General features: G+C 41.6%; 6 protein-coding genes and 2 long non-coding RNA genes across 34 annotated transcripts; 5 read left to right on the forward strand and 3 right to left on the reverse strand.

Annotated features, from left to right (window-relative positions):
* Positions 1-8,642: 8,642 nt before the first annotated feature.
* Positions 8,643-136,755, forward strand: RNF38 (ring finger protein 38). Of its 14 annotated transcripts, none has more exons than XR_012627210.1 (13): positions 8,643-9,131; positions 80,725-80,795; positions 104,746-104,939; positions 112,389-112,602; positions 114,859-115,026; positions 118,945-119,115; positions 120,892-121,053; positions 124,064-124,170; positions 125,718-125,802; positions 127,323-127,444; positions 128,445-128,544; positions 133,276-134,801; positions 135,704-136,755. XR_012627210.1 is itself a non-coding variant. In XM_074857049.1 (13 exons), exons 4-13 carry the CDS (start codon positions 104,833-104,835, stop codon positions 133,336-133,338), a joined length of 1,299 nt encoding a protein of 432 aa, XP_074713150.1. In that variant the 5' UTR covers positions 87,994-88,400; positions 88,845-88,908; positions 93,836-94,148; positions 104,746-104,832; the 3' UTR covers positions 133,339-136,755. The 14 variants fall into 14 exon arrangements, 13 of the variants coding, with proteins under 13 accessions (XP_074713145.1, XP_074713159.1, XP_074713156.1 ...); XM_074857049.1 differs by lacking the exons at positions 8,643-9,131; positions 80,725-80,795 and adding exons at positions 87,994-88,400; positions 88,845-88,908; positions 93,836-94,148 and having other exon boundaries at positions 133,276-136,755; XM_074857048.1 differs by lacking the exons at positions 8,643-9,131; positions 80,725-80,795 and adding exons at positions 87,994-88,400; positions 93,836-94,148; positions 102,745-102,867 and having other exon boundaries at positions 133,276-136,755.
* On the reverse strand, positions 85,832-87,514 carry LOC141938342 (uncharacterized). Its single transcript, XR_012627211.1, has 2 exons — positions 87,111-87,514; positions 85,832-86,628 (listed from the first exon to the last, which is right to left on the reverse strand). It is a non-coding gene; the product is annotated as an uncharacterized LOC141938342 (long non-coding RNA).
* An 18,292-nt stretch (positions 136,756-155,047) lies between the features above and the next one.
* Positions 155,048-175,569, forward strand: LOC141937425 (tripartite motif-containing protein 14-like). Its single transcript, XM_074855046.1, is given in 11 exon segments — positions 155,048-155,741; positions 155,744-155,850; positions 159,856-159,951; positions 160,841-160,924; positions 160,926-160,962; positions 160,965-161,074; positions 162,160-162,253; positions 162,256-162,312; positions 163,549-163,650; positions 174,845-175,277; positions 175,279-175,569. Coding segments are annotated over 11 exon segments (1,764 nt in total). The 5' UTR covers positions 155,048-155,197; the 3' UTR covers positions 175,379-175,569.
* Positions 175,570-176,443: 874 nt separating this feature from the next.
* NANS (N-acetylneuraminate synthase) lies at positions 176,444-185,958 on the reverse strand. Its single transcript, XM_074855045.1, has 6 exons — positions 185,777-185,958; positions 184,335-184,550; positions 180,957-181,056; positions 180,546-180,700; positions 179,397-179,663; positions 176,444-178,199 (listed from the first exon to the last, which is right to left on the reverse strand). Exons 1-6 carry the CDS (start codon positions 185,906-185,908, stop codon positions 177,990-177,992), a joined length of 1,080 nt encoding a protein of 359 aa, XP_074711146.1. The 5' UTR covers positions 185,909-185,958; the 3' UTR covers positions 176,444-177,989.
* Positions 185,907-190,615, forward strand: CCIN (calicin). Its single transcript, XM_074856922.1, is given in 4 exon segments — positions 185,907-186,309; positions 189,970-190,259; positions 190,261-190,502; positions 190,504-190,615. Coding segments are annotated over 4 exon segments (1,047 nt in total).
* Positions 190,616-198,262: 7,647 nt separating this feature from the next.
* On the forward strand, positions 198,263-226,706 carry CLTA (clathrin light chain A). Of its 7 annotated transcripts, none has more exons than XM_074856240.1 (7): positions 198,263-198,724; positions 205,890-205,927; positions 207,805-207,922; positions 208,866-208,977; positions 210,377-210,430; positions 211,600-211,635; positions 213,601-217,360. In XM_074856240.1, the coding sequence occupies exons 1-7, from the start codon at positions 198,514-198,516 to the stop codon at positions 213,752-213,754; spliced, it is 723 nt and encodes a 240-aa protein (XP_074712341.1). In that variant the 5' UTR covers positions 198,263-198,513; the 3' UTR covers positions 213,755-217,360. The 7 variants fall into 7 exon arrangements, with proteins under 7 accessions (XP_074712341.1, XP_074712344.1, XP_074712339.1 ...); XM_074856238.1 differs by lacking the exon at positions 213,601-217,360 and adding an exon at positions 212,631-213,075 and having other exon boundaries at positions 198,270-198,724; XM_074856243.1 differs by lacking the exon at positions 210,377-210,430 and having other exon boundaries at positions 198,264-198,724.
* On the reverse strand, positions 219,485-249,591 carry GNE (glucosamine (UDP-N-acetyl)-2-epimerase/N-acetylmannosamine kinase). Of its 7 annotated transcripts, XM_074856234.1 has the most exons (13): positions 243,223-243,259; positions 240,111-240,206; positions 237,958-238,166; positions 234,752-235,203; positions 233,542-233,694; positions 232,861-233,073; positions 232,087-232,174; positions 230,840-231,050; positions 227,881-228,010; positions 224,612-224,833; positions 223,372-223,554; positions 222,597-222,713; positions 219,485-221,866 (listed from the first exon to the last, which is right to left on the reverse strand). In XM_074856234.1, the coding sequence occupies exons 3-13, from the start codon at positions 238,119-238,121 to the stop codon at positions 221,631-221,633; spliced, it is 2,169 nt and encodes a 722-aa protein (XP_074712335.1). In that variant the 5' UTR covers positions 238,122-238,166; positions 240,111-240,206; positions 243,223-243,259; the 3' UTR covers positions 219,485-221,630. The 7 variants fall into 7 exon arrangements, with proteins under 7 accessions (XP_074712335.1, XP_074712333.1, XP_074712332.1 ...); XM_074856232.1 differs by lacking the exons at positions 240,111-240,206; positions 243,223-243,259 and adding an exon at positions 249,573-249,591; XM_074856231.1 differs by lacking the exon at positions 240,111-240,206 and having other exon boundaries at positions 238,109-238,166; positions 243,223-245,171.
* Positions 233,701-241,940, forward strand: LOC141937919 (uncharacterized). 2 transcript variants are annotated; one of them, XR_012627116.1, is made up of 4 exons: positions 233,701-234,899; positions 235,058-235,541; positions 237,189-237,367; positions 241,521-241,940. It is a non-coding gene; the product is annotated as an uncharacterized LOC141937919 (long non-coding RNA). The 2 variants fall into 2 exon arrangements; XR_012627117.1 differs by lacking the exon at positions 241,521-241,940 and having other exon boundaries at positions 235,058-235,193; positions 237,189-237,898.
* Positions 249,592-288,358: the final 38,767 nt, after the last annotated feature.

Consider the following 288,358-nt stretch of genomic DNA (forward strand, 5'->3'; position numbering starts at 1 on the left):
GGACGGCCTTACTGTTTTTACAGATGGTTCAGGAAAAACAGGTAAAGCAGCAGTAGTATGGAATGAAAACCATGACTGGCAGAACAAGGTGGTATATCAAAAGGGCTCTCCACAGGTAGTAGAGCTACGTGCTGTGGCTGTTGTTTTTTCTAGTTTCACTTCTCCTGTAAATATTGTAACTGATTCAGCATATGTAGCCAACTTGGTTGCTCAACTAGACAAAGTAGTTTTAACTATGTCAGACAATTGATTGCTATTTGAAGTACTCCTGGAACTCTGGAAGAGTATTCACCAACGAAAAGAACCCTACTTTGTCATGCATATTCGTAGTCATACTACTTTACCAGGGTTTTATACAGAGGGTAATGTCAGAGCGGACGCTCTTGTTTCTGCTATGGCTCTGAGTACTGTTCCTAACATAAAGCAACAAGCTGTATTATCACATCAATTTTTTCACCAAGGATTTCAAGCTTTACAACAGCAGTTCGGCTTGTCTCATACTGAAGCTCGTTCCATTGTGGCTGCCTGCCCTGATTACCAAGGAACTCACACACCAGTGTATTTTGGTACTAATCCCAGAGGTATGCGAGCCTTACAGATTTGGCAAACTGATGTTACTCATGCGCATGAGTTTGGCCGACAGAAATATGTTCATGTTTCTATTGATACTTATTCTCATGCCTTAGTAGCAACAGCACGTAATGGAGAAACAGGAAAAGATGTAATTTGACATTTCCAAAAGGCTTTTTCTATGCTTGGAGTACCACGTCAAATCAAAACAGATAATGGCCCTGCATACGTTTTGAAGAAAGTTCAGACATTTTTTGATATGTGGGGTGTTACTCACATTACAGTCATTCCACATTCCCCCACAGGGCAAGCAATTGTTGAACGTGCGCATGGCACGCTGAAGCAGCAGCTTCAAAAACAAAAAGGTGGAATGATTGGGGAACCCCGCCAGGCACGTATAGATAAAGCAGTTTATGTTCTCAACTTTCTCCATTATGGGGATAATTCTTCTCTGCCTCCTCTTTTTCAACATTTCTCTTTTTTCAAAACAGGACTTGCAAAACGGCGTCAAACTGCATGTTAAAGATCTAGTTACTGGCCAGTGGAGTGGACCGTGTGAGCTATTAACCTGGGGCAGGGGTTATGCTTGTGTCTCTGCAGATGCTGGCCCTCGCTGGGTTCCAGCTCGGTGTGTTCGGCCTGTGCTGGAACCTGCATCAGGGTGAAGGATGGGTAGTTCCACAACCCAAGCAGAATGTCTGGGTAACTTTGGCAAACATGACACATCAAGAAGCTTTGTGCCTCTCTACTGTGAGCCCTGAAAAATCCATTCTCCATGTGTTTGGTGGGATTGCCAGTAGACACATGGCCAAACCCACAAACCCTTCAGCCTTTCTCTCTTTGCAGCTCTCTGAAAAAGTGTACAGATAATTGGGATGGTATATATAGTCACTCTCCCAGGTTACGCAAGAACCCCAAGAACTAGAGTTGCTAGGCTCTGTCATAATGGATGCTTGTGTGTTTTTTAATTATTCTTATAATACTTCCACGCGAAGAGGGCAAAATGTTAATGCAACTAATGCTGCTTATCATAACTCAACCGCTTGGTGCAATTATACCTCAACTAACGTCTCACGGTCTTCTGCTGTTCCTCTTGCACTACCTCCTTGTGTCTTTTTAATTTGTAGAGATCGAGCATGGGGAGGTATTCACTCCAAATTAAATGGAGGTCCATGCAGCCTCGGCCGTCTCACCCTTTTGACACCAAATGTCACAATGTAGCTAGGCATCGGAAATGAAGCTGGAGGACTGTTCATCAATTTACCTCTGAATGTAATGACCAAATAACATCCTGGAACTCAGGCGAAATTATTGCATCCTCCATTCTTGCACCAGGAGTTGATGTTGCAAATGCTTTAGCAAATTTAAAGAAGTCAGGGTGTTGGTTTAGCAAACAAACTAATGCTACATTAGCCTTTAGTGGCCTTTTAATTGATGTTGATAGTGTTAGACATGCTACTTTACAGAATAGAGCTGCCATTGACTCTTTGCTTTTAGCACAAGGACATGGGTGTGAAGATTTTGATGGAATGTGTTGCATGAATTTGTCTGACCACTCATAATCTATTTTTAAAAGCATACAGCAGCTAAAAGATGGTGTCAAGCGTTTAACAGATGATGGCTTAGATTGGCTAACAAGGATGTTTAAAGGTTGGGGACTGTCTGGATGGTTGATATCTCTGGTCAAAACTGTGGGGGTAGTGATCTTGGTAATTGTATGCTTTTAATGTTGCCCTGTCTTGTCAGTCTTCTGCAAAGGGCCCTGAAGAGGACTGCTCACACAATATTTCTAGCACAAATACAAAAAGGGGGAATTGTCGGGGGAGGCAGCGGGTCTGACACCAGCCTGATTCTTCTGAAGAAGAATTTGGCCTTGACAAGATTCCAGTGTACCCTTGAAAAGGGAAACGTTTGCTGAAGTAAACAAGATAAGAGGAACTGTGGGCAAGGGCGTAGGATGGAGGGGCTGCAATTCTGTACGTACTAAGGAGCAGAGAAGAAGAGTAAAAGCCAACCAATAGCAATGTTGAAAAACAACTGTGTAACCAATCAAATGAGCACATGGCTTTGTAAAGCATATACAAAAAGAAGAGCATAAATAATAAAGTGGGGACATTTTGTCTGCATCAATCGCTTGTCATGTCCGTCTCTACCACAACAATTTCTTGAAGAAATGTTCAAAAACATAGATTTCCCTTGTTTTTCCTACTAGTAATTCAGGTTGTATGTAGTTTCAAAATGCTATGATCTTTTCTGGACTTGACAAATTTGTCATACTATTATGCAGATGTGTGGCCTGAACATCACAGTGGCAGTCTGGCTGATTTCATGTGCTGTAACTACACCTTATTTAAAAAACCAAAACAAAGATCCTGTTTAAGGTCAACATGAAAAAAGAGGAAAAAACCCCCACAAATCTATTAATTATGTGTATATTCCATTCATGACAACTTTAAAATACTTGTCTGCAAGTAAAAGTGGTAATATTTCCCAAGAAGTCCTCAGACCACTTTAACACACATGCACAAGGCTGTTACAAAGGATGATATCCCTTATACACTACTGTGAGCTGAATTATGTTTTAATCCTCAAACCCAAGCTAAGACTGTTCTAGGTCTGCTCAATATTTAGGATGTAAGAAGTGGAAGAGAATGTGTCAACTACATAGCAATTGCATCTCACTGTGCTTCATCCTTTGAGAGGAAGTAGGTTCAACTTCCACTTCCAAAACAACTCTGGTGACTAGAAAGGCAGGCAACAGTCCATGCAGAGCGGCCAGCTTTTAGACAGTGGGTAGAAAAGCAAGAGGAAAGTACCCACTGTGATAGCATGTGGGATTAAGACTGTATGTTGCTTTGATGTATTTATTTGAGGGGCAAGCCATGCTTTAGAAAGGGTTTGCAAGAAAGCATGGACAGCTCTAGTCTGGTTGCTTTCCCAGCCTCCCAGCTCTCTTGGCACTGTTGCCAAACCCTGTGCTCCCACTGTACTTGTGCATGAAGCCTACTGGTCAAGACAGCTTGTGTGAGGCAGTTTCTCTGCTTCTCTCTTGAGGTAGAAACCACTTTTATCGTGCTTTGAGGCTGCTAATATGAAGAGCTTTGAACCTTGACTTCGGCATGGTCTTCCCACTGGTTTAAGCTGCCTTGTAGGCAACTGACTCCTGTTTTAGCCCCTGTAGGTCAACAGAGAGTGGCAGCAGAGTGTGCACTCTGCTGCACCAGGGTGTGGGTGTCTGTATTATGCCAGGGCAGTGAATTCACTCCAGCCCTTAACTTAGGTCACACTGGTCACTGAGTTTCCTCTGCTAATCAGTATAGTTCCTTCAGGAAGGTGAAGTCCGACAGGAAGGATGGCTCAGCCCTCTGAGACCCTTTTATCTGAAGCAGAGACAGTGACGAATGGGAAGATCTGTAAAATTTTCTCAAAAGGGTTTTGACTTTGAATGTGCATCATAGAATCATCACAGCCACGTCAGTCATTTTGCCTTTATGAGTGGTGATCTGCTTTATCACTTCATGGTTATTGGTGAACGGTCATTAGTTCAGCACTTCTGATGTTCCCAGGCACTGTCAGGGAGGGCAGTGTTCCAAGGTCATTCTCCATCCTGAGGTGAAGTTTAAACAGAGGGAGATGATGTGTATTCAGGCAGCATCAAACTTGAGACATGGGATATGAGGTCTGCCACCAAGATGCCATGTCTCTAAGGGCAAATCATTGCACTTTTCCATGCCTTTGCTTCCCTTCTTCCTCTTTCTTCTGCATATTTAGACTGAAAGATTTTCAGGGATATGGACATGTTTGTACAGCACCTAACATAATGGGGTCTTGCAGTCGACTGAATTTTCTTTAGGCTGTCACACTGCAAATGCAAAGGAAGAGAACCCAGAGCATCTGACATACCTTTGTCTCTGAGGTCTACCATTTAGGGTATTTCCCTATTGCACCATTTCATTTGCACCATCAGAGTCACTCTGAATGCTAAAGTGTTTCTGCTCTCTCTGTGTTCAGTTATTGGTAAAGTTCATGAAGGGTGACACACTGGTAGTGGTGATAAGACAGAAGGTAACAAGTATGTCATGCAAGAACTGTCAACAATACAGCCAGTTCTTGGCATGCACAAAGCCCTTCTCATTTCACATACATTCCTTGTGCCTGTTGATGTACAAATAAGCAATTGTGCATGTTCTTCAGCTATGATGTGTGCTTAGCTTCATGATTTTTCTTCTCTGCTCACTGAGCTTTGCCTAGGGTGAGGTATTTGCAACTCAAATGGAAGCTACAGCAGAGTATAGCAATGACTACTTGAGAACTGGGAGCCCACCAACAGTGCAACTTCAAAGTAAATAAATGCTGGGATGGAGTATGAAGAAGGAAATCAGAAGACCCATCTTAAAGCTCCAAGATTTCTGTGTGCAGTCTGAGGAAAATGTTATTTTATTGCAGGAATAGAGGACATGAATATATTTTCATGCATGTCCTGGTTTAACCAGGATAGGGTTAAGTTTCCCCAGCAGTGGGGGAGGGAGCTCTAGCCGGGTTATTCAGATACCATGCCGATGTCACATCTCCTGGCGCAGGAGCGCGGTGCACACGTGGTTTTGTACATCTGCTCCTCTCACTGCTGTATTTGGTAGCTATTTTGCTCTGTTCATTGCTATCACTATTACTGTTATTGTTATTGCTGTTGTTTGTTGTGTTGCTATTGCATTGTTGTATTAAACCTTTCCTTATTTCAGTCTTGGGGCTTTGTATTTCACTCCCTTTGTGGGGGAGGGGCAGCGGCCCGTGGTCTCAGACCCCGGCAGGGGCTAAACCACCACAACGCATTACAAATGCTAATGTTTGTTTCCTGAGAGATGTGTCCTACCTTCTGCCTTTTGCATTTCCCATTCTTCAGTGAGGTCGGCAATGTCCCAGTAGTGGCTTCAACAGACTTGCTCTAGTCCCTGTAGATCCAGTACTTAGCCAGATGCTAAACCAGTGATTCCTGGAGGAGTCCTGTGTCCAGTGACTCCTACAGGACAAACATAGCATCTGGCAGGACTGGCCTCCAACTTAAAAATGGCAATTTAGGCTACCCCTGCAGTAGGCAGCAGGCAGTTGCAGATGTGGAAAATGCAGCAGTCATGAAGTTGGTGTCAGTGGAAATATCTTGTACACCACCTGTAGTGTTGCACTCAACAATGAGAGTTTTAAGTCCTGTTGATTTCATGTCTTTCTCAACTACTTAAAAGACAAATTAATGTCTGGAGGAAGCTGGATATGCATTTTCTCCACAAGAAATCTGCAGGTGAACATGTTTATTTGCCTGTGGAGTAAAGAAAACATTTTTAAAATATGCATATCAGCTTTTTGTTGAGAAAGGTATCCTTTTAAAAAATCTGACACAACTCCCTGCTGAATTAGTTCTTTCAACTCACTACCATCTTGTCAATCTTACTTGCAGTAGATTTTTTCTGTGTGTCCCTCTTATAATCAGGCATTTCAGCAGCACTGAGTGGGGCAAAACAGAGATAGTGAAAGATTCAGGGTAAAAATCATCTGATTGCAGAGTCTGGTTTACACAAAGCCTTAAACACCACTTCAAATGTTACCAGCTTTTAAGAGATGCCTTGGGCACAGGGGAGGTTTAACTTGTTCATTTTTTTAATGAAACAATATATCTGTATCTATCTCTTGTAATGATATTATTTTGGAAGGGCTTGATTTAAATTTAGAACCAACAGGAAAATGGAACTCCTCAGCTCCAGAAGTAAATGAAGTACAATGCACTGGAACTGTCAGTTCAATGGACTGGACACTGTTATGTGTCTTTAAGACTGCTGACCCATATTGCACAGAAAAAGCCTTCCTGAACTTCCAGATAGACTGTAGTCTGCAGTGCATGCTAGATGAATAGATGAAGTAGCTTCATACTCCAAAAATATCTTTTGTTTGCTTATTTCTGGAAGACAATCTAGGTGCAAAAAAGTTAGAAAGATTGTCTTAGTTGAAGGACTGATGCTATTTTCACACCTTTCCCTGTAGTATAAAATCCTTCAGTATTCAGATCTGCAGTTTTGGAGGGTTCACAAAAAAGGAATACTGTGCCACAATGCAGTCTTATGCAATATCTTCAGTATGGGAGTAGTTTTAAAGCAACTTCCCCACAGGAAGTGAGTGAAAAATGAATCATCATAAAGCAATAGTGGCTCTGTTCATCTTTTTCTGCTATCTGCGTATTGCCTGGAGCTTCATGCAGTCTGCATGTGCTTGTCCTACAGCAGCAATCTGAAAGAAGTGTAGACACCTTGGAAAGGCAAAGCAGAACACGTGATGAGAAAGTACTTCAGACCCTTGTGCTCCACAGGACCACAAGATAGGAGCTGGTGAAGTTGTTTCCTGATTCGGGGATGGAGACATCAGGGGTCAGCTCTGTGAAGTTTAAGCAAACAAATCAAGAAAGGCTTTGAATGGCCTTATGTAACAGCTGGGACACATGGATCATGGCAGCAGCAGGCTACATCTCCCAGAGGTTCTAGCTTTCTGGGGAGTCATGGTCACATTTTCCCACACTAGGTGAAAATCTCAATCACATGACATGAAGGAGTGAGGGAAAAGAGTGGCACAGTGGAGTAATGCTGGCAAAGGCATGATTTGCGGAAACCTTTCCCACTCACAGCACTGCACAGGAGAAGATGTAAATTTCGCTAAGTAGTGATTTTTCATTGGTTATGTATGTATCAATTTTCCCATTACTTTACTCTGTCTGAAAACCAAACCCAGCTGGATTGGCTCAGCAAACACAGCTGTTTACTTCAACCCAGAGGTGCATGCACACGTGCACAGAGACACATTCATCACTTTAAGAGAAACCCTTAGTTGCATTCCTGGTATCTTCTCACACAAAGGGATTAAATCATGCAAACTGAATAATGCTTATCTGACAACAAAGCAATAAACTGTTATTCCTGTGACAAATTAAGCTTACTGACATCTCTGGGTTTTTTGCATAAACCGGCAGTTTGCCCCTGCACCGTGAGCGGCCTGTATCAACCGCGCCCCGCTGACGCCTTCCAAGCTGACGGCAGCGTGAGGCAGTCGCTGATCCCCACACGTGCCTGTACGGGACGGCTCCGCCTGGGCACCCCTCATCGCCCGGCATCAGCGCAGAAAGCTTCTCTCTGTGCGAGTAGCAGTCCCGCCCCGCCCGAAGCAGTCCTCTCCTGGGCCGCCGCTGCGCAGCGTGCACGCGCCACCGGTGCCGAGCGCAGCCCCTGCAATCGCCCGGCCGGCCAATCGATCGCAGCCTTTCCCCCCCCCGCCCCCACCGTGCGGTCGCCGCCACCGGAGTACCGTGCCGCTTCGCTGGGCATGGGGAGGGGGACGCGAAGCAGAGGGCGGGCGTCTCGCCCGCCGCGGGAGTGACGAGGTTCCTGAAGACCAGAAAGGGAAAGGGCCCGCGGCGGCGCCCGTGCCCAGAGGCCCGCAGAGACGGAACACGACACAGGGCGAGGATGATTCCAGGCTCTGCGCGCAGGGTCTACTCGGGGCGGGCTGAGGCTCGCTGGGCCCCGGCGATCGCGGCGCGGGCCCCATTCCCCCTCCCCCGCCCGGCCGAAGGGACGGCGGGGACATCACCACAATAAAAGGGCGGCAGGCTGCCGCGCCTGTGTGCTCTCCGCGGGTCGTCGCATCTTGCGGCAGCGCTGTTGCGATCGACCTCGGGGAGGCGCCGGACCGCCGGCGGCGAGCTGAACGCTCCCGCCCGCCGGGCTGGCACAGGGCGGACGGAGGGAGGAAGCAGGCGGGGAGACTTCCTCCTCCTCGGCAGCCGGGCGGCTGCGGCGGTAGCTTCTCCCCGGGAGCAGCCGACACGGCTCGACATCGGCCTCCGCTGCCCGGTTAAGGGCTGCGCCCCAGCTGGAGGCTCCCCACGTCGCCCATGCCGTCTGCGTGCCCCCATTGGCGGTCCTGACCGCTCCTCCGTCCCCGTAGCGGGGCTGCTCTCGCGAAGGCGGGCGCCGCTGATTGGCCGGGGCGCGGAGCGATGCCGGTCGCCGCTCGCTCAGCGCCCCGCGGGGCGCAGTCCGACACCTGCTTCCTCGGCCCCACCCGCCGGCGGGACCGCGGCGCCGCTCGGTGCGGCGAGGAGAGCGGCGGCGAGCGACCACAGCTCCTCCGCCAGGCCAGCGAGGCGGTCCGGCCCGGCAGATGGGTGGCTTCTTCCGCCGCCCCCTTCCTGCCTTCCCTCTCCTCCTCCCCTCCGCCGCCCCCCGCCTCCTCTGCTGCCTCCTCCCCCGCTGCTGAGGCCGCAGCCGCCGCCTCCACCTCCCCTTCGGCTGCCTGCCTCCTCCCGGCACCCCCAAGGACCCGCGCTCGCTCTCGCTCCGGCTTCCCCGGACTCGCCATGAGCGGCGGTGCCGCTCGCTTACCGCCGCCCCCCACCCTCTGCCCGCTGCCACCGCCCCTCCACGGGCCGAGCCTGCCGGAGTCGGCAGTGCGAAGCCAGGGCCGGGCTAGCCCTGCCGGTCACGGCGCACCCCGCGCCGTCCTGGGCGCCAGAGGCCCGCCACCAGGTGAGCGGGAAAGGGGCCCCGGGGGAGGGGGAGTAGTTCCGGGCGTCCCACTCCCGCTCGGCAACGCAGCCGGACCGGAGGGCCGCGAAGTTGTCCTCCGCAACGCCCGGAGTGGCGGCCGTCCCGGGGGGCTCGTCCCCAGGTGGGTGGCGGGCAGCGGGATGAGACAGAGAAGAAACTCCCGCCGGTCACAGCACAGTGTGAGGCAAGTCGCGGCGGCTGCTGACAGGCCATGTGTCCCCGGCCAGCCACGGGGTGCTTGGGGCCCCCTGCCCATCGGTGTCGGGCTCGGCGATGGCTTTTTCCTCACCGTTTGGGATGCGGTGTTGTGAAGCGCAGGCGGCCCGCGGTACTGGCACTGGCGGTCCTACCGCTGCTAGCGCTTCCCTGCCCTGCACCCCCGTCTGTCGGCCACCGGTGCAGTCGGAGGGGTTGCGTTGCGCTGGGCGTTGGTGCTTGCTCACCCTCGCGGCGGTGGTGGCCGTGTGTTATGCGAGGTGCCCTCGGCAGCGCCGGGGCCTGGCCGGCCCAGCCCGCCCTCCCTTCTCCCTGCAGCGGCCGCCGGGGCTGCAGGGGCGCCCGCTGTGCCGCTCTCCTGAAAGGTTTGGGGGCTGTGTGTCCGTGTGCGCGCCCGTGTCCGAATCAGGAGCTGCCCCTCGCAGCGGGCTGCCGCTATCTGTGGGAATCCACGGTTTACAGTGGCAGGTTATCTTACGTTCCTGCGTGTAGTTCCAAAATGCTTTGAAAGTCAGACTGCCTCTGTGGGATCCCCGGCTGAGTGCCTCTGGGGCCCTCAACAGCTGCTCCTTAAACATGTTCTCCTTCAGTTTTCTGTTAGAAACATCCAACAGCAGGGTCTCTCTGAGGAGCTGGTTTTGGGCATGTGGTTCACTCAACCTGGAGCTATGGTGTTTTCAGGACTGAGGTCCCAACATCTGGGTCGATGTGCTTATCGTCAAACGCCAGAGCTGCTTCCAAGACTACACTGGAGTTTCCCATATGGTTAAATTTAAACGAATGTCTATGTGGTTTCAGCACTGGGACCTTAGATGTTTTCCTAAGCTGTTGTTTGTGAACGGCAGCAAGAATGGAACTGTTTATGTATATATGAAGTTAGTAATTAGAAAGTGGTGTGGGAGAATGACAGAAAACCGGACATCATTCTTTGGGTCTGGAAGGTGAAGAAATGAGGTATCTAATTAGTCTTTTCCTAGAATGTATTTTTAGAGGTGCTCCTATCTCCGGGACTTGGGTGATTTACAAGTGTATTCAGTATGGGTGTTTTACACTGACAGAAATCTTGCTCTGAAATGAAGTAGGTTTTATAGACAAGTTCCTCTTGAAATTTGTGGTTGACAGCATATTAAAGGATTCCCATGTGGAAAGTTGAGGAAGAACTCGAATTTTTACCTTTGAATTCTATTACATTATAATACATTTTAATATATACATTATAATACCGAATAGATTTTCCTTTGTGCTGAGGCCACAAAGCACATGGGGAAGATCAGTCACTCCTGTCTAGCTATTTGGGCCTTCCAAATAAAATACATAGGAGAAAAATATTCTTCCAATATAGGTGATCTGGACATGGACATTTCACCTGATGAAACTGTATTTCAACTTTTTGTTTTAAAATTGCTTGGACATTCTTGGTGTAGATGGTAAGGTTATCTTAAAGCCTGATCTCAAAACCTCTCCTAACCTTCCTATGGTCTTAATAATCTGATAGATGAATTGACTTATTATGCTGCTATTGGGAGATGAACCCTTAATTTGGAAAATCTTGGTGGAGAAAAGAACTTAAACCCTTATCATATAATGAATTCATCGCAGGCCTAGTGTACAAAGACCTTACTGTTGGATGCTGAGCTTTTTTTTCTCTGAAAAGGGACAGGGCTTTTTTGGTTTGTCCTGAAGTTTTGATATTCACTAGCACAGATCCTGTGCCTAGAAGTCCTGTGCTGAAATAGTCAGAACCAGCTTGTTCAAAAGAGCTCTTGCAGATTTCCAAGTTAAATGATTAAGTTTTACAATATACTTAAGTCACGGTATCAAGTGAATGTTTGTTGTTAGTCGTGATCTCAAAAATACATAAAATGTTTTCATGTTGTATGATCTCTGATTCATCTTCTAATTTTGAGATAACGTGTCATAATTTACAGACAAATCCAGGATATTTCTGGATTGGGGATGAGAATTTGTTTTTTTTTTTTCTCCAAAGGGAAAGGCTCTTCTGACTTTATCTAAGTCTACCAGTTTCATTCAAATATTTGCCACCAGAGGAAAAAATTAAGCATCAAACTGGCATCAGGGCTCAACTTGGATTATTTTGCTGAGCATCCTCTTGGTCATGCTCTTGAAAGGGTCTTCTCCTGGTGGTCCTAATACATTAACTTTTGATAAAAAACTCTACCATGATTTGGTCTTCAAACATTAGGGGTTAGTGAAATTCCTGTAGTTTACAAGCAGAGTTGAGAGAATGTTTACTATTTCCCCCAGTAGAAAAACATTTAGTGAAGGCTGCTGCTTCTTTTTGTTGTTGTTGTTTCTTCTGTATTCTTCTCCCAAACAGCATGTGTCAACAGAAGGGAAAGTCTCCTTTCATGGCTGTCAGATTAGTGAAAGAATATTGGCCTAGAAAATACTGCACTGAAGAGCTGATTCTTTGATTCATTCAGGAAATTGGTCCTGATCTTAAGAGGCATTTCACCTTCCATACAGCTTTGCTGCCGCTGGTGTACGTGCCACTCCTCAGTGAAAAAGAGAAACCCACCTAGAGGCAAAGTTATCAGCTAGGAAAAGAAAAGTGTGTCCGTAGTGGAAATTCTTAGACCTTTTCAGCTTCACTTTTTTTGTAAGGTCTATATTAACATTCTCAGGTTTTGCAGCACTTGGAAAGATGGTTTTGAAAGTTGCAGTGTACTTAAGATACTGCTGTGATGTCAATAGCAGCTTTTCTCTTGAACATCTTTGTTATGCATATCAGCTTTTTGTATGTCGTCTGGTAAACTTTGCTAAATTTAATTAATATTGCTTGTTCTCCTTATGTTGCAAAGTCTTCAGTTAGAATAGCTTTAAAACTAAAATTATTAAGATGCACATGAGGCTAAGTCCTATCAGAAAATACTGTTAAGAGGAGTAATGGGAGGTGCTTATTTAGGCAGATAACTAGGCACCTGCTAAGTCTTTCAGTTTGGAGAAGCTGAAACTGCTGATGAGAGCATCAGTGCCAGTTTTCAAACATGCATAACTGCAGTGTGGAGAGGATGGACTTGCTTGTAAAGACAGTACTAATGTGTTGATTAAGTGCAGTAGAAAACTGAATTTATAGTGATTCTGCCTAATGCTATATATGCTAAGCGATTGTAATAAAAGTACTAAAACTCCTTGTTATGTTCATATAGACACATGTAATTTTTTGTGCCGTTAGCAGTTGTGCATAGTTAAGCCATCTATGTGTGGTTTTGTTAAACTGGAAAGCAGTTACTGTGGCTTTGCAGTGAGTGTCATACTTAATTCTGGCATGCCTGGAGATAGATGTGAATTTTCTGATTTATGTCACTGTGATGCCTTCACAGTTTTATATGTAAAATAAAGCAAGATAGATAACTTCTTAGTAAGAACAAGTGAAGCACATTCAGTATGTAGATGATTTTCAGGAGTTGTGATTGATATTGATAGATTAAAAAGAAACAAAAAAACTGCAAACTAGTATTGCCACACCTTTATTTGAATTTGGTTGAAGTGTGATGTTCGTAAGTAAAGAAGTGGCTTGGTGGTGGTACTTGGTTAGAATTACCACAGTATTGTAAACCTGTTACTGTGCATGTTTGCTGGGTAGAGCTAATCTGTCTTGGACACTAGATTGTAATTACTTTTAGTATTATAGAATTATTTATTATAGTGTTGGTGTATTGGTTTTGGTAGTTTTGAATTATAAAGAAGATACAAGGCTTTTTTACCTAAGTAGTTGTGCTCTGAAAAGATTCTAGTAATCATGGAATGAATGTTAGCAGACATACATTGAATAAATTTATTTCAAGAAGTTAGTTATAACAGAAATGAGTTGCATAATTATGGGATTAATTTGGGAAATAAATGCAAATGTACTTAACAATTGTCTTCAGATACTGTACATTTGTTTTAAGTCATTCTCTGTGACTATCACTTTACTTTTTATTTCACTTTGACTTTCTTTGCTAAATTAATATGTAGTGCTTACATGAACTGGAAATGATAATGGCCTGAAATTGTTCTATGCCATAACTGTTTGAAGTTATTTTGGAGGTATGCTTTTTAGGTGACAGCACCAACCAGCTCAAGTGAATGCTAGCAAATATTGATATTTTCCCCCCGATGTAAGTATTTAAAGACGGTGCAAGACTGAGGTAAATGTATTTTAAGGAAAATTAATAAAATAAAGCAAATATGCAGATCTTTTAATTGTAGTTCTTGTAGTATGAACATCTTCATACTTGCATGTTTCAAATGTAAAATATGCAGGAGCACATTTGAAAAATGAAAAATTCCAAATTGTCTCTGCTAATTTCAGTTTAATAATAACAAAAAGACCAGAGCTAAGCATTTAATTTTGAAATGCACACTCTGCTTTGCAACATCTGCTTATGAAATAATCTGAATTATCCTTTTGGTCTAATCCATCAAGGTACTTACTGATTGTTGTCAATCTCAGTTGGTTCAAACTGGATGATCTACTGGAACTGATGCTTCAGCAGTTAGAAGGACTGTGACTTTGGGCTGCTACACAGAAAGACATCATACAGAGCTGCAGTGTAGCTGGCAACTGATTTGGTCTGTAAACTCACTGGTCTTTTGTTAGCTACAAAACTTGTAGCCTTGGGTAAAAGTTCTTAACTGCCTGGAAAATGGGGGAAAGATTAATTTTCATTAAGAGAGAAAGTGTTAGATGTGTTGATTTTTCTACTGGTGTCACTCCACAGGCATTAGTGAAGATGGCATAGATTTTCAGCTGAAAAGCAATTTATGTCTGACATCTTGCACAGTTTTTCGTTAGAGTTTGTCTGGTTTTGAAACTGATGGTCTCATCTCAGTTAAAGTAACTAATAAGAGATAATTGATGATGCAGTGTGCAGTACAGTCTCAGTTCAAAGAAAAAAAATGTCACAAAAAATTACAGGTATACATATATATATGTGTGTGTGTGTATTAGCTTTGTTCATGTCCTAACAGTTACATGTGCTATTTGAGCCTTGAGCTATTTCTTCCCAAGATGAAATTTCTACAGAAAAAATGTTAGGCAGCAGAGCAGATTTTGTGCTCTCACTGCTTCATACTTTCACAGCTTCACCTGTTCTTTCAGATGGAAGTAAAGACTGAAAAGTCGACGCTCTTCTCAACATAGTTTGAGAAGTTTGTTTGCCTTATCACAAAAAGGTTAAAATGAGAAATTGCCTTAAATAATATTAATAAACATGATAGTGAACATTGTAAAATCTTGGAAAAGCTGTGCTCAATTGAAAAATAAAGTGGGGTTTTTTTCTTGACTTTTTATATTTCGTTTTGCTGCTTTTTTTCACCCACAATTTATCTTGGCAAAATGAAATCCACACATGCACAGAATCTTTTTGACCTGTGGTTTTTTTCCTGAAAAAAATAGGCTTTAATTCTTTTTCGACCAATAGCATTGCAGCTTTTTTCTTGGATCTTGGACCTGAGGTATTTTAACTGGTCTGTCATATGGTATCTGCTTCATATCAGAAGTTCAGATGGATATGAGTCATCTAAACATAAGAGTTGTCAGTGTTAATGTGATGCAAGATGTGGGTGGAATAACAAGAAGGTAGAGTACCAAAATGTCAGAGATCATCTTAGGAAGATTGCAGTGGGAGCTCCCTTTGCAAGAATATTCTAATGTGATAGTGCCGCTTTCTCCCACCTTGTTTTTCTGTGTTTTGTTTGGTTTGTCTGGGGTTTTTTGGTGCTTTTTTTTTTTTTTTTTTAACACCTTCTGGTTGCATTCTTCTATGCTTGTTCTGAACTATTTTTTTCTTCTTTCTGTATGTGAAGTATAGTAAATGCTTGTTTGTTAGAATTCCCTGAATGAGGAAGAGAATCTCCATTCTTGAGGGGAAAAATACTGTTGTTCTTGCACTCTGTCAGTGACTTGAAATAGTTTCCTTCTGGACATTACTTGATGTGTAATGTAGAGTAAAGAATGCATACCTCGCTTTATTTAGGGAAAGATGCAGGAAGTGCTTTTTGAAATGGTAAGCTATAGGTATTTTCAGAATACACATTGTATAGCGTTTTTGTCTTCTGAGCTTCTCAAATGCACACGCGTGCTCCAAATGTTCATTCTTAAAAACAGTCTTCCCTAGATCTTGCTCTGGTCAGAGCCTGTCATCCCAGCTCTAAGCTCCTGGGTTGCTGTTGCCATTATCACTGGCATCATGCTTAGGTTGAACCTCTGCATCCTCCTTCTCATGCAAGTCCTTTGCAGCTATGATGTATGAAAAAGTAACATCTGTGATCAGTCTCTTGGTGGTAAAGTGTCAAGATGTTTATCTGATTTCCTTTGTATTGACTGGGGTTCTTCATCTGCACACATTATCTGTGTTGCTTGCTGCATTGTCCAGAAGCTGTTGTGGTTTCCTTGGACATGGGCTGTCATAATAACCAGCTTTCAGTAAAACATTGTAGAATTTCAGAGCTTACAATTCTAAGCATTTGGTCAACAGCTTCTGGAACAATCCCAAATGGGAAACAATAATCTTGAAGAAGACATACTCTATCACTTCAATTAAAAAAAAATCAGAAAAGCTTACTTAAGACTTTTATTGAATTTTGGTTCTTTTGTGTAATGTACACAACTGTGTTGCACAAGGGTATGCAGCCAGTATCATAAAGAATATTACACTGTTAAAGGGTGTTTATGATTGTTTTCGATATCCCTTATGAATAAGGGAATTGTACTTTTTCCTGTAATACTACTGATTTGTGCTCCAGGGCACACTTTTTTTGGAAGGAGGACAGGAGAAAGGTTGTTATTTATGTCATTTTCTGCCAGCCTGTATATTGAGGAGTAAAGTAGGAATTTTGTGAATCTTTTTAAAATACTTCATAATCTGCATACCTGGAAAATGGCCTGTTAGGAGGACTCCCCTTAATTGCGAAAAGCCATATGCAGTATTTGTTTGCATGACTTCTGTTTGTATGAGAGCCTGAGGAGTGGCTATTAAACCACAGAGTATGGCCAGTTATGTTAACTGTGATATAGAACATTTGGGTCTGTTGAAGAATACATGAACAGCACCAGTGCTGTATGACTGAACCTGCACCAAGGAACTGCAACATACAGTTTGAAAACATTTGCTGCATGTTTTTTCAGCCCAGCTGAAAGTTGTACTCTCTTTATCTTTTGCTGCTTTGCACCTGGCATACATTCAGGTTCCAGAGTGAAAGCATTAGCGATTTACATTTATTCTCTGCTTGGATTCTTGCTCTGCAAAGATTTGTTGTTTTAGGCCCATGGATACTTCTGCTTTCATTAAGAGCATGGGCAAAAGTTTGCAGGATCTGAATTATGATGTTTTTTTTTTTTCCTCAGGTACAGTTGACATTTTATTTTTTTATTCCCCTTAAAAACATCTTTATTTGCCTGTTTTTAGTGTGTGCTGGCTTTCTGTATAGATCTTCTGCAAGGCATCACATTTTTCCTGTTTGTAAGTTGATATGGCAGCAAGCCAAGGAGGAGTAAGCAGTAGCTTTTGGAAATAATTTTTGTGCAGATTTAGTGGTAGGTTATTGAGCCTTTTGGCCGAGAAACCCCAGGGAGTCTGTGATCCTTGTGGTTTGTGTGTGTTTTTAAGCAAGATTACATAAAGTGTTTATAATTTGATTTGAAAATTGCTTTTGCAGGTGATTTTGGAGGTTGGATACAGGTTAGAATTTAGAGCAGTTTCAGAAATTCCTTTATGATTTTTGTCAGCTTGGGAGTGAAGGCTTTTAGCCGCTGATGTGAGAAAGGTGTTCAAAATTAAGAAGTCTGTGACTGTGCTTGTAAAGAAGTAAAGCGGTGAACTGTGGTACATGCTTCAGTGGCATATTCCAAGGAAGTGGGAAGTCAAGATTCTTCATAAGTTGTTGAGTTGGACTGAAAAAGTGAGGGAGACACACCCAAAAAATATTCCTTTCTTCATTAAAACTTAATTTCGTGTAGTAGTCTCTTGTGCCCGTAGGATCTTCCACTTGCTGACTCTGTAATATATTGATTCGTCATCCCTGATGCTAAACCACAGAAGTGTGTATATTAATCCCGGTTTAAACCAGTAATCTGCAGCAGTTTTGGATTAATGAAGTGTTAAATGGATTTATTTTTCTCTTCCTAATTTTAAATTGGTCTAAGGGTGGGAAAATTTGTTCATCCTGAATGACCCTGAGTTTGGTGGTTGGGTCAGTTGCATTCTGAAACCTGCACTGGAGTTCTCAGGAGAAAATGTTTAGCCAGTCTGTAAATTCATAATATGCTGGTTAGCTTCTAGTCTGGAAAAATAGGTATTTTCTCTTTTCTTTTTTTTTGGGGTGGGGGGGGGTGGGGTAGGGGAAGGGGAGGAGGGAGTGGGTCTTAAATCTTACTGATCCTGCTTTTATGCAGTGAGGTACAAAAAATACCAATAATGAAGAATTTGAACATTGAGGAAAAATAAAGGATTTGTTGCATTTTGGCTGCTTTTTTAAAAAGGGGATAGTGAACATGGGAAATTAGGGAAGAACTATGAAAGTGGTCAATATGGTAAAAATGCTATGATGGTGTCACCTTACAAACTTGAAAAAAAACATACTATTACTGAACAACATATCTCTAGTGGAATAGTGGTCCTCCAGCTATTTCACAGATTATGCCGTACTGTGGGGACTAGCCAGTGTGCTGGAGGGCAGGTGTGCTCTTCAGAGGAACTTTGACAGCTTGGAGAACTGGGGACCTCATAGCATTCAGCAAAGGCAAATGCAGAGTCTTGCCCTGAGGCAGAATAACTGTGTGCAGATAGTCAGGCTGGGGGCTGAATGGGTGGGTAGCAGCTTTGCTGAAAAGGCAGATACTGACTTAGTGGAGTGAGCTCTCTTGAGGATACCAGGATGCTGTAGAGGCTGGAGCATGTGACCTATGAGGAGAGGTGGAGGGCACAGCCTGGTGAAGAGATGTCTCAGGGGAGATGTCAGTGCCCTCTACCCTTCTCTCATGGGAGGAGGCAGGAAAAATAGAGCCAAACTCTTGTATACTGGTAGGGCAAGAGGCTGGGAATAGGTCTCAGGCTGGAACACATGAATTTCTGTTCAGATATTAGGAAGAATTTTTTTCATCCTGGAGGTGGTCAAGTACTGGAGCAGAGAACTGGAGACATTATGGAATTTACAACTTTGGAGATATTAAAAACTTAGCCAGACAAGGCACTGGATAGCCTGCTCTAATTGGCCTGGTCTGAGCAGGGGGATTGGATTAAGTGACCTCCAGCAGTCTTTCTCAACCTGAATAACTGTGTGATGCTGTAGTGGGCATGTTACCTGTGTCTCGGGGATGCCTGCTTCAGTCACTGTAAATAGAGAAGTAACAGTAATTTGGGAGTGTAAAGTTGGCAGATGGTCAGAAGTGATGGTGAAAACTCAATTTGCTTAGGCATACGAGTGTCACCTGTCTTGTGAGATTTTTTTTTTCCCTCAACTTTGATATTTTCACCATGATAACCTTAACATGCTTCCTCCCCACACACCCCAAACTACCTTTTGCGATGGATATTTTGTGTATAAATGCTTTTGGGTAAAACATCAATAGCTGTTTGTATTTAAAGGGATGCTGAAAGCAGAACTAAGTTTCTGCCTCTCAGTCCTTCCTCCTAACTTACTTGCTGGTTTATATACAAGCAGTCTGTTTTCTTCTGGAAGACAAAAGAGTGCACGTAAAATTTTTTTTTCTTTTTCAGTCTTAAGAGGTGTGGGAGATGTTGAGTCTTGTCTTTGCTGTCATACTTGGTACACTTTCACAGAAGGTGCCAGATAAATAAATTGAGAGATGTGTTGTCCAGTAACGGGAGAGTTTTTTCCAAGCTTGTAGGGTATGTGAGTAAAATATGTACAAAGAGACAAAAAATATAAAAGATATTCACTGCTGTATTTTTGTCTTTTTCTGTTGGTCTTTACCTAACCAATATTTATGATGTGAGCATATCTACTAGAGCATAAATCTTCTACAGTATTTTTAAGGAAAAAGGGTAGAAACAAGAATTCAGTCTATAACATAAAATACAAGTATAGCAGAAAGTAGGCAAAGAGAGAAAAACTGTGGTATATGACCTCCTCAGATTGCCTACCAGTGTAAATGTGAAGTTGGCGTTCTATGTAAAGCTGTCATGCTTGTTCTTTTAGTCCTGTTTCTGTGTAAATAGCTTCTGAGTTGAGGGAGGCTTTTTCATTTCTTAAAAATAATTGTAAGAAATCAGTGGTTAAGCAGCAGGTAAATCAGTCTGCCCTCTGAAGAAAACACTATGAAGGGAGCTGATGCTGTTCTGTTTGGCTTACTGACCCATGGAGTTAGGTAGTTGCTGGGCCCTTAAGCAGTGATTTGCTTCCAAACAGATGCAGTGTATGGTCTCTCTTACAGGGACACAAGAAAGAATGGAGGGCGTCAAGGACTAGAGAAGCCAAAGGAGTTGCAGGGAATGCGAATTGTAAGGATTTGGAGGGGAACTGGGGTATTGCAGGGAAGGAACATAAAAATGCAGAACAAAAATCCATGAAAACCAGTTTTCATTAATTCTGCTACTCATGTAACTACTGATATCTTTTGAGGATCACTCTTAAAACATCTATATCATAAAAGAGAATATGCTAAGTAAACAAGTTTCCAAATTGTTATGGACTTGTTTAATGTGAATTAACCAAAGTATCATCTCTATCTCTTGGTAACCAGCTACACAGAAGCTGTGTGGCAAGGCAGGTAGTGAGGCCAAAAGAGGATACCAGAATTTTCTGGAGTTCCTGAGTCGCCAGTTAAGTTGTGGCAAAAGTGGCCTTAAAGCATTTTATAGTAAAGACTTGTGCCATTTATTTCATTTATTATTCTTTAACATTATGTTTCTGTGTTAGGTCAAGTGTTTGTTTCCTATCATTTTCTGGATGCTGCATTTTCTGTTTGGGACTGATGTCCCAGAGAGACAAATAGTAGCTTAGTTTTCCCTTACCTTTTGTGTTCCTCCCTTTTTTGCCACTTTACCCTTTTGGTTTTTTTCCTCAAGTTTAATAGTGAGAAAAAGAGAAGTGGCAGAGAAGTCTTAATAGTCTGCATCAGAAGGGAAAACATAGGAAATCATTCTATCATTTTACAAGGCCATAGGAGAGCTTTGTTTTCAAGGAACCATGTCTAGTTTTGGAGGTCTTCTAAGTGTCTAGGGATTTTCAGATTAAGGCAGGTTGTCCAGCAAAGAGATACCAAAATGATTGCCTATGGACTATTTTTAATTTTGATCTTCTAAAGATCTTGAATTTATACAGTTTGGAGAAGAAATGCTGGCTATGGTTTATTGCATCTCTGTAGAGGGTGGGCCTAGAATAACCACTGTAGACAGCAAGAGGTGAAAACACTTAAATACTGCTTAGGACAGTTGGGATGAGTGTTGTTGAATGTGTGCTGACATGCTTTGGTATTTATTATCTAGCATCTTTGGAGTTACTGGTTAGGATTTGTCTGTGCTAGAAAGTTATGCTGTGCTAACTTAATCAGCTAAAGTGGCAAAGATGGTCTAGTGACTTTGAATTCCTCATTCTGGGAGAATTTTTGTTGTTTTGAGAAACAAGGGTAAGTCATCAATAAGAGCATTTTCGTCTGATAATCTATTGTTCTTAGGTTATAAACACAGTGCATCTGGAGAATCGCTGCTTACCAATACACTTGCCTGTTCTCTTAGGTAGACCACCAGCTCACAAATGCTTGAAATTCAAAGTTTCTAACAGTTATGTTGTTACTGAAAAAAAATTTCCAGTCATGTTGGGGGCTCATGTGGTGCTGTTTTGGAGTGCTTCAGCCTCCTTGTCCTGGCCGTCCATTTGATAAAGTTGACATGATTTCCTACAAAACATCTGTGTTTTATGCCTTTATCTTGCTTCTTCTAACTTTTGCTGTTTTGATTTTGTTGTTCCTTGTGTTCAAAATTGTGCCCTCTCTCAGCTCATTTGACAAGTCATGCTGGAGCTGCTTAGATTGACCTCATGGCTTTCCAGGCTTTTTCCTTGCTTTTGCTACCTCTCAACCCAATTAAGCTTGGTTGTTGTTGAAGGAAGAAATTTCAAAGTGTAATAAAAATACTTTGGTGGGCTGAGTGTCTTGCAGATTGTTATGTTCATCATTCTTTTGGCCACTGGAACTGTTTATGTTATCACAGAAGCAGTGGCATCAAAATGGGTGAGCTATCACGTAGCCTTAGGAGAGGGGAAACCAGGACCTGTAGGTATCTGTTCTCCAGGGCTGTCCAGAGGTCTTGATGAAAAATCGAGGTTGTGACTTGTCAGATACCCATCTTCATTTCAGTGAGGTTGAAGAAACACTTCTGGGAGACACATTTCTGGGATGTGAAAGTGATTCTGAGCTCTGGTAAACAAAACACTATGTTGTTCCAACTGCCTGGATTTCCTCTGAGGAATTTGTATGAACACTGACAAAACTGGGCTTAGAACTTTTTTTTATGGTGTTAACAAGGAAACTTTTGCATGTGAAGCAAACTGCTATTGTTAAGAATTTATGACTCTCAAGAAGGGGAAGTGGATCTTGATTGGTCTATATATAAAAAAGAAATGTGGCAGTCTGATCTCTGGTTATGTCTGAACTCCTGGAGTTTTGCTTTGGATATGGCATATTTTGTGTTGCAAAAACTTGGGTAGTGAGAGCTTAAATTCTAAGTTTACTTACCCAGGCAATGCAGCTGTTACTTTCCAGAAAACACTGTGAAACAGAGCAGATGCAAGCAGGTTTTCAGGAGCAGATTTGGTCTACTGTTTCCAGAACTGTAGGCATAATTCTCATCATCAACCACTAATACTCATGCTTCGACTTTGCAAATCAAGTATCATGAAAACAGAATTGATCTGTAATCTATTGGTCTGTGTTTGTTGATTTCACTGTTTATGCCTATATTAAAGGAGGCATATGTGCTCTTGTACTGTGAGGTCTGTATTTGGAAAGGGGTAGGCAAGAGACATTATTTCTGTTGGCTTCCATTACTATAGAGAGGCTACTAGAAGGCTTCATTTCACCTTTGGGGATGACCCAGAGGCTGTTGAAGTAGGAGCAGCCCTGAGAAAAGGGTAGTTTGCTGAAACAGAGATGGATACCTTAAAAGTCACAAGGTTGTTGTTCATTAAAGGTCTCCTTTAATTTACATTTGTGTTGAATATTCTCTATTTTCCCACTTGCTGTTATTACTGTTATTAGCATACTGATGCTCTTAAAGAAGAGTTGGGAGTTCAAAACATGCACAACTGGTGATAAATCCAGTGTCTTGGGTTCTAACTCTTTTTTGCCTTGCATATTCTCAGTTGTTCATTTGCTGCTAGAGACCCCATGCATGTGGAAATGGTCACAGGCAGTCTCCTGAACTTACATACCTCAATATCTGAAACAGGTACCTCTGTGTCTCTTAAAAAGATCTACAGTTTAATAGCGGTCACATTCATTGACTTCTGATCGCCTCTGTGTATTATTTAAGGTATAAAAAGAGGTACTGCTGAGGAGGAAACTGGCTCCACAGCATCCTAGATTTATGTGTTGAATGCATTGTAAACTTTATGGGGTTCTTCTGTGAAACTTGTCTACAATATATAACTCTACTAGCTAATGACTTGCTATTGGGGCTGGCTGACCTGGCTACTTAGATACTTCTCTTCCAGGTCTACACGCTGCTTCATGAGATCTTCAACTGAAATATGCCTAAAAGTAAACTAAACTATACATATGTTTTTCAACCTGTATATATACACTGTGTGTAAATCTGAGAGCCCTCTGTTCTGGACTGGATAGAGGTATGCCTTCATTAAAAGCAAAAGCTAACACATTCAGTTGTATGAAGATACTGGTAATAGCAGTCCCCATCAGAAGGAGTTGGTCACTTAAAATGACTGTATAGGCTGGGTATAATTGCAGTAAGTTGTCCTCTTCATCAAAGTTGTCATGTATCTAATAGAATTTGAACTCAGATGGGCATTTTTGCTGTTAAGTTGTTAGATGAACAACTGGAAACTGCTGAGCTAGGTGAATATGTCACAGGTACTGGCTGACGTGCATCTGTGTTGCTGCTTTTGCTTTCAGATGTTACCATGAGTATCAGTTGGAGCACAAGGAGCTATGGTAATAGGAATGTTTGGGAGAGCTGGGTCTTGTTTACTTGAGAAAGGTAAGAGTGTGATGGGATTGTGAGAACTCCTGATGGAACAGAGTGAAAGTGGGTGATAACTAGCCAGGAAAGACCACCAGGAAATAAGATACCTTACAAAGTTCAAAGAAAAGAATATTGGAAGTTGAAAATTGGCAACTACAGAGAAGGAAACACTAGGAAATCCATTAGAAAGAAAAGTGAGCTGATTACTTCTGTATCCTGTTACTGAATTAGACATGAAGAAAATTCCAGAGTGCAGTTTGTGCAGAACATATAAAATTAGAAACAGTGGAAACTAAAATGACATCTTGTGGAGAAAGAAGGTTATCATGTTGTGGTGAAATAACTTTGGCTGGACTCCAGGTGCCCACCAAGCTGTTCTATCACTCTCCTTCCTCAAATGGACAGGAGAGAGAAAATACGACAAAAAACTTGATGGTCAAGTTAAGAACAGGCACATCACTCGGTGTGTACGGTCACAAGAAAAACAGACTCGGCTTGGGGAAATTAATTTAATTCATTGCCAATCAAAAGAGTAGAATAGTGAGAAATACAAACAAATCTTAAAACACCTTCCTGTCATCCTTTTTCTCAGGCTTAACTTCACTACAGACTTCTCTATTTCCTCCTCCCAAATGGTGCAGGGGGATGGGGAACAGGGGATGTGGTCGATTCTTTACATGTTGTCTCTGCCGCTCCTTCCTCCTCACGCTCTTCCCCTGCTTCAGCATGGGGTTCCTCCCATGGGAGACAGTCCTCCATGAACTTCTCCAACTTGAGTCCTTCCCATGGGCTGGAGTTCTTCACAAACTGCTCCATGGGACTTTTCCACAGGGTACAGTCCTTCAGGAATGGACTGCTACGGTGTGGATCCCCTGTGAGGCCACAGGTCCTGCCAGAAGACCTGCAGCAGTGTGGGCTCCTCTCCATGGGGCCACAGGCCCTGCCAGGAACCTGCTCCAGCACAGGCACTCCATGGAGTGACAGCCTCCTCCCATCTACCTGCTGTGGCATGGGGTCCTCCACAGGCTGCAGGGTAGATATTTGCTCCACTGTGGACCTCCATGGGCTGCAGGGGGACAACCTGCTTCATCATGATCTTCACTGTGGTCTACAGCTCTGCTCTGATGCCTGGACCACCTCCTCCCCCTCCTTCTTCACTGACCTTGGTGGCTGCAGAGTTGCTTCTCTCACTTTTCTCTCTTGGCTGCTGTTGTGCAACAGTTTTTCCTCCCTTCTTAAATATGTTATCACAGTGGCACTACCACCGTCACTGATGGACTTAGCTTTGACCAGCATCAGGTCTGTCTTGGAGCCAGCTGGCACTGGCTCTGTTGGGCATAGGATAGGCTCGTGTCTTCTCACAGAAGCCCCCAGCTTCAAAAACTTTGCCATGTAAACCCAGTACAGGATGGTGTGGAGCAAAGAGATCTGGAATTATTTGCATAGATAACCAGTTCAGACAAATGTTGCCTATCTGTATGTGCTTATCTCTCCTTTGACTACACAAGGAATTTGAGCTTGTAATTTTGTGACAACTGCAAGACAGGTGCTTGAAGAAGGAGACATAACTACTTTCCATAGGGTGTCCTGTGGCAAGATGAGGTGTATGAAGAGCCAGGTGAAAAAGCCAATGTAGGAGAGTAGAGTCAATTCAGCACCTTTTGTTATTTTGTGTGTGATTACTTGTGGCTTAAGTAGTTTGCTGCCTAGAAAAGTTCTACAGCTGAAAAGGGTAATGTAGTTGACCCCAAAGACAGGTTTTTCTGGTTTCCTCATCTATGGCTTGCATCTAAAATTGAAAACAAGATGCACAGCAGCCATTATTTTGAATAAAGAAATGTGTATATACAGAAGGATCTAGATAAAGGCTAGATAAATCCTACTGATGTTCTCTAGATTACTTGCTGGTCAGAACTCTTAGAATGGGGGAAAGTCTGGAATTGTAAAGAAAATAAAATTACCAAAGTCAAAATGAAATGCTAAACCTTTTGATGTGGAGAGAGATTGGTATATTGTGTCTTTTGCTTGGCTTTTGGGGGATTTCAGATTTTTAACTTTAGCCAGAAGGCTTCCAGAAAGTTGTGGTGTTTTTGTGGTGGTGTTGCTTTTTTTAATTTTTTTTTTTTTCCACACAGCAGAGAGAAAGCAACTGCAAGACTAACAATGATGCAGAAATAATCCAGCTATATAAATGGAATGTAAACAATAGTGTTCAGACTGATCTGTGATTTGCAGTAAAATTACTTATGAGTGACTTGTTGCTCTGTCATTTGATAAAATTGCTGTACTTTGTTTTTTTGTAAATGCAGTACCTACATTTTTGTGTGTATTTTTGCAAGAATCTTTTAAATGGATTACATCTGCCTAATACCTATCTTGTGGTCAATGGCAGCGATGTTCAGAGTAAACTTCAGAAAGCAGTCACATCCATCACAAGGACAGAGGAAGCTTTGTTATGTATTTTCATATAAGGACAGAGGTCAGCAAGGTTGTTGGCAGAAATAAAGAGTAATAAACTTGAGTTCTAATCAGTGAAACCATGTCTCTGGAAGAATGCATGGGGTTTATGAGTAAGGAGGAAAGGAAAATGGCTTCTGTCTTATAAGGACTTATAAGGAAGTGCTCCTTTCTGAGTAGATTTGGTTTGCATATCAAGAAGAAATGATTAGGCACCCTTGTATTTGTATGGATCAGTTGATGTTGCTCTAGGTGACCCATTTTGTATTTTGTACTATGGTGAAAATTGGCCCATTTTAAGCCTTTTCAAAGTGCTGTGACTTATCCAAGGCATCAGTATTGTTTGAAGAAAATTTTACAACATATGTCTGAAGGGATCAATTTTTCACTGGAATGAGTGCTTGTGTGACCTTTTCTTGAACTCTTAGGTAGGTGGTCCCTCCAGGAAGCTATTACCATGATGACACACAGTCTTTTCAGTGTAAAGAACACCATCTGCATCCACTGCTAGGAGTGTTTCAGTATGGGGCAGTCTCTTTCTGTGTATTGACTGTGAGGCTGTGGGACCTTTGTGGCAAAACAGGGGAGGAAGGTGAAATCAGGACATGCTGCAAGAGCTGATTTGGTTTGTGGGGTTTTTTTTTTGAGTGTTTGGCATTGGTTGCATAAAGGCAGATAAGGACAACTTTGGTCTTTTCAGAGTTCATAAAGCATTTGGTTTGTGTGTGTGTCTGTGTTTTCTCTAGTTCATGTCATGAAGCTCTGAATCGGACATCCATTTGATAGCTTTATTATCTATCTAGAAACAGTATAAAGAATGTCCTAAACACTAACTGTATTTCTAAGGTCATAACTTCATGCATGCTTAAGCTTCAGCTAGAGTAGCAGAAAAAGCTGCCTATTATCACCTGGCTTCTGACCACCTTTCTCCTAAGTTGTATAAATGAACTGCTGCAATTTAACACTAGCATTAGGTGTTAACTGAGGTAAATCCCTTGTCCAGGTTCACTGTGCGTTTTTACAGATACATACCTAGAGTATGTGGGAGCTGGAAGTGTTTCCCTCAGTGACAGTGCTGTACTAATGGGATCAAGAAATGAAAGCAAAGAGGTTGCAACCATTTCTTTTCAATATGCAGAGTAACTTCTAGGTGATGTTTGTTTCACCCTCTCTTCATCCATTGTACCTGTTTGGTAGATTGCTAGGAGCACTGAGTAACAGGGAGGGCTGCTAGCTACTACAATGTTGAATGTAGAGATCTTTTTATTTTTTCAATAATCTGAAAGATTATTTGCTGTAACTAGTAATTTATTTTGATAGTCTTTAGGGGCCTGTTAGGACATACAGATTAAATTTTGGGCAGACCCACACAGTAAACAAATGCTTTGTAAAAGTAAATAGTGATGGCATTGATTTATTTATATTTTTGGCTGTTAAAAAAATTCCCCATGTGGAGATAATGATAGAGATAGCATCAATGATGAAGGAATATATACTTGGGAACTTGGGAAGAGGAAGAAAGAGAATAACTTTGTATTTCAGGAAGAAAAGGTTTTATTTTGTGTTGCGGGCAGATCTACAGTAATGCTAAGTGAACGAAAAATTTCACAGATGCAGTGGCCTTGATGTGCAGCTATTTCTTTGAACTTTACCTTCATTTATGTGATTCAGTTTGTTCACGAATCAAAAAGAATAGCTTGGTTTCCACTCTGTACCTGCAATTTTGAGTAATCCTCACTATTCAAGAGACTGAAGCTAGAGGCCACTCATTTTGGGTAGTGATCCTTCCCACCTAACTCTCAATACTATTGCAAAGCATAAACCTGCAGGCTGGTGAATGCCAATCTCAGATGCTGAATGTAATTTTTACCAGGCTCTGTTGTACAGTTTGCTCATGTAGCCCCAGTGCTTTCCTCCTGTACTTACAGTACTAGTACACGCGTACTTTTGTGCTTTTTGCCTCATGTTTGATGTGCGCTGACAAATATAATGTAAACTGTGTTCGAGGCATATGATGAATATTAGATAGCTGTTCTTTCTTAACAAGTAAAAAAGGGAAAACCTGAATCACCCTTACCACCCAAAAGTATGTTACCGTTTCACAGAAGTGTACTAACCCTGTCATACAGAACTAAAACATCTGACTACACTTTTCCAGCTGAACTGTTCATTAGAAACATTTTAGCATCACAGTTATTTTGAACTTAAGAGTTCATTCTCATAAGCTTTGTAGTATGGTTGCCAGTATTGGAGAGAAACAGTTTCCTATAAAAACTGGGAGTTTCCCATCGTACGATGAGCGTTCTGTTATGAAAATAGTGTGGAAGACATTGGCAGTTAGACAAGTGAGTATCTGTGTCTAGAAATCCAGAGCATAGGTTAGTCATTTGAGTCTAGGAGGACTAACATTAAATGGCTTACTGAAACAGGCTGCTGATAGTACTTGAGTTACAAGATCTGGATTGTGGTTTACTCTCTCAAAGTAGCTCTTGAAATGACATCATCATAATTTAAGCCCAGAGGGCAGCTGAACACCACACAGCCGCTCACTCACTCACTCCTTCCCCCTCAGCAATGGTGAGGAGAATGTACAACAAAAGGGTCAGGAATCAAGATAAGGACAGAGAGGAATGACTCACCCATTATGGTCACAGGCAAAAGATAGACTCCTTAGGTGTAGAAAAAGAACATCAATATAATTTAACCATCACCACCACCACCATTTAATTTTCCAGTCAAACAGAGTAGGACAGTGAGAAATATAACCACATCTTAAAAACACCTTCCCCTCACCCCTCCCTTCTTTCTGGACTCAGCCTTGGTCGTGATTTCTCTACCTCCTCCCCTCCTACAGTGCAGGGAGGCAGGGAATGGGGTCTGTGGTCAGTTCATCACCTGTTGTCTCTGTCGCTCCTTCCTCCTCAAGAAGTAGGACTCCTCATGCTCTTCCCTGCTCCAGTGTGGGGTCCCTCTCATGGGAGACAGTCCTCCATGAACTTTCTCAGACATGAGTCCTTCCCACGGTCTGCAGTTCTTCGTGGGCTGCTTCAGCATGAGTCCCTTCCATGGGCTGCAGTCCTCCCAGCAACAGTCTGCTCCAGCACAAGCTTCCCTCAGAGTCCTGGCCTTCCTCAGGTGCAGCCACCTGCTCCATTGTGGGGTCCTCCATGGGCTGCAGGTGGGCATCTGCTCCACCATGGACCTCCTACATGAATTGCAGGGGGACAGCCTACCCTTTCACCACAGGCTGCAGGGGAGTTTCCCCTCTAGTGCACCTCCCTACCTTTCTTCAGCTGACTTCAGTGTTTGCATAGGTATTTCCTTCACCATTCCTCCTCCTCTCAGGTTTCTCTTCCTAAATATGTTATCACAGAGGCGCAGCCATGTTGTAGTTTGAACTCAGCTGGCAGCCAATTGCCACATGGCCAGCCGTTCAACTTCCACCCCGCCGCGCCCCCCCCCCCCCCCCCCCCCCCCCCGCTCCAGTGAAATAGGGAAGGGACAAAAAGAAGAAATTTGTAGATTGAATTAAAAAAAAGAGTTTACTAATAGTAACAAGAAAACAACAGTAACAATAGTGAGTCCAAAACGGGTAAAATGCAGCAGTGGCTTATCAAGTGTGGCGACAGGTACACAGCCCCTCCCCCACCTCACAGCAGCAATCCAGCTGCACCAGAAAATCCCGCCATGCCATCCTGGAAAAACCGAACACGGCGCACCCAAGCGTCTGCCTGTATACACTGAGCATGACGTCACATGATATGAAATACTCCCATGATCGATCAGGACATGGCCCTCTAGCTGTGCTCCCTCTCAGCCCAAGGAAAGTTAACTCTATCCTGGCTGAAACCAGGACAATCTCCACCCCTTATTCCATACCATTTACTCATGCTCAGGTTCCAAATACATTCTAAGGAATCACCACCCCTTTTCCTGGATCTCACATTCCCTTAGTCTATGGACCATCCTTCCAAAATGTCTGCTGAGTTCATTTAGTCCATAACTTTGGGTTCCATCTGTCATGACAGTCTTTAAGGCTGGAGGAATGAGGTGGAGTTGGCTCAGTTGGTGAGCAGGAGGCTTTGGATGTGGCAGGAGGATGTTGCGGGGCACCAGTTGCGATAACAGGGTTATTTGACAGTTCGGTTCATTACCTGTTCTCATCTAAAATCAAATCTCCTTGAGGCATGCATCGGACCTCTCCGTCTTGCATTATCCACCAAGTGCCTCCAGGTCCTTGGGCAAAAGCAATTCCACGCTTGGGTTTACCTTTACCCAGTGCAGGAATAACCCAGACAGTCTTCCCCAGCATATTCCTAATGCGCACTATGGGGTCTTTATCCCCATCCACAGTATGCAGGAGGTTTGATTGAACAGGGCCAGCTTGCTTGGTAAATCCTCTGGTATTGACTAACCAGGTGGCTTTTGCTAAATGCACGTCCCAGTGTTTGAAAGTTCCACCACCCATTGCTCTCAGTGTAGTTTTTAGCAATCCATTGTATCGCTCAATTTTCCCAGAGGCTGGTGCATGGTAGGAAATGTGATATATCCACTCAATACCATGTTCTTTGGCCCAAGTGTCTATGAGGCTGTTTCTGAAGTGTGTCCCATTGTCTGACTCAATCCCTTCTGGCATGCCATGTTGCCATAAGACTTTCTCCTCAAGGCCTAAAATGGTGTTCCGGGCGGTGGCATGGGGCATGGCATAAGTTTCCAACCAACCAGTGGCTGCTTCCACCATTATAAACACATAGTGTTTGCCATGCCGAGTTTGTGGGAGCGTGATATATCAATCTGCCAGGCCTCCCCATGTTTATATTTTGACCATCGTCCTCCATACCAAATGGGCTTTAACTGTTTGGCTTGATTGATCGTAGCACATGTCTCACATTCATGGATTACCTGTGTAATAGCATCCATGGTTAAGTCTGCCCCTTGGTCAAAACCCAACTATATGTTGCATCTCTTCCCTGATGGCCTGAGGAGTCATGGGCCCAGTGAGCCATAAATTGTTCACCCTTATGTTGCCAGTCCAGATCTACTTGAGACAACTTAATCTTAGCAGCTTAATCTGCCTGTTGGTTGTTCTGATGTTCTTCAGTGGCCTGGCTCTTGGGTACATGAGCATCTACATGGTGTCTTTCACAACCAGATTCTCTACCCAAGCAGCAATACTTTGCCATAATTCAGTAGCCCAGATGAGTTTGCCTCTGCACTGCCAGTTGCTCTGTTTCCACTGCTGTAACCACCCCCACAGTGCATCTGCCACCATCCATAAGTCAGTATAGAGGTAGAGCACTGGCCACTTTTCCTGCTCAGCGATATCCAAGGCCAGCTGGATGGCTTTCACCTCTGTGAAATGACTCGATTCACCTTGTCCTTCAGCAGCTTCAGTGACCCATCACGTGGGGCTCCATACAGCTGCTTTCCACCCTTGATGTTTCCCCACAATGCAACAGGACCCATTGGTAAACAGGGCATATCGCTTCTCATTATCCAGTAGTTTATTATATGGTGGGGCATCTTCAGCACGTGTTACCTCTTCCTCTGGTGCCATTGCAAAATCTTTGCTTTCTGACCAATTTGTAACCACTTCCAGTATTCCTGGATGGCTGGGGCTCCCTATTCGAGCCCGTTGTGTGATTAATGCGACCCATTTACTCCACGTGACATCAGCTGCATGGTGTGTAGAGGGGACACTCCCTTTGAACATCCAGCCCAGCACTGGCAGTTGGGGAGCCAGGAGGACCTGTGCTTTAGTCCCAGTCACCTCTGAAGCAGCTCGGACCCCTTTGTATGCTGCCAATATCTCCTTTTTGGTTGGAGTGTAACGGTCCTCTGATCCTCTGTATCCCCAACTCCAAAACCCCAGGGTCAACCCCGAGTCTCCCCTGGTGCTCTCTGCTGGAGACTCCAGGTAGGGCCATTCTTCCCGGCTGCAGTGTAGAGCACATTTTTAACCATCTTGCCCTGTACAAACTGGCCCAAGGGCTAGTGCATGAACTATTTCCTGTTTAATTTGTTCAAAAGCTTGTCGTTGCTCAGGATCCCATATAAAATCGTTATTTTTCTGGGTCACTTGATAGAGAGGGCTTACAGTCTGATTGTAATGTGGAATATGCATTCTCTGGAAACCCACAACACCCAAGAAAGCTTGTATTTCCTTTCTGTTAGTCAGTGGGGACATAGCTGTTATTTTATTAATCACCTCCATTGGAATCTGACAACGTCCATCTTGCCGTTTTACTCCTAAAAACTGGATCTCTGTGCAGGTGTCTTGACTTTACCACGCTTTATGGCAAAACCAGCTCTCAGAAGGATTTGGATTATTTTCTCCCCTTTCTCAAAAACTTCTTCTGCTATATTACCCCATATAATGATGTCATCAATGTATTGTAAGTATTCTGGGGCTTCACCCTGTTCCAGTGCAGTCTGGATCAGTCCGTGGCAAATGATGGGGCTGTTTCCACCCCTGGAGCAGTCGATTCCAGGTGTATTGGACACCCCTCCAGGTAAAAGCAAACTGTGGCCTGCATTCTGCTGCCAGAGAGAAGGATGGAGAAAAATGCGTTGGCAATATCAATCATGGCGTACCACTTGGCCACCTTCGACTCTAGTTCATACGGAAGTTCTAACATGTCTGGCACAGCAGCACTCAGTGGTGGTGTGACTTCATTCAGGCCACGATAGTCTACTGTCAATCTCTATTCTTGGTTAGACTTTTGCACTGACCATATGGGGCTGTAAAAAGGGTGAGTGAGTCTTGCTGATGACTCCTTGGTTCTCTACTTGACGAATCAGTTTATGGATAGGGATTACAGAGTCTCGATTGGTGCAATATTGTCGTTGGTGCACGGTTGTAGTGGCAGTTGGCACCCGTTGTTCTTCGACCCTCAGAGATCCCACAACAGAAGGATCCTCTGAGAGACCAGGTAACACAGACAGCTGTTTAATTCTGTTTCCAAGGCAGCTATACCAAAAGCCCACCGATACCCTTTTGGGTCCTTAAAATACCCTCTTCTGAGATAATCTATACCAAGAATACATGGAACGTCTGGGCCAGTCACAATGGGATGTTTTTCCCACTCTTTTCCACTTAGGCTCACCTCGGCTTCCAATACAGTCAACTGTTGAGACCCTCCTGTCACTCCTGAAATACAAATGGGTTCTGCCCCTTTAAAATTTGATGGCATTAGGGTGCACTGAGCACCAGTATCCACTAGAGCGTTATACTGCTGGGGGTCAGATGTCCCAGGCCATCAAATCCACACGGTCCAGTAAACTCGATTGTCCCTGTCTGCCGCCTGGCTGGAGGCAGGGCCCCTCTAATGTTGGTCATAGTATCCGCTAATGACAAATGGGTTAGTGTGCTGTGTACGGGTCTGAGTCTCATCCTGGTTACTTGCTTTTTGTGAATACAAATCAGAAGGTCTTCTCATAGGAACAGGAGCAAAGTCGACCTTTCTGCTCTGTTTGGGCACTTGATTACTGGAAATTGGAGCAGCATTTCTCCTGAAAGGACCCCAATTTGTAGGTGTTCTTCCTTCCAACTCACGTACCCACTCTTCTCGGAGGTAGGTTGGTTTTCCATCCCATTTCTTCATGTCTTCTCCATAGTCACGCAGGCAATGCCACAGCTTCCCCCGTGGTGTGTACCGGTTTTCTCGATAGAGAAACGACTGCTCCTAATAGCCGAGATTCCAGTCCGTGCAGGTGGGGAGTAGGACATGTCCTCTTTAAATTGCTGGAAATCTTGAGATAATTTCTTCATAGCCACGGTGAGGGAGGAAGAGAGACTTTCTTCATATCATCGTAGTCGGCGAGCCAGTTTGGATGATTGTTAGTCACTCTTTGTCTCTCCAGTCCATTACTGCTAATGCATTGGCGTGTGATGATGGTGTGCTCCGTACAAACTTCCGACACATGGGCCAGGTGCATTGGACCTAATCTGGATCTGTGGGTAGTTGTGCATTATCTGGGTCATAGTAAACTCTCTCCCGCACGGCTAGTTCCCTCAAGTATTGAATGCCTCTCTCTATAGTGGCCCACTTACTTGGATGACATACAGCATCTTCCTTGAAGGGATACCTCTCCCTCACACTTGACAGAAGTTGCCTCCAGAGACTGAGATTTTGCATCTCCTTTCTAATGTCTTTGTCAATGCCCCCTTCCTTAGACAGGGATCCCATCTGCCTCACCTCCCTGCCCTCTAGTTCCATGCAACTGGCCCAGCTATCCCAGCACTGGAGCAGCCAGGTAGCAAGTTGCTCACCTGGATGGCAGCTGAAATCTTTTCACATGTCTCTCAGCTCACTCTTGGATAAGGACCAGGTGACTATCACTGGCTCTGCCTCCTTCTCCTGTTCTCATGATGAGCCTGGTTCATCATCACCCTGTACACTGCGAGGGGATTTTTTTGTGTATTTCTTCTTCTGTATGGGAGCAACTGACACCGTCATGGGTTGGTTCTCTGGTTCAGCTGCAGCGCCTGTCCTCAGAGTTGCAGTGGCTGCAGTTTCTGTTACTTGGTTACCAGATCCAGAGCCCTTCTCTTCCTCTTGAGGGTGCTGAACAGTGTTTAATAGTACTCGGTAAGCATGGGCTATGCCCCAGCATGTTGCAGTGAGCTGTGCCTCTCTGGAATTACCCAGGTGACAACATACTTTTTCCAAATATTTCACTGGTTCTTCAAATTTCTGCACCTGTGCAGGAGTGAAGTTCCAATACACCAGAGGTGCCCACTGTTCTAGGTACTTGCCCATGCTTCTCCACACCCCCAGCCACTCATAATTTTCCAACCTTGGGGTAGGTTTCCAAGTGATGCTCTTAAATAGTTGCTTAACCCTGAACAAAACCTGAACCACATGCAGGAACACACTAGCTCCTGGCAGCAAGGCGACCATGTTAATATCAACATTCCAAGGATATATGAACTCCCCAAATTTCTCAAACACAATTGTAAATAGCCCCAGGGCTGATGGCTGCACCCTATCATAGATGAGCATCACATGGTATAGCAAGAATAAAATCTTGACCCAACTCTCATGGACTGTGAGCAACAGCATGGGAAATACATATTGCAGATGAGGTGATAAGATCTTAAGGAGCCAAGCAATCAACATTATTACCCATTTGGTTGTTATCTCAAAAACCTGAGGCCCCATGCTGGGCACCAAAAACTGTTGTGGTTTGAACTCAGCCGGCAGCCAATCGTCACATGGCCAGCCGTTCACCTCCCCCCTCCCTGGTGAATTAGGGGAAGGACAAAAAGAAGAAATTAGTAGGTTGAATAAAAAAACCCAATTTACTAATAGTAACAAGAAAACAACAGTAACAGTAGTGAGTCCAAAATGGGTAAAATGCAGCAGTGGCTTACTGAGTGTGGCGACAGGCATGCAGCCTGTCCCATTCCCGCCCCCGCCCCCCCCCCCCCCCCCCGCCCCAGCAGTGATCCGACCACACGAGAAAATTCCGCTACGCCGCCCTGGAAACACTGAAAATGGCGCATGTGAGAGAGAGCCTGCGTTTGCCTGTATACACTGAGTGTGACATGACATGATATCAAATACGCCAATGATCGACTGGGACATGGCCCTCTAGCTGTCTTCCCTCTCAGCCCAGGGAAAGTTAACTTTAATCTGGCCGAAACCAGGACAAGCCACCATTGCTAATTGGGTTGACCTTGGCCAGAGTTGGGTCCGACTTGGAGCCGGGGGAGCTTCAAGAAGCTTCTCACAGGGGCCATTGCTGTAGACTCTCCCCCATTACCAAGACTCCACAGACCCGACACAAAGGCTGTAGCAGTCGAACTGTGTGATGATTTTGGTGGATCATGCCCTTTGCTTTCTCTGAACTAGGCATGGTTTTGGATTGTAAACTTGAGAGCCTAAGTACAAAATACATTGTGAGCCTTCATGAAACAGTGAGGCGTTTTACATTCTCTTTTCCTTCTGTGAGATCTCAAACGGTGATTTTAGTGAGTCTGCAAAGTGCTTCAGGGAATGAAGTTTCAAACAAATCATTCTGAGTGTTGTGTATTGAAATGTGTTACTGGAGTCTGGACAACAGGGCCAGAACTTGCCTTATAATGAGATGCAGCTTTGCAGAAGGTGCTGTCATGATAAAAGCATTTGTTCTGTGTGGTGACTACCACTGCTGAAGAAACCCCGAGGAATTAAGGAACAGCTTTTTGGTGGAAAATTCAGAAAAAGACTGTAAGAACAGAAACAAGGAAGTTCAAAGACAAGTTGAAAGAAGAATGGTGAAAAGAAGGGCTAAAACGGTCCCTTTGAAATTTTGCATTCCAAAACATGTTTCTTTCTTCTCAGTTAAGGATCATTAGTCAATTTCAGGGGTGTAGTTAAGCTCCTGTTATACATTCAAAAATGAACTGGAAGTAGTTTTATTTTAGATTTCATGATTACAACTTAAAGAAGTATCCAAATGCTTTGTTAATTATGCTTTTCCCTAAACAATGACTGTTTTTCCTAAATAGTGCATACTAGTAGGTCTTACATGCCTGCTTTTCTGCGAATGTTACTTAAAAATGTATTTACCTTTTAATTATTTAATTTTAGTGTTAATTTATTCACCATTGAAGGAAAATTGTATCAACTGCAGCTGTCTGGGTAGTCAGTATTTCTTGAACAGAATGCTTTGGGGAACTGTTCTTGTGACTTTTCCCTTGAGGTCGTAAAACAGTCATCAGTTAAGGCAGAGACTATAACACATGATGGTGCCTAACCTTTGAAGTGCTTTAAGATACCAAGATGCAGAGTATCTGAGTTCTTGACATATAAAGCTCTTGACTACAATGTTATATAGTGGATCCTCTGCATATAGTCTGCAGTTGCTGCACTAAGACTAATATTTTTTATGATTTACAAAAGTTATACTTTATCTTAAGATTTATGTCAAATTTGACTATAATATTGCAGATATTTTTTTTTCTGATAGCATTCTAAAAATGTTTTGGAGCTAAAAGCTTCATTTCTGGTCTTTCATGCAAAGCAGAAGACTGCTTGTCTTTCATTCTTCTGTGGTACATCATCTTTTCTGTCCAGTCTCTGTACTTGTACAGTAACTCGTGAGAGAGTTACTTACAGAGTTTGAAAGTAGAGAGTCACCTCCTGATTATTTTGAAAACTTTCAGACTCCAGGAACATTTTGTGGACATTTTGTGTTTCTTAGAACTGTTTCATTAAGAATCTGTAGTGTCTCACCTGTTGAAACTGGTAGTGGATGGGAAGGTTAGTATGAGAATTTTTACCTTCCAAATGAAAGTTTGATCAGTTATGAGTATGCTTGCATATGCCCATACAGACTCTACTGCTGACTTGCCTGCTGGCCACAGGGCACACAGTCTGTATAGCTTGTAAGTTTGACTGCATAAGAACTACTGAAGCAACATTAATTTTTAAATTTCCTGAGCTGAAGGGGCTCTTTTAGTCATACCACCTGGTCCTGCAGAGGGTTATGGTCTGAAAGATGGAGAAGTTTTGACAGAAGGACAAGACCTTACCATAAGGTAGATTCTCTTTGGTAAGATTCTCTTTCCAAAGTTGGATTTAGGAACACAGCTGCCTAGTAGGTACTTACGAAGGTTTTACTCTCTTTTATTCTTCTGTTCTGTTCACTGGTCATTGTGGATCCCAGCTGCTTCTGGATGTTCAATTGCTAACTGCAGCTGAGATCAGTGAAAACAGTACAAAGTTGGGAGGCAAACAGCTTGCACTGAGTGCAACATCAACTTGTGCTTTGAAACGTGAGGCAAAAATAAAATGGTGAATGAGCCTTCTCTGTGCTGAGTGTCCTGTGTAACTGAGTTAGGAGTGCAGGAGAAAATGTGACTGTTTTCACACTGTCATAATATACAGAGAAGTTGAAATTAATGTTGTGCAAGCTATAGTAATTCAACCATTTCCTGAAGTTCACTTTTTATTTGCAATGTGATTCTGTTTTAGAGCATTTTAAAAGATTCAGCTGGAATTTCAAAACATTTACAGTCTTCAAAAACTTCTGCTTACTCTTAGATGAGGTGCTTTTTTTTTTTCTCTGTAAAAGGCGAAACCAGTGAGTTAATACTTTAGACAACTGTTTAAAGGGTATTGCTGAGTTCAGCTGGACATAAAATTGTTCATATTTGATTTTTCTTATTGTGTCCATGCCCTCACCCCCCTGTTGTTTTTGTCAAATAAGGAGAGGTTCTGTTCTGAAAGATTTGTTGTGTTTAGTGAGAATGTTAATATCAGGTTGAACGGGATCCTTTTTTTTCTTTTCCCTTCTGTTTTACCAATTTTCTGTCCCTCTCTTGCTGACAGACCTCCTGAGCTGGGACTATGTATATTTGAAGATGACCTCTGAATGAAGTTAAGCACTAGAAGCTTTCAGTTATTTTTAAAAAAGTCATGTATCTAACATTGTATCCCTTTGGGAACGAACAAACCAGAAAATCTCTTAAGAACCTTGCTAGACAGTATACAGGTTGGTGTGTTACTCTCCTGTACACACACCTATGCTTCAATATACATGCGCTTGCTTCCTTCCCCCCACCACCCCCATGGAGGAATAAATGGGGGACAGGTTTGTCATTTGGCCTCAACTTGCTTGGCAGCTGATCAGCTTTTAAATTAGCAGGTGTGAAAAATGTTTAGAAAACACAGAATTTCCCATGTGCCTTAGGAGTGCATATAAAATGTCCAGAGTGTAGAGGAATGTAGGCTGTCCAGTTGCAAACAGTTCCTCACAGCTACAGAGCAGAACTGCTATGGAAGTGTAACATACTGCACACTCTGCTTTGTTCACTGGAGTCCAGACAGAGCATCCAGCTTTGCCATGAACAGAAACATCTTAGAATGATCTTTAAAAGAAACATGAGAAGACATAAAATCCATAATTCTGTTTCGTCTATTTCCAAAACAAGACAGTCCAGATACTTCAGCCTTCTGCTTAAAGCTGATTTAATGGCTAAGCATCTGAATACTTATGCTGTAACAAACAAGCAGGAACAGAGAAAATCAGATGCATCTGATCTCATTTCTTAGTCTTCGCTCTGGCAAACAGATAAAAATGGAACACTAACTTGTGAATGACTCCGAATTTCCAGTGTTAACAGAACTGTTCTGGGGTTTGCACCCTGTAGAGTTAATATTTTGAGTAAACCAGGTTGAGCCAATGGTTGGAGAAGAGTACAGGCTGCAGCCCCTACTTGATGAAAGTTGAGGGTTTGTGCACAAGGAGACACTAGTTTGCTGTTCTATTGGAAAGCTATCTCCAGGCCAGGAACGCATCTTTATAGACTGGTCTGGTTCTCCTCCATGTCTTTTTAAAGGTATTTTATGGTTTCTTCTGGTAGCCATAAAAGATAATGAAAAAAATGTGTCACCTTACAGCATCTGGTGAGTAAGTTTGGCAGGGCACTTTCTGCAGGCCTTACTAAAATGCATTAGGTGTATTCTCACTTACTAGTTTGGTCTAGGTCATTGTTTCACCTGTAAGGAAGCAAGAACAGCAGGTTCTGCATTTTGATAAATGGGCTGAAGGCTATCTCAGTTGTCTGTACCATCTGTAAGTTGTTGTTAGTCCTTATATTGGATAACCATACTGAATTATACCTTTTTCAGACCAGAACATAGATAGTAAGCAGTGTTGTAATGAATTTCCTTAATATAAATAAATTCTGCCACTGTCTTTATGACTGCAGGAATATGTAAATTCCTTGTTTACATTGGTTACATCTTTGGCATTACATCTCAATTTATTTTGCAGTCAACTATGTAGCGTCCTTCACATGGTAACTGGTGCTCTTACTTAAAACTTAACGGAAATCAGCAACCTGAAAAAAATGGAACATTTTGTGGAAGGCCTTTACAAGGTTTCCAAGTTCTAATGAACAATGGTTGTTCAAGCTTGTAGCTCCTTCTATTTCTGCCACATACACGCCAAAATTAATAGATTCTGCATGCTTAAAATTGTGGATTCAGAACTTTTACTGCAACATAGATCAGCAAGTTTTGCCCAAATTATGCTTTTTTTAGAAGGAAAAAAGGATTAAGGCATAGTTATTACTAGTTCTTGTGTGGAACTTTGCTAAGGATAAATTGAGCAGAAATTAGAAACATGTTTTGCAAATTCACGGCTTTTGTTTGTCAGAATGGGGAACTGTTCTTTGACTATACATATATTTTCCTCTGGTATACTTACCTCCTCCTGGAGATAAAAACGTTTTTTTATATTTTGATGTCACTGTATACTGGGAGCGTTGCAAATGAACATTGAAAGAACTGCTGGATTTTATTCCTTACTCTCCAAATAGGCACTGTGGTTTTGAAATAGTTCTGTTTTCTGCTGCCTCAGTATGTTCTCAACATAAAGCAAGTGGACAGCATATTATGTTCTTACATCTTTATTTGAGGGTTACATGCTATCTTGAGAAGTGGCCAAGCCAGCTGAAATTTGGAGGAAAATGCCATCAATTTTGCCATCAGTTTAGACAACTCTGGCTGTGGGACTGAGGATGAGAGGCAGTGAACACAATCTGAAACACAGAAGGTTCCCTCTGAACATCAGGAGACGGGGAGACTGACTGAGCTTTGACACAGGTTACCCAGGGAGATTGTGGAGTCTCCCACCTTGGAGATACTCACAAGCCATCTCGACATTGTCCTAGGTGACCTGCTTGAGGTGGTCCTGCTTGAGCAGGGTGTTTGACCAGATGACCTCCAGAGATCCCTTCCCCTTCCAACCTCAACTATTTTGTGATTCTGTGATTCTTCAGTCTTTTTCACAGCAAAAACTTGTTTCCATAGTAATCAGCAATCGTAAGGGATCCACATTAAAAGGACTTGCAACATTTTGCTCTGAAGCATGAAATGGGAAGTTGCTACCTCCAAAAATGTTCTCTTTCTTCCAGAAGTGCTTTCTCTTCTAATACTTGGAGATGATTTTTAAGGCATTTCAAAGAAAAACACTTGACCAGGAATTGATTAAAACTAACTTCAGAAGTTGAAAATCAAATATTGTTTAGCTGCAGTTTGAATGCTGTAAATGAAGAACAGTTTAGGTAGAACACCTTCTGCTGCCTCTAACTATATGACTGATAGTAATAGCACATGTGGATGGCATCTTCCCATAATAAACTCTTTGAAGGTGAGGGAGCAGTGAAGTAAGTACATATTTCTGTTAAAGTATTTGTATGTTGGTAATATATAAAAGTAAAAATGAAAAAGCTTTTCACAGACCAGAAATACTGTTTTCTGACTGTCTCGTGTAGCGTATCAGATGAATTTTATAAAGGAAGGTGAGACGTATGCTTTCAATTTGAATGGCTGGGTTTGTCATCCTTGTTAATTTTTCTGTTACTGAAAAGCGTAATCCCTCTAAAGCTTTGTCAGTAGGTAAGTGTAGCATAACTTTCAACCCTCTGGGAAAACTCCCGCTCCATGGAAAGAAAAGGGAGTGGCACAAGATTTCCTCCAGTGAGAGTGAGAACTCCTCCTTTGGGAACAACAGAAACCTAAGCTTTTAGCTGGCTCAGAAACCAGCTGGCTTTATTGCAGAAGCGTCTTGTTTTGTTATGACAGTCTTTTTGGAGGCAAGGTGATATGCTTGCTTTCCCATTTTCGGTTGTCAAGAACAAAGTGGCATCTGGGTCTGAAGTTTTGCAAGTTGAGATTATGAAGTTTTAAAGCTCTTTAGTTTTACAGGTGGAAAGTAGCTTTTAGGAAAGAAGAAAAAAGTTCTTTGAAAAAGGAGGTATTTCTCATGAATCTATAAATTGAAAATGCATATTCTGCCTCTGGAGTGGCAAATAGATGAGATGGTCTAACCAAGGCACACATTCAGATGTGTCAGCAGTGTAAGTTGTTGATAACTGAGGAAAATCTGTTCATTTGTTCTTTAATTCAGTGCTAAGGTAGCACTTTACCTTGCAAGAACTTTCTCCTTTCAGTATGAAAGAAGAGCTGCTAGAAAAAGTGTGCCATTCCAGAGAAATGTAGAAGACAAAAAGATCTGTTGTGCCAGTTTTTAATTACTATCACTTCTCCACATAGATTTTGTGAAATACCATATATAAGAGTTTTAGGTTTTACAGTGAAAACAATTGAGGGTGGGGTGAGGGCGTGGGGGGTGTGAAGTAGTTTGCTCTCTGGAGATGGCATGGACAGCCTGTTCACCAGAGCTTCATAAGGAAATGAACTTTGGACGTTCTGTAGAGCTAGCCTGGGGCACTGGCAGAGTACCTACGCAGAAGCAGAGTTCTTCAGAAAAATAAACCACATCAGACCTTGCAACAGCTACAAGGTCTTCTGTCACAGAGATCATAACAAATTCACCTTGGTTAGTGAAGATTGTGTTACTGGATAAGGTGAACACCTTTTATGTGCCATGGATATCCACTTGGGACACTTCAGGCCTGGGTGTTTTGTCCACTGCTGCCAACAAAAGTATTTGCTGGAGTCCCTCTGTTTGGTAACTGGCCGTTTCAGCTACTCTGACTCTGAAAGTTGTTCAGAAGATAGGCAAAGAGTTTGCGTGTGTGTGGTTGTTGGACTTTAGCTTACTTTGTGATGTGCCTCTAACTTCTTAATATTGTTTGGTTTATGTAATCAAATGTTGGGAAAGTTGGTGAGGGTAGAGTTTGTGTTAGAAGTTATCTAAAGCATTTTATTCTTTTTAGAAACCAAATGTTCATGTTTTGCAAGAGCCTTGATGGTTTATATCAAACTGCTCACATCCTACAGTAGAATCTGTGCTGTGATTTTGAAGTCAAGCAAACTGAAATGGTTCATAATTCTGTTGTACTGGTATTTTCTTTGAGCTCTCACTCTAACAACATGCTATCATAATTCTGCACCAACAGTTTAGCAGTATTAATTGCCTTTTGGCTAAATTGGAGCTCCACCTGACCAGGAGTGTGGTGCCAGAGGCTTAACTGAGTTCTCTCAAAGGCCGCTCTCTGAGGTTTACCTGCCCATCAGCATGTCACATACATGGTTATTTAATTTGCTTGTAGCAATTAATGTTTTTAATGGCCAGTGCCCTCCTTTGCATGATAGATCCACTAACAGGTTTATCAAGCCATGGAATTTCCAGCAGCCTACTGCAGGCTTGTGTACTGTAGCTGCTGTGCAGTGACTCACTAATGCAATAGTATAGCAGCTTTAAAAAGACAGTGCTGCAGATGGAGTGCTGTGTGTGTCCTATTATATTTTTGTGCAGTGTTTATTGCTTCTTACCAAAACAGCCTTCATCTCTTCTGATGACAGAGTCTTGTATAGGAAAATGTTACTCTAATATCTGAAGCGCTCAGGAGACGTGTTAGTGAATGTGTAAAACACCAGTCTGGGTCCTGTTACTTAAGAGGTATTTCTTATACAGTTCTGTGTTAGGGAAAAGCATTTCTAATGCTCTAAATCTTTGCTGGAGTGAAAGGGACTCTGTCCATACAACCTAGGGGGATGCCAGTCTAGCTTTAGGAATTGAGCACAGAAATTCTTAGTGTTTCCCCAAAGGTAAAATGTACTTCTACTGTTGAAATGTTTCTGTGAACTTTCTATATTGCATGGGATCCTTTTTCTTAAGGGGGAAAAGTAGCTAAGAGTAGGAGTTAAAAGTGCATTACCCTCCATAAAAAACCATTCACCCTCCCGTTACAAAACAAACTTGTCTTTTTCAAAAATCAATCAGAAACTTTTCCTTTGACCGACCCTATTGTTCCCAGACGTCCTCACCTCTAACTGGTCAGATGGTATTCCTAACAGGTATCTCATCAGAGTTTCCCTTTTACTTTCTATGTATCTGTATTACCACACCTTGGAATTTTATCTATGCTTTTTTTTCCCCATTCCCTGTTGCTGTTAGTTCTGAGGCATGCAGAGGCAGGAGTGAGAATAGGGGCAGACTTAAATGGTAGCTACTGTGTCCATTTGCTCCCTAATGAGGGCTCTGGATGTGGTGGGGATGGAGAGGTTGGGGTTTTATGGTCGATTTGATTACTGTGGTAGTTTGTGAATAGGTGGGAGCCTCAGGGCAGTCCTGCAGGTGGCCCCAGAGGCACAGCTTGGGAGTATTGTGGTCCAGACTCCTGGAGAACCTGGCTGGCAGTCCACCAACGAGCAGGGGATTTCTGTGGTGGGAGACCAAGGAAAGTCACTGAAGCATTGTCTGAACCAAACAATTTTGAGTAATCGACGGATTCGAATTTAAATAATGTTGAATGAGAATTTTTCATCTCCTTCTGACCCTTGAGTCATACTTTGTGTTTCCTTGCTTTAGTACTCTTCTGCTTTCTATCTGATGGCTGATGTCGGTAACTGACTTCAAGTGTCTCTCTGATAACATATGGGGGCTTGATAACATATGGGGGCTTGCTTTCTATGTCAGCTGCAGTATTTAGCAACTCTTAAAGTCTTTCCATTTTTTGTTGAAGTCCTCTTTTTATGTTTTTTAATTTTTTTAAGCTTAGTGTTCTCTCTCTATCAGAGATCAGGAAAAATACTTTTAATTGTTGCTCAGATCTTAGCTGAGTGAGCTCTCCCGAGGCTGATAACCATCCCATGGCTTTAAATGTTAGAGTACTGGGGTGGCTCAGGGTTATATGTTGTTCTCATTAATTAGAAGTCTTGCTTTGTATTAACAGGTTGCTCTGTGGGGAAAACCACATTTAAAAGAAAAATCCATGGAATTCAAATCGAGCTCCAAAGACTTTTTCAAAACTGTCTAAAAGTTAAACATGCTTGAAAGTAGTAGTTGTGTAGTTCAAACTACTGTTCATTTTTCTTTGGAGACCATGCAAACTGCAAACCAAGAGAGGTCAAGTGGGTGTTTATTGTAGCAATCTTTGCTTGTACAGGGAGTTCTCACTCATTACACAGCAGTTAAGTGAGCAACCTTCCCAAGGGGCTGCTGAGCAGGTTGTAGGACTGGTGGTAAACTTGTGATACCTTTATTAGAAGGTTTTCGATACTACCAGAGTGCCAGTAAAGCAACTTCTGTTACTTTAGGCGTATAGTGTAGATGTATATGTACAGTGCAGGAGAAGGTTGAATAACTCACCCCTGTTGTCCAGAGTTAGTTAAAGCAGTGAGTGAATTCCTTCACTCACAATGGCTGCTGGCCAAAAGCAGGCATTCACTCCTCTAAATGCAGATTGAACACTAAGGTACAGCAAGGTCATGTTAAAGCTCTGCATAATGCACCAAGAAAAGTTACAAACCTAGCAATACCAACAAATGCAGATTCTGTGAAATTGTGGGAGGCATTGACTTAGAAGTTATAATGCACTGCTGGGGAGTCTCCTTAGCAATTTTTTTTTTTAAATTTAAATTATTTATGCATGACAAGTTTACTTCTGTGATCATGCAAGTCTCATAAAACATTTATAGCATCCCTCTCACTGGGATGGAGAATTAATGTCTTTTCTCCCTGTGAGCTGGATCTTTAATGAGCTGTGAAAAGAAACAGAACAGCATAATATTCCTCATTTTTGAAAGAAGTAGACTACATTGATCTGAGTGGAATAAATCCTCTTGGAAGCCATTTCTGGATACATGAAGGAGGAAAGGAATAAATCAAGATTCACCAACCTGATTGTCTTCTGTGATGAAATGACTAGATCTAAGGATGATGAGAGAGTAGAAGCTGTCATCTGCCTTGATTCTTAGCAAGGCTATTGCTGTGGTCTCCCCATGACATCCTTTCATCCACATTGGGATGGTGTCACCAAAACGGGATAAAAGAACTTATTGACACCAATTTGACACTCCTTTATTAATGGCTGGGTGCGCAGGGGTGTTGTCTCACGAACAACACACACCTAACTTGTGTAGCATGCTGATTATATTGGATACAGTAATACATATTAATCAAGTTCTTATACATAAACATGGTAAGTCCTGTAACTCATTTTCTTATTCCCACCTCTTTCCGGTCATGTGCACTTGAGTCCTGAAATGAGTCGGGGGGCTGCTTTTGCGACCACCATGGACTACTGACCTAAGAAAGACCTTCCAATGCCCTTGACTCAAGGACTTTGACTCACATTGCAATTTTAACATGCTTCGAGGCCCTTCACAACTTTTACAGTACCTGGTCAGTAGGGCCATAAATCGTCCTTACCAAACAGTCTAACAATGATACCTCATCATGGGTCTTATTATTGGTATAGAAATCTAGTTAATGATTATCAGTAGTCTAAATGGCCCCAGCCTGGGACTTTAAAAAGAACTTTGTAGCAGCATAACTGGTTATATAGTTACTCTAAATCATTCCTTATTTAAATGCAAATCATCAAAAATCATTAAAATCAACTCAAATTAATAACAAATCAGTAACAATGGTAAGGTCTGGATGCATGAAAAACTACTAGATGAGTAAAAAATGGGCCAGATGTTTGAGCTCAGAAAGTAGTGGTTAGTACGTAATACTCATTACTGGCCTGCAGATAATAATATCACAGTGGTCTGTCCTGGGATCTGTTTAATGTCTTCACATCTCCTTTTCCAACTGTTGCTAATGCACCTTATCAAGTCTGTGAATGACTCCAGTCTGGGTTTGCAGTTTATTCACTTGAGGTAAGGACTGCCATCCAGAGCAATCTAGACAGGCTAGAAGAGTGGACCAACAGGCATGTTGTAAAATTCAACAGACAAATGCAACAGGATATGCGATTTCCCTGCAACAATACAGACTGAGGCTCTGCTGAAAAGCTCTTTGAGATCCTTGGTGACAATAGGCTACACATAAACAGGGAACACTCTGGAAGTTGTCCTGAATTTGAGTGAGTAGTGGGGGGTTTTGGTAGTGGGGGAGGGGGCTGCAGCAGTGGCCCCCTGTGAGAGGCTTCTTGAAGCTCTCCCAACTGAAAGTTGGACCCACCTTTGCACCAAGGCTGAGCCAATTGTTGATGGTGGCTGCACCTCTGTGATAACGTATTTAAGAAGGGGAACCTGGGAGGAGGAATTGGAGTTGTGAGGAGGAGTTATGAGGAGACCATCTGTGCAAACACTGAGGTCAGTGGAAAGAGGAGAAGCAGGGGGGAGATGCACAGGTGCAGAGCCCCCCTGCAGCCCATGTTGACCTGTGGAGGTCTGTGGTGGAGCAGATGTTGACACACAGCCTGTGGAGGACACCACACTGGAGCAGGTGACTGCACCTGAAGGAGACTGGGACTCTTTGGGGAGAAGAAGTTGCTGCTGTTGTTGTTCAGTGCTGGGAAGATTGCAACACATAGGGGTGACCCACACCGGAGCAGCTAGGGAAATGCTGCAGCCTGTGGGAAGGACTCATGTCAAAGAAAGCTTGTGGAGGACTGTCTCCCATGAGAGGGGAACCATCCTAGAGCAGGGAAGAATGCCAAAAGTTCCCCCCTCCCAAGGTGGGAGAAGCAGCAGGACTGACTGCACCCCCAGTTCCCTGCCCCCCTGCACCACTGCAGGGGATGAGGTAGAGATACTGGGAGCAAAGCTAAACCCAGGAAGAAGGGAGGAGTGGGAGAAGGTGTTTTCAAGCTGTGGTAATGCTTCTCACTGTTCTACTCTGTTAAGTGTTGTTGTTGTCAGTGTCTGTGTTAAAATTATGTTCTTTTTTTCTTCCTCTAATAAGTCTTTCTTTTGCCTGTGACCATAATGTGTAAGGCAACCCTCCCTGTCCTTATGTCAATTCCTGAGCCTTTTGCTTTACTTTGTCCTTCCCAGCACTAGGGGGAGAATGGGGAGTGAGCAGCTGTGTGGTGCTCAGTTGCCCTCCGAGCTCAAACCACAACAGAATTGATGAAGGCTAACATCATCCCTGGGCTGTATTGTCAGGAACATAGCAAGCTGATCAGGTGAAGTGATTTCTCTTTAGTTGGCACTCTTTAGATTGAATGTGGTATACTGCATTCACTTTTGAGCCCCAGTATGAGGAAGAATGCTGAAAAACTACCGAGCTCAGCAGAGGACCGTGAAGCACCTGGAGTACTTGCTTGCCCTCTGAGGAGAGGCTGAAGGACTGGGTCTTATGTGGTATGGACAAAAGGCAACTATGGAGCAGGGGTATGTAGTAGCAGTCTACCTATATCTGTAAAGGAGTTACCTAAAAGACGGATACCAGCTCTTTACTTGGATGTTGTCATGACCTGTACAGGGAGCCCAGGGAGTCGTAAACATTGTGTTCCTCTTGGGTTAAATGAAGGTGAAACACAAACGACTGGCTAAAATACTCTACTTGTGGTAGAAAGGGCTTAAACTTGGAAAAGGATAATAAGCAATGTGGTCTCTCACAAATCTGTAAGAAAGAAAAGAAAGGAAAGGAAACAAAAAGAAAGGAGAGAAAGAGAGTCAAAGAAATGTAGCCACCACCCCTGGATCCAGCCTTGTCTCAGATCCGGTAATCTTGATTGGTGGGTCCACTCACAGCAAAGTTTTCTGTTGCCTTTGAAGTTCATCTTATCAGCTGATTAGCATACTAGTCCAAGAGAGGCAGGTATTCCACAAACTCATTTCCATGAGAGACGAGGAGAAAGGTGGAGTATGGCTTCTGCTCATTCATTGAGGGGGAATGGGGTGCACCAACCCCCTTGTCCAATTAAGTCGGTGGTCATGCTTGCTCTGCCCACCTTTATTTTTTTCTCGGTTCCCACAGATTTTCTGCTGACTTCATGCTTCTTGAGCAATCATCTAGTTTCTGGAGCAGGAATGCTCACGTCTTATCAGATCTTATCACCTCTTCAGTGGTGAAGTTGGGGAGTCGTTAGCAAGGCCTGCATGGTGTCTGGTTTACACAACAGAGCCACAAAATATTACGTTTTCGCTTATCTAAGGAGTTTGACAATGCAGGTGTCAGTGGGGAATGCATCCTTTCATACATTACAGGCTTCCTTTGGTGACGTTCCTTAGACTAATCACAAAAGCCACAGTTTGTCCTTGAGGTTTTCTGTGTGGATGAATGTTTGAGGCATTACTTCCTTCAGTTCCTTACAGGTGTACAGCAGGAGAATGAGAGGCAGCGATCATGAATTGTATCAGGTCATAAATTGAATAGTTTATTTTCAATAATAGCTTTTCATGCTATTTTTAAATATGTTTTTTTAATAATGGCTTTTCATGTGCGGTTGCCCATAAAGGGATATGACAGGGTTTAAGATACCACATGATGTTTGCTTGGTATCATGTAACTTGTCCTGGAGGAGGTGGCTTCTTTAATTAGCCAAGAGTAATCTCTGTCAGTGTATACAGATCATAGAATGGTTGAGGCTGGAAGGCATCTTTTGAGATCATCTAGTGCAACCTCCTTGCTTAAGTAGGGTCATCTAGAGCAGGTTGCTCAGGACAGTGTCCAGTTGGATTTTGAGTATCTCCAGATCCTGAAACTGATTTCTGGGTAGCTACTGCTACAAATTTTGTTACAGAGACAGGGTCTCTCTATAATGGCAAAATTCTTGTGGAAAATTGCTGAATTAAGCATTAGAGAGTGAAATAGAACATAACTTTAACAAACTGGGTTGGACCCATTTTGATTTTTCATTTGTGTTAGACTTTCAGTGATTAACCCTGTTTTTCCACAGCCTGTAATTCTAACGTGTGCATTTGACTAACACTGAGTTCTATGAAGGCAGAAAGGGAGATTAGTTGATCTTTCTCCCTTAGTATACGAACAAAATACATTTTCTGGAGAAAGGTCCTCATTGATCCTTGTGGAATGATGTGGGCAAGTGAATTTTTCAAGATCAGGCAGTCCTTCCATTACTGAACTATTCTGTATTGATCAGAGAGATTTTTCTTAGCTTCCTTTTTCTTCCCAATGGAAGAAGCATGTAATCCTCAACAGTTAAATGCTGTCAGTTTTGCACAGCAAAAAGTTTGTGGAGTATACTGTACATTCTAAATTCAAATATTTTGAAGTATCTATACCCATAGTTATAAACTATAGTGAGCAATTTTGAGGTGATTATAGCCCTTGCCTGTAAGGTAGAATTAATAAATAAGATAGCAATTTTGGTATACTGTAGCACTAGAACTACTTAAGAGTCTAGTCCAAAAGTTGTCACTGTTGTGGAAAAAAAAAAAAAACACAAAATAAAACACAAACAAAAAACCCCCAAACCAATCAAAAAACCCCCACCTACCTATGTGACTTCTTCATGAAAAGAGTCTGAGAAAGGATAGCTTTTTTCCCTCAAATCCTTATGCGTTGCACTACTGTCAAGTCTGATTTTTGACTTTTTCCTATTTGTTTTTAAGTGTGTCTATCCTTTGTTGTGGTATATAGGCAGAATGCAGATGTTACTTCTGTCAGATCCAGACAGTGACACTGGACTGGCCTCCACCAGTGGTGACACCTCACCAGACCCAAGCAGGGTCTACACAAACACAATACACACAAAGATGATCAGAAGGCTTTTATTACCTTGGCATCCCAGTGGGGGTTCCCCAGCAAGTACTCCAGTAAGGTAAACAGCAAGTGGGGAGGTCCGGGGCACCATGGAGAGACAGTCCGTGGTGAGGAGAAATGTGCATGGGCTCAATAAGTTTTTATGTAAGAATGCTCATGCACAATAAATGTAGGTGATGCAGTGGCTAGTGAATAGCCTTGCAGGTGGACACGCATGGGGAAACCCAGGCAAGGATGACATAAGCAACAATATGCTACAATGTGAAATGGACATCTCTGCTGTCTTGACAAAGCATAAAGGGATTTATTATAAAGAATCTGGGAAATAGCTGTACTGACCTCCATCACCTGTCTCCTCGCCATTCTTCCACGCATAACCATACAACTTCTATGACCTTTACAAGGTGTATTTCTTTGCACTGTATATGAACTGTTATGTGTAACATTTAAAATGAAGTTTAGAAAACATGAAGGAGATTTTGGAGTATTTTTCCTAATTTGTTTAAATATGTGATGACAAATGACGCATATACTACTTCCATATACTTCAGCAGATCTTTTCTGATTACTTCTGTGTGTGTTTCTTTCATGTATCAATAGAGTAAGGAGAATGATGTTTTCCTGCTTAAATGTACAGTCACAAACCCTGCTCAGCAGCTGGTGTAGGTGCCCGCATAAAACCTAGTAGTGTTTTTCACTTATTCTTTAATTAGGTAGAAAATTGGGTGTCATTTCTTAAAATTACATTAATGTTTTGTTTTAAGGTATAATCAGTGAATCTCAATAGCTGAAATGCATTTAACTGTTGAAAAGACAGGGAGTCAAACTTCCTTGCTGTTCCTTATCTACAGAGGAAATGAAATGGGTAGCTTTTTGGTTAACTCAGATAAAAGGGAGCCTGACCTTACATATAGACCTGATTTACTGGCATTTTCTAGGTTTGAAACAGCAGTTAAAAGGAACTAAAGTGTGCTTGCTGCCTGGGTTGTATGTCAAGTGTGTTACTGTAGGACCATTTTACCAGTGTTATCAATGGGATAGTTTAAGGTGCCTGCCAACATAGAGGCTGCTGCTTGTACACACAGCATGGAGCATTGTGAGGGTTGTGAACTCTTAGCCCCTTCAGCGACAATTGCAAGAGGATATTTTTCCCTCAAGAAGATTAAATAAGGGTGCAGTATAAAATTCTAAATTGAGGCTATGGATATGCTTATTTAAGGCTGTTGGGATGAGAAAAGAGAGGAACCAGTTTGATTTAGGTTAGCTTCAAGGTAACGTGAGAGAAGGAAACATGACTGTTCTGATTGCAGAAGGCAGAAGGAATTAGGATATGATCTAGTAGAGATGCTGTATTTACTTACTTTGTGTTACCTGCTTCATGTATTAATACGGAATTTCCAGATCTGCATCCTCTAGGGAACATTTTAGGAATAAGACCTGGTAGTGAACTTAATGTGACATAAAAACAGATGTTCCTTCAGGCTCCTGTCACAAACTAGATGCTTTTTTAGACTAGTTGTGGGAGACAGAAACCTGCTTCAGGGTGCAGGTGTAGCTTCTTCAGTGAGTTTCTACATCTTAACATAAGCTCTTTGATTGCCCTTTTTTTGTGTGTAGACTGCATTCAGTTTTGTGTCTGTCTGTGTTTTGTAGCTACATCTTCATGCTTCCTTGTTCACTTGGAAGCTGGGTGGTATCTTGTGTGTGGGTAGCTTTCAGTCTTGCTGTCCCCTGCTGGGAAAAATACTGGTAAACTGTGCAGTGAAGTTGTCTTTGGTTTGTCTTTGGCTGAAAAAAACTTCAGAAAAGTAGAAAAACCCTGAAAAACAAGTCTGTTGGTAGCATTCAGATTGTGAAATGTATGCCTAACCCATTACCTTATCTTAAAACTGAATAGCCAAGGATTGTCCAAAGTGGTGTTCTTGAATGTTGGAGTTACTGATGTCAATCACCATGTTAGCTGTTTTTTGTAAGTGATTCTTAGCCTTCTCAAATGAATTTCCTCTGGAAATGCAGTTTAGCTTCCTTTTTAGGCTGGCTTTTATTAGCTAGAATTGGGTTAATTGTTAGCTTTCCCTTCTTGATGAAGCCCAGTAAAATGTCCTGCAGCTCACAGTTTGTGTTTTTATGGTTGTGTATCAAACATTAGAATCAGAAATTGTATTGCTTGAGGAACAGCATGTCCTGCATGTAGCAAATAGTTAAATTAGCATTTTCCTCCTTTTTTTTTAATGGTGTGATTTACTGTACATGCAGTTACTCACTGATGACATGATTAGTAGTAGTCATGGCTTAAGAGAAGCTCTGTACATTGCTCTGTACGTTTTTACCAGTATATAGCTCCTTTCCTATTTGGTTTAGCATTTGGGGTATGTGAGAGTGGTGTCATTTTACAGTTTGAAGGTTAGGTGGTTTTCATTCAGCTTTTCTGAGTATGAGCCAGGATGATAAGAATGGTTCCTAGTACGTGGCCTACTGCAGCTGGAGTACCCAGAGATCTAGTTTTGTGTTTTGACATCTGTTTCTGTTGCTTTGATTAATCCACCTGTGCCTGGATCTGCTATGCTTCTAGGTTTTTTCTTTGGTGCTATGTATGATAACATGAGGGAAAACTCTCCCATCTCAGGCCTCCTTTCTTCCCTTTATAATGATGAAAGCATTATTTGCATGTGGTCAAGAGGATAAGGTGTAACAACTAAGAATATTAATGAGCCTGATTAAGATACCAACTTTGTGTACTTTTGCTCATAGTAGGGTGTTACGTGCAAAAAGCACGTGTGGATCCCGCAGGGGTGAGTCACAACACTCGGCAAGTGAAAGCTTTGACCTTAGTGAAAGCCTAGTGTTAACACAGTGGGAGCCCCAGAACACCAATGCTAATCAAATGGGGACACGACACAGTGGAGCCCTGCTCAGGAGTGAAGCTCAAGGGAAAACACCACAGGGGTGGATGATAAAACTTGTGCTGATTAACATATCATATGCATGCAAAGTTGTGCTTTGCTCATTAGTGAACTCGCTGATGCTGTTGTGAACAGCAGGTGCTGTTGTCCGAATTTCAAGATCCACAGCTGGCTGCCATTGTTGGTGCCTGTGCAAAGGTGGATGCAGATGGAGGGGTTGAACTATCCTGGGTTACTGTCACAACAAAATAAAACATGCTTGGGACTCCACATACTCAAATGGGATGGGAAGAAATGAACTGTCCTAGGTTACTATAACAAGAAGGTAAGATGTGCTTGGGACTCTACATACTCAGGTAGGGGAGGTGAACTATCCTGGGTTACTGTAACAAAATCTTTTCATGCCCTACATAGGGTAACAGGGTTTTCTTGCTAGATCTCTTGAGTACATCAGGAGATCTCTGTGCATGTCACAGTTACTAGAGGAAGCATCTTTGTAAGCTTCATTGTCCGGTGCAGACTGTGTGAGTGAGACAGAAAACCAAACTTTATTTTTACTACAAATCTTCTGCAGTTTTTCTGGTCTTTTTTTTTTTTTTTTTTTTTTTTTTTAACATTTACATTCAAACTTTACATTCAACAGTGGGCAGAGGCAGGAAGGAAAATAAGCAACCATGTGTTCACAGGTATTTTTGAGAATGGATGGCTGTTGTCATTTGTTCTCCATTTTTCCTTTCTCAAAGTCCAGCTTCAAAGAGGAGGCAGTCCAAAACATTCTGGCTCATATGCAGATGATTCTCAAACTTTACTGCAGTTTTTGTGTTTGGCAGGGGTTGGTGGGTGGGTTGCTTTTCCTTACACTGCTGCCCCTCCAGTTGGTAGTGAAATGATTGAAGTGCAAACCTTGGATTTGCTTTTCTGCTCTCCAGCTCTGCCAGATCTGGCGTTTCTCAGACTAGCTTTCATGCTGTCCTCACACTGAGCAGCAAGCCTTTCCTCTCCATAAAAAATAAAAAAGAAGAAAGGATAGGATAGGATAGGATAGGATAGGATAGGATAGGATAGGATAGGATAGGATAGGATAGGATAGGATAGGATAGGATAGGATAGGATAGTATGGTAACTAATCCATTCACTCTGCCAACTTAGTTCAGATTTGCTGATGTGCTTTGGTAGTGACACTGTACTAAATAACAAAAACTTAGTTTTGTAACTTGGAACACGTAACCTGAGAATGTGATCAGAGAAAGCCTCTACAAATAGGCTCCTGAAGTTGTTGCATTCTCCTAGAGCATAATGTGTGAAACTCTTTACTGTTATGCTGTGCATCCTCTTATTGCAGTTATGTTCAGATGCCTGCCTTTCTGTGAGTGGGACAGTCTCACCTGCTGATTATTTGGGACATTAACAAGGCAGTTGCCATGGAATCCTCTGCACAATGTCTGTTTTGCAGGTGAACTATAATGTGGATGTTTTTTGAGCCTTACTCATTTGGGTGTTAGGCAGTGGGATCCAGTCTTTAGTATCCAATCTGATACCCTGCAGCGTGTACTGTTTTTCCAGGCCTATTGCTCATGCAACTTCTTGTCCAGCTGGTTTGTGCATCTACTGAGTTATCTGGCACCATGTCTAACTGCCTTAGAGTACATGGCAAAAGTGGCTACCCTTGTATGCTGACAAAGTACTTCTTGAACAAATGCTGTCGTAGTGACAAAGCTTGTCTATGCAATAAGAAGTCTGGTAAAACTGGTAAAACAGTTTTGCTAGTATTTCTGCATACTTTCTATGTGTTGATTTTTGCACAATTACCTCAGGTAAGGATCATCTCTCCTTCAAACTGATCTGTGTAGTCATGCTGGTGAACAGGTATTACATAGACCTGATGTCTAGACACTCAGCTTTTGCCCAGGCAGGATGTGTTTGCCAGCAGATGTTGGTTATAGCATCAGTTCTTTAGGCCTCTCAGTCCTCTTGTGGCTTGAAATGCATATGCCGGATTCATGCAGTATCCTCATATTCCTATGAGAGAAAAAGGTGTGATGGATCTAAGCTGCCTTATGTTTTGTGGCTCCTAACTTGGCTTTTCTTGATGTCTGTTGTGAAACATACACTGGCATGATTTGTGGCCCTCTCTGTGGCTAACACACTGAGAATATAAATCTGTTGAAACCTGACTCTGAGATGCTTGTCCTAACGTTGGCTCTAACAGCTCCATAGTTGGCTCTAACAGTTCTATAGAGCAGTCTCCGGTGTATGCCAAGATGGCACCCATCCTTGGCTGCAGCAGTGAACTCTTGTGAAGCCTTGAATACAGCAGTATTCAGGAGCTAAGTTAAGCTTTTTAACAACTCAAATAAATGCATGTAGCACCCCTGGAATCAGTCTTCTGAAACTGCAGTAAAAGGATGCTTCATAGTTCTGGCAAACTTCACTTTGCTTCTAGGGAGGTGTTTGGATATAAGGGGTGGGCAGACTGGAGAGACTGTAAAAGGGATGTGCACCACAGATTCTCAGTGATCTGAGCATGGGTTTTCCGTGAGTGATTTTAAGTCAGTATGATACACAAAGCAGAGCAATGTAGAGATGGAATGAGAGGACCTGTATGAAAGTGCAGATTGCTCAGAAGCTTTTAGTCAATATTTCTGGACAGTAATAGTGTAATGAGGGAGAAGCTGACATTTGGAGAATGTAAGCCTCTTCTCTCTGAGGGGTGGTCTGTGTCAGAACCCAAGTACTGTGATGTATGTGTTGGGACCATTTTTGTTTAACATCTTTATTGATGATCTTGATAAGGGCATAGAATGTATCATCAGTAAATTCACAGATGACACCAAGTTAAGCGGGAGTTTTGAACTGCATGAGGATAGGGAGGCACTACAGAGAGACTTGGATAGGTTGGATCGGTGGGCCAACGTTAATGGGATGAGCTTCAACAAGGCCAAGTGCCAGGTCCTGCACTTGGGCCACAACAACCCCATGCATCACTACAGGCTTGGGGAGGTGTGGCTGGAGAGCTGTCTGCAAGAGAAGGATCTGGGGGTTCTAACTGACAAGCAGCTGAACATGAGCCAGCAGTGTGCCCAGGTGGCCAAGAAAGCCAACGGCATCCTGGCTTGTATTAGAAATAGTGTGACCAGCAGAAGTGGGGAGGTGATAGTCCCCCTGTACTCTGCACTGGCGAGGCCACACCTGGAGTGTTGTGTCCAGTTTTGGGCACCTCAATGCCAGAGAGATATCGAGGTGCTGGTGTAAGTGCAAGAGGAGGGCAATGAAGCTGTGAAGGGCCTGGAGAACAAATCCTATGAGGAGCGATTAAGGGAGCTGGGACTGTTTAGTTTGAGGAGGAGAAGGCTGAGGGGAGACCTCATCACTCTCTACAACTACCTGAAAGAACATTGTAGAGAGGTTGGTGCTGGTCTCTTCTCACAGGTCATTAGCGACAGAACAAGAGGGAATGGCTTTAAACTGTAACAGGGGAGGTTTAGACTGGACATTAGGAAAAAAATTTCCACAGAAAGAGTGATCAGACAGTGGAATAGGCTGCCCAGGGAGGTGGTGGAGTCACCATCCCTGGATGTGTTTAAGGGTCGTTTGGATGACATGTTGGGGGATATGGTGTAGGGGAGAACTTGTAGAGTAGGGCTGATGGTTGGACTCGATGATCCCAAGGGTCTTTTCCAACCTGAATGATTCTGTGATTCATGCTTTGGCACTAGAGAGGATGCTGGTGCTGAGGGCCTCTCAGTTCTAGCTGAGTTTTTCAGAGCCACCCGCAGCTGCTAGAGGGAGCTTTAGCAGTAATTTTCACTAACATCTGCAAAGACTCTCCTGTTTAAAAAGGACATTCCTTTCTTTCTGTTTAGAAGGTGTGTTGCAGTTTGGATGTTGGCAGATTTCAGTGGCAAATGAATTGGTTTACAGTAATAGAGGGCAGTTGAGAGCTGCGTATGATTTTTTTTTCCAAATTACAGTGGGCATGTTATTTTGCCTTGCATTTTTTGACAATTAAAAGTATTTTCTAAATACTTGATATTTATTTGAGCTTCCAATGGAGAGCTTTCTGTTGTCCCTGCTTTAAAGCTTGTGATAAAATTTGTATCTCTAAAAATAGTATTTAATGGATATTTGTCTCATTTATTTCATTGCAGTTTTATACGATTGCATAAAAAAAGTGTTCAAAGTGGATGTAAGCTTTAGGACCTGGATATGTACTATAGCCAGTTCTTAAGTGCAGGTTTCCAATTAGAGTTGTATGCTTTTGACTCTCATTCATCCTCCTCCTATCCCTCCATATGTTATTTCCTTAATTTCCTTCAGCCACAGGTACAGATATGCATGAGGTTCCATATTAACTTTATGCCTGGTGACTAGTATTAGAGTGAGGACTGCAGGAGCAAATGTTGACTGTTCACAGTTACCTTTCCATTTGTATGTTCAGAAACATACTCAAAAATAACTCACTTGCTCCATGATTTCACTGAGGACCAGAGTGAAGCTGACCATCCTGTAGTTCCCCAAATTGTCCTTTTGGCCTTTTTTTAAATTTTAGATTGGTGCAACATTTGCTTCTTTCTAGTCATCAGGGACCTCCACAATCTCCATTATACTTCAAATGTGAGAGAGAGAAGCTTTGCCGTGGCATGCCCATCTCTCTCAGTACCCTTTGATGCAGCAGGTCTGATCCCATGGACTTGTATGGATCAAGTTCTGTTAAGCAATTTCTGACTGTCTTCATCAACTGATCGCCATCCTTGAACCCTGTCTGTAAGAAGAGACACTGGATGACCTTGCTGGTGAAAAACAAAGGCAAAGAAGACATTGAGTACCTCTTCCTTATCTGTTGCTGTTGTCATTAAATCACCTACTCCATTCAATAACTGTCCCACGATTTCCTTGTTTAGTCTTTTACTGTTAATGTAGCAGTAGAAGCTCTTCTTGTTATCCTTGTAGTGCTTGCAGGTCTTACCTGCAGCTGAGCTTTACCTTTCCTGATATCATTCCTTCATGCCCAGGCAGTGTTTCTAAATTCCTCCTTTGTAGCCTAACCTTGCTTTCACCTCCTGTATGCAGCCTTTTTGCAGTGGAGTTCCACCATGAGTTCCTTCCTTGGCTGTGCTGGTCTCCTGATGGGTCTGCTTGATTTCCTGAGTATTGGACTGGACTGTTCCTGTGCTTAGAGAATGTCCTTAAAGACCTGCTAGCTTTCTTGTGGTCCTTTACCCTTCATTGCAGCTTTCAATGGGATTACACCTACCACTCCTCAAGTGGTACACCTACCACTCCTCTGCTTCCCATGACATGTACTCTAGTACTCTCTTTCCTCCCTGCCCTCAGGATCTTGAATTCCCCTATGTCATAGTTGCTACCACTGAGGCTGACTGGTTTTCTGTCCTTAATTGGTACTTCCCTGCTAGTTAATAGCAGATGTGCTTAGCTGTGCACTCTCCCAGGTTAGCCTATCCAGTACCTATATCAAGGAGATATTCTTTCTAGAAATCTTGCCAGTGTGTATCCCCACCTGCTCTGTTGCCTTTCCTTCATATGTCAAGGAGATTAAAATCATTCATAAGAACCAGGGCTGTGATCAAGAGAAATCCTCAAGTTGTTTAGGGTGCTTCATCTACTTGGGAGGTCTGTAAGAAAACTATTTCTGCCATGACGCCTCTTTTCTGGTTTGGACCCACAAGTTCTCACCCAGCTGTTGTCCCCTGAAAGAGCTCCATATATCCAAACTGCTCTTTGGCATAAAGGGACCCCTTCACATTTATCTTCCCTGTCTGCATTTCCTGAAGAACATTTGTCTGACCATCACAACTTGGTGATTCCTGCTGTGTCTGTTACTCCAGTCATGTTGTGTTACTGTAACTGGATGCAGAGCTCTTGTCCCTCCTGTCTGTTCCCAGGCTGTATGTGTTTGTGCATATACACTTCAGGCAGGTGCCCCTTCAGCCTGTAATGTTGTTCCTGAAGTGCCTCTTGTTCCAGTTACTCTGAGTCCTTTACTATCTACTGCTGTTCCCCAATTCTTCACTTAACTGTAGGACAAAGTCTCCCTTTCCAGTTGGAGATTATGTGAGTTAAAGTAATTTAACTGAAAAAAAATATGTATTGCATTCACTGACATTGCTGTGCAAACAAGTGGAAAGCATAATATTCTGCATCCATTCACACCAGCTACTTTCTGTCCCTTGCATCCACTGATACCTCACTTGCCAAAATCTTGCTGTGTTGGTTTGGTTTTTTGGGTTTGTTCGTTGGGTTTGGTGTTTCGATTTTTTTAAAGACTATTCAAGAAAAGGAGGAGAGGAAAAATGTTTGCTTACTCAAGTCGAAATAGAATTAATAGTTCATGAAATCTGTTAAAAGCTTATTCCCATTATAGTTAAAAATTGCTGCTTGCCACTGTAACCTCACCCATGGCAGAACTTACTACTTTGTGGTGGAAACATACTGCAGGCAATAGAACTTGGCATTCCTGGCCAGAGCCTGAGGAAATACTACTGTTTGGTTTCTTTCTTTTTTAATTTAAAAACATGATTTCATTTTGATTTGAAAGAGCCCAAGTAGTAGAGGTTTTGTGGATTTGGCTGGTGTTTGTGGTTGCTATAGTTATGGGGGGTTTTTGTATAATAATTGCTGAGTTATTAATTCAACAATGTGATCTAATTTGTTTCCATTATATGTACACAGTGTTAAAATTTTACTTGAATGTTTACTGTTAACTAACAATAAAACTTATGTCAAGAGAATATATTGAGGATTTATTTTATACCCATTTGAATACATTTTAATGCTTCCCTATAAACACACAAATACCTGGAGTAGGACTGTCAACAAGACTTTATTTTGTAGGGATTTACAGGGGTGTTGTATGACAGTTTAGCTAGTATGAGTTTACTGGTATGATTAGGAAACCAACTCCCCAGCACTAACCCAGTTTGTCTTGGCAAAAGCATATTCTGCCAGTAAAAACTGCCTCAGCCTCATATATAAAAATTATTTTTAATCTAGGTTTTGAAACAAAGCTTTTGAAACAAAGTATTGTGTAAGATTTTTTTTTTTTTAAAATATGTTCATGGTTACTGTTTTGGGTTTGTGTGGCAATGTTTTGGTAGTGGGGTGTCCTGGTTTAGCTAGGATAGGGTTAGGTTTCCCCAGCAGTGGGGGGAAGCTCTAGCCGGCTTATTCAATACCATGCTGACGTCACCTCCTGGCGCCCAAGCCGGCAGCGCGGGAGAGTCGGTGAGCGTGTGTGTTATGTGATCTCTCGGTTCTCACTGCTGTATTGGTAGATATCTTGCTCTGTTCATTGTTATTACTGTTATTGTTGTTGTTTGTTTTGTTGCTGTTGCACTGTTGTATTAAACCTCTCCTTATCTCAGCCCCGGGGCATTGTATTGCACTCCCTTTGTGGGGCAGGGGCAGCGGCTGCATGGTCTCAGACCCCGGCAGGGACTAAACCACTACATGGGGGAAGGTCTACAGAGGTGGCTCCTGTGAGAAGCTGCTAGAAGCTTCCCCAGCTCCAAGTCAGACCCACCTCTGACCGAGGCTGAACCGATCAGCTATGGTGGTAGTGCCTCTGTTAGAACATATTTAAGAAGGGAAAAAAAACTTACTGGGGAACCTGCAGCAGAAAGGGGAGTGGGATGCGAGAGAAACAACTATGCAGACACCAAGGTCAGTGAAGAAGGAGGGGGAGGAGGTGCTCCAGGTGCTGGAGCAGAGATTTCTCTGTGGCCTGTGGTGCAGACCATGGTGAGAGGGCAGGTTGTCCCCCTGCAGCCCATGCAAGTCCATGGTGGAGCAGATGCCCACCTGCAGCCCATGGAGGACCCCATGCCAGAGCAGGTGGCTGTGCCCAAGGAAGGCTGTGCCCAAGGAAGGTCGTGACTCTGAGGGAAGCCTGCATTGGAGCAGTTCTGTCGCTGGGAGGATTGCAGCCTGCGGAAGGGACCCACGCTGGAGCAATTAGTGAAGAACTGCATCCCTGTAGGAAGGACTCACATTGAAAAAGTTCATGGAGGACTGTCTCCTATGGGTGGGACTCCACGCTGGAGCAGGGTAAGAGTGTGGAGAGTCCTCCCACATGAGGAGGAAGGAGCAGTAGAAACAACATTGGACAAACTGATCGCACACACCATTCCCTGCCCCCCTGCGCTGCTGGTGGGGAGGAAGTAGAGAAGTTGGGAGCAAAGTTGAGCCCAGGAAGAAGGGAGGGGTTGGGGGGAAGGTGTTTTTAAGATTTGGTTTTATTTCTTATCATCCTACTCTGATCTGATTGGTAACAAATCGTTTTTTTTCCCAAGTAGAGTCTGTGTTAACCATGACCATAACTGGTGAGTGATCCCTCCCTGTCCTTGTCTCCACCCATGAGCCTTTTGTTATATTTTTTCCTGCCCATCTCACTGAGGGGTAGGAGTAAGCGAGCGACTGCATGGTGCTTAGTTGCCAGCTGTGCCTAAACCATGACATTTATATGTGTTGCCTTGTCATTTTAAAGCTGATGGTGAAGCAATAAATCACAGAATCACAGAATCATTCAGGTTGGAAAAGTCCCTTGGGATCATCGAGTCCAACCATCAGCCCTACTCTACAAGTTCTCCCCTACACCATATGCTCCAACATCTCATCCAAACGACCCTTAAACACATCCAAGGATGGTGACTCCACCACCTCCCTGGGCAGCCTATTCCGCTGTCTGACCACTCTTTCTGTGAAAAATTTTTCCCTTATGTCCAGTCTAAACCTCCCCTGTGGCAGTTCAAAGCCACTCCCTATTGTTCTGTCACTAATTACCTGTGAGAAGAGACCAGCACCAACCTCTCTACAATGTCCTTTCAGGTAGTTGTAGAGAGTGATGAGGTCTCCCCTCAGCCTTCTCCTCAAACTAAACAGTCCCAGCTCCCTTAATCGCTCCTCATAGGATTTGTTCTCCAGGCCCTTCACAGCTTCATTGCCCTCCTCTTGCACTTACACCAGCACCTCGATATCTCTCTGGTATTGAGGTGCCCAAAACTGGACATAATACTCCAGGTGTGGCCTCGCCAGTGCAGAGTACAGGGGGACTATCACCTCCCCACTTCTGCTGGTCATACTATTTCTAATACAAGCCAGGATGCCGTTGGCTTTCTTGGCCACCTGGGCACACTGCTGGCTCATGTTCAGCTGCTTGTCAATTAGAACCCCCAGATCCTTCTCTTCCAGACAGCTCTCCAGCCACACCTCCCCAAGCCTGAAGCGATGCATGGGGTTGTTGTGGCCCAAGTGCAGGACCTGGCACTTGGCCTTGTTGAAGCTCATCCCGTTAACATTGGCCCACCGATCCAATCTATCCAAGTCTCTCTGTAGAGCCTCCCTATCTTCATAAAATTATAATTTGTGTCACACTGTACACTGTGTTCAGGCAACTCCCCAAGTTTTACAAACTATTAAACATGCAGGTATAGTTATGCACACACATTTAAAGAAAGAAAAAAAAAATGGAGGGCACTGTAGTCGGTTTAGGATTTTGGTTCATGTGTTTTGTAGCTGAAGGCACTTGCCTTCTGCCTAATCTCTGATAAACCTGACCAGTATAAACTGTAAAACTCCTAGTTTTACTGTGCAGTGCCAAGTGGAACAGCACTGGGAAATGTTCACAGGCAAACTCTGTGCTACATGTGTTTTGTGAATGAAGGATTTGTCGCTTCTTGATTTTCTGTCCCTTTATTTTTTGTAAGAATAATGAAATGACCAGTCTGTTTTGATTACATCAAGGGACAGTTCTGCATTGAGAAACCTGTGTTAGTCAGTTCCTCTAGGTTATAGACTTAAAGTCTTTAGGACAGAGATAAAAATATTCCTTATACTGAACATACTTTTGATGCTTAAAAAATAGTAGTTTAAGTTATGCTTCTCGTAATACCTCTCTGTACAGTAAATTGGTAGAGAGGGGTAGGGGGAGAAATGCTCTTTTGCCCATACCAGCAAGTTGTACTTGGGCAACTTTGGTCAAAGTTGTTCCAGATGAGACAGTCTCATTTAGAGCTGAGCTTGGTAATCTTCAAACAGGTTTTCAGGTGATAGCCCTTTTGGTCAGTTGGTGACTGCTGAGCACAGAGTTAAATGATATCTGGGAAGACCATGGATGTTCAGAGAGGGATTTTTGTGCTGTAGAGTGAGGGAGAAGTCACCAATCAGGTCTGTTGGAGGCTGATGAAGGAAGGTAGCCGCAAGGTCCAGGACTTTCTCTGCAAATGCTTGATCACAGATCACTCTTGTCATTGTATGCATCCCAGGTTGCTTGTGCTGATGGCTGTAGGAGAAGGTATGAGGCAGCAAAGAAAGGCTCAGCAAGTGTCTGGTGCCTCGACTTCTATATATCCACTGGTGCATAGGCATGAGTGTATCTGAGAGGAGGCTGGTAACTGGAAAACTTCTCAAATATCAGACTGGAAATCTTCTCAAATATCAGATTGAACTTGTGGCCCGCTTAATAATTTAAATATTTTAACAGGACCATTTTTAATAATCAACCTCTTCTTTTGAATTCAGAAAGATTGTGACTGAGGTTATGGTGAACTCGGTCGCACTTAGTCAAACTGAGGCAGAGGGCACAGCTAGGCTGAGAGACAAACATTCCACGCGAAAGAGGAAGGACTGCGGGCTGGGTGCTCAAAATACGGAGGTTAGGCCTGCCCCGCTGACATTCACCCTGAGGTCGAGAGCGCCCCCTGGTGGCTGCGAGCGGTCACGCCCGTGCCGGGCTGGGGGCCGTGGCGGCCCTGCGGGTCGGTCAGGGGCCCGGAGCCCTCGGTTGGGTCCTACGCCGTGCGCTTAGCAGAAAGTAAAACACAACAGCCATGCATGACTGTGAGGACATGTCTGGGTACAAAGGAAATGGAGAACTGGGCTGACTCCATAATGAATGGCTTTTTTCCGTGGTGTAACTGAGAAACGTTACTCCGTTGGTTGAAATGAAGATTTCTGATACTGCTAAGTTACCAACATATCTTACAGAACAGACAACAGCATACCTAAATATATAAACTAAGGAAGAAACACATTAGCTCTGATAAGTAACTGAAGCATAAAAAATAGGGGAATTAAATTAGAAGATTACTTGTGTACGTCTCACAACATACCAATTTGTGTCCATGAAAAAAAACCTCAAACAAACCCCTTAAACTGTCACACAAAAACGTCTTCAGATAAAAACTAGGTTAGATTAGTTTTAATTCATTCAAACTGCCAGCTAGGATACCTATTTGAATTATAGTTTCCAGCATTCATCTAAAGAAAACTTGAATCTTACCGGTTAATTACTATGATATTTCCAATTGAACGTAGCTTTTGTACTGTATTTGCTAAATTTTGTGAGGAAAGGCGGTAACTTACAGGCACAATTAAGCAATTTATGTAGCTAGCATTTTATTGGCTTCTTACGGTTCTGTCTTTTAGTCTTTTGGAAAATTGCATGGGTTGGGGTTTTTTTCCTTGATCAAATTAGTTTCTATTTCTTATTTGGTGCTGGGCTCCTGTTGAGTAGGAACACAATGAAATTAAGTTTAGACAACAAGCTTGTTAAAACAGTCTTAAAAGGCAGATATATGTTTATATTTCAGTGTGCTGAGAATAAAACAGCTTAGGAAAATCAGGAAAATTAAGAGTATTTGGGGGAGTTGCAGCTTTAACAGTTTTTTCTCAATATGTAGTATTTGTAGAACTAGTGATTTAGTATTCACTTGCACTTCCCTTTCTTTTTCTAATATATAAAAATTAGACTATATTCTCCTACAACTTATAATAAATTTCCTAACTTTGAATGAGTAAGCTATTAAACCAAAAGAAATTACTCTCTTTTCAACTGAAAGACGTAGAAAAGGCTTCAGGTTTTGAAAGAACACCCTAAACAATTCTGACTTAATTTGGTTAGCTAAGAACTTCCTCCATAGGCTTAACTGATCCTAAAGCTTCAGGACTAACATATACCCTTTGAAATACTCAATTACTATTTCTTTTTTTTTTTTTTTTCCTTTTTTTTTCATTCTAGGCAACTTAGGCTTCAATTTCGACATTTTAATATAGCTGTGATGGTGTTTAAATTCAGTGTCTTAATTTAAATGTATGCCCCTAGTTTGCAATGCTCAAATACTCTTCCTTGGATCAGGGATTAGAATCAAGGTTGTGCATACAATCTTTATTTTGGTTCATCTTGATTTTTCTTGGGCAATGTATTACTGTGCAATTTCATTGTTCTGCATTTTTCTTGCATTTTTCTTATGAAAGGGTTTGGAATAGACATGCTCTCTTGAGAACTCCTTAGTAATCTTATATTTTAAAATACATGGAAGTGAATGTCCAAAAAGTGGGGCTGTGTGGCTATTTGAATCTCAGGAGACCTCCAGATGGGAGAATCTTTCTGCATGCTGTGAATTAATGAGAACCTGCCTGTATGCTGCATATTTTACAGGAGCAAAAGGGGCCTTGCCTTTAGCCTTGGGATTACTCACCCTACTGATTTTGATCTCGGTAATGTTAGGCCATTTGATTCCATATTTTTAACATAGGGGGATGGGTGCATCCCAGCTTGTGTTGCTTGAACAGATACTTGGCAGAACAGCAAATTAACTTTCTGGTAGGTATTAACTGCAGTGATTTCAGAGTCACCTAAAGCAGTTAATTCTGAATAGCTACACAGTAAATGAAAACTCAGTCTTCTTTGTAACAGTGTTCCTTTATCAACAGGTCAGGTTTTGAGTTCTGCTTGTCTTCAGTTGCTTAAATTGACAGTGCGTTTAAGAATGGAGAAAAGCGTGTTAGAGCTAATCTTTTTAATGTGTTCTTTCCAAAAAAAAGATATTCTTTTCTTCTGAGAACCTTAAGGACCTTTGTTAAGAAACTTCAGTGGAAGATGCAAGGATTATCATAAGGGAAGATTTTAATGAAGTTCAATTTTTTTTATGAAAAGCAGGGGACCCAGGTTGGACAAATTCATGGGGGATGGATCCATCACTGTTCATTGATCAACACCATCCACATGCCATGCAACTTGCAGATCAGGGATCCCAGAACTATTGGTTGTTGTGAGCTGATAGGCTGTGCCAAAAGAAGGAGAAATTAAATGCTCACCCTAGACAGATTTGTTATTGATGAGCACTGGGACAAGACTGGAGTTTAGACAAGCCTTCCATCTAAGCTTGAGTATTTGTTCTTAGTTAGCAAGCTTCCAGAGTGCCCTTACTAGAGTTACTAATGTCTAATGTAGGCAAAATAACATGAAATTTTTTAGTTTCTCTATTTGCTTGAGTTTACAAAATTAACCAATTTGTGTCTGACAGGTTTCTAATCTGGGTGTTGGATATGTATCAACAGTGCTTCTGTTAACGTTTAATAAACGTGCTAAGACTCAGTAGCCTATGGAAGCAGGAAAGATAGGCCAAAGAATTTCTCTATTTTTAAAAGAGAAAAGGCAACAGCATGCAAAAATAGTGGCTGACATAATCATACTGAAAAGTTGCCATATTGCTGTTCAATAGGGCAGTGTGGGGATTTTGCTGACACTGGACAAGAAGCCTATTTAACCCTGGAATCTTTTCACCTTTGTCCTGGGGCATATAGTTATTTTTGTAGCATGTATTCAGAGGGAGTTTTCTGTCTGTTAGTATTGCTGGAGAATGTAAAGTGAATTATCTGCTCTCAAAATGAAGGAAAAAATAGTATGATGAGAATAACAGTCTGGAGTGGTGTTTGGTGGGATGTGCATTAAATGTTGACCAGCTGCCTTTTCGAACAGATACAGTGAGGTGGGATGGGAAGACAATTTAATGTAATTAGTTTGGTTTTTTTAAACTGTGAAATTGAATTAGAAGTTGAAAGTCCTAGAAATAAGAGTGGTGTTTCTTGAAAAGGGAGTTTTTATGTAAATTAAGTATGTGTCTAATTCCTTGATAGCTGAGCTGCTAAGAGTGCAACAGTTCCCTGAAAAATTGAAGGTAGCGTTCAGTTTTTCATAGCTTTTTCCCAAATTTGACATGTTAGATGGAATTTTTCCAGTGCAACATTTGGGAAGACTTAAGTTCTGTTACCTGTAAGGTCCAAGACAGACAGACAGACTTGCATTTTGGCTGGTTAGGTAAGTTTCTCGGGGTATTTCTTGATGAGAAATTTTCTAGTTATGTAACATGCTCTTGGGATTTGAAACTTGGCAAAGGCCTGGACTCTTGTGCTAGTGTTCTGACTTACCATCTCCATGGAAGTCCATTTCAATTAAAGAAGAGCCTTCAAAAATCAAAATCATAAAAAAAGAAATCAGAATTCAGAAATGCTGGAAATTGAAAGCAACAAACATGGTGCTTTCTGCATATTTGGTTGCTGACTGATTTACTGGTATTTTTAACTACATGTTACGACTGTGATAACTGTGTCCTGTGTTTGCATCAGAGCTAAAATTACGGACTCTGTATAATTGTTGATGTCCTTCCTCCTAGACAGTGTGGAAGAAAAAGGTTTTGAAAATCAACATAGTGTAGACAAGAACAAAGTGGAGTCTAGATGGTTACAGGGACTGGGAGCTGTGGAGATGCCTAGGCAAATGGAATTACAGGGAACAGCTGGGAAAGAAATACAAAGATGGGACAATGTGGTAGGGCGTCTTGGTTTTAAAAGCCAGAAAAGAAAGAAAGCATTAGAAGGAATTTCAGTGTTTCCCCATGACAGGCACAACAAATTAACACAGAGCTGCTGTGCTGTAAAGCCTGATGTAATTTGCTTACTGAATGGTAGTCCAAAAAAGCAGAAGCTGGTTTTGCAGAGAAACCTTCAGCTGTGTAGATACCAAATTTGCCTCTTTTCTCAGAATCTTAGCCTCATTGATTACAATGATACTGCTGCTTGTGATAAAGTTTCTCAGAAAGTTTCTCTCAAAGATTATAAGACTGAGACATGATATATCCAGAAAGTGAGGAAAACTGTGATGTTGTGGAATTTAAATATTTATTACTATGTACGTGCAGCACTGGGATAAAAGGTGTGCTTCAACATCTTTTTCTTTTCTTTCCCTGTAACCTAGGTGTTATAATCATAGCCTGATTTGTTCAGGGAACAAAAATATTACTAAATATTTTCTTTAATTTTTAAAAATGATGTGGTGTCTCTGGCTGCTAATTGCCTTAATCTGCACAAATGAACAAAAGACATAAATAAAATGCTGAATGTTAACATGATTCCTTCTTGGAAACAAGACTTGGACAAGACTGATTGGAGCGAGACCAAGAAAGACAGGAAGAGAAAAAGTTATTTCATGGCCTGTCAAATATACATTAACTTTTTCATTTTGTCTGGACAAGTCACTCCTACTGATTATTTGTGTACATTGTAATAGTAAGCACTTCATCAGCTGCAGGGAAATGGGGGTTGTGGAAACCTCAGAGTAACAACGTACTACTTCGGCTTCTCTCTGAGACCAATTTTAATTGTGTTTTAGTTTTCTCATTTTAGTGGATAAGCTGTCTTTAGAGAGAGCCTGGGCTTTCCCTTGAAATAATTTCCTACAGATAGGTTCATCATATACCTTTAACAATGCTTTCAGAGTTGATCCTGTTTCAAACTGATATTTGCAAGGTCAGTTCCTAAGTAGGTAGTGCCTCATGGTTGCCTTTTGCTTTATGTCTAGATTGAACATGCAGTGAAAATAAAAAATTTTTAAAAATAAAATTGAGTTATATTTAAAATTTTGGTTCCAGGCTTTCACTGACATGGTTTCTTGATAAAAGTAGGAAACTGGAAAAAATTGATATAAATGCGTGCTCTGGATTGCTGTTTCCTATCTGTGTTAAAGGCTGCATGAGTCAGCACTAGAAACATTTTTACTGCTGAAGCTTTATCTTCTCTAGGCTAAGCTGTGTGGGAGCTTTAAGGCTTTTATTTTAAAAAACAAACACACAAAAAAACCCCAAACCAACTTGTGCAAATTAATGCTGGGTTTGCTGTTTTGATGGGGGTTGCCCCAAAGAAACAGGAGAGAGGCAACAAGCTAAAGTTTAGAGTTTAACGTTTAAAGTTTTGCTTCTGCGCTTGTTTTTTGTTCAGTACAAGAAGCTTATGCTGTAAGTTTTAAGCCAAAGAAAGCACTTTATTCATTGCATCCAAAAAGAAGTTGCTACACAGTCTGCATAAGCAGTCTTTGATTTTTCAGAGACTTAATGAGATTCTCAAGAGAAAATGCATTTCAAGAAAATCAGTTTAATAGTCTAGTTACAAATAGAGAAAAACTAATGGCCTGAAATTTCAGGTAGCTTTTGAAAAATAATTTCCATTCAGGAGGTTCAGCAACTCAAGACAGCTGAATCTTCAAAACCATTAATATAAAGTCCTATAAGGATGGGAGTAGAGCAGTGTTAAGAGTATCCATATGCTCTGACCTGGTATTTAATGCAATTGCGCTGGGTATTTGTCTGCATCTCTTGCTTCAGCTCCCACACAGCTGATGATAAAAACTAAATTCCATGACAAGATTAAAACATTTTTTTTAAAATGCTTTGTGGCTTGCCGGTTTTATTTTTTGTTCTAGGATTGATTTACTTTCAGCAAAAGTCAGCCTTGAGTTACTGAAATACTTATTTTCTTTCTTTCTATATCTGTTTGCATATGCTTTTAAGTAACTATGTAAGTAACTATCTTTTAGCCTTACAGTACTGCAGTTAGCCTCCTTTTGTAAGATGACAAGGACAGGAAGAAAGTTTACTTCTTTCTGTTAGATACTGAACATGCTGGAGGAGAGGCTTTATGTGAAAAGGCACTGCTCTTTTGGCTCCTGGATAGCATTTTCTGTGGTGGGTCTCACCCCACTATATATCTATATAAATGAATGTTCACTTCACTCTGGAACAGCATCAAATGTGCGTGTGCAAGATGACAGCATCCTCTACTAGGCTACACTCGCACAGGAGCACACCTGATGAAATAGCCACCAGGGAAGGGGAAACTCTGTAAACAACCTCCAAGCAAAGCTGCCAGAGGGGCCAGACACCATGAACTGGCAATGCTTTTCAGAGTATGTTGGCAATAGTGTGTTAGTCCTTGGGGAGTTCTGATGCAGAAAATGAGGTTCCTTTTAGTTTGTTAATAAAATATTAATTCCATTTGATACATATCAGAGATAATTCCAGGGTAGGAGCTGTGAATCTTACTGTACAGCAGAGGAGAGAAGAATGGAAAATAAAATATTGCTTGTCTTTAATCTCTGTGTTTTAAAGCATCAACCTTTGTCTCTCAAGTATCAGTTTCTGTGTAGGTAAGTCTCGAAAGAGTCCTGTAGTACAGCAGCTAAGGGGAAGTATATTTTTGTGCTCTAGCAGCAGAGGTAGTATATTTCAAGCTGCAATTTCAGTTTGATGTCAATTCTTCAGAACATAACCTCAGAATGATTTTGTTATGTGAAAAGATCTAAGGAGCATGGCTGCTCAGAGAGGAAGAACTGATTCTTGTGTTGTTCATTTGGTTCAGGTACCTGACTGCCCAATCCAGTGGGAATAACTTCTTCTGAATCTGTAGATCTTGTCTTCAGCAGCATGGAAATTATCTGCAAGAGTGTATAGGTAAATCATTCCCTAAGAAACATGAATTGGGTGTGAGAATAAGCAGGTTTTTAGAAAATTGTTCCCTTCCCCACACAAAGGTTGGCGTATGTGTTAAGTGGTATTTCTGTACGTCCAGGGAGCAGTTGAGATGGTTCAGAGTCACGTATCTTTTATCAGTAATCCCACAGACACTTTTATTTCTTGGTTTTCTTTTGCAAATATCCTTGTAAAATGAGTAAATAGGAAAACCTTGGGAATTACTGACCAGTCAGCCTCACCTCCATGCCTGGTAAGATCATGAAACAGATCTTCCTCGAAGCTAGAAACATGTGGAAGATAGGGATGTAATTAGAGACAGCTAATGGCTTCACCAAAGGCAAATCATGCCTGACTAATCTGGTGACCTTCTACAATAGAGTGACTGCATCAGTGGACAAAGGAAGAGTTACAGAGACCATCTACCTGGACTTCTATAAAGCTTTTGCTATGGTCCCACACAACATCCATGCCTCTAAATTGGAGAGTTACAGATTTGATGGATGGCCTGTTACATGGATAAGGAATTGGCTGGTTTGCCATGTCCAGAGAGTTACAGTCAATGGCTGAATGTCCACATGGAAACCAGTAATGAGTGGTGTCCCACAGGGCTCCATACTGGGACCAATACTATTTAATATTTTCATCAATGACATAGTAGGATTGAGTGGAACCTCAGCAAGTTTGTGAATGGCACCAAGCTGAGTGGTGCAGTTGATAGGCTTGCGGGAGGCAATGCCATCCAGAGAGACCTTGACAGACTTGAGAAATGGGCCCACGAAGTTCAGCAGTGCCAAGTGCAAGGTCCCATGCCTGTGTGGGGGTGATACCCAATATCAGTACAGACTGGGGGATGAATGGATTGAAAGCAGCCCTGCAGAGAAGGACTTGAGGATGCTGATGAATGAAAAATTAGATATGAGCTGGCAATGCACACTTGCAGCCCAGAAAGCCAATCGTATCCTGGGCTGTATAAAAAGAAGTGTGGCCAGCAGGTCGAGGAAGGTGGTGCTGCCCCTCTGCTCCACTCTTGAGAGGCCCCATCTGGAGTAGTGTGCCCAGCTCTGGGGTCCCCAGTAAAAGAAAGACATGGATCTGTTAGAGTGGGTCAGCTGTCAGAGGAGGGTCACAAAAGTGATCAGAGTACTGGAGGACCTCTCCTATGAAGAAAGGCTGAGAGTGCTGGGATTGTTAATCCTAGAGAAGAGAGCGCACTGGGGAGACCTTACTGTGGCCTTTCAATACCTAAAGGGGGCTTATAAGAAAGATGGGGAGAGACTTTTTACCAAGGCCTGTAGTGACAGGACAAGGGGCGCGATGGTTTTAAGGTGAAAGATGGTAGATTTAGGGATATAAGGAAGATATAAGGAGCATGTAAGGAAGAAAGTTGTCATGATGAGGGAGACAGTGAAGAAGCACTGGAACATGTTGCCCTGTTGTGGAGAAGTTGTAGATGTCCCATCACTGGAAATGTTGGATGGTGCTTTGAGCAACCTGATCTAATGAAAGGTGTCCTGCCCTGCAGGGAGGGTGGACTAGATGATCTTTAAAGGTCCTTTCAAAGCCAAACCACTTCATGATTCTTTGAAATTAGCTTGTGCTTTGTGAATATAAACCACAGTGAATCTTCCTGGGGACTGCTTGAGCAGTCATCTGATGCAGGGGTTATGGTTGCAAAATTCTTAAATGGTCTCTTCGTCTCAATTTACTGGCAATCTTCCATGATTGACACTTGCATGAGACAGCCAAAACCTGTGATTTTTATGAACTCAGTTCATCAGAGATGGGAGGATACAAAGATAACAGAGAGGGAATGGTCTAACTCTATCCTGTAATCAAACCAATATTTGAGCAGCTTCTATTTATAAACAGCATATATTAAATAGTTATGATGGAAGTTTTACTCTGAGGTGGCAAAGCAAGTGGGAATTATGTTATAAACAGTGTCATATTTTGTCCACATTGAAGAAACAGCTTTTAAATTTCTACTTTAAAGCAGGCCTTGATCGAAATCTAAAATCCCTTTTGGGGGGATCGTATATACTTGTTAATACATGCATAATTGTGGCAGCATTTTTTTAGAATAGCCTTATAATAACAGATTAGAACTTTCTATATGGTATCGTATTAGTAAGATCACTTCTTAGTCTCAGATCATAGAGGTTATCCTCAGAATAGAAGGTGACTTCCTACTTTTGGCCTTATGATTAAATAGCTTATTTGACACAAACAGTTCTTTTTACCTTACTGCTTTATGTAGTTGTTTTTTCGCTGATTGTATTACAAACCAGGTGTAACAGTGTGTTAACAGTACTTGTTGACACTTTGTTTTGTAGTCTCACATTTAATCTTTTGACATTTTGAGTACTAAGAGTACCAGTTAAATAGTGGTACTCTGTTTATGGGTCCAATAGTATTTCTGCATTAACCCGATTTCCTGAAGGTTTATTGCTGCTGTAAAATTTTTCACTGGATGACTTCTTACTGAACTGCTCCTTGAATAAGCAGGAAAAACTGATCCCCAGAGCAAAGCACACAGCTGTCAATAAGCTTATGGAAGACGCTACTTGCTTCTGTGTGTGCACTGTACAGATATGAAAGTACAAACTTTAAAATACTAGTTTTGCCCTTGCATGAAATCTGAGATAGAATCTGAATAATGTTTGAGGTGGAAAAAGCTAGCAGTAGGGACTTACTTCTGATGTGTTTCAATATTTTTTTTAAATAACAAAGTTGAATGTTTAAGAATGTTCCAAAAGTCTGTTTCTCATGTACAATAATTTCATTTTTGTAGGGATTTTTACAGTGCATACAGACAGAATTTATAAAAGTTAACATGAATTCCGTAACACATTTGATTTCAAGAATTCTTTAAATGGAAGAGATGTTAATTTTATTTGAAGTCTGACTGAATCCAATTATTTGCCCTAGGCATGCTGGTTAGTATAGTTTATGCATATAAATCTTGTATGGAAACTGTTTTAATAATTTGTCAGGAAAACTTTATATGCTCATTGAAATGCTTTGTATATCCAGTAATAATGTATTGTTGGTTGAGGAAGAAGCTTCTGATGTAGTACTTGATATCTGACTTTAGCTGCAAAGCTATGGTACATGGGGAAGCATGTTCCTGATGGGTTGAATCTCTCAGACACTTTAATGTGGAAGTGACTCAGATTTCCACACAGATATGTGCTTAATGTAAAAATACGCAAATCCTTTCAGAATTTGGACCTTGCATGATGAAGTTGGATGGCTACCAAAGCAGTGGCCTCTCCCTGTGCGAGACTGCTGTGAAGGGAATGAAACAGTGTGGTTGAGACTGTGCCATCTGAAGTGTAGTTGTTCATACTCTTCACTGGAAAAGATGGAGCTGCTAAAGTTAATGCAGAAGGAGGAAGGCAACAGCTAGGCCACAGTGGTTTCCTCTATGAGGTGAGGGGGTCATTACTATAAGCTTGTTTGCAAGCATGGGAAAAAGAGTATGTAGATGGGTTCTATTCAGACCACTACTGTAAGGGCCATTTTGTGGACAGTTCCTGGAGTAAGCAGTCCAGTTTGTATTTGCAAATTTAAATTATTTCATTTAAATCAGATGTTCTTGGTTTGAAGTAATAGTATCTATGCAGACTTGTAGAGACACAGCAGAAACCTCAGATGAAAAGGTGTTTATTGGTTTATAGATGAGCTCTGTTTATGAAGCTCAGAGCTCTGCCTCTGTGTTCAGGCCTGTTCCTGTATTAAATAAAGTAATTTACTTTGTTCCTTTTTTAAGCTCTAGCATTGTTAAAATCAGATTTTAAGTTTTTAAATACAGAGTCTTTCCTTTAGTTTCCTCTCTTTTTCTCCTAAAATATCTGAGGTGTCATTCAGTCAGAAGTGTGACTGGAAGGTATGCTTAACTTATATGAAATAAACATGGGCCCAGATCTCATTGTGAGTTTAGAGTTGTGTCATTTTCATCCCATTTCCTGCTGATTATTAAGCATGCAGTGTGTTTCCCTGATAGCTGCAAAAGAAGGAAAAGCTGAGGGAGCTTTTCTTGCAGACTCTTAGCATGTTTTCTGATGCTTACAAAATACAAGTTCTCACTGGGTGTGTGAAATTAGACTGCATCCATCAGCTGGGCTTTGTGGTGGGGAAAAGGGGCTGGCAGGTTTATCAGTGAGGCTGACTGGGGCCAGGGCATGGAAGGGGAGACCAGAAGTCAAAAAACACCAGCAGACCTACACTGTCTGCAGTTAATGAAAGCATGGATTTCTTGGCAAGTAGAGGAAGCAGGAAGAAGGGAAGGAGAGAAATTCAGGAGGCATTTTACTTTTTTTTATTCTCTAGTGACTTTAGGCTGCTTCCTGGCTAGGATGTCATCTAGAGTTTTATCACAGTCTCTTAGATATGTGTACTCTATGCTCAGCAGTTGCTTAAAAGTTACCAGTGGTGTGCCATACCACACAGCTGAAAAATACTAGCTCTGCCCAGCATGTAATAAATTCTTTCCACGACAGAAGTTAAAATGAATACAAACCTCTGGGAAACCTGTGGAATTTCAATTTGTTGGAGTTTATAAAATAGAGTGGAGGAAAAGAGGGAAGAATGGCAATCCTAATAGACATAATATAATATATATAATTATATAATATATTATATAATAATTATATAATATATTATATAATAATATATTATATAATAATTATATAATATATTGTATTTTTTATATATATAATATACATGCATAGCTGCAACCCCCAGGAAAGATGCAACGTGTTTCTTCTTCATGGTCAGATTTGCATGCATAGGAAAAAAAAAAAAGGTAAGTGCTATAATACAGTTAATTTGCATCCATCTCTTACTTGAACAGCCTAAGTAGGTGTATCATTTCTTGAACTCGCCTCTAACTTTGATGTTGTAATAGCAAAATATTCTGTTTACCCATTAAGTAACTTCTTCACTGCAGTTTGAAAGGCTCTTGAATTAGAAGGAACATCTAAAACCTAGTATGTGGCAAACGGAGGAGTGTTGTTGACTAGCAGATGAGGAATGGCTTACATTACTTTTTTTGGAAGTTGAGGCTCCTGGATCACAGATGATTTAACTTCTTGATTCTCTTCTTGCATCTTTTTAAGTAGACTGGCCATCCATGGTGGTATCTCACCAGAATATGTATACTGCACTCAATTTATAGGCTTTGTAAAGGGAGCAGTTGATTAAGAGTCTAAACTCACTCCAATTCAGACTTTGTTTCCATGCATTTGCTACTTTGCAGACTCTTGTCTGGAAATCTAATGCTCACTCCCAAAACTCTTCTGATTCATGCAAGTTAGTGAGGCTCAACAGCATCACTCTAGATAAAGTTTAATAGTACAGGTGGCATACACAAATGTTTTCCTAATCAACTGGTGCTAGGGAGGGAAGGCAATGGGTATACTAATCAATATCATTCATTTAAGCAATGAGAACTTCCAGTAGCTCTGAAACGACAGAATTAAAAGGATTGAACTCCCACCTCTTTTTCCCTTGGACTAGCATTGTGTGAGTCTGGACTGTTTAATATTGGCAGGCATGAAGCAAGCTGTTCAAACTTGATATTGATTGTAATAAAAAGTTATTACAATGCATGAGTTAAGCAGAAACCACAAAATTCTGAAGATTCTTTTTGCTGTTCACTTTAATATATGGGTTTAGAAGAAAAACAATCCCTTTCCTGTGGTAGCTGGGGAGCACAGCACTCTCTCTTTCTTGCTTATTACAAAAGAACTGATGTTTTTCCCAGAGTTCAAGACATAATGTCAAGCAGGGTATCTCACTTTGATTTGAAAAAAAGGAGTGAAAAAGAGTTTAACTCAATTTAAAGAGGTAAAAAGCAAACTTAAGGAGAAACTTAGTCTTGGAGACTCTGTATGTCTGTGTATTACATATAGATAGATGTATACACACATATATAAACAAGTGCTTGTTATGTGTGCATCTCTTGAAGGGCAGTACTCTGTACCCTGTCCTGATACTGGTAATGCTGAAGGAGTGGCTGCTCTGATGTTTCATGGACGCCTATTGTCTCCTCTCAATGTCTCACTGTAAATTGAGGCTATACTTTTGTCACCTAGATATTAGAAGCTGTGAGTCGTGAATAAACAAGTTGACTGTTACAAAGTCCCCTGTTACTCTCTCACAGCAGAGAGACTATTCTGCATCGCAGGAGAGGGAGAGGTCAGGGTGGGATGTTGCTTGAGAAGATCAGATGGGCATTAGACCTCACAGTTGCATCTCCTGAACACTGCAGCAAGGATTTGAGTTTGGGAAGGTGCTGTGGGCAGTGGCCCACATGCCACATTCTGTCGCTTATATAGGAGTCTTATTGGTGTTTTTCCCCACTCTCAGTCAGCTTTGTAGCAGGGATAATGCTTCAGTCAGAATTAAAGCCTTGCTTGTAATAGCCCTAGGATCTGCTAGCTCTAAGGGCAATTAATCTTGAGTTGTCTGAAATTCAGGTAAATTTGGGGATATGAAGGTAGTTTGAATTTCTATCTACTCCCTGCAGTCCAGGCGATGTAAATTGGCTTATAGTTCCTTTCAGTCCTCTAGTTAAGTCACAGTCAAAACCTGTTTCGTGATGCAGACTGGAAAGGTGCTGAGGTCATCTTTGGGATTCTGACTGAACTTCCTTGCAGATGGGTGAAAGGTGATTAACCTTTCTTCAGGTTTATCTCAGTGTAATCTGTTTCTCAGAAAGAAAACCCTTTAAAAACATGATAATTATTAAAAACAGCCCGTTAAAAAAGAAAAAAAACCAACAACAAAAAAGAAAAAACCCAGGCAAATCCTACATAATTCCCTAGCTGTGTAACTCAGTATTATAGATTGCATCGTTGTGGAACAGAGCCTTTAACTGGTAATCCTCTGTGTTGGTGTCCCCGGATCCAATTACCACTACTGACCCCATTCAAGGGAATGCATTACCAGTGCTGTCTTTGAAAGAAACCCTTTTCCAAGGCTGCTTTTGGTGAGGCTGTTGGTGAGATCAGACAGCTAGTTGGTGTAAAGCAGCCAGGATGTCTGTAGAATCTTTACTTTTGACAGTTAAGGGGTTGTGTCTTATATCTTGCTATTGTACTGTAGGGTATTAGTAAGTAGTTGACCAGAAATGAAACAAATACAGTGTGAAGACCATGAAAGACCCTGCTTAAAAAAAAAAAAAAAAAAAAAAAAGCAAGCATTGCCATATCCTCTGCTAACTGCATTTGGTTGTCTGTGGCTCTGTTTATAGAACAGTTGAGTATGATTGAAACATGTAGGTAAAACACAAGCTGGCTTTTTTCTTGGTAACGTGGATATTGTTAGAATTGAAGCTATGGCAACATGAAACCTAATGGGCTGCCATGTGTCCTACATTGTGTTTACTAACTGAAAGCTGTAGTATTCCAGCTGTGTTGCTGCTGCTGGTATCCACTATAGCAAGAACAAAGCCAGCTTATCATTGTGATTGTGTATGTGATTGCTGTTCTTGAAAAGCCTGTCTGTAAAGTGTATAATGTAGCCTGTAATGTAGGGTCCACATTTATGAGTTTAATTTGGTAGAGAACAAGTTTTAGGTGATGTTGACGTTAGATGTAGGCTCTACATCACCTCTGGAAATTTCTTTCATGTTCCAAATGCATAGATGCCCAAAACAAGTATTTGTTGTAATTTGGCAGAACTGAACTATTTTCATTATTTGCTGCCTATCTTTTTTATCTTAGACTAATCCAAGAGGCTGTATTTGACTTTAGTTCTGCCTCTGGGTAATGACCAGAAAACTGTCAAGCCTTATCCTTAACACTGTGTTTTCTTCGGGATTTTTAGCTTGCTTTTGAACTTGAATTGATTCCAAATTTCAAGAAAGCATGTGGAGTGTTCCTAGTGAAAACACTTATGTTTTGCATAAGTCTAAATCAAATGGGAAGGGAACTTTGCATGTTTTGAACAATTTAAAACTGGTCCCTTTTTCCCTTTCAACCTTGAAACATCAACTGTACAGTGATTTCTTTGTTCTCTGTTCCTACAAAAATACATAGCATGAACACGGTCTGTGCTACTGTTCAAGCCAGTACAGTCAGAGTCAGTGATTCCTATGGCAAAATAACTAGCTTCTTTCTGACATACCACTTCAGAGGAAAAATTTTATGAAGCTCTGTGTTTGGTGGCAAATACATTTTTTTTCAAAAGAATAATTGTCAAAAAATCAGCTAGCTCATGGGATTTTTGCCAAATAGTCAGTTCTGTATGAAGAAGCCAGCTGGCCAGCTAACTCACTGGGTACTCATGTCTTTAACATATTTTAGTCAGTCTTCGCATCTGCATTGATAAAAGTTTCACTAAGGAACCCAACTGACATACCATATGTAATTTGATGACAAAAGTCTTGATTGTGTCTTGGACTGTATACTGATAAATTCACCAAGTGGAAGTAGTGTTTTGTCCAAAATTATCAGTTTGTGGTTAAGTGATTTCCTCACCCCAGTGAAAAGAACTAAGTCAATTTTCATGTTTGCATAAGATCCAAGAAAAGAACTAAATCGGTTTCATGTTTGTATGTGTCTTATTGGTTGTGTTACAATCGAGAAAGGCCCTCAGTCTGACTGTTGTTAATTTTATTTCTCCAGGACTCAGTTTATTCCTTCTTTCTCCTCTTAGTGCATTATTTCTTAAACTTTCTTGGTGGTTTTAAGGTAACTCTGGCTTCTCAGAACAGCAGAGTAGTGCAGAAGTGCAGGTGAGTTCTCAGAAGCCAGAGTTTTACTGCATCATGATCTTCAGCAAAAATTTAAACAGACCTACGCTGGCTGCTTGCATAAATTGTTATCTTCTTTGATAACTTCTGTCCAGGTCCAAAACAACACATGGACTGCAAAGCTTTATGACAAACTTTTTGTGTGGAATTTATTGTAAATACTACAGAATAAGACTACTAGCATTTAAAAATTATAACAGAGGGACCACAAGAAACTTGTGGAGAAAAGTTCTAGGTAGATCTAGGTAAGGAAAATCATGAAATAGTATGGCTTTACAAATGAGACTTTTTTTCTCCTTTTTAAAAATTGTTTTGCTCAGTATTTGCAGGAAGAAGTTATCTTAGGAAAGCATAAATTCAACAATAGCAGTTACCCCACTCCTGTACTTTCTGAGCAAGGGAAAAACACATTAAATAAAACTTTAAAGTGTGAGTACGAGTTCTGTAAATCTGTTTGAGAATCTGTATGGATACAATAAACTTTAATTTGTCTCCTTCCTTGGACGGAAGTCTCAGGATTGGGGTAAGACTTTGTAGAGGTGTGCTGTGCCTTTTTTCCACAAACCTGTGGAAGGACTTTTTAAGCAGGCAGAAATTCCAGTACAAACAAAACAGGCTTCATTAAAACTTTTCTGCTTTGACCTTGGATTTTTCCAGTTATTTTTATTCTTAACTGGGAAGAGACTGCTGTTTTGTGGCTACCCAGGGTGCTGAACATTTTCTGTAGTAAAGGATATGGGACAGGACAACACTGCCTAGAAAATGAAGTGTGTAGCTTCTCCTTATTTATATGTGTGCGTATGTACTTCATATGTTTGTTTTGGATTGATGAACTAGTTCTAGTTTTATTGTTTAAATGTTTAGAAAAAAAATATGTGAAGACATTGTTGGCACACTGTGCAAAATATCTTTCTCATGCTTATTCCATTATCAGAATTAAATGCATGACTTGTCAGACGTAGCTGTTAGGCAACTAAACCTCTCTTCTCTGTGAGGAAGAAAGAATGTTTGCTAAATTTGTCTTTTAGTGTTAGTGTTCACAGGAATTGGGTTATCATTTTAATTATTTTTTATCTCCTCCCCCTTCTTTTGTAGGTAGCATTGGTACATCCTTTCAGTGCCACTCAATCCATCAAGATCACATTTGTAATGATGACAGTGACAAGGTGAGGCTTACATGTTTCCTTCACAAGAGGCATGTATATTGGGTTTTTTTATGTACTGCTTTTAGTATACAAAGATTGGGGTTTTTGCAGGTATAGCAGTCAGTTTTCAGAGTTACTCTTTGAACTGTCTCTAGCGTATTAAGAAGTATATTTTACTCGACAATCTCTTGGTCAATTAAGAAGAAATTTGTCTTTAGTATTTTATTTTTCTTTTTGCTTGTATTCTTTGCTAAACATTTGTGATTTGCCATATTGACACCCTCAGTTAATAAAGAGCAGCAATGGTTTTGCTAATTTTTGGGTAAGGTAGGATGTTGGTTCTGACTTCAGAGGTTAGAGCCTAGCTAAGTGTTCAAAGCCTTTTTGCAGTAGCTGTATTTTCGTGTTTTGGAGTTGAAACTCAGGGTTTTACAGATAGGAAGCTTCTGTTCAGTGCTGCAAACTTAAAATACCAACCTGTCTAGTAGTGTGCAAGTGTTTTCCTAATCTTTTTCTGACACATTCTCAGATTAGCTTGCTTTGAGTCAGTAGAGTGCTGGATGTTAAAGGGTCAGTGATACTTGGTCAGCAGTGTAAGTGTGGCCTACAGAAGGGAAAGTTTTGACACTGAACTGCTAGTGAGAATGCTTTCATGTTCCTGTTATTGTTGATAGTTTTACCTTAAACTTTACTGTCTGTATAATGCAAATTGATTAACATTAGTTCAACATGTAACATGCATAACATTGTTTGCGAGTATGACACTTTATAGTAAACTAACATTTTGTCTTGACATGCCTGGAAAAGGGCATGTATTAGTCAAATTTTAAATGATCTTTCTTGGGAAGTGGAATGAGACCTGCATGGCAATGCCTTCATAAGTGCATCAGTCCTTGTGTTTTGAAGTTCCAGAGTAAGTTAATTTTATAGTTGTTCCAGTTTACCCTAGAGCTAGATTTGTTTTCAGTGCAAATTTATTTTGCTGGTCTACTGCCTTGCTTTCTTTTTCTCCTCTCACTCTTTTTTTCATCTGCTGTTTTTTTAAAATTTATTTTTAGGTTCCATCCTAGATTTGGGGTTTGGTTTAACCTACAGATATTGGTGAAACATGCTATCCAGAACATCGTAAAATTGTTTTAAATTTCCGGTTGATTAACTGGTTAACTATTTTCAATAGTACTCACTGGTTTGTTTTTTGGTTCTTGTGCACTCTGTTCTTGGAAGATTCTTGTGTGAGGAGCAGGTGGAGGAAATTTCCTTTCAGAGCCATCCTAGTGCACCAATTTAACACTGGCATTCCCTTTTAACATTCTTCCTTTTCTGTCATTACATGGAAGATCACCTCTATGTTAGATTGATTGTCTTCCCTTAGTTTTACTTCATATCAGGGTCATTAGAACTGTTTCAAGTCTTGCTGGAAATTATGTTTGTTAGGTGCTTCACAGGTTTGGGGGAAGGGAGTAGGAAGGGATGTGGCAGCTTACCTGGTTTAAATTTCAAAAGAGTGCATAGTCTTTTGAGTTGTTTGGCAAACCACCTGCCTTCATAATAACAGAGGAGCTGGGCCACAACTTTACTTTTTTGCGTATTTAGGGATGGTGGGAGAAAACAATCTTTCTCACTGGTATTGATTCGGCACTGAATGAGAACTCCCAACTGTAAAAGCTGACTAAAGTGGAACTAATATAAAAAGCAGGAAGAATGTGTTTTGGGTGTATTTCAAAGATACGTTTTCCTTCACGTGTCAGTTTTACTTGGTCAGAGCTTTGATTTTTCTGTGAGAATACATGAAGCTGTTTGCCTTGCATTTTATAGGAAGTTCTAGTTGATCCCTTGATTAAAATGATGACTTGTTTGGAAAATCAGTGAACAATCTTCTGTATAGACATCTGTGCTCTTCGAAGATGTGCTACTGAACTCTGTGCTCTTGTTTTAAAGAGATGATAGAGCACTAATGGTCAGTTAATGTCACTGGAGGGTACAGACTGACTGTATGTCCTGGTTTGAGCCCAGAGCACAACTGAGCACCATGGAGCTGCTCACTCACTCCTTCCCCCTCAGGAATAGGAAAGAGAAAATAAAGCAAAAGGCTCAGGAATCGACATAAGGACAGGAAGAGATGACAGACCCTTTACAATCATGGGCAAAAGAAAGACTTGTTAGGGGAAGAAAAAAAGAACATAAATTTAATACAGACACTAACACCACCACTACTTAGCAGAGTGAGACAGTGGGAAGCATTACCACATCTTAAAAACACCTTCCTCCACCCCTCCCTTTCTCCCAGGCTCAGTTTTGTTCCAAATTTCTCTCCCTGCCAGTGGCATAGGGGACAGGGAATGGGGTTACAGTCAGTCTGCTGCTCCTTCCTCCTCAGGGGGAGGACTCCCCACATTCTCCCCTGCTCCAGCATGGAGTCCCTCTCATGGGAGACAGTTCTCCACAAACTTTCTCTGGCATGAGTCCTTCCCACAGGATGCAGCCATTCCCATGCTGCTCCGGTGTGGGTCACCCCTGCATGTTGCAATCCTCCCAGTGCCGAACTACAGCAGCGGGGGCTGTTTCTTCCCTCAGAGTCCCGGCTTCTTTGGGTGCAGTCCCCTGATCTGGTGTGGGGTCCTTCACAAGCTGTAGGTCAGCATCTGCTCCACCGGTGACCTCCATAAGGTGTCAGGAGGGCAGCCTGCTGTCTCACCACAGGATACAGTCGAGGTGGCGTCTCTGCTCTGGTGCACCTCCTCCCCTTCCTTATCCTTTCTTCCACTGACCTTGATGTTCGCATAGGTGTCCTTCTCGTAACTCCTCCTCACAAGTCCCAGCTCCTCCTCCCAGATTCCCCTTCTTAATTATGTTATCACAGAGGCACAGCCACCATCACTATCTCAGCCTTGGCCGGAAGTGTGTCTGACTTAAGAGCTGGGGGAGCTTTGAGAAGCTTCTCACAGGAGGCCACCACTGTAGTCCCCTCCCCCACTACCAAAAACCCCGCTACACAAACCCAGCACACTTAATGTCTGTTGTTCTGTGGTTTAATTTTTTCAAGGGATTGTGTATATGGGTATACTTTTTTTTTTTAATTATAAGTAATGCTTCCTAAAAGCAACTGGTTACAGTACTGGGGTACAGTTGCAATTCTCTACCACTCTTTGCTTGTATTTCACATATGCCTATATTTTTCTCTCAGTTTTTGAACTGATTATTAGTTTCCAGTGGGAATTACTTTGAAAATGAGAGTTCTGATTTTTTCTGTCATTACTAAGAGACAGCACTGTTCATTTTGGTAGGAAAGATAAAATGCAGGATTTAACTGATTTATTTATCTAAGAATTTGTATTCATTGTTGGACTTTGTATTCATTTGTCACGTCCCGCTCAGACGAGGGAGACAAGTGACTTAGATTTGTAAATCCCCAATGGAGTGGACAATGGTGAGACAAGTCTCAAAGTCCAGACACTTATTAACTTCCCACAATGTACTAATTGGGTACATGATAATTGGCTAAGTATATAATGAGTTATGGCAAGCAATACAGTATGCCTTGCATTACATAACAGTAATGAAGGAAAAGGGGAAAAAGGAAAGGAGGGTGATAGAATAGAGAAATAGAGATCACCAGTCTGGGTCCCTGTGTCGATCCCACCAGCGAGGGTTCAAGGAGGCATCTGTCTTCTTCGCATCACTTCACTCTCTGAACCCCCCTGCTCCTTTGCCCCTCTGTCAATTTATACACACTTTCCTTGGGTCCATCCTCTAGGTCGACCCACATGCCAATATTTTCCATGCATAGGGAGGGGTAAGGTGTTTCATGGGATGATGTAATTGGCATGATCTTGTTAGTCTTTGTTAGCATATTGAGGGGTGTTAACTTTAATATGCATTTCGTGGATAATGAAGCAAAGGTCATTCATCAGACAGATGGCCCTTGAAATTTGGCCAGGTGCACCAGAGCAGAGCCATCCTGTCTCCACAGGGCTCCCTCCTCCAGTTGCATCTTGTGTTATTTGGGCAGCCTTATCACCTTCGACCTCCACACCATCCACCCTGTGACTATAGTTTCATTACTTGCAATTGTTACAGGCATTCCTTAGTTTGGAGGGCCTCCACTCCCCCCACTATCCTTTATCTCTTCCTCAGGCTGTTTTTCTGAGTCTTTGTTTCTTGCAGGCCTGTTTCTTTCAGGACCTATTTTTACAAGTCATCTCTCACATCATTCTAGAAACTTTATGAAAAGCATGTCTTCAGAATAGTTTGACATATCTTTAATTAGTCAATACGCATGTGTGTTTCAGTGAAATCATTTACTGCTCTGTGCCTGACCTGTGTAACCAGTTTTTGCATTACAGGAGAAATGTGAAGGATAGTATTTGACTGGCAATCTGCATATCTACACCACACATTTTAAAAGAATGTTGCAATCTTAATGAAAACTATTCCGAGGCCTCCACCCCAGTTACTTGATTTTGTTAACTTGGCACATGAGAATCTTGAATTCATGTTCAGTAATATCAACAGGAAACCAAAGTCTTAAGGTTTTTTGGTGTGTGTCCTCACTCCATTAAGAAGGATGTGTCATTGTTGAGACCATTATTGGTAGTACTAAGAACCTGATTAATTTCATAGCACCAAAACCAGTACTTTGCCTCATGTCTTATAAGATCATCTAGTATAGCATAGATACAGAGTACATTTCCCATTTTACTTGGTGTTGCAAAGTGAATATAATTGAGATACATCTTAAGATAATCATTGCTTTGGAGGTGGGAGCTTTTAAACCTCAGTGCATGAGTCAGGGGACCCTTTTTTCATGTTTGCAATTTCTTTGATTTTTCTTTGAAGTATAACATGCTGTGTATGTTTAATATCTGTGATTTTTAAATGAATGAAATACTTAAAGCTGGAATTGTCATTCTTAAAATATTAAATAACAGAACTGAATAAACTTCTTTACAGAGAATAGCATTTAAGGAAAGTTATTTGTAACAAGGAACTATTATTCCTTGGAATATTGCTTTAATGCCCAAGCAGTGCTTTCCTATTAAACAGAGATAGATGTAGGTATATTATCCTGCAGAGCATTTCAAGCATATTCAGTTTATTTAGCTTTAAAAATATTTTTTGTCCTTTGGGTGGTTGTTTCACCCGTGGTTTACTTCCATTGAAGGATGCTTGCTCAACTTGAAAAGAAACTCCAAAGATGCGACTCTTAACTACTCGTGGGACACCTCTTTGCAGAGATCTCGTCAAGTTACCTATTCCTTAGTTCTCATGCAGTTAAAAACCAAATTGACCACCTAGTAGTAATGAAAAAAATTAAAGCACTATGGGAGCAATTCAGTGGAATTTTTTGACTACCAGTAAGGAGTTGGAAATTATTTCCAGATATTTAGTTTGCTTTACTTATTTTCAACTTCATTTATTTTACTTTCATAGTATTACTCCTATTAGATTTGCTTTCTTATAGTATATAATGAATTTCCTTTTGCTTGGTACTTACAACCCAAATACATAAGTACATGATTTGATTCAGTATTTCTAACTTTTAAATTTCCCAGTTATAGTTAGTACGTCTTTCGTTTCTTTAGTAATTTTTTGTTCCTGAACTTACTCTCATTTGTCTGTCTTGATGGGCACCCAGTTGTCAGTCTGTAATTCCAGAGGGCTGTCAACTCTTTAGAAAGGTGTTTTTCACAAGAGGGGAAGTGTTTTACAAGTTCTAATAGTAAAAAAAATGATCCACTTGTTTTACTCTTTGGATGGTGCAGTCAAGTAGCATAAACCTAACACTCATCTATAACTGAACTCAAAATGATTCAGGAATTCACGTATTTTGAGGTCCATCGCATCAATATGTGATCTGTAAAATAAGACAGTATGCACCACAATATGCACCTCTTGCAGGGAATGCGTGGGGGACAATAATACATCAAAAAATGGGAATATTAGGAGTTTGTTTTGCCTACTCCTATTTCAAAACTGGAAAAAATTATTCCTGTCCAATTAGGACAGCAGTAATACATTCCTCTTGGGGTGTGTTGTCTGCCCCTCCACTTAGTTAATTCTGCATATTCTGAGTATCTTCCTGCCTTTTTCATCTCATAGCTGGCAGCTGTACAGATTAATATACTGCTTTTAAAATATTTCTATGCGTGGTGAATTGTCTTCTTTCGAGCAATAGTTCTTTATATCTACAGCAGATGGGTTTGTTTTCCTGGAGCAGATTTGGGGAAACTTTAATTAGACTGAAGCACAGAGAATGGAGGCAGGTTTGAAAGGTGAAAATAGGGTGATGATATCTTACTTAGGGGGAATAGCTTGAGTAAATAATTTTTTTGATACCTCATCTGTTCCGTTTGCTGAGCAGTTCAGCATCAAGAGAGAGTTTCCCTGTGGCACTGCTCGCAAAAGGCTGATCATTTTTCTCGAATAACTTCAGCATCTGACGTTGCTCCTATGGGTTTTGTTGACTTTTTCTAGCCAGTCTCACTCCCTCTTGTGTTATCAGGAAAGCATGATGAAGATCCGGAGTCCGTAAATATGAGCTGAGCAGATTACAGGCGGCTGTTGTTGAGAGGCTCGATGGCATCTGTATTGTTTCTTTTTTGAGTAGAGTCCCTACTGCCCCCCATTCCGGTGAGTACCCCGCCGGTGGCAGCAGCACGTACTCCTAAGACACAGCCGTCCCGCAGGCCTCGTTTCCGCCCTCTCTCTTGTCAGGGGGGTTTCCTGCCCGATGCTTCAGTCCCGCGCTGCCGCGCACAGGCTTGCACTCCAGCTGCCTGCGACTGCTCGCTCTGTTTCGTTTTAAGCTGTGGGGATGGAGAGGCATCGCGGCGGGGAGGCGTTGTCGGAGCGGGAATCCGCCTGGCTGCCCGAAGGTCCGGGCGCAGGTGCTGCCTCCGCTGCTGGGGCGGGGAAAAGCCCTAAGGCGTGTCGTGCTTTCCGCCTCGCAGCTGCATAGCCAGAGGACCCGAAGCGCGGAGCAACAAACTGAAACTAAAAGGTGGGAAGGGTCGTGCCTTTATGCGGCTGCGTGCGGGGCTCCGCCCCGTGCTAGCCGCTGACAAAGGGGAGAGCGGCTTTTACTCCAGAGCGCAGGCGCGTAAGTTTTCGGCTTGCCCCGTCACCGCGAGACCGCGGGTTGGCTGCCTCTCCTCCTCTTCCGGCCGCCTCAGTGACGTACGCTGCCTGGCTTCCCTGCCGCCCCCATGTACAAACAAAAGACGCTTCATGTCGTCGTCTGTGGGGCGGGGCTAACTTCTTCCGCCCAGCCCTTCGTGGGGCTGGGCCGGCTGAGGAGTGACGTCACCGGCCCCCGGAGACGGCGGCGTTCGTGCGCCGCTGTAGCACGCCGGAGGAGCGGGACATGGCAGGCGGCGGCGGTCGCGGGCCGCGGGAGCGAGCGACAGCAGCGCGGACGCAGAACGGGCGAGGGGCACGCGGGGGAGTCGCTGTGTGATGGGCGGAGGACGCCGGGCCGACGCTCCCGGAAGCGATCGCGCGGGCAGGCGGTGTAGGCCCGGACGGCAGCAGCGGGGCCCCCGGCTGACGAGACAGGAGGCGGTGCAGGAGCCTTGACGGTGACTGCAGAGGCGCGGCCCCGGGTACCGGCGTGGGGAGGAACGGCAGGTAGGGAAGGAGTAGGGAGGTGAGCCTGCTCGGGGCGTGGCCTCACTGGCACTGCTCGGTGCCCCTGACTTGTCAGCGTTGAGCTCGGCAGACGGTGAGGAAGCGAAGGGGGAGATCTCCCGGCAGCAGGGCAGCGGGCGCCCCGGGGCCCCTTCGCCCGGGACCCGGTTCTGTTGGGCCGCCATTCGCAAAGGTAGAGGGCGAAGGAGACCGCGCGGCTTGGGCGGGAGGTCGCTGCTAGGAAGCCCGAGCTGTCCCGTGTGACTGCATGGAAGCTGTGCTTCCACGTGGGGCGGCCTGCAAGGTGAACAAGAGCTCAGCGAGGTTCATTCGGGGGACGTAAGCATTTGTTCCTGTTAAAATTGCTTTATTTGCTTTGGCAAAAGGTAGAACTGGACCTTAAAAATCAGCTGACTTGACTGAATTGCTGTGTGCTGTCCACAGGAAGACAAGCAGGTTCAATGTGCAGCGTGCAAAGAGCCAGCAAGTATTTCTGAAGCACCACACGGTTGGTTACGCTCCCATTCTTATAGTAAAATGAAGTTTCTAGGTGTCCTCTCAAGTTAGTTGAGAAAGAACACGGAAACATTGTTGTTAGCAAGCATACATTTTAGGGTATTCTGTTAGTATTTTTCAGTATATATGAGTTAATTTCTATTCGTGTATAACATGAAGGGTATTTTTTTTTTAAACAGAATGATGCCTCCTGTTTCCTCAAGAAGTGTATTTTAAAACTGATCATGCATTGAGATGTTTTCTGGAGACATCCATTTTAAGTTGTAATTGTTTATAGAAAATAATTTACCTACTACTTACACAGATGTGCATTGAACTGTAATGAGAATGTTTATGAATGTATAGCATTTGCATTTTGAAATTAATTTTTGAGGGTAGTATTTGGAGCAAATGCGTATGTTCTGATAGGTTCTTCAAATGTATAGTGAGGCAGCTGGGATGGCAAGATGAACACAATTACTAATAGTCTGCCTTATTCAGGTATTGCTTACTAATGGGTTAGGTGCTTCTGCTGATGTGCTGCTTTTTAAATGCCATTTACTGAGGCATATGCTCTGGTTTCATTTGCCAAATTTATGGTATTTATCCACATCTGGGGGATTTCGCTATTTGCTGACCCAACAGGCTCCTTAACTGCTTTGCAGCATTACAAGAATGAAAAATACAAGCCTTCTTTCTCTTCAAGGGGTATTGCAGCCATAGTATTAGAGACATACTGTTCTGAGAAAGGGAGAAACTCCATTTGGAGACTTACATGTGCAGTAAGAGAAAGGAGGGTACAGTTCTTAAGAGGATTAAGTATGAGGAGGGAAAATAGATGCAGATTTAATAGCTAGTGAAAGTTGATAATGTTGCTGTTCATCCTTAATCACCAAATCTCTAGAAAAAACACCTATGCATACTTAGGATACCAGTGTGAAGAAGGTTTCCAGTGAATTGTTATCAGGAGATAGTGCATGTTAAGAGCAGTAATTGTAAGAAGTCATATACAAATAAAAGGGGCTTATAAATAAGGGATCTCAAGATTCTTCTATATGAAACTTACTTTGTCCTCTCCTTGACTTACAGAGCAAGTTAAACTTTATTTGATTCTCATCTGTTTCACTTTGATTTTTTTTTTTTTTTGCTGAAACTATAATAAATTCTAAATTGAAGTTGCAAGTTGATCGGTCCTTGTTTTGCACTTGCAGTGGTGTGGGAGTCACAGTATATAATTGTCTTTTCTTTTTCTGAAAGATATGTTTTTCTCGGAAGCTGACATCAGTGACATTAGTGCTATTGTGATTTATGAAGTTTATGCATCAGCTTATCTAAAGACATTTTTTCAGTATGGTTTATTTACATAATAACAGGCGATAATATGATTTAAAGTCATACTGCTGATGAAGTCAAGTTATTTTTTCAACTCTACTGAGAAAGTCTTAAAAAATTAAACTGTTTCTGTGTAAGCTCTTACTAGAGTTTAAGGAATGGTGCAGCTAGGAAACAAGTTACTTCTTGAGAGCTACTATTGAACTGAGACTTAAATTGTAGTCTTTTTCCATTTCAAAGCTGTCATACATGTTTGTCTGTGGAAACTACATGGGCTAAATTGCTAGTGAATCTAAGGTGAATTTGTACAGAGAAGGTCTTAGGTGTCTAAGGAAAGGTTTTCTTAGTCTGTGTGTAGCTCCACCACCCTCACCCCCTGCCCCAGAGGGATTTGAAAGGTAGAAATAAGGGTACAAGTAGGACGTGAAACTTCTTTTTTCTTATTTTTAGTCACAGAGTTGTTTTGACTATGGAGGACTAATTCTTGAAACTTCTGGAAAAATACAGGTTTGACTTAACCAGTTAATGTAGAAAGACAGCTTGTGGTTTCCTTCTCTGTGTAAGCATCTGTATCAAGTTAAATAATCTAATCCATATACTTAAATTCTGTTGTGGGCAAAGCTTGTCTTGGTTTAACAGGATGATTTTCATGGTTTTTACTCTAGTTTCACTTGGGAGTGGGTAGGTTCCTCTTTTACTAACTCTTGAAAGATCAATGAAACTTTCTTTGCTTTTTGGTGCCCTCTACTGATTTTTGCTAGGAGCAGCAGCACTTCAAAAACTAGGAAGGGAGAATAAAGGAAGGAAGCCCTTTTGCACCTTAAGTATTTTGCTGATTGCTGACCAGGCAATTTGCCTGGATTGCAGTGGAACTGTTCCTCACCTGCTAGAAAAATAGTTAAGCAGCATAAATCTATTGTCTTCTGTAGGCATTCCAGCTGTAAAAAGACTGGTGGCTTTGCTCTTCCCCTCTCAGAAAGATAGAGACTTTCTTTAATGTCCACAGTTCTGGTTCTCAGTGAGCACATTTCAGATTTGCTGTCCTAGAACTTTTTATCTCCTGGTTCACTTGCAATGACTTTGGTTGTTGTATTTCCCACTATGACCTCAGATACTATAAAAAGGTGCGGCACTTCATGTCAACGCACCCATACGCTGTATTTTGCTTAATTTCTGTTTAAGTAGACCTTTCATCTTGTCAGTCTTGCAGTTTTGTTCCTGTCCCCAAAATCTGTGAACACCTCTGTTGTAGGCACACTCAGCAATTGGAGGAACTCAACCTTACCCTCTCTTCAGAGCCTCTTATGTTAACCTGTTAATCTGTCTTTGCGAGCTCTGTTAGTTTCTGATAGAACTGGCCAAATTTTTCTTTCACATTGCAGTAAGAATAAATCACTGTGTGAGCAGGGATCAGAGCATTCATGGCATGACACGGTGCTGCCGCTGAGCCAGTGCTCTGTCTGGCAGCCTTCATGAAAGCTTTAGGACATGGCCTTCTCTCTACACAAAAATTAAGAATTTTTCTTCCTTATTTAGGCTGTTTCTTTAGATGATCTGTGTTGAGATTGTTGTTTTAAAAAGCTGTGATGTACTGAATATTTTTGAGCTGCATTTTCAAAATCTGATCTTAGAAACCAATCTCTCGCAAAGACATTTAAAACTATTTTGTTGTTTCAGTTGTGAAAATTTTCTTTTATGTGGGAAATGGCCTGGAAGAAGGAAAGAACAAATTAAGTGTCAGTAATGGGAAAATCAGAACTGAAATACAGGGTGAGAGGAGCCCTGACACTTTGATGTTGGAGACTGCTCTGACAGTTACATGCTACAACTGCAGTTGTACTTTGCCATTTGGGATGTGTTTTCTCCCTCATTCTGTGGGATCTCCCCAGAGAAGAAAGAAATTGAAAAAGGTGGAACTTAAGAGTGCCTTATTCTTAGAATTAAATATCTTAGCCCTCTTTGGATTTTCAGGCCTGTGTTTAAGTACAACTCCTTAAGTTTTATGACAACATTTTTTTTTGCGCTAGTACCAGCCTGTGTATACTGCAGTATATTGAAGAACACTCTATATTTACGTGACAGTTTGGTGATACCAATTAGGTAGGTATGTTGTTTTGTGGATTCATTTTGTAGTTTCTAAAATGGACTCTCATTTTTTGAGGCTTCAGATTTCTAGTGATATGGAGAGACTGGAAGAATGTAGACAGTAAATTGGTATGTTCCTGAAGGAAGTAGATCCTGACCTTTCTCAGTGTCTGAGAACACAAAATACTACATTATGCACAGAAGTTTTTAAGAGTGTGGTGTGCCGTACACCTAAGAATCAAATTCTTAAGAGTGTTTAAAATATTTACCATGTGAAACTTAAGCGGTTTAGGCTTAACTGTCTCTTAATGTTTCTTGTGTGTCCTAAACACCCAGTTAAATGAGAAATGCGTTTCAGAGAAGGAACAAATACAGAGAAAACCCCGGAAATGTCTGTCAGCCTGATGTCAAATAAACAGTATTCAAGTTATTAATGTGGTTTGATCATAAGTAAAATGGAGAGATGAATTTGATGGAATATGTTCTATGCTATTGGTACGTGATATACTATTGCGTACCTCAGGTCTTTTGCAGAAACACTTTGCATGGAGGATTCATTGTCAGTTCAGGTTGCTGAAGAACAGCATAGGCCATTGTGCTTACCATCAGTAAATAATGAATTAATCCTATTAATTTTGAATGAATTATGGATGGCCCAGAAAGATTACTGATGAGTGTTCTTGGTACAGTTGTTAGATACAGAAACATTCTAATTGGTGTATCCATCATAGCTTTGAAACACAGAAAAATTTGATGGACTTGCATCTTCTTTATACCATGTTTGGTAGTGTAGCTCTTGTTTTACAAATTGTGTTCATTTTACTAAATACTGTGTAAATTTGTGCTGTTTCACTATCGGAAGGACACTTTAATTCGCAGAAATTATTAAGAAACCTGATGCATGTAAATCTACAGCAAATTTTATACTGGCAACTTGACATGATATTGTAGATGGTTTCCATTTTAAGATGGAGTTACTAGGTTTTTTCTTACCACATGGTGATACTTCAAAAGCAAGTTGGAGGAAACATTGTAGGCTTCCTTTCAGAATGATGTGCCTTGCTATGGACTCTTACATCTCTAGGAATTGGAATACAGAGTATTTTCTCCCTAATCCCACAGAGATGGTGCCAAGAGCGGTTTTCTTCTGAACTACTTTTTTTTTCTGTGCCTTTTGCTACAGCCATAGGAACAGCTAGTGTCATGCTGTTCCTTGGTGTTTCTTGATCTCTATTTGTGGAATTTTCATGCCAAGTACTAGTTACATATTGATTTGCTTAACTATTGACAGTCTCTTCTGAAGCACAGAAGGAAATGGTATCCCATTTTAAATACTCAGATGTATTTTGTAGTTCAGTAGGGAAGCATATATGCTCGTAGGGGTACTTTGTGTCTCAAGGGTAGATCTACTTCAAAGTACTATTTGAGTTGTGCTTTACTGCTTTTACAGGAGAACACTTCTAAAAACCTAGTGTTTAGCATAGAGTGAAAATCAGTTACTGCTTTCCTTTGTGCTGTTGCAGAATCACAGATGGCTGAGTTTGGAAGGGATCTCCGGAGGTCATCTGGTCCAACTCCCCTGCTCAAGCAGGGCCACCTAGAGCCAGGTGCCCAGGACCATGTCCAGACAACTTTTGAAGATCTCCAAGGAGGGAGACTCCACCACCTCTCTGGGCAACCTGTGCCAGTGCTCAGTGACCCTCACAGAGTAAAGAAGTGTTTCCTCATGTTCAGACGGAGCCTCCTGTGTTTCAGTTTGTGCCCATTGCCTCTTCTCCTGTCACTGGGCACCACTGAAGAGAGTCTGTCTCTGTCCTCTTTGCAGCCTCCCTTCAGGTATTTGTATGAATTGATAAGATCCCTCCAAGTCTTCTCTTCTTCAGGCTTAACAGTCCCAGCTCTCTCAGTCTTTCCTCGTCTGTGAGATGCTCTAGTCCCATCTTAGTGTCCCTTTGTTGGACTTTCTCCAGTATGTCCATGTCTGTGTTGTGCTGGGGAGCCCAGAACTGGACACAGTACTCCAGGTGCTATCTCCTAGGACTTTTGGACCTACCCCAAGAATTGGCTCATTTTGGCCTTCCTTTCAGCCACCTGGTTTGTTTGAGCCAGCTTTCAGATTTGGGAAGGACTGTATTTCTTTGCCGACCAAATTCGGATCACCTTAGTGTTTCTTTGTCAGGGGCTGTCTTGTATGTGCCCAGCCAGCCATGTTTCCAAGTTGTCTTTTGGTCACAACTCTGAAATCAAACCTAGAAAGAAATGGTTCTGAGTAGTAATGGTAGTGATGTTTTTCAGTAAAATCTGAATAGGACTTAGAAAAGATCTAATGCGGTGTAAAGCAGTTGTCTTGAATGTTTACATTCTAGGGTTTGTATGTGGTGTGTGGAGGATGCAAGGTGTGGACAGCAATATTAGAATTTTTATTTTCTCACCATTTACCCACTTTCCCTCCACTTTATGACTTTGTTGTACCAGATTGTGCTCATTATCAACAGCCATCAAATTTTCCAGTTCTTACCAGAGAAGTCATGATGTCTGTTCCAAATGTTCTCTTACTCATGAGAACAGGTAAAATGGCAATGTGAATGGTGGTGGGTTGAAGCAGGGGTTCTGAATCCTGCATTTTTCCTCCTGTTTCTTTTTTCACCGTGCAGAGTGTAGGTGCGGATCCCACAGGGGTGAGGCACAACACTCAGTAAGTGAAAGCTTTGACCTTAGTGAAAGCCTAGTGTTAACACAGTGGGAGCCCCAGAACACCAATGCTAATCAAATGGGGACACGACACAGTGGAGCCCTGCTCAGGAGTGAAGCTCAAGGGAAGGCTCCGCAGGGGTGGATGATAAAACTTGTGCTTATTAACATGTCATACATGTACAAAGTCCTGTTTTGCTCATTAGTGAACTCACTGCTGTAGTACACATGCTGCTGTTCGAATTCCAAGATCTGCAGCTGGCTGCCATTGTTGGTGCATGTGCAAAAGTGGGTGCAGATTTGGGGGAAGTGAACTATCCCAGGTTACCGTAACATCAAGATAAGATGTGCTTGGGACTCTTCATACTCAGATGAGGAGGCGAACTATCCTGCTTTACCATAACAAAGTTTTCTCGTGCCCTACACTTGTCAAATATTTTTGTTTAGGACCGGGGTAAGGAGCTGCTGTTTTTTTTCTGTATTCTCCTTAGTTTTTACTGTTTTCAGAGGTAGCCTTCATGTCACTCTTCCTGGACTGTAGTACCTGACAGTATCCTTACATTTTTTCTGTGTATCATGAGGGGAAGAGTTGTGTGATTTCTGTAAGTGTGATTTGTGTAAGTGTGTCTGGTCAGGGACCTTTTCAGTGCCAAAGGGGAATAATAAGAAAAGGGGAAATAAATAGGAACATTTTGAGACACAAAGCTGACCAACAAAAAGTAAGGGAGGAAGTAACAAGGACCAGCTCTGGCAGTCACTAGTTGATGAGGGTATCTGGAATGTTGGAATGTTTATTTCTGTGAGATTATTTAGTCAAAGATCTTGTCGAATGGGATTATAAGGAAAAGGGGGAATCCATAAACACAGTATACAGAGACACAAACCTGCCAGACAATTGAGAAAAAGACAGGAAACAAACCTGGTCAGTTGCACTAACTGATGGGCTATCAGAAAACTGCATGCAAACAAGGACTTTGTGACTGATAAGGATGAAAACTTGAAGGTCCAGGATGTTGGAGGGGGTCAGTGGGACTATGACTAACCCTAGCCCCCTAACCCTAAGGCCCTAAAGCAATGTGAGGGGAGTTGGAGAGAGACAAAATGGGGCAGACAGAAAAAGGGCCAATCATGTGTAAACTGTGGCCAGTCTTTACACTTGTGTGGCTGAGCCCTGGCCTGATTACTGGTCTGTCCTACTTTATTATATCTTTTCTTAACTGTCTCTCTGTGTACTCTCACTCTTTATCCCATGTGTGTGAGTGCTGCAGGGGCTAAGTGAGACGAGCTTGAGTAGCTACTAGGCTAGCAACTGGAGTCTCACTGGAGATGGAGGTACCACCAGGTGTGTGGTGCCAGCTATGGAAGCAAGTGGGGGTCTAAGTGTCAGGAGTTGGAGGAGCTGTAGCTCTCTGGATTATCTTATTGGTTTCCTACACTCTTTATAGTGCCAGCTACTGATGTGAGTGGACTGGGTGCCAGCTACTAGAGTCAGACCAGGGATGTGGGCACCCCTGGCCTCTGTCAGTTACTGGAGCAAGTGGGGTCTAAGTACCAGCTACTGGGGTGGGTGAGTGTCTCAGCTGACAATTCCTGGAGCAGAAACAGTGTGTGTCCCCAAAGCCAGCTACTAGGGGGACCAGGGTGATCGAGTGATTCAGTGTTGGTGGCAGAGGTGGGACCACAGGTCACAGCCTGTGTGCCTAGTGCTGGCTGCTTGTAGGGAGTAAGTGTATCTTCCCAAACCTGCTGTTGCAGGGCAGGGAGGGAGGTGGGTGGGGTATGTTTGTATTTGCTGGCCATCTTCAAGCTGGATCACTTGGTGAATAGGGGGGCCTTGGGAACAGACTGGGGTGTCAGGCAGACCAAGCGTCCCTGCTGGTATTTTGGGGGACCTGCAAGTGTGGCGTGCTTGTGGGACAAATGTGTGAGTGCTGTGTGTCTGTAATGAGCACTAAGCTGGACCAGCTGGTGAGTTGGGGACCCATGGTGTGGGTAAGGGGGCCTGGGATTGGGGCAGGGATACTGCCAGATGGGCAAAGGGGCTGTGATGGTACTTGGCATATTCATGAACATGCATGTGCTTGTGAACCTGGAGAGTGTCATGTATGTGCTGCACTGTTGACCTTCTGTCTCTGCCAGCCCATGAGGAGGAGGGGACTTGGCTGTCTGTCCTTGTGTTTGTGTGCATCCTGTATGTGGGTGCTGTTGGAAGGCAATGCCTTTTCTGTGGCACTGCGTGTGACCAGCTGTGTCAGTGCCCTTTGCATTCTTTGTTTCTGGAATACATGCTCAGTTTTACTACTGGTTGAACCTACAAACTGGTTACTATTGGTTGAACCTGCAAACAGGAAAGCAGCAGCTGTGACCTTCAGCCTGGGATGGAAATACCACCACCACTCTGCTCCCTGAGCACACTGGACTCTGCAGGAGGAATTCCTGGGCCCACAGGAGGTGCCTGCTTCTCACAGGCATCTTATGTTTCTTTTGCTTGCTGCTTCTTTTATTGCTTTGGGATCTGATGTTTATATTACCAGTCTCCAGTATGCAGGGGATCAAGAGCTCTGTCACCATGGTGGAAAATCATGAGATGTATTAGCACAGTGATGACTTGTCAATACACTAAACCAGCAGGTAGTATAAATAACTAGTTTTGTTACTCATTTTTAACTACAAGTACCTTTCTCCAAAGTACTTCCTTAATTAGGCTAAAGATAGATAAAGATCAAACCATGTTTCTTATGCAGTTAACACATATGTGTACCAAACATGGGCAGGAAATACTGTTTTTGGAGTGGGGAGAGGAAACAAAATGCTCTTTGAAGTGCATTTGAGGGGACAGATAATTTTGGTATTAATCAGGCTGATGGCTTAGCTCTGGAAATGACATACTAGGCAGTGTTTCTGTGAAAGTGTTTTAACCAAAATTTGCTTGCAGATCTAGACAGCTGGCTTTTGTAAATGATTGGCAGACTGCTGGCAAGGACTGGGGAAAACAGACCTAAGATTAATTTGTCTGTAAAAGGAATCTACTTTGTCTTTGATGCCTTGCAGCACATAGAGAAAGATGGTGTAATTAATGCCGCAGCTTTTGTGGCCTATGTTGTCCTTCATTTGCTGTCAGATTAAACCTAACTTTCACACATTAAAGGTGGATGAAATGCAATTGTAGGTGGGTAAAAACAGTCTTCTGATAAGTATCCCAGTCACACACAGAAGCTGACAGATAAAATGCTATTTCCTTTTTCATATTAATAAGTATTACCTACATTTTACCATTTATGTAAAAATTGAAAAGTAGAGAACGTTTTGATGCAGTTTTCTGCTTCTCTCATGGGTTTCGATTCTGAATGCAGGAAAACTTCATAGATTTCTAAAGCAAAGCTCTGCTTCCTTGGAAAATTACAGTTCTTGTTTAATACTGCCAAGGAATAATACCAGTGTGCTAGCATTGATTTTTCAAAGACCTTTTTTCATGAGCTGGTGCATGTCTGTCTCAGATGCATCTTTCAGATAAGTGGTTTTGTGTGAAGCTTGGTTCCTCAAAAAATTTCCGCCTTTAATATTCGCAACTTTTTAATGTAGAAACATCCGTGAGCATCATTGTACACTTATTCTTCTCAGGCCTAATATAGTTAATTGATCAAAAACAGTCCATTGCATCACTCTACATGTACATACGTAGCCAGTGACATGCTTCAAGGCCTGAGGTAACAAAAGCTGAAAGTTCAGGTAGTCAGTTACTACAGTGGTTGTGGCTGTCAAAATCTCTGAGTTAGGTAATAATTGCTACAGTTTATTGCATTGGTTACAGCATATTACTGAGCTAACAGTGCATGAAAAGGTTCTGTGTGAATTGTGAACTGCTTCTGAGTGGTATTTTAGGTAAGATTTTGAGAGCCGAATATTACATGTTTACTGAAATGCAGATGTGGGATATTTGTTGTATTTACTTTAGCTCTTGATTCTATCATTGCTTTTTAAAAAGAGGTTAAGAAAACAATCAGTGTGTGGGGTTTTTTGGCAGCTGTTGTGGCTGGCAACTAAGCACCACATGGCTGCTCACTTATTCTTCCCCACCCCCCCTCCTGTGCTGGGATAGGGAGGAGAAGCAGAGGAAAAGGGTAAAACTTCATGGGTCAAGATAAGGACAGTTTAATAGGACAACACAAGGAGAGAAGTAGTAATAATAGTAATAGTAATAAAAGAATGTATAAAGCGAGTGATGCACAACATAACTGCTCACCACCCAGAACCCGATGCTTACCCAGTTCCGGATCTGCAATCTCTCCTCCCTCTGGCCAGCTCCCCCAATTATATACTGAGCATGATGTCATATGGTATCAAATATCCCTTTGGCTTGTTCAGGTCAGCTGTCCTGGCTATGGCCCTTCCCAGCTTCTTGTGAAAGTTAACTCTATCTCATCCAAACCCAGGACAGTAGCTTAAAAGATACTTGGAAATCTTAGACAAATACAGAAAATTGTCTTGGTCTGTGAGCTAAGTTTTATGCAGAGGATTTTAACGGGAGAATTAATGTACAGTAATTCTGTGGAAATAAACTGCTGTGGTTCTTGCAGCAGAAATAAAACATGTTTGGAAACAAGACACCAGTGTTCTTTGCAGCCTGATTTATGCTCCCACTTCTCTGATATACAGACTACAGTAAAGACCAGAGCTCTGTCTCTAATACCCATCCTGAATTAGTTTATAATTGCATGTACATTTTTGTTGTTGGTCAGTAAGCATGTGTTTATTACAGTACATAACAGTTGAGCTTTGTGTACCTTTTCCTGAGCAGGAATAACCACTTCTCTCTTCCCCCTTTACCAGATACTAACTTTTTGTCATAAAAGGTGTCAGAATAGAATTTTTTTTTTTTTTTGACATTGACTAGTTTTCATTGGAGCTAGTTGATGGCTTCATAAAGTTTTGCGAGGGACAGGCTGGTAAAGAGATGATATCTTTCATATTTCTTTGCTGTTGAGTGTAATGACAGATTAGGTGAGTGGTTAGACATTGGAAAAAAACACATTACCCAGGGTATGCTGTGGTGCAGAGACACCTGATGACAAAGAATCACAGCATAGTGCAGTTCCAAGAGCAACAGATTAGTTAAATACAGCCCTGCACTGAACTGGCTTGTAAGTCTACCTTGTAATGCCACACCTATGTTAAACTTCTGCCTCTGCTGCTTTCTGGGGGTGAGATGGAAGAAGGCAATGCTTACAAGACCTACTTGCGCCTCTGACTCCATCCACTCACATAAGTGACTTTCTTTGTTTTGGTTCTAGGATGGTGGGGCACAGCTCTTTCAGAGCTTATTAGACCTGAGCTATATAATGTACTTTAAATGAGCTTAGTCCTGGCCTATGAATAAACCACTGCATTTGGACAGAACTGTGTGTTCAGCCCAAGAATTTACTATTACTGTAGGTATGATCAGAGTGGTAAAAATGTTGGAATGTAAATCAGATTACTGTTGCTGGAGTGTGTAGATCTTTTGCAGGTAGGATATGTAAAATGCTCTTACTAGTGCATTGGGTGACTTATAAGCATTTTCAAATTTAACTATAACTTTCTGTACTTTTTGTATCAGGGGAAAAATCAGTACCTTTTCAGTATGCCTTCATGAGAAGGGAACATGCAGCTACAGATTTCCAGTCAGCCTGATAGGGTTATATAGGGTATACCCATCAGATTGTACTTACTGTGTAAAATCTTCTAAGGAGAAGGCTGTGCCTGAAAATACTCTTGAAGTGTCAATTTACTTATAAAATAAAGGTCTTCATGGGCTGCAGGAGAGATGTAGTTTATTCCCTAAATTTGAGATTGAGGGTATGGAGTACTTTCTTCTTGTACTTCCCAGGACCATTAAGTGAGAATGTGCAGAGGGTTGGAGAGAAGAGTGATTTTCAGATATTGGCAGCAATTGTTTTGGTAGTAATTCCCTTCTGTGATGGTTTCAGTCAAATCTTTATAATTTGACTGAAAAAGGAGAACGGAAAAGAAATACCTCAAAGGGTGTTGTCCTGGTGAAGATATCCAGGCTTTCCCAGATGAAGTGCAAGAGCATTTAAATAAAACTTACAAAAATTTACTACAAGAAATGTATACAGAAGTATAAAAAAATTTACAAATTTACATATTTTTTAGCAGTATGTTTCCTTTAAAGGATGTTTTATAAATGGATATACTCTTCAATCACCTTTGTTACCATTACACTAGGAGAATTTGCAGGGTATACAGATGAAAATGAGTCAAAACTGTGCTGGGGATGTTTGTGGAATGCTGACTTCTAGGGTTTTAGTGTCCTGACATGTTTCTTCTGTTACTAGTAGCAATCTGATGCCTTTGTCCTGCTATTGTTTCCTTTAAATATGAAGTAATCTGTATTTCTGTTCATCATGCTCTTTTTGTTGAATTAATATTTAAAGTAAGGTAGTGCTTTTACCTTGTTAGTTAAAAACGAGATACAATGTTCTTGATAGCTGTCAGACATTCTGTTCTTGTTGCCTGTTAGGCAGGAGAAAAATACATAGTATGACGACTGTAAAAGCAGCAGTAGTCCCAGAGAATGTTTTGAGTATTAGCAAGATGCAGCTAGAGTGGTTTGGGGATTTGAGGAGCTACTGTCATTGCTGAAAGTATCGTATTCCACAAATAAACTATTTAACTTAATGACCAATGATAATGTAGATTGCAAAATTATACTGGCAATATCTAGTTATTTTACATGCTTGTTGAAAATGACATGAAAACAAATCTTAAATTATACAGGATATGTGTCTGTCATCAGGTCCCTGTACTTTCCCACATGCTAGTATTACCTTGCTACAATCATCACATGAGAATTGGTTTCTTAACAAAAACTAAGATAAAACACCAAGTCTTATTTGAGTTTAGGTTTGTCTTGGGGTTCCTCTATGATAACCGTTTGCAAATAAGTTTAGTTTAGCTTCAGGTTACTTCTTTTTCAGTACAGAAAAGGGCATAATTACATTTTAAATCCATACTTATATATAGTTAAAAAAAAAGATTTTATCTTTATTTTCTTTCTAGTGGGAAACAATTTTGAGTGAAAATACTCTTCCTTAGTACAGAGGGCAATTAGCACTTCTTATGGAGTTTGAAATAGGTAAGTTAGTAATTTGGAATGATAATGAAGGCTAACTACTTAGCAGTTTGCATCTCCACAGTCTTTGAAGTGGTGAACTCCACATATAAAAGGAAAAACAGTCAACTGTTTTTCAGAAGTAGACTGCTTTCTGCAGGGCAGGATATATTAGTGTTCATGCTTGGGAAAGGTGCCACGTTTAAATTAGGGCAGTAGTAGTAAGAGATCCCCAGCCAAAGGCATGTATAGAATGTAGCAGGACAGCAGTGGTTATTTTGTTGTATCAGTGTTTTGTTTTCTGCCAGCTTCACTAAACCCTGTGTTTCCTTCCTTCATTTGTCTTTTCCTTATGCACACCCAGGACTCCAGCATACCTTATCTACCTGCGTTTTTATTACCTCTGTTTGTCTTTAAATAGACAGTCACCATGATGTAAAAAATTCTCCCGTCCTGAAAGCTCCATCCAGCTTGGGCCACAAATCATCCTTCCCTCTGGCTCGTTCTATGACAACATTAAAACAGATTAAATAAGCAACTCTGAATGGCAGAACAAATGTAGCACAGTTTCTTTATGATTTGTCCTTTGGCAAGGTTCTCCGAAATCTAACAAAATGCATATTTTCGCAGAAGCTTTGCTCTCAAGGCACTTCTAAGGTATCTCTTCCAGTTTTTTGGTGCTGAGCTCCTGAGGGCAGGCTGCCTTCTGGAAGAGTCACCTGTTGCCTGCACATCTACTTCCATGAACTTCAGGTGCATACCTATCTTTTGACCTATTTTTTCTCTAAAAAATACAAGTGCAGTTGGTTAAAGAGTTCAAAAGAGATTGTGCAACAAGCAGATAATGCATTGTCAGCCAGTTTCCCTAAGAAAACCATGTTAATAGTTCTACATCTAACATATTAAATTAAAAATGGACACCCCCATTTACTTTATAATTATGCTTTTGTTGGGTTTTTTGGGCGTTGGGGTTTTTTTTTTGATTTGTCCCTTTTCTGCTCCTTAATCGTTACTAGTGACTGCTTGAGAAAAGGTGTAGTAGGGGAAAACTGCAGTTTGTTTAAAGTATTTGAAAGCATGTGGCTGGAAAGGAGTGAAATGTAGTAAAAATGGCCACAAGTCAAAAGGGATTAAAAATACCATTTTTCTCTTAAACACTTGGACAGAATGTTTAGGTGTTAAAAAAGAGTGTGCTTACACTGGAAAGAACACTGGAGAACAAGCTATGTGTCAGTGGTAACCTACCAAGAAGCAAGTGATAGTGTTCAGAAAATGACAGGCACCTAAGAACCAGAAGAGGTCTGTAGTCTAGTCTACAAGTAAATCTGAAATAAGACCTTTAACAGTCTGTGGATTACCAGGCTCTTCAAGGGGTGGTTTAGGAATACAAAGCCATTGCAGACAAGTTTAGTTTTCTCTGCATCAATCATGTGCAATTAAATGCAAATTTGGGGTCATTTCAGTTAATTGAAATAATGCTGTGGTGGACTGAAATGAAGTGATGGCGTGAGCGGACAAACTGAAGAGTGGCGTAACACTACAATTTGTCTTGCACCAGGAGTGTTCTGTCAGAGAATTCTCTGTGGTATTTGGACTCAAGGATGGATTCAGTGTGGTAGTTTATGTGTTGCTTTTAGTTTTTCTGTGTGCAGTTGGTGAGCTCTGGAGTAGAACATATATTTTTCTATATTTTCAGTTGTTATGCTTGTTAACAGCATGACATGTTATAATTTTGACAGAATAGTGGGGTGAAGGGGAGGGACGTTTATTGCATTTACTGCTGGTTTCAGAGACACTTGAGGGAACTTCTGAGAGGAATGACAGCTCTGTTCAATGATTCAATATCATGGACACACAATGAAGGGGAGCGGTAGTTACTTGTGTTTGGAGCCAACTGGGAGAACATTACCTGGAGGTGAATGGCCTTCATATCACTGGCACTGAAAACTTTACACACTATGTAGTTCCTGCAGAATTTTAGTGAAGTACGCGGACATAACCAGAGGTTGGTGATTAGGTTTTTTTCAGGTTGTAAGTACTTTTCAATGACCATTATTGTACTAATCAGTAGAAGGATGAAGCACCTCTGCTGAGCTAGCAGAATTAAAATAGGCTGCAGTCCAGAGCAAATGTCTGATTAGCTGTGTAAGTACAGACCTGATAGGAAGGGGATACAATGCAGAGCGCATGCTCTGTGTGACATCTGCTTACTGACAAGTACAGATTCCATTGTTGAGAAGACTCTGCTTATACATCCTTTTATGCTTCTGTAGCCTATAAATGCTAGGGCAGGAGGTATGTAAAATAGGTTTTGCCTTATTTTCTTCATGCTATTTTCTTTTCTGATACAGTTTTGGTTTTGCATGGATGTTAGAATTTTTATCTTTTAATGCTGCTAAAATATAATTTAGCAGTAATTCTTTTAGGGGTTAGGGAGACATCACAAATCTGTGTTATAAAGGTAAAAAATAGTCAACTACTTGAGGTGTTAAATTTCATGTTGTTTTAGTGCAGTCTTCAGTAAGTCATTCCTAACGCTAGCTGCAAAGCGATACGGAAGTATGGATTGTAATTCACTTATCTGGAGGTGGGTTTTGGTTTTGTTTTGTTTTTTTTTGTGCACTGGCATAGAGCGAAGACAGTCCTAGTCCCAAGCGACAGCGCCTTTCCCATTCAGTCTTTGACTATACAGCAGCATCACCGGCCCCGTCACCACCAATGCGACCATGGGAGATGACATCAAATAGGCAGCCTCCTTTGGCTCGGCCCAACCAACATCACTTCTCAGGGGAACGATGCAACACACCTGCACGAAACAGGAGGAGGTAAGCAAGCTGTCCTGATTTCAGGTCAAGGGAGGTGTGTTTCTTACAGCACTGATTAGATCACACATGGTAAACATTTTAATGTTTCCTTTGAGCTGTAAGTTATTATAGTTGTAACTGAAAAGTTAGTGGAAGTAATTCAGGTTGGTGCATCTTCCTGTAATTTGTATGAAGAGTCAACCTGAGGAAAGGAGTACTCATTAACCATTTTACTTATGAGCCTGTTTCACTTTACACTGGAGCAATAAGCATTTGGAAAAATGCGAGGAAAAGTCTCATCAGGATACTTTTAAAGATATTAAGAGTTATTGATGTAGTACTGTAATTTTCACTGCAGTCACAATTATTTTCATACATAAAAAAATCTTAATAAAGATGAGGGGTACTGACTGGGGAGAGCGAGAAGGTTAACATGGTGTCAAGTGGTTGTTGAGATGGGTTATTCATATGTAGTAGGAGTTAGATTTTCATGTTGGTTTCAGCTTGTGGCTCGTTAATGTCTCAGAGCGGAGATTTGGGAAGAAGTTCCAATGGTCATGGAAGAGCAGAGATTGGGATGGCCAGGTTGAACTGGTGCCTGGATGGATGATAGTAAAAGAAAGCATAAAACCACAGACTTCTTTACTATTCTACTTAAACTAATTATCTAGAACACAAGCTTTCATTGCCTCACATTCTGCCTCAAAAATGCTGAGTCATCTAATGCAAGTTAAAACACACTGTGAATTTGTTTGCTTCTGAGAAATATTGTGGCTTGGTTTGTACTAAAATTGAGGTGTGTGCTTTTTCATGAATATAAAATATTAGACTTAAGAAATATGTAACTGGTGTTCTTTCACAAATCAAATTTGTCAACCCTGATCAGTCAGGGGTAGTTCTGAAGCAAGAGACTTTAAAACGTGCTAGTTTTGTATATTTGCTTCAAGTCTGTGAATCTGAAAACTTTCAGTCAGTGGCATTCAAAATACACAGCTGTTGAAACAGCTTGTCAAACTTAAGAAAGATGTTGAATTGTGAACTTGCAGAGTTACTGTGAAGACAGAATGTTAGGTCTTTTGTACAGTTTGATACAGGGGTGCTCTACAGGGGCACTTGGTCCACAAACTGTTTTTTACCTTGAAATGGTTTGAACTGAGATGCCTAGAATATTCTGCATGTGGCCATTTTTGTTTGGTGTCCAGCCAGCCTACACAGATTTCTTGCAAAGTTCGTTAACAGCTGCAGAGGAAGTAGAGTGCTTAACAAGCTAAATGCCAGATAGTTGCATCTAGACGGTTTGGGTATACTGTTGGATGAAGGAGAAGAATGGAATGTGTAGGAGATTAATGTGCATGGGGCAAGTGACAAGACATTCAAATACAGTGTAGTGTTACTGCGGTAGTGGCCTGTGGCTTGCAAGTAAACTGTGCTGCAAATGAGAGACATCTCAGTGCAGAACCATCTTCAGTCTGACAGGAGTTGTTAGGTTGTCTGCAGCACTGTGGACAAAAAGTGTTAATCTTTCTAGGGCTAGCTCACCTGCTCTTTAGTAATAACACCTGCTTTTGCTCTAATCTGAGACATTTGAATGTGTCAGTACTTTGTTTCCCTGCACTTGAGTCAGGGCATTCAGCTTGGGTTCACTATTGCACTTGAGCTGGCTCTAGGTCAGTTCCAGAGTAGTACTGCACCCAGTCTCCTCTCCTAGAACAGGATTGTTAGGGAGAACAACACATATATATGTCTCTTATTTTGCAGGAGTCTTTTTGAGTCTTAGAATGCTCTGGAGCCATATCAGAACTAATAACCACTCTCATGGATCAAAGCTTGATTCCTTAAGATCATTGTGAGTGCATCTGTTATTAATGCTTTAGATGAGGTTATGCATGTGCTTTTGAAACCAATTTCCTGTTTTTCCTGCTTTGTTTTCTCTCTCCCCATCACAGAGTGGTCTCAGAGTTAATGAGGTTTTCAGATGAAGATAAGGCAAAAGGTGCACTCCGGTTGCAAATGGTCATTCAGCTCAAGGGAATAGAATAGGGCAGGTGCTAACAAAACCTCTGAAGTGCGTGTAGTGTGGACATCCTTCTGACCCACCGTCATTAACATTAACTGTTTTGTTCTACCAGTTCACTCCTGTTGGTCAGCACAGGCTGTGCTGGTTTTTTTATTATCTGGGTTTTTTCCATTGTCTGGGTTACTATTTAGACCTTATCTCTTTGTATCAGGGATTTTGTACTGTGCTTCGCATAACAGTGCCCTAATTCACTGTGGGTTTTTTTTCCAGATTCATTGTAAGCAAATAAATACTGTGTTTAGAAATGTATCCTTCTGGTATGAATCTGCAGAAAGATGTTATTTTTGTCCAGCTACTTATGGTACAGATGAATTGTTAATGTAGCAGTATAATGCATGCCTATATGAAACAGACTGCCATTCCAATTTGTCTTTACCAGTACTTGTGAAATGGAAAGATCTGAACCATTGCTGTGCCTCACGTTTCATCTGTGCTTCCTTTCTTCCTTGTCTTAGATGTAATTCTGAACTAACGGGATTTAAGAATGTGTTACTGCAAAGAAATCATCCTTGTTAGAAAATACTAAGATATGCAAATATTAACTCTGTAGTTATGGATACCTTTTGATGGTTGTTCCTACCTAAGGATAGAAATTCCTGCAGTTTTTTCACTGCTTCCATCCTGTCTCTTGGTTTTAACAGGGCATTTACCATGTTTATACTGTGTGTGTACAACCAGAGGAGAATTGTTGTGGCTATTTCTTAAAGACTTCAAGCACAAGTTCATTACTGACATTGAATAATAATTTAGAACCATGTCTTGACAGTTCTTCTGAATTCATTTCCAAGGGCATTTCCATACACAGGTATGTGGATGCTCTGAAAAATATAGTTTCTTTCTAACTCTGCATAGGAAAAGTTTTGCTTTTTGCAGAGAATGGTAACTACATTAATTTAATAAAAACACTCCACCTTCACAGTAGAGAATTTCTTCCTTATATCTAATCTAAATCTACCCTCTTTCAGTTTAAAACTGTTACCCCCTGTCCTACCACTACACTCCCTGGTAAAAGAGTCCCTCCCCATCTTTCCTCTAGGCTCTCTTTACTTACTAGAAGGTCCACTATGAGGTCTTCGCAGAGCCTTCTCTTCTCTAGGCTGAACAACCCCAACTCTCTTAGCCTGTCCTCATATGGGAGGTGCTCCAGCCCTGTGATCATCTTTGTGGCCCTCCTCGGACCTGCTCAAGCAAGTCCACGTCCTTTTCATGTTGGGGGCCCAGAAGAACTGAACACAGTACTCCAGGTGGGGTCTCATGAGAGCAGAGTAGCGGGGGAGAATCCCCTCCCTCGACCTGCTGGCCATGCTTCTCTTGGTGCAGCCCAGGATACAGTTGGTTTTCTGGGCTGCAAGCACACATTGCTGGCTCATACTCATTTTTTCATCCACTGATACCCCCAAGTTCTTCTCCACAGGTCTGCTTTCAATCCACTCATCTCCCAGCCAGTATGTGTGCATGGGATTGCCTTGACCCATGTGCAGGACCTTGCACTTGGCCTTGTTGAACTTCATGAGGTTTGCATGGGCTCACCTCTCAAGCCTATCAAGGTCCCTCTGGATGCCATGCCTTCCCTCCAGTATGTTGACCACACCACATGGCTTGGTGTCATTGGCAAACTTGCTGAAGGTGCACTGTCCATGTCTCCAATAAGGATGTTAAACAGCACTAGTCCCAGTAGTGACTTCTGAGGAATGCCACTCGTTGCTGCTTCCCACTTGGACATCGAGCTGTTGACTGCAACTCTTTGAGTGCAACCAGTCAGCCAATTCCTTATCCACTGAGTGGTCCATCTGCCAAGTCCATGTCTTTCCAATTTAGAGACAAGGATGTTGTAGTGGACAGCACCAAGTGGTTTGCACAATTCCAGCTAGATGGTGTCAGTTGCTCTTCCCTTATCCACCAGTGCTGTAACACCATTGTAGAAGGCCACCAAATTTGTCAGGCGTGATGTGCCCTTAGTGAAGCCGTGCTGGCTGTCACCAATGACCTCCTTATTTTCCATGTTACCCAGCATAGTTTCCAGGAGGGATCCACACCATGATCTTACTGGAAACAGAGGTGAGACTGCCTGGCCTTTGGTTCCCTGGGTCTTCCTTTTTTCCCTTTTGAAAAATGGGGGTTATGTTTCCCCTTTTCCAGTTAGCGGGAACTTTGCTGGACTGCCATGACTTCTCAAATATGGTGGATAGTGGCTTAGCCAGTTCATCTGCCAGTTCTCTCGAGACCTGTGGATGCATCTCATCAGGTCCCATTGACTTGTGCACCTTCAGGTTCCTTAGATGGTCTCAAACCTGATTTCCTCCTACAGTAGGCAGTTCTTCATTCTCCCAGACCCTGCCATTGCCTTCTGTGTCTTGGGTGGTGTGGCTGGTGCACTTGCAGTTGAAGACTGAGGCCTCAGCCTTCTCCATATACTGGGTAACCAGGTCCCCCGTTTCCTTTTGGAGAGGGACCACATTTTCCCTAGCCTTCCTTTTAGTGCCGACATACCTATAGAAGCTTTCCTTGTTGCCCTTGATGTCCCTGGCCAGATTTAATTCCATCAGGGCTTTGGCCTTCCTCACCTGATCCCTGGCTGCTCGGGACAGTTTCTCTGTATTCCTCCCAGGCTATCTGTCCTTGCTATCACCCTCCGTAGGCTTCCTTTTTGTGTCTGAGCTTGTCCAGGAGCTTGTTTTCATCCATGCAGGCCTCCTAGTTTTCTTATGTGACTTCCTCTTTGTCAGGATGCATCACTTCTGAGCTTGGAGGAGGTGATACTCCAGTATTAACCAGCTTTCTCGGGCCCGTCTTCCCTCCAGGGCTTTATCCTATGCTACTCTGCCAAGGAGATCCATGAAGAGGCCAAAATTTGCTCTCCTGAAGTTCAGGGTACTGAGCTTCTGTGCACCCTCTTTGCTCCCATAAGGTCTTGAACACCATTTCATGGTCACTGCAGTCAAGGCTGCCCTTGAGCTCCACAATCCCCACCAGCCCCTCCTTGTTGGTGAGAATAAGATCCAGCATATCACCTCTCCTCGTTGACTCCTCTGTCACTTGAAGAGGGCAGTTATCAACGTGTTCCAGGAATCTCCTGAATTGCTTATGCCTGACTGTGTTGTTTCTGTTCTCAGGCAGGCAATAATGGCATAACATCCCTATGTAGTAGGGCAGAAAAATAGTGGCTTGAGACATTGTATCATATACTCACAGTAGCATCTGAATAGCTGGTAGTATGCTCCCCCTTTCCCAGAGTATGTCTGTTTCATACAACACAAAAGTTGGATTTAATTTGAGGAATGTCTGGGATTTGCCAACAGGTTTCAGGTTTATTTCAGAGAATCATTCAGGTTGGAAAAGACCCTTGGGATCATCGAGTCCAACCATCAGCCCTACTCTACAAGTTCTCCCCTACACTATATCCCCCAACATGTCATCTAAATGACCCTTAAAACATATCCAGGGACGTGACTCCACCACCTCCCTGGGCAGCCTATTCCACTGAATTTTTCTGTGAAAAATTTTTTCCTAATGTCCAGTCTAAACCTCCCCTGTTACAGTTTAAAGCCATTCCCTCTTGTTCTGTCGCTAATTACCTGTGAGAAGAGACCAGCACCAACCTCTCTACAATGTCCTTTCAGGTAGTTGTAGAGAGTGATGAGGTCTCCCCTCAGCCTTCTCCTCCTCAAACTAAACAGTCCCAGCTCCTTCAATCGCTCCTCATAAGATCTGTTCTCCAGGCTCTTCACCAGCTTCATTGCCCTCCTCTGCACTCACTCCAGCACCTCAATATCTCTCTCATATTGAGGTGCCCAAAACTGGACACAATACTCCAGGTGTGGCCTCACCAGTGCTGAGTACAGGGGGACTATCACCTCCCTACTTCTGCTGGTCACACTATTTCTAATACAAGCCAGGATGCCGTTGGCTTTCTTGGCCACCTGGGCACACTGCTGGCTCATGTTCAGCTGCTTGTCAATTAGAACCCCCAGATCCTTCTCTTCCAGACAGCTGCAGCGATGCATGGGGTTGCTGTGGCCCAAGTGCAGGACCTGACATCTGGCCTTGTTGAACGTTGGCCCACCGATCCAACCTATCCAAGTCTCTCTGTAGAGCCTCCCTATCTTCATGCAGATTGACATGCCCGCTTAATTTAGTGTCATCTGCGAACTTACTGATGATACACTCTGTCCTTATCAAGATCATCAATAAAGATGTTGAACAGAAATGGTCCCAACACCGAGCCCTGAGGAACACCACTTGTGACCGGCCACCAGCTGGATTTAGCTCCATTGACCACCATTTGATTTTTATTTGGTAATAGCTATGGGAATAGTGAGAGTGAAGAATCCTGAGTTCTTTTCCACGCACTGTTGGAGAAGACATATTCTAACGGTCACAGACCCTTCTTGTGTCTCTGCAGTTTGGTTCCTTCAGCCTGTTCCATAAGTGGGAAACCATTTTGTCCCATGTAGCTTTAATTTGCTGTTGCTTCTGGGACCTGTAATTTATGTGTTGCGCAGATTGGAAGATAGGCATTGAAAGTACTGGGGGGATGGTTTTGTGCTTTCAGTTCTTTCCACTTACAAATAAAAGAAGTGACTTAATCAAAACTTCTAATAGTGAGTTTATTACCTGTGTGTACCTCATTTTCTGAGTGTTGAACCTGAACTGCTAGTCTCTGATTTATAGAAATCGCGGCTCAAGATAATAGCAGCTCTGCTCAGAACATACACACAGTTAGATAAGAATATGTAATCAAATCCTATGCCTGTAGATTAGTTACCCAAAACCAGTAGGTGCTCTGGTCTAAATCAATCTACACAACAGTTCTGCATTCCAGAAAAGAAAGATTACCACAATCACAATTTCCTGGGGTCTTCTGGACAGAATTCTATGATGCACTCAGTTATTTAGAACTGAAAAATTCATTTATTTCTTCAGAGGAATCTACTGCTTTGTCTGCCTCACTAAGTGAGCAACCATTCTGTGACCTGGTTGGATGAAGGACCCTGGGAAAATCTATGATCATGTAATGAAGGATTTTTACCTGGAATAAATGCATGGAAATCTCTTGAAGTTTGCTATCTTGACTTTTGAGCTTTGCAATCCAAGTGCCTTTTTTTAACAGGTTGCTATTTAAGTAAGAGTTCTCTTGGTTTCCTTTGCAGTATTAAGCTATGCTCTGTTAAGCATGCTGAAAAAAGTGTTATGCACTGTGTTGAAAAAAGTGTAATTTCTAAGGCTTTTAGTAATTTTGTCAGAAAGAAGTTTTATTTCAGTCTAACAAACCTGTTCTAGTAAAACTTTCCAGTGTAAAAAAATTTCTTGATACTTGACTGTCTTGTGGTTTTAGTTATTAAGAAGGATTTGTGTCACTTACATAATCTCTAATTTTTTTAATGTGTTTCCAGTCCTCCTATTCGACGTCAGAGAACAAGGAGAGATCGCTTGTCTAGACATAATTCCATCAACCAGGATGAAAACTATCACCATCTCTCCTATGGACAGCAGCAAGCAATAGAAGAGCCCCGAGCCTTTCACCCACCAAATGTATCTCCTCGTATGTTGCATCCAGCTGCTCACCCACCACAGCAGAATGCAGTGATGGTTGACATTCATGATCAGGTAAGAGTTTTAGAGTACAAACAGAAGGGTTTTAAAGATGCGGGGTTTGGTTTGTTTAGCGGGTTTTTTTTTCCCCCAAATCTTCAAGATCCCTCTCCTCCCCAAATTAGTTGGCAATGAAAATCATATAACACTAAATGCCATTTGCCATCTTACAGAGCATTTTTCCTGTTAGATATTACTGGTGTATGGAGCACTGCAGTAGGCAGTGAAAAAAGCAAAAAGAAAGTCCAGACTTTTAATAAAGAAGATTGATATTTAACAATTCGTCAATGCATGTATTGGTATAGTTCTATAGGCCTCTGGCCCAAACCTTTGAAATGCAGTTATGTTGCTTCTGAAGTTAATTTAACATGATAAAGATGTGATATGATAATTAAGAATGTACTGTATTTCGTGTGAAATACCTCTCCTTAGCTTAGGCGTCTTCAGATAGTTAAAATACATTATTTAGAAGTAAAACTCATAATGCTTATAATTGGCTGCCTACAGAACAGCAGAACTCATGATGGTATTGTCACATAACCAAATTAGCCATCCAAGCCTAATCAACTCCTTAAATGACATGAAAAATTCAGATAATGTGGTTGGTCCAGAAAATAAATAATTTCTCTCTGCGACAGCAACGGATATAGAGGACCTGTAAAAGAAGTTGTCCTATTGATGTAACCTTTGTTGTTGTTTGTTAAATCAGCAGACTGCAGCACAAGTACATTAGTTGCTACGTAGTCATGAACTGGGAAGTGCGACTGGTTATCCATAGAATGCATAGAATGCAACTCTAACATCCCTGCTTAAAAAATTATTTACATTCAGTGCAGCTGGGTACCACTGGTGTGTTGTGTTATGTGTGCAGAGCAGTTCTCAGTAGTGAAGTATTTGCATTTGGGACCAAGTGCAAGGGTGGAAGCTGACACCATTCTAGGCATCTCACAACCTTACATTTTGATAAACAATTTTACTGCAGCAGCATCTCAAAAATTCAAATCGTGCTCTTTCTTTATGTTGCAAAATTACATCATGACAAGCCTGGAAAAACAGTTATTCTATCCCGCTGCTTCTAATTTCCAAGCGCTATCTTTGATCAGACGTCAGTAGACTAACTGTGAGGTCTTCCATGTTGATGTTTTATACTTCAGGGACATAACCATTTTGAGAGGTCATTTTTTATTATTACTCTGGTAGTAAATATTTCAGAATCACACACAGCATTTCACTGTATTCCCAGCTTTCGTAGTTGAGCCAGGACCAGGTCAAATTCAGTGTCTCTCCTGAGACTGGTTTCTGTCATTTCTGATAGACAGGTTGAGATTTTAAGTTCTGTTCAGTGATCTGTGTTTTGTTTTGGCTGCTATGTCTGACTGTATACTGCCAGTTCAGTAGGTTAGCTGTCTTTACTCATTCTTACCTTCCTAATGAACTGTTCTTACTTGTTCCATTTTAAGCAACCAGGTTCTATTTTAGCAGATCATGAAAGAGGAGGGAGCTTCCTTAAAATAATTACTTGCTGTGCTTCCTGACACTTAAGCCTTTCCAGTTTTATTAGAGCACCAGACTTCTTGTTCAGTGTTTAAAAAAAAGAAAAAACACAAAACGAAAACACCCACATTCTAGGGAATATGACTAGCTAGAAAATTGGGTTACGTGGGTCTGTTTTGTAATATAGATGTGGATACTTAAGAGTCTGCTGCCTCATAGTCATGTTTACTTTTCCTTTTCAGCTTTCCTGTAGCTGTTCTGTTGTGCTTACATTAGGAAACTTAGCCTGAGTTTGAGAGTGAATCAAGAGATTGGTCTTTTCAGAAGAAAGAAAATCTACACGCTTTTCTTGTTCTTTATAGATACAAGTCCCTTCAAAGTTGAGAAGATTCTTTAGGTACTTGGTAGATTAGCTTTTATATGAGAGTTACTGCTTTCTTGTTTTGTAAGGACTAACCTTAGTATGTGAGAGGACAGGCTTAATAGTGTCTGAGGTGCTTCTGAGTGACTCTAAGGTGCCTTTGAAGTTTTAACATTTTAAGCTGAGAGATCCCTTTTGGCCTTGCCAAGAAACTGCTGATCAGTAAGTAATATTCCATTAAGAATAAGATTTTAATGATCAGGAATTGCAAACATGTGCCTCCTTCCACACCTTCATGGTGAATATATGTTTTTTCTCACATGTAGGTAAAAGTTTGTTATCTTATTCTTCATGCTGTACAACACTGTTAAAGAGTTCACAGTAAGTTACTAACTTTTTTTTTCCTTTTGCTGCAGATCCATCAGGGCACAGTTCCTGTCTCATACACAGTGACAACGGTAGCTCCACATGGGATACCACTTTGTACAGGCCAGCACATCCCAGCCTGCAGCACACAGCAGGTCCCAGGATGCTCAGTGGTTTTCAGTGGGCAGCACCTTCCAGTTTGCAGTGTGCCTCCCCCAGTAAGTGGGTCTCTGTAATTATGACAGCTTCAATCTTAGATATAGGAATGGTACCTTGGAGCTTCAGTGTCTGTGTGGCTTTAACTGTGTTGGAAATAGCCTATTTTTCTTCCCTGTTATAATTTGCAGTGGCATAGCACTGTAGGCCTTAGAGCTAGTAAGCATATGGTACTTGCCTACCATTTTTGTAGAGTATGACTGTTTATAGTATAGACTCCTGATGGTGTTTAATTCAAACTAAATGTTAGTTTATGAACTGACTTCTTACCATTATATGGAAGAAGGTCTGATATTGCAAAGTCATTTTTCTTCTCAGAAGTAATAAGATCCTGAAAGATCACTAAAAGCTGAGAAGGGCTCTTCTGTCTCAAAATGCTCTCATGAAATGAATCAAAATTCTTTAATAATTACATCTCACTGTGCCTTTCTGGGAGTAAAATAAAGTGCCTTGGCTGGCTAATTTGCCAGCTTTAAATTTGAAAGAATTTGAACTGTTTTCTCAGAGATTTTTATGTATCAGCTCGAAGATACCACTTGCCAGGTCACAGCATTCTGATACTACCATTCTGTGGAAATGTCATCATTAAGTGTTAACAGGCACCAGAGCTGAAGAATTGTACCCCAGGAAGTTGCAGCAGTACAACTGAAGGTTGCAGAATCTGCTGGAAGGGTCACAGCTTTTTTTTCCCCCCTTCTTTTTCTAGTATAAATCTGTAATATCATACATAAATACTACATATATATAGTGTCTAGTAACTGTTTATAATGTTGGCATAAACACTGGTCTCTGCCAGCTGTGCATTTTCCAGCAGTGTGTAACTTAACTTTTCCTTTTGTGCATTCTGTGACCTGAGGGCATGAACAAGCCTATGACACTGAAACAAAACCCTTGATGTGACCACCTATTTCTTTAAGCTTCTCGGTGAAGAGTGAGGGTGATTTGCATTCAGCTTGTCCAGGTGCCATTTTTCCCCATAAGAGACAACAAAGTCTGCAGCATACTACTGGTCAGTCTGGAATATCTTGTGGGCAATATTTCCCCTTATCTTTCATACTGGAGAACATCTGTTACATGAGTCAATGTGTATCCCTGACATGGGATGAGGCACAACTTTTTCTTCTATTTAGTGGTGGTGTTAGTGGAGCAAAGCAATCTCAGACTGGATATCCAGAGACTGGAACAATACTTGCATAGTAAATTCACCAAGCCAATAATAAGGCAGCATGTCCTAAAAAAAAACAATGGAGAAAAAGCTAAAACTATATTGGGACTTAGGGAAATCCAAACAACAGATACTAATCTTACCCTCTGCTTTCAACAGGTATATTATCTGTGCAATTCATAAAATGTTTTATAATTTAGCAGTGCAGCTCTCCTTTAAATAAATATTAGGAGTAAAGGTCTAGCCAGGTTGTTTAGACTGAATGTACAACAGTTAATCAAGTATGTTGAGAGGATGGATGCAGTACAAGTGAATATAAAGAATTAAGATTGTGTTTATGTAACATCAGCAGGAAGACTTTATGCTTTCTTCTCCTATGTCACAGAATTGAAGAATAATGTAAGTTAGGAGGGTGCTCTAGAGGTCATCTAGTGGTCACCTGCTAAGAACAGTACCACTTTCCAAGGATGGAGATTTCACAACCCCTCTAAGCCTCTGCTCCAGTGTTTGTCTATACTTGTGGTGAAGAATTTCTTTTGTATATCTCATTGAATTTTCTTTGCTGCAACTTGGTCCTACTGGTCCTTGTCCTTTCACTTTGCCCCTCGAGGAAGAGTCAGGTTCTGCCTATCAGCTCTCATGAAGTAGCTGAAGACAGTGTTAAGGTCTTTGCTTAGTTTTCTCTTTTTAAGGCAGAACAAATCCAGTTCTGCAGCCACTTCTTCTATGCAGTGTGCTCTAAGCTCCTGGTCATCATGTTGTCTTTCAGTGGACTCATTTCAGTGTGTCACTGTCTTGTCTTTGGCACTGGGAAGGCCAAAACTGGACATGGGACTTGAGATATAGTTTCACAAGTTCCAAATAAAGGGGTGGAATCACTTCACTGGACCAACTAGTTATATTCTTAGTTATGCAGCCCAGCATGCAGTGGGCCTTTTTGACTGCAGGAGTACTCTGTGGCTCTTGTGTAGTCCTATTTGACATGTCCACCAGAACCCAATCTTTTTTTTCTGCAAATGTGCTCACTAACCAGTCAGTCTTAAAATATCCTGCTGCATGGAGTTACTCTGTCCCAGTGCCAGACTTCACTTTGCCTTTGAACTTCACATGGTTCCTGTCAGCCAATTTCTCCAGCCTATAAAAATACATCTGAAAGGTAGCCCTCCAGCATGTCAACTTGCGCACCAACTTCATCCATGAACTTCCCAGTATCCTTTTGTTACTTTCACAATGTTTGCCTCTCTCACTGCATATGTAACTGTAAATTAAGCAAATGTCACTTATGAAATACCTTCATAAGTTTTAAAACTTCATGGAAGCATATGTTCAAACAGCAGAAGTTTTTTAAGAGCCTGAATGAATAGGTAGTCTTCATTTCTTTCCACTTGAAAAATAATGCAGCCTCAGTTGCTCTAACTTAAAAAGTGCCATGGGCATAGCACAGATTGTTCCAAACATATATTGGAACTATGGTAATACTATACAGAATCTTGGGATGAAACCTATTTTAATATGTTCCCCAAAGTACCTCCTGTTTTAAAGAACACTGTGTGATGTTCTACCTGCAGATATATCTACAACTATTTCAGAGAACAGTTTTCAATTTAACACAATAAAAATGTATTTTAGCAATGGAAACACCTGTTGTATTTCTTTTTTAGAAAAATGATTTAGTAGCTGAGGGTGAACAACAGTCAGCATTGGAGAAAAAATAATAGATCAGATTAATCTGCTACTGTTTCAGTGCATATAAAGATTTATGTTTGGTTATGATCACAGTAAATCAATAATTCCACCCCCACTACTGTAATCTGATTTTAAAGTAGATCTCTTTACCATTTTATGCCATTATAGTCAGTATGCACAATATATGTTGTGTGACGTGACTGAGAAGAAAAAAAAGTGAGATCAGAACTGGGTCCTCTTTCTTTGTAAGATTTTATAAGTATCTTATTAATTGCTTTTTTAATTGTCAAAAAATGTAACAGAAGTGCCTGAAATTCTGATGACAGACTAAAGATCAGGAAAAAGAGAATGCAGGTTTTCTTGCTTCTTCATATCTAGAGTTGGAAGTAAAACTGAACACTTCCGCAAAGAACATTCCTGCTCCCTTGCAGTGCCTTCATCACTTTACTGTTCAATCTTCAATGCTCAAAGTTGCTTTTGTGTGAGAAATTTCAAAGAGGAGGGAAAAAAGGGCTATTTCCCACAGTAGCTGTCGCTTGAGGAGCTGCCGTCAGAGCGTGGGGCTCCCCTCAAAGTGCAGTACTGAGCAGAGCTTTTGAATTATTCCTAGTATATGAAGCAGCAGAGGTTTTAAGGCAGTCTGACAGTGGGGAGTCCCTCAGCTCCATCTAGATCTTAAAGTTGTTGCAAAGCTGTTGCTTTGGCATGTCATTTTGAAGGTAATATGTGGGAAAAATAAAATTAGCTAGGATAATGTATTTGCTCATCGCTTAGGAGTCTGTCTAATCCTGGAGTATTGAAAACCCTAACTCCCACTGCCCTCATGAGAAGTAAGAAATACTTTGTACCTAGCAGATGTCACACTATGGTACTTCTAGAGCCTGTTCTGATTTAATCACTCTTCCTTGTATATTTGAACGAGTTACTATTTATGTGTGGTTTGGACGCTTTTCCAAGGAGGCAAGAGAACTGCTTTGTTTTAATGATATCTTTGCATAATAAATATAGAATGTCCTATAGGGAATGTTTATACTAGAGACAAAAATGTGTTCTTTTCATTTTATTTCAGATGCTTCAGGCATGCTCAGTCCAGCACCTACCTGTACCATATGCAGCATTTCCACCTCTCATTTCTAGTGACCCATTCCTTTTGCATCCTCCTCATATCTCTCCACACCACCCTCCTCACTTGCCTCCTCCAGGACAATTCGTTCCTTTCCAAGCACAGCAGTCACGGTCGGTAAGTGATGCTTCTTAACCCCTTCTCCATAGAATTGGTAGGGCTGGATGGGCAAATAGTGGTGATATCTGATTGAGGAGACAGAAGGATTTTGTTTTAAAGTAACAGGTTTTTTGCATTTATGCTTCCATAGCAAGTCTGAAACTACTTAGCATAAAGATGAGAAAATAATCCTGAAGTTCACCATGTTTCTCTTCATCAGCTGTTGTCTGTGCTGTTTCTCCATAGGCCTTTATTTCTGTCAAAGAGATGTATATTTACTTTACCAACTATACCTTCAGGTATTTCTCTCCCAGGAAGCAGAAGAGAATCCAGAGGAAGTTGTGTAGTAGTGGTCTCAGAGAAAAACTTAGCAGAGAGAGAAGAAAGGACAGAATGTTACTTCCATTACATGCTTCTTTTGTATTACTTCTCAGTTAATTTTTAAATCACCAGTGCTTTTCCTAGAACATAATGACCTTAGGTCATCCAGACATATTCAGGAGTCTACAGTCTTCCTTTCTCTTCCGCCCACCCCCCCCCCCACCCCCCCCCCTTAAAGTTATTGATGATTTCTGCTTAAGCAGAATTGGCTTAGTGATAGGAACTATGCAAACATTGGAAAATATGACCCTGTTTTGGATTTGAGGGAAAATTAGATTTTCAGTTCTGGCCTACAGCTCTTACTGTGGGGTGCTCTGTATACTTGTGTCCATTTGTTTGCCCCTCTGACTGGAAGATGCCAGTATTTCACTAATGCAGAAATAGAAAACAGCTTCATTGTTACTTACAAACACTGCTGAGACTTCTCCATGCCACATCTCAGGTGTGGGTAGGGTTGTAATTACATTGTTGTGATGATGGGAGAACAGCTGGGAAAGTGTGGTTTTCACTGGTAACCTTTATAAGACTTTGCTTTAGAAAATGTATGGTTATAGGTTTTAGCTTGGATTTCTTACTTAGGTTATTGACTAGGCTTGACTGTCAACTTTCAGCTCTGCCAAAAAGCTTGTATATTTGTGGTTTAAGAATACCTTGTGTTGAAATTTTGCATAACAGGGAAACAGAATATTCTTTTGGTTCCACAAGGTAGCGATTGTGGAATTCAGTGTCAGGAACAGAAAGGTGTATTAACAAAACTGTCAATTCCTGGTTATTTCTTGAGCACTTTTGGGTCTGACTGATGTACTACAGTTGACTGTATTACAATACTGAACTGGAATCTCATGCTTCTGAAACCTCTGGACTGCGTGTTCTTAGTAGGACTGCTTGCATGACCCTCCTAGGAAAGCATCTGCTTGATTACTGAATATCATTAGCAGCTTAATCCACTGGAGTCGCCATGTTTCCTCTCCACTTTTCAGATTTTCTGGCGCAATTTCAGTTCTTGTCTATGGTTGTTTATTTTTTTTTCTCGCATAGTTGTACAGTGAGAGCAGCCTGGCAAGGAGGAGAGCAAATATTTGTCCTGAAAAATGCAAGACACAGGAAATTACGGCCACTCCTATATTTGCTAGATCGCATAAATTCCTGGTCTATAAGCATGGCTAGCTGAAAAAGGTGAATTTGCATCAAATGTGTAGTGTTGTCTTTGCTTTTTGGTAGTGTTAATGACATAGGAATTGTTCACAGAGTTACTATGTGAAACTGAGTACAATTATACCCGTAATTATTTTTTTTTTTTTTTTACTCTATAAAATTGACCACAGCAGCTCAGAATATACAACTGGGATTGCAGTTCTTTATTGGGGAAAAATTGCATCTCTATTACTGCAACAAAGCCTATCTCTTTTTTAGCCACTTCAAAGGATAGAAAATGAAGTAGAACTGCTTGGAGAACATCTGCCCGTAGGAGGTTTTACGTACCCTCCCTCAGCCCATCCACCAGCATTGCCTCCCTCAGCTCCTCTTCAATTCTTAACCCACGATCCTTTACACCAGGAGGTGTCATTTGGTGTAGTAAGTATTGTTTTCTGTGCTACATTCTCGTTCATGCTGCATTAACATTCTTGATCTTTATTCTATAGTACATTTTGTTGAAAAGTTGCACTTCTTGCAGTTGTATTCCATTATTGGCTATAGCTACATACCATGGTATTTTAAGCTGCTTTAATCAAGTTAAGGGTAACTTAATGATACCAGCAAATGATTTCCAATAACATCTGCAAAGTGTTGTAGCAGTTACTTAGAAAACATTCCGTGTTGCCACACAGTCCAGGACTTCTACTGCAGAAACTTAATTAGTACAGTTTAGAAAAGCTGCTGTCACTTTTGGCTAATTCTTCATTGTATGTTGAGGTTCCACAAGTCAGCAAATCTAGAATGCTTTAAAAATAGTTCTTCTCCAGAGTGTTTGCAATTTGCAAGCAAGCAGTTGTATAGAGTGCTTCCATAATTTAGACTGCACTGTGTTATAAAGAAAGCCAGGCTTGCTTTAAGCCAACTTTCTGGGGATCTACAGGCAGTTCAACTGCAGCAGCACAAAAAAAATCAAACTTAGTGCATGATAAAGCCTGTGCTGAATTTTGGGCTTCTGTGGTGTGTCCAGTATCTGTGCTACCTCTAGGATCTTTGTGGTGCACTTCAACCTGCAATTATATTAGTCCTGAGGTCGGTGGCGTTCCTGGTTTGTGTGGGTTGTTTTTTTAAAAAAAACTCCTGCCCGTGTAATGCTTGAAGAAATAACTAGAAGACCAGTATAGACTCTGAATTTTTTTAATGTTTGACCTGTGCATCGAATTGACAGAAGGTTTGAGGGGCGTATTGTTATTTCAAATTTTAAATGAGAAAGAAATTTTAGGTCATGTGACTACAGATACAGATAGCTTCTCTTTAATTAGTCTCCTTGAAATCACACAACCTAGTTGTTTTGCTTGCTGCAATTTTTATAAAGTTTCATATAAGTCTTCGTCATTTTAAAAAAAAATATTCAGCTCATTAAACTAAAGGTGTACAGATTTTCAGTGAAGTTTTCAGTCACTATGAGTCACTCTGGAGAAAAAAACACTTGCAAACTTCCATAAACTGCTTATATTTTATTCAGTATGCTTGTTAGATGAATTATAGTCTAATCACAAATATTTTGGTTGGAGTGAGGCTTTCTTGATTTCCAAGTTCAGTCTTTAAAGTAGATAAGGAACAAAATACAATTTTTTGCAGATTATATAACATTTGTTCAGGCTTCAGTTCTGGGTTGTGAGGAGTAGAATAGAGGTGTATTACAAGTAATCATATGGTCTTTCATAAAGCAATCCTAAATCTGTATAAAATTTTATTTATATTAAAATTATGACGTATTTCTGGTTCCCTTTCAGTGGACACAACAGTTTCTAAATATATTGTTGGATTGCAGAATTCACAAAGCAGTAAAATTGCTATTTGCTATGTCAAGTTTGAGATCTTACTTTCAAGAAAAAGACTCTGGCTTTTTTTCTTTGTGTTTATATTTGTGTGTAAATTTTATGTGTGACCAGGGCTACCTATTAATAATGTTTCCATATAAAGTTAGGGTGTTTTAGGTTAGTTAGTCATTGGTGGTGGTGAGCTTTTGTGTTTTCTTAAATTTCAACATGGAAGAAGAAAAACATGTTAGTAAAGACTTTGAGTGTTCTTTGTTTCAAAAAAAAAAAGTCTCAAGACCTTCAATTATGAATTCAATAGTGGTACATGAATCTCAGTTTTAAAAATAACTAAAAAAGTTCTGGTATTTGAGTATTTCTGGAAAAATATACTTTGCATTTAAGTGGAAAATCTTTACCATGTATGTCCCCATTTTAGTAGGTAATGTAAGGAATTTTGAGCAATTATAATGAAAACTTAAATATACAAGTAAAGAGCTTAGCATGCAAATGAAAATAAGTATGACAAAAAGGCCTGATTTATCCATTAAAATAATACATTGAAGCTTTATACCTTGTCCAGCTGCAAAAATTGGGCTGAGTAAACTCTACAGGTGCAGTTGAAAGTCTTCAACCCTTTAACATAAGTGTAAATATACACCACTGCTTAAAAGTGGGGGTGGTTTTTTAAGAGCTTTTTAAAAAAATCTTATTTTAGAGATTTGGGGTTTTTTAAAGACTTCTTTACTCAACCACTTGTGCACAAGCCTACATAATAGCACCAGGTCTAAAGCCTGGGCTTTTTTATTTACAAGAGAGTCAGCAGTTCAAGTCCAGTTTCCCAAACCAGCCTGCATGTAGACTAAGCACACAAGAACTTGCAAGGATTTCTGTTGTGTGTTACTATTTTTTCATATGCGATGGTATGATGTTATAAATGGTATGATGGTATGGTGTTATCAATGGGAATCATTTCAAATTGAGGCTGAGGTTCTTTTGGATTTGAGCAGAGGCTGGATTTTTTAAAATAATGCTTTATTGAAAGTGGATTTCAATATTAAAATTTCATTTTATTTCATGATTAAGAAAACAAAATGTTGAATCACGGTCTGGATGAGGTTGGAAGGGAGGTCATCTGGTCCAACCTCCCTGCTCAAGCAGGGCCACCTAAAGCCTATTGCCCAGGACCATGTCCAGTCAACTCCTGAATATCACAAAGGAGACTCTACCACCTCTCTGAGCAACCTGTGCCAGTGCTCAGTGACCCTCACAGAGTAAAGAAGTGTTTCGTCATGTTCAGACGGAGCCTCCTGTGTTTCAGTTTGTGCCCATTGCCTCTTCTCCTGTCACTGGGCACCACTGAAAAGAGCCTGGCTCTGTCGTCTTTGCACACTCCCTTCAGTATTGATACACACTGATAAGATCCCCCTGAGCTTTCTCTTCTTCAGGCTTAACAGTCCCAGCTCTCTCAGTCTTTCCTCATCTGTGAGATGCTCCAGTCCCATCTTAGTGTCTCTTTGTCAGACTTTCTCCAGTATGTCCATGTCTGTCTTGTGCTGGGGAGCCCAGAACCGGACACAAGTTCCAGATCTGCAAGTTCCAGTTGCAGCTTATTTTCTTCTTTCTTGCAGCCTTACCCACCTTTTATGCCTCGAAGACTCACAGGGCGCAGCCGATACAGATCACAGCAGCCAATACCGCCACACCCTTACCATCCCAGCCTATTACCTTATGTGCTGTAAGTTCAAAATATGTTTGCTTCCATGTAGGCTATTAAAAAGTCACATGAGTTTGAACAAGAGTCTCGGCACTTTTTATGGTTCGACTCTAACAGAGAATAGGCAGGTTCAGCTGTCCCAGAGAGAAGGAAAGCTTCCGTTTATGTGTAAGTTTTTCAGTCTATTTTGACTGAAAGGAAAAATCTAAGTAAACAGTTTTGTCCAGTGTAGTTTGGTAGGTTTTTTGAGATACAGTAGCCTCTTGTTTCTGATCTCTTAGTAAAATCTTCAACAAATTTTAAAACTTGGTTCTTGGATATTCTTACAGAGGCATAGTTACACCGTAGGATGAAGTCCTAGGAGTCTTCACTTACGGAATAAATTAATTTGGTGTGGTTCTTAAATATGAAACACAACAGTGGGAGCTTTCTGTGATGTGTTACTCTATTGGCTGAACTGCTAATCTGTTAGAGCTGTTCAGTTTCTGTTCTGCCTCTGAGTTGTTTCTGGAAAAGATGTAGACAACTAACATTTAGGAATTATCTGTAGTATGGTAGACTCTCTGTGGGGGAGTCTGGGTATATGACATGAGATATATTACTCTTCTGTGTTCTGTTTTGGAAATAAGTATGAAATGTTTGGAAAACAAAGATTATTTTCTGGTGGCAAAGGTGACATTGAGGAGGAAATGATCCAATGGTGACACCAGATTTGTAGTCTCTCTCTGTGCAGTTTCAGACATGGCATGAAAATGGCACCAGAAACCTGATCCAGTGAAGTTGTCCAACTTCGCATCTTAGAGTCTGAGAGTGATGTCATAGCTTCTTGCCCATCCATTGAGGACATGATGTAGCATAGTAAATCCTGATGACTTCAGTGGGATTTTAGTATACTTCAGTGCTGTGAATTTGTGATTTCTATGTGTTAAATTTTGACCCATAGTACTATCTTCAGGGGTGAAAACACTTGCTGAATATAAAAACAGAAGAACATCTCTCTCTTGCCTCTCTATCTGAAGAGATTCTGCTTTAACCAACGTCACAGTATGTGAGAGAGTTTGTGCTTGCCTTCAGTATGGAAGTTGGTCCAGTAGCATATCCTATTTATCTTCATTGTGTGTTTTAGGCTTACAAAAGTTTCAAGACTTTTGTATTGGAGAGCTAAGTGAACTTAGGGTTCCTTTTCTTTGTTGGTACTTTATCCACTTAAAGAAGTAAAACATTTAAAAAAACAGAACATCAACTCACTGTCAGTTTTAGCTCTCCATAATCTGTGATAATCAAGAGATTAGTTTTTGTAATAATGCTGAGCCTGGTTAGAAGTATCAGTTGAGACATGCATGCAATTAAAAAGGCAGCACTCCCAGTATCAAAAAGTGTCAGAATTAGCTTTTCCTTTGACTCTTGCACTTCAACTGTCTATTCTTAACTTCAGACTTAACATTTTTACCAGTTCTGAGAACTTGTTGATTTGAGAGGGATCAATAAGGTAACTTTACCTCTGCCAGATGTTCTGTGCTTTCCTTCAGCAAGATGCTGAACCTTATCATTGTTTGCTCTCATGGTAGATCAATGCTCCCAGTGCCACCTGCAGTTGGACCAGCTTTCAGCTTTGAGTTGGATGTGGAAGATGGAGAGGTAGAAAACTATGAGGTTGGTGTGTGAACTACAGCTGCCTTTAAAGAACAGATGTTAGCTCAAGCAATGCATAAAATTTTATTATATTTTGCTTTAAATCCTGCTTTTGCCTTCCAAGTAAATGTAATGACTGTGAAGACAGTATCCAGAAACCATTCTTTCAGATTTTTTTTCAATACTGGATATTACAAGTGCTTAGCTTTATTTTTTGCCTATTGCTCTTTCCCAGAATCCACCCTTCCAGGCTCGTAATCACTAAATTGTTCAGCTTTTGTGTTGTACATGCTACTCTTCTCCTTTTGAATTTTGATTGATTTTAAGTATCAAACACAAGTGAAGCACTTTCAAAAGAAGAGAGTAAGTTACTCATGTGCGTAACTTTGCAGAACAGTGCTAGTGCAGAACAGTGCTAGTGCAGAACAGTGTTAACGTCATAGAATTAATTAATCTCAATTTAATGTTTATAAAACTGCCTTACTGATTTTTCTTCTTGGCCCTCAGGAGGGTACAGTAATTCACATCTGTAGATGGAGAACCCTCTTTAATATTCTAGATAATTATGGGGCAATCCCAGCTGTTGTGTCTTCACTGGTTCTGAGACTATTGGATTCCATTTGATTTCTCTTCACACAATCATCATCAACCCTTACTTTTGCACCTCTTTGCCTGTGCTCGCCTTAAGAGCTCTATGTAGTTGCACATTTTCAGTTTAACAATGAGCACTTCTGTAATAACTTCTGTGCTAGTTCAGAAGAAGCATCATATTTCTGAAAATTTGGGCCCCAGGTTTGACAGTATTAGAAATGTCTTTGTGATCAGGACCATTTGCAGCTTTCACCAAGTCTTTTAACTTCTCTATGCCTTGGTTCTCCATCACATTTACAGTGATATTTTTCCTAGGTCCCTTGTGAAGGAGTGCAAGTTACGTACATGACAGAGTGCAAATTATTTACATGAGAGGCTTTTAGTTGCAATGCTTGGCTTACAGAAAATGAACATAAGATTTAGCAAAAAAATGCTTAAAATTTGATGGTATGTATTTGTTTTCCAGATTCAGGATAAAATCTCCGTATTTCAGTTCAGCTACCCCAAGGGTGTGGAGTGGGATTCAGAACCTGTCCCATTAAATTCTTCGTTTCTCTCACATGTCCAGGCTCACATATTCTTAAGGAAATTTGTTGATGATATTTTTCGGTTACCAGTACTATTAATTATGTAGTGATGTGATCATGTATTCAGAAGTAGAATACTTACAAGCTGTGCCTGCAGCCACAGGACTAATTGGAAGTTGAGACCTGGAGGTTTTGAAATCCCAGAGAGAACATCTTACATAACTAGAAAGATGATTGAATTCTGAAAGAATTTCCATGGGGTTTGTCTTGTAGGGGAGAACTAAGCTTCTAAACGTTTCTTGACAGAAGGGTATTTTGTGCTGCTGACTGGGCTAGTGAGTTGTAATGGCAGCCCAACCTCTAGTGGAACCAGAGCATGTTTGAGCAGTGAATTTTTAAATGTCCAATTTCCATGTTTTGCAGGCACTGCTGAATTTGGCAGAACGTCTGGGAGAAGCCAAACCACGAGGATTGACAAAGACAGACATTGAACAGCTTCCATCCTACAGGTTCAATCCAAACAACCACCAATCAGAACAGACATTGTAAGTACATTGGTCTCTTTCAAGGGTCCATAATTTAAGTGGCTATATTTTCATTTCTTTAAGTTGCAGCCTCAGCTAGTCCAGAAGGGCTTTAAAAGCAGTCATGTCAATAAACAGTTTAATTTTCTTTTTTTCTTGGATTGCTTTCGAGATCAGGTGCTATTTATCTTTACTTTAAAACCTCTATCTAGTCTCTCATCATTTAGCTATGTTTCAGTTTAGTTCTTCAGCATTTAAAAAATCAAAATGTAAGAAAGGTGTTCTAGGTTTTGTTCAGCATACATTGAGATTGTCAGTGTGGAATTTAGCCTGTGTTAAAATACCTTCAAGTGTTCAAGTTTCAAGTGTTCCTGGTAGAGCTTGCTCAGTGGTTTAAGAGTGCATCTTCTATTTTTAAAATCCATTAACTTACTGTGTTTGAAAGATCTGCACAATCAAGTGGAAATGGCAATATAGATATGAAGGTAGTTAAAGTGACTTAATACCAAATACTGTCTGATGTTTGATCTTCAACATAAGGATTTTTCGCTGATATTCCAGTTTTAGTGACCCTCAGTGTGACTTACTGGTATCAGTAGGGAGTGAACTTTATAGACCATTATCTCTGCCATTTTGAAGTTTGATTAAACATGTGTTCTACTGATTGGGTCTATTAATTCCTGTGAGCAGGAGCACTTGCTTTGTGATTTGAAAGCACAGCTGGGGAAAAAAAAAACAACACAAAAGGAATTTTAAGTTTATGTTGTCATACTACACATCTTCAACCACAGATTGAACTGTAGCTACCCAAGGAGTAAAAGAGCTACCATGTTGCAGTCATCACAGAATCATCTAGGTTGGAAAAGACCTTGAAGATCACCTAGTCCAACCATTAACCTAACATTGACAGTTCCCAACTACACCATATCCCTGAGCGCTATACCTGTAACATTTTGTATGGAATATGAATATTTACTGTTCTTACATAGCAGATACATTTGAACTTTGTTGTCTCTTTCAGGTGTGTGGTGTGCATGTGTGATTTTGAATCAAGGCAGCTACTTAGAGTCTTACCCTGTAACCACGAGTTCCACGCCAAGTGTGTTGATAAATGGCTGAAGGTAATAAAAAAAAAAGAGAGAAAAGAATACCCATCTTATAGGGAATTCATTATGTAGTTTGGGGGGAGAGGGTGGTGGTATTTTGCTGTTCCACTTCATTTCATCTTGTTTCACGTTTCTGATACTTAGGCTAAAAATGCCAACAGAGTGGAAGCACTGCCTACTTACGATATTTTTCTGGCAATTGATGAAGGATGTTTCTTTATAGTTTTTGGCACAAGGAAAAATGAATATTAAGAGAATTATTTTCATTGAAAGATTTTACTGTGTTTTACATTTGCACAAAAGAATGACTGAGAATTCAAGTGATATTGAATGAAATTAAAGAAGATTTGAAAACAAAAAAGTAAAAATAATATAGGAAGTATGAATTAGAATTTCTGTGGTGACGCGGGCTTTAATTGTTTTACATATCCTGCATAACAAGAGTAATTACTATTACCTTTCTCTCACACTTTGTTATTAACATTAGATTCTGGGGCAAATAAAATGTGTTATGTGTCTACATACGTGTGTATGCATATATACATATATATAAAAATATATACAAATAGAAATTATAGTTTTACAAAATTATGATATACCCTTCCAAGATAATTTGAGCAGAAAAGAAAGAATCTAGAATCAGGGCAGCCCAGTAAGAGGACAGAGAAAATAGTAGCAGTACAGAAGGTGTTGAAGAACAGAGGATACAAATAAGTAAATGATGATACAGAGACATATCTACAAGCTGCATTAGCCAGATCTACTTCCAGCAAGGTATTGATCCCCATCTTGCCTCACCTTTTTCGGTATTTTATTCTATTCAGCTTTAGTTTAATATGTGTGTATGTAGTCTGTTGTGTAGAACATTTGAAACTGCAGTGATCCTGTATTAGTACAGGATGCAGTCCCTAGAGAATTACAGATGGTGTCTGTTGTTTCAGAAGAAGAAATTAAAAGCCCTTGCCTTTATGGCTTCTTAAAAGCAATAAAATGCACATCTTAGGCATACGTTAAAATACTCAGTGCAGAGAATTCAAAAATCAAGTTAATATTGACAGCATTCTTTTGGCTAACAAGATATCAAGCTAATGAGAAGGATTTTAAAAACTGGGATGTGAAATTGCTTTTGGGCTACAGTACCCATGGTAGTCTAAGGCTTCTACAAAATCTGAGGCCAGTATAAGTGTTTCCACAGCAATGCTCATAACTTTTAGTAAAACTGGTGTCCTTTAGTACATGCTTGAGAATCCAGAGTCAGATAGGTATGTTGAATTAAGGTTTTTTGGGACTCAGTGTGGCAGTTCTACAGTTAGATATAGTACTTTCAAGTGGTAATAAACTGGCAGTCGAATTCAGAACAGCAAAGTGAAAAAAGCTGATTTAGTTTAGTCCTTATAATTGTAGATGTACTCTAGTAGTGGTGAAACAGCTTTTTACTGATGTTCCTGACCCAGCTTAGAAACTATGTATTTTCTAACAGATCTTCAACTGTGGTGTTTTCTAAAGGTTGTCTTATCATAAGAAAACTCTATGAGCATGAGAGTGTCAGCTGGGTGGGGGAGTGAGGTGAAAGATACGCAGTGTAAACCTAAATGGGATGCAGTTATACCCACCTAAAACTGCTTGTATTGATAATTGTGTATTCCAGAGCTGGATGCAAAATAAGCTAGACAAGGTTAAATCATCATAGTGTAGGATTGCTAAGGCAATATATTTACACCATGTGGGTTTAGTTACACTGATACGAAGATGGTGTACGGAAATAAAGATAATTTTGCTTTGCAAATTATAACAAATTACCAGTAACACTAACCTAGTTTAGTTACAGCATCTGTCTAAACTTGGTTACAGGTAAGCAGCAAACATCTGCAAGTAAGGATAACTAGAAGATATTTTGTGCTATAGTTTTGCTTCTGTCCGTTCCTTTATGTATCTGACAACTTGTTTTATTTGTTGATAGTATAATTATGTCCACATCCACTGAAGTCACATCATCCAACCAACATCATGTTGATAAATTCTGCAAGGGAAGATAAAAATTGTAGCTTTCAGTACTTGTAACTTTTTTTCCATAAGATAAAAAAAGAAAAAAATTACCAGTGTGTCCCTATGTTTTACTGATTGTTTTACTGATCTGATCTTCTCTTTTTGAAGAAAGTATTTGCTATCTAGGAATATTTCTAGAACTATTTCTAAAAGTATGGAGTGAAGCTGATTCTTTTTAAGTTTCACCATGTTGTTAGTGAATGATTTAAATGAGATCCGATCTGATTTTTTTTTTTTAAATCCTTATTCCATTGTCTGTTGTTGATGATGGAGCAAAAAAAAGTTACCTAAGAAAGTTTTGTGGCTTGTCTGCATGAAAGGTTTGATCTGCCCTGCTAGTATAATACTATGTACAGACCACCTTTTTAGGTAGTGTAAGCAAGTGAGAGGAAATGTTCTTTTACAGTGTATTAGGTTGTCCACTTTAATTTATACTTCCCTGGTTAAACAAGGTTAAAGACTTGCGAGAGAAGATGTGGTACAGTAGAGGAAACAATTAACAAGAGGGAGATTATCCTTTTGCTTTTCATAGTATTGTCAACTGTCATATTTCAGTTATTTCTTAATAACCTGAATCCTTTAGTGAAATATGAATACATGGGAAATCTGTTCTTTTATAAAGTAAGAATCATCATTCCAAAGGACAGCTTGAAAACATGACCTGTCTTCACCCTGAGGGTTTAGAACCAGATAACAAGGACAACTTGCCTTTACATTTAACATTCTGATAGGAAATGCTGTATTATAGATGAGAAAAGACAAACTGTAACTATAGTGTAAGTTGATTCTGATGGACTAACACCAAAGCAGTGCAGTGCTTTTTAGAAGATTCTGGTAGCCCTACAGATCCATTATTCTAAATGCAGTTTACTTTAGCTATAAATTTCTATAAAATACAAAAAAAAATAAATTGGTTAGTTCATTGTGCAGCTCTCTTCCCTTACAGTACAAAAGGTAAGTTTTCCTGAAAGAGTGGCTAGTTAGAAGGTCAATATTATGTCCACCTTACTCCTCTTTTCGCACCAAAGAGTCATGTTAAATGCTCTTTTAATGAGTTGGGGGAATTAATTTCATGAAAGGCACATGAATGCAACTAAATTTAAAACAAATGTTCATGTGGGATCTTGAAAAGTTGCTTAAAAAGCAGCTTGCAGTGTCCATGAGATTCATTTGATCGTGGCACAGTGGATTTATTTCTGCAGTTCCTATCAGGAAATTACTCCCTCTGAATGCTCTGTTGCATGCTACAGATGGTATTCATTATTTATCTAAGCGAATACCTCCTTATTCATAAATCCATTGAATTTTGAAGAACATGCCTTTTTATTTTAAAAATTATATTAGCAGAATTATATCTAGAATAATGCAAATACAGAGTAGTGACCAAGTAATTGCATTGTTCTCAAGTAATTTCAAAACTGCTAGTAAAAAAACAAGAAATACATTTTGAATTGAATCGCCAGTCCATGCTTTATAAAAACTATAAAGCAATAATAATTATGATATAAACTATAAAACAGTAATAACAGTAGTAGTTGACAGAAAAAAATATACCCTCACTTTAACTTGCATTACTAAGTAAGTTTTTCAGTAATAACATGTTGCTTTCATTGGCATTTGTTTGGATTTGAAATCTGTGGCAATGATTTCTGAACTCTGGCCTGCAGAGCCACATTTCTTGGTGCTTTCACTTGTATTTTCATTGAAAAATTTGGCTACCTTAGAAAAACCTGGAATTGGCAGTAGTTGGTCCTGCAAATTTGCAATTAAAAATACAGAATTTGGGGCAGGGAAAAGTTCTCTTCTCTCAGCTCTCTGCAAAGGAAATGTTTTATCATAGATGTGCCATGGTTGTTTTGGGCTTTTTCTCATCATTTACTAAAATGAAATTAGCCTTTATTTGAAAAGGGAAATGAGAAGGCAGAAATACTTTCCCAGTAGCTTAAGGAATGTTACTTGTCATCTGTCTTATCTTTTCAAGGAAGCTATAAAAGAGTCACAGGATATTTTCAGTGAGTGCTTTATTGAAGAGCTAAATTTAGACCTGATTGTGTGTGTTACTTCAATACCTGTTTCATCAGGTCATTCATCTCTCTTCCCCGCGCCCACCCCCCACACCGCGCCCACCCCCCCCCACTTTTACTACAACCCCTTCCCTTTTCCCCAGGTCTGCTTTCAGCTTTGACCACGTCTGTATGATGGGTTTCTGTGAGAATAAAATTGAACAGAATATGAAGAGATGTGATCCCTGATCAGTAGAGCTTGTGATAACATGACACCCTCATACAGGATGTTTATTTGCAGGCCAAGGTTGCTAGTCTGGTTTTGGTGGATTTCTCTGAAGGACACAGTACAGCTTCTTAGTTGTATCCATCTGATTGCAATATACTGTAACTATGAATCTGCGTTAATAAAACCACCATCACTTAGATAAAGCCTAGTTTGCAGGTTTGCTTTATCTTTAAAGATAAAAGGCACAATTTTTTTTTTTTTTTGGTAAACATAATTTTGAATTGGCAAACTTACAACACCAACATAACAAAACAAACTAAAAAATAGGCATAAGCACACTTCGTCTTCTCTTGTTTTGAGTACTCTTGAATTGCTTTTCAGTACTCACAGATGTCAGTGTCATATACACATTACCTTAACAGTGTATTTGTCAGTACAGTAAACCCTCTTTTGTTTCTGGTTTTACAGGCAAATCGTACCTGCCCAATTTGTAGAGCTGATGCTTCGGAAGTGCATCGTGATTCAGAATGAACATCTAAGAGCACAAATCTGGTTTGGGTATTCCTGGTCACATGTATCTAAGAACTATCTATTGAATTTACCCATGTGGGTTCAAGCCTACCCTTTACATAAAAGGGTCAATGGACCTTACTTTGCACTGTGTGACGTAATCAGTTATAAAGCTTATAACTAGTCTTTACAGTTATGGGATTGTTATACTAACAGTGTGATTGGAACTCCAAAGATTTTTATTTTTTTTTAGCTTAATTTTGTGTGTGCACTAACATTCCCTGGTTTTTGTGTGATCATTCTGAGTGTTGCTGCAAGATTACTGTGGACGTGATCTTTTAGCATGTGCTTTTATATAAAAGAAAAAGGGAAAAAAAAAAGTGGTAGCTCCAAACAATATAGCAATCTACCTTATATAGAGCCTTCAGATACTGTGAGTGGGAAGGAATGGTGGAATGTGTGTTTCCTTGTGAAAGGATGCGTGAAGTGTGCTTGTGACTGAGTGTGCATGTGTGTTTGAGAACCTATATACCAGCATGTACTGAGAATGTATGTGTGTAGTAATAATTATGCTGCAATGTATAATCTTGTGTGTTATTTAAACAGTACTAGTACTGTACACTGGTTCCTTTCCTTGTGTTTGCAGTTGCACACTGAATGCAACAGGTGCAGCAATTACAGACATTTAGTATTTCCTCCCTAATGTACTTAATGGGTATAAAGACCTTTCTACCTACTATTCAAACAGCTGTTATGCTTCCCCTTCACTGGAGGCTTTAAATATGTACCACTAAAGATTGCATTGATTATTCATACATGAAAAACCTTGAGATTTTTAGCATATGTTAAAAAGTCTGGATTTTTAAATGAGTAATTTACAAATTATTTTATCAATGTAAAGTTGCAGTATCACACAAATCATTTAGCAATATTAACATTTTGAATTGCTAATATGAAAATCAATGCTTTTCTGTTGACCTTTTAAATTTTTCTAGCTGGGTTTGCCAGTTACGTGATTCTTCCATGAAAGGAAGCAGAAAGGACATTAAGGGTCTTGTGCAACAGCTCTTCTCTTTTGACCATTGTACTTCCTAAGGATGTAATCTTTTAGCTTATAAACGTTGGCTTTAATCACATACATTCTTTGTTATTTACAAGGGAGTTTGTATACAACTAAAATAACTTGTAAAAGGTTACAATTCCTGCAACTTCATGAAAAAATAAAATGTTTAGCATTTTCTCAGAGAAGTAGAACTTCCGATTTTTTTCATTGTGTCACAGGAGAAGAAGGTTTTTGGTCACTAACTGCAGAATTTAGTTGCCCTGATGCTGCTCCTTGCCCATCCTTACTTCATGATGAGTGTGTTATGAAGAAGGAACTCCCTTGGTTTTTGCAATCGTTTCCAGAGCGCTCCACTGTAGGAGAAAATTGGAACACCTTCCAGGACAGTGCTGTGAAATAGGAGGCGATAACCTCTATTCAGGTGCTTTGAATAATGTTTTATTCGGGCTACTGAAAAAAAAATAGCTTCATTTGTAACATTCAGACTGTTAATATCTTCGGTATGTTCTTGCAAAATATTTAGGTCTACATATACCATATTTATTCAAAGGATGCACTTTTTCCAACAAAATTCTTCTCCTAAATTCAGTGTCATTACTTGGGTTGCAGCAGCACAAGTGGCACAATTAGCAGTGTTGCTGCAACTTGCTGCCAGTCTCAGCTTTAAGTTTATTCTTTACCTTTTCTGATGCTTTTTTATGCTGCTATGCTTTAGTATCAGTTATAATCTCAAACAGTGTTAGATATTCTCCATGATGATTTCTCTTTTTGAAGATTCTACAGACCAGTCACAGCTCTTGGTGCAGATAAAATAAAAGCACAATTTTGCCCTATTTCAGATGCTTTTCCCTCTGTTTAGTTATGCAGGTAGTTCTCAAAAACAGTGAGTCTTTCCATACCTATCTGTACTTAAGAACACTAAACAAATAAAAATGCTGTTGCATCAGCTTCAAAATATTAGAATTTCTCCTCTCTTCCAGTGGAGTCATAGAGTAGGCTTTTCACAATAACACAGCAGGTTAAATTACATGTAATAAAATCTATTTTTTTAACAAATAAAATCATGTTGTTTAAAAAGCATATGCCATATATGTCTTAAAAAACTCTTTTATATAACTGCAAAGAAAAAAAATCCGTGTGTACAGATTTAAACAGTTAACTAACACTACTGTGCTCAGTATTCAGTTCAAAGCATGGAAAGAGGGTGCTTTTTCTAAGCTAGAAAATGACAAATGAACAGGACATGTTCTTCTGAAGCCAAGGGAAAGCAGTCCTCTTTCTGGAACTGGAGAAATCTTGATGTATAATGTCCCTTTTTTCCAGTAAAACTCTGTGAGGCAGTGGGAGATCTAGGAGATGGAGGGTCTAAGTTGGTAAAAGCCTGAAAATAATTGCTGCACTCCTATGGCTCATCTTTTCTACAACGGTTCTTTCGTTTGCATGGGACTCTTACAGATGTAAGTGGACTTGCTTCCTGTGGTTAGTGTATAAACAGCACACATGCGTATGTTCTGAATCAGTTTAGACAAGCTGCAGCCAAGTCCTCTCTGTGGTGGATGTCAAGGGAGGGGGATTCATGTTCAGCTGTTAACTGCCATGTGCTATGCACATTTGTGTGTAATTCCACAGCTTCCCATGGTGCTTGGCAGCACTAGAATTCAGCAAGACTTTCTTCTATGTTCATTTTGCCTTTCTGCCATCACCTGGCTCCTTCTCAAAAAAACAAAACAAACCTGTAATATGTTTGCTTTATCATATTGGCACTGCTGTGTTTTTTGCATAAACTGTCAATTCAATTTGAAGTGGATGTTAAGGCCTACAGATAATTCCAGTGTCTCATTTTGTGGCTTCCTTTACAGAAAAATTAAAGCTTTTTGTTGTGTGCCATTTTGTACAGGCTCTTGAATGTGATTTCACAGCTGTTAATACCTTGTGTAATACTTGGGATGAGATTTACCAACCTGTTTCATTTTAATTGTAGAAAACACTTTTTTGACTGAGTTATCTTTGGGCCTTTGTAAAAGCTGTGGGGGTTTTTTTGGTACATTGTTACCTCATTTTGCTACTTGTGTTTCAGATTTGCTAATGGTTTTGAAAGCTTATGAGTTTTGTTGGAATCATATTTTTGTCAAGTGTTTTCTTTAAATCATACGCTATTGTATCATTTAACATGTAGTTTTAAATGTATTATAAATACCTGTAACCAAATCATTTGAAGGCTTGATAAATTTTTAACGAAATTTGTACATTTTTTATGAGAGTTACTAGTAATGCTTTACTAGGTAGTGCAATGGATTTTTATTTTTAATTCCTGTGCCCAATTTTGGAGTTGAGAGAGTTGTTCAGTAATAAATGTATGATGTACACTTACACAATTTTGTCCTGTTCTTCTTCTCAGAAAGAGGTGCATTGTTTCCTTTCATTACTTTGCGTATTTCTGTGCATGATCCTGCAACTTTAGATATTGGCAACAGACACTTGTGTTGTAGGGGGAAGTTTTGCCATTTTAATTGTAGGTTATGACAGACTTTTTAATATACTTTGAGAGATCATAGGAAAATTATAGGAAAAGTTGTGTCATATATTTGAAAGTGTAAAATAACTGTAATTCATAGAACTCAGCCTTGCCTAGAAGATCAGCTTTCTAAAGATGTTACTTAGAGGAAAAGTTGCAGGGCTGAAGGTGCTCCTTAGACATTGCACTGTGTGTCAGCTGAAGATGTGTTAACAGTTTGCAGTGCCCTAACAGTGGTAAAAAATGCATCCTGAGTTAAGGATGAAACTAAATTTATAAGGAGTTTGATTAGACAGGGTCATACAAGAAGCTGGTGGTGAAACAAAAAAGAGGGTTTTTTTGTTTTGTTTTTAATGAGATGATGTAAACTTAAGTTGACATGTAATTATTTAAAAGGTTTTCATTTACACAGGGCATTTAATAGCTTCATCAATAGCAGGTGTTCTTGGTACTCAAACGTATTTGAAGATCCACTGGTGCTTTGAGAATCCTTATGCAAAGATTCATATACATGTCTTTTGGATGTCCTGGATAACTGTTGGTTTGTCCTCTTTCATACAGCAGATGTTAATTGTTAGTTACACTGTTGAAAATGGACAGTGTTGCCAGTAGTACCTGCAAAGCTGAAGTACTGGACTGTGCAGCTTCAGTGATGATAGGGGAACATAGAAGCTGAATAATTAAAATCACATCCAGCAATTTCAGTAAAGTTACAAACACAGATGTTTGAGTGATTATTTGTATTCATAGCAATGTCATCTGTGAGTGTAAAATTGCAAGAAGTTCTTATGCAAGCACTCCCTTTTTCAATATATACAAGTACAGTTTCTAAGGTTTCATCAGGATGTATTTCAAAATGACAAGCATTTTGTTCAATGTCAAGACAAATGTCTTGTGTCTTTATGGTGTTGCTTTCACAAATAAATCCTTGTTCTCATGTGATGCAGGCACCAACATCAGCAGTTTGCCATTTATTCCCATTTTCTTGGACCCATACTCTATGCTCTATTGGATAGAGTGTACTTCCATGGTGATTCAACCGCAGAGCAATGATTGGGTATACGGTGTATGTCAAAGCATTGTGTATCGTTAAGACAAAAGCAGTGGCTTTACTCTTAGTGGGATCATAAGTGAAATTAATAAGGATTGAAATTTCTTCTCAAATTCAATTGCATTGTCCCATATTATTTTCGGAATTTCAGTAGGTAAGGTGCCTTCTTCACCTTCTCTTATGATTGTGGTTGCTGTTGATTGCATCCGGAGTTGGGCTTGGATACAATTTAGAGCCAATGAAATGTTGTTTTGGGTTGCATGAAGTGCATCTATGATCAACTGATGGTTCTTTTCACCATTTTTTTCCCACTGAGGTAGTATGTTTGACAAAAGCTATTGGTTGGTTCCCAAAGCTCTAAGAGAGTAGATTGTAGAGGACGTTTCAACTTGTTTGGATCACTGGTTGTTGTGACGAGTTTATTTGCGAGTACTTCAGCATCTATGCTGTTTTAAGACTCCTAACCCTGTTCCTAAGATTCTAGTCACAACTCTCTTCTATCGTCTCAAGAGGGTGAGGTTTGTCCACGCAGCCATGCTGACCATCCTGCATAAGATGTGTTCAGGAATGGTGAGCAGGTAGGTTTGATCACAGAAATACTGGTCTGCATTGATAGTTCCACTCGTTTAAGAGAATGAGATGGGTTGAGCACTACTTACTGACCTGTATTTTTGATTATATAAAGACTGATGTTAAAGACGTAAGGAGTTAAAGATGTAAGGATGTAAGAAAGAGGCTGGGTGGATACATTTTCAAAAGTCAGTGGGGGCAGAGGTTTTTTGTTCTTCACAGTTGGCACAGATGTCACTGTGTCAATCATGAACTCAAACAGTAATTCAGTGCTTCTGCAACACCAGAGACAGTACACAAGTATGGGCTTGGTAAAAGTAAAGGTATACCAGCAATCTAAATTTGGTTCTGTTATTTTACAACATTCGGTATTATAATTTTCTGTCCTGGTAGAGTCAACATGGATTTTTTTTCATTTCAGTTGGCCTATGGTAGGTAGACCCATTGATCACTTGACAGCTGATTTGTATTTTCTTTCCTGGAATGGCTTGGAGTTTAGCCACCCGATAAGAGTTTTCCCAACTCCATTCATCTGTAGAGTATACCCCGCTTCCTTGTATATACAGGTGGAGAGATTTAAATCCCTTTTGTGGTGTTCCGATGCTTGCAGTGTATCTTGACAATGCATGGTTCCAGGGGTCATCACCAAAGACTGTGGTGTGATGGGGTAGATTTCTAATTCCACTCAGTAATGTGGTCTCAGTGTGGTTACTGACCGGCGTTTCAGATGGAAGGTGTGGGGACTAGGTTAGGCAGTGTAGTTAGATCAGGTTCAATCATACCTATTTTAAACTTAAATGACAGTCCTATTTTGTGCTGTTGCCAAAGACCACAATAGTGGGTTCCACCGGAGTGAAGTTATAGCAGCAATCCTACTTGGTGGTGGTGCAATGCTTTGTTGCTATTGGGTCTGAGAAGGTGTTGGCTGTTCTTATTTATGTGACCCTTTTCGTGGGTTGACCGTCGATCATTCTACACCCTACCTGGATTTCCTCTCCTACCTTGACCCTCAGGAGTGGATACCACCTATTCCAGGCCCACTCGTGTTTTGAAAACACCTCAGTCCCATGCATAACTACAGTGGCAAAGTTTAAATTTTTCCTTGGCATTCCCATAACCCCGTTGTGTCTAACATAAGCTTGGGACCATGGCCAGTCTGGGTCCCTTTGGCCATAAATCAAAAGAAATTGCATTGTCAAGATACACATGAATTCAGTTTTCTGGTGTGTCATCTTAAAACCTGGGTCTCCAGGTGCTGATACACAACAATAAAAATACTACTACAGCTGGGATGAGAGACAAAATTCTTTGAATATGCTCAAAGTTAGTGTAGGTTGATGTCCATCTGTGTGCCATTCATTTGTGGTGCTAATCCCATGTATCTTTCCTGAACAATCTCTAGCTTCCCATGCATAGAGATTTGTAGGTGTGGTTAGTACCATTGGTACTGTTCCAATCTCAGGCATTTTCACCAGTGCAGGTTGTCTGGTGTAAAATCCTGTAGGGTTTTATCTTTGGGTTTGGTATGGACTTTCGGGGCAGTTGTGTTAGCAGATACACAAAAGGCTTTCATTTTGTGGCAGCCATCCCCAATCCATCGGTTATTCAACTGATAGATGACATCATTCAATAGCGAATGCCACTCAGATTCATGAGTTTTTGCAAAATGCTTGACCAATCCATTGATGTGTTTGATGATGCTGTTAGCCTTAGGATAGTAGGGAATGTGAAGTACTCACCGAATACTCCCTTCCTCTTTGACCCACTCTTGTACTATTATAGCTGTAAAGTGTGAGCCGTTACCACTTTGAATTCCTTCTGGGAGGGAAAGTGTGCTGAACCACACAGTCCCTTGACTGTTTTCTCCAGTGGCCAATGCAAAATCAGCAGCTATGGTAAGACCAGACATAACTTCTACCCCAACCAAGACATATTTTTTCCCACCTGATGGTTGCAATGGGCCAAGATAGTCAATTTGCCAAGAGTGCCACAATGTTTTCTTGTCCCAGATATGGGGGGGAGGCAGCTTACTTTGGTGGTCCCTGTTAAGTTGTCATGAACAGGCAGTCACCACTTGTTTGCATAACTTAACTGACACAGGGCATCCTTGGGCCAGGCCTTTTTGGTACAAATCAGCCTGTCTGGTATGGCCACGCTTAACATCTAACCTTTCAAGTATGCATTTCCATTCTTGATCGTTGTCCTGGTTTAACCAGGATAGGGTTAAGTTTCCCCAGCAGTGGGGGGGAGCTCTAGCCAGGTTATTCAGATACCATGTGGACATCACATCCTGGCAGGAGCGCGGTGCACTCGTGCTTTTGTACATCGTGCTTCAAACTGCTGTATTTGGTAGCTATTTTGCTCTGTTCACTGCTATCACTATTACTGTTATTGTTATTGCTGTTGTTTGTTGTGTTGCTATTGCACTGTTGTATTAAACCTTTCCTTATTTCAGTCTTGGGGCTTTGTATTTCACTCCCTTTGTGGGGGAGGGGCAGCGGCCGCGTGGTCTCAGACCCCGGCAGGGGCTAAACCACCACAATCGTCTACAACATCACAGCTGCCTGAGGCTGTCCACTTGTTGATTGAACTGAGCAGTGATAGAACTAGAACAATTGTGTCCTTTTACCCAACCAGTGTGTAACTCCCTGTCTCCTATTTCCAACAGCTGTTTCCAACTATCAGTTTCCCAGACTGCGACGCTGTTCACTTGCCAATCATTGGCTGCACAGTGGACTATCCATTCGGTGGCTCATTTAAAAACAGCATATCAGTCAGTGTAGATATAGCTAGCGCTTTGTTGCATGGCTAACAAGACAGCTCTAAGTTCCCCAACCTGTGCACCACCCTCAGCTGTTTCAATCAGTCTTTCTCCTGTTGCCACTTCCAGTGCTATGGCTTTGTATTTCCACTCACAATTTTCTTGATGAGATGATGCATCTGTGAACCACACCCCTGTAAGATTACTGCCTTCCCTCAGCGGGGGTGCTTCCTGAATCAGAGATATTTTGTGTGGTGGAGACTGGGACAACAGAGTACCATCTATATCCTTTTGTAGTTCAGACATTTTAATATTACCCTCGGTAATTGACATAATTTCATTGATGCCTTCCAAATGGACATACCACTTACAAACTGTGGGTTTCTGGGCAATGCCAACTGGTGGCGCTGTCCTTTTACAAACTACGTCTAACAGGTGGAAGGGCCCCGGGATGATCACACTTTGTTATCTTCTTATTTCTTCTGCCCGTTCCAGCACTCACACTAGGGACAGCAAACCCTTCTCCAGGTCTGAATATCTGCTTTTGGTATCATTGAAAGAGTGAGAGCTAAATTCTAGTGATCTTTCCAGTCCCTCTGGCCCCTTATGCCATAGGTTGCAATAACCATGTTCACTGAATCCCCATTCTACATGGATAGGGTGTATAGGACCAAGCTGTTGATACAGCCTTAGCTCTTTTATTAACTATTCTCGTGCGTTTGTGTGCTGTTTGGTCCATTCCCGTGATTTTCCCTGTTTAAGTAAACAAGGGATGAGCAATAATGGAAAAATCAGAAATATGTTTGCGCCAATAACCCAAGGTTGCCAACATTTGCTGCAATTCCTTTACACTAGATGGATTTTTTCTCTGTTCTGTTTTTTTCAGAGTATCCGAAGGAATGGAAGCAGCTCCTTTGACCACCAGACTCCCAGGAATTTAACTCTCTGTGTGAGTCCCTGGCATTTTGAGTCTGGAACTTCCATTGGGAACAATTCTAATTTAAGTAATGTCCCCCTAATGTTTTCCATTGTGTCTCTTACACTGTCTTGGTTCTTTCCCCCTATCAGGATGTCATCAATATGCTGATACACTGTCTTGTCAGATGGAACAGGAATCTCTGCTAAGACTTCAGCCAAAGCATTGTGAGCGATTGTGGGGGAATGTTTATATCCTTGTGGGAGTCTGTTAAAAGTGTTTTGGATCCCCTTTGATGTGAAAGTGAACTGTGCTTTGTCTTGTTCAAGGAGTGGGATCATGAAGAACATATCTATAATGTCCAAGGCAGCCATCCAGGAAAGGGCAGCTCCTTGTATCAGTGTCACTATTTCTGCAATATTCAAAACTGCATTTAACTGTTGATAATGTACTGTAAACGACCATTGACCAGTTGGGTTTTTTTACTGGCCACACTGGTGAATTATAAGGTGAATGAGTCCTTTTAATGACACCTCTTTCTTCCAACTCTGTTACCACCCTGTCAATCCCTGTGAGCGTCACTGCAGGCAATGGATATTGCCGAACGTTGGTGATTTTAGAGGGAGGTAAAGGTATAGGTGTTTCTAACAGACTTGATCTCATTGTATCTCATTTTTCTTCATTTCCTGCAAAACTCCACACAGTTCCATCTGGGAGTTTCCACATTCACCCACACGGTATGTCAAATTTCCCGAGGGTGCTGAAGGAGCTGGCTGGGGTGCTCACCAAGCCACTTTCCATCATTTACCAGCAGTCCTGGCTGACCAGGGAGGTCCCGACAGATTGGAAACTGGCCAGTGTGACGCCCATATATAAGAAGGATCGGAAGGATGATCCAGAAAATCACAGGCCTGTCAGCTTGACTTCGGTGCCCGGGAAGCTGATGGAGCAGCTCATCCTGAGTACCATCACACAACACATGCGGGACAACCAGATGATCAGGCCCAGTCAGCATGGGTTTATGAAAGGCAGGTCCTGCTTGACAAACCCGATCTCCTTCTACAACCGGGCAACCTGCTCATTGGTTGAGGGAAAGGCTGTGGATGTTGTTTACCTTGACTTCAGTAAGGCCTTTGACACCGTTTCCCACAACATTCTCCTGGCAAAACTGGCTGCCTGAGGCTTGGATGGGCACACACTTCGCTGGGTAAAAAACTGGCTGGATGGCCAGGCCCAAAGAGTTGTGGTGAACGAAGTTAAATCCAGTTGGCAGCCGGTCACGAGTGGTGTCCCCCAGGGCTCAGTTTTGGGGCCACTGCTGTTTAACATCTTTACTGATGATCTAGACGAGGGGATCGAGTGCACCGTCAGTAAGTTTGCAGATGACACCAAGTTGGGTGGGAGTGTTGATCTGCTCGAGGGTAGGGAGGCTCTGCAGAGGGACCTGGACAGGCTGGAGCGATGGGCTAAGGCCAACTGTAGGAGTTTCAATAAGGCCAAATGCTGGGTTCTGCACTTCAGCCACAACAACCCCCAGCAGTGCTACAGGCTTGCGGAGGAGTGGCTGGAGAGCTGCCAGTCAGAGAGGGACCTGGTGGTGTTGGTTGACAGCTGGCTGAACATGAGCCAGCAGTGTGCCCAGGTGGCCAAGAAGGCCAATGCTATCCTGGCTTGTGTCAGAAATAGCGTGGCCAGCAGGGACGGGGAAGTGATCTTACCCCTGTACTCGGCACTGGTAAGGCCGCACCTCGATGACTGTGTTCAGTTTTGGGCCCCTCACTACAAAAAGGACATTGAATTACTCGAGCATGTCCAGAGAAGGGCAACGAAGCTGGTGAAGGGTCTGGAGCACATGTCGTACGAGGAGCGGCTGAGGGAACTGGGGTTGTTTAGTCTGAAGAAGAGGAGGCTGAGGGGAGACCTTATCGCCCTCTACAACTACCTGAAAGGAGGTTGCAGAGAACTGGGGATGAGTCTCTTTAACCAAGTGACAAGCAATAGGACAAGAGGGAATGGCCTCAAGTTGCGCCAGGGAAGGTTTAGACTGGATATTAGGAAGCATTTCTTTACAGAACGGGTTATTAGGCATTGGAATGGGCTGCTCAGGGAGGTGGTGGAGTCCCCATCCCTGGAGGTGTTTAAGAGTAGGGTCGACATAGCGCTTAGGGATATGGTGTAGTTGGGAACTGTTAATGTTGGGTTGATAGTTGGACTGGATGATCTTCAAGGTCTTTTCCAACCTAGACAATTCTGTGATTCTGTGAGTTTCTAATAAGGTTAAACACTTGAGTTCTTAATTCTTAATATTGTTAAACAAAGAAAGTTGAATACGCACATTCTTATAGCATTTCATCCTTATTAATAACTACATTTTGTCTAAGCTACATCTTTCACTAGTGACTAGTAAGCCTATATACTTCATTAAGGAGTTGTAATTACTGTTAGCATTTTCTCTTAAAGGAGTTGGCAACCGTAGTGTGATTAAGGACAGAGATAGTGTATTTTGTCCTATTGCAGTAGCAAGCATTACCCATACATTCTGCTTAAATGATCAGTCGAAGAGACCGCAAACTGTTGGCACCGGGGCATCCACAGCACCCACAGCTGGCTCCTGAGTGTCCACCAAAAGCTGCCTCTCATGCCTCGGGTATGGTTGCACACACCTTGCCAGTAACCACCGGGGGTCGCGACCTGTGGAGACACAAACACAACCTCTTCCCCAGGTTATTAAAGGATATGGTCCTTCCCAGTTACCACTTTCTAGGTTTTTTGCTAACACTTGAGCCTTGCCCTGGACTTCTTGTTGATCTGGTATCTGCGACGAGAAGTGACGTAATATTGATGGCACCTGTGAGTCAGGGGAAATGTTTAAAAAGTTCATGACATATAACGCCTTATTTAGCCTTTCGTGAGGTGTAGATTGATACCCTCCATCTCACCCTTTTTGTTGTTGTAATAGATGCTTTAGCGTGCCATGCGTACGCTCCACAATGACCTGTCTGGTTGGTGAGTGGGGAATGCCGGTCAGATGCTTGACTCCCCACTGTATGGCAGGACACACACTGCTCCAGAAAAGGTATCAACAGACACATGTACATATTTTAATGTTCCAAATGCAGCAAAGTGAGTGATGTCAGATTGCCATAATTCTAAGGAGGTGAGTCCCCAAGGGTTGACACCAATAGTTGTTGAAGAGAGGGAGTCCTTCTGGCATTCAGGGCAAGTCGCAATGATGTCTTTAGCCTGACACCTTGATAAAGAAAACTGGTTTTGTATTGCCCTGGTGTTTTGGTGGAAAAAATGCAGAGAGCACTGTTGCTCAGAAAATCTCCATTCCCAGTGAATGCAGGTGCTACCTTTGCTGGGCAGTGATGTTGATGCGACAGATGCATCAACAACTTGGTGGACAAGCAAAGTAGAGATAGAAAGTGAAATCAGAATGTTGTCATAAATAGAGGTAGGTGGGAAAAGATAATGCAGAAAAAAATAATGATCTTCCCCTTATTGCTAGTTACAGGGTTGTCTGGAGCAAACAGAACATGTCGCAGAAACAATCTGTGACTGAAGTCCAATAATAAGAGATAAGGAAGAGAAGAACAAAATTAAGACAGTGTAAGATAGAGAGAGTGGTCATATGAAATGCATAGATAACAACACCAAACAGAAATTCTACATTTCTTAGCCCTAAGTGGCAATCCCTCTCCCAGCTGTATATCCAGACTATGTGCTTACACTGAAACTTGCTGCCTCCTGCTGCCCAGGTCAGTCCTGCTTGATCTGACCATCTCCATGCTGGATATGCAGCCTAGATCCTGTTTGGGACTTAGAACACCATGCACTACAATCCCTCTGCTCATTGTGAAAGGAGTATCCCCTGAGCCGTTGCAAGGCTGTGTGGACTGTGGTGTGGCTCAGTGTCATAAGATAGCAGCCATGGGAAAATGTGTTCTCATCTTTCATCATACGTGTAGCACCTAATAAGTTTCTTCACATTTGCTTTAAAGTCCAGCTTGTTTCCTCCCTGTAAAAAATGTAGCTGTTGTTTTTTACCTTGCAGACATTGGAGGAGCAAGCACACACAGATTGCTTTGGTGAGCTAGACCTGACCTATGAAAGCATCTTCCCATGGATAACTTTTTCTGTTTAGGAGGGACTATGGCTTTTGCAAAGTCACAGCCTCCTTAACCTTTCTTACCTAGAAAGAGACGCAGCAGTTCTAACCATGACTGAAAGGAGAGGAGCATTTTCTTTCTCTGTACAGTCCTCTGTTTTTACAGAGTGAACTACAAATATGTACTCCTTGATTTGAAAGTAATTGTCTTTGGCTGAACCACATATGAAATTGTTCTTCTAGGGATATTGTGCAAATGTGCTGGTGTGGCTGATCTCCTCAAAAGGGTGATTGTACTTATTTTTAAAAAGCAGGTTTATTTATGTAGCAGCAAGAGCTAAATCCAAGCATTGATCAAACATACTACTCAAGGTATAGCTATATAATACCATGAGGCTGTTGCTGCATTGTTGGCTCTGATGGCTACAGTCTTTGGTGGGTTTTGGTCTCTGAGGCTGAGATGACGAGTCTTGAGAGCTCTTTGACAAGGGAAGGCAGAACTGATGCGATTTTCTTCTCTTTTCCCTGAGCCCTATGTGTCACTGGCATTTATACAGACTGTTCTGTAGGCCAAGACCAGTGTCATCCAAAGGTATGTCTCAAGGCCTTCGATGTGCAGGATGGCCCTGGCAAGAGCAGGGGTTGTTGCTGGATGAGAAGGCTCCAGGGCCCCAGGCAGAGCACTGTAAGGGAAGGATGTAGTAAGGGCTAGACACATTCAGCTTAGGCTTGTAAGAACTGGATGTAGCCTCCCTTTGAACTGGTCTGGTGCCTGGGATGCTTCCTGGGACAGATTTGTCACTGTGCAAGCTGGGGTATGTGCAGGATCTCAGCTGAGGGTGCCAGGGCAGCTGTGGGGCTCTGATAGCTCCTTGTGATTGCTCTGCAGAGCCCCACACAACAGACTGATGACATGGGGTGCCTGTTCAGATCACTCTGTGTCTCAGTTCAGTTTGGGATATTTACTTGTTACTGGATTAAAAACTGAAATAGACCTGCTGGCAAGAAACAGAAATTTGACTTTTAATTTTCCTTTTCTTCTTCGGTAATTGAATGGTTTGTCGCTGAGTCAGCTGTTGGTATCTTCATATATATTAGTTTCTTTGCTTACTCTAATGTGGTGTCTGTGATATTGTACAGTAATCATTGGATTGCCATATACTAAATTCTAAATTTTTTTCTCCTTTCTGTATCAGACTTAAAATGCATGTGTATCCTTGATCTCACTGCTTCCTTTTCAGCTTGAGCAAGGGAAAGATGACCTGAACTTCTGGTGTGTCCGTTTCTCCAGTTCTTCCTTTAACATAAGAAAATAAAGACTAATTATGTAAAGCTGCAAACAAGTTAAATTCTAGGGACTCTTGTCTGTATTTCAAACCCTGAAGTGATCTGATTTTCCTTGAACCACTGCAGCACAACCGTTAATTGTAGTTTTATTTAAAGTAAACTACTCAGGCAAAAGTGTATGTCTTACTTTAGAACAGAACAGAATAATTCCAGTTGGAAGGGACCTACAACAATCATTGAGTCCAACTGCCTGACCACCTCCAGGCTGACCAAAAGTTTAAAAGGCCATTGCCCAAATGCCCCTTAAACACTGAGAGGCATGGAGCATCAACCGCCTCTCTAGAAAGCCTGTTCCAGTGTTTGACCACCCTCTCAGTAAAAAAATGCTTCCTAATGTCCAGTCTAAACCTCTCCTGGCACAGCTTTGAACCATTCCCATGCATTCTCCTCTAGTGAGACCCAAGGACTACTACCCTCTCTTGGTTTTTCAGGTAGGTAGCAATGATATTAACAGAAGTCCTAAATCAATGAAGAGAGATTTCAGGGTCTTGGGGAAACTGGTTAAAGGGTTGGGGGCACAAATTGTGTTCTGCTCCATCCCTCCAGTTGTGGGGATGGATGAAGAAGATTACAGGAGAACTCAACAGATGAACTTGTGGCTCCAAGACTGGTATCACCATAAGGGCTTTGGATTTTTCAATCATGGGTTAGTATACAGGATGCCAGACCTTTTGGCATCAGATGGGATGCACCTGTCCCAGAGGGGGAAAAGGATATTGGGGAATGAGTTAGCTGGGCTCATTGAGAGAGCTTTAAACTAGATTTGAAGGGGCAAGGGGGCAAAACATCAGCCCATCTGAAGTGCATGTATACCAATGTACGCAGCATGGGTAACAAACAGGAGGAGCTTGAAGCCATGATGAAACAGGAAAATTATGATGTAGTGGCTATTACACAAACATGGTGAGAAGTCTCCCATGACTGGAGTGCACCAGTTGATGGCTACAAGCTCTTTAGGAGGGATAGACAAGGAGGGAGAGGTGGTGGGGTGGCGCTGTATGTTAGGGACTGTTATGATTGCTTGGAGTACAAGTGTAGTGAAGACAGGGTGGAGTGTCTTTGCGTTAGAATCAGGGGGAAGGCCAACAGGGCAGATGTTGTAGTAGGAGTCTACTATAGGCCACCCACCCAGGACGGAGAGGTGGATGAAATATTCTATAGGCACTTAGGAGAAATCTCACAATCGCTTGCCCTTGTTCTTGTGGGAGACTTTAACTTCCCAGACATCTACTGGAAATACAACACAGCAGAGCAGGACCAGTCCCGGAGATTCCTGGAATGTGTGGCAGATAACTTCCTGACGCAGCTGGTGAGAGAACCGACCATAGAAGGTGCTCTGCTGGACCTCCTCATTGTGAACAGAGAAGGACTGGTGGATGATGTGGCAGTTGGAAGACGACTAGGGCACAGTGATCACGAAATAATAGAGTTCTCTATTCTTAGAGAGGCCAGGAGAGAGGGCAGCAGAACTGACATCCTGGACTTCCAAAGGGCTGACTTTCTTGTTTAGGCACCTGCTTGAAATGATCCCTTGCGATATGATCCTGAAGGGTATAGGGGTCCAGGAAGACTGGGCACTCTTTAAGAAGGAAGTCTTTATGGCACAGGAGCAGGCTGTTCCCAGGTGCTGTAAGAGAAGCCAGCAGCAGAAAAGGCCACCCTGGCTAAACAGGGAGCTTTGGCTACAGATCAGCAAGAAAATGAGAGTTTATGGCCTTTGGAAGAAGGAGCTAGCTGCTCACAATGATTACAAAGATGCTATGAGGCTATGCAGGGCGGAAATCTAAAAAAAAATCTGGTCTAAAGTCCAGCTAGAAATTAATATGGCTTCAGCAATCAAGGACAACAAGAAATGTTTCTGTAAGTATGTCAACAGCAAAAGAAAGACCAGGGAGAGCCCCCATCCCCTGCTAGACACAGGAGGAAACATGGTAACAAGTGATGAGGAGAAGGCTGAGGTCCTTAATGCCTTCTTTGCCTCAGTCTTTAATAACAAGACTAGTTGTATTGAGGGAATCCAGCCTCCTCAGCCAGAAGACAGAGACTGGGAGAACGACCCCCCCCGCATTCCAGGAGGAGATAGTCAGTGACCTACTGCATCACAGAGACATATATGTCTATGGGACTGGATGGGATACACCCGAGGGTGCTGAAGGAGCTGGCTGGGGTGCTCACCAAGCCGCTTTCCATCATTTACCAGCAGTCCTGGCTGACTGGGGAGGTCCTGACAGGTTGGAAATTGGCCAGTGTGATGCCCATATATAAGAAGGGTCAGAAGGATGATCCAGAAAATGACAGTCCTGTCAGCTTGACTTCGGTGCCCGGGAAGCTGATGGAGCAGCTCATCCTGAGTACCATCACACAACACATGCGGGACAACCAGATGATCAGGCCCAGTCAGCATGGGTTTATGAAAGGCAGGTCCTGCTTGACAAACCCGATCTCCTTCTATGACAGGGCGACCCGCTTATTGGTTGAGGGAAAGGCTGTGGATGTTGTTTACCTTGACTTCAGTAAGGCCTTTGACACCATTTCCCACAGCATTCTCCTGGCAAAACTGGCTGCCTGAGGCTTGGATGGGCACACGCTTTGCTGGGTAAAAAACTGGCTGGATGGCTGGGCCCATAGAGTGGTGGTGAACGGAGTTAAATCCAGTTGGCAGCCAGTCACTAGTGGTGTCCCCCAGGGCTCAGTTTTGGGGCCACTCGGGTTTAACATCTTTATTGATGATCTAGAAGAGGGGATCGAGTGCACCGTCAGTAAGTTTTCAGATGACACCAAGTTGGGTGGGAGTGTTGATTGGCTCGAGGGTAGGGAGTCCCTGGAGGGACCCCATGAGGGTGCCCTGGAGGTGTTTAAGAGTCGGGTTGACATATGGTGTAGTTGAGAACTGTCAGTGTTAAGTTAATGGTTGCAGTAGATGATCTTCAAGGCCTTTTCCAACCTAGATGATTCTGTGATTCTGTGATTCTGTCACTGGACACCAGGACCCTCTCCACTTTCCTTCCTCAGGAAGCTGTAGATAGCAAAAAGTTTTTCCCCCAGCCTCCTCTTCTCCAAACTAGACAAACCCAGTCTTTAGCCCCTCCTCAGAGGACATGCCTTAGAGCCCTTCCACCAGCTTTGTTGCCCTCCTCTGGACACATTCAAGTACCTTAACATCCTTTTTTAAACTGTGGGGCCCAGAACTGTACACAATACTCAAGGTAAGGACACACCAATGCTACATACAGTGGGATAATCTCCTCTTTTGAATGGCTGGTTATGCTGTGTTTGATGCACCCCAGGATGTGGTTTGTCACTCTTGGCTGTCAGTGCACACTGCTGACTTGTATTGAGTCTGCTGCCAACCAGCACTCCCAGATGCCTTTCTGCAGGGCTGGTGTCCAGCCACTCCTCACCCAATTTTTACTTGTGTGTGACATTACTCCGTCCCATGTGCAGAATCCAGCATTTGTTCTTGTTAAATTTCATTACATTGATGATTACCCAATGCTCCAATCTATCTAGATCCCTCTGCAAGACCTCTTGTCCCTCAGGAGAGTCAACAGTACCTCCCAGTTCAGTATCACCAGCAAACTTGCTAATGGCGCATTCAACTCGTGCCTCCAGATCATTGGTAAAAATATTGAACAGGACTGACACTAGAACTGAGTCTTGAGGAGTACTGCTGGTCACTGGTTGCCAGCTTATGTAGCCCCATTCACTGCAACCCTTTAAGCCCTGCTGTTCAGCCAGTTCTTCACCCAGCACACCATGTATCTGCTCATCTCACAGCTGGACAACTTGTCCAGAAGAATGCTGTGAGAGACGGTGTCAAAAGTCTTACTAAAATCCAGAAAAACTACATTCACTGCTTTCCCTTCATCCCCTAAGTGGGTGACATAATTGTAGGAGGATATCAAACTAATTAAACCGGACTTTCCCTTTGCGAACCCATCTTGACTGTGTCTGACAATTTCATTGTCCTTTAAATGCCTTCCAACAGCACCCAGCATGATCTTCTCCACAATTTTTCCAGGTACAGAGGTTAGACTAACAGGTCTGTAATTTCCGGGGTCTTCCCTCGTGCCCTTCTTGTAAATTGGAATAACACTGACTAGCTTCCAGTCAGCAGGGACCTCACCAGACTCCCAAGACCTTTGGTAGATGATCGAAGGGAGTCCTGCTTAACATCTCTAGCTTCTTCAGTACTGTGGGATGAATCCCATCTGACCCCGTGCACTTCCAAACATTCAACTGATACAACTGGTCCCTTACAATTTCAGTGTCCATAATTGGAAAGTCACTGTTTCTGCAGTTGTGGTCCTCCAACTCAGAGGACTGGGCAGCCCAAGGTCTAGTGTCCGTATTAAAGACTGAGGCATAAAAAACATTGAATGCTTTTGCTTTTTCTTCATCCCTATTTTTCAGGAATACTTATTGTTCAGTGGTTTAAAATATTTGTGTTGAAAGGTTTTGCCAGTACACAGTCAACTCAGTAATACTACAAGGAAAGACAGTTTTCATAATGTCAGCTTGAAATAATTCTGACACTTCTTTAACACATAATATCTTTTCACAATACTGCAGAAAGTATATTTTGAAAAGTATATGTTTGAGTGTATATTTTGCTAAAAATTAGCAAGAAATGTATCATTCAATAAATTTCCAATAGCCTAGAATAATTTTTCATATTTTTAAATGAAATAGTGAGCAATTAAGCCACAAAAGATTTCCTACTTTCATTTACTTTCTTAATGAAAATGTTAAAACACAAAGAGCATTCAGTGCCACTAAAATTAAGAACTTCAAAATTTAGTTTGTTTTTCAGGAAAATAAAACTTGAACATGAAAATTGAACTGATGTAGCACTACTAAGACACCTTCTAATCTATTGCAAAATTAGGTTTCTTAAAATGTACAGACACATGCAAAAGATTCCAGGTTTGTTTGACCCAGAATAAAATAGGGCTTCCCTGCACTACCCCTCTGCAAATGATTAACCCTGAAGAAAATGAAAACAAAATAAACTCTGATTTCTGCAGTAAAAATTCTTTCTCTTCTCAAACCAGAGGGAAGGGTGGCTTCTATTAAAAGCACCCCATTTTAATACAGGATTCTTGGCTTCAGCCTTATTTAACATTAACCCCTTGTGTGGCAGGGATTCAAAGCTGTCTAATGCCTACAGATGTTGTGTAACTGTCAGTTCAAATTACCAGTCTTCAATGTCTTTGCCACAGTGGTGATTCAGTTTTTTGTAGATGGCTGCAAAAAAAGTCCAGATCCTCACCAGAACATGTAAATTGTACACAAAAATAGATTTCACTTGTCCTCTTCACCCTTACACTCAAGTATGAAGATGGAGTCAGAATTTGTATTAGGAATTTTCTATACAAAGAAACCAAAGCCACGTCTCTGTGTGTTGCATGCTGTCAGCTCCACACACAAACTTTGCAGAAATGCACGCCTAGCTTGCAAAAGGATTATGAGATTCAAAGTCAAGAGAAGGAAAGTGTTGTTTCAGCTCATAACACTCAGGTGAAGACTCAGCCCCATTCTGACTCCACCAGCCCACAGCACCCTTCTTCCCCAACTGGCTTTCACAATGAGATGGTGTTGAAGCAGAAAAACGTTACGACTCCCTGTCTTCTTCTTGATTTGACTTTACTTCCCTCCACTGCCTGTGCTGGAGGATAATTCCTTTTGGCTAAGAACAGCCCGAGGCATGCTCTGAGGCATTTAAACCCTGTTCTGAAAGCTTAATGGGGTTCCCTCCAGAAAGGTGAATGTGAGAGCTGCATGACCTCTCACAACCACAGTGCATCAACATTTCCTCCCAGTGTTACACAGTTACTCAGGTGAAAGTACATCTGATATTAGTGCATGGTATCAGCACCTGACCATCCACCAGTGTTTATGCAAACATTTCAGTTTTATTGTAACTCTCTACTCTAAAGTAAACAATTAAAACCACTAAAAAGCCCAGAGAGTCTGGCTCGATAAATTCATCTGCAAAGTCACGCGTGAAACGGGAAATAATACCCTAGGTACTAATAACCTGCAAATTTTAACACTGCATGTCATGAGCCTCAGTAATGTTTTTACAGACAAACTGATTATGTTGTTTGGATAGGTAGACTAGAAAGTGGATGGAAAACTGCCTGGACTGCTAGGCACTAACTGCTGCCATTAGATGTACAAAGTCCAGGTGGTAGCTGGGTACTAGTGCTATTCCTCAGGGACTGACACTGAGCCCAATGCTCTTTAATGTTCTTATCAACAACCAGGGAAATAAGATGGAATATGCCCTCAACAAGTTTGCTGTGATTACAAACCAGGAGGGGATGGAGCAAGGGATGAGGAATGAGGGTGGCAGGCAGGGTCACTCCTCCGAGGGACTGTGATGTGCTGCAGAACTGCACCAGCATGAACCTCACAAAGATCGAGACAGACCTCTGGGCTGATCCAACCCGTGATGTAAGTCTGCAACAATTAAGGCTAGGAACCAACAGGTTGGGGAAAAATTGTCAGAAAAGGAGCCAGGGTCCTGGGCTGAGCATCTTCCAACAGTGTGGCCTGTGGCGATGAAGATCAACCACACACTTCCCTGGACAAGACACACAGTGACTCCGTTAAATAAACCCTCCTGCAGAAGCAACCAAGACAGTAATGGAGCTGAAGCACAACATGACCAAAAAGACATGGAAGGAACTGGGCTGGTTTAGCCTTCAGCAGAGACCTCAGCGCTGTCTACAACTCCATTACAGGAGTAGATGGCGAGGATAAGGCCACAACACTCCTTGAAAGGACACAGTGAAACCACATGGCACAAGTTGTAATGAGACAAATATTGATTTGACACTAGGAAAAGTTTTCACTGTGAGGATGGTCAAACACTGGAACAGGGTGCCAAGGAGACTGTGAAATCCTGCTCTTTACTCATTTTAAACCAGGCACTAATGCTTTTCGGGGGGGGGGGGGGGGGGGGGAGAGTGAATGATCTCCAGATATCCCTAATGATCCTTATAATTCCATTACTCTAGCATGGGGTCCATACAAAGGCACTTTGGGAGAAAGTAATTCTAAATCCCTGATTATCTCACCAGCTCTTCAGCAGGCATGAGATTCCACCTGCTTCCAGAGGGGCTGCCCTTGCTCTTCAATGCTCCACATTCTCAGGTATTAATACATATATTGACTCTCAAACTTTCCACCAAAATGCTTGTTTTAACATAGCTTTATATTTTTTCACTTTTTTTCCTTTCTTTTATGGTCAATATTCTGCATTGCTTTTATTCACAGAAAGAAATAAGCATATTTTAAAAAAAAACCCTTATGAATTTGGTTGAATGTAGCTAAGAGTTTTGGTCAAAGAAAGTAAGTATGCAAACTTTGTAAGAGTGTGAGTATTTTATTTTGATTTCTATAAATGAGACGTTACACAGGACAAAAATCTGAGAAATAGAAAGTGAAAAAACCATACCCTGAAGATGATTTGTTCCATTTTTGGATCAGATTAAGTGTTTTGCTCAGCTATAAAACTGAGGGCATTCCACATCGACTGATGTCGAAAATTCTGCAAAAGAGTCAATTTTCCAACTCGGGTACCAGACGATGGCACCTGCCCATCTGTGCAGATCCTACGGCACTGCCTCTCCCGCTCCCCATGCGCACTGGGAGCCTGACGCAGATCTTGGCAACATGTACTGCCCGGCACCGACCGCTGAATCAGGGCTCAACTCGCCGCTGCCGCTGTGGGGCCCAGCTCCGGCGGGGGGTGACGCGGCTCGGCCCCCCACCGCCGCCCGCCCTCTCGGAAGGGAAAAGAGGCACGGCGAGGCCGTGGGCCGTGGACCACGGGCCTCAGCTCCTCTGTGCGCCTGCGGAGGCTATGCCTCCCGCCGCCCCAGGCGCAGCCACCCCTTGCCGGGCGAAGCGCGGTATCCCTGCCCGCAGGGCTCAGGGCGCCGCCTGCCATCGCACCGCCACTCCGGTTGCACCGCCCGCCCGCCTCTTTTCTGGCACCGCGGCCGCCATGGCGCAGGGGGAGCCGTGGGTCCCGGCCCCGGGAGCGAGGGTGTGCAGCGTCCACGCAAGACGGCCGCTGGAGCCCTCTGCGAGGACTGCGGGCGCTGCGTCTGAGCCCTCTGCCCGGCCCTGGGCCCTCACCACGGACACCGCGCCCGCCTCCAGCCCAACGCCGTCCGCCACAAGCAGGTGAGCGCCACAGACGGGCACCGGGCGATGTCCTCGGGGCATGCCCGGCCTGGCCTGTGCCTCCCGCGGCGCCGGGCGTGCACGGAGCAGCTGAACCTTGCGGCGGGTTTGCCGCAGCGGGAATTTTCTCTGAAAGACCAGGTCCAGCGGGTCGGCAGAACGGGGCTGGGGTGTAACCAGGAGCTGGGGGGGCCACGGGGCACTGAGCTGGAGCAAAGATCTTCCTGATTTGATTATGTGTCTTGACGGTTTTTTCCTCGTTTCTAGGCTTGTGCAGCTGGGTTTTCTTTTGCCAGGGTGAGACGGTGGCAGCTCTGAGTATTAGTGCAGTGGGCAGCAGTAGGCTGAGTATCTTCAGCCTTCAGCCTTGCATTGCTTGCCTTATAAACAGCTTGTGGAGCTCAGGTTTTGTTGTCACATCAGTTTTGTAGGCTGTACTGGCTAGCAGAACAAAGTTTCTGTACTTTGTCAAGTTCCTTGTAAGTCCAGTATGGACAGGGGTCTGTGTCCTGTCACTGCACAAGGACATGATTCGTGCATGAGAGTTATCCAGTCACACCTCAAGCACACGAATAGAAGGAGTATAAATCAGGGGACAATGGGGAGGTGACATTGAGTGTCAGGTCACATGAAGCAGCATTTTCTTCTCAGACCTAAGGTGGGGGACCAGAGGAGCTTGGTTGCCCCGGGGGACTTGTTTTCATTGCCAGGTTGGAAGTACCTTTGGCAGAAACCATGCCACAGGGGAAGGGGAAAGGCCATTGCTATTTGTCCCCTTCCCCCATTGCTGTAGCTTGCTAGACCACACTGAGTCCCCATGTAGAGAGCCTGTTCTCTGACAACTCCTTGGGGATGGGAAACAGGGGTTGTTGCAGGTTAACCCTGGTAGACAGCTAAGCACCACACAGCTGCATGTTCACTCCCCCTTCCTTGCCCAGTGGGACAGGGAAAGAGGAAAGGAAGACTAAATCCAAGAAAACTCGTGAATTGAGATAAAAATAGCTTAATAAGTGAAGAAGTGGAAGAAGAGAGAAGGAGAACAAAACAAGCGATGCAAAGGCAGTCACTCACCACATCCCAGAGGTAGACCATAGCCAGTTTCCGAGCAAAAGATGGCTGACCCACCTAAACCCCCTCCTCTGTTTTGTTGCTGGGCATGATGTTATGTGGCATGGAATATCTCTTTGTTTAGTTTGGGTCATCTGCCTGCTTGTGTCCCCTTCCAATCTCTTGTCCACTCACAGTATAATCATATCTAAAACACAGCAGCATATGAGCTGCTATGAGGAAAATTAACTCCATCCCAGCCACAGCCAGCACAGGGGTTCTTCCCTAAGCTTTTTTTATTCATCCCAGTTTAGCTGTCTATCGAGCAGCCCCAGGAGGCTTTGCAAACTTGCCCAATGCTTCCTGCTTGTGCTGTGTTTTACTCCAGAGAGCCTACCAGGAGGCTTGCTGAGGCCTGCATGCTGTGGGGCTAGGCTTGGGAGGCTTAAAAAATAGTAACACAGGGGTTTGATGTTCAGGAGCTTATTTTTCCTCCACAGTTTTAGAGAGCTCCTTCCCACTCCTCCAGTATTTTGGAGCAGTGTTGCTAGGAATTTTCCTAGTTCCCACAGATTGTGAGCAGATGCACAGATCATGCTAAATTCCTTTGGCATTTTATTGCACTTCATGTTAGAGGGCAGTACAGAGTCAGAGGGCAGAACACTAGGCTGCAAGCAAACAGCAGCAAAGGGGAAAGACCACTGAAGACGTCAGAACAACTCAGAGCACTGTTCCTGCCTGCTGATCTCTTTCATTGGAAGTATCCCTGTTGCAGCTGGGAACTCACTACAGTGTTTGCATTCCCTTCATGACACCAGGGCAATGTGTGGATGCAGGTATTATACTGTGGCAGCCTGATTTTAGCCAGGGTAAAGTGCACAAAGCAACAAATTGTGCCAGTTCCCTGGGGGTCTCTTGGACACAGGGGAGCAGGTGCTGGAGATAGTTACTTGTCTCGGTGCCAAAATAGGAAGTGAACAGGGTAGAAACTTGGGTCCCCACGTGACATTGTTCCTAGGAAGTCTCTGCTGACATCAACTAGCTTAGGGCTTCAGAGATTTCAGGCACAAACTGTCAAAAGTCATTGTAGCCTAAGAGATGATATTTTGACTAGTGATTTTGCTTGCTGGGAGCAGTTACTCTGTGCAGTTCTTGTGATGTGCCATCAGCCAGGCACATGTGAAAATCTTTCTTGGTACTTTTAGCTAAGAAGAGATGAGAACCATTGTGCAAGGTCCATCAGCTGGTTTATCCCTGGATCTAAAGTTGTATAAAATCATCTGGAAGGCTGATTAAAATCATCTGGAAGCCTGTGCTTCTGAATGCAGGACATAGGATCATCTTGATATTTGTCTTGTGAGCCTGACTGGAGCTAGGAGTCTCATCTCTCAGAAATCCATGCTTTTACAGTGTTTTCACTTGAGTGAGTTGGGGCATCCAGGCAATCCCTAAAGGAATGTTTCTGGAGTTGGTTCCTCAGAGTGAATGATATGTGTTGCCTGCCAATGTTGCAAACACAGTGTCTCCACTGCTGGGAAGCAGCTCTTTCGCTTACACCTGTAAAGAAAGTAATGCTTAACCAGAAATACTTGGGGCTGGCATAAGTATTTGCATATGATCACTGTTGTGAGGGAGTGAATGCATGAGGTGACGTGTTTTACTAGCAGAGAAGGAAGACTGGGTTTTGCTTTGTGGTCTTTGTCAGTCTTTGAGGAAGGGAATGAAGTCTAGGCTGCAAATTAAATTGAGGAAGGCTGATCACTAGTAGAACTCCTGAATCTTCAAGTGGTGCAAAACCCTTCTGGACCTTCAGGGAAAAGACTGGAAAATTGTGGCTGTAGTGGATGGCATAACATGAGTGTCTTGCTCCATGCAAGAACATTTATCTGCTTGCATGGATGCGCCTGTGCCAAGGGACTTCCAGATGTGGAGTCTCCAGCTTTTGCTGGGAGCCCATCCCATTTTCTTCTGACTCTGTCATAATCAAATGAAAAATATGTCAGAAATGCAAACTGTTGCCCATGAAGCAGCACTTACGCTCAGTTTGTCAACCCTGAAGCGTTTCAATGTCATGCTGACCTGGGGATGTTGCAGTGAGCTGGTACATGTGCATGCAGATGCTTTTGACTGGGCCCCAGCTGCAGAACAGGATACTGATAACAGCTACAGCTCTGGAGCTAGCTTATCTGGTATTTATTGAAAGACTCTCTTATAACATTAGTGCACTGAGAGCATGGGGCAGCATTGCCTAGATCTTTCATGGTACTAATGACAAAAATGGATCACCAAGTGCACCAAGACTGTTCAACCTGCTGGACAGAGGACAGCCAATTTCAGAGGGCTGCGGATGAGAAACTGTGGGGCTAGACACAGCAGAACATTAACTGTGCTGTTCTGCTCAGTGCATCTCAGGGCACACCACAAGTATCACAGATACCGTGATTACCAGCCAAGCTGTTAAAATTTGTTCTTGCAGGCATTCAGACTACAGCATCACTGACTGTAGTAATACTGGGGTATTTCTGATAAGTCTTTTGTACACTGGGAAGCATCCTGAACATTCACTGGATTTTGACTCTAGACGGAGCCTCCCACTGATCCTCTTAATAAAAATACTTGGCTAGCTGTCCTTCCGCTGCTAAATGCATGAGTATGTAGTCTTGAAATGCATAGTGCCATAGATTTAAAGATGAAAACGTTTTTTTCACCATAGGTTTCCCTGTTTCTTGTGAAGGTGGTACTAATTAGCACAGCTCTCCGAATCTTACCAGTATAACCACCATGAGCGGGTGAAATGTTGAAATCCTTATGTTTCATCACTACTGGCCTTAATAAGCCTCATAAACTGGGTGTTTCCATGACGTGCTCCCCTATATGGAAAGCAAGCTGGATACTGATTTCTGGTTTTTACAGATGCTGTTACAAAACAGTGTTTTGTTTTATTTTTTTGCTGTATAGGAACTCATGGTGTTGTGTTTGAAGGATCTAGAAGAGAGAGAAGAACAAGAAGCTGGTAACAGAAGGAGTGTAGAGCAGGCTGCTAATGATCTGAAGGTAAAGTGTGGTTTGCTTCTCCACTGGATGGTCATTTTCCAAGGAGAGACATTTTGCTTTTTCTGTAGCTATTCAAAGATCCGGGCAGCTATTGCTTCTCAGGAAAAGAGTGTATTCCCCATACCCATCACAACACATTACTATCAAAGGGAGAGAAGAGAAAAAGAGTCTCCAAAGGTCTGTCCCCCAGTCCCTGATCAGCTGAACATTTCTGGAAGAATAATGTTGAAATTTTTGTACAGAGGAATAGTAAATAGCCCTAGTCACATATGTTATTCTGGCTTCACTGGTGTATGTTGCATTGCACTGAACTGCATTATTGAATAGTCTGACTTCAGAGTTAAGTAAACACAAGAACAGCTCTGTTGATTCTGTTTTAAGAATGGGAATGTATGCTAAGCTCCACCTCATTTATAGAGCATGAAATGGCTGTTGCTCTAAGGAGCATCTCTAAGCATCTCTGTTACAGGAATGTGAGTAAGAGCTGAAAGGAGCTCTGTAGAGGTTTGGGACATTGTGGTTTGATGTCACTTTGTTTTGGAGGCTTTCTTTTCCCAGCAGCTCCCTGCCCCTAACTTGCTTTAAAAGGGGGCAAAGTGTTGCTATCAAATGACCAGGTCTGCTGCTTCTAGCAGTTAGTACCTGACTCTCTTACATTCCAGCTGAAAACAGCATTTGCTACATAAATAAGCATTTTGGAATCTGCCCTCAAGCTTTTCCAGGCAAGTCCTGGCTGCATTCCCTTAAGGGGTAAACACCAGTTTCCCAAGAGATGCAGCTAATCAGTAAAATTCAACCAAAATGTAACTTTGAAAATCTGGGAGAGAAATGCCTGAAATGTTTATGGTCTGTTGAGTATTGGAGGGACACTCTTTTGCTTCATCTATAGGCACATGCCATTATGAGCAGAAGGCAGATGTCAGACAAAGTGACAGAGCTCCAGTGACTACTTCAGAAAGAGGAGAATCTGGCAAAAAAACTTCATTGATGAAAAGACTCAGCAAGCCCTGGAACACATGATCAGCAGTTGGAGTCTTGTCGAGAAAAGCTTGCAGCCCTGGAGAACTTCTCACATTGAATCAGACAAATACAACAGCACAGTGATCCTATTCAGTTGCTGAAGGTTGTATTGTATGGTCTCTTTCTACCTCTTATCCTCATAGTCCTTGGTAAACTGCTCTAGTGATCTTCTCTGCAGATCCTTCTGTATGTAAGCAGCGTCTTTCTCGCAGCTTTTTAATCTTCTTTTTGTTGGTATTTTGGTGAACCAGTTTGGTTCCTGATCTTTGAGCTCTTAGGTGTTCCTGCTATGACATTGATTTCAAGTCTGCATGAAATTCATGTTAATTTTAAGCATATATGAAACAGAGTTATACTTGTCTCTTAATCTTGAAGACGAACACTGTATCAGGCCTTTCCTTGTGCAGTGTAATATGGAGGTCTGAGGAAAGGCAGCTCCCTTGGGAACCTTAGGAGGAAGGCTAAATAAATTGTTTCATTTCTTCAATCACAAGAGATCCTAATCACCCTCAGCAATAGCCGTCATTTTACTGAAGGGGTCAGTGTTTTTCTTTTTGCCTACAGATAAAGGTCAGCCTCTGTTAATGATCTTCGCCTTCCTTGGGAAGGGTGCGTTGCCATGTGCTCATGCCCTGACACAAGCCAAAGGATGCTTTTCATCACAGGATGGCCTGTAGTGCATTTTACATCCTTGCAACTTAGCAGACTTGAGAGTTTGCATTGTGAGTGATATGGCCCTGGCATTTGTGTGTGCTACCAACATACCTCCAGATGGAAAGCTGTTCTTCATGGTTTTGGAGAGGTTTATTGTGCAGGAGGTTGGATTTTATTCTTTAAATTGCTTTTTAAGCTTAGTGGTTTAATTTTCCCATTGTTGGGATTTACCACAAAGGGTCCTAGCCAGGTTAAACTCATTCCCATCTTGGAGTGTCCTGGAGGACCCTGTTTTAAGCATGACTGCTGGGTTTTCCATCTCTGGAGTAGCCCCTGGCTCTACTGGCAGGAGGAGCTAATGGACAGGCTAATGAGCTAATAGGCAGGCTGAACACTGCAAAGCTTGCCTGTTATGGCCCATATGTTTACTTAGTGATGGAGCTGTCCTTGCTCAGTGGTGTGTGGAGCTGGGAGTGAAGAGTCCATTCATGTCACTGTCTCTACTAATTCAAGAATTTGGCTTTCTGTCCTCAGAAATATACGGAAATCAAGAACAAGATGCAGGAGCCCAGGTACCTGTTAGAACAGTGGCATCCAATACCTCTCTCGTTTGAGCACATGCTTAACTATTTGTGACAGTTCTTCAGTCCATTCTACAGAAACCACTAGAAGCCAGGCTTAAAGAAGGTACCTGGGAGAGTGCTGTGAATTTTGCTTTCTCCTGCTTTCCTTTTAAATGAAGTGTGGTCTGTAAGTAAGATAGCAGGACTTTTTACCAAATCACCTGGAGAAAACAGCAGCTTTTCAGACATGGGTACCGTTCTCTGACAACATTGGTGTAATGTTGCTATAGCAGTGGTGATTTAGAGGTTTCTTTTTCAACTCTGAAGATGGCCTTTTGTGCCTTAAAGTTTGTCTGCTGCTTTTTTCCAGCTCTATCAGTTATTTCAATACAGCTTACTTCTTCCTGCAGAGCTTATCTTGCTTATATCCCTAGACCATCACACCTACACAACATAGCTGTTCTTGCCTTTCAGTCACTGTTGGGTGTAAGTGCTTTTGCAGGACATCTGGCAGGCATGGAACATCGGGTGCCTGTAAAATTTGAAAGCTTTTTCTAGTTGATGTACCTGGTGATCTTTCTGTCTCAAGCAGTCTGAAAGATGCTCAGGGTTTTGGTACTTTGAAGGTGGGTTAACATGTTCTGCTTAGAGCTCCTTTTGTCTTTGAGCTGGTATTTCATCCTTAAGTGCCCTTTGGCACGATTAAGGCAAGGATTTTCCTAATGGGACGCAGAGCCACAAAGCCAGGGAAACCCTGCTGCTTATTGAGGTGCAGGTGAGCAGGGCAACACCAGCCATCACATTTCACCCAGCTACCTTTTAATAATCCCTTTTCTGAGAGCTGCCAACAAGAACAGTGTAGCAGGGTGCTGGGGAAAATGTTCAGACCAGATCTGAAAGGCCACTGCAGGATGTGTGGAGAATTGCTAGACAGTACCATGCAGGTGCTCTGTAGCTTAGCATCTGCAGTTGTCTTCAGCTGCCTGACTGTTCTCATCTGATAGAGGAGTGCTTTTTGATGTATGGGAGGTGCTTACTTGGGGTTGTGCTTGATTATGTAGTTTCGTGGCAACACTGGAATCCAGCATCTCTGTGCTATGCAAAGAGCATAAGGTCGACAGCATACAGAGTGAGCAGCCCTTCCCCAGCAAAAGTAACACAGTTTGTCCCATGAAGTTGGAAAATGGAGTGTCACAGTATGTCCTTCCACAGGACATTGGTAGAATTTACGCCAAAGAGGCAAAACCCAGATACCTTGTCCAGCAAAATTGCCTATGGTATTTTTAAAATCTTCTTGACAGTACAACCATGTTCTTCCACTGGCAGACTCCCTAAACTGTCCCTTTTCATCTCTGACCAGATGTTTTCAGTAGCCTTAATGCCACTGCAAAGAAGGAGCCTGGAAGAGTGTTGAAAACCATATCTCCTGTTGATCGGTTGCTTTTCTTAAAACATAAGTATGGTTGAACAAAAGTTAGAAGCACTCTGAACACTTACGGCTCATCACTGAAACAGTCAATGACTATCTTAAAATGGTATCTTACCTTTAAGATACCCTTTGTTTTTGATGTTTACAGTGTCTGCAAAGAACAAGTGCTTGGCGTTGCCTGAAAGTCATTGCCCTTTTCTGTACCTCAGGTTGGGAAAGAAATTTTACTTCCTGTCTCTGAAATCTCAATCCTTTGTTTTTATTCGGGACTGCCAGTGTGTGAATCAGCTAGTGGCTAATTTAGTTTCTGAAGATTTTTCTATTCTCCAGATCACTGTGGTCTGTCTTTAATTATATGTCCATCATGTAATGTGTTAAGGGTCAATCTCCAGGTGATCCTTTCCTCTGGTGTTGGTAGGAAAGATGTACAGTGAATTGTTCTGTCTCTTTGATGGGAAGCTAATGGACATTTCAGTGGCCTGCAGCAGATGAGGGCTGCAGCTGGTTTTAATCTCAAAGCTGTAATGTTCCCTATTACTGTGGTACCTGGTGGCAAAGGCCTGTTGTAAGAGAACATCTGTTTTCCAGCCTGAACATCTGTTTTCCAGCCTGGATCCAGCCCAGTGGAGGCCATAACTGTGGCTAAGTGAACACCTTGACTTCTGGCTGTTATTCAGTAGGGAGGGCAAGGGACAGTACTGTGCTGGTAGAGTGGGTTACATACTGTCCCTGCTCCTATAGGTTGTGTTCTAAGAGGGGTATTCTTCGGTGTTGTTATCTTCTCTTGTTTCTGTGCTCTCTTGAATGAGCTTCTAAGTCCAAACACTGCAACTTTTTCATTCCAATCGGGTTATCTCAACTGGAGATGAGCAAACAGGTGTTGCACTTGTAAATGCAGCAGGTGTTAAATCAGGAATGCAACAAGCAAAGTCTGTCTTCTTGGCTGTGATATCATGGGTCTTTTCCCCCTTGTGTCATTCCTAAGCTGCAGGATCCAGACTGAGTCATCACTTTGTAACCAGAACCTGTTAAGGTGCTACTAAGCAAGCACTTCAGTTTTTGGCTGGCAATGAACTAGGCTACTGAGTTTCATGAATGCTGCTCTGTATCTGCTTCAGGCTGCCTTTCATGGAGAAAGCTTCTATATTTGCTTCAATGTGAGCAGTCACTTTAAGGGCTGAAAAGACAAATTCTTAACTCTGTTAAAGCTGGATATGACATACCACCTAATTAAGAAAGATGTGCTCATAGGCTAGTGAAATTAAAAAATCTTGTCATAAATATTTGGATTTAAAGTCACTTAAAATTTTCATTACTTAGGAAAATTGGAAGAATTGCAGTCCTACAATAATCCAAAGAACTCTAGCTGTTTTGCATTATTTTTCTAGTCAAATTCACAGTTATGCTTCCAAACATTAGCACCTGGATGCAGTTCGTTCCTTGGGTTTTTGTCCTTTTTTTTTTAAACCAATGGAGGTATTTCCATTTGCTTGAGATTTAGTAGTTACACATTTTATGAAAGTCTAGGTTTTCAGGTAAATGTGACTGACATCCATCACTACTTATTGGCACAGCTTTTCAAGTGCTTACTGGAAAAAGCAGACACTGAAGCTAGGCCTTTTAAATCCTTCCTACTTTAAGTGTCTTTTGGTCTCGGTGTCACTTGTGTTCTGTACAAACCTATCATACCCATTGTTTACCTGCTGGAAGTGACTTGGAACAAAGACAGTCATGAATGACAGTCATTCAGAAGATAGAATCCCGTGGCATGCTGTTTTAACTGCATGAATAATTCCTGTTTCCTGTCTTCTGTCACCAACTACGTGCACAGACGTGACTGAGGACCTATTCAGACCACATGAACACCAATATTAGCTTTTCTGGCTGAAGTGTAGTGGAGATCACAACAATAAGTTGTTGCGTGTGTGAAATGTACTCCTGTAGTGGTAGTTTTGGAAGTTTTAACATTGATTACAGACTTAATACCAAGCTATTTGCTTCTCCATTTTGTTGCAGTATATAGGTGCAGATTGCAGGGGGCAGAATATCAGCAGTGGGCTCTCTAGCACCATGACATGCATTTCACACATGAGCAACTCTGTCCACATGTCTTTGACTCAAATGAAGCAACTGCTTCATTTCTGGTACCAGGTGTGCGCAGTGATCTTACCCAGATGAAGATGATCTGTTAGTTAGGCTCTGTGTATAAAACAACTGATAATGTTGCATCACTTGTTCCTGTATTTTAAACATAGCTGATGTTAGGGGCCACAGCAAGGCAAGGAGGAGGTGTGGGGTCCAGCTGTATCTTATAGTCATAACACATGCGTACTACCTCCTTTTCTGAAACTTTACAGACAAGTATAGAGCATAAGTCTTTGTTGCAATTAACTGTGCAGTGAATGGGCCCTCACTTAATGCAAGATGTCTTGCAAAAAGAGCATGTGGTGCTCTTTTACAGTGAATTATGGGAAAACTTAGAATCACAGAATGGTTTGGGTTGGAAGGAACCTTGAAGATCACCTAATTACAACTCGCCGGTCATGGACAGGGACACTTTCCACTAGACAGATTGCTCAAAACCCCATCCAACCTGACCTGGAATACTTCCAGGGAGGGGACAGGTTGGATGACCTTATGTTGCCTTCCCTGCTCATGGCAGAAAATGGTGGGAAAGTAACAGAGGACCAAGAGAAAGTGGAGTGGTTTATGCATTGCTCTGACAGCAGAGGGGAGGACTCCAGCCTGAATGAAAACAGCTTCTGGGCTTTAGACAACGGAGTGTGCCAGCTAGCCCAAGTTAGACACATGTAATTTATGGGAGAGGAGTCTATGTGAGAACACAGGAGAGGAAATAGCAACAAAGTCAAATGAGTGACAAATTAATTCAGTTGCAAAGACAGATTTCTCTCATACAGTAATCTGATGTATAATTACCTTTCATTTCTAAATTCAACAATGAAGAGCAATGAAAATACTGAAGTTCTTGTTTCAATGGGTCTGTTGCCCCCCATTTTGTGTTTATTTAGTACTATGCTGCCTGTAAAGCACAGTGAAAGACTGCACTCTGTGAGATCACATGTCTAAACACGTAGTTCTGATATACTACACTGCACAGAAATCAAAGCAATCTGGATTTCAAAATATTATAAACACTTGTTTCCCTAACTTTCATTTAAAAAGCAATTTACTCACTCTGAAAAGCAGCTTCAGGATATTAAATGTATTTGTCATCTGGCATTTAAAACATCTAAGTTTCAAAGTTTATCTAAGCTAAGATTAAAATCATGTATTAGGAAAAATTCCTTCACTGAAGGGGTTATGAAGCATTGGAACAGGCTGCTCAGGGAAGTGGTTGAGTCACTGTCCCTGGTGGTATTTAAAAGATGTGTAGAAGTGGCACTTAGGGACAAGGTTTAGTGGACTTGGCAGTGTTAGGTTGTTGCATTTAAGGTGATGAACTTGACTCCCTGACTACAGTCACACCCACACACTGGAATGCCTAATTAAGGTCTTCAGGACAAGGGATGTTGATTGGGTTCTTCCCCTCTAAAGGGATACAGTTAGTTAGTTGAATCATTCTTATGCTAACAGTTTTCATTATAGTTGATTTTATATACTGTCCTGGTTTAACCAGGCTAGGGTTAAGTTTCCCCAGCAGTGGGGGGGAGCTCTAGCCGGGTTATTCAGATACCATGCGGACGTCACATCCTGGCAGGTCACATTTTTCCTGGCGCGGGAGCGCGGTGCACTCGTGGTTTTGTACATCGTGCTTCAAACTGCTGTATTTGGTAGCTATTTTGCTCTGTTCATTGCTGTCACTATTACTGTTATTGTTATTGTTGTTGTTTGTTGTGTTGCTATTGCATTGTTGTATTAAACCTTTCCTTATTTCAGTCTTGGGGCTTTGTATTTCACTCCCTTTGTGGGGGAGGGGTAGCGGCCGCTTGGTCTCAGACCCCGGCAGGGGCTAAACCACCACATATACCTAGGAGAATTATAAGCACAATGAACATTAACACATATTGTATCAAATTTTGGATCCAACCGGTACTACCAAGTCCAAACGAAGTGAACAATTTCAAAAGCCAGCGTGACTCTTGTAGCTCGCAGGTGTCTTCTGCTACTTTCTGTATCTTCTTTAGCTGGATGTTGAGGTCCTGTGTAACATTAGAGATGTAAACACAGCAGTCAGTACTGGAGAGGTTTAAATAGCCACAGAGTCCATTTTGATGTATTAGCATTAAGTCTAGTGCCATGCGGTTCTGCAGAGCTAATGTTGAGGTGGCTTGTAATTGATTGTTGAGCAGATGCAGACTAGCGTCAGTAGGATTAGCTAATTTCTCTATTTGATAAGCTAATCTGTTTAACCATGTTCACATTCGCATAGTGGCATATCCAAATGTCCAAAAACCTTCCAGTCCCCAGTCCAGGTGAGTGGCTGCTCCTGGGTCTTGCCATCCCTCTACATTTCCATCCTGTGTTATTCTTGCCCACTTCGTGCGAGTCACCCAGTGGGGATGGACAGGAGTCCTTTTCCATGTAAGACACAAAGTCGGGATTCCTAAGGTGCATTGGAGTTCAGGCAACCCAGCCCATAAAGAGGTGTACATACTGCCATCATTGCAGGCCCAGATCAAACCAGCTGGAGCGTCACCAGCGGCAACTTGGCAATCACTACGAGGTGCAAAATCTGCACTGACCACTTTGTCACCACTTGCATATGTTACCATCATCCAGATCCGCAGATGCTGGGGAGCCCTGGTTACAGCGAGGATTTGGAGAGCCTTTCCCAGCAAGTGGGAAGTCCTGTGCGATACGTCTATCCATAGGTGAGGCATCCAAAGTCGCTGCAAGCAGGTCCAGCCTTATATACCAAAAATCATCAAGCCAGAATAACTGGCACCTTTGTTTTGAGCGGAAAATATCTGGTTTCATTCTCCTGTTGGATTCCACCCAAAGCTTGGCCAGGGCTTGGGGTGGGGGGAAACTAAGGGAGTTTCTAACAAGGCTGAATACTTGGGTTCTCAGCCTTGAACAAGGTTGAGATCACATGTCTAAACACATAGTTCTGATATACTACACTGCACAGAAATCAAAGCAATCTGGATTTCAAAATATTATAAACACCTCAGCCTTGAACAAGGCTGAGAAAGGAAAGTTGGATACATTTTCTCAGCATTTCATCCTCACTACTGATTATATTCTGTCTAAGCTGCATCTTTCACTAGTGAGCATACATACTTCGTTAATGTCAGCAGCTTTGGCTCGGGGCCTGTTGTTCAGGCTTCAATACTTCAACACTTTAGCAGTTTTACATCAGCATAGGTGGTTTGTTATAACCTAGTACAATACCTACTAGCACAATGGTTATCAGTTATAAAATATACGGGTCAACTCTGGCTTGGGCTTTCCTGCAGAGGCCATAAATCTAAAGCCTTTTGAATGGTTTCTTTAGCTAACTCAAAAGCAGCTTGCTGTTCATTTCCCCATTCAAATTCATATTTTTTCCTTGTCACCTTATACAAAGGGGTTAAAATTTGTCCCAAATATGTTGTCTCGAATATGTTGTCTCCAGAAACCAAATAGCCCAATAAATCTTTGAGCTTCTTGTTTCATGTGATCTACCACTAATTCAAGAACTTATTGTACCTTCTCATCATCATTTCCTTGAATCAAAATATCATCTATATAGTGACTTAATTGTGTGTGAGGAGGCAGCAGTATTTCATCTAAGTGTTCAGCTACAATTTTATGACAGATAGTGGGGCTATGCAACCATCCTTGTGGTAATCTAGTGGAGGTGTATTGCCGGCCCTGCCACGTAAAAGCAAATTGGTCCTAATGCTCTTCTGCAATCAGGATAGTAAAGAATGCATTAGCTAAATCTATTGCAATGCACCCAGTTCCTGGATGTTTCTGAACTTTTTCTATTAAAGTGACAGTGTCTGGCATGGCTGCTGCAAGCAGTGCAGTATGTTTGTTTAGTTCTCTAAAATCCACCGTTATTCTCTAGGATCCATCACTTTTCCTGGCAGGCCATATCAGATTGTTCCAAGCCAAGGGTGGTTGGCTTTAAACTCCTACACCTAATACATTTCTAATTGTTGTAACTAACTTAGTTGCAGCTGGAATCTGCATGGGAGGCATTTTTACTTTGCTGACTGTAACAGGTCCAGCACTAATACAGGGTTTAACTCCAGACTGATACTGACCATCAGAAGGATTTAAGGTCAGTCTTTTTAGAATGTCTATACCTATTATATATTCAGAAACAGGGACAATCATGACTGAATCTAATAATTTTGGGAGGTTTCTTATTTTCATTTCTATTTGTGCTTGTACAGCTTTAATTTATTTTCCTCCTAAACCTGTAATAATTACAGGTTGTCCTTTAAATTTCTTGGGATTCCCATATATTAAGGAGGCTCCACTCCAGTGTCAATTAGGGCATTTACGGTTTGCGGGGACCGGTTGTTCCAAAAAAAAAATTTTAGGCTCTACATGAGGTCATCAGGCCTTCTGCACCCACTGCCCTGGAGCTTGGTCATTAATTCCTTTGTACTGATCATATTATTGACTCACTTCCCTTGCCTTGTGCAAAGGGTACAAGTTAGAAAACAGTGCCCAATCCTCTTTCACCCCCCCGGAACCAGTGATCCACTCACGGGGGTCTGCGAGTGCATGGAGGGTCCCACTGAGGTTTGAGAAGGGGTGCCATAGGCTGAGTTGTCCCTGGATTCTTAGTTTTAGAACTCTGCACTCTCTTGCTAGGTTTATTTAGCCCTCTCTGTGTATATATTCACCACAGCTCGTTAGTTGGAACACCATAGATTTTTCATGAGACATGCCGTCTTTTAACAGAGCCGTAAACATTTCTTTATGAGAAATCCTGTTTTCACTGATTTTAGGGCTGTCTCGAGTATTTCGATTCCCAGCATTCCCTCAGGGACCCCACTCTCCAAGGTCACCCAGCTGCTGTATTTTTTCTATTACATCACAAAGGGGATTTCCTATCTCAGTAATCAAAAGAGTCATGATAACAGTTTTATATGCTGGTGTGAAGGGAAGTTGCTACAAGTGTACTTGAAATTGCTAATGTACAGGGACCTGTAAAGTAGGAGATTTAGTTTTAACATTAACCATCACTTGTGTTTTACTAGTTTTTATTTTTTCTGTATTTTACTGCAATGTATGTAATTTCATTTACACTTTTTCCTAACTACCCTCCGTACTCATTACCCACTTGTAAGATGTTTTGAAACCTTTAACTCCTTGCCTAGTAAAGATAAGACAGACCTTGGACAGTCTGAAAAACTCCCTGAGTACATCCCTAATAGCAGGAACTTAAAACCAAGTGTCTAAGAAGACGCCAGTGTCAAGATAAGTGACTGGAAGCTGGTCTAGACTAACCTCTTTGGAACAAACAGGAGCTGAAGGACGGATGAGGTAACTCTATGACCGTATATGGACACTAGAGACCTAAAGTTCACTAACGGACGGTGTGCGAAAGGCTATATGGACCCCTAAGGAGGGGAGAAGACCCTCACTCTATTTTTACTATGCATGCTCAGACTATGTAAATGAATTCTGAGAACCAATTTGCATAAGACTGCCTTTTCTAAGAAATTTGATGCATATGTATGCTTTTTGTGTATATTAGTCAGAGTGTTTTGTTAGTAAGTGTGGCACTCATATTGGAGCGATCCCCAGTGCTGCCCAGCGCTGTGAATAAAGAATACCTGCTGAACTGTTATACTCAATTCTGACTGTTAAATGAACCTCTTTGTTTCAGGTGGAGCAGTTTTAATCACTCTCTTTCTCATAGTGACTGACAAAGGATGCCACATCATGAAGTCAGCATCTCCTACAAAAATAGCTGCTTTCATCCCTTCCTTTTTCATTTGCTGTATACAGTCTTGCAAAGCAAACCACTGACAGTCAGATGCCGGCCAATCATTTTCTGTAGGATATTTGGTATTACATTCCAGAGCAGCCAGTGCTAACAAATTAATATCCCGAGTATTGTTTCGAAATGCATCCTGCACAAGAGAATATGAACTTAAAATCAAAAACCTTTTAGAATCTCCTGTGTCTAGGGTTATCTCTGCAGCTCCCTGATCGTGCAAACGCACCATCCAAGAGAGCAGGGATTCCCCCGGTCTCTGCTTAAATCTTTCAATTATTTCCACCACTGATTACAATACTTTATCAAAGTCTTTCTATTAGTTACACCACCTGTGGACCTCCCTATATCCTTCCAATGTTTCAAAATACATCCCAGGGAACTTTTCTTTAAAATTCCCCCACTTCACTTGCCTCTCTTACATTCCTCCAACCACAAACCATCTTTATCACGTACAAACTGCATTCTCTGTTTTCCCAGAAATTCCGGACCTGACACTTAGGGCAGTCAGTATCCTGCCCAAACTCAACCCACAGCTCTTGCTCACACCACATACATTCTAAAACATACAAAGGTTTACAATCGTTTTCTGGGTGTAACAGACACCACTCGGGTTCCCACATTCATTCAAAACTGCGTATTAAGATCACAACAGTTATTTATCAAGTATTTCAGACAGTTTTCACTCACATTCATATAGCTTTTTTGCTTCGTCCTTCTCCAGCCACACCCCTCATGGGATCACGGAACCGCAGACTGGGACTCCACACTTGCTTCGCAGTAGTACCGCGTCTCACACACTCTTAGATTAAACAGATTGATCTTATATTACTATACAAGGAGCTCCCTTACACCATTTACACAAACAACACAGAATTACACTTACAACCACAAGTACCACTAGGAAACACAGTAATACAGAAAGCATACAGTAAGAAAAGACAGAATAGTGCACTTAAATAGGAAAATACAGGGTAATGCATCAAATCATTACTACATGAGAGAGAGAATAGTGATTAAGAAAGATACATCACCACTTCTTTTCCTTTTCCTATTTTTACTTTTTGTCAACTCTTACACTGTATTATTTGTTTCACTACTTTATCCTCATCTTTCCAAGATTTCTGGGCCCATTCCGTCCCTGCCTGGGATGGAGCACAACTATGTTCCTGCAGCAGTTTATCCATGGCAATCTTGTCAGTGACGCCAATTTAATGTTGCATTTAAGGTGATGAATTAATTTGGTAAGAGATAAATCCCCTTGCATTCTAGCAGTCCTCAGGGATTAGAGAGGCTAGGGGCAGCTGGACTCATCTCTTAATAGGTATGCCAATTAGGGCCGTAACTATAGGTCTGACCTGGATGCATGAACAGCCCGTATGTTGTAGGTCTGGTTGCGTTCTGAGAAGCAGTCAAGTTCACGAATAGTACGGTTTATTCTTATGCAACATCTACAGATTCTTTGAGATTGCCTACGATAAATGCACAAACTGCAGGTTGGCTATACAGCACTACACAAAAGAAAAACAATTGCAATCACACACACTTAGTTCCCGGGTAATCACTTGGTGTAACCAAGGGCTCAAATCTTACCAAAAGGTGTCCCTTCTGGGGGGGGGCGGGCAAGGAGCACAAACCTGTCGATCTGTCCCTCCGATTTGGTGTTGGATTATCGTCCCTCTGAGTTAGACACAAACTCGGGGTAGTATTTATCTTAGTGTGCATGTGTGAGTGTGTGGGACTGTACTTAAGCCATTATCTTTTGAGTAACGACACAGTACATTCCTTGGTGCGAGGGGTACAGCTGGTTTTTGTGGGAAAAAGAGGGAAGATGAGAAACAAGGCTGGCTGGCTACTGCAAAAATCCTTGAGATAAGCGAAAGAACGGGACCACGCGGCCCACACTTCGCTTCACAGTCCTCCTTGGCGCCACGACAAACACCAATCACTGGACCTCCATCCCATCCTGTGCTTGCTCTGGGCACCCTGTGTCAAGGAAAAGTGTGTTTTACAGATTTCTCACTGTTTTGCTTTTCTTGTGCTTCCAAGACTTAACATAGGTTAATGGTTGGACTTGATGATCTTAAAGGTCCAACCTAAACGATTCTTCGATTCTTAAAAAAACAGCTATGAACTGAGTGAAATATGACTCAGCCAGTTTTCATTGCAAGTATGCTGCTGTTCAGTTCTCAACTGGATGTTTTGTTATACTTTTTTTTCAGCACAAGAAAAAATAGATGTGCTCATTATCTGGAATAGTTTTAAGATACCAGTTAAGTTTACATTTTATCACCAGTACTCTAGAAAGTACTGTAATTCATGACAATGTATGTTCCTTTAGGTACCCAACTTTGACATTGCTTTTATCAGAGATAAAATATTTGACAGAAAGAGTGAAGGGGATTGTTTAAGAATACCAGATCCTATTTTCAAAGGGAGTATCCTGGTTATTTCTAGATCATGAAACCAGAAAACACGTTAACATAGTAAATTATTGAGATAGAGTACATTATGAAAACTTTTGTGAGACATGCAGCAATTCGATATTAAAATTGTAGGACAGTATCTACAGAGAAAAATCTCACCTTAAAAATCCTGTAGCTTTTTGACCTGTCCTGTGTGATTATGTCATTTCAAACTTGTTTAATTTGATTATAGATTTGTTTTTTCCTGGCTTTGTGATTTCCAGTCCCACAATAGCTGCTTCATGGTAAAAATATTCTAAACTGCTGCTAAGACAGTGATTTCCAGGGTGTAGTTTCAGACTGTTTTTTTTTTCTTTTCTAAATGTCAGGTTAGGTGAACTGCTATAAATTCTCTGGGAGCTGGGAGGTTGTTCCTTTGCAGTGTACACAGTGCTGCTGCTCAGACCTGTGGTGCCTCTGTAAGAAACAGACTCCTAGTTCATTTTCAAATGAGATTTCAGTGAAATGGGATTTCACAACCCAAGAGTCCACTCCAGGACTCCTAAGGCTCTCTAAAACCCTTAGGCTGTAATCCCACCAGTCTCCAACTATTCTGCATAAAGCAGAAGTGTTTGTTCCCTACCTAGCTGTATTCACCTTCTCATCTGTGAACCATGCATATATTGACTTACATATTTGTCTTTTACTGACCTGCTTTAAAGCCTATGCAACTTTAAAGCGTCAGTGCATGTAAATAGTACAATGCTTTCTACTAAAAATGTCAGCTTTTTCCTTGCAAAACTGCAAGTTCCAAGACACTGCCAGCTGTGGGCTTCTTTGCAGGTGTTTTGTAACTTGGACTTCTTTCAAGAGTCATGATAAATGTAGCAAGTTTTTTTAATGGTTTTGACTGCAGATGCAAGATCACCAACCTGGGAATATGGCAGACTTCACCCAAGGCTGAAATTGTCTGATGACCATCTTGTAGTAAGCTGTAATTGGAAGAGGATATTTTATCCTTGTGGTCCCCAGAGATTCAATAAATTATGGCAAGTGTTGAGCAGAGATGCATTACTCTCTGGAAGCCATTACTGGGAAGTTGACTTGCTTCATGCTGGAGCAGGATGGTGGATTGGCACAGCCTACCCTTCCATTGGCAGGAAAGGAGACTCTGAAACCTGTCGACTGGGCTGGAACAGAGCATCTTGGTGCCTTAAGAAGTTTAATTTTGAATACTGGGCATTTCACAAGGGGGAGAGAAACCCCATCCTGATAGAAGATGATCTTGACTGCACTGGCATTTTTCTGGATTATGAAGCAGGAATCCTTTCATTCTACAATGTTACTGATGATGGCTCATTTGCACACCTTCTGCTGCAAGTTCACAGAACCAGTTAACCCAGCCTTGAAGCTCTGGGAAGGGTCCATTGGAATATGCAAACTAACATAAGGAACAAAACAAAAAAAAGCCTACTATTTCATGCTTTTTCTGTGAAAGCCATTTTAGCAATGATCTACATGAACTAATCTCTTGTCATATTAAAGTTATAACTCTGATGCTTTTAGAACATAGCACTTATGTTCAAGAAAGCCAACTGTAATTTTTAATGTATATGCATTTTTCAATGCGGGTGAAGGTGATCTGGCTTTTATAAATGATGTCAATGTACCACCTAAAGTGCCATATATAATATTTTTTGTACTTTTTTTTCAACTCAGAAAATGGAATAAGTCTGGTTCAAAGAAGCATATTACAACTCAGATTTGAACCTGGGTATTGCCATCTTTTTTTTTTATGAACTCCCTCCCCTCATCTGCCTGGAGCAGCTGCTATTACCATATTGTGTATGGTAATAGGCTTAGTTTGGTTCAAGCTTTAAGTTCATATAGTGCATATTGTTATAGTTGACAAGGTCAGATTTGGATAATAAATGCACTATGCTCATACTTAAGTATCATCTTGGAAAAATCAAAGATAGGCACCAACTGTTGGAAGGGTCCCTTCAAGTAAAGCTGAAGTAGGAGCTTCTGTAGCCATACTTAACAGCCTTTAGCTGGTCTTACTTATGACAGACTGAACTGGGTTTCTGGGGGGTCCTGTTCTTCCCACACAGAGTGGAAGTACAATAAACAGTTGTGTACCACCCCCAATAGAAGATGAAATGCCTAGAGGAGCCACAGGTGCAGTAAAAACACTAAGTCAGTGGGGCACTTGTGCTTAATTTATTTTTGTGTCCTATTTGCAAAGGATTTTTAACTGCAGCTGGATAAAGATATGCTTGTATAAAACTAGGTGAGACAGCTTGCAAGTTTCTGTATAGGGATAATTTATTTTTTTCCCAAAACATTAATTAATAAATCCTGAAAATTTCTGGAGTCTATGTTTACAGCAGCCTCTAGGGTCAGCCCTGCTGGAGTGAAGAACCACTGCTACTTGAAACAGGTCAGGTAATCCTACAAAATCATCACTGGTGCTGGCAAAGGCAAGATCATAGGTTGAAACACAGAAACAACAGCTTATTAAGCTAAATTTATTTTTCAAATTTGAAATAAAAAAAAATAATCTTTTACCAGTTGTTTTTCAATGTAAGGCAAGCATACTGCAATCAATCAGAACTCACATACAATCAAGCACATGATTTAAAGAATCTCTTCTTCCCAGTTTAAAGATATGAATACAGTTTCCTCTGAATTGCGTACGGGTAAACATTTTGAAAGTAAACAGCTCACAGGTACAGAAACACCACCATCAAATTCAAGATACTTCACCAACTCATCACCAAGAGGTAGCAAGTTCCAAATAACCATCACTACTAAATGATTCCACCACAGAAAAATGCAGATAAGTTACACCAAAAGTAGTTTTGTGCTAATGAAACTATAATGAAACTAATTGAGGGATGCCTGGTTTGCAGCTGCTGCTATATGGCTCCTTCCTGGACAAAGGGAAGACCAGCAGGCTGACAGGAGTAGGACTGCATTTCTCACTTGAAAAATGAGAAACTGTGATGCAAGGGCAGAGCACACAAGAGGAACATTGACCATCATGCTGAAGTATAGTGATGCGATCTAGTCAAGCAGCCAGCCTCAGCTGTCTCAAACGCTAGTGTCCCAACCCAATGTATTTGCTTGTTAGTACAGGAAGGAGGTTGCTGAATCTTCACCAGCATCTGCCTTCCTACTTGAGAAGCTGCCCCCAGGTACAAATAGAGGTATCAAAATGCACTGCAGAATTAAGATTCCAGGCTTCACTCACCTCACAACAGATGCTTTTGACATTTTTTTGAATTTTGAAGCATAGGTTAAGTTTACTTCCACTGATCCATCTCAGATCTAGTTTTCCCCCCTGAATCTGTCCGGCTTGCCCTCTTGCCTTTCAGTTCACAAAAAGTAAAATGAGGCTCTTTCTCTTGCACCTTGGGACCTTTCTACATATCCAGTTTGCTTCCTTTCTTGCTACTGTCTCTTGAGAACCTAGTTTTCTCAAGCTCATTTTCCCCAGAGTGCAGATTCCTGCAACCCACTGCTTTATCTTGAGACTTTTTATCTTAGGGCTTTCATCTTGAGAAAAATCCATCAGGTTGTACGTATAGTTTTCTGTTCAGTGTATGTAAACTTTCACTTATCTGCATTCAACTCCAACTAGCATCTTGTTATCACAGGGGTGAGGAAAACAGCAGAAAAGAGAGGAACATCAAAAGATACGGGGTTAAAACAATTCAAAGTGTAGACAAAATTATTGTGATTTACTATATTCTTACCAGAAAAGGGAAGCTTTCGGAAAGCAGCAGACTTAGATTTGGCAACACTCCAAGTTAATCTAGGTTAAGTGGAATGGAGAAAGGAGTATATTTTCTAGACACAAGGCTATTCAGTTTCTAATAAAATTGCTCTTCATAATTTACATCCACTTGCTTCAGAAACTTCCTGCTAATAACCTGAAAATTCTAACCTGCTTGGATCCTCATAATTACACCCCTTAATTTACCATGCTGCTATACTTAAATATTTGTGCCATAATGCAGTACTACCTCATGAAATATGGAATGGAGTGCTTTGGTTTAGCACTTCACTTTTTTGACATGATTTTCCACTGCTTGCTCAGTGATGGTTTCATCTTCTTCAATATTTTTTTTAACCTTCTGACCCACCAGATCAAAGATGGCTTCTGGGGGAAATCCCTTAGGCTCTCCCACCTTCACTGTAAGCATGTCAAGTGTCAGTACTGCACCTTCAGGAATTGACACTTTCGCCACAACAGACTTTCCCAGCTATAAAGGAGAAATAAAAAAAAAAAAGTTTAAGTAAGTCAAACACATTCCTAGACTTAGTATACCAAAAAAGGCTAAAAAATATTCTGCAGTTACTTGGGAACAGGTTGTGTGAAACTGCCCTCCCCATTAGTACTTAATCTAAATGAAGGTTGAGTGAGCATGGAAACCTTCACTGTAACTAAGCTGCTCGGAACATCTAGATCCTTTCTGAAACTGGATAATAGCTCAGTGAAATTTTTCAGAATCAGAATAGAGGAAATCTCATTAGACTGACTAGTATTCTAGCTTAGAGTAAAAGCAGCTCATATACAGTCATAGAGACCTATTACTCCTGCTACTATTACAGAGTACTTTGTACTCAGCACTACTGAGACTGCATCTTAAATACCGTGTTAGTTTTGGGGTCCTTACTACGAGAAAGACATTGAGGTGCTGGATCACATCCAAAGAAGAGCAACAAAGCTGGTGAAGGGTATAGACCACAAGTCTTACGAGAAAGGGCTGAGGGAACTGGGATTGTTTAGTCTGGAGAAAAGGAGGCTGAGGGGAAACCTTATTGCTCTCTACATCTACCTGAAAGGAGGTTGTAGCAAGGTCAGTCTCTTCTCCCGTGTAACAAGCGATAGGACAAAAGGAAATGGCCTCAAGTTGCGCCAGGGAAGGTTTAGATCAGATATTGGGAAAAATTTCTTCACTGAAAGGATTGTCAAGCACTGGAACAGGCTGCCCAGGGAAGTGGTTGAGTCACTGTCCCTGAAGGTATTTAAAAGATGTGTAGATGTTGTGCTTTGGGATATGCTTTAGTGGTGCACTTGGTAGTGTTAGGTTAACAGTTGGACTTGATGATCTTAAGGGTCTTTTCCAACCTAAATGATTCCATGATTCTACCCAACTTAGTTAACCACTGGATAATATACATAAACTCCATTATACTCAAAATATGCTTTAGTAAAAATAGTTTACTGAATGTTAGAAATAGCAGTTTATAGAAAATGACAGGTCTATGCTAATGTTACAGTAGGCTAAGCGTAAGCACTGTGTATGCTGCTACTTAGCAGGAAATTTCTGAGTGCAGAGGCAGAAACACTAAGCAAGCTGCGATAAACAATGAGCAAGCTATTTTTCTGAATATAGAGTTATTAGCTATAGGTCTAAATGAGTTTCAGCTATATGTGACTCAAAAGCAGAAGTTACCTTTTCATTGCAAGCCATTTCACAAGGCAAGAGTTGTTTGACTGGAGAACCCATTGCTTTTTCCACAGTACGGATGGCTTTCACTAACTCCGCCAGTTCATTTGGCTCCAGGGATGCTTGGTGGTCACTTCCTTTCCATGTTTTGTTGAGAGTCACATGGCGTTCCACTACTTTAGCACCCATAGCAACAGCTGCCACTGAAATGGCTATGCCAGTTTCATGCCCGGAATAGCCAATGGGGATATCAGGAAAAGCTGACTGATATGCCTTGAATCATGACAGAGTTGGTCTGAATTACCAAGGCAGCAATTTCAAAGACAAAGCAAATTTAACAGTGATAACTACAGTATAAACCATGGACAATTACTGTGTCACAAAACAAGCAGTTGGTTATATTGAGAATGAATTTTTTTTACATTCAAAAAGTCACACAGCATTAGCAACCGTCATGTTTTAAGAATTTCACTAGGAGAAATGAAAGTATGTTCTATTCTACAACTTCTGTTACGCTTTTCTTTTTAATTCAGTTGTACTCTTCAAAACCTACATCACTTTAAGTTACAGTAACAGAGTAGTGCTCTATTTTCATCCAAGAACCCAGTGGACTGGTTAAATTTAACCTGTATCCAAAGCAGATTTCTTCAACACTGTATTTAAAATCTTGAACCCTGGCCAATCCGGGAAAATTTTCTTGCGTCATTATCAGGCTTATCCAAGTAATATTTTCAGTGAAGGAAACTATACATGGGCCTAATCCATTTTCTTCATTGCTCTGATACTCACATAAAGCATTTTTAACAGAAGTTTCTGGTCTAGACCCCTATTTAGAATTATGTTCTCAATTCCATACAGCTTAATGGTAACAGTCTACATAATTTTTCTTTGCTCTACAAAGCACAGGGTTAACCTGTTAACTGTATGTCATATTTTCCTCTGTTTAATTGTGAACACTTCAGAAATATCCTTTATTATATTTCTCAAAGCTGTGTTCTGCTAAAAGAGGATCCATTGTATACTTTTACTTCAATGCTTGCACGAATTATAGGAAGCAAATTCCAGCATGCGTAAGATCTGGAAATATATCTCAATAAAAGTGCATAGTGCTTCTCTGGTACCCTACCCATGGCACATTCTGTGTTACTCACTGACCGATATAACACGGAGATTGACATCCTCTGGCTGAAGCGGGTATGCACTGGTGCATTGCAGGAAGCAGAAGTTTGGATTGATGGGCTTCACAATCTGATAAACCTGATGCATTGTGTTCATTGACTGCATCCCGCTGGAAATCACCATTGGACGACCTAGCCATTAGAAAATATGCACATGTTCTTAGGTCTGTAAGAAAGCTACACAAGATTAAATTAAATTCTTGAAGTTAATTAATTCAGTAAAACTAGAAAAGGAAGCTGGGTGAACCTTTTTTTTCCAAGTCTGAAGGTGATTTTCTTCTAAAGGTACTTTAGATTTTTTTCCAAAATCAACTGGAGGGAAGATCTAGTACCTGATCTAGTGAGACACAGTGATGTTTACCAAGAGAACTCAAAAGAAAACGCTTACCTTTCTTTGCAGTCTTTTCCAAGTATGGAAAATTGTTTGTATCTCCTGATCCTACTTTGAAAAACGGAACATCCAGTTCATGTAGAAATTCCACAGCCATCTACAAGGAAAAGAAATCACTGCATTTTAACACACCACTTCAGCTGGATCAAAGGTAAAGAACTACCATGCTGGGAAATAAACAACCCTTCAAAATGGCAAAACCAAAGCTTAATTAAATTGGTCATCCATCGATCCATCCATCGATCCATCCATCGATCCATCCATCGATCCATCCCCCCAAAATACACTGCTCCTGAAATAAGGTTTACTATTCCGAGGATACTAGTTTCTGACTTAGCAGGTGAGCTCCACTGCTCCTCTAACTTTAAGATGAGTTTATGGGCCATAGCATTCTTGCTTTTTCTTTTGGCATGACCAGAGAGAGCAATTACCTGCAGATGGGAGCTTGCCTGTTGAAGAAGAAATGTACTGCAGGCATGTAGGCAGTCCTCCTGCCACATACTTCCCGCAGGTCAGAAATATGAAACAGTGTTTAAAACAGTGTTTAAAACTACAGGTAGTTTTCCTGAATAAGATCTGTCACTCTGAAAAATTATATGAGTATACTGAATAAGCACATGAAAAAAAAAAAAGTACCCAAAAAGGGAAGTCCCAAAATGGATTTGCTTCTAGGAGAGATACTAGAGAATAAATATAAAATAAGCCAAAGACTATAAAACAGTTTATTCAAATGTTAGTTATACCCTGCTGCCTTCTAAAAATGTGTGTGCTATGTTGAGGATAATTCAGGAGTTATTGGAGGCTCCATGAAAATCAGTATTGCATCAGTAAGTGGACTTTTGAAGTTAGTACTTTTAAGGAAGAAAATTCCAAACCTATCACAAGCAAGAGAGATTGAAATCCTCCATTCACATCCAGGGGAAACAATGAAATAGTTATGTAACTTTGTTCCAATTCAACCACGCACAAACACTTTTAATTTCTTTAGCTCACTTCTTGTTGCAGTCAAATTTACTTAGTGCCAGAGAAAGAGTGCTAACGTCCAGAAGGCAATCACATCTTCAGTCTAATTTTTCCATCATCATTATAATGTAGATCCAGTTTCTTGTACATAGGATGCATAACATCTCTTTATTCACTAAAATGCATTGTGCATGAAGACAATGAATATGCTATATTAAAAAGCCACATATCTAATCTGAGGAGATTGCATAAAATGCATGACAGATAGACCTCATATCTAAGGCCACTCTTCATTAGGCAAAATATCTCTTGAAAATTAGCAGCTTTTCTGTATGAGATTCAAGGAACATGAAGTAATCTCAAATAATAGGGATGACATTAAAGGGAGTGGTTCAATGGGATCCTGTTTTGTCTCCAGTACACACTGGAACAGAGTGGATAAAGGGATTACTCATAGCCTTTATATTTACTTCACCCATCACTTCACTGATTTCCTCATATAGTTAAACACACAATTTAACCTCTTTGACATAGCTGGAGTTCTAGAGATTATGTTCAATTTACAGAAGTTAACATATTCTCAAGGATTTATTACATAAATTCATGCAATATTTGCTGTAAGTTCCAAACCAGTGTCTTGCAGAAATGCCACCAGAAATCTTAGGAACTGTGTAATGTAATTGCTGTTCAAAACAGAAAGTACAAACACGTATCACTACTGTTAATTAGCTGATGAGGCCACACACAAAGGAGCACAGCATCTTGAGAAAAAGAGGGATCCCAGTGGTGGAAAGTGATCTTAGCTGCTGCATATGAAAGGTGTCCTGCATTGCACTACAGCCTTTAGAAGATGGAGGTTTTAACATCAGAGTGTGATTTTTTTCCCCCCCTAAAGGCATATGGGTCTGTTAGATCCCAGACACAGAAGTCCAGTACTACCGAATTTAATTACTCTTTTCTTAAAGGAGTAGGTGTTCAGCAGGTCTCCTAGACATGAAGATAACATAACAATACAATAAACTGACAACACCTTCTTTTTGCAGATCTATTTCCAAGTCCATGGCATCAGGCTATTGCAATACATGGAAAACACCTTTTTGTCTGTCAGACATCTAAAGTAACTTTTTATGGTATTTGGTGCTCATACCATCTCAGTTGGGGCACAGCAATTCAAGGATTTTGGCTAACAGGACAGTAAGTTGATAGCAGTGAGAATGGCCAGAAGACTAGAAAAGACAGCATAAAAAGTTTAAAGGAATTGAAATTGCTTAGTCTAGAGAATACAAAACAGAAAAGAGATGTGATAATGGTGTTCAAATACACAGAAAGGAGATACAAGGAAAGTATCAACTTTTATGTCAGATGAGGCAGGACAAAAAAATTATGAGAAAGATTAATCTGATACATCAGGAGTTCTCTCTGATGGTAAGGAGAGTGAGGGACTGAGCAGATCACTTTAAAACATTAAATAAATCCCATCCATGTCCCATCCTGGATAAGGCTATTTGCAGAAGGACAGATATTGCTGTGCTTGCCTTGTGCAAGAGTGGCTAGCTTACTTCTGGAAGGTCTCTTTCAGTTTGTACTTTCAGTTTGTACAGGTTCTCTGTATTTTCTAGGTCACAAAGAAAAGTCTAAAAAAAAAAGTAATCTCTGATCTATACTGAGGTTTAACTGTTACCTGATCTTTCCAGTTTACGCATTTCAATTGTACACTGCATTTGTTAACACTGTAATTGACATAATTTTGAGGAAGGCAACATGCTAGAGTTAAGAGAAATGTACATCTCTTAAGGGAGAACAGCAGCAGGTGAGCTTCATGGAGTTTACAAGCTGGTGACTTAACTGTTCAAGGGCTCACTGACAAAAATCAGTAAATGCTTCAGGACTAACAGGGCAAGGTGGAGATCCTCGCATGAGATTAGTAAAAGAAAGGAATGTAAGCATTTCTGCTGCTTAGAAACACCAGCTGGGTCTAGTAAACAGCAGAAAGGAAAAAAATAGGGAAATAATAGGGATTAAGTTGAAAAATAAATCTGGTTTAAATACAGAGGGAAGTCTGAAATGCTTGGAGCCAATATTCCAGACAACACTGGATAGCGGTCAGACTGCAGTCTGGAGCTAAACTCTCAAAGCCTTGATTGTTTATGGAATTCAACTGAGGCCTTGTCTCTAATATGATTTACTCTGCATAGATACCGCAGCATACATGGTAGGTCTTCCAAAATGTTCAGCCATCTACTCAACCATTGCAGAGACACAGGTGAACTGAGACAATTATTCTAGTCTCCTCATTTAGAAATTCAGCATCCACACATAGTGTTCTTTTTATGTAAGAACTATTGTGCCTAAGTAATAACCAATAGACACAACAGCTGGACTCTGATTGTCATTCCAGTATGACTTACATACCTCATCCATGCCAGAAGCTGTGAAGAAAATGCCAATGTCCTCTGCATATTTCTTTAGCTCTCTATATTGGTCATGACTAAACTCCAAGTGGCGCTTGTGCTCTCCGTAAGTCTTTCCCCATGAGTGTTTAGAGGTATAGGGTCTTTCTAAGGCTTTCTTGTTGAATTTGTACTCCAGTTCGCTCTTCTGGAACTTAGCACAGTCTGCTCCGCAGTCCTGCAAAACAAGTTGGTGCACACTGAATGGAAGTGCAAATGAAACTGCACTCATCCTAAATTTGAACATACGGATTGTGCAACTAATGTGCTCTTTTTCAATGGAGTTTTCACATCATCATCATAGCAATCACAGGAATGGGTCAAACACAGAGTGACAGGATCTGCACACACAAGCCGTTTTATTTCAAAATGTCTGTATACTTAGTAGAGCAGCAGTCTAGAAAAACTAAAACTATAACTAAAACACAATACTAAAACTACAGAACTGAACCGTCTCTTGCTATGCATGCCACTTACTTTGAAGAATTGATTTCTGTGGCATGTTCCAAGTTCAGCTGTCACATGATAATTTTACATGAAAACAAGTGACAGGATTCTCTAGAACAAGGAGTATGAATCTGAAATGTTTGGTCACACAAACAGTGAAGTTAAATTGTCACTACACTATTTTGCACTTATACCACAGTCATAAGCCTGAACACACTACGCCCTGACTTCTTCAGTGATTATATGCTGTTTTGTAACATAGGTATATCTAATGTATATAATACCAAATTTTAAAACAGCTTGGCTGTCTTACTGGATGACACAAGTATTACCTCAAAAAACTGTAATGCAATCAAGTCAAATTAGAGCCTCATCAAGTTAGAGGAACAGGCAGTTCAGCAGTTACTTGATTCTTCCCAGATGCACAGTTAGTTTATGACACAACTGAAGGATTTCTGTGACCCCTCGGAGACTATATTATCTGCCTGTGTCAGTCCGTGTATGCGCACGTACGTGTGCCGTGAACGAGGTAGGGGCTTCCTGAAAGCTAATGCCACGTGATCACAGGCTGTAAGTTACAGATCCAAGGCTACAAAGCATTCGCTTTGTTGACCCTCGCCACGACTGCCTCCTTGCTGTTACTTTATTTTAAAAATTCCTCCTGTAAATCACTCCCCTCCTCCCACGCGGTGCCACCGACCGGAGACGAGGCTCCCCGACTGGAGTGTCCACCGCGGGGATAGCGCGAGGCTTCACGACCTCCCCCGGCTTTCCGGGCCCCCGCCGGTGTCCTGGGGCTCTCGCTCACCTGCACCTCGCTGCCCATCTCACCCGAGTAAGCAAGCCTCCGCAGCCAGCGGAGAGCAAAGCCTGGTTGCCGCGGAGCCCCGGCGGCCCGGTCACGCTCCCGCCCCTCGGCCACCCCGCCCACCGGCGGCAGAGCAGTCCCGCGCGCACCTTGGCCATGCGGATCATGCGCTTGGCGAGGGCCAGGTCGCCCTGGTGGTTCTGCCCGATCTCTGCGATGATGAAACACGGCTGCTCGCCGCCAACGCGGCGCCCAGGACACAGCTCGAACTCCCGTGACATGATGGCCGCCACACCACTGCCCACGCGCGACTGCGCGGATGCTCTCCAGAGCTGGCCACTCCACCGCGTAGGCCGGTGGCGGGCAGCCAATCCGCGCTGCGGAAGGCGGGGCCGGGCGCCACCACCTTCTCCATTGGCCACATCCCGGGAGGTAGGCGGGGCTGCTTCTGCTTGCAGGGCCGCCAGGTGGCGGCGGGCGGACGGGTGTGCCTCCGGGAGGCCGCGGCGGGGCGGGCCCGGGGGCTTCGTGGCGCTGTACGCGCGGGCGGAGTGTGCTGGACGTATGGGCTGTCTGGCTTCCGGCCTGAGCTCTTTGGAGGCCCTTGGAGCTGGTCGGTGTTCTAGCGAGAGCGACTCCGGCACCTCTGGGGTGGGGGCGGCGCTTGGCAGGCGCCTGGCCGGTGAGTTCCTGTGGCCGGGCGTGGCGGAGCAATGAGCAGTCTGTTTGCATTTGTTGCATGTAGTGGTTTATTGACCATAATTATTGGATAACTCCATTTTAATTCCAATAAAAATAAAACAACTGTTTTACGATAGTGTTATCAGTCAAGAATTAAAACAAACCAGGCTATGCATGGGCAGTCCACCCAGAGATCAGTGTAATCTCAAAAAATGTGATAAATTGTCCTTTCTCCCTTCCTCCAATTTTCTCTTGGCTGAACCTGATAAGACTGGAAAACATTGAATTGCTTTTTACTTACATTAATCACAGGTGGTTTTTTTTCTTTAATACAAATGTGTGTCTTTGGAGAAAAATGATGAGTTAACAGCTCTGAAGAAAGAAATACTCTGCATTCAGAGGTATTCACATGCTTAGTTATTCCACATTCCTGTCATTCCTCCAGGGTGTATATGGCTTACTTTCTGTCTTGCTCCAGTATCTCTTCCATGCTTTGAAAGATTAAAAAAAGCCAGAGGCCTGTAAAAAAATCCAAAAACAAACTGGAAAAATATCTTGGACTCTAAATTTATTTGTAAACACTCAGATTAGCATTACTGGCACCCACAGGAGATAATCGAACAGCAGCTACATCTCATGGAACCAGCTAAATTATTTACCATGGAGCTCTCCTTCCAGTGAACATTTGGAAGGTTATTAATGATCCCTGTTGAGATCATCGAGGTATTCCCCTCCTTGATAATTAAGAGGCAATATCCAGGTGATGAATTAAGGACAGGGGAAGTGGGTAGTGGCTATCTGACACAGGGTGCTGGAGAGCTGTTACCATAAATCCGGTCTCAAAAGACTAAGACTTAGTTTGAAGTCTCTAAGACTTAATTTGAAGTTTTAGAAGGCAGGCATTCTTTATTGCAGTGCTGGATGCACGTTAGGTGGAGTGATCCCCCGGATTTATGGTAATATTTTGGCAACCTAAATGGAACACTGCTTCTGAATCTCGATGGATCCATGGGATCACAGGACCTCCAGCTGGCACTAAGGGATTCTTGGGGAGAACTTCTGACCCCCAGACCAAAGACCCCAGAGCAAATCCCCTGGTAAAGGCATTCTTTTGGGATTTCTGGTTGCCTGCCTGTAAGATGTGGTGAAAGCCTCGCAAGGTTGGGCCAGAAGGGTACCTGAGGGGTTCGAGTCCCCTCCTGGACAAGTTCTACCAGACGAAAGTTTGGAGGACATCCAGGTTTCTGGCTTGGGGTTAGAGTCCCCCAGTGGGTTCAAGTCCCACTGAAAGAGCCATAGGGGTTTGAGTCCCCTTACTCCATATGCTATAACAGGAATGCCCAGACTATCGAAGAATTGTGGGTTAGAGTCCCAGCAATGAGTTCAAGTCCCACTTGGTCTGAAAGAGCCATAAGGCTTTGAGTCCCCTTTGGGAGGATTATGGGTTCAAGTCCCACTTGGTCTGAAAGAGCCATAAGGGTTTGAGTCCCCTTTGGGAGGATTGTGGCTTCAAGTCCCACCCCTTGGTCTTGGTAATTTTGAATTACGTGCTTTGTTTATTGTTTATTGGATTGCAATTTTTGTTTACTGACTTTGTGCATTGGATTACAGTTGTTGGCTTTGTATATTAATAAGGTTTAACTAAGATCTAAAAATAATATTTTGAAAAAGTCTCCATTAGGATGTATTTTAAAGAACTGGGAACAAATAGCGGAGTCCCCTTTAGGTTAATATGCTAAGCTGTGTATTGTAGTTCTGTGTTAGGTTATTGTATTGTGTTGTTATTGTACTATTTTGTTTTGTGTGCTATTTTGGGGATGGGTTCTGTCCAATCACAGAATGGAGAAATTCTAAAGGCTGGTCCTTTGGGCTGCATGTTGAAATGCTGGAAAGATTGGGGCAGGGAAACTACTGACCTGAAAGAAAGTGATTGAATATTGTAATCAATGATGGTCTTTATATACTTCAGATGATCAGGAGAAATGGCTTAAGAACAGAAGTATAAACTATAATACTGTATTGCAATTAATGTTGTTTTGTAGATGTGAAGGAAAATGGGATGAGATGCTGTATGTGAATTTGTTCTTTGCATTGTACTGTAATTATGCTTAAGAAATGTGGTTTGATTATAAGTGAAAGTGGTATATTTGCACTTGAGACAGAAAATAAGAAATCGCCTAAGTGGTGGTGGTGTTCAAAATGTAGCATTGGCAGGTGATGCAAAGGATAAATGAGCAGGAAATGGCAGCACAGGGCCAAAGAGGGGGTAAACGGAAGGCAAAGGGAACAAAAGGATAGTGACTCGGATAATTTCGATAAGGAGGAAGGTTTCAGTCTGGTGGTGGGTAGGACTAGGTGGGGAAATGCTCAGAACATACAAGTCCCTCTCAGGTGAGCAGTAGGAACTGATAGATCGGTTGAATAAAGGTGCCATTTTCGGTATCAGATCTAATGAATTGGAATAAATCTGCTGGGTCCTGCCTGAGGAAAAGGGAGTGGTGCTGGAAGAAGCTCAGGAGGAGGAAGACAGGCTAAATACAGGGATGGTCCAGACTGTTTTATGCCAGCGCAAGAGCCAGACTGGAATCTAAATACAGGGGCAGGCAGATCGATGAATAAACAGGATCAATAGTTGACTACCTGTTCAACAGTTAACTACTAGGTCAGATGGTGTTAAATACCTCTATGAAATGAGTATGGAGCGGAGAGACTGAGATCATGCCATGTACCTCAGAAGAGCACCTGGCATTCCTGAGTTGGCTGAAATGCATGTGATGGCTGGTAAAGATGAGATAGTCTGAGAAGCTTAAACTAGCCATATTTCTGCCCACCACTCAAAGATACTGGTCAGTGTTGCAAGGCAGTACAAAGCATTCTAGCAGATGTCTCCCTTGTTCTGTATCTTTAGATTCCTACGTGGCCTTTCAAAATCCTAATATTTCCCGGGAAAAGTAACATACTTAGGTAGATAACTTGGCAAACAAAAGACAGAGTGTATTTCCTGCTAGCAGTTACCTAATAAATTGAGACTTCCTCGAGAGGCCAGCATGCACAGTCTCTGCCAATGCTGTGCCAGATCCTGTTCTTGTCAGTGTTCAACCTGTGCTCCCAACTATGGGGCAGTACTGATTTTCTCTGACACAGTACATATAGCTCTAGTTGTTTTACTCCAGACTGTTGAGAAAGTAGTTTCATGAGAAAAGATCCTAATTTTATTTTTCTTCTACCTCTTATTTGACCTGTTCTGTGTTCTTATGCTAGAACTTTACAGATATCCCTAGCTGATAGATTGTTTTCCCCTCAACACTTCAGTACCTGTAAACCAGGTCCTGTGTTCTAGCAGCTGTATCTTATGACACCATACATCTCACCATAACAACTGGTATCTGCAAGCTCATGCTATCATCTCTGCTTTCAACTTGCAGGGCTAAATGTGGGAAGATGCAGTTCGCAGAAAAGAAAGAACATATCAAAATAATATGGAGGAACTGCTGAAAGTGGCAATGTAATTCAGGTATGATTCTGTGAAAGGTCACAGCTCTGTTTTTATCCATAGGTCCCTTGTGGAGAAAAGTTGGCTGTTCTACATGCTTATAACCTACATGTGTGAACTTGAAGGAGTGGTGAACAGTGTATACGCATGGACTTGTGGGTACTTCAGAACTCATGCTCGGTCCCTGCCAGATATATGACAGGCTCCTCAAGGAGGATTACCTCCATGCACAGAATAAGAACCAGGCTTTCCTGGCCCTGATCTAGTAATTCAGAAAAGAAGAAAGATAAAGATATTCTAGTCAGATTTTTGCCTATATCCACTTACCTGGGGTCTCAACCAACACACTGGTGGCTCCCAGCCATGACATGCTGATGCTCAACAGTCATTCTGGCCCTCTGGCTAGGATGGAAATGATTTTGAGTGACAGGAAGCAAGAATGTGCTTGAAGACTGCTTTCTTTTCCAGGGGAAGAGGTCATTAATTGACTCTGTAATGATTTTATGCAGCCAGAAAGAAGGTGTAAGATTTAATGACGAGGGGTTTGCTTGTACTTTTGAGCTTACATGTTTTGCTTACATGTAGCTGAAACTGACAGAGATGCCATGTAAATCAGCTGCTCCTAGTGCAACATTAGCAGTTAGTGTCACTGGAGAAATAACACACCAGATCACTACCTCAAAGACAGCTCAGACACATGACAGAAAAGAATTCCTCGTCCGAGGTACTGCCTATAGGTTTGGTCTTACACATTATGGTGACCTGTGGAGGAGTAGTGTACTCCCTTGGGGATTGTGCTGATGCAAGGAAATAGGTCTCTAACACTTGCGAGTATGGTGATGGGAGGACAGAGAACTGGACTTCAGCTGGGAAAATAAGCACTCCCATGGATGCTACTGCCTTTTCACCAAGGGAAAAAATTCAAATTGATTTATATTGTGACAAGGCAGCTGAACAGGTGCTTCCTATATGTTCAGATGGTAGAATACTTTGACAGACAGGGAAAGTGGTGCAGTATCTCACCTTCTGTACTGAATTCAACCATAAACCTGTTGTGCTTTTCCACAGGAAAACATCCTGAGTGCACCCAGCTCAAAAAAATTTTTTTTGGTATCAACTTGCAGAAAAAGAAGTGAGCAAATTAATGAACATGGTTCTGATACCAAATACCCGCACTTTAGATTTGTTGCATACAGTGTGTTCAGTTGGAGACCACAAAGAGGTCCGTCCTGTATGGAGGCATTGTTTATGCAGATGAAGGATGACCCCAGGAATATTCTCTCAGTCCAAATACCTTCTGACTACACGAGAAAGGAGGGAAATGGGAGAATTCTGAGAGATCCTTCGGAAGATCTTGGCTACTCAGTTTACCATACAGTCAAACTACCTTTCACAGTTTTTCTAAAAATTGCAATTAATTTGGAAAGGTGAAGAGTCCCTGTCAATAAATAATGACTTTTCACTTGTACCAAAACCTTTTTCACTTGACTTCCTTACCTTGCAACAGTCTGCAGTAAGTTGTGATTTCTACTCAGCGTGTACTTCAATAATCCCTTTATTTCAAGCGGCTGTCATTCATTCATCAATTAAACCAATTTTAAAACATCACACTTTGAAAAATAGTTTACAGCAGAAATAGACTCAGAATTAAAGAGTTAATTATAGTAGCTTTCTTGCATGAGTTGTTTCTATGCAGCCAGATTCTTCTCAGGCATTTGTGACCTGTGTTGTGTTTGGGCAAGGTGAGATACTCATTCTGCACCTCGTGGAATGCTTCAAATCAAGAAAAGTCTCTGCTTTACCGTTTCTAAGGAAGCCAACAGGAATTTAGTCCATGGAAGAACTATTAGATTATTTGCTAATATTTTAATTAGATTTACAACATTAGGGGATGCAGAAGTTCCACCATCAGTGATAGTGAAGGACTTGGAGACTGTACTGTGAAGAAAGAGCCTTAGGAATCCAATCTGTAGAACAAAGGTATAATAGAGATTGTCCAGAAAACTTGATGGAAAACAATGTAGTGAATGGATTTTTTTATATACTACTGAAGGGAAATCTTTCACTGAGTACTTCTTAACAGTGTTGGGGGAATTTACAATTTCTGCTGTAAATTAAATAGGTCCCTTCAGTTATGTCAGAGAAGATGAGGGTGAGGTCATAGAACATAAAGATAGGGTCTTACTACCTGCACAGTTGCAATCAATTTGATCAGACATGCTAGGAAGTTATCCTCTGTGGAAAACTATTTTTTTCTCTCAGGTCAGTTCTGTTAGGCAGGCTGACAAGTCTTTTGATGGAAGAACTTGACAAGCAGTGTGGGAGTGTCAGTGCTGCGCAGCTGTGGGAGATTCAATATGTTAAGAGTCATGTGTTACTGGTAAATGATTAAGAGGCAAGTTGGCATTGGCCTGTCAGCCCTGCACAGCTGTGGGAGATTCAGTACTTAAAAGCCAAATCGACATTGGCTTCTTCAGGGAAGCTCTACTTGGTGAGCCAGGCGGGAGCTCTGTTCTGGCTTGGAGAAGTGCCAGCTCTGCTCTGCTCTGCATAGGCCTGGAGAAGCAGCAAGGCTTGGAGGAGAAGCAGGCCTTGGAAGAAATAAGTCAGCTTGGAGAAAGTATGGAACTGTTTTTGGGGGAGAGGGTTGATGACTGTGTAGTTGCTTATTTGCTTATCATGAAGTAAGAGCTAAGGTAGCGAGAGCATAGCAAGAGCATAACTATGTACCATTGTAACAATAAAGTGTCTCCTTCTGTGCTTCCATGGAGAGTCTGTGCCTCAAGTGCCACAATGCAGGGCCTGCTAAAAGGACAAGAAACTATGAATTCAAACATACATTTCAATACTTTGCAGAATCAGGACTATCTTTCACTAGTTGTCTTTCATTAGGGAAGAATTCAAGAGGTTTTTCTGTGAACTTGCTCTTGAAGATATGAGTAACAACTGCTATCTTCCAGTCTTAAGGAACTCTCCCAATTGCCATGACCTTTCAAAGATGATTGAATGGCCTCACAATGACATCAGTCATCTTCCTAGTTATGCTAATGATGACAGAGGAGAGTAGATTAAATAAATATAATAGGCCAGGGATCTGGGGTTTCTTACAGGCTACATGGTGTAGTGCTAGAGCCTGAATAATAGGCCCCAAAACAAAGCTGACCTCTAGATGAACATCACAACCAAACATTATCCATTATTAGTATCTGCTAATGAGTAAAATCTGTATTACCATTAGCATTTATTAATTAGTATCTGATCATTAACAAAATATGTATGCTCACTAGTGAAAAATGTAGCTTAGATAAAATGTAATTAGTAGTGAGGATGAAACGCTGTGAGAACGTGTATCCAACTTCCCTTGTTTAGCCTTGTTCAAGGCTGAGAACCCAAGTATTCAGCCTTGTTAGAAACTCCCTTGGTTCTCCCCCCTGAGCCCTGGCCAGGCTTTGGGTGGAATCCAACAGGAGGATGAAACCAGATGTTTCTTCTCAAAGAAAAGTGCAAGTCATTCTGACTTGCTGGTTTTTGGTATATAAGGCTGGACCCTCTTGCCACGACTTTGGAAGCCTCACCTACAGATGGACATATCGTGTAGGACTTCCCACTTGCAGGGAAAGGTACTCTAAATCCTCGCTGCAACCAGGGCTCCCCAGTGACTGTGGATCTGGATGTCGGTAATGTATGATGTGGTGATATATCCTTCTTATTCACTATTCTCCCCATTGTGTAGTAATGATTAGGTGCATTACTGTGCTTGTTCTTATTTTCTATAATTAACTGTATGTAGTAATAATTAAGTGTACTATTCTATATTTTTCTTATTGCTTATTTTCTGTATTACTTGGTTATATCCTTTAATTATTAACAGTAAAATAAGCCTACTCTTTTCACTCTGGTGTCTTGAGTTTAATTGGCGTCCTCAATCAGCAAAACACATGGTAAGATGTGTTTTGCTGATCCCATTTTTCCTCCTGGTAACGGGAATCAATCAGCTGACTTTCAAATGTGTTCCAGAAATGCCCGAAAATAGGTAATTTTTTTCTTCTGTCTCTACATATCGCTTCTTCTTTTGATAATTAATGGGTTTTGTACCAAGAACTAAAATGGGTTTTGTACCAAGAACTAAAATGGACCCTTTAAGTGCATTCTCTCATGTTATTTATTTCACACAGCTCTTTAATAACAGCACAAAAATGTTGACCCTCACTATCTTTATGGAAATGGAACATGCTATAGGAGTAACTTTTCTCTGTGGATTTCCTCTGATTTTGCCGCCTTCTTTCAGAAAATCAGATGGTCTTAAGAAAAGAAATTACAATAGCATCAAAAAGCCAGTCCTAGTTCTCCTTTTGCTTCTAAGGAAATATGATCCATGGGGAGCCACATGCTATTGTTTTACTACCAGATTTGTATGCACCTAAATCAGACACTCCACCTTAGATTACGAGTAAATTTGGAGCACCTTATTAGGTCTGTGTGGAGGTTTGAACTCAGCCGGCGGCCAGGCGTCACGTCGCCGGCCGTCCACCTCCGCCTCCCCCCTCTGGTAAAATAGGGGAGGGACAAAAAGAAGAGAATTCGTGGGTTGAGTAAAAAGAAAGAATTTACTAAATATAACAAGAGAACAACAGTAACAATAGTGAATCCAAAAAGAAATGCAGCAGTGGCTGACCGAGCGCAGCAACCGCCCCTCGACTGCAACAAGAAGACCCGATGAGCAGACGGCACGCGCAGTCTGCGCGTGTGCAAGCCCCAAGTGAAAAGCCCAGCCAGAGTGAGAGAGCCCCCCCACCTAAATCCCTGGTCATGACATCACATGGTATAAAATACTCCAATGGAAAATTAACTCCATCCTGGCCGAAACCAGGACAGTCTGCTGTAAGCAAATGATCGTACCCTCCAGGAATCCCAAGGCTCTGCAACCACAGGAAAAAGTCTGGAGCAATGAAGACTTACCCTGGTTGGAGGAGGAGCAGTTTAGGGAGCACTTAAACAAGCGATCTACCCTGGGGCATGACAGGTTGCACTTACAAGTGCTGAGAAAGCTGACTGAAGTCATTGGGAGGCCACAGCGATTGGGAGTGTTTCTCAAGACTGGAAGAGAGCAAGTGTCATGCTATCTTCCAGAAAGGCAAAAAAGATCAAGGGAACGACAGGCCAACCAGCTTCAGGTGAATCCCTGGGAAGGCAATGGAGTAACTAATCCTGGACACCATTCCCAATCTCAGGAAGGACAAGAAAGTAATCAGGAGTAGTCAGCATAGATTTACGAAGGGGGAGTCATGCTTAACCAACCTAATAACCACAGTGAGCTGACTAGCTTGTTGGATGAGTGGAGAGCAGCAGGATGTTATCTTGTCTTTAGTAGGGCTTTTAACACTGTCTTCCCCAACAACCCAGACAAGCTGACAAAGTATGGGTTAAATAAATGGACAGTGAGGTGAATTGAAAACTAGCTGTACAACCAGGCCCAGAGGTTGTGATAAGTGGCACAAAGTCAAGCTGGAAGCAAGTCACTAGTGGTATACCTCAGGGAGTGATACTGGGGTCAATGCTGTTTAACATCTTCAATAATGACCTAGATGATGGGGGAGAGTGCCACTTCAGCAAGTTCACAGATAATACAAAACCAGGAGGAGTGGCTGTTACACCAGAGGGTTGTGCTGCCATGCAGGGGGACCTTGATAGGCTGAATAATTGGACAGAGAGGAATCTCATGAAGTTCAACAATGGGAAATGCAAAGTCTTACATTGGGGTAAAAGTAACTCCAGGCACCAGTACATGTTGGGGGCTGAGCAGCTGGACAGTAGCTCTGCAAAGAAGGACCTTAGGGTCTTTGGGGACAAGAAGCTGGCCATCCACCAGCAATATGCCCTCACAATGAAGAAGGCCAAGAGCATCTGGGCTGCATTAGGAAGACCATTGCCAGCATGTCAAGGAAAGTGATCCTTCCTCTGTACTCAACACATCTAGAGTGCTGAATCCAGTTTTGCACCCAGATTACGAGAAAGACATGGACATACTGGAGCAAGTCCAGGGCAGGACCACAAAGATGATTAAGGGACTGAAGCATCTTTCATATGAGGAGAGGCAGAGAACTGGGACTATTTAGCCTGGAGAAGTGATGGCTCACAGGGATCTTATCAATGTGTATAAATACCTCATGGGAGAAAATGAAGAAGAGGGAGCCAGGCTCTTTTCAGTAGAGCCTAGTAACAGGACAGCAGCAGTGGAGACCAATCAAAAATATAAAAAAAGAATTTAAAAATATATTCAATCTGAGCACAAGAAAACATTCTTTTACTGTGAGGGTGGTCAAACACTGGAACAGATTGTCCAGAGAGGTTGTTCAGTCTTCATCTGTGGAGAATACTTAAAACCAGACTTGGAGACAGTCTTGGGAAGTCTGCGCTTGCTGACCCTGCTTGAGCAAGCAGGTTGGACTAACCAGCCTAAGTAATTCTGTGACTCACGTGCCACTTCTTTTGATAAAAAAATGCACCCTTAATGTCTAGTTCCTTATAAAAAAGTCTACATTGCATTCTCTTCTCGGGGTTCCCTAGCCCCACTCAATCCATTCAAAAAGGGGTTTCACAATCTTGTAAGTTTCCAAGACCTTCATGGTATTGCTTCTTCTGTAATTCATATTATTTCAAGTATCTTGTCCTCATATTTGCAAAGCTGCCTCTTTATACCACTCACCCCTGATCTCTTGTCATATAATTTCCTACTGCTCTGCTCTGGCAGTCTGTCCCCTGCTCTGTTGATCTTTATGCATCTCTGTGCACCTTAGGGATGGAACAATCTCTATCCTGTGCTTATTCAGATTCTACTTGAAAACCAAGCACTGCTGTGATGGTTAGAGATACAGCTGTAACAGCAACAAAAAGCAGCAGCACTGCACCACATATTTATTAATTGTAGGTACATTTCTTACTTTACCTTCTATTTCTGGGTGTTCTTTGGAAAGCAGCTGCACCTTTTGGGATGTTTAACACAGCAGACACTACCAGCAGCACTTCCTCTTTAGCCGATCCTGTTAAATTCTCATGGCAACAAATCAGCATGGTAAACTGAAAGCCGTGTTGGAGGCCTTGTAGCAGAAGACATGTTTGTCAATATGCATATGAAATAAGGCCAAGACCCTTCAAGCCCCTCACCTGGTTGGTTAGCGTTTCCCAAGGAGTCTCTCTCATGAAACAACTGCCTTCCTTCTGGAGATGAGAACTACATATATTTGAAGGCTAGCCTCTCTTGGGTGTTGTAGCAATAAACTTGTGTCTCCAGTTTGATTGTCTCAATGTGTGAATTGCTCTCTGCTCTTCCGAGGTAGGCAGAGTGGGAAGCTGGCTTATTCAAGCTGTTAATGTCAGTGTGAGTTATAGACCCTGGCTTAGCTTTAATTGCAGCCCTATCAAATCAAAGTGAGTAGCTGCAGCATGCGTCTGTAGTGTAGATGGGCTTAAAGTGAAGGACAGTGAAGTGTAAGCATGTTTTCTTTGTGGGCTTCAGTCTTCATAAACCTATTTAGTAGAATTGTAGCTGTAGCTGCCCAAGTCACTGTATGTGCAGTGATGTCTACAAATCTGCTGTGAGGGAGCTTCCAGATTGACGGTAACTGATGTGCAGGGTAGCTGCTGTGAAGCAGATGCTGTTAGCTTTACGTGCCTCTCAAACCAGTTCTTTTTGACTTCAGTAACTTGCAGAGGAGTAGCAATCAGACAAAGTAGCTACCGCCTTTCAGATGTAGGAGTCTAGTTATAAAATACTGGGTTCTCTTAACTGAAAAGCTATTTTTTTCTGACTTCTGTCTATAGCTATAGCTTGAAAGTCTCTAGCCATCAGCAGGTTGAGGGAACCTCTTAACTGATTTCAGCGGACTTGGACCAAACCCTAGTCATTATGTGCTCTCACCTTCTAATTGCTATTAACTGTTGGCAATTGTAATGAGGTTCTAGTCCGAGAGTTTTCCTGAGATGTGGTTCATATTCAGATGTCAGTTGTACAGTGCCTTTCTTATGTGCATGCTTTCAGAGTTGGAAGGACTTGCACTTAAATTTTCTGCTCTGAAAACATCTGTTCTACTAAATATTTAATGTCTTAAATCAAAAACATTCTGAAGGCGTCAGTAAAAATCCTACTACTCCAATGCAATGATTTCCTTAATGTTGGAAGTGCAGAACTGCAATCCCATATTTTTGTATAAACGCTTGAAAACAAGCCAGCAAAGCTTCACTTAACGGGGTGGTCTGACAGAAATGCAACGGAGAGTCAGTCCCTACCGCAGTCGCTGGTCGCTGCCTGACCCTGGAGCAGAGGCCTATCGGCACCGATCCGGGCTGGGCGTTGCGCGCGCAGGAGGCTGGACCGAGGCCAGGCCCCAGACCTCATCGCGCGGGCCAGGCGCCCAGCACCGCCCACCTCCTCCGCGTGCCGCCATGTTTCGGGGACAAAAGGAGCCGCAGGGTCTGACCGCCCCCCGCCCGCAGCGGCGCGGCGCTCTGGGCGCTGACTGGCTCGAGCCCAAGGCATCGCGGGGAGAGTCCAGCCCCGCCTCTGTCTCTCGCTGATTGGCTTTACTGCTGGGCGGTGCTCGGCTCTCATTGCCATAGGCAGGACGCCCTCCCCTTCCGCGCTGATTTCTGGTGTAGGCGCATGTACGGAAGTTGTAGCCACTCGAGTCACCATTCTCGTCGTTTCTAGTCCTCATGGCCGACCTGGAGCTCTTCGGTACTCAGCAGCAGCCGGCGACCGCTGCCGATAACGGGGCGCTGGATGGCGCCGAGGAGGATCCTGCCGCCGCTTTCCTGGCGCAGCAGGAGAACGAGATCGCAGGCATCGAGAACGACGAGGGCTACAGCATCCTGGAGAGCGGCGAGGTGCCGGCTGCGCTGCACGTTCTGGATGGCTTTGTCTCGGGTACGCGCGAAGGGACGGGGAGCCCCAGTCCACCGCCCCTCCCCGTGGCGGGGAGCCCTGCGAAGGGAGGCGCGGTGCCTGGCGCGAGGAGGAGAGAGGTGCTGGCATGATGGGGCTTCATAGCTTCACTTCTCCCTGGGAGGCCCAGTGACCGGGAGAGAACGGTGGTGATGGGACCCTCGCCTTGGCTTTCTGCTCGAGCACATGCTGCCGGTGAGCAGGGCCTGGCTGCCTGGGAATGGTCCCGGGATTAGGTCTGGGCTGTGCAGGTATGCCGTCTTGGTCGTCCTTGGTGTGCTCTGCCTTGTGTTAAGTTACCTTTCAGTAGGCTGTTGAGTACCCTGCAGAGTAACTCTTTTCTCCTCTAATCCAGGAGCCTGCCTGAAATGAAGATCCACTGAAAGCAGGATAAGTCAGTGTGTTCTGCCTCTTGTATTTCTGTCTTCAGAGTCAGTGATCTTAGTCTTAAAGTATGCTAGCAGTTGAGCTAATGTTTAATTTTCTAATTCTCTAGCCTTTGTTCCTTGCTAACCTTTGTACTGAATGTGAGAAAGCTGACACTGCAGAATACACATTCTGAGGAGGGTGCCTCTGTATGTTAGGAACTAGAGGTTAGTGTTTTCAGTTAGTCTAATGGTAGCTAAAGCAGCCCTGAATGAATACTTACGGTTATGAAACATTTAGTTTTTTTACTGAAGTCTAAGTTGAAAGGAGTTGTGACAGTAGGATGACGCGCTTAACTGATGTTTCAGCACTCTTGAAAGACTTTGCTTGTACTTGTCACTGGGACTGTAGGAACATACTTGCTGCCATGTGACATTCCTATGTCACTTCTGGAAGATGCCGCTCTTCTTCAGATTTAAATTGAATAACTTTGCTCCCCTGTTTTGTTGAAACATCTTTAGAATTAAGCTGTCATTATGCAACCTTATTTCTGAAATGACTGGCATATCTTATATATGAGGATGCAGGTTCATAGTATCTCTTGGAATAAATCGAGTAACGGAGACCTGCTGCTTCCAGTGCTTATTTAGTGGTAATGCAGACCTTAGAGTCAGCTCATTTGTGAAGTTCAAAACATATGGACTGTATGCTTCCTGTAAAAGGGTGTTTACAGGGGAGTAACTTGCTCAAGCCCTAGAACATGAGGATAATCATCCTGTTTTGATATTAGACATAACTTCTGTGTATAGTGCAGAAACAGACACAGTGGACGCTTCCTTGCTTACTTTCAGAAGTCTCAGACAAGCATTATACCTTATATGGTCTTTACATTCCAAACAGACCCTGGAACATCAGAGTAGCTGTTTGAGGACTAACTTCTTTGGAGAAAGTTTTGACACTGGCCTTTCTCGCAAGGTGCTATATCCAACTATATCCATACCTTCTCTACATGTGTGTAGTGTAGCTATTGCAGAATGATTCCTTGCAAATATCAACTTGTTTAATACTTCTGGATTGGCTTGATATGTAAAAGTAGTTCTTAAGCTGCTTTTCAAGAGTTTTTCTCAAGTTATGTGAGTTCACTGGTCATGGAATGCGAAACTGTTATTGGAAAACTTTATAAAGAGGGTCATAAAATAATTAATATGTTAATATGATCTAAGGATCTGGGAAATCTAGGTGTGATCTGTATGTCATCTTGCTTTCTTGTATGCTTTGGGATTTCATTTATGCTCTAGCCTGTTAAGGAGGCATAGCAGATTGTGCTTGTGGACTTCTGGTGGTCCCTTTTTTTAACAGAACATCCAGTTAACAGAACCTTGTTGACTGTCAGAGCCAGTACTCGCTCCCTCCTTGTTAAAAAGTGTGAACTGCAGCAGTGCAAAAATATACTGGTTCAGGCATAGTGACAAATGATCTCATGACTTCTGTTGCCATTTGTGTTTGAGGTTTCTTGTCTGATCGGTATCCTAACAAATACCAGACAGCTCCAGTCTCTAGTGTGTATTAGTGTATTAAACTGTTTTGTAATTAAGTAGGTGAATGCAAATTTCTTCTTGAAATAATACAAATTCTTACATGGAACCTTAAGCATCACGATCAAGGATTTTTGGATTTACTTTAACCTTTTTGAACTCCTTATTTACAGGTCTGTTGGATAAGTTTTCTTTCTAAATACGCAGCCAAAAGCCATAACTCAGGCAGCTCTTAAGTGAAGTTTGAAGATCTTCAGATACTGTGAGAAGCAGTCACCAATGTTTTGAAATACACTTGTAAGAAACATGGTGTCTCACACAACAAACAGTTTTTAAATTGCAGCCTTTTAAAAAAAATTAGACAAATATATGGACAGTAGTGAACCCCATGAACATCAATATCTGGAACTGATGTTAGTATATATTTCTGTTGTGTAGTAATAGTTGATACTGTATGAGTGTGGGGGGGAATGGCAGAATGTTGCCAAGCTCATGTGTCCGCTTAGCATCACTTCATATTGCCATGGTCAGGATTGGAATACCGGCCTGAATCAGTAGGCAGTTTATTATGTAAATAGATATCCTGTTCAAGCTTCCTGGGCATGTGAAAACTAATCTTATTTCCCTTGAAATATGAAGCATAATCACTGCTTCAGAAAACAGGAAGTGCTGTATAAATCAAGTAATACAGTGCTGTTGCCTAGTTATTAGTAAGTTGGTCTTTTATTAGATTTCCTTTTCAGTGATAAATCAATCAATAAAATGCATTTATTTACAGTTAAATTTGTTAATTCTCTCCAGTCTGACAATACTAGGTCTTCAGGTTATAGCAGTTCACTTGCTATGTCCTCTGAGCAGGAGAGAGTGAGTTCAGGTTGAAGTATATGGCTTCTAGAACCTGTTTGTCAATATAAAAACCTTGTGACAGCTTGTCAAGTAGCTTCTTATGGAGAATTACATTCAAAGACAAGCAGTTTTATATGTTAACAATCATGGAAATACATACAAGTTTAATGCAGGCTGTCTAGTCTCAAACATTGCCTTTACAGTTTCAAGGTCTGTCATTTTTATATGAATTTGAATGAATAACATTTCTCTATCTTCTGAAGAGGCTCAAGAGCCTCTCTAGCAATTAAGAAACTTAATTGCATTTGATGGTTTGTCCATAAACCACAATTAATACCCTACTCACTTGAAAATGATTTAGAATTGTTTCCTCCTGTCTCTCTAGTTAGCACCACAGACAGGAAGAGTTACTTGTTTGTGACTGGATATTTTTTCTTAATTGTTTGAACAGCCATTGTTTTCAGTTTTTCTATGCAATCGGTATCTTAAGTCTTCAGTGCACCATAAGGGAGCACTGAGAAAGGTATAATAAAGGGATGGTATCTGTTTAACTTGTATTTGTTGTCTCGTGGTGACACTGCGTTATTATGAAGCTCATGACAGAAAAGCCTATTTTTCTGTTTTCAAGGTAAAACTACATCTATTGGGAAATGACAGAAGCTTTTATGGCACAGCATTATTGCAGAGAGAGGAAGGTGTGGTCTAGTACTAGCCTACTGATTATATTGAAAATGAGGGAACTGTAATGGGTTTTGATATGACAGCAGGTTAGAACTATAACACAGGAAAGAAATACTCTCTGACCTGCTTCCCTTTATTTTGCACACACACATGAGAATAAGCTATGGCTAGAAAAACTATTTCTTCCTCAGTTTCTTGCATAACTATATAAACAAAAACTTCTGAGAAGATTCTTCTTTCTCATCCTCTTATGGATTGAGAGGTAGGTGAAGAGGAAGCATGATTTGTGCCCTAAAGAAGAGGGATGGGAAGCAAGGCCTTGAGTGGTGAAGTTACTCAGCCTTATGCCATAATATATTAAAGCTGGTTATGCTCTTTTGTTGCTTTAACTATAGCTGCTAGTTCACTCAAAGTGTCAATAAAGAAGTAGAGTACTTATTGTTTAAAAGAGAAGCTGAAAGTAGCTCATAAAAAATACTTTTATGTATGGTCATATTGAAGTTCATTTCTTCTGCATGAAGATATTGTTCAAAGCACACCTGGATAGGAAGACCTGAGGAGGAACTAATCCATGTGTTAGGAGATGGTTGGACTTGTGTTAGAAGAGCTACCTCTGCAAAGTCCTGCCTTTGTTCAGGAAGCTGTTGTCTTTTACCTTGAGAACAAGGCTAAGCAAACTTCCTTTTATGCCAAGTAGTACTGAGTCTGGTATTAATGCAAGTAGTTGCCTTCAGAGTAGTTGATCATCATTGTGATAAACCTCTGTAGCCATATGTTGACTTGTAGGACTGAAGTGACAAAACTGTTATTGTATTTATCTTTGAGCTACCTAGCCCTTTCTTTTGTAAACTGTAGTACATGTGGAGGCACTGATTCTAGCTGTCTGTTTCTGGCAAGCTTGGCTGTTGTTTCACTCCTGCAAATGCAAGGTAGCTGATATGGCTTATCCTCTCTGAACCTTTCCAGAATCTAACAAGTGGGTGGAAGTTCATTATTACCCTATTGTCAGAATGTGTTACAGAACTGTAGATGTTTGGACATGTTCTTTGCAACAGTATCGTTAGAAATAAAGCTTTATCTTAAGTTCAGAAACAAACACCAAGGAATATGGACCATCACTAATTAGAACAGTTCTAAATGTGCAATGTTAACTTCATGAGCTTCAAGATGCATTAGAATTGGATGGACTCTGAAGCCAGTAGAAAGTTCTCATTGTCATGGTTGATGAAAACATGACGATAGCAGTAACAGGCGTTTTCCATGGGAAGTCAGGTATGAAATAACATGTTTCTGTGGACAAAAAAAATCAACTAGCATTGATTACTGACGTGAAAGCTGGCAAGCAGATAATTTTTCTAGACTTCATACTGAATTATACAAACACTGAGATTGGAGAGCTCAAATGAGAGAATGTTTGACTATTAGTCTTGTTCTAGTTAGCGTACTTGTATTGGCATATGACAGTGTGCTGGTACAGTGCCATTTCCTCTTCTGCCTGCAACATGCTCAGTCAGCATGCTGACTCTACATCTTAATCACAAGTTCTAGGGAGCTCAAAACAGATGGGAAGTTTTTAATATTTTTAATGCTTCTAATGTGGGTGCCCTCTGGAAACACTTAGCTCTGTGGCTGTTTCTTACACAGAAGAAAAGTGGCCCTAAGACAAACACATCCATTTTATCTCAGCTGCAGCCCTCAGCAATGCTGTTGTTCCATCAGCAGACTACTAGTCTGAGTACTGAAGACCTGAATAATTTTTTTTTTTTTGTGTAACAAGAAAACTTAATCATATTATTACATTTCTTGGAAGAATCTTCAAGACTTATTAGCACTTTCACCTGGTTGGTTGGTCAGTGTTTCCCAGGGAGTCTCTCTCATGAAACAACTGCCTTCCTTCTGGAGATGAGAACTACATATATTTGAAGGCTAGCCTCTCTTGGGTGTTGTAGCAATAAACTTGTGTCTCCAGTTTGATTGTCTCAATGTGTGAATTGCTCTCTGCTCTTCCGAGGTAGGCAGAGTGGGAAGCTGGCTTATTCAAGCTGTTAATGTCAGTGTGAGTTATAGACCCTGGCTTAGCTTTAATTGCAGCCCTATCAAATCAAAGTGAGTAGCTGCAGCATGCGTCTGTAGTGTAGATGGGCTTAAAGTGAAGGACAGTGAAGTGTAAGCATGTTTTCTTTGTGGGCTTCAGTCTTCATAAACCTATTTAGTAGAATTGTAGCTGTAGCTGCCCAAGTCACTGTATGTGCAGTGATGTCTACAAATCTGCTGTGAGGGAGCTTCCAGATTGACGGTAACTGATGTGCAGGGTAGCTGCTGTGAAGCAGATGCTGTTAGCTTTACGTGCCTCTCAAACCAGTTCTTTTTGACTTCAGTAACTTGCAGAGGAGTAGCAATCAGACAAAGTAGCTACCGCCTTTCAGATGTAGGAGTCTAGTTATAAAATACTGGGTTCTCTTAACTGAAAAGCTAGTTTCTGTTAACTTGAGACTTCCCTTACAGAAGTTAGTAATGATATTGTTGGAGACTAACATCTTCTAACTTAACTACCATGTTTGAACTAATGACTTTACAGTCCTCTACCTAATACAGTTAATGATTGCTATTCAGGGCTCAGGGATAAGGACTGCATAATACTTGCCTACTTCCTTGATAAAGAGTATGAAGAGCTTCCTGTGTGTCATTAACGCTGCTAGCATGAAACTGGGGCATACATAGTCACAAAGAAATAGAGGATACAGCAGCATAATGCTCTTAGGTTTAGGTGAATTAGCTATCTTATTTAAGAAGTGCAAAATAATTTTATTTTCTGCTTGCTGTTGGTGACTTTGGTACAGTCTGTTCTTTCACTGGAGAGTATATAGACATGGTAAAAACACTTCTGTGTGATAAATTTATCCATGGTAGCACATTGAGACAAAGGTAGTAACATGACTTGTTATGTCACACAGGCAAATGTTATGTTGCATTGTTGCAGAGAGGTGCCTTACTGAGATTTAGTGGTTCTTGAAAATCTTGGTGTGTTTTACATAGAGATTTAAATACTTTCACAAACTCAAATATCTGTCTCACAACTGACATATGTTCCCTATGGTTGTGTTTTACTAAGGTGAAATTTTAGGGTTTTGGGGCAAAGATTCCTCACTGATCCTGTTCCTGAGGCTGTACTGCCAGTGTCACTTCAGGGGGAATAATGCTGTAGCTGAAGTAGGAAGCTATCAAACATGTCATCACAGAAGGTAGCAGAAAGGTGACTTTGCTAGTAATGTTAGCTCTATCTTTTGAGCTGACTAGGAATTAGGAGGTAACCAACTAGGATAAGAATTACTAAGTGTTGGCTGCAGGATTGTTAATCTTCCAGGTAGAGACTAGAACAGCAAGTGTCATGCTGCTTAACTTCTGAACAGTTGTCTAGTAGTCTGTCTCTAAGACAGGGAGGAGAAAGTGGGAGTAACTTTAGGACACTGTATCAGGACTGCTGTTTATGTAGCCTGAAGCATGATCTCATGATGAAATGACCTTGTATTACTGGTTCTGCAGAATAATGGCTCATTTGATTTCATGTGCCTGTCCAGAAAAGTGCAGAGACAAGGAAGTGACCCTGCAGGGTATCAAGTAACACTTATTGTAAAGCTTTCCATACAAGTTACTGAAATCTGTAAATCTGGCTGTTCTGTCTTTTCTCGAATGGCTAAACTACAGTCACTTCTTTACAGGTGCTGTTGATGGGGTGATTAATGGAGATGTCTATAAGGTAAGACGTACTTAGAATGTGCTGTTCTACTCTGAGAACTTTACCTTAATCTAGACTAATATTTCCCATTTCTTGTCTCTAATGTACTTTTATCTCATCTCTGAAGAGGAACTTACATTCTGATAGTTTATCTCATAAAGCTGTTAATGCTCTTAATAAGCCCCTCCTCTGAACTTAAGAGGCAACTTAAAGCAGCAGTCCATTTTGAAATATGGCTTAATAGGACATAACCACTGTAAGCAGACTGTCAGGCTCTGTGGTGTGATTTAACATTGACTTGCCACTGCCTAAGAAGGTGAAAGCATGCTCTGACTACCTAGCTTAAAGCATATTTTTCTGAATTGCTTGTTCTTTAAGGATAATTCATGCATCCTGGTTGTCTTACCAAAATTGGTCTTACAGGGAGCTGACTGAAAACATTATACCCTTCTTAGTGACATAAAGTTGCATTAAATTAAGCTGCTGGCTAGGTAGCTCATGTGAAAGCATGGTAGTCATGGTAATGACAAAAGGAGGAGATACTTGCTTTATTAGTGTCAGGGAGGAATGAGGCATGCTAAAACAATCACTGTGTTGTAACTGAATTTCACACTAGTTTGGGTAAGGCATTGTCTTTGCCTGGTATCAAAGTCAGATAGATAGCCCAGATTAAATTAATTCTCGGGAAAGGGGCAGTGTATGAGCTACTTCTCCATAGTTTTAAGTGAATGCTGAGCTTTGTGGAGAAACAAACAGCTTTCACTGCTGCTAACATTTTTATATCCTCACCATTGCTGTGAGATTGATGCGAAAACTGTATCTTACTGGCCCTTTGTGCTTCCTTATACAACCAAAGGTAGATGCAATACCTTGATTTTGTGTTAGCAATTCTAAGTGACCAGCTGTTCTGGGTGATAGGAATTCCTCTTAATGAGGAAGAACAGACTGAATGGGCTATACATAACTTTTTTTTTAGCTACCTGTAATTAGTTTGGCTGTGCAACTGGCCAATTTATTTTGTTTTGGATTGCATGTGAAGCCTGGTGCTATTGCAACAGTGTAGCTCCCTTTCTTTGGATTATTCCTTCATTGAGGGCTATAGGAGGTCCAAAGATGGGCAAGATGCAGCCAAGTCTGTCATTAGCTGCAATCCATCCGGTACTGTCAGGAGTGGTATTTCTTAGGTCTGTTAAGAGTAGAGTGAACGAATAAAAGTTGTTGGACTTGGACTATCCTCTGTGGCAAATAGCACAATATTCATTAGCTTTGAGAATCTAGTGTATTAATGATAGCCCTTTCCATTGGAAGTTTTTGAGCTATTGTATAGTAAAAGGTATGCTAGTACTCACACTGTTTTGATGCTTAAATGTTGAAATGCCTCCTGTGTTCTAAGCTGAATACAGCAATCAATATTCTGTAATGTCTTTAAAGGACATTGCCTTTTAATATCAGTTAAATTCTCAAATGTGCCCAGTAGACAAATAAGTTACAGAGAATATTTTAAGCTCCTACACACAAAACTGTAAAAAAAATAAAAATTACTTTCACAGCAAATATTTAAGGTGAAATGAACTGGAGGATCTCTAGGCCTACAACTGCATAGTGAGGTGCTGGGTATTGTTTTCTGCTTTCTTCAGGTGCAGAGCTCTGGCACACTTTGTCTTCCCAGTTGACTTGAATTTGTGTTTGATCCCTGATTGCTAGAGGCAGTCCTGTCAATCCTGCTGTAATTTGTGTCAAGATGTTTTTCATGTTAATGGTGGAAATGCAGTATAACATCAGATGGATGTGTTATGTGCTCAGTTCAAATAGAGTCTTAATTTTATGTAACTTGCAGGCCATTACCTGAAATATTCAGTTGTCATGTATAAATGACATTACTATTCCTTCCCTTTAAGGAGAGTAATGGTCCAACAGACTCCTGTGCTGCCATATCCCAAGTAGAGCGACTGCAGTCAGAACCAGAGAGTATTCATAAGTGGAGAGAGGAGCAAAAGGAGCGTCTGGAGCATCTTGGTAAGGAGGCTGTTTGTTGCAGTAGTGTTCTTGCTTGTGAGTAATTTAATGGCAGCTTCTTCAGCAGCAGAATTATCAACCGTGGCTTCTGGCTCTTTGGAATCTAACATGCTTCTTGAGTTTGAGCAGCAAGCCTGGATGAGTCTTCCAGTAAGCAGACTTAATACTGGTGTAGGAGTCAGCAAACAAGTGACCCTCTGAACCTTAAGAGTGTTCATGTGGTCTGCCCTTTACTTACAAATAAGCTGACAGAAACACGAACAGCTTTTATCAGAAGAAAAGAGTGAATAAATACTGCAGCCATCAGCACTTTTTTCAAATTATAAAGATTGCTCATTTTGTAATTGTTGAGGCCATCTGTTGTCACATGGATCTTAATCTAATAGTTAAGTAATGGACTAGTAACTAGACTAAATACAGCTGTCAAATGCAGTGATACCTACCTGTGGACAGCTTCTACGAGCCTACAAACTGATATGCTTTCCACTTATATTAGGGAGGAGGCTTTGCTTGAAATTGTTAGGACAGAACCTTCTGTACAATGTGAATCTGGGTAAAGCTGAGCCTGTTGCTCTTCTTCTGGGCTAGTTACAGCAGAGGAGCTTGTCCTGAACTGTAGGCTGGTTGTAAAAGCATGCTGAGTGCCAGGCTTCCTCACTTTGTCTAAGCACAGAGTCTTTACTGAGCTTTGTTCTAGTGCTAGCATAGCAAAGTGACTGTTTCTGTTTTTGAACAGTTTGCAGGCAAACAGGCTTACTGAATCTGAATTAGTCTACAAATGCCTATCCTAAACTGGAGTGTCCCAGTTACGCAGTGCAGGTGTCCTGTCTAGCTAATCCTCTGAATATTTAGAGTTGTCATGGTCCAAATCAGGAAGTCTGCACCCTGAGCCATCAGCTGAAACGTTAGCAAGATCCAAACAAATCAATTCTTAAATCTTCAGATGTGAACTCACGAAAGCAGGAAGCAGAATGGAAGGAGAAAGCAATAAAGGAGTTAGAGGACTGGTATGCAAGGCAAGATGAAAAGCTCCAGAAAACAAAAGCCAGCAACAGGTAAGTTTCTCCAGCCATCTGAAGAGTTATGGTACTGGGTATGAAAGTAATGGGGGAGAGATTAAAATAGTTCTAGTATGTCATAAAGCACTAGTCCTTCAGATCATTAAAGTAACCTGTCCTACTAAGAAATGGGTCTCCAGTGGTAGACTATCTTTTTAAGTTATCTTAGAATCTAGATTAAATGTCCAAGAATAGCAAGATAAAACATGAAGATAATGAAGCAGAATTACTGAAGATTCTTTAAGACACAAAGTTTGAACGTGGCCAGAAGAAGTTTTAGTCTGCCCACTTGTTTGCATCCTCCTAGCTGCACAAGTCTTCAGTGACTGTAACTACCTTGAGACTAGCAATCTTACTTGTTATCTTTAGAATACATGGAGGTGGCATTCTAGTTAGTCTTTGCTACATGTTATTTCGTTAGGTATCTTAAAACCTTTGGCTGCTCCTTTTGGAAGTGTTTGAGAAATAACCTGACTCAGTTTTGCTAGTGAAAAACTAAATGCTGTGTCTATGTTGGGTTTGAATTGTCTAATTATGAACCCTGGGGCAGAAACTAATGGCTTGGCTGCTAGTCTAGTAAGCTCTTACACTTTCTTAGAGGTTCCCTGTGAAGTTTCAACTTCAAGCTATGTAAAGGTAAATATGATAGTACTGACTTGGTACCGCTTAGATCTCTACTTCTGACCTAGGGTTGCCAGTGTCATTCTGTCCAGGTAATCATCAGGGCTGCTTTATAATTTGGGAACCCACAGACATCAAGATGAACTGTTTTTTTGAAACACCATTTTTCTTATCAAAATGGCCAGCAGGTTTTTCTTGAGTAAGTAGAGTCCTAAGTAGACCCTACTTTTTACTAAAGGAAAAAGGGAGGCCTACATTTCCTATAGAATTATGGATTTGACACTTATATTCACTGAGGTACAGTCTCTTGGTTGGGCCAAGAAAGGGAAATGGGATTGGTAATCTTCTAGTTGGTGGCCAGAGTTCATAATACCCCCATATCTTTACTGTGGCCAGTGTTTGAGTGCAGGGTATGCATTCTGGAGCACGGTCCATATAGCAAGTGTTGCGCAGGAGTGTTTGACATTCTCAGCAGCCTGGTGAGATGTCTCTCTTAATGGTAGTTTCTGTTTACTGGAAGTAGCCTAATGCTAACACTGGGATTCTAGTCCTAAACTAGCTGGTCCCAACTTCTAGGATGTAATAGACCTTTTGTGTTGCCCCTCTGAGCTTAGTTGATACATGCTATGTGGTAGATACTTTCCTGTTACTGTAAGTCTAGGTGATACAAGGTTAATGTGCTTGTTAAAACTGCCTTCAGCTGTGTTCCGTACTTCTCATCCTTATCTCTTTTCTCCTGCCTGCTTGCCTGCCTGTTGGACTACTTGCTACCTAGGGTGGCAGATGAAGCTTTCTACAAACAACCCTTCGCTGATGTGATTGGTTATGTGTATGTTGCTTAACTACTAACTCTGCTTGCTAGTCAACTAGGTGATGAGGAGGATCAGAAATAGTGCTGAATGTCTGAAGGTGACTTCTGAATATTTCAGGACAGTATAAGTTAATATAAGTAAATAGCCTTTATTTTTTGGACTGACTGTGATCTGCAGTATTAAGTGCAGTTTTCCTATAAGGATCCCATACACTGTACAACATCCAGCACTTTCTGATTACATACCACTGGAATTTTGGTAGTTACTTAAGTACTCTTTGGATGTACGGGTTTACAGTTGTTTCCAGGCCATATGCTTTGCTGGGTATGTGGTTTAGTGTCTGCAGTCTCACACAGGTGCTGTATTTAGTCCTAGTCACTTCCACAGAGAAACATGTTTAACTCTGCATTCTCTGTAATAGGTATTGAGCTCCTGATCTCTGCTCATTGGCCTACATAATCAGAAAAATATTCACATAAAGCTCTGCAACCCAAGGCAGGTAGAAGGGAATCACTTGCCATAAATCAGGGTAGAAGAGGTGCATGCATATAGAAATAGGATGCTATTAGAAAACAGATTAAAAGTACAAGGAGGTGGTATTGGAAAATCAGTGTTAGCTGCTGGGAGAACGTTTGGGAGCAGCTCTGTGCCAGCCTAGTGAATCAATGCGAATATAGCCAAGACCAAGTATGTTAGTTTCCATGAGATGGAAGTATTGCAATGTTCATTGGCTTGTTCATGTATTTTAATTTCTTCCCTTAATTTGTAGACTTGAATTGAAAGATGGTCATGTCACAGATTCTAAGGTGACACCTTTAGAAGGTGCATTGGTGAGCCATGTTGTGGCTTTGAGTGCATTAATATTGAAGGTCCAGTGTGGAATTCCTTACCTAAGTTTAGGTAGATGTAAACAAAGACTTGTGAAATGATGGATTTACAGGTGGTGTTTGACTTTTCTAAAGTCTTCTGGAGTTGATTTTGATAGATTTTTTCCAATAAAACCCTTATTTTCATATACTGTGCAGTAGAAGTGCTGCAGAATAAAACTGGCAGCCTGTTTCATGCATGTAGGCTAAGCTAGTAGTGCATGTTCAGCCAGCTGATCATCTGCCTTAAACTCATTCTCATTTTCTATATCTGACTTAAACTTTCTCTCCTTGTTTCTTTTCTTCTCTTCACCTTTAAGCACAAACATAAATCATCCTTGCTACAGCCTAGAACAGTTAAGTAAAAAAATCTTCACTGCCCCTTAAAAGTGTCATGTCACATAAAGTAGCAGTGTTGTAGTGACCCTTGTCTTAGTGGTGTCTGTAACCTTATCATCCCTGTGAACAGTGCTGAACCCTCATGGGAGAGTCATCTTCACTGCTTTTTCTGTACTGCTTGTTGGAGTAGATGGATTTGGTTTGATCTCTTGATGCTTACTGCTCTTGCACTTAGGCAGCTACCAGGGCCTCACAGTTCATGTAAACTAGATGCTGGAGTGTTATCACTGCATTGAAGCAATGCTGTTGGCAGCATAACAATGCCTAAAGGATACAGCTGTGAAGCCACTGGCACTAACCTGTACATAATGTACAACATCTCCTTAGGGTAAGAGGAGGGGAAATGTGTTTATCCCAAGAGCTGACCTCAAAAAAAGTCACGCCCTCTGCCAATCTATAGCACCCGCAAGCATGGATTTATGACTTAATTCCTTTTGACTCATGCTGCTTCATTACAGCATTGGGAATCATCAGCAGATAGTTTTATGATGGCCTGTAGGCCTTGGGGCTGATTTAAATCCTCAGATGGAATCTGTTTTAAGATATGCTTGCAGGGAGTTGTAAATTTCCAGTTGGCAAGTGCCATCAAATGGCAGAGGCTTAACTAGTTAAGACTTGGGCATTTTACCATAAATACATTTTACCATAAATAAACTTCCTGGCAGCTTGTGTGGTGACTCCTTAGGCAAAGACTCAGTAACTATTCTTAAAACCAAGCACCTGTATTCCAACATTTTACACAACAATCCTCTGCACTGCTTGTGCATAGCGTACTACTGCAACCTACTTTCATCTCCAGGGCTGGGGCAGAGGGAGCTTAAGTAGCCATAATGACTGCAAATAGCTGTCAGGTCACATTTATGAAACATGCTGAAAGAAACTGCATCCTGTAAGAGGGAAGGAGTGCCTTATATGTTGGGCATTAACACAAGGTGCATTGCATTGCTTTTAGGGCAGCTGAAGAAGCCTTTGTGAATGATGCAGAAGACATTTTTCCAGGCACTGAGTGGGAACGTGTGGCTCAGCTCTGTGACTTTAATCCCAAGTCTAGTAAGCAGGCAAAAGATGTGTCCCGCATGCGTTCAGTCCTCATCTCACTCAAGCAGGCTCCTCTGGTTCGCTGAAGGAAAGCACAGTGGAAACACTACAAATGCAATATCTTAACCTTACTCAGAGAAGCTATGTTCGCAGTAATTGGATTAACTGTTTCAATGGGTTTTTTGGACCAAACCTCATTATGTATCTAGAGCTGATCATTGTCTGATTGCATGTTCTTCCTCATGTTTCCTTTCTGTGTATGAAATGGGAGAACCTCCAAAATTGTAGTCTCTGTGCTGTTGTGCACTGAGATGTCACTTCCCGCATTACTGATATTAAAGATCTGTTAAACAGCAAAATGTGTTGACTTTGGATGAATTAAGGTCTCCTACTCCCTTTTGACAGGGGATGTTTGAGTGTGAGCAAGCATTTCTTTTAATTGCTAGTGATTTCACCTTGCTGATGACTGACCAGCCAGCAACGGTCCTGGTCTCTGAGAGTCCATTCTGCTTGTCTCTATAAGCATTCTTAAAGCTCTTGAGGGCTTCGCTATCCAATTTATCACACAGGATAGAAGCTCTAGGAAACAGGAGCAGCAGGCATGTTAAGGTGCTTACCTCACTAGCAGAACTGAGGACACTGCCTTTGGCAGATAAGCAGTTCTGTGTAGTTTTCTGCTGTCACTGCAGCTGCACATCTTAGGCTAGAAATAGAATACAGGGCACTGAGTAGTTAAAGCCTTTGATATTCTACTGCATATTCTAGTCTGCCCTTGTGTTCAGTGCTGGCTTCATATGCAAAGTCCTGTTGTGCAGAGGCTGTTTGGGTCTTTTTGAACTGTGTCCTTGTCCTTACTAACTCTTGCAGACACTTTTTTCCACCAGGGTGGTGGACTGGAGATTTGGAGAGCAAGAGAAGGGAAGACTTGCTCTTAACTGCTGCTCATCTACTGGGTTGGAGTTCTGTCTGCCAAGGTGTTCGAATTTGAAACAAACTGATCCAGAAAATCATTGTTCTACTGCTTCCTTGGCTCTCTAGTCTCACCCAGCATTCACAGGGGCTGTATTCTAGCCTTGCTCTGGTAAGACTTACCTTAGCTGTCTATCTTGTAAGAATAGTCTGTTCAGTCTCATACATTATTTCACCATTTTTTGTCAAAGATACAGTAGCTTAACTAGTGTGTAGCAGAATTGCTTTAATACTTTTTTCTGTACAAGCTGGAAGGTTAGTCCAGGCAGTTTGAAGCGGGCTGCAGATGCAGATTAAAACTTACTAAGGTTCAGGGAGTTACTGCACAGCAACTCTCTTACTACAGCTGTGTCCCTTTGGTGGATAAGATAATGAATAAACGGTTGCCACTTGGACTTCAATAGTTAATCTGTACCTTACTGTTGTCTGTAGTGACTGGAGCTATTCTCATGTTTGCAAGTGTATTTACAAGCACTGAGTGGTCATGAAAATGGTAGTAGACTACAGGTCTGGAAGCTTAATTCCATGGAAGATTAAAGTGGGAAAATATTTCCTGAACTGCACAGGGATACCACAGGTAAGTTGAATAGGACTGAAGCACAGAGCAAATCCATAGAATGCTGATATAATACTTAATGCTAGCCTTGACCAATTATGCATTCACCTTCACTGAAAACTTCATTTCTTCTACTCACCCCAAGATTCTACAAGCAAAGGCTTTTTAAATTAATTGGTAATTTAATAGAGAAAACTCCACTGCATTAAATATACAATGTTTAAATTGTTAATTTGAATTTACCGGGATGTGAAAGATCAGCAGATTAGAGGGGTTCCTGTACACTGGGTTATGCAACAATCACCATGTTGTCCTATCTCATAGGACATTTATCTGTGCTAGGGCATGGTTTTGAGGTGCAATCCAAGAAAATGGGCAAAGACTCTCAAATTCAAGGCCAAAGCAATGTTACAGAAGTTGAAGCAGTGTTTTATAAGCTGCTTTTGCATGGACTAACAATGTCTCTGCAGGTTTTTTTGAGTATATCATCTAGCTGGAACACTTAACAAGCAGCTCTGTGAGATTTGGTTACCTCTTCTAGCTCTTGCACTGAGATTTTGTAGATTCTCTCTTCTGCCTTGATTTTATGTTCAAGTATGCTAGCTCATTGTCTCCTTCCTACCTCCTGTATCAGTGCTGTCACGGAATTACAGAAAGGCTGAGTTTGGAAGAGACCTCTGGAGGTCATCTGGTCCAACCTCCCTGCTCAGGCAGGGCCACCTAGAGCTGGCTGTCCAGGACCATGTCCAGATGGCTTTTGAAGATCTCCAGGGAGGGGAGAGTCTACCACCTCTGGGCAGCCTGTGCCAGTGCTTGGTCACCCTCACAGTGAAAAAGTGTTTCCTGGTGTTCAGGAAGAACCTCCTGTGTTTGTCTGTGCCCAGTGCCTCTTGTCCTGTAACTGGGCACCACTGAAAAGAGCCTATCTCTGTCATCTTTGCGCCCACCCTCCAGATATATGTGCACATTGATGAGATTCCCCCAGAGCCTTCTCTTTCCCAGGCTGAACAGTCCCAGTTCTCTCAGCCTTTCCTCACAGGAGATATGCTCTAGTTGATTAAATCATCTTTGTGGCCCTTTGTTGGACTCTTTCCAGTATGTATGTCTGTTCTACTGGGGAGCCCAGAACTGGACCCAGCACTCCAGATGTGGCCTCCCCAGTGGTGTGGCCTCCCCAGTGTTCTAGTCACACTTTCTGTGACTGAGAATTATTTTATATACTTAGACCTTGTGAGCAAAGGAATACTTGGCTTTATTTGGGCAAATCTGAGCCCTTGTTTCTACTTCTGAACATTGACTTTGTTTCCTTCAGAGGTCAGCATTTGTAATTTTGTTTTGTGACTTCATGTGACAACTCTCTGGTACCTCTGGCCTAGTTGAGTGTACTCATTCCTCTGTTTACTGGCCTTAACTTCCCACTGTTGCTGTTTATCTCCATAGCATGTAGCTGATGCAGAAAACTGAATGAGTGCAATTTGGAAGAAAAACTGGACACTTAGTATCCTACATGTATCTGCACAAAGATCTCATGCAGCATTGAGAGAGAAGCTGCAGACTCCTGCTGAATACATTCTGGTATAGAAATTGCTTTGTTTAGCTTGTGATCAGGTGGCAGCCAGCACCCTGTCAGTATGAAATAATGGGCACTTGTAGAGAAGAAGGGGGATGGAGAGAAGGTCATGGGCTCATTAGAAAGCAGGGAGCCTGAAAATGATAGCACTGCACCTTCTTAGCTTGAGGAATACTTTTAAGTGGTCATAAACCAGCATGCTCTGGCTTGTCTGTTTCTTGCTGATGGTTTTTTTTTTTTCTGAGCAGCTGGTAAAGAGGGAAATGTATAGTTTACTGGTTTGTATTTTAGAATGGATAAGGTGGGTGTCTGTCTTTGCCAAAAGAGAATTCCTCCAATAGTACCTGTCATGTGGGCAAGCTTGTTCATCTACAGAACAGTTGTGCTGCCGCAACACACTGGCACTGGGTGGTAGTGTGCCTGCGGCTGCACCAGGTCTGCAGGGTCCTCAGATGTTACAAGGTTACTGACAACTCAGGCCTTTGTAGTCTGACTTCATAGGGGATGGTCCATTGAAGTGTTTGGTATCTTCTAGTTTGAGAGAGGAAGGGCTACTCAACACTGTTCAACATGGGAGAGTTGTAGTATATCTTGCATCAGTAATGCAAGTTTCACTGACAGTTATGTATGATTACAGTGTTGCAATGCCTTTGCCTACAGTTACAAGCAAACATTTAATCTTGTACTTCGTGGGGCTGTTTACTGGTCACAGCTGGTTACCATGTGCAGAAATTTTACCTGGCTGAAGGCATGAGATGTGGAGGAGGTTAAAATCTTACTAGCTGTTTTACAAGTGCTGTATCCTGTGAGGAACTGAAGGAATTAATGCCTCAAACATTCATTGACACAGAAAGCCTCAAGGACAAATTGTGGCCTTTGTGATTAGTCTAAGGAATGAATTATCTGCCTAGGGAAGCACTGAGTGTATCAAAGGGTGCATGGCTGTGCTTCCTTGCAGTTGAATAGCCAAATTGCCTCGATAAGCCTCGAAGGGAGGAGACACAGACTGAGTAAAAGTGTGTCAGGTTAATGCCTACACTTTATGACTGTAGACTTGAATAAGAGCTAAGAGAGAAAACCCTGGCACCAGATGGAGCTAAAGGCTGGATAATTGCCAAGAAGTAAAAACTGAGGAAGAGGTAAAGGTGGTGGAGGAGATAATGACCACTGACTCAATTGGACCGAAGGATTAATGCACCCCATTTGCCCTCAATGCATGCAGAACCCACGCTCCACCTTTTCCCTGTCTCATGCAAATGAGTTCATGGAATACCTACCTCTCTTTGTCTACTATGCAAATCAGCTGATAAGATGAACTTAAAAAGGTGACAGAAAACTTTCCTGGGTATGCACCCACCACCCAAGATCACTGGACCTGAGACAACACTGGAACCTGGATGGTGATCTGGATTCTTTGACTCTCTTTCTCTCCCTTTTCTTTCACTTACTTTCTTCTGTTTCTTACAGATTTATCAATAAGAGACCACATTGCTTATTATCCTTTTCCAAGTTTAGGTTGTTTCTATGCAAGTAAAATATTTTAACTGGTTGTTTGGTGTCTTTTCACCTTCATTTAACCTGAGGGGATCACAGAACCTTGATGACTCTCTGGGCTCCCAGTCTGGGTCATAACAATCCATCCTTACTGTAGGGTTGTAGAATTGAAATTAAAAGAACCTCTGGAAAAAATCAGGCTACTTTATAATTTTACCTTAAATACAATCTTCATACAGTTTCTATTTAATTAAGCACAAATTTGGCATTTTATCGGCATTTAAAATTTCTGTGTGATGTGCTTTATACAAAAAAAAAAAAGGAAGACTTAGTATTCAGAACATCTGCAGATACAGAGTTACAGCAATGGTGGTCTAATAGTACAAGCAAGGCAAAAGTGGTGTGGAGATGCGTTATCTCTTTTTAGACTAAGGGACAAAAATGTGTGCTTCCAAGCATGCAAAGCTTTCTTCAGCTAGCAGTAACAGCCTGACAGTAATTTGTGATTTGTTTGGGATACAACTGCTAATCTGTGTGAGGTCAGAAGGAGGGCTGTGAACCCAAAAACTTTCCTCAATTATGACAACAGCAGAAAGAACAGGCTGTATTACTTGTCTTCTCATTGCCTTGCTCAATCTGAAAAAGCAGGCATCTTTCACTTTATACCAAACTGCAATGTAGAAGCAGCGGGTGGTTTGGGCACCACAGCAAAGAATAGGGTTTGATCTTGTTTGTGTGAACTTGCCAGATGAACCAACCCACAAGTGCTACAGCTGTATGTGCAAACTTAAGCAAGGCTTCAGAATCTCATGAGCATTTTTTAGTTGTTACTAAAACATGTTATGTGCCCACAGTGCAAACCATCTGCTTTCAGATTACAAAGCAAACATAGCTTGGTGCTACACTAAGCCAACTATACTAAATACATGGTTTTAGCACGTACACATCAGCTGCCAAAGCACTAGTTCTAATGTGCCTTTGATAAATCATTTTCCAAATACAATTATCTGGAATGGTTGAAGGGGTATACAGTCCAGGTGTTTTGCCCTTACTAATGCCTGTGTACTCTCCACAGAATTTGAAAGGGACACAGCAATCAGATGCAGATTGAATCAAAGTATAAACTCTGTCTGCACCTTACTGTCTGTGTTTTTGTGATACAAACTTGACATTGCCTCCATTGTTAGTATGTCCAAGTTTATGACAATTTTGATACACTTAAATGGAGGAAGGACAGTGCTTCAAAACCACCAGAAGGCCAAGGCATTTGTTAATTCTGAGTGTTTGGATGGCAGACCAGAGATTCAAAATACTGAATAACTAAACTTGATGCTCAGGAGACCAAATTGAAATTCCAAACCTTGATGCTGTTCTGATTAGCTATGTGGCTTGCAAAGCATCAGCAATAATCTGTAAAAAAGATAGCTAGCAGAACTCAACTGGCCTCCTCATGGTACCAAGTCCTGGCTGGTTGGGTTTCTATGCTTAGGCAGAGCTGTCATGGACAAAGCAGTCTTTTTCCACCAGCTGCGAGGATGAGGAGCAGTGCTGTATAGGGACTAGTAGAGGTCTTACAGTGGTTACATGAATTACAAGCTACAGCACTAAGAACTCCAGTTTTAAGTCACTTTGCCAAACTTTGCAACTCTGCTGTTTTAAGTACTACTGGTGCTTGCTCATGAATGCTATTATAAACACGCGTGCCCATGAGAGGTCTCCTCCTGCCCAAGCTCTTGAATGTCATATGCAATTCTACTTAAGGAACAGGACAGTGGCATTCTACTGCATGCGCTTACCAGGGACTGCAAAACCAAACCTCCTCCTACAACAGGTACTATTGGCAGATGCTGCCAGTGCAGGTAGTGAGAATGCACTGCTCTTTGGGCTCTGAAATGCTGATAATAGATGGGGAAAGAGAGTTCAGCTATTGTGCTTTCACTCCCCTTCCCTCTTGGTAATGGACATAAAGGCTGGTTTGTCCTCACTGGAGCCCATGACTTTCATGGTTTGGGCTGCTCTAAAGGACATAGGGCCACATCAAGTAATCAGATAGCACAGTGAACATCTGATGTTTGCTCCCCCTAGGACTAGACAGAAGTGGGAGCTAGTGTCCATAAAACCTCTGATCCACAATAAAGTGCCTGAACAGGGTAGGAAGGAGAAACAAACAAAATCACTATTATGCTATTAAATAAGAGTTTTTATTCTTTCTGATTTTATAAACCCACAAACTTCTCAAGAAACAGTGCAAGGGCTTCTGCAGCAGGTTCTTGTCCAGTTGACAGAAAAAACTTCTTCAAAAACACTTGAAGAATCATTTTAACAGGACTAGACATTAAAGGTGTTTAGAGTATAACTTTTCAAATGTGTTTTAGTCCTTCATGTTTTGTCTATGCCTGCACCATCCCTTCAGCTGCTAGGGAAGAACAGGACTGGAATCTGAGATATCAAAAATAAAGAGCTTCAGGAGGTCTGTAAAGCAAAAGCCTGGTCCCACTTTTATTCAGGCATTCCTTGTGATGGTAGAGGATGAAAAGATCAAATGACAGGGCTGTTAGAACCTCAATCCTGTTACTCCTGACATGAGCTACAATCACCATACAGCAAAGGTGATTTCTCCTTGACCTGCTCAAGGAGCTACTGCTCTGGTATTGAAGTTAGTGGAAATCACCAAGTAAACCAAGACACATAGGAAGAAGAACTAAGAACCCCAGTGACATAAAGCCTGCTATAACTTTGCAACTGGTTAAGAGCTAGCATTGGCTGATTCCAAGAAAAACTATGGTATAGAGGCTGTGCCATTATTCCTGAAGACATCAAGAAGGATATCTGATGGTGTTTCTAAAATCTGCTGTGAAAATGTGAGTTCTCAGTAAGCATTCCTTGCAAAAGAGAGGATGAAGTGAAGGCAACTTCTGTAGATTATATGCCAGAATTAGCCAGTACAGTGGTTCACTATACTAACAGCTATTCAGTCCAAGATTATTGTACAGAAGAGGGCAGTGGTTGTAGAATGTTGTTTCATTTTGGTTGGAGAAGTTCAACTGTGGAAGTAGCCCCTTTTATTCCCCTGTACTAGTACATTCTGGGCTTCTGAGAATACATGTCAAAATAGGCCATTAAATGCAGGACAGAGGATGGTCATGTGGCTGTTCCTCCACAGGTATCTTCTAACTGATCAGTTAGATGGGTCTATTTTTCAGTTTCTCCTTCTGTCAAATATTGATTAATACAGTATCTTGAAAGTGTGCCATATATCAAGAAGGGCTAGTTAAAGAAACATAAACCATGGTTTACCTAGGCAAGCCTTCATTGGTATTTGACATACTTTGCTCCCAGGTTTCTGAATGTCTTGAAGGTGAGGATGAGGCTCAGATTTGCCTTTCCATCCTGTGAGCTGATGGTGAATGCAGGACAAGAACAGTGTACCTGCAGCCACCCAGAACTCCTGAGGAGATGCACTACGTCACTCTTCAGTGGAAGATTTTCTTGAAAGGTAGAATCTTTACAATCAGATGTGCCACACAGTTGAAATTCATCTAACCAGCTACCAAGGAATAAACAGTCCTCTCTCTGCTAATTTGGCAGACAATGTAAGACTAAGTCCTTTGAGAAAACCCTGAACAATAAAATTCAAATAATTTACTTTTGGCCATAGCCAGAAGACAAAGATGCTCGCTGCTACACTTGTCGGTTTGTTTGGATTGCTCTGTAGGCTGTAAGCTCACTAGGCCATGGTCTTTTTCCTTCATATGCAAAGCTTCTAAGATGGGACTCTGCCCTCTAAAGATGATGTAATAAATAACTGCCTCCACTAAGTCCTTCACGAACCACAATTTCTAGATGCAGCCTTTTTGATTGTAGAGGCAACTTTCCTTATTTCCACCCACTGAAATTACTACGTGCTATTGGTGATTACATCATATTTACTTTGTGGGTAGAAGTCTGGAAACTGAAAAGCTGGTCACATTGTAGACTTCTCATTTTACACAGGTAGGAAATGAGATATGGATCCCCAAGTGTTAGCTATAATTTGACACACCATACATCAAGATTTGCTCATAAATAATTCAGCTACACTTAAAGCAACATACGGGCTTACCAATAATTAAAACCAGAACTGCAAATTAGTTCCTAAAAAGTCAGATAAAATTTAGGAAAAATACAAAAAGATAATACCTCAGTTAGGAAATGCTGAAGTCATCACTAACTATTCAGATCACTACTCTGATTCAGCAGCTGCTGTCAAAGAAAAATTTTGGGCAAAGTATTCCCTCCACCCATTGGGAATTTGAATAGTCCATTTCTATAATTCTTCCATGTACCTAGTATATTCTACGTGTAGTATAATCCAGTACCAGACTGGCAGCTCCAAGAAGAGCAGGATCTGCTAGATTTGAGACCACCACTTCCACAGTTTTAACAGAGGACAGAGCCTGTTGATTTATCACATCTTTGACAGCATTAACATAGTGGCTAGCTAGAACTCCAGAAAGGATCACAAGAGAGGGGTTCATGGTGTGCAGAATGTTCACAACTCCAAGGCCCAATGCTGTCCCAGCTGAAAAGATAAAGTAAAAAGAAATTAAGTAGAATACTCAACGCAGTCCAGGCATCAGTAGTTGAAATATGTCTGTTTGTTAGCAGCAAAAGACACTGTCAGGAAAATGTTCTATTCCATATGGCAGACAGTTTTGAGTTTATGTTATCAGACAATATGAGTTTGCCATTAATTTTTCTTTCAAAAGTAAAAAAAAAGGCAATTTTATTGCACAATAATGCGTAATCCAATGATATGGATGTGAAAGACAAAGCAATGCATTACCACATTTGTAAACTAAGAGAAAATAGGAAAGTGTTACTCTACCATCTTAGTGGTATCAGCTACATATGAGGAAAAGGGCTGTGCTGAAAGCTAGTAAAACAGTAAAATATCTCATGTAAAGTAATATGTAAATTGGCTTTGCTTGCTCAGGCTAGCCATTCACCTGCCTACAATGAAATGTCCCTAAATTTTCCAATATGAGAATGTTGAGACTTCCCTTTTTTTAAAACTGATCTTTGCAGAAGCTTTTCATCTTCTCATTTATTGGTACGGAGACCTTTAATACACACTTCTGCTCACATTTTCTCCAGCATTTGTATTTAACATTTCATTACCATTAGTAAATTTTATATAAAGATGTCCTCAACATGTAGAGTTGTATTTGCAGAGTTACAGTGCATTACCATTTCTGTATCCCCAAAAATATAATCACGGGAGTGTTCCATCCTTTGGTCTACGTTCTCACCTGTTCTGAGAATGCTGTCTGCTTTTGTGTTCCCAAGTTTAGCTGCTTGAATGAGATGTGCAGCACTAACAACCTCCTCCTTCTTCATTGACATTCCTTCTACTAAAAGCAGATCCTCTGTTTGAAGAGGAGAAAAAGCCAAGAGAAAAACATGGTGATGTGGTAAGTCAAGAAATGGAGGGTGACAAACAGGCAGTTAAAATCTTTGTATCTCTTACTTGCAAGCTGAATCCAGAGCAATCTGTCCAACCCTGAGTTTAGCCAAAGCAGTCATATCCGTATGATTTAGGGAACTACTTGCAGAAGTAGAACAAACTGAGCTATAGTATGGTAATTCACTAGTCGTGTCAGCTCCAAAAGTTAATAAAATCAAATATGAATGTTCTCAAACTTATCTAAGACTGAGAAGCTATTGCTGAGAGACAATCCCTGTAAAACCAAACCTCACAGAATGCCTGTCAGATTATATTACAGCACACTTAAAAAGGAGAGACTAAACTCTACTACATGCTTCTCATAATTTTGAGACCAGTGGTTCCAAATGTGGCTTGCCCTGGGTATTGCTATCAGTGAAAGAGAATGTATTGTGCTATGCGGATTCTGGCGGCTCCTGGGTCAGCCATACACAGAAATTCTATCTGGTTGCCTGTACACCTATTCTCATCTCCTCCTAGAAAAAAGATGGTAGGTCTATTTTTCTTAACATCATCTTTGCAAATTTCTTCCAATACTGCAATTTAGTAATCTTCTTTTCAAAAATAAAGTACATAGATACCGTCATGCAGTTTCTTAGCTTCTCTCTGTAAAGCTATTCCAGAGGCATATGCTTCTATACATCCTTGGCTACCACACAGGCACTCTGGTCCATCTAGAGATACAACAATATGCCCAAGCTCAGCAGCACAGAAAGAACTGCCATGGATCAATTCGTGTTGATGAACGATTCCACCTCCAATTCCTGCAAAGATGTGAAAACTTCTACAATTAAAAAAAACTCAAACAAAACCAAACCCAACAGTTTTTAAAGGCCCCAATTCTGCAGGACATTGACATTTGCTTACGCTATGACAGACAAGATAAAGTATGTGCATCAATGGTCTTCTATACTGGAAACCAAGAATTACTGGTTATTGAAGAACACTTCGACACACCTAATAAGCAAGCTCATAGCCCCCTCCTATTCATGTATGTATCAAAATGGTATATAATGCTGCTCCTTTCTCAAAAAGCCTATGGATGGCACTGAACTACTATGACAGATCTTTTATGCTTGTGAGTTACACTCTTTATGCACAAAACTAACCTTTCAAGTGGCCTTAAAATTTTGCATTTCAGAGGAGATGTTTTAATGTTGTATTTAGACAGCTAAACTTGTGTACTAAAGAGCCAGGACACTTAAATCTGCAATCCTCTGCTGCCCCTTCCCAAACCCTAGGTGGGGATTCATCAGCTAGTTATTACTGTTACCAGTAATATGACTCTCTCTCTCTCTATATATATAAAAACCTATATATATATATAACTATATATATAGACAAAAATGACTATATACTTAACAACTGAGAAAAGTTAACCCACATTTGCATTTGAGATGTAAGAATCATGTCTCATATTCAGTTCCTTATCGTCTAGATACATACCCTGATCTGACTTGTATTTCTGCAGCTGGAAGAGAATTAAGCTATAAAGCTGAAAAAAGCAAAATTATTCCAGCTAAAGTTGCTTAGATTTTCCTAATTTAAAAAAAAAATGGTTGCCTTATAGCTGTATCAGCAGAACTTCTTTTATCAAGAAGCTTATGGTATGCAAAAGGTTTCATTTGCCTGAATAAATTAAAAAGTACCCTAAAAGAAACAAATAGTTACAGTGGCAAAAGAATTTTTGGTTTAAGAACCTAGTGTATTAGGGTTTTCCAGGCACAGTGGTGGTGTTTATGCTTTTAACATCAGCTGATCCTCTGAGTGATGGTGCTGGTATTTTGACTCTGGGTTTCATTGCACTCTTAACATACCCACCTGTACCAGTAATGAGCGTTACAAAGTTTTCTATTCCTTTTCCATGACCAAATTTCCTCTCTGCTAGAGCAGCACAGTTTCCATCATTGTCCACCCAGACTGGCAGGTGCAGAGCATCAGATATTGGAGTTCTGAGATCCACAGAACTCCACTCCTGAATGAGTTTTGTAGAGTGAAGCACAATTCCTTCTCGGGAGTTTACCCGTCCACCTGTGGAAATACCTAAGTCCCAGAAATACAGGAGACAAAATCAAAACTAAGTTCATATAGTACTTTAAGTAAAACATGTTTTTCTCTTTGCAATGACAAGTATTTTTATTTCGACTAACAGGCTTTGAAGCAGAACATGAAAGTAAAAATTACTATTACTGGCAGTGCAATTTCTTAACATGTGAAGATAATTCATAGAACTCCATTGCTCTAATCACAATGCACCCAGTTATCTTAACTAGATGGGTAATGGTTAGGGTTAATGTTTCTACTTCAGGCAAGACTGCAGTAAATCACTTAATACTTATGTTTCTTTTTAGTCATTTATGAAAGACATACAGTAGCAAACTGTATAAAATAAATTGTTCAAACCCTGAAACAGTAGAATTATCCTGAAATTTGCTGTAACTCTCAAGATTTAGAATGACTAAAAATAATCACTGGACTTTGAGTAGTGATTTCTATTTAAAAATACATTTTTTTCCAGAAAAATCAAGACTGTATTCAGAGATTTGTCTATGGAACAGAATAATGGCTAATAATAGGCCAAACCAGTTTTCTCTAGCTGGAGAGGCTTCCAAAGTTGATGGACTCTGTCAGGACCTTTGAAAAGTAGGCCACTCTATTATGTAGGTGTTTAGCTCTAGACAACAAAGTTTGAACATTTGATCTATTACAGAGATTATGTAATTGTGTCACTTTTCTAAAGATGTTCAGAAAAAAAGAGTCCCAGTGTTAACATTATAGTAGAAAGCAGCCACAAAAACTACAAAGACTACTGAATTGAACATTAAAGCTGTAAGACCCTAATCTCACTTTGTAAAGAACAAATATCATCTGAGAACCTGTCAGCAAGTACCTAATAGGAATGACATTCCCAATGTCAATCTTTGAAGGTCTCCCTAGGATTTTAAAAACCAAATGTTTATTACAACAAAACCTTATTTAATACTTAGTTGCTAACTCAGCAACAGCTTACTAGAACACGTCTACTTTTTCTAAATGGCATAATTCTGTAATTGAGGTAAACAACTATGGGAATTAGCAGAAGCTATCTCTTTATCCTCTTTTCTCTACTGTCAGCTCCAGAAAGATAACTTAAATACTGCCTAATAGCAGTAAATAGATAGCTCTCACAAGTACCTCTATGAAACGTTTGTGTATAGATCTGGGCATCCTTTGGTTTAAAATTTGTGTTTTGTAAAAGTAAAAAAAAAAATTGAGTAACAGCTGCTAGTGTCCTTTGGCCCTGATAGTCTTTACTTTTCCCTCATTTTTATCAAACAGTTTTTAATATAAATGCCTTGTTTTGAAAAATCAAAACTAACTGCAGAGCTGTTGCAATCTAGACTTATTTATCATCAAGACAAAAAGATGTTGAAAATGATGCTTTTTTTTTTCTCCAGAGTCCTAATTTTTAATCACTCTGCAAACCTGTTTTGTATTAGTGGGAGTTCTTCAACTGAACTTATGCTCATATAGCTAGTATTTTGAGTGCCTGACAGCAGTTTATAGGACTAAAAGGAGGAAACACTTTTTTTTCATTGCTTTCTGTTAGTAGCTCTTTTCTCCTTATTCATTTCTGGTGCTTATTACCTTTACACTTACCTATGATATCTGGAAGGACAGTGTTACTGATAAAAAAGTCCAGGATTAAGTCCCGCCCTTCTGCTCAGGCTTGCAAAAATTTCTCCAAAGTTATATGAATTCTCCATTTTATGATTATTAGCCTTAAGGAAATTACTAGAATCTAACACATTAATTATTCCCATAGGAATTATATATTTATTCTCTAAAGAGAACTTTCAATTTCATCTAGTATTCTTATTCCAATCCAACTGTGAGTCTGAATGACAAAAGGAGCAGCTAAGAAAACAGCCAGGTAAGAAATTTCATATTCTGTAGCACAACTTTTGCCCTCATTACTCAGTAATTGAACAGTAAGCAATCAGTCACATAAGGAAGGGGTCTGAAGAATAAATAGGAATGTAATTCTTGTAAAATGACAAACAAAAGGCGAGTTTTTTCCCCATATACAAACCTCTGGTTTCATTATACTAATAAAGATAGCTGACTGTAAACTTTCTTAGATACTTGCAATAGTGACTGCTGCAGAATTTACCATCTTTTCTACAGGAACTATGAGACTTTCAAGATTTAGCCTTTGAGCACAATAAAATAATCTGGGTGGTTATGTGTACTACCCAGCAGATAGTCTGAAAGATTTGATTTGAAGGTCTGACATTTTTCTTCTTATGGCTTTGTGTACTTAACATTGTTCTGAATAATACTTTTAAAAGAAGTTCAAATTATCTTTTCTTCATACTGTGTGTTTCAAGTAAATTTTGGTCTGGAGCAAACTTATTTTCTTTTGGAACATTTCTCAGCTAAAATGAGGATTTTACCTCCTTCTTAAAAATCCAGGACACATGACTTGACACCTACATAAATAATTGTAATATCTAAGCCCAAAGTTCCCAGTCATCACTAAACTGAAGAAGTCCTGTCTGGTATAAACACACAGTTTAATTCGGAACTCTAGTACAGTATAAGTAAACCGGAAATCAACAAAAAGTCTGCTTGTTTGTTAGCTGCAAATTTAATCTAACATTTTAGCCTTCCACTCTGCCCTAGTGTAACTGAGAATTCTGTTTCACAGTTTATCCTGGCCATAAAGAAAGGCTTACAGACAGTAGAGGAAACTTGGCTCAGCTGCAGTTGTTTCAAGAGCTGTTTCAATATACACTAAGCATCTGACTCACAATTCTGAGACTGCAGGGAGCTTCGAAATCCACAAAAATCTATATACCACACATTTTAGACATAGTTTAGATATAACTTAGCAGATTGCTTTTGTCGTTGTTACAGACTGGGGCAACTTCAGTCTTTATAGTCGGCTTCTTATTTTCACTGACATTTTAAAAAGTTTTAGCGTTAATTTAAGAGCTTAAAATACACAAAATCTGTTTTAAGAAGGTGTTTTAAATTAATTGGTAGTGATTTCATTTCATGTTGAAAAACTTAAGATGAAAAAACAAAGTTATTATTTGTTAACTTACCTACTCCCAAAATTCTGCAGTTCACATTTACTGCCTCTGATGCAGCCTCTACACACATCTTTAGAATTAATTCTAGTCTGTCTTCATAAGTTTTAGGGTTGAGCTGGGTATACTTCTTAACTATTTCACCCTAGAAATTAAAAACAACAAAACATGCCCCACAGAAATGTACTTCATGATGAAATTTCTCTTCACTTTAAACTACAGGTCAACTTGAAAATGGAGAGTCATAACTTCTCTCTTAAAAAAAAAAATACAGATGCATGCCTTAGATCTTGGTCCTACAGGCAGTTCTGTGCAAGATTCCTGACAACTCTGCGGGACAAGTTTGCAAGATTAGGCATTACATTCTGCTTCTGTAATCAACCTCCCCTGGCTGAAATAAAATACATATTTTAAGGAACACATGGATCATGTAAGGAAATACCACAGGAGCTACTGGAACTGTTGTTAGGAGTAAACCATGATACAGCAATGCACTTAAGCTCAATACTAAAGTGTTGGAAAAAAGTAAAAGAATAGCAATTGCTGAAAAGAACAGAAAACCCATAGTGCTTTAAGAATAAAGTGTTTCCAATTTAACTACGTGAAAATTTTGCACGGTGTCACACAGATTGCTATTTTACCAGCAGGAGGAGAGTCAGCCAGAGAGAAATTCTAGAAATTTCAGTGTCAAGATTACTATCCTTTCAGAAATAACTTCTTCTAAGCACTACTGAGTCACTTGAAATATTTCTGGAGTACCATCTACTGTGATTTATGTTGTATGGGGGAGGGAGAGTCCAGGAAAAAGGGATCATTTTCAACCCTAGGAGTCATGCAGTGGTAATGAAAGAATTCATTATGCATGCCTGAATCTGTGGGTACTAAGGAACTAATCTTAATGTAATGTTAATATTGCACAGAAGATATGCTGCTTAGCTATTATATCCCCCATACTCTACAAATTAAACACCATTGGATTAATACAACTGAGCAAAAAGGAGTAACAAAGACAGTCTAGATCCAACATGGCTGATTCATTGTTGCCAAAGTAACTTAGAAAACTCCAAGATGTCAATGGTTTGATTATTAGATCCCACCATTTCAGCATCACATCTGCTATAGAGTTTATGTTTAGTTTCCTCTTCACTTTTGGTTTGGAGCGGGAGGGGAATCAGAGGAAGTTATTTTGGAAGACAAGGCTGCAGCAAACATTATCAGAAGACACAACAGGTTTTAAAAAGAGCTTTTCAAAACTCAAGTTATTTTCTCAATAAAAAGAAAACTACACCTTTAACTCTGCCATCTTCTGTTAAATGCTAACACCTATTGTATAAATTTTATTATGTAATACTGATCCTTTTCACTCTGCTTGGCTACATTCAACATTCATAAATGCCACCTCAAGCTACACTCTGCAAAATGGACAGGATTTTTTTAAATTTTTTTTTTTTTTTCCCCAGGCTCTATTGGTAGAAACTGTGGTGTCAATTTTACATCCAAAAAATTACACTGTTAAAAGTTGACTGTAAGACCTTTAAAGATCTGCCAGACACCTTCTTTTAAATGAATGCAAAAATTCTAGACCATATCAGGTCCATTTACATAGACCCTCACCTTTCTGCAGGCAACTTTTCTTTCTGGGTAACTGTATCTAACTGATGTAGTTATCTGGAAGTATACAGTGTAACTGTAGGAGTCATTGTCCAATACTGTTGGGAATAAAAGCCAAAGACTTCTCAACATGAGTTTTATTCACATCTTTTAAAGTGCTGCAGAGTTCAGGACTTTCATAGTTTTTTTTTTTCCCCCCGAAACAGGAAGACGGGTGTCTAAATGAATTAGAGTTCTTCAGTCCTAACTATCCTTTCATTCATCAACCTGGATAAGAATTATTTCAAATATTTTTACACCATCACCAAGTAATTTTTATCCCATAAGCTTGAAGCTCACAAGTTTAAATAGAAATTTTGTATTTTTTCTGTTGAACTGGATAATCAGCTGATAGTCATAGGTGTATTTACTTGTTTCACTATTAGATGCCTTTGCAAGTGATTTGGCACCAGATTGATACTGATGCCATTTTGGTAGCCTCACTTGCTGTTTTTTAAGACTTCAATTTTTGTTGTGTTTGCCAAGCATGAACTTTCATCTTTTTAAGTTAGCTGACTGGCAGAGCTATGCAAGCAGTGCATACTTATTAGTGCTATGACACAGGCAAAGGAAAACTTCTGACTGTGCCATTACCAGAGAAATGGGTTGAGGAACTTCAAAGCATAGAGACAATTCAATCACACAGTACTCCTAAACCTGAACATCTCCATACAGCCTTTACAAGGCTGTAACTTCAAGCCTATTTCAAATGGGTTACTTCTACAGGAAGAGAGGCACTTTCAGACACAAAACTCCCTCAGTCTTTAAAGTCTCTACAAATTCTAATGTATGTATCAAATGCTGTTTATTCTGATGACAGTATAAACCATCAAGCACCTCTTTTCATACATTAAAGGACACGGTCAACACAATTAAAATAAAAAACAAAAGAAAAACCCCGATAGGAATATTAGAAGATCATCATACAACTCAAATCTACCACCCTTTTCCAACGCAAGATGAAGAAACTGTAATTCAGCTCGTTTTAAGAAACCTTTTTTAACCAGTTCCTACTATTCAGCAATGAAGACACCATACCCTTCCAGACTATCTATTCCAGCATTCCCTTGCATTTTTAGCAAATGTACTTTGCTAGCTTAACAGCAGTCTCAGAAGAGCACACCAGCAGGCAAGTTGTATCAAGACTGTATTAGAGGTGCAACAAGCAAGGGAAAATTTACTTTACCCCTCAACAGCAAAAGCCAGTGGGACTGCTTTGTTTTGGAGCTCTTTTGCATCACAAGCCCATATCCCTGCTGTAGGAACAGAACCACAAAGCCCAATGGAATTTGCAGAATATCTAAAAGCACCACAGAATATTTACCTTCATACTGACAATTGCTACTCGGAGATTTGTTCCGCCCAGATCCACAGCCAGAGCACTCTGTGTCTCTAGAATATGGTCAATATCTTGAGAGATACTATCTTTCACTGGAGGAAAACAGAATTTCTTTTGCAATGGCTCTTTGAGATCAATAGATTTAAGGAACTTCAAAATCCTTGGAACAGCATTACCATCTCCATATATTTTTGAGCTATAATATGAAAAAAAAATCCATTTAATTGGAAATAACACTGCAATGTATAAGTTGCAATGTATATAACTTGCATGGAAATAACAATGGAAATAACACTGCAATGTATAATGTACATGACAGAAGGCTGTAACACTGTGTCATTACAAAATCATGATATGGCTACTACAACAATACTGCAGCTCACACTACTTGAGTCTAACGTGGGATATTGTAGATAGTATCAGTAGTTTGAAGATCACGCAACAGATAGTGCAATTTTGGCATTAGCTCCATTTTGGAATATGAAACATGGAATGTAGAAAACTGGAAAGTTAATGATGCCAGAAAACATAAAATATTAAAAGTTTAGTGAAAGTACTCACATAATAAAGTTCTAACAATATGGAAAGTTTATGTATGTGCAACAAGATGTACTTAAATCAAAGATGACAACTGCATAATAATACATACATGTCAATTTCCAACATATGTCTGGTTTTAAAATATCATCATACAAGTGCCAGACATTTGGCATTACATAATTCAGTTTTATTACTCTGTTGAGGTTCTTCAGAAATATACTTTTGATTGTTGTCTTTAATTAGACAAATATTATCTCTTCAGCTTTGTAAGAACTTATATGTTAAAGAACTGAGGGTAGGTACTGTATGGCTGAAGAATAACAAAAAAGCATCTTGCAATAATCCTGAAGCTTCCCTGGAAGCTTGCACTCAGGACTCTCTATGTGTCATGCCTGAGGTCAATCTAGCCATAGAGTAGTGTGTCCTTCACGCACAAGAGGTAGGTTGACAGGCTATTTGCCCCCATGCTGTTCCTATGGAACAAGCTCTCTTAATTATGCTAGTCTAAGCTAACATGCCGGACATGGCACTATGATTCTGAAAGAGGTATGTGAAATGAAAAATAATTTGTAACCTCACATTAGTGTATTAAAAGCACTCCAGATATGATGAGCCACCTCAGGACTAAATGCCTTTTACTCCACTGCTTTAACATCCCCTCCAATAAGCAAGATTTACCAAGATTTACTTACCATGGATACTGTTTACCAAACTGCAGGTGTAGAGCATGCAGAATCTTATCCTGGGTATCAGCATCACGAACATGAAGAACATTTTCACCTAGATGACAAAAGTTAAAATAATAGGACAGGTCAGCTCCTCAAATTATACTAGAGGATAAGAACTGCTTTAGAGACAAAGAAATAATTATTTTTATTTCCTCTAAGCAGGAAAGACTCCAGCCAGATCAACATCGCTTTTCATCAATTATGTGCCTCCTCTTGCTCCCAGTAAAGCAATGGTGACTCCTATGATACACCGTCATGCATTATGAAACACTAGAGAGTAGCATATTAGCCTTCAACAGAATTCTATTACTAAATTAAAAATGCATAAATGAAAACAGGGCTATTTGTGTCATACCTGCATATCTATGAAATACTGTAATACAGTTAGTTCCTGAAGTGGTGAAAAGTTTGTATTTTTTAAAGTGAAATTTTAATACGTGTCAAACACCAAACTAGCTGTAAAGAAAAACAATTAGTTGTCTATTCTGCTAAATGGAATCCACTGCAAATGGAGATGTATTTTAACTTGTCTATAGATACAAACCTCATTATCTTACATAAACACACAAGCAGCACTAACATGATACAGAAATAACCAGTGAAGCTTTAAAATGGGTTAAAAATTATGTTGCACTGATACTGCAGGATGGCCTCTGTCAAGCATTCATTTGACTTTATCCAGTGGAAGAAAAAAAACCTCAGAACCGTAAGGAAATCAAAAGTTAAGCAAACGTGTACCTGTTTCTCTTCCTGTCTGACGTGTCCCCAAGTTGATGACCGGTGTACCGAACGCTCCCACCTCTCTGACACCACAACTGCTGTTGCCAATCATACAACCAGCATGAGCAACTAACTGAATGAACTGGTCAAATGGGACATGTTTTACGGCCCGAAAATTAGGATGGTGTTCAATGCCCTTCTTCCTCATCACCCGAACCATCTCTTTGCTTCCTACAGAAAAACAAGATGTAGAATAAATGATTCAAGTTATATTGTTAAACTGAAAGTCCAAACATGCAAAGGAGCTAACAGCTGTTCATTGAATTGCCAGCTCTGAGTTGGCTTTTTGTTCTCTTTTTACCCTCACAGTATAAGTTGCAGAGCTGGGCACTTAAGCCCAAATTTGACCCCCAAATCCACTGCAAAAATCTTTATGTAGTTTTTAGTTAATTTAATAGGCACTGATATTGCTTTTACATGTCACATGGTTTCCCTTCATCTTCCCCCCACCACTGAAAAGCTGGAATGTCCTCCAGGAATGTGAACATGGAACTGCAGCAGATGCACAGATGATGCTGAGACCATCCAGCTATTTCCACCTGGCTGGAGGTTCCAGGATAAAAGCACTCCGTAAGAACCAATGTATGCTTTAAAGACAATCTGTTTTGTGTCCTTCTGTCATGAAGGTATTTTACTCACCTGCATCCACATTAGGGAATAGAACAAGTGTTCTCTTTTTAAAGGAGATGAGTGCATCTAGTGTCAGCTCAAACATCTTTATGGAATGTTTAATATCTGTGGTTACAGGGTGTTGCAGAGCAACTATATAATCTCTGGTTTTGACATCTTCACCTGTCCAAATGAAGCCCAAGAAAAGTTTTTTTTATTGGCACAGAATAGTTCAGAGGAAGGGAGGACATACTTTTGAAACTACAGATGTGAAAGCCTGAACAGTCAAGGCACTGAATGGGGTATCTAACACAAATTTCAATGCTACAATAAAAGTCAAGGGAGTAACAGGAGAATATAGCTTGTTATTTGCCTCTCTAAGCAAGTCTCGTAACTTCAGAGACCACTACCTAAACCCCAGCAAACTGCTAACTTTCAGGCCTACATCTAAAGCTCTCACCAGTACAAATCTAGAATAATATGAAAGCCCTGAAGCTGCTCAGGTTTTCTGTCAGTTGCCCATCTTAAAGCAAAGATTCATTCCCATTGCTTTAAAAAAGTCAGTCATACTTGTTTTAGTACATTTGATAAAAAAGTTTATCTGCAAAATATTCACCTACTGATCTAAGAAAATTCCAGCTTCCAACTATGTGCCATATAGGAGATTGCTTTGTCAAAGATAAAACGCAAACACAAAACCCCACTGTTTACAGAAATTATTTGTAAGTCAATGAACGTGTATTCCTCAAAAGAATGTTCACAATATAAATTCCCTTTGATTTCTTTTAGATTAGCCCTGAACAGCTTTGATTCTATTTAAAGACATCCTTTACACCAAAATAACTGTTCACAGAAGACTGTTTTGTTTTTTAATTGTTCAGCTCAGAGAAGTTACCCATTTAAGGGGTTATTTTTTTGATTTGGCAAAAGGACCAGATATGTTTACTAGGAGAGATTTGTAGCTTTCCAGCTGTACATGGTAGAACACAGAACAAAAGAAAATGTAGAAAGAAATACAAGATACTATTACCAAATATACTGTTTTTTTGAGAAGCAGGTTGATGCTTGATAATCATCTCCAATTAACCAAATTTAAACTGGCTAGCATGAAGTCTGTCTCTTTCTTTCCTGTACTTTTCTCAGAGTCACTGGTCAATAGATCCCATTGACTGATAACCTAGTTACTGACTTTGTCTAGTGTTGAAAGTCATATGAAAAAAGTAAGAAGTGGACTGCTCACCTAGCCACATGCGTATAATACTCATGTAGTCCTTATTTCTGGCAGAGAGAAGCTTGTCATACGAGGGACAGCCTGCTAAAAGGATGCGGTCATGGTCTTCACACATGGCTATCAAATGCTGCTCTGCACTCCTTGTGCAACACACATGGTAATGGGCCAGTTTGGTTATAGCGTGTCTGATAGAGTCATCAATGGTCCCACTGACTTCCCCACCTTCAATGTGAAGAATGCGAATATTCATCAGGGCTGCAGATGTGGCCAGGGCCAAAGCATCAAATCTGTCCCCATGAACTATCATTATATCAGGTTTCAGGCGGTTCAGGACATCTGGTAACTTGACTAATGCAAGGCCAACTGACTCCACCATAGCTGCCTCATCCTCTCCTCTCACAATGGTGTGCAATCTTGTATGAATATCGAAGTCATCTTGTTCAATCATACGGTAGGTATTACTGAAGGTAAGAGCAAAAGGGTTAGAGTAAATACAACTTGGTTTTACAGCAATACAGTTTGACAAAATAACTGTGTATTAGAATAGCTGTACTGGGTTTGAACACAGGCCTGCTTATTATACCTCCTTCATTGAGGAAAACAGTTTTTAAGATTTTAACAGAATGTTCTCATCCATATGAAGATCTTCCCTCATATACCAAGCATCAAGTTTTCTAGACACCTTTAATAAGCAGCTTTGCTGAACATGTTCTGGAAATCCTCAGAAAACAAACTCTTTGTTCATGTGTTTGCAGAGCCTTTTGGAGAATAGATATGGTATGGTTTCCATTCATGAAAGGTATGTTGACTCCTCACCAATATATCGACTGCTGGACGAATGTATAAATACAACAGATATGATGCAAAGCTGAGGCCTGTATGTTCAAGGAAAACATCCTGCAGCTAGCATTCATTTTTCAGATTCTGTATTTGAGCTGTATAAAGACTTATAGACTTAAGAAATCACTGCACAAAGGCCTTAAGTTCAAAGGAAACAGACTAAAAAAACAGCACTAAAAAAAAGGCTTTCCACACACACTATGAGCTTCGTTTCATAATGGGGAAGTTAAAACATGCCTTGAATACTGAGAATTGATACTGTTTAAAGTTAACATGTATGAAATATGAAAGATCACACATCTGTATAATACCTGTTTTCCACATGCACTAAATCTGATCTAAGAAGTCTGGACACTCGGGCTGGAATAAGAGAGAAAAAGACCCAGAAGCTTTCCAATTTTGTCTTTAACCCATCTGACACATTCACTGTCTTATTCAAAGCATTACACTTTTAAACTGATTTAAATCAGATTTAATTTTCATTAAATCCACTCTGCTACTCATACTCTGCAAACGAAAATCTCACGATCTGCAAGCTGTGCAAAGATAGCAAGGACTATAAAGTGCTCCAGCTCAAGTAAAGAAGCAATCTACATTCTGCATAACTAAAGAAAATCCTAACTATTCAGTTCTGCTCACTGCTGAAACACATAGAATACATTCCTACAAGTAACTAACTTGTCAGGTAATTTGTTTTTTTAAAAAGGCAAAGCCTTTTTATGTGACTGAGTGAAGCGGCTCAGATTTTTATAGCATAAACCGCATTACATTTCCAACTCCATTTACAATTACCCTTCATAGACCTACCTTTTTCTCTACTATGTACATTTATCTCAAAAACTTTCTTCTCTTCTATATTCTTTCCCTTCTGAAAGATCAAAATCTAGGGAACAAGACTGCATTTTTGTTGTTTTGTTTCTTTTACTGTCCTCTAAATATTTTAGTGAGAAACATTTCACAGGATCGCTATTATTTGAATTTTGCTACTGTTGATTACCCTACTCAAATCATTAGAACACATACATTTTGAGGACCTTTAATTCTCTAGGATCCCCCAAATTAAGGAGTGCAGGGCTAGGTCCCCCAAAAAGCCCCAAGCAGTACCAGGGTTTAAGAATACTTACCACAAAGCAACTAAAAGCAACAACATTTTTTAGATCAAAACCTTTACTGCTTTGTGCATTACAAATCATTTACATCAGAAAGACGGGTGTTAAACACCTTGGAATTGGAAAAGTAGTATTTCATACTACTTTGCACAAGTCTTGCAGACAGCAAAAGATTCAGGACTGTAGAAAAATCAGGGTCATATTTCTCCTCTTCAGCAAATAAAATGGTATCACCTCATTTCTCCAATCAGACAGGATGTAATTCAACATGCTAACCTGCCAAGAAGTTTGATTGGGGTTTTTTTGTTTGTTTTTTTAAATTGGGTTTGTTTTGTGGTGTTGAATTCATCTTGACATGTTATTAGATGGAAAGATGTTATTAGCAAGGAACAGAGAACTATACTGAGAATGAAAGTTCAACAATGCTAATATGCTGCAAGCCTTATGCTAAAGTCTGATTTTGACTTGTAAAGTAAGCATTTTCCTGTCTATTGCAGTTACTGGGCCCAATCTGGTAAATGCAGCCTGAGCAAAACCAACCAAACAACCACAACCTCAGTAAGAATATGTATGCTGCTCCTTCTGCCTTTTCCCCAACAAACAGCAGACTATTCACCTGGATGTGGAAAGTCCTTCCAAAGGAAGGGATTTGGACCAAGACATTCCATCCTCCCAGGCAGGTGATCTGACTGCTTACTTATAGGGTGTTATGGAGGGGACCCTAATCTCTCCTGCCAAACTATACCTAATAAATCTATCAGTTATTCATTTTGTCAGAAAGAGACAACTACCCTTTCCTTCCTCCACAATCCTGGAAGTAAGAACTAACAGTATTCTCCTGGGATATGGAATATATAAGTACTTTCTCCAATAACTATACAAAGTGGAAGAGCTACAACATTAAATGACTGAAGATTTTCTTTCCTCTGTGAGCATTAAAAACTATAGCACATTTTTATTCAATAATCACCAGATTCTTAGAGAAATCTCAATTAATTGAGTTTCTCACTTCATATAGTCTGGGATCCTGTTGAACATCTCAATTACAGCATTTACAAAAAACTTTCAAAATTCCAGGACTTGTTGAAAAAAACCCAGAAATATGCAATCACAGAAGGAGCTGCAAAATGAAATAAAATCTGAAAAAATACATTTAAAATTTTGTTGTATACATTCATGATGACAAGGATTTTGTTACCTAACATTCATGATGTTATCGCTAACACCCCAGAAACAGATTGGCAGAGAGACAAAAATTCACCTTACCCATAATCATCAATCAGGTGGGAACCAAGCACTACAACATCAAGCTCAAAGAACTGTGGTTCTGCCTTTATGCCAAACATAATGGGAGCTAATTTTGAATAATCAGCACGGTTGCAAGTAGCAACGCAAACACGAAGTTTGTGGATGTTACCATTCTTCTCCATGACTTCCTTTTGTTTCTGTTTTGAAAGATTCTTGAAATACACTTCCTGAAATAAAGGGGGGGGGGGGGGGGGGGGAAGAAGCAACATTAATAATAATTTTTACAGCAAGTACATGGTACACTTCATGAAAGGCATACAGAAGTGCAGCCCAGAACTGTGACACATACTAACTCATCCATTGATAAAAGACAGTACCTATCATTAGAAGATTTTAGAAAAGGACATTTATATTTTCTTTTTAGTTAAAGCTTACTTAATTTTAATACCTCTATTTCTGTAAATAATATATAAAAATTCTATATAAACAATATTTAAGTAATAGGAAGTTCAACTGTAATTAAATAGTAAACTACTTTTTCCTGTTCAGATGGAAACTTCTGAAACATTGATGCCTTAGTAAGTGAAATAACCTCATATTCCAAAACCACAGAATGGAACAAACAGCTAAAAGATACATTCACTGACAGACTCTCTGAACAAAAAGATAAAGTTTTTACCTCAGTCAGTTTATGTACCTGTTAAAAACACTTTGGTGAGGTAAAGTGAGTTAAACATTAACTTCTAAACCCTTCCATACTGTTTTGCAGGCCAAAGTACATCAAGATATTCAATAATACAAAATTAGGTTACAATAAGACAACAACTTTTAGGAACAAGTAGACAAATAAGGGTGATGATTATCACCAGGCAATTTGGAGGCTATTGAAAAAAAAAGTTTCTGACAATTGAAATGCCACAGAAACGCAGTATTTTCGCAAGCAACATCAAGAGTTATTTTAACAAGACATTTTCTCTAACCAAATTTAACAACTTTAGTAGCTGATTAAACTATGTAATAATTTTTAATGTTTACACATCCTCTGTTTACCATTTTGCCTTGATGTTTTTATTGTGGGTTTTGTTTCCATTTAGCAATTGGAAAAAACATTTCAGAGAAAAAGAAAAGCCTATTAAAATAGTATACAGCAGTGACTCCCCCTCAAACAGAAATTACTAAGTTGGTAGCAGAGCATATCAGACCAGCTATCTATAAGCTTATTGTTGTCCTCCTTCCAAAGATAACTGTATTTTAGGTAAGTACCATCTTTTCAGTATGAAATCTAACATTTTGTCAGATTTTTACTACAGTTTAATGGCAAGTAAACTTTTTCCATATTAATGCACAAGGATTGCTCGTCTCTGACTCCGAGTATCAATCTCTCTACAGCTAGGGAAGCTCTTTCTGTGCAGCTCCTATGCAAGCATGACAATATTGACATACAATGTCATGCTCCTTTTATATTGCATTTCATTTTTGTCAGTAAATTTTAAAGGAAAGGCTATTGTGACATCCCATTCTTATGAATCTTAAAATTTAGCAACTTTTCAAAGATTACCCTATTTTTAACACAGATTAGTTTAGGTTTTATCACAGATAATGAAACAATGTTTTGGTGTAATGTTAGGGTGATCACGAATCTATCCCAAGTTGTCAAAGGTAAGAGATGTTTCTAGTCTCCGCTTGCTATCCACTATGGCTCTGCAAAACTATGATTGGCAGTGATGTTTTTCCTCCAACAGCCATGATTCCTGATTTTACACTACCTTTCAGAATAAAACTGAAGTGGCAAAAAGCAAAGATGGCTGCCATCACTAAACTCACATGAAATGGCACTTCTCATTTACTGAAGCAAAGCAGCTATGGCTACGCTAACCAACTTCAGTAAAATAGATACAATTTGGAATTTCAGCATTTGATTACTATCAGGACAAATTAAGCTGACTTCTATGGATTCAGTCATGAAGTGATAGATATCCTTCATTTGAATTTACATTTGAACCTTACTTCAAATGGTCAGATGATAATCCTTCCGGCAAATTATCTCCTCATGCTGAAAGCATCTGCAGTTACGTATCACAGTATATACGATAACTGTTTTAATTTAATCTTGTCTTTTTTTTTGTCCAACAGGCTTGAAATATTTTAAAAGTATGTAAGAAATTCAGTACCTCATTTTGAAAATGTAGAGGGAGTACTTTGCAGGATTTTAGATGCTGTATAAAGGTAGATCAGAGAGCATGTTATCCTGTATCAACGAGGGAAACCTGAAACCACATTAGCTAGATTCAGATCTGACTGAACCACTGCTTTCTCGTTTCTAAAACAACCTCTTTTTGGAGATCACTCTGAGCAGGACATCCTGTCATTGCATATGTAAAAACAGCCACTAATTCAAATAAAAATCACATTCAAGATGTGAGGGCCACTTCTGACATCCCTATAAGCTTGTCTTTGAAACTGCATGAATGTTAGTATAATTAGAAGCAAATCTCTCACAAGACTGCATATTCTATACTATATAAACTGAGAAGCCAAAGTCAAAGGGCACTGAATGAGGAAGTGACAAAGTGAGTTTACCCAAAGCCTGCTTACTTCAAGTTATCTGAGCTAGAACCATCAGTTCTGACCCTCTGACAAAGTAGTTACCTTTTCATTTATGCAAAGCAGGCTTTTAAGAAGTATAATAGTTTTCTGTCCCCCATGATCTTCAAGCAGTGTCTAAAATTCTAGAACCTTTCAATCCAAATCCAGAAAATACCATCTCCTGAAATATTGTCTGTAAATTATTAAAAAAAAAAATAAATCTCATGGTTCACCATAACTACAGATCTACCAGAAGTGAACTGCTAGATCACACATCTTTCTGGCCACACAGATCACATTTAATTACAGTTGCTATGGGCTGCAATAATGGTCTCTTGAAATAATTTCAGAGATACATGTGGAGATACTTCAAAGGCATATGAACTGACCAGAATCAAAAAGCAATTCATGTTATTTGAGCATTTCAACTTCTGTTAACATTAAGTTTCAGCAAGCCCCAAAGCAGAATTATTTTTAGTACTGCCTTAAACCTCTGTAACACAATAGTTTCAAAACCTTGCAAATAAGCCACACACAGGCCTTGGTGCAGACACAGTTCTTCTACTGCTGTCAGTTTTAACACGTTTTTCTGAAGAACCAAAATATTTACCCTAGCAAAAGGACTGAAAACAATCTAATATGTGTTAACTACATGAGGAATATTTTTTTACGTGTTTCATGTAAAGAAAAATATTGCTACATCACAGTTTAAAAAGACAGAATTCTAGCTTGACTCTGACTTATTCTGAACCTGTAAATGCAAAAATAATTCTGTATTTTCAGATAGTATTCACTGTCAATGTAGTGGCAAAGTCCCTTCACTAACAGTATATTCCTTCAAGCAGAGCTGTAATGTCCTAGCTACATAATTTTAAGTTTGTTACCCCTATGATTTTAGAATTTAAGAGGTTTTTCAGGCGAATCACTCTTTTCAGAACAGTTCACTGAAATTCTTTTAAGTAATTAATCACTAACAGTTGCCTCCTAATTTCTAGGTGTTTGATGGTATACTGAATTTGATCTACACAGCCTTCTCTAGTCCGGAATCTTCCTGTTCCAAGGTCTACATCTTCCACCTTGCTGGGACTAGTAATCTTCAGCAGAAAGGAGAAGAAATAAGAATGCTCCATGAAGGGCTACTTGAAATAATTAATCTCTACTTGTTTTAGTCTAGTGCTCTTCCATACCCCATCCTAAGGCTTTTAGAGGTTCAAGGACTTTTTAAGACAGCAGAATTCTGGGCCAGATTTTACAGCAACCACGTAGCTACTATTCCTGTCAGCAGTCTCAAGTGCATGAGACAGCCCTTTATCAGTGTTTCACAAATAATACCGTCTGTATATTCGACATTCACATTTCTAAAGCAATGATTTTTAAAATCAAAGAGCCTGGAATACTCCTCTTTGCAATCTCTGCACATGCTTGCGTGCTTGTGGAGTCATTCCATCTTCTCATTTGTTTCTCTGTGTGGTATGTATATAGGCTATTCTGTCCAAAACTCTTCCCACACCATGTACTAGTATGTGTATTCATGCCACTCTACTCATGGGGCCATTGCTTCTGTATTGCCCATATGCACACACATGTGGGGCCTATTGCCACAGCCCTATGCTGGTGGCCATATACAAAATCAAATCTTTCAACAACCCCCCTGAACACATCAGTGCAAGTGGAAAAGCATTCTGTAACTTTGTGTATTTGTTTCTTGTCTCACCCTGTGCACATGTTACCCCATGCTAAGGTGAGAAACCCTTCCCACCACTTCCCCCCACAAATGGGATCAACCTCTTCACTGCCTGCCTTCTTTATGTGTACATGGGATCACCTCCTCTACACCTCTCAAGTATATAGATAGATTTATTACCCAAGTGAAGGGTCTGCCCTTCTGTACCTCCTTTATTCCACATCTGCAAAGTATCATTCCCGATGTACACCCCCAATACACACTAGCACACACTTCTGCATGGAAAACCTTTCCGCCATGCAACTTACGTGTGTGCACATATCCACGTGCAGGGTCATTTCCTCTATAGGCCCGTTAAATCCATGTGTGCAAGGACAGTCCCTCAACACACCTCCAATACGCAGAACTGCACACATGCCTTTCTGTGGTCAATCCTTCCATTTTCCCCCATTTGCACATGTGTATATACCCACACCTAAGGCCATTCTCTTTATTCCCTCGGAAAAGACTCACGTGCACCTTTCCATGTGCAGTATCTCCCCTAGACGCATCCGTGCACACATGCCTTGGCAAGGCCGTTCCCGCTGAACTCCGCAACATACCCGTGCACATACTCCCGGCGCAGGTCCCCCCGCTGCATACCTCGCCGCACAGGTGTGCGTACGCCCAGCCCGCTGCCCCCAGCGCTCACCCTCACAGCAGCGCCACGGACGCATGCGCACCCACCCCCAGCCCTGCGCCGGCCGCGGCGCGCAATAAAGCCTACGCACAGCCGGCGGAGCTCTTCCCGCTCGATGACGCCCCGGCGCCGGGGCGCGGCCACCGGCGGCTCTGCAGAGCTTCTGCAGCGCTCCTGCCACCCTCCCCCCTACTTCCCCCGGGCCGGTAAGGCGATGCCGCGCGACCTTCCCCGCCCAGCAGCACGACCTGAGCGGCCCCAGTTTCTCTGGGCCCCCAGGCACCCCGCGTAGGCCAGGCCAGGCCAGCGTGACCCCATCTCACGATCACCTCACCCCACAGCGACGACGCTGGAGCTTGGCTCATCAAACGCCGAACCGGGACGAAAACCCCGCCCTCAGCAGGGCGGTCCCGCCCCTCCCGCCTCCGCGGAGGGCTGGGGGCGGGGCGGATGGGCCCAGTTGAGCGGGCTTTCACCAGGCTGATAGGCGTCCTACAGCTTGAAGCCAGCCGCGGGAGCCGGGGTCTCTTCTCTTGGCCTGGCACTGAACACCTTCTGCTGCGGGCGTCTGCGGAGTGACGGGGTAGCAGCCCTGAGCAGCGTCGAGCTGGACGTCTCCCTGGCAAAGGACTGAGCATGGGGCTGTTCGTGGTAGTGTTTGTAGGGTCATGTGCTGGTTTGCTTCTGTAGTGAGGAACTGTATCCTTATCTCAGGACAGCCTCTTGCTCTTGGTTTATATATGGAATAACGTGATGCAATACGCATCAGAGCAATGCTGTTAAAACTGCTTTAGTGGGGATTACCATCATGTTAAGAGCTTTTAAAATGAGGGCTGTCAGAAAACTATGAACTATGAGGTTGCCTGTACGAGGTGCAAAGTGAGGACAGGCACAGCCCACAGCAATGCATGGAAGAATAAGGAGGCTGCCTGATCTTGCAGGCTGTGAGGAACTATAGCCCTGTATGGTTAGAGCACCTGCCTGTAGCTCAGAGAGTTTTCAGGCATGCTGCAGAATTCTATTACTTTGGTGTTAATTCAGCCAAGAATGCCTGCTCCTTAAATCCTGTTGACTCCACTGGCAAGTGACACAATCAAGAGAGCTGTTACACCAGCTGTCAAGTCTTGCTGATCATCTGTCTTTCAGTGGATTGTAAGAGATTTGTCTTGTTTCCTCACACTGAATGTGTTTTGGGGTCAAAGTGGTCTCTTACTAGTGAGACTACTGTGACTTGGATCCTAGTTCAATACCCTAGGCATCATGTGTGACAACAACAACCTATGCCCACTATATTTTGCTATGGAAGCACCAAAACAAAACGTTTAGGTAGCTGGTGGCACACAATCCCAATAAAATGAGAATTCTTCACCCACTTTTCTCCCTCTGATAGATCTCATGTTTGTGTGGCTGAAATGTGACAGTCTAACGTGGTACAGTCTGATCAAGCCTGTGCCACATTCAGCTTTTTGGTACCTGCACTCTGACATAGTTTTTCAGTCCAAATTGTATCTTTGTTCATCCATATAATATCTGAAGTGTCTCAAATCCCTTCTGCTCTCACCCTCTATGTCTCAAGAAAATTAGCCTTAATGGTGACTCCTTGTCTGACATACCTAAAAGAAAATAGAGGCAAGGAATTGGAATGGTTGTCTTCCTGTCCTTTACTAGGGAGAAAAAGTTGACTTTCTACCAGTTATAAATATTTGTTTAGAAAGGCTTTGAGGAATAAACACTGAAATCTCCCAACTAAAAAAAGATCTTAAATAGGAATTATGGTGATTTGAAATGTAAAGTAAAAAACCTTTAAGATTTGCCCTTGGGAATTTAAAACTCTGAATTGACCACTCTCCAAGAGAAATAGAATATCTTATGCTGATGTTCAGAAAGTCCTGGGACAGCTGTGGTCCAATGAGTCATAGCTCTTCAAAGCCTCAGTGTTTTGAGAATATTGCAACACACCCACTTCTCAAATTACCAGGGATCTTAACTTGAAATACTGACCAGAGGTACTAATAGCAACTGGAAGGCACCTTAGGTCCAATTCATGTCCCACTTAAGTTGTTTTCATTGTTCTCTGCATCACTAGATTTTCTTTATGCATATTGCACGTTGCTTAGAAACCTATGTGCATTCTAGAAATGTCATTATAAGTAAGTTTGAATTGTCTCCTCTAAATGCTTTTGGGTTATGATAAGCTCACCAGTCTACCTACAGCTGGTTTCACTGAAACAAAATGCTGAGCCTGAATCATATTTGAGCATGAGTGTATGAAAGTGTGTATATATTTACAAATCCTGAATTAAACTAGTACTTATGTAGCTAGAAGCAAATGCATTGAGAGTTAATTATTCTTACAACAGCATCTATGCATCTCTTGATATGTTTTTTCCAGAAGTGTTCTAATGGTGTTTCGGCATCTTGCAGCACAAGCTGCAGAAGGGGGAATGTTTATGCTCCTTTTGGTTATTTCTCCCCCACAGACCTTGTGTATTACATAAATACGATTAAATTTATCTTGTGTGAGTAAGCCCTGCCCCAAGTCTCTCCAGCAGGAAGACAAACGCTATCCAGAAAGGTGAGATGGGAGGAGAAGCTTCAGCCCATAATCTGCCTGCTGCTGTCAGTCTTACCCTTTACTGCTCAGAATCTTCAATGATGCTGTGAAGATGGCCTGCTGTCCTTGCCAGACAGTACTGAGACTCATTAGAAGAGTAGAGTCTCAGTGTTCACATTAATTCATTGGCCCTATCCTCACCAAAAAGCTGTGCAGAAATGGTAACACCCATGCAGAGAAATACTGGAGATGATGAGCTTATTTCTTTCTAGAGAGGTCATGCTGCTTAAGATTTGAACAGAAGGACCAAGATCATCTGTTTTGGTTTTCAGCTGGCTGAAAGATCAGACTCTTTGGAAACCTACCCCAAAAGAGGTGAAAGATGCTAAACTGTGGTCTGAGAAGGGATTTGTCAGTGCATGACTATGTTCAGGAGATGGATAGTGTGGACAGACAGTCAGCAGTACTGTGATCTTCTGCACTGGGGCTAAGCACCATGTTACTTCCTACCTCCCGAAAGTAAAGGAATGTGTCTTTTTAAATCAACATCTACATGAGGTGGAGCTTTAATTACTTTTTTCCTTAACTCTTAATTTACATCCATTTTATTAATGTCAAAACCAGCTGCTGACTGTAAGAAAAGGAAACCTTGGGCTAAGATTTTCAAAAGCAACTAGAATCACAAAATCACAGAATCATGTAGGTTGGAAAGGACCTTGAAGATCATCTAGTCCAACCATTAACCTAATATTGACAGTTCCCAACTACACCATATCCCTAAGCGCTATGTCGACCCGACTCTTAAACACCTCCAGGGATGGGGACTCCACCACTGCCCTGGGCAGCCCATTCCAATGCCTAACAACCTGTTCTGTGAAGAAATGCTTCCTAATATCTAGCCTAAACCTTCCCTGGCACAATTTGAGGCCATTATCTCTTGTCCTATCGCTTATTACTGGGTTAAAGAGACTCATCCCCAGTTCTCTGCAAACTCCTGTCAGTTGTAGAGGGCGATGAGGTCTCCCCTCAGCCTCCTCTTTTCTAGACTAAACAACCCCAGTTCCCTCACCCGCTCCTCGTACGACATGTGCTCCAGACCCTTCACCAGCTTTGTTGCCCTTCTCTGGACACGCTCGAGTAATTCGATGTCCTTTTTGTAGTGAGGGGCCCAAAACTGAACACAGGAATCGAGGTGCGGCCTTACCAGTGCTGAGTACAGGGGTAAGATCCCTTCCCTGTCCCTGCTGGCCACGCTATTTCTGATGCAAGCCAGGATAGCATTGGCCTTCTTGGCCACCTGGGCACACTGCTGGCTCATGTTCAGCCAGCTGTCAATCAACACCCCCAGGTCCCTCTCTGACTGGCAGCTCTCCAGCCACTCCTCCCCAAGCCTGTAGCGCTGCTGGGGGTTGTTGTGGCCCAAGTGCAGCACCCGGCATTTGGCCTTATTGAAACTCCTCCAGTTGGCCTTAGCCCATCGCTCCAGCCTGTCCAGATCTCTCTGTAGAGCCTCCCTACCCTCGAGCCAATCAACACTCCCACCCAACTTGGTGTCATCTGCAAACTTACTGAGGGTGCACTCGATCCCCTCTTCTAGATCATCAGTAAAGATGTTAAACAGGAGTGGCCCCAAAACTGAGCCCTGGGGGACACCACTTGTGAATGGCTGCCAACTGGATTTAACTCCATTCACCACCACTCTTTGGGCCCAGCCATCCAGCCAGTTTTTTACCCAGCAAAGCGTGTGTCCATGTCAATTCTGTACTGTCCAGCCTATGACACTTGAAAGCAACTTGAATTTTAATGATAAGACTCATAGTGCTTTCAGAAGAGCAAGTCCTTCTGACAGCCAAACTGATAACTTTTGAAGATTCTGGCACAATAGTGCTCAGCTGCTGTGAATGCACTCCATTATGAGTATTCTTTATAGGAAAAGACCAAGTAACACATACTACGTGATATAAGGAGAATATAAACAGATACACATAGCAGGGAAAGCATAACAAGTTATTACCTTCCTGCGTTTTCCTGTTTGTTCTTCCCAGATGAGCTGTGCAGTTAATAGTAACTGTAAGCAACCACAGGAGTGTGTTAGCTAGGCCAGTATCACATCATGGGCTTGCTGCTTTTATTTGATGTTTCAGAGAAAGGGAAGACATGGAGGATAAGACAATGACATACATGCCATGCAAAGGTAAATCTGGGGTTTTATTCTCCCCTCACCACAACACAGATCTCTCACATCTTTGCTCAGTGTCTTATGCTTGCACAAAAAGGGGACCTGCATGTAGGTAAGATTGTTAGGCACAGAATTACCGGCTAAGGGAGAGCAAATCCAAAACTATGTGAAAATTTGTTCATTGTCTCAGGGAGAATATGTGTCCAAAGAAGAGCAACGAAGCTGGTGAAGGGAGCTGTCTTATGAGGAGATGCTGAAGGAACTGGGGTTGTTTAGTCTGGAGAAAAGGAGGCTGAGGGTCAACCTTATTGCTCTCTACCTGAAAGGAAGTTGTAGCGAGGTGGGTATCAGTCTCTTCTCCCAAGTAACAAGTGATAGGAAAGAGAGGAAATGGCCTCAAGTTGAACCAGGGGAGGTTTAGATTGGATGTTAGCAAAAATTTCTTCACCCAAAGGGTTATCAAACTGGAACAAGCTGTGCAGGGAAGTGGTGGAGGTACTGTCCCTGGAGGTATTTAAAAGATGTGTAGACATGGCGCTTAGGGACAGGGTTTAGTGGTGGACTTGGTAGTGTTAGGTTAACAGTTGGACTCGATGTGTGTTTTCCAACCTAAATGATTCTATCATTCTACATTGAAATCAGGTGCATCAAAACACCAGGTAACAAGCAGAGTTGTGAATCTCATTGAAATAACTAGGAATTAGCTAAAAAGTATCACAGGATTTTTTTTTAGAGCTGCCGATGTTCTATAACAGATTGACAGCCTCTTTTTTCTTATTGGAAAGATGGCATATGCTGATGTCTGGCGTATTACGATATAATTGCATCTGCTTATATCCTATAAAATTTGAATCATGTTTCCAGTAACTAGCTAGAGTCATAGGATGCAAAAGAGTCATGGTATGAAAAGCAACCTCCATTCTAGGGAATTGCTTGGTCAGGGGTTGGGGGTGCAAAGCACTGGAAGGAATACTGATAACCTCAATAGGATTTTTTTTCAGTTTGTTCAGTCTCTAACAACTTGAGCCTTTACCTTAATTTCATGTGAAGAAAATCAAAAAACTTCTTTCCCACTCCCTCTCTCTAAAAATAAAACAGTGGAACTGACCCACTTTTTGCTGTTACCATGTGATTCACTCTGCTTGTGTGACCTGTTTAATCCTTCAAAAGGGTCTATTTTTTTTATTTGGATTAAAACCTCTGAAGGTTATGGTTTTTCTATTTCTTCTGAAGCTCCACTACTGTTCAGTCCTACTGGAATAAACATGATTGCTATTGCTGATTGTTGACACACATCAAACAGCCACTAGGGAATATGACACAGTTCAACATACCCAAGCTGGCTTCAAACCAGTTGGTCTTGAACAATGATGGCAACCAAGGCAGGGGTGATTGTTGTGGTGGAATTCTTTCTCTTACTGTGCTGATGCCTGTGCTGTGCATCTAAACCCCTTCTTTGATCAGTAGACAACATGGTTTACTTAAAACAACTTGAGGTATATTCAGACAGGAATGAATAGAGCTGCTGTACATTCTCAGAGTATCTGGACAAAAGCCAGCAAGTAATCAGCTTGATTGGAAGCTGTCATCACTAGGTAAGAACAGTGGGTAAGTTTGCCAAATACCAGATCCCAGTTTCCACCTCAGCTACAGGTGGGAGAGTTATTTGTTACGCATACTTGGTTGAGGAAACCATGCGGAAGAAATAAGCAAGTTATCTGGATGCAAATGGCTCTCATGTGAAAGACCAGAAAGCAAGTTCTGTTAAGCTTTCTCAGTTCTGGTTACTTTGGGCTTTTATCCCAAGTTGTTTATATTGCTTTAAGGAGGCAAGTTTGCAAGACTGAGCTTAAATCTCTACCCATCTTTCAGTGGAAGCTAAACCTACATTGTTTCTGCTTCATTCCTACTGTATTACCACAATTTTAAAGATGGAAGATACCAAAATTACCATGCTCCAGTAATGCTGTGGTTCTAATCTTGTGTTCTGATGTACACCATGCAGCCCTCTCTCCTCACTCCAATCTTCCTTTCAGCAGGTGTAAAGAAACTAAGGGTGTATTGTGTTGCCTGTCCAGACAGAAGCAGCTGTGCATGTAGGTCCATGAAGACTTGCAAGCTCTAACAAAGGTGCAAGAGCGGTGCTGTCTTGGAGCAGGAAGTCCATCAGGCCAGAAGCTGGGAGAAAAGAAGGGGAGGAGCCAGAAACTATCCTCTAGTGATAAGACTGCCTAATTTTTCCACTTAAAATTGACATACAGTGTTGAAAAGAAAATTAAATGGCTGGCAGTAAGGAGAAATACTGGATCAAACTCTGGCCTCTTGTCACTATTAATAAATACATCCTTGTTGTGAATAGGTCTAGAGGTCCCTGTTTGCCATTCTTGTCCAACTAGTATCTCTTTCTTACATCTTTCTTATCCCTTTTGAGGCTGTGTGGTATCCTACTTGCATGCAACTGTGTTTTCAATGTGACTGTTGGCTTACAAATATTTGAAATATTATGTCTTCACTGGTAGTTCATAATTTCTAATTTTAAGGGGTACAAATGCTACTACATAATTAAAAAAGAAATCTGTTAAGCAGAGATCTAACATCAGGACTAAAGAATGCTAATAGTAATCATGTATTTCCACCTTTTTTCCATATTAAAATAACTTGGTTTGTGTGTAGTTTGTGGACTTTGGCTATTAACTGCACTAAGACAAAAAAATGTGTAAAAGAAGAAAATGTGGTTGTAAAGATGGTTACAGTACAAAGCATATAATCAGTTTACAGTTGCAAAGACAGATAAGGAAAATTTGAGAGACAGAGAATAGAAAATCAGTAAAAAAGTGTAGCTGTAGTTGTTCACTAAGTAAAGGGTAAATCCTGTCTTGGAAGCTTGTAGCACATGAAGTATCATTAGCTGAGTTATTCAAGTGTCTTCTTTAATCATGTGACCTTTAGAGCAATCTTAAATCCCTAACTATTACATGGCTATTATATTTTCCTGAAAAAATTTCAGATTTTTCCTTTGAAGAAGCTTGCAAGGATGTAATGGAAGGCTCAAATGCCAGTCAAAAGCACAGTGTTTTCAGTATCAGGCATTACACAAAAGTACATCTTTGTTTTTAAATCTGGGTCAAGAATGAAATGTCCTCATTTTTTGTTTGGAGTATCTATAGCACTTATTTTCATTACCAGCAATCTTCAGAAACAGTTTTGTTTGTTTTTTCAGGCAACAAGCAAAAGTCAAGGAAAAATAAAAACAAGCACAGAGTTTTAAAAGAGGTACTATCTCTGAAGAGTGTATAGAAAGCTTTCAACCAACAAACCTTCTGTAAATGTGCTTTACTTGGACAGGAAGCCAGGACCTTGTAAATGATGAAAAGCAAATCTCTGGAGTTCAGGATGACATTTAGGAAAGAAAAAAACCCTACACATTAAATGGCCATTTACTTTTTTCCTTCCTTCTCTTTGATACTTATCTGGAAAAAAAGTCACATGAAGAGCATCTGAGTCAGCTGTTATTCTGACTCAACTTTCATGATAGTCTAATTTTCTCACTGGATTTGCTACCCATGTTCTTTTATTAAAGCTTTGATTTAGTACTCGATATTTTAATGAAATATAGTCCAGAATTACAAAGAAATAAAAGCAACTGCTAAAATATTCCCTGATGTTGCAGGAAAAGCAACATCTCCCAATAGATGTTCTAACTTCAACACATATGCTCATAGGCTATGCACACATGCCCAGAGTGCCTCTGGGAAAGACCACACACCATTGAGAGACTAGCAATTTTCCTAAGGCCCTCGATGTACCAGGATGTAGGAGTTTACTCAGAATCATGTGGTTACAGATCACTTTCTGACTGGCCTGGCTGCTGAGGCAGTATTTATTAGAAACTCAGCCTGAATGTCCCTGCCATGTGGCTAGTGAGACTTCATGTTATGAGAGGCTCCCCCCTCTTACCTTTCCTGTGATTTCTGAAACCTTGGGTATCTCTGAAAAGCAGTTATGAAATACTGACATTGTGTATCATGCTCTCATGCCTGTATTTTCTCATACAAAGTTCTACGATCCACCTCAATCTTTTTGCAATGAAATTGTAAGAAAAAGCATCAAATTTGAACAGGATTTTCAAAAGGACATTTTGTATTTCCAAAATACTTAGTGGGAAAATCACTGTGATTGGCTTCTACCACATGAAATCATGGAAAAGATTACAGGGATGCTTGACTCTACCCTGGTCTCTATTTTACACTACCCATAAAAATCCCCTTTCCGTGAGCAGCACAGTGGTGATGGGAATCTCCTCTCCTTAATTATTTCCTTAGTGTGGGCTGCCAACATTCTTACTTGCTAAAGTTCTCCAAGCTGCAGGTAGACTTCTTAAGTATAATATGCTAAAGGAGCAATGCACTAGGGGTAAAAAATCTTCTGGTAGAAGAGTGCTTCCAAGTCAAAAAGTCTTTTAGTTTTTGTGTACTAACATTCTAATATAAAGCCTTGGGGGACATGCAAACATTAAGTGCCCTTGATTTCCTTAATATGAATTAATAAGCTTTGTTAACTTTCACTTCTGTCCCTAAGTTGCTTTACTCTTTAGCGTCTCATGTACTGACACAGTGATGTCACATTTGGCCTCAGAGCACCACAGGGAAACACTGCTACAAGAGGGCAAAAAATGTCAATTTGTTACTTAAAAATAAGAACAACGGACAAATTTTCAGTGCTTGTTGAAAATCCATATCTTTAAAGCCTAAATCTGAGTCCTAGATAGATGCCTTCATTGGACAATATCCAAGGTGATGATATTTCTCAGCACATCCAGATCTCAGGGAGACCTGGAACCAAATCCGAAGCCAAAACTGGCTGGGAGGCAAGAGGAAAGGGAGGATATGTTAAAAAACACTTCAGAGAAAGAGGCATTTCCAGCTGACCTGGTAAGACATTCATATCCAAATAGCACAGACCTTCTTTGCATAATAGGCACACACCTTTTGTTTTGTGTTTTGGCAGACATCACCTTTTCCACACCCTTCCTACATGCAGAGAGCCATATCCCCCTGGTAGATTAAAACAGCTGACAGGCAGCCACAAAACCTGCTCTACAGGTGGCAAAGTGATCAGCCTGGGGCACAGTATCAGCAGAATTTCTTCCTGCAGTGGGAGTGCTGGCCAAGGGGCAAGGAATCAGGACCATCCCAGGAGGGCTTGGCTGTCTCTTTGGCCCTCTCTCCAGTGCCACCTTCCCAACCTGTCTGGACTTGCTGTCCTTCTCCCTGCTCTATACCTCTCCTCTGCCTTTCCCTCAATGTTGTGTTCACTTCACTTGTTAGTTGAATGCCTTGTGAGAAAACCTACCTAAAAAATGACCCTACTCAAGCCCACTTGTTACCCTGCCTGCGTTCACATCTCTTCTCCTATCCCCTGTCCATATCCTGCTTGAATGTGAATCCTTTGAGGGTCCATGACTATGCCTGTACAGCACCTGGCATGCTGAGGCCATTCCTCATTGCCACCGCTACATCAGCAAAATAGAACTGATTAATAATCCTAAAACCCTGCTGAGACCACCCTACAGATAGTACCCCAACATGGGTGAGTCCAAACCTAATCTCTCCTCTCCCAAATAATATACAAGGGAAAAGGAATAGAGTGCTAGCTTTGGGAAAGTCACCAGCTTCTCATAGCTTGCTATGGACAGAATAATGAAAAGAGAATCCAGAGATAATGGGCACAAATGGGGAACCATTTAGCACTGTTCTCCGGAGAACTTCTAAATGCCCAGCACATTATCCGTCACGGCCACAAATCCCATATACGAGACCGAAAAAAGGAGGGACAGAGACAGGTCCCGCGTTGGCACCTGCCGTGGTAACCTCGTCGAGGGGTAGGGGAGCTCCTTCCCGGGGTTCACCATACGCCGGGTGCCGGCTCGCCGTCCCCCACAGGGCTGCCCTCGCCCGGGCCGCCTGTAGGCAAGGGCTCGGCGAAACGCTGCCTCCCCCGGGGAGGGCGCGGGTCGCCTGGCCGCTGCCCGGCGCCCCAGCTCGCTCACCTGCCTGGAGGACAGCCGCTGAGCAAGAGCGGCTCCCGCAGCCCCTGCACGTTGGGCACGCCCACAGACGGTCCCCCGCCCGCACCGCCGGGCCCTCACCCCTCGGGACCCCTGCCGGCGGGCAAGCGAAACCGCTGACTTACGTGGGGGCCGCGGGCGAGCGACTCCCGGTGCGGCGGCGCGTTGGTCCCCATGGCCGCCGGCGGGTCCCCGGCGCCGAGCGGCTTCCCAGGAAGCTCTGCTGCTGCCAAGCCGGGACCGCCGGGCCGCCGCGGGAGCGGCACCCGGAGCCGGGGCCACGCCGGGACCGCCCCACGCCGCAAGCACCGCCTCCGCCCGCCGCCGGGCCGGGGCCGCGCTCTGTGGTGGAAAGGCGCCGAAGGGTCGAGGGATACCGGGCTTCTGCCGGGACTTTCCGACTGTTATGGGAGGAGCCTGCGCCGAGCCGAGCCGGGGGTCGTCAGGCGTACTAGGGGTCAAGGCTTTAGCACAGCATTTACAGACGCCGTGCCGGTATCCCTGCTGGGCAACGTGGGAAGCGGGGAGCTGTACTCAGGATGCCTCGCGTTTTAGGCGGTATTGCCTCTTAATGTGTTTCTGTGTCTCAGGGAACTATTTCCCTGCTGGGTACCACCTGTGAACGCACAGCAGTTAGGAGATGCAGGCAGCCTTGCTGCTGCTAAGCCTACTCTGTGGATATTACTAGCTAGTATCGATGACAGTGACACCTTGTGTACATTGCCAAGCCTACCCAGATCCTTTCAGAACAGGAATCTGCAGCTGTTCCAAGTTCCAAGGCATGGAACTTGGGAAGCATGTATGGCACCTGCATCAAACAAGTGAGTCTTCCAAACACAGGTCTGGAAGATGACAAAAGCCTGAGCTTTAGAAGTATGATTCCAGCTTCTTCTTGGCTTCACATACACCCTTTCAAGGCTGTGTCTTGCTGTGGCTTGTTTGCAACTGTACCTCTGACCCCTTTCAGGTTGCAAGGGAGCCCTGCAGTCGCTCTTCTTACACAGGGCCCCGAGATGCTCTAGGCACCTGTGTGACCCCTGACTTTTAGGGTCATCTTGGGATTTTTGCAGTTCTTTCCTAACTGTCTTTTGATTTCCAGTATGTGAGCCTTAGTGTTTGAAGAGAAATTACTTGTCTTCAGCCATTCTCTCCTTTCCACCTTGTTTTTCCTGAAATGCACATGTTCAGACTAACATAAATTTGTAGCAGAAGCACTCCAGGAAGCAGGTCAGTTTACAGCACCTGTAAATTTTAATGATTCGCTCTTTTTCTGTGACCAGATTTACACCTATACACAAACAATTCAACAGCAGTGGCCATGACTATTGCTGAGATATTTTTTTAACTCAGGATCAACATGCTATGCTGATAACTGTTTTAATTTATCCCTTTATAGCCATGGCAGTTTTTTCATTCTGTTAGCACAGTGTGTTTCTAGCTGCTCATTTTATTCTGTTATATACCTACAAGGCAGGCTGCTAAATAAAGCATCAGAAGAAAAGGAACAACAATACGGCACCAACAAAAGACTTCAAAAGCATGGGCACCTGTAGAATCAGAAAACAAGGAGGTACTTTGTTAGTTTGCTGTGAACCATAAGTTGTAATTTTTCCCATTTTCCACATACTTACATATCTTCATGATTCTTCTTTCACAATGTATTTTAACTGTGAGTTCTTTTGCTGTTAAGTTCTCTGCTCTTTGTTTCAGAAAAATACCTTATTTTTTCCATTTGCAATCTAGTCTGAAACTCTCCAGTGTTACACTCTGTTCTACTGAAGGCACATCCTCCACACACATCTTTGCAGCTCTTACTGCTTCTCAGCATTGAAACATTCACTTAACAGATTTTCTTCTCCCAGGGCTGCATTATGCATGTGTATATGTGTATGCATACACATAAATATATATACAGGTATATGTTTTTTAAACATTTTTTCCAGTTGTGGGAGATTTCAGAAAACAAGCTATATTAAAATTTCCCTATATCTGATACTTGGCTTCTAAAATTTCTCCATTGTTGACAAAAAGGACATTACATTTGGAGCTTGAGGCTCTGTTTTTTATGTGAGACAATATTACATCGAAAGAAAAGTCCAAATTCCCTTGGGCTTCCCCAAGCCCAATTCCCTTCCTACAGTACTTTTCCACTTTAGCAGACATTTGTCATCCTGCTTCTCCAAATCTCACTGATTTGTCTGGCATGGGACCTTTGCTTCCTACTCTCCTGATGCTTAATCCACTTGCAGAATAATGGACGTTTGTTTTGGATTGATACCAATGTAAGTTCATTTATGTAATTCAATTGTTCCTTTACTACTCTATTATGTAGCACAGTGTAAAATTGAAGTCTGCCAGGAACTGTGTTTGCTGGGCCACTTCATGTTAGCTTTACCTTCCAGCATAAGGTCTCTGTCTATTGCTTTTTCTGAAATTTTGCAAAAGCAGGAGCCACAGAGCATGGGATGTCAGCCTGAGACATTCTTGAGTCTGCTCTGAAAACTAGTCAAATGCCTTCAGACAAATGAGCATACTCGAGGGCTTGTAGGAACAGTCAAGTGTTCTTGTCCTGGTCCCTTGTGCTGTATGAGTTGTATGGATGCTTTCCCCAGTGTGCAGGAAAACATGACCACAGGCTTTGGAGGTGCAGTAAAGCACCCCCAAGGTGTTTGAGGCTCTGCACCAAAGTAGTATGAACAGCTCAGTGTTATGTGCCTTTGTCTTGGCTTCCCTAGCTGAAAGGTCACTGTTAGTCTCAGGCAGACTCTACAAACATACCTGTATAGGCATGGTAACACATAAGTGTAAGGCTATGCAGAAGGGACAGCTGGGGCATGCATAAAGTGAATCTTGATCAAGGTTTTCCCTCACTATCCCCTGGCTCAGAGTAGCAACTCGTTTCTGTGATATGCCCACCACTCCTTCCCTGCACAAATGACAAACATAGGAGAGGGTTGTAGTCTCCCTGATCTTGACTGGGCTTGTGAGTCACCTAAGGATGTACAAGTTATTTGGGCCTGAGTGCCTGTCTTCTCACACAAAAACAGACCGTAGGGTGCCATATCTGGCCTTGCCTTCTAGCCTCTCCTTTAGAGAACAAGTCTTGGTAAAATGTTGCCCTATGTCCACTCAGTCTACAGTCTAAAAAATTAATACATTTGTAATAATGTTTTGATCAATTTTTATCAATTAGGCAGAAGTTTCAATTCCTTCCCCTCTTCCCGCCATTTGATCAGACCAGTGGCTTTGGGATGGAGATAACCCCAGTGAACAGGGGTGTTCTTCTTAAGAACAGGCTGCATGGTGAACTCAAACAGTGCTGCTTGCATTGCTGGCTAGGGTGGGCAGCTGGCACAGAGCTGACAGCAGTCCAGCTGTCTGGTAATGAGACAAGAGTAAAAAAGGCTTTGCCTTTGTACAGTTGTATGGGATATTAAAATGAGGGATAGTATAGTGATAGATAGGATGTACACTGATGGCTTCAAACATCAGTGCCTATTCTCCACACCCCTCCACTGGCCTTGCCTGTTGGAAGGTAGGTAGCACCACCCTTTGTCTAATTTTGCTTGGGCTTTCAACAACATCTTACAAGTTCACTTGATCTCTGTTTTGCAGTTTATACAGTCTAGAGCCCTCTGCCCTGCCTGAGTGAGGAGGCATTGAGCATGGAGAAAAATGAAGTATGGATGTGCAAGTTTTGCAAAAGGTTTTTTCTGCTCCTGTGTGGGAATTCAGAGACCTGAGCTGGTATTGCAAATTGAGAGTATATGTTAATTCCTCTGACCTCTTCTAGGTTATACTTCTCTCTGCTTTGGTGCAAGGAGGGATAGAAGGCACTTTTCAAGCAATCTCTGATTAAACAATTAACCTTGCTATACTAGCTTTTCTTGTTCTACCTTCCTCTCTCTCCCTTTATTTGCCTCCAGGATGTTCTTGTGAAAATGGCATGTGAACAAAATGCTCTAAGAAAAGAGCAGACACTCTTATGTGGGCTCAGTTACAAAATGTCACTAAAAATACTGCAGGAATTCAGTATAATAATTAGGGTAAAGTTACCAAAGGAGAAAGGAAGGATCTGAACTTCCAGAAGGACAGAGAAAAAGGTGGTTTCTACCAACCACTGCAGTGAAGGGCAATGGACTCCTTAGGCCAGCTGGGGCCTTCCACTGGCCCCTTTCATTCCCTACATAAGAGTCTGGCCAGACTGTCTCACAGGAGTGGAAAGGGGATCCTGGGCCCACAACACTGGGGACTCTGGGTTGAGAGGGAGGCAAATGGGAAAGTTCTGTGTGGAAAATCCCTAGGCTTGCAAGCTTAATAAGACCTAGTAACTTGTTCAGATTCAAATAGGCAATGAATATTAGCTCACTCATATTTTAAAAAAAGGTCAAAGCTCTATCCAAAAGTCCAAGGCTGTTAACATGGTAAAGGCACTTGAGTTTCTATAGCTAGTGGCATACAGTGTGGTGAATTGCTAATACATTTAGTTAGCCACAACTCATTAAAAGTAAAATCAATAGCATCTGAAATATAATAGCATCTCTCTTCTACTAGGAAAAAAACACATTTATTTACATGTCCACAGCCTGTTCCAATGCTCAGTGAAACCAGATCTTACTCCTCAGTCAGGTTTTGTTTTGTTGTAATTAATAAGCCCAATAATGTGGCTGTATTTAATAAGCTATGTGGTGCCAGAGGAAAGCATGTTTGCTAATTTCACAAGCTTCAAGCTCTGCTGGACCTGTAGGTTCCTGCACAGATGGAGTTCAAGGAAGTACTCGTAATGGTGATTATCTTCTGACTGTTCAGACAGCACTGAACTACAATCTTGTTACATTTTTGTGAAGCAGGAATCTGGGAACACTAGATTTATATAGTTAAATATGTATGCAAGCAGCCTGGAGTAAGATTCACTGGAAGACAGCATGGGATGTTTACCCAGAAAACAAGAAGGGCCCATCTAGTGTCCTGTATTAAAAAAAGGGTCACATTTTGCTTACAGGTTTTTACCTGGGAAGATTGCAGATCTCCATATACTTTGTGACTCAGATTGACAGTTGCTCTGGTGCTAGAAAAGGCAAATGAGAGCAACAAATATTTTGAGAGAATTGAGTGATTAGCTCAAGGAAAGCCGCGTGGATTTCAAAGTTCTCTAGGGAGACCTATGACCATATGCAGGAGTCATGAGATCTAATGAATCTTTCAGGAAACTGATCCATGTGACAGTTAGGCCAGCTCGCACATGATTTTTGGTGAGAAAAAATATGCAGAAAAGAGTGCTTGTTGTTACAAAGAGAACACCTCTCTGTAACATGGACAACTTCTGCCCTTAACCAAACTTGGGGAAGATACCTTTACCTGCCTTCTGCCTCACTGCTGTGATAGGGTATAGCAGGAGGACCAGCCAAGACCTAGCACTTTCCAGTAAACCCTGGTTCTTCACAGAGTTGGCTGTTTATGAAGGGAGCACCATGGTCAGGTATCTGAGCATGAGGGAGCTCTGGCTGGTGGTCTCAGAGCTCTCTGTCAGGTCTCCCCTGACAGACCAGTGAGAGGCACTGAGCACTCCTGTCCCAAGTCTCAAGATAGATGCCTGAAGGTGGCTCACACCTGTGGCAGCATATGTATAGGCTTGAAAGTTGCCCTGGAAAGATTTAACCAGCTGCTCTGGTATGACCCTCACAACTGCTCACTGCCTGACCTTGGTCAGAGCAGGAGAAACATGAGTTTTTCTTCCACAACGAAAATATCTGAGCAGCAGAGGACTGATAAGGATCCAGATGTGCAATTTTTTGGTTAATAGCAGATACACATGAGAAACAACAAGCTTCTGTCAGAAAACAACAGCGATCCAAATTCACATGGGTGTTTTGTCTGAAGAATGGTGGTCACTCCACAGTTAGCAACGAGCCTCCTCCCAGCCCTATCTGAAAAGTGTCATTCTGAATAAGCACAGGCATAGACAGGAAACAGCCCTCCCTAGTCTCCTAATCTTGCTGTTTAACATTAAGTTCTTAGTTACTTCTTCTATGTACATGCACAGAAGTGTCTGAGTTATTGATGCCAGTGGATTTGTGCAGTTCCTAGCACTTGGGAACAATCAAAACACTTTCACTTTTGTCCCAAATAACATACCAAGGAGCCCAGAGTTGGACACAGCAGACTGAAAATGCCTTTCATGCATTACCAACAGTCAGAAAGCAGGTCTGTGGCTTCACCCATCTGTGGTCAGTAAACAATGACCACCTTATTTCTTGCAAGGAACATTTTGGCCTCAGTTTGGCTGTTTGCTTATCAAGCACCATAGGAATAAATTTGTTCAAATGTCTGAGAGACTGGGGGAAAGTCTGAAGGAAGGAGGACTTGGTTCTCTTCTTGTTGAAAGAGATTCAGGTTAGGGAATGCTTAAGTAAATTGGGCATACCTAAGGCCATGGGCCCTGATGAGATGCACCCATGAGTACTGAGGAAGCTAGCAAATATCATTGTGAGGTCACTCTCGATCATCTTTGAATGGTCATGGTAATTGAGAGAGGTTCCTGAGGACTGCAGGAAAGCATACGTCACTCCTGTCTTCAAAGAGGGCAAGAAGGGGTATCCAGGGAACTACAGGCCAGTCAGCCTCATCGGACTGCTGAGAAGGTGGTAAAACAACTAATCCTGGAAACCATTCATTCCTGGAAAGAAAGTAATTAGTCAGGAGGGATTTACAAAGAAAAAGTCCTGCTTATGAAGCAAATAACCTTCTGTGATGAAATGACTGGCTTGGTACATGAGGGGAGAGCAGTAGGATGTTGCCTACTTTGACTTCAGTAAGGCTTTTGACACTGTCTCCCATAAGATCCTCAGAGAAGTTGATGACGTATGGGCTTGATGAGTGGACAGTGAAGTGGATTGAAAAATGCCTGAATGGCTGGACCAAGAGGATAGTGACCAGTGGCACGAAGTTTGAGGCCAGTAACTAATAGTGCATCCCAGGGGTCAATACTGGGTCCAATACTGTTTCAACATCTTCATTAATGATCTGGATGATGGGACAGAGTGCACCCTCAGCAAGTTTGCTGATGACACCAAACTGGTAGGAGTTGCTGATACACCAGAGGGTCATGCTGCTGTTTAGTGGGACCTTGACTTCATACAGCTCAGCAAAGGGAAATGCAGAGTCCTTCACCTGGGAAGGAATAAGCCCATGCACCAGTATATGCTGATGGCCAACTGGCTGGAAAACAGCATTGCAGAAAAGGACCTGTGGTCCTGGTGGACACTCAAAGTTGAACTTGAAACAGCAATGTGCCCTTGTGGCAAAGCAGGCAAATGGTATCCTGAGCTACATTAGCAGGATTGTTGCCAGCAGGCTGAGAGAGTGATCTTTCCCCTCTATTTAGCACTGGTAAGGCCACACTTGGAGTACTGTGTTGAGTTCTGGGCTCCTCAGCCCAAGAGACATATGGAGCTACCAGAGAAAGTCCAGCAAAGGGCCACAAAGATGATTAAGGGCATGGAGCATCTTTCATATCAGAAAAGGCTCAGAGAGCTGGTACTCTCTCAGAGAAGGCTCAGGGGAGGGATCTCATCAGTGTGTACCAATATCTGAAGGGAACATACAAAGAAGAGGGAGCCAGGCTCTTTCAGTGATGCCCAGTGATGGGCAGTGGGCACAAACTGGAACTCAGGAGGTTCCCTCTGAACATCAGAAAACACTTTTTTTACTGTAAGGGTGACTGAGCACTGTCACAGGTTGCCCAGAGAGGTGGCAGAGTCTCCCTCCTTGGAGATTTTCTAAAGCCACCTGGACATAGTCCTGACAACCAGCTTTAGGCAGCTCTGCTTGACCAGGGGAGTTGGATCAAACAAACCCCAGAGATTGCTTGCAACCTCACCCATTCTATGATTCTGTGATAGGTGTTGTGAAGTATTGAAGACATGCAAAAGATCTTACAGGTCACATACTGGCTGCTGAAGGCCATGAGGATGCTTAAAGGTCTCTAAAATTATATCAGACACCTATGTTTAAACACCTGAATTACTCCTTGAGAGTTTCTTGACAGTAATTTTCCACAGAGCAAAACTGTTCCCCTCAGTGTTCTATCTGTTGAAGGGCAGGGGCAGGATGTGGATCCTGTTGAAGAGAAAGAATATATTTGACTTACAGGTGTTGGCTCATTTGGTGTGTCAGATGACACATAGCAGATATTCCTGCATTTTTTTCCCAAGCATGAAGTTTTTAGTGTTGTTTTTTCACTTTTTTTTCTTGGTCGGGTTTTGATTCTGTTGGCAATTTGGATCTTTGTAGGACCAGGTGTGTGTTTAGCTTTTATGGTGGCAAGGGACAATTTGAAACATGTGGCCTCAAGTATCAACGTAGAAAAGATCTGGAAGCCTATATAGATCTTGGCCTTGCTGCTTGATAGTTAAAAAGGTGGAGATTACAGTCTTGGTGGCTCTGAATCAAGTGCCTGGGACTTGGTGCTTTTGGAGAGAAAGTCTGGGCCAGAAGTCTTTGATAGAAGAGTTGAAATCAGGGTTGGGCACTGGTGTTTTTAGGCTGAGGGGCTAGTTTGGGGTTCATCTGGGATTTGGGGTGTGCTGAATAGCAGGAGAAAACCCTTTATTGATGAGAGAAAATTTGCAGGATTGTAGTACAGTTGTCTACAGGCTCACAATTTTTCCATCCTGTATCACTTGCCATCTCATCCTGCCTGTTTCTGACTATAAGCCGGACTAAAACAGAAAGCTACTGAAAAAGGTACTGGATTCTTCTCTCTGAAGAAACCTGTATCTTTCTTTGATTTGAGCTTTTTCCTGATGCAAACTATGATTGACAGGACAGCCTTGCTTTCATGACCATTTTTTACTGTTGGATCAGTCCCAAAAACAGAAGGCCCAATTCTGTCATAAGAGTTGAAGTGTGGATCTGAAATGTGTTGGATCTAAAATGTACTGGATCTACACCTCCAACAGATCTTTGAAAATCCATGGGTGGGAAAGCCCTAGATGATGCAGATTTCCTGTATATAATGGATACAGTAGGCATATTTGTAGGCATCATGAAGAAGGGAATATATAATAGAGCCAAACTCAAGGGAGTATTTATTAAGCAAGTTTAAAGACAAAAAGGCAGAGCCACCTTCTTGCAAGTCACTACTCTTGAATTAAATTCAAGGGGAGCAGCACTGATTATACTGTATGAGAACAGCCCTGAAGGCGAGTTCATACTTTATGATTGAGGTGAACAGGTGACAGAGCAGGTCTTTCTGTTCTTGGCAAAGGCATTTGCAATGAGCTGTGTGGCTGACCCTCTTCTACAAAGACAAAGCTTGCATACATATTGGAGGTAGTTTTTTTGAGTTCACCTCAAGAACTTACTTCAACACTTTGCTCATCCAAAATTACAGGATGCAGTACCAGCAAAGTGCTTAGGCAACAGTGGAGCTCTGTGAGTGAATGTGGCATACACTTGTATCACTTCTGCTCCAAGAGCAAGATGGGCATCCTAACAAAAGCCCAGGCCCGTAAGACAGCTGAACCCCTCCTGTGGTATTTGTGAGCACTGCTTTGTTAATACTGCACTTTGTCACACTCCTGCCCATCAGAGCTGTCTTGATAGAGGTGCTAGTCTGAAGCTTCTTTCTGGGTCCTTCCTGTGCAGGCCTATGTCAGAAACTGACAGTACAGCTCCTCATTACAGCAGTTCAGTCTGGTGCTTTCATTTCCCTCTTCCAAATGTCTGTTGAAACCTGTTCCTGAGGTAGCATTGAAGAAACCCTAGCTCTGCAGCTGAGCTGCTCTGTGACTGTGCTACTGTGCTGAGGGAGATCTTATCCATCTGCGACACAGAGAGACAGGAAGGCTCTGGAGGACATTCTGGTTTATGTTCTGTCCTCACTGGGTTTTCAATCCAAATGAGGACCCCAGCACACTCCTTTCTTTAGCTGACACCAGCAACCTAGCATAGAGGGAGGATTTAGGAAGTAGAGATGTAGGGTATACGTGACACCTCTGCACAAATTCTGCAGTGAAAGCCTACCTCATTGGTTTCAGCAAGCTTCTCTGACATTCATTGCTGTACAGATCCAAGCACAGGCAATCCCCCTCTGATTGGCAAATCCCCCTCTAAGCCTTCAAAAGGCACTCTTTTCCCAGTGCCCCAGGGTGTCCATCTTCATAAATGCATTTTTCTAGAAAGGATAAGAAAGCATGTGTAGAGTGCACAAAGTTTCCAGCATTATTGAAAAGTTTTAGTGTTTCATATGTTTTGCAATTACTCATGTATGGGCTTTCTGTATCTGAAAAGTTTTGGAAGATATTTTATTCTTTGTATTTCAGTTATCCCAAAATAGCCAAACTGAAATACTTCATTGTTGTGGTTTGGTTTGTACTTGGCTGGCAGACAAACACTGTGTGGCTGCTCACTCACTCGTCCCCCAGGCGGGGGATAGGGAAATGAATTGAAGAGGCAAAGGGAAACTCATAGGTTGAGATAAAAACAGTTCAGTAATTGTAATAAAATAAAACAATAACAATAATAGAAAGTACAAGCGGGTAATGCACAATGTGATTGCTCACTACCAGCCAACTGATACCCAGCCCATTCCCAGCTAGTGATCCTGAAATACCAAGATCCCACAGTCATAATCCCAGAAGCGAGAGAGAACCCTCTCCTTCCTGGCCGCTCCTCCTTTATATACTGAGCATGACATTACATGATATAGAATATTCCATTGGCTAATTTGGGTCTGGTTCTCCGGCTGTGTCCCCTCCCAGCTTCTTGTACACCTGTGCATGGACAGGACATGGGGATTTGGAGAGTCCCTGATCTCTTAGCAACAGCTGTAAACATCAATGTATTATCAGCATTCTTCTCATACCAAATCCCATACTGAATCAAAAACATAGCTCTATTCTAGCTACTAATAAGAATAATTAAGTCTATCCCAGCCGAAACCAGGACATTCATAAAGGAGGAAAATAACTCACCTTTGAGAGAGTAGACTAGAACATTTCAGACTGAAAGAGATTTTGTTTGGGCAAGTTATGCACAGTGAAGAAAGTTAGAGATGCTGAAACACATAGTAGGCTTAGCTACATTCTTCTTAGCCTAGTTTTGAAAGCCATTGTCCTGAAGCAGAGAGCTCTGAGGCTGTTAAGAAACAGAGAGTGCTGTCATTCTGGACTTCAGTCCTGGCTGAAGGTAGAGAAAGCCTTAACAAACCTGCAGGAGGGCTGGCAGGACTCTGAGACTTGGCACCACCTGTGATGGCTGCTGCCTCTTCCTCTGTGTCAGAGGACTTCCAGGGATGGCATGTCATGGCACAGCAGGAGGCAGAGCATGGCGAGCAGCACTTCTTTTGCTTCCTTCTTCCTGTTAGGTTACATAGTTGTTTTAACAAAGACGTACAGTTCTCACACCAAACTCCAACTCCACCCTCTTGGGCATGTAGTGCCACAGCAGCACTGTGTTTAGCAAACTGTTGCTGTGTGTTCTGCAGCCAGTCAAATGTCATGGAGAAAAAGGGAGGGGTGTGTGTGCTTTTACTCCCTGCATATGACTGGTTTTTCTCAGGGCTCTGTTTAAGCTGCAAAACTCAAGGGCACATAGTTTGCTCAATGAAGGAGCAGCAAAGAATAAGCACAGCTTTATGGCAAAAATCTGCAGTCAGGAAGAGAAAGATGTAATCCTTGTGTAAGAATGGCATGCCTAGCACCCAAACAATTTAAGATTGCCAGAATTTGGCTGAAATCATATAATACCTGACACAGACCAGTCTTTCTCTTCTTGAAAAATACAGATGACAACAAGCTAAAAATAGCTCACCGATCCTGCCTCAGACATTCAGAACTGAGCACTTCAAAGGGCAAGGCTGTGCTTGGATGTCCTGGTCTGGCTGCTGGTGATCAGGTAACTTCCAGCCACTTCTTCATCAGACCTGGGGTGTCCATGACCACTATATAGGTGGCTGTTCTTTGACATAGCCAGTCTGTATGACCCAGTTTAGACACATGTTTGAACTAACCTTAGATCACTGTGACATCCATCTGTATGCATTTGCATGTGTAAGTTGTGCTGGCCAGAGTGAATGAGTAGAAGTCTTTTGAATTTAACTACTTGAATTTAAACATGTACTTGATCCCTACTGAAATCAGCATGGAGTAAACCCACGCCTTGCTATTTTGCTAACTGTTGTTGCTCACTCATCTTCAAACTACTTGTACTGTTGGATCTTTCTTCTTTGAGAGATCTTTGAAAAGCTACAGTGTGGGGACATCTTACAACTTTAATTCTGCATGTCTTTCTCAGTCCTTAGGGATTTTCTTCCCAAGGCCATTTGATGACTTTAGTATGTGGCTCTCAAAACCCGCAGGCAAGATTGTATGTGCATAACATTCCCTTATTTATACAATTTTATCAGCGTGTTCACAGGGAAGAATGTATTCATAAGTGATATCATTCAGGTCAGAATTTTATAACTATTAACACTTTTATAAACATAGAACATTTAATACCAAAGTCCAAGATTCTCAGTTGTTGAAGACAGTGGGAGATCTGTTGAATAAAACTCCCAGAGGACTTAACACCAGGAACTGTCCCCACACTTCTACAGGAGACGCTGTAATCGTTTCCCCTCCACCCAAGTCCTGATAGTCCCTTTCCATTTCAAACAGAAAAATAATTTACTCCTGAACACAAAGTTTCTTAAGTAATTAATCATGATCATGTGAGCAGGATACACTAGCTTTTTTTGGAGAGAAAAGAATGCTGCTTCTTCAAGACAGATGAAAAGGATCCACTGATACTAGAAACTTCCTTTTATTTATATTTTATTTACCTAGTCTCCAGGGACTTAAGTTTTATTTGCTCCAAAGATGCTAGCAGAAAATGACTCACTTTTCCTTTTCAGCAGAGACCCCGCTGATCTGTACCTGAATGTTTGTTGTTAGTTGATCAGTACCTTAATCAAGGTGTGTTGTATTTGTTCTTTAACCTGTGTCTCTTTCAGTATATCTTTTAGAAAAGGTCAGGAGAGTATTACATCCTCTAACAGAGATCAAGAGGGATTTTCTCTCTAAAAATTAAGAAAATCTAAAATACAGGGCAACAAAATCCTCCATTACCTTTTTAGGGAATAAGAAAATAAAGTATCTGGGATTCTCTCTGTTTTCCCTTTCTCTCTTTCAGTTTGAGTCCAGTTTCTTTTTGGAAGAAGAAACGCAAATGTATTTCCTGAGACTGCAAGGACCTTTTGATCTAAGGAGACTGTCAGAAAACTTGTTCTGTATCCTGAAAGTCTGTATACCTACTGTTGCAAGAACAAAGGATTCCTTCAGTGATTCCCTAATGGGCTAAGCTTAAGGTCAGTTAGGAAGGCCATGAACAGTTTACCATGGCCTTTTGCTGGGAAAGATCGTCTCTGAGAAATGCTGTGTGGTAAGATAAGGTGGGGACTTCCCTGTCAATATAAAGTGCTCTATAACTACTCACAACAACTGGTTTAATGGAGTAGAACTGGTGCAAAACAACAGGAGAGGTACTCACATGGGTCAGCTGGGTTGTCTCACTCTGTGAAGCTTCATGGTGTGTCTTGTTCAGGTCTTGCCAAATAGACTGTGCAGGATGTTAAGAAGTCCAAGTGGAGCTGAGGTGTGCAAGGACCAAGAAGACAAGTGTCCAGAATTCATCTGCAGCAGCAATGGAGGGACCAGGAAGTAGTGATTTTAAGTAGAGAAAGCCAAGTCCCCTTTAAATTGGCTAGCTCTGGCACTGTTACCTCTTTCTTGACATGGCTGAACACAGTTTAGCTAGGCTAATGGGGTCTTCCTGGGAGGGTTCACTACAGATCTTTGTCTCACTGCTATGGCTACAGCATTTGAAACCAACAGGGGTATCATGACACATCAAGGTAAACATAGCCTTCCCAGAAGATCAAAGGGCACGTTATGAACAGGAAGGCTAGGTACCAAAGGAAGATGCAGGCAGGTTCAATTAAATCAAGCTGAGTCTTTCACATTGGAGAAAGTTGGACTGGATTTGGTGAGGGACTGCTTCCAAGGATAGTCACCAAGACACACAGTGTTGTCACTGTTAACAGTCTAAATGCCAGTCTCATGGTACTTGGTGTCTGAATTTGGACTTTAAAGAAGCAGCAAAATGGATTTGTAGCTCTTCGGGCTGGGATATGAGAAATGGTTTCTGAAGGTAAGGTGAAAGGTGAGACCTTAAAAGGACTCAAAATAATTAAAAAAAAAATTCTGACTGGGATTGGCATTTCTGTGTTTCTGTTCTGTTTGTGTCCCTGGGTGACTAATCTTCATTTCCTACCCATATGTTCCAGGCCTGAATAAAGCAAACGTTAACCTTCAAGATAAAATAACAATCCACATGCTGGACCTTTGGACCTCTGACGTATATATTTCTGATATGGAAGAAACATCATGCAGTCCAGGTGGAAAACAGCTCTGTTCATTGTCAGAGTGGTGAGGCTCAGAGTCTAGTATGCTGAGAGGTGCAGCTTGCTGTGGGGCTTGCATACTGACCGTGGACTAACTCGAACATTTTTCTAATGCTGCTCCTTTGATCTGCCAGTCCAAGGTTTTGTTCCAACTCCAGCTGCAAGCACTGTACAACAGGAAAGCTGCAGTGATACTGGCTCAGGCCTTGGAGGATGCTTCTCTGTGGAACAATGTACCAGCTTGGAGCTGGTAGGCTGTAAGACCTGGGGTTTTTCCCTCAGCACCTTTCTACTGTTTTCAGGACAGTTAATGAGCAAAGCAGTGATGACACACACTGTGGAGATATGTGATAAATTCAGTTATCATGGGTAACTTGAACTGGTAAATAGGAACTTTATCTTCTAACAAAGCAGACTGCTTCATGCAAAAAACTGCTTCTGAGCCTGTGGAGGCATTTGTTTGCTTAGCATGTGCTAAAAACTGCAATATAACTGCAGTATATCAAGGCAATAAATGGTTTCTTCCTCCATAAAATTTATTTTCCTTAACATTTTTCAGATGTTTATTTACCTCTACCTTTTTTGCATTGATTAGTCAGTTCCACTTGTAAATGTAGAGCTACATTTGTTTTCCATTCTGGGTTTTACTAGTCTCATATTTCTGAAGGTGATGATGGCATCCTGTGGTGCAAGGTACACGTAGGAAATTCAGGGCACAGCTCCTACCTCAAACAGCAGACTCAGTATCAGAGCTACTGTCAAATGGATACGCCAGACAGCGAGGGCAGGAGAATGAAATAACATGTGGACCTTGGCAGGAAAAGTCTTAGCTCTTCTGCAGGAGGCAACAGAGATAATGACTAATTGTTTAGAAATAGTATGTAGGGGCCCAAAATACTGCATTTTGTACAATTCACTCCTGCCTTGGAGCAATGTTCAACTGTTACAAAGATGATCTAGGTCAGAGTCACAGCTGTCTGAAGAAGACACTGGAGTACTTGTATTCACCAGGCCATGTTGCTCTAGGCTCTGGAGTGCTTAATAAATAGTCCTGATTGCTACTGTTAGTGAAGGGAATCTTTGCACACTTTTAACCACCAGCTCAAAACAGTCAACTACTGAACTTTGTGAGTTAAAAATAAACATAATGCAGTAGCTCGGAGAACACCATGTTTTACACAAGGTAACTAAAAAATGTTTCTCAGATCACTGGCAATCATGCATGCAAATTTTCTATGCAAGTCAGTCTTAACAAGTCATTATTTCTGTGCAAATATTTGTTTAAATGTTTAAGTGTAATTTCTGGTTCTGAACATGACTCTTTGTCATCTTTTTTCCAGGCTGTGCAGAGAGGTGAGATGGTGTTCAGCCCTACATTAGGCAGCAGAACCTCAGCTGTCAGCCAGCCTGTGCCAGTTTACAAGCAGAAGCCCTCTCTCCATACCTTATGTCTGTGCTGGTAGTAGGACAGGAGCGCGACAGTTCCTCCTTCATGCCAGGAAGAGCAGAGATAAGGGCCATACGCAGCAGCAGGCTGGCTGTGCCTGGGAAACACCCAGATGAAAGACAGAAATGTTGCATGCTGCTTGTTTCCCATGTTGGCTGGATCACTCCTTGGTGGGGTATTCAGAGCTGGCTGAGGCTATTGTAATTAAAGCTCCAGGGCAGGTATTTTCCCTTTTCATCTATTTCATCTATTCTTATATGCCTGGTTTACCATTTGATGAGATTTTTTTTATTTGAACTGTTTTCAGTACACACTTGGATTCTCATTGTAGTCACTCCAGCTCCTTTGAGATCCCCATAATATTTCTGCGAGTTAGGCAAATGGAGTACTAATTCCTAAGCAAGTAATTTATCTTTAGCTTGCAGACCATAGCTGTGTGTATGGTTGTATATGACCAACCATAGTGGATCTGGGATTGGTGAACATTACTGGAAACGGAATACTTCATAGCAAAATAACTACTCATCCTCACAAATCAGCAGAGATTTTATTTTAATATACCAGCCAAGCTGAATAATGTTTTCGTTTTGGTTGACTGAAAGCTCACCAACGAAATAAAAATTTCTGTCTTGCTGACTACTCAAAGCTCTTAAGAGTTTTTTTCAGGGACAAAAATTTTCAGTCAAAGTAAAACATGTCTCTCATTTTTGTTTCTTTAAGATTCAGATTAACAAATGAATTCTTGTTACAGATTGAAAATGGAAACTTTTTGTTTTTTATTTTGAACCATGCATATCTGACATTTTGGGAGGAAAAACAAAACATTTCTTTCTTACTGACAAAACGGATTTGCATTCAAGCAAATTAATTGTTTCACTGAAATATTTTCCTTTCTCAGCAAAAAAGTGTCAGTTGAATTTTTTTGTTCCACTCCACTTCTCAGTTGGGGCTTAAGAAAACATTTTAAGAGCTTGTGGTGGTGCAATTCTTACCCCTCCCTGCCCCTCCTTTTGGGCTGCTTGGTGCTATGTGTGATTCCACCCACATCCCCCAGCTATACACCAATCTGTAGAGATAAGGACTGATAAGTTAAGGAGCCTGGCTCCTGCCCCTCCTGATTGCTCGGAAATGGTTAAAATGGCCCATCATCTCTTAAGGGCCTGGCACACCTGTGCCTGGGATGTGGTCAAATGGGAACAATAACAGAGTTGCACATTCATGAAGTTCCTGTGCAACTGCTGGAAGGCACCAGATGGTATCTGACAAAAGTCAATTATCTTGGACCCTATAAATGGCGACCACCAGGGAGACCCTTTGACCTCTCCTGGATCGCAGCGGGCCTGTGACCAGCATCTCCCCTGAGCTGGGAGGCCTCTCAGGTACCAAAACCCTTAAGGTGTCGTCTGCTGCCAGAGCTGATGGAAGGCCAGGGTGAAGTCCACCTGCTCGAGTCTCAATTATCGCCCATTGAAGGAATGCCAAGGCATTGTGAGTATTTGCTCTAAACTCAAGAGGGAAATTTTCCTTTGAGCTAGCTTCTCTTTCACCCATTCTTTCTCTGCTTATTGGTGTGTGGGTATGTACTTCATTCTACTGGATCCAGATACTTTCGTTTTTCTGTGTGTGTTTGTATGTTTTGTGTTTATCCTACTGGATCCAAATACTTTTGTCTCTGTGTATGTGTTTGTATGTTTTGTGTATGTGCATGTATATATGTATAAATTAAAGTACCGTTAAGTAAGTTAGTGTGAATCTTGTAATTTTAGAATCTGGGAATAAGTTGCTTTCCTTTCTTTCAGCATTTCTGAACTATTTTGTAATAATAATAAATTGCTGTTAGTTATTAATAAATCTAGATTTCTTACTAAATCATTACCATGTCAATACTTTCATCTGCGACAGAGCTCCTTCTGGGAACAGCTGCTAGAATCCTGCCTGACATGGCAATCTGGCTTTGTTGAGCTATATTCTAGTCTCTGTAAATTCAGGGAAGGTGATGTCATGTAAAAATCTCCCCCTCAACAATGAAAAGAACCATCTGTAGTTAAATAAACCAAACCTATGCAGTTATCTCCTAGGATTTGCTGACCAGGAGATGAAGCTACTGAGTGAGACAGTGAGCAGTCAGAGAAAATTCCAGTGGTTGACACTGTTGGAAAAATGATAGAGGCTTGGTAGTACATGGCCAGGATACTGCCACAGGTCTTTCTTTCCTCCTCTTGTAGTCAAATCCTGGCTAAACACTAGTTACACTTTCATATCTAGTGACCAAAAAATGAGGGGAAGCAGATGGGTGAAACATTGTGCTTTTTTGCACCAAGTGCTGGTCAGCTTTACTGGTGAAACAGGATAACTTGGCTCTTTGTGGGGAGTGGTCCTGGGCTAGTAGCTCTGTTGGTGGATCAAAGGAGCAGGTAACATGGCAAGGGAGATAGTGCCAAAGGTCATGTAGGAGCTGTAGTGAGCTCCACTGTCATTGCTGGATCTGGGAAGAAGTGCAGCAAGCACCCTGGTATTCCTTCAAGAAGTGCTTTATGTTCCTGCAGTGGAAATACTGCAGGAGGTTTGCAGTCTGACTGCCATCTCAGAAGTCAGCTGTTGTCCTGCTGGCAAAGAAGCACACTGCTGAAACCTCAAGCACTATGTCAATGACACCATTCTCAAAGTTCTCATTTCTCCAAGTCCAGTAGCAAGCCTGTCTTAAGAGTTTTTACCTTCTGGCAGGACAGGGAATAATTTAACTCAGGGTTTTCACTGAGCTTTATGCTTCTTTAGTGTTAGGATTGGTTTGCATTCACTGCTGATAATTAACCCAGAGAGTATGTGCCACACAATACTATATTGCTAAAAGTTTGTGAATGGGTTGTAGTCTGTCATTCAGGAGAGGAAAGACTTCTCAAGCACTCTGAAAAGGGCATCTAAACTGTACTTCATTCTTGTGAGAAACGCTCAGAAGCACTCTTTATTACGTTCTTGCAAGACCGGGAGCCCCTCATCAGGTGGACGCCCCTAACAGCCATCGTGCAATGGTTCATATCCCTTTCTCCCAACCGCCAGTTCCCTCCCCTGATTCCTCACTGACTGAGTACTACAGGGTGTACAGACTTCCCGAACCGCCTACCGATACGCCCCTTCATGTATGTGTTCATACATCGCATGTTCATGGAAATGAACTTTGGCTTTTTCCAGGGCGGAGAAGTTAATATGCATGAGCTCATCACGCAAGCGTACCAAGATGGAAAAGTTCGAAATTCAGGTTCCCCAAGTCTTTCGGGTATCTGCATCCATCTAAAGCCAGTTCCAAGTACTGGGTCATCAGGGTTGACAAAAAGACCACTTGTCTTCTAGCCCTAGGCCAGGGATTTCAATGGTTGTGAATTGCTCTTGTTGATTGCTTTGGTGAATCGCTCCTGCCCTTCCCATCAGGCTTATTATGCGAAAACAACATTCTTTCCCTTACAATTCTCATGTTCTGTTGAAAGGGTATCACTACATTCAGCTTAGAAACCATTATCTATAAACTGAGAGTGAGTTTACAAAGTTTACTGGTGGAACTTAACATTCAGTTTCTACTAAGAAGAAATTGGGGAAAACTGGGCACTTCTAATACCCAAGAGTTCAGAAAACCTCAGTTATATTGCAAAATTATTTAAAATTCTTTGCTTTGAAAAGTATTTTCAGTCCTCTGCATTCAAAAATCATAAAGCAATATATTCTGCCTTCTTACATTCTTCTTTGGGTCTTTGAGTCTTTTGGGTGCCCCTTTTTTTAAGATTTTCTCTGCAGTCGTGAAGGTCAGAACCTTAATTTTTTGTTATTAAGGAGAAAGTCAGATGATGTGACTTCAGGAGCTGGGATGTTAGGCAAAAACAGTGCTTGCCAATATAATTAGTTGAATCTTCTGACTTCACGCTGTACCAACTGTCTATTTGCGGCTCCACATCAGGCTCGTGGAATGGCCTGAGTTATCTGCTCAGTGGGCAACATGCCTTAGAGGTTGGTTGTGTAATCACAAACCATATGACTCTGCACAAAGCATTCCTTTTTATATATAGAGAAGAAATTCCTGTTTGACTGTGGTAAAAAACAACCAAACCGTGCCACATTCCCAGCATTCACTGAACAGAAAGCTGAGGTGATCCTGCTGTTAGTCTGTAGGGGAATTGAAGAATAGTGGCAGCTTTGCCTTGTACATTTTCACATCAGCTGAGACAGGAATCCACTCCTCTAAGCTGAGCCTCTTTCCTATAATTGCACTGTTATCATCCACTGGGTACTGCGTTGTTGCAGACATAACCTAAGGATGGTGGGCAGAGGCTAGTGGGGGTGTTGAAGAAGGACTAGACTCTGATCTTTTTCTCCTGTCCTCCATTCCTCCTACATTCTTCACTGACCACCATGTTTATGTTTCAGTCTAGAAGGAGTGGGAAAGGGCTTTTCCAAGGAAAATAAGTGGAATTCCCTGCAAAATCATCCTGAGTGTGTGTGTGGGAAATCTTAGGTCTCTCTGTTGTAGGTTAAGACCAAGACTCTAGTTATCACAGAACCTGGAAGGTGGATGAAGGAATCTTTACTGCCAGAATTGAACGTCCTTGCTGGAGCTTGTGGACTGTTTCTCTTGGTGACCCTTATCTTGGACAACTCTCTTTGGGAAGGCAAAATTGTAGCAAAGACCTCCCCGACAAGCAGCAGACTGCAGCTGAAAGACCGCCTGTCTCCCTGTCTTTCTGCAGTCAGGCAACAGGAGATGTCTGGAAATAGTTAACCCACCTGTAATGGGAAACCTATCCTGCACAATTAATCCAGGCATTGTAACAGGGGATAAAGCAGTCAGACAACCTGTCACAGCAGGTTGTGATTGCATCCAGTCTGCCAGAACATGTTGGGATTGGTACCACAATAAGAAAAACAGTAAAGTCTTTGAATTTGCAGGGGAATAAACAGGGATCCAAGAAGTCTGTCTCCAAAAATCAGTTGTGCATTTTGTACAGTTTCACCAAACCAGATTAGCAATCCAATTGGGAACTCTCCAGGAACTCATCTATCCAACCAAGTCCAGCAAATAATTTATGAGATCTTATATCTCCAGTACTACAGTATATTTTTCTGAAAGTCTGCAATGTAAGTCTGTCATTGTTGTGCTAGATGCTATAAATATGCATAACCAGGCCATTCATAAAATGCTTTATTTCAAAAGAGAGAAAAAAAAAAGGAATAACAAGAGGGACATAAAGCTATAGAGAGATTAAACCATTTGCCCCAAAAGTTATTGATCACACCAGGAGCATGTCCTACATTTCTAGACTTTAATTATCACCTCTCTGTTGAACTATGCTTCCCCATGGTTTTGTGTCTGAAGCCACTATAATCACATCCACCTTAAAAAATCAGTTATGTTGCTGAATCAAATCAGTATATTTGGTGGCTCAGGTTTCCAGCTGAATGTCACTGTGTATTGACTAGGCAGAAAGAGAAATACCTTTGCCTGTGGCTTTTTTTCTACTGAAGGCCACTGAGCAGAGCTGGATAGAACATTTTCATCAGAGTAATACCTCTGGGAAATAAAATTTTGCAGGAGTCAAAATGATCCACTAAATTGCTACAGTTTCAACAACACTTAGTGTAAGAAAACCATAAACAAAAATTGACCCTAAAAATTGTGACCTACTATGTGAATCAGTTTTATTTGACTAGGTCCACTTGAAGAAATAAGACTAAGCAGATCAGTGTTGTAGGAAAGTACTTAGAATCCATACAAACTAAAAAAAAAAAATCCCTGGATTCCAAAGTTATGTTTTTCATCTCAGGTTGGGATGAATATATGAATATGAAATGTGAGCATTTCCCATAGCTTTTCTTCCCATTATAGGTCTGAGTCCATATAACAGGGTACTCTGAAAATCTGTCCGCCTTTCTAGGAACGAAGGTTCAGTGAAACACTTCATCATACACCACTTAGAAGTAAAGCAACAGCATGTTTGCAACAAATGTTGCATGTGACAAGAATACTTAATGCAGATTTCACTTTTAAGCCCTGAAACGCTGAAGCCCTTTGAATAAGGAGAGAAACACTCAACCAAGGCTTATTGTTCCTTTCTTCCCAGCCTTCTATGCTGTGTCTACGTCATTGAATATTTTCTTCCTTGCCAAAATCCATTCACAATATAGCATGCAACATGAGATTTCCAACTAAGTACTCAGGTAGAAAATGAGGCTGTCATTGGTTACCTTGCTCTGCTGAAAGGTTGCCTAGACAGTGATGGCAATGGTGCGTTTAAACATGTGGGTTCTGTTATGCTGGTAGAACCTGGGTGGTATTTCTCAAGTGACACTGGGATCATGTCTCTAGGCTGATCCTGACAACCATGAGTCCTGGTGTGTTGGTTTTGTACTTAACCCCTAGCAGAGATGTTTCTGGTGTTTGGCACCTGTACTTTGAAGATAGAGCTTGCATGATTCTTCAAGTGATTACAAGACTTGAAAGGTAGAAGATTAAACTAAACTCAGCAGAGATAACATCACAGCATGGGGAAGAAACAACCTGCTGTTCAAGGGGAGTAATTGGTAACCTGTTGTTAGTGTTCTCTGGTGAATGACAGTGAATCACCACAGATAACTCACGCCTTCTTATGCATAGTTAGTTTTCTGAGACAGAAACTGAATGGATCCTTCACAGGCCTAAATGTGTTTATTCTCCTCTTTTTCCAAGGAAAGCACCATAGTTTTCATATGTCTAATCAAGCCAGAAGTTGCAAGGGGAAAATATTTGGTTATCTGGAACAGGGTCAGAGAAAAGCTAACTTTTGTAGGCAGGACACCAGTGTTTAACCAGATGGATCTGTGAGAAAAACAGACAAGGCTGCTTTCATTTTTTGATGGACAGTTATTTTGCCACTTGACAGTTCCAGCCTACTCAGTGGGTACTGCTTTTACTCTTTCAAGGGGTTCTAAGAGAGCTAGGTATCTCAGTTGAGATTTTCTTCCATTCCTCTTTTTAAGCAGAGTAATAGGATTCTTTCTAAACATCTGATCTCCTTGGCATGCTAAACCTTTTTGTTGTAAACTGGATTCTGCAATGAAAAAACTCACATTTTAAAAAGAAAAATGTTGTCAAAGTTAGGAAATTATTTTATCTTTATTTGTCTTGTTTTCACTGATACTTTCTTCCCTCATCTCTTCCTGCAGTTTATTTCTCTTACAAAGTTGGCAGATGCAGAAGATTGATGCGGGAGTTAAATGCATGCAAACCATCACACAGTGATTAAGCAATGCCTCTTTAATATGGTGGACAAGCCTTTTATCCTGAAGGTGAGAATCACGAGATACAATCACATGGTACAATTCTTTCTGATTTGACAGGTAGCTTTGCACATGCTCCTTAGGCTCTCTTCTGGTTGGATGAAAACTGCCACATCGACATTGTACAAACTTCTTCTTGGCCCAGGCCATCACCCTGAAGCTGTTTACCTTCCTGGGTTCTTCCTCATTCTTCCAGGGTCAGTCCCTCGTCACATCCTCGCTCATACACAGGATTGCTCACATGTCCATTTTCTTGCAGGGACTCCTTCTGAGTCCCCACAGGCAGACAACTGTGTTTGCTATGATAGGTTTGCATGAGAAATGTGGCTGAAACTTGGGGTGTTTTTTAGGCCAGAGATGGCATGCAATATTGCTGAAAATGCCTCAAGTAATTCATGCATGCCTTAACACAGATAAAAGCATGAAGTGTGTGCAGACCATATGGCAGTATCATATGCACTGTGCTGTCATCGTAATTAAACAGGCTCAGCCTGTCTATGATAGCCTGGTATAAGTTTTAGAGGTTACTGATACCATAAACTCTCTCTTAATCCAATCAAAATAAGACAATAACCATAAGGAAGTAGACCTATAGAAGCCTGCACCCCATCTGAATGTCCCAACACAAGGCAACAGGAAACAACAGTGATGTTTCCCAAAAACCAGTTTCTTACTGTGCATGTTTATGAATCCAGTGTCGGCCTTTTTTAACCTTGCAGGTACTACTAGGGATGGCCATTACTGCCCACATGGCAGCACAAATGTTTGTCTACATGCACAGGGCAATCGGGGTGTGGTGGTGGGAGAGGATCTAACAGGTTTGGCAAGTGTGGGGAAACTGCACAAGCTCCTGAATGCTGCTGCGTTTTCTGATGGTTGTGTGTGGAATGGCTGGAAAATAACGGACATATTATGAGCGATCCAAACCGAGGGGCCTCACTGTAACAACAAGCTGCAGCTGTGTTCAAGGACAAAAACAAGGCCGAGACGGCCTGAGAAACTACATTCCTTACCAAGAGATAAAGATGTTGGAATGTCGAAAACAGGGGGTCTACCTGGGGGGAGAGCATCGCGTGGACGCCACACCGGGACCAATCATAGGGGGCAAAAGGGCGCGTGAACAAGTAGCTTTAGCCTATTAGCAATAAGATAGCGGCGCGTGAAGTTTGAGGTAGAGTATAAATTGCTGTGTAACCTTTAATAAAGTGGCATCAACTTGATCACATTGGTCGTCTAAGTTGTGTCCGAGACTTCCACGTCGGCAGTTGTGTGTGGTTTAGAGGGAGTGGAACTCATTTGGGTCACATTGCCACCATTGGGACATGAACAAATCCCTGTCATGGGGGCAGGTGAGGGATAGAAACCATCTGGCTTCCATGCAAAAGACCCAAAAGTTGTGGGGAGTCACTGAGGTTTTGACCTGAGAAGTGCTACACCTATGGGAAGACACAGTCAGCAAATGTCTGTACTGTAAACTAGTGGAAGAGAGCATTTTCAGACATTTCTCAGCTTCCTTCTTTAAGAAGATTTTTAAAATGTGTATAAATTTAAAGTATTTCTAAGGGATAATTCTAGCAAAACGAGACAGTTTTACTGATCACAAACCTGCTTTTGGCCTTTTCAGTTTGTTGCTAGGAGTCAAGATATTATTTGGTTTTGATAAAGAACACTTGGGGGTTTTTTTATTTTTTTTTTATTTTTTTTTTTTTTAAGGAAGTAGAGTTGTTCTCCGAACTGGACCTGGGATTTTCTTAAAAATTCACGGTATTTATGATACCAGTTGCAGACAGCTGAAGGTTCATAACCAAGCAGGTTATGAATATATGTCCCACACTCCTGCAGACTATAGGCTCCCTACTTGCACTGGAAGGCCTTCCTGAAACATTTTCCTTACCAGAAAGAGGAGGGAACTTAGCCAGTTTTGCAGAGGCTAAGCTCAGGACTGAACTTTGCTTTTCTGGTTCCCTTTCCTTGCTGCCAGACCCATGGGACCAGATTTCTGCTTAGAAACTGCCATGTCTGGCAAATGGAAGGAGTACATAACTTCCACAACCCACCTTTTCTTATTTCTGCAGTTTCGCAGCACAGCAGCCTTTTCTGCTTCTGGACCCTGTGCACAAGGGGCATGTGGGTGGTCTGGTCTATGTACAGCCAAGCTGATGCATACAGCACCTGTTGCCACAGAGGCAAGGAGAGGATGGAGCACATTCAATAGCCCAGTATTCACCTTGCAGGAATTAAGTGTTCCCTGTAGCCCTTACTGAGCTCCACCTCCCAGCATTGCCTAGAACAGGGTCTTGTCTACTCTCTGTGCCTGAGTGACACCTGCCAGAGTGCAGAAAGAAGTCTTATGCCCTATTTTGGGATGGAGAGTTCCTATTGGAGGTAAAGCACCAGTCCTTTTTGTAGCATAGAAAAGTTGTCCCTTAATGGAAAACCAGAAGATCCACATGGGCTCAGAACTTCCCATCGCAGTTATAACCTGTCAAGAGAGAAGAGAAAGCACAGGTCAGCCCAAGTGGTGCTGTGTTTCTTAGTTCTGCACTTGAAAAAGGTGATTCTGTTCCCTCCAAGTGTTATCTGTCTTTGAGTGCATTGAACAACATGGGCATTACAGAACCAGGGTGGGGAGCCAGGGGAAATGTGGAGATGAACTTGTAAATCATAGAGAAGAGACTCCTGGATGGGACAGAGCAGCAAATGGGATGCTGGGAAAGGTGTTGTGCATTTATGACACCCAAGGAAAAATAAGACTCACTGTGTTCATGCCAGCTGGAAGCCTCCCTTGGCCCACTGAGACTGGGGATGACTCATTTGGCTTGAAGCAAGAACAAGCACAAAAGCAGTCTGTATTTCTACATGCAAGCAATTCTCATTGACACTAAGTCTGGAAAGTGCAACAAGACAGTGCACCAAGCCAAAGTGGGTACAGAAACTAGACAGCTCTGCACAGTGGAGAGCCCCCTGCTTCCCTGGGCTGCCTGCTGTGGTGGAAGAGGTGGAGGAAAGAGAGAGTCTGAACAGTAGACCTTCATCCACCAATCATCCTGGAGAGCCCCTGGACTGGATGTTACTTGGAATGTGGCTCTTAGCAAACCATGTAATGGCTAGGCTGGGCTTCAGGACAGTTCTGGTCAACACCCTTGTCTAATGGCCTCACATTCTCTTATGCAGTCGGAAAACTGGAACAAAAAGGGCATCCATCCCAGAAAGGAACACATTCCCACCTGTAGTCCAGTCAGCAATTTATGGGAAAGGCAGAGCTGCGCACAGAGTCCTGGCTTGAGAGGAAAGGAAAGAAGAAGCTGAGAGATAATGGTTCAAGGGGTGTCTGAGATGAGGGATTTAGGTTAACGCTCCCTTTTCTTACCTCCTGTTGTGGCCTAGGATAGGTATACTTTGTGCCCCTCTTGGAAATGGAATCACAGAGTTACCTTTCTTCTCATGTTCTTTCTTCACCTAATGGAAATACTTGGCAAGACCTTAGGTTTTACTTAGCCACTCCAGTCAGTGAAGACAGAGGCTGTACATAAATAAAAGTCAAGAGGCGCTAGAGTGAGAGGCTGAGCTAACCCAAACTAGTGAAACTGAAGCTACGCTGGCTCCTGTTGAATGACAGTTGGGCTCTATGTGTTTCATCAAGAATTTCAGGCTTACATTCTGTGTTCTTCTGACTCCTTATGCTTTGTTATTTAGTACAGTAGTGACCATTGATGCCAAGATCTGCCATAACCTTTGTCCTCCAAAAAATATTTTACAACTGTGGAACTAAACTGTTGTCAGTAAAAGAGCTTCCACTGTACATGCCAGTGTCAGCCACCTTGGGCTTCTCACATTACAGAGTCCAGAAACAGCACTCCGGCTTGAGTTTGTTCACCACCTAGGCAAATTCCACCCTCTCACTATAACTGAATACCATTTTGCTTTGGTACAGCTAAAAAATTTGATTGCAAGAATGCAGTCCTGCATCCCATTACACTTAATTTGTCAGAGTGTCACTCTGTTATCTGAGCAATGACATCTCTAGACTGTTGCAACCCCTTGGCAGTTGAGGAAGGATATGTTGAAGGAAGATGGCAGATCATGGACAAGGAATGGGCAAGTGATAATGCCAGGAAGTCTTATGAAGCCTTCAGCATGAGTCACTTGAAATGACAGGACCCTGGGCAGAAAGTTGGTCCATTTGCTCCATGGCTTTGGCAGGCTGGTACAGTGGTTAGAGTGGGATCTGAGGAGACCCAGGCTGTTTCCCACTGATGAATAGGCCCACTGGAGCAATAGCATGGCTGCAGTCTGCATGGGTGAGAGCTTGCACGGTCTGCGCTGTCATGGGATGTGCAAATACATACACCACACTGCGTAACGCTAACAGTAAGACTAGTCCCCTAAACTGTGTATCTCTCTAGGACTGTTCCTTTTTCCACAGAGGAGAGCCAGCATTTCTGCTGATGACCTGCTTGAAAGCCTCACTCCCTAAACTAAGGTTAACATTTACCCCACCTTGAACTCCAGTGCTCTGTGGCAATCCTCCTAGCCTATTCCTACTTCATAAGGAGCTCCCTTTCTTTGGAAGGCCTTACTCCTTTCCAGCTCACCTCCACCCCGTGTCAAGCTGTCACAGTCCTTTCAAAAAAGATATCTGCTTTGAGCAGGTGCAGGAGTCCCTGAACTGCTCGGTCCCTGTTGCCTTTGACATTGACAACAGGAGCGAAGCTGAATTTCCAGACTCAAAATACTGGCCCTCGTTACTGTGCAGGCGATCACGTTCTGTGGCGTAGCAGTGACACCCGGTGGCCATTAAATAAATTCGGAAATTCCTCTTCCCTCCCTGCCCACCCTTGGTTCATTTGCAGAGACATTAAATACAGGGTGCTGTAACATGACACTCACAAACCCCTCAAACAACTTCAGCTCCTTCGGAATTCTCTCAGCCATCCGAAACAAGCTGTGAGCAATAGATTTCTATGGTCTCCTGAGAACTGTGGAATCAAGTGCCAGCTGTATTTGTTGCACTACACAAGAATAAAACATCTCTGGGGGATGAAAGAACAGATTTTAGGAACAGGGTGTGTGCAAATGAAATTACTCCCCTAAATGATCTGTACTCAGATTATAATCCCTAGCAAGCAACAGAAGATTTAAATGATGGTGATTTGTACCCCGGAGCTGCCCAGAACATCTTTGCAAACCTTGAGGAAGACAGGAGTTAGACTGTGCTGTACACAGAATCATCTAGGTTGGAAAAGACCTTGAAGATCATCTAGTCCAACCATTAACCTAACATTGACAGTTCCCAACTACACCATATCCCTCAGCGCTATGTCGACCCTACTCTTAAACACCTCCAGGGATGGGGACTCCACCACCTCCCTGGGCAGCCCATTCCAATGCCTAACAACCCGTTCTGTAAAGAAATGCTTCCTAATGTCCAGTCTAAACCTTCCCTCGCACAACTTGAGGCCAGTATCTCTTGTCCTATCGCTTATTACTTGGTTAAAGAGACTCATCCCCAGTTCTCTGCAACCTCCTTTCAGGTAGTTGTAGAGGGCGATGAGGTCTCCCCTCAGCCTCCTCTTCTCCAGACTAAACAACCCCAGTTCCCTCAGCCGCTCCTCATAGACATGTGCTCCAGATCCCTCACCAGCTTCGTTGCCCTTCTCTGGACACGCTTGAGTAATTCATTGTCCTTTTTATAGTGAGAGGCCCAAAACTAAACACAGTCATTGAGGTGTGGCCTTACCAGTGCCGAGTACAGGGGTAAGATCACTTCCCTGTCCCTGCTGGCCACGCTATTTCTGACACAAGCCAGGATAGCATTGGCCTTCTTGGCCACCTGGGCACACTGCTGGCTCATGTTCAGCCAGCTATGAATCCCACAGCTGTTGACACTGACTACCTAAAAATGTTTTGTTGCTTCCCCCAGGCTGTTTCCTGCCTCATAGTTAAACATTACGTCCTTTTAGGGCTGGGATGACAATTTTTTCTGGTTTTTATGACAGCTAACATAGAGTTGAAGGACAAGTAGCCATAAAAATATAATAGTAAAATAGATAGCATGAGCTGCACTGGTAACACTCTATAATTTTTCACTTACTGGTGCAGAGAAACAACATGCAAACTTGCTCCTTTGTTTGTGTTTTCACTTGAGTCATAAGGAAAGCAATATTTGGTCATCTGTGTTTCTGCCATAGAGCCACAGAGTCATCGGTAAGGTCTTAAGTGCAACGAATAGTAGGCAGATGAGCAGAAAGGGTTGAGATGCTGGGGTGTGCTTTTGCAAAAGGCCTCCCTGGGAGCAATTCTCTCCTGTCCTCCAGGTAGGCAAGGTCTACTGGGATTCCAGATGGTTCCCTGCTGTGCTGCAAGTCAGTCGCTTCCCTGCCAGAGAGGGAAAGGAAACTACAGGCTTTAAAAAGAAGCCAGATGGCAAATTATCCCAAAACTCCAAGGACTCAAGTTGTCTGTAACCACTCTCAAGGACTTTGCTCTTAAATGACCCAAAAGTACCCAGTGGAGACAGTTTTGCAAATGGAAAAAGCAAGTCCGTATAGTATTTACTAGAAGAGTTAAGAGAGTTGTCTTACCTACGGTTGCACTAGTTGTGATGTGCTCAAGATAGCAAGATTTTTTTCTTTCACAATAATAGCTGGATAATTGTCCTCTGCAGTGAGCATATCTCTACCACATTAAAAAACCCCGATGGGATCATTGCTACTATGAGCGACACATACTCCCATCCAGTGATTTTATTAGTTACTCTATAGCTCAAAACCAAGTTCACCTCACTCAACTCCAACAGGATTATATCAAGCAAAGATAGAAGGATGAATTCAGAATCCACCTAAAGAATGCTGCTGAGAAAGGTCATTGCTTATATGAACTCAATTTTAGCAAATGATTTTATTCAGGCCCCTTCACCTTCTCTTCTGTAGGCTAAACAGACCAAGTTCCTTTAACGTCTCCTGATATGCTGTCATTCAGCTCCCTGATCATCTTAATGGCCTGTACTGAACAGGCTCCAGAATGCAAAATCTTTGTTGTAACAGGGAGCTTGGGTGATATAGAGCTGCCTTGCAATGATATCTACATCCTGTTGGATGCATTCTATATGGACCCATATATTTGTGTATGACTAAGTAATACCCAGCCCTGTCTTCCTTATCTGTGGGTACTGCTTCACTCCCACACCCTCTGCTGGGAAGCTTAGGGACCTGAGAGGCCTGAGGACAAGACTTACCAAGCAAAACTGAGGCAAAATGACACTTCCTGTGTCCCTTTTCATTAGGTGTCGTGCCCTAAGCAATGGCCCCACAGTCTATTCTTCCTTTTGCTGCCCATTTTCTTATACAAAACTTTCTTGTTGGCCTTCAAACACCAGATGTGCTTTGACTTTCTTGATCCCATACCTGTGTTAGTGGGCAATGTCTCTAGTCCTCCCAGGTAGCCTGTTCTTGCTTCTACCTGCTGTGTACTTCCTTTCTGGAAGTACAGAACTTTCTCACAGTTCAGTCAAGATCTCTATGTTTATCCATACTAGTACTCTGTCGTGCTTGCTTAAGTTTCTGTATATTGGGATGGACTGTTCTTGTTCTCTGAAGACACTGGCTGTGAAGATCAAAAGATTCTCCCAGGCCCCTTTAACCTCCAGGGCAATTTCCCTTGTGATTCTTCCAACCAGGTCCCTGAAAAGGTCAAATTATGTTCTTCTGATGTCCAGGGTTGTAATTCTACTCTTTTTCTTGTTCATTCCTCTCAGGATCTTGTACTCTACAGTCCTATGTTTGCTGCAGCCAAGAATGCCCTCAAACTTCTCAGCTGTATCTAGTTCATCCTTGTTTGGAAGTTGCAGTTTGAACAGAAGATCTTTCCATGTCAGTTCATCAGTCACCTGCATCAGAAATTGCCTTCAGCATATTCCAGATATATTGTCCTTGCCACAAGCTGTATTGCTGTTCCAGCACACATCAAGGTGGTTAAAGTCACCCGTAAGTATCAAGGCCTGTGAAGTTTTCTCCAGTCACCTAAATCAGGTTTCATCTGTCTTCTTTTCCTGATCAGGTGGTGTGTTGCAGACGTCTACTAAAACATCACATTCACTGGTTTGTCCTCTAATCCTTATCCACAAGCTCTATACTCCTTTGTCACTTGTCCAAAGGCAAACTAATATACATTCAAGATACTCCTTCATGTCCAGTGCAAATCCTTCTCCTCATCTTCCCACCCTACCTTCCCTGAAAAGCCTATATCCCTCCATTACAACTTATCTCACCTATCCCACCTTGTGTCTGTAATGCCAGTGAGGTCATAGCTTTGCAACTTCTAATTCCTCTTGTTTGTTCCTCATGTTTCATGCATTGGTGTCCAAGCATTTGAGATAGGCTGCAAGTCATACTAGTTTTACATTGGAAGAGTGAGAGCTTCCCCTGCCATGCTCTCCCCCACATTTGCTCAGCCCCATGTACCCTCACTTCCCTTCAGGTTATAGTAACGCTCCCAGACATAGTTTAGAGCACTCCTCACTAGATTAACAAGTCTGCCTACAAAGATAAGTCTTGTCCCACTTTGTCAGATGTATCAACTCCCTGCTCAACACTCCTCATTTCTTACAAAAAGTCAATGGGCATAGAAGTCACAACCCTGCCTTTAACACTTGCTATGCAGGCAAGTGTTGGACCACTTCTGCCTGAGTCTTTCCCTTTTACTGGTGGAGTTGAGGAGACACCACCTGGGGACCCATCCCCTTCACCTTCATCCTTGCCCCAGAGGTCTGTAGTCACTCTAGACATGCTTCAGGTTACACTGGCAGACTAAAATATTTCTCAAAAATATGTTTTTGCAGCCTAAAATTTTTCTCAAAACTATCATAAAAATTATTTTGGAAAAAAAAATTAAAAAGAAGAAAAAATCCATGTCTAAAAAACCAAAACCTTCTCCATTACTGGGCTAGATGGGCAGAATCTGGCTTTAACTGAAATTAATTGTAAGATGTTCAAGGCAACTTGCAAACAGAAAAAAAATAAAGTTCATCTTCTATATATTTACTCTGAATTATCTTCTAATATCCATAGAGGGAGCTGATATTCCTTCTAAAGATCTTTAAAATACGCCTGTTGTTTCTCCCTGACAGACTTGTATCTTCCAGATATGAGAAAATAATGATTTACAGTGCAAAATTTTTATAGCAAGTACATTCATTCTTCTTCTCCCTCTAGTTCATGAATTGTCTGTGAAATTATAATAAAATCCTCATTATTTTGGCAAGTGTCTGTGAATTTTCAGTAGCTAATCTCTATTCAGTGTAGATATTCACAGCCCTCTTTGATCAGTCCTGAAGACCCTATAGGAATATTTGAGTTTCTTCCTTGGATGACTGAAATAAATCAACAGAGTTTGTGAGAATTGCAGGTGACATGACTGATTTCTGAAAAGAAAAGGGCACTAAAGATAGATCCTTACATGTAAAAGTAAAAATTAAACTCCTGGAGTTTAAAGGCTGAACTGGAGTATTTATGGAAAAAGAGGTTGAACTTTAATATGTTTATACCTATATTGTAGAAGATTGCTGAAAGGTAGAGAAGTAATTAGAAAAACAAATAAACTCTCTAGATATGACATTACTTGATAAAAAGGGAACACCAAAGTATTTGTTGAGGCAGGTTAATTTTCTGTCTCACCCTCTCTCCCTCTCTGGATGTCTCTCTCTGCTGTCTGCCTCTCTCCCCTCCCCTGCAGACTGTCTTGTGTTTCTCCCCTCAGTCTTTCCAACTCTGTGTTTCTGTGTTCCTTCCATCAGTCTGTCTCATATTCTTTGTCCTCCCATCTTCACCCTCTCTTTCTTCTCTCACTCACCTCCCTCTCTCTCTCTCTACCCTCTCTCCCTTTCCTGTCTCTGTCACACTGTATGTCTCTCTAAATGACAACCTAGTTGTGAAGAAGGACTTCTTCCAAAAACTTTCCTGTTTTTTCCTGAGCTATTGGGTGGTCTAATTAAAGATATTTTTTTCTCCTTACCCATTCTGCCTGGCTAAGTGCAGTGTAATGCAATCTCATAGTCATGGATATTTTAAACATACAGGAAAACAAGAAACAACTATTTCAGTTGAACTGCCTGCATTAAAGACATAATCCCCAGCAAGAAAAAGATACTCAGGAGCAAGACACTGCAGCTGAATTAAAATGTTTGATGAAAACTGGCAAGGTCAAAATGGACTTTGAGAAGCAAAAGATCTCTTTCTCCTAGTACAGATTATCTAATAAAGCTAAGAAGCAGTATACTGAAAAGTGGTATAATTAGCTCACTTATGACATAAGGCTAACTCATCTGGAGAGGCTAGGCTGCATGGTTGGAACTGCTGCATACAGTTTACATGGCTGAAAAGTTATCAAAATTCTTGAGGTCCCAGGCAAATGGAGAAAGGGCTTGTCAAAACCTGTGTTGTATGATCCTTTGCTCCCACTTCCCATGTGAAGGTAGGGTTTGAATAACCTAAACATGTCACATCAGGAATCTAGGCCCAGATCTCAGTCCCTGTTTCCCATGAAATTCATGGTCTTTGCAATGGCCTTGTTCAGATGTTTTCTACAGCACAAAGCTTTGAACCAGGAGTTGTCTGAAATTAGCTCCTGAATTTGTCAGAGTGAATTGGTTTCTTTTTTTAATCCATCTATGACAGAGATTTCAGTTCTGTCTTTTTTTACTTGTCTTTCAACATGATCTTACAGACTTTTCTTGTAACAGGTAAAACATTAAAATAGTGCAGACTGGGACTGAAGAGGTTGTTCAAGACACAAATCCAGACCACCCTCCTAATTTTAGTTCTCCATGTGCTTGAAAACATGTTTTTTGCTGTTACAGCAGAGGAGGCAGTTTTGACGATGGTAGTGGGGAGGAAGAAGAAAGTAGGCAGTTTCTTTTGAAGCCACAATTTTGATACATGACCTCATAATCAGATTTCATTCCAGCCTCTGATCAGATTTTGACTGTGATGAAGACCTTGAACCAAGCTTATCCACTATCTCTGCAATGTCTTGTTACAGTTAGTCAGTTCTTAGATACTGAGAAAGACACCATAAAACTCATTTCCCTTCTGCAAATCTACAGAAGGGATTCAGTGGTATGTTTTCCTGTGATACCAGGATTGGTTTTGATGATCAGAGAAGTCCCCTTTGTTCTCTTCTTTCTGCATCCTTGAAAGGTATACCTGCAGAGATTTGTCCTCATCTTAGATTACTAGTTTGTAGAACTAGAATCTGTTGAATAGTGGTCACTGTTGAATTCTTACTGAATTAGAATCTGAGTTTTTAAACAAACCCTTCCTGACTGTTATTTTGTTCTATGAGATCTTGCTTCCTTCTCCTGCTGAGGATGATTTCCTACTCTGTCTTCTACTTTATCTCCAGTTTTTGTTTTTGGTAAGACAGCCACCTGTCTGAGAAAATGTTTCAGGTCATTTCTCTCCCTATATCCATGCCTTGACA

The sequence above is a fragment of the Strix uralensis genome, chromosome Z (assembly GCF_047716275.1).
Source record: "Strix uralensis isolate ZFMK-TIS-50842 chromosome Z, bStrUra1, whole genome shotgun sequence".
Lineage (NCBI taxonomy): Eukaryota > Metazoa > Chordata > Aves > Strigiformes > Strigidae > Strix > Strix uralensis.

Bases quoted from the DNA above. Each gene is read 5' to 3' on its own strand.
- NANS (XM_074855045.1), bottom strand. From the start codon at position 185,908: ATGTCACGGGAGTTCGAGCTGTGTCCTGGGCGCCGCGTTGGCGGCGAG. The intron at 180,701-180,956 runs GTAAGCGTTTTC...TCTAATGGCTAG, and splicing joins GGAAAAGACTGCAAAGAAAG to GTCGTCCAATGGTGATTTCC. The intron at 178,200-179,396 runs GTAACTTCTGCT...TCTCCTTTATAG, and splicing joins AAATGGCTTGCAATGAAAAG to CTGGGAAAGTCTGTTGTGGC.
- GNE (XM_074856231.1), bottom strand. From the start codon at position 243,526: ATGCTCAGTCCTTTGCCAGGGAGACGTCCAGCTCGACGCTGCTCAGGG. The intron at 235,204-238,108 runs GTAACATCCACA...TCTTACCTTCAG, and splicing joins GGAAGTCATGGAGAAGAATG to TAATACCTACCGTATGATTG. The intron at 222,714-223,371 runs GTATCTATGTAC...CTCTTCAAACAG, and splicing joins AGCTAAGAAACTGCATGACG to AGGATCTGCTTTTAGTAGAA.
- CLTA (XM_074856238.1), top strand. From the start codon at position 198,514: ATGGCCGACCTGGAGCTCTTCGGTACTCAGCAGCAGCCGGCGACCGCT. The intron at 207,923-208,865 runs GTAAGGAGGCTG...TTAAATCTTCAG, and splicing joins GGAGCGTCTGGAGCATCTTG to ATGTGAACTCACGAAAGCAG. The intron at 208,978-210,376 runs GTAAGTTTCTCC...CTTGCTACCTAG, and splicing joins AAAACAAAAGCCAGCAACAG to GGTGGCAGATGAAGCTTTCT.
- RNF38 (XM_074857044.1), top strand. From the start codon at position 8,963: ATGAGCGGCGGTGCCGCTCGCTTACCGCCGCCCCCCACCCTCTGCCCG. The intron at 119,116-120,891 runs GTAAGTGATGCT...TCTCTTTTTTAG, and splicing joins AAGCACAGCAGTCACGGTCG to CCACTTCAAAGGATAGAAAA. The intron at 125,803-127,322 runs GTTGGTGTGTGA...CATGTTTTGCAG, and splicing joins GAGAGGTAGAAAACTATGAG to GCACTGCTGAATTTGGCAGA.